Genomic DNA, 243,793 nt, shown 5'->3' with positions numbered 1-243,793 from the left:
AAGCCCCAGAGAAGCTGAGAGAAGCCACTGAAGCCAGAAGCCGAAAGCAACAAAACCTGGGAGAGAAGGACCAGCAGATGCCGCCATGTGCCTTACCATGTGACAGAGGAGTCCCAGATGCCGGCAGCCTTTCTTCAAAAAAGATATCCTCCTGTTGATGCCCTAATTGGGACATTTTCATGATCTCAGAACTGTAAATTTGTAAGGTAATAAAATCCCCATTGTAAAAACCAACTCATGTCTGGTATATTGCATTCTAGCAGCTTTAGCAAACAAAACAGTTTGGCTTCTTGAATGTGCCTATTGATGTCTTCTCCTTCTGAGACTCCCATAATGTGTCTATTGGTACACTGACGGTGTACTACTGGTCTCTTACGCTTTGTTCACTTTTTTTTTCTAATTATTTTTTTCTTTCTACTACTCAGCCTGAATCATTTCCTTTTTTTTTTTTTGTCTTCAAGATTACTGATTCTTTCTTCTGCCAGTTCCATTTTGCTGTTGAAATCCTCTAGGGAATTTTTCATTTCAGTCATTGTGTTCTTCATCCTCAGTATTTTTGTTTGGTTCCTATGGTGAAGCTCATAGAAATTCTTATTGTTCATTCATTGTCTTCATTGTATCCTTTATTGTTGTGTGTGCTTTCCTCTTTGAGCATATTGAGGATCATGATTTTAAAGTCTTTGTCCAGTATGTCCTAAGTGCAATCTTCTTTGTTGATGTTTCTGAATTTTTATTTTGTTCCTTTGCATCGGCCATCATTTCCTCCTTTTGTTGTCTTGTAATCTTTTGTTGCACACTGTACATTTTAATGTTTTAAAATGTTAATTCTGGGATTTAGTCCCTGAGTTGTCTGGTCCTTAAGTTTGTTTCTAGCTAGTATTGTGACAGAGATCTTCTTGAGTGCCAGGAGCGGAAAAAAACACTGAAACCAAAGCATAAAGCACCTTTCAGATTTGGCAAATGTAATCTGTTTTAGCTGGTGGTTTCCTTCAGTGCTTAGCCCTATCAATAAGATCAGCTGGAGGTAAATGCAAAGTGCAGGGTGGTCTCTGTCTTTTCGGAGTCTGTGTGAAGCCATGAAGTCTGCTTGTTTTCCTGGATTTATGCTTGTTGGTAGCCTTAAGAATCCTCCCATTTAAAGTTCACAGGAGTTCTGATGACCCCCACACTCCCTTTGAAATAGAGTTTCAAACCCTCCTGGGTGTTCTATTGTATGACAATGCAGGTAGTCCTTTGCCCCAGGCCACTTAATTGTTTCTTCCACTGTTTCAGTTGTTTTCAAGCTGCTGCTCTGCCTGCAGAACAAGTTCTGATAGGGTGAGACAAGTTTTCCTGGTTCAGTCTTTAGGCTGCCACTGGACAGATGGGCACTGACATACAGGGGTCACTGTGCTCCCTCTGGAACAGGGCCAGTGACCCACAACCCACAACAGGATCGCAGGCTGACCCTACACTGCTCTGGGGAGGGAGAGGGGAAGGGTTAGCAAGGGCACCACAAGGTTTACCTAATGTTTTCAGGGTGCTTTTTCTCAATTCAGCACTTTCCCAGTTATGGCAATCCTTAAACGCTTTTCTGGAGTTTAGAGGAAGATGGCTCTGCCAGTTTTTGCTAGTTATTCAAAGAGTCTGTGGTGGGATGGCATTTTGGAATGTCTTATGCCACTATCTTGGTAGACCAGCACATGGAATAAGGTGACTTTTGATGAAACACTTTTTAAGGAAGTCCTGTAGAGAGCACAGGGCTATCTCTGGGGAATGTGTACCCCAGGCAGTGACAACCACAGCGCAAAGGCCAATGCAGGTGCAAGTTTAGTCGTGAATTCAAGAGATTTCAGGGAGACTAGGGACAGAAGCAGAATGACAAAAGAAGGGAGAGAAAAAATACAAAAAAAAGGGGTAAAAGTCCATTCTCATCACTTGGGACTTTCGCTTATATCAACAGAGATGGAAGCCATAGCAGCTTTCAGCTAAGGGAACAACATGGTTGGACTTTTGTTTTATAGGTATTATTCTGACTGTATGGAGAGTGTGGACAGAGCTGGGGGAGCGGTTACAATGGTCAAGGCCTTGGTAGTCCACCTCCCGGCACTTGCACCCTCATGTTGTCCCTTCCCACCCTGTACCAGTGTTGGTCTGTTTGACCAACAGAATGACAGAAATGATGGTCATCACTTCCAAGACCAGGTTTAAAGAAACACCATAGCCTCCTTCTCCATTGCTGCTTTTGGATCATTCACTCTGGGGCTGCTCTATGGAAAGGCACATGTGGCAAGAAACTTCCATGAAGGGAGCAGATTGTTCCAGTTTGCTAATGCTGCCTTTATGTGAAATACCAGAAATGGATTGGCTTTTATAATATAAGGGGATTTATTAGGTTACAAGTTTATGGTTCTAAGGCCATAAAAGTGTCCCTGCTAAGGCATCAACAAGAGGATACCATCACTGAAGAATAGCTGATGGCATCTGGAACACCTCTGTCAGCTAGGAAAGCACATGGCTGGCGTCTGCTGTTCCTTTGCTCCCAGGCTGTGTTTCAAAATGGCTTTCTCCAAAATGTCTCTGGGCTTCTGTCTTCACTCCTCTCTCTCAGCTCCCTGTGCGTCCTTGCTTCTTTTTCCTGGGACATTTCTCTCTTAAGTATCTGGGGTCTTCTCTTAGCTTCTCCAGGGCAAACTCTGGGCTTCATCTCTTAGCTTACCATCTCCACACATAGTTCCTTCTGCATCTCCAAGTGTCTCCAAGCGTCAAAGTCAGTGTTGGCTCTTGAGCTCTCTTAGATACTCCAATGAACTAATCAAGACCCATTCTGAATGGGCGGGGCCACACCTCCATGGAAATAATTTTATCAGTTATCACCCACAGTTGAGTGGGTCACATCTCCATGGAAACATTGAATCAAAAGGTCACACCCAGATCAAGACTAATAGGTCTGGCCCCACAAGATGGCATTAAAGAACAAGGCTTTTCAGGGGTCCGTAAGTTTCAAACCAGCACACAGATCCAAGTACCAGTGGGGGCTTCAGAGATGGCAGCCAACAAAGAGACCCCAACTCAGAACCACTCAGCTAAGCCACTCCTGGATTCTTAACCTTCAGAAATTGTGCCAGGTAATATCTGTTGCTTTAGCTGCTCAGTTTTGGGGCAATTTGTTACACTGTAATAGATACTAATACAATGATGATGGCTTAGACCAGGTGTTAGTAAATGGAAGTGGTGAGAAGTAGTTGGATGCTGGATGTACTTTAAAGGTAGAGTTTGATATTTAGGTATTTGGGCTGAGAAATGAGGCGACTGATAGTGCCAGCTAGTGTGATGAGGAAGACAGAAGGGAGAAGGGCTTTGGGCACTGTAAGGTAGAGATGGCAAGCAGTTTGGAAAGTCAAGTGTGAGAGGTTTATAAAACATCCAAGTGGAGAATCCAGGTGAGTCAGTTACATAGTCGAGTTCAGCAGATAAGTCAGCATTTGGACGGTATTTAAAACCAGCAGTCTGGATGAAATCAGGAGAAAAGCGAATGCAGACAGAAAACAGAAGCAGTCCAAGTCCTGAAACTATACAACTTTTAACAATAAGGAAAAGGAGGAGCATACAAAAAGGAAAAAAGCCACAATGAGGTGTCTGCATCTCTTCAAGAGAAGATATTCAGGAAGGAGAGTTTTCACTTGGACTTACTTCTCCATTGTGTCGGTTTGGATATATTATGTCCCACTAAAAGCCACATTTTAATCCAGTCTTGTGGTATATTTGGATTAGGCTGTTTCCATGGAGATGTGACTCACCCAACTGTAGGTGATACTTTTGATTACATTATTTCCATGGAGGTGCGATGTGGCCCCACCCATTCAGCATGGGTCTTGATTAGTTTATGGGAGTCCTTTAAAAGAGCCAGCCCAGAACCAGACGCTTGCTGACTCTTGCTGATGCTTAGAGATGCCTGGAGAAGTTTGGAGATGCTAACCTAAGGATGCACAGGAGCTGAGAGAGGAGCTGAAACACAACCTGAGACCAGCAGATGCCAGCCATGTGTCTTCCCCAGCTGACAGAGGAGTTCCGGAAGCCATCAGCCGTTCTTCAGTGAAGGTATCCTCTTGTTGATGCCTTAGTTTGGAAATTTTTATGCCCTTAGAAATGTAAATTTGTAACTTAATAAATCCCCTTTATAAAAGCCAATCCATTTCTGGTATTTTGTAGAAATACCATTAGGCATTAGCAAACTGGAACATCCCCCACTAAGACGATGAGTGAGCTGGTCCGTGTGGCACTGCTGAAACTGCCCACCTTGACAGGAGGGAAGGAAGTGGAGGGGCTGAGATGAAAGCTGACTGGAATGGTGCATAGGCAGAACAGAAGTAAGGAAGAGGGGATGACAACCACAGACACTTCCTTAGGCAGTTTTTGCTTAAGATAGGATGCCTGCTGGGAAGGGACATGGTGTTAAGGAGGGTTTTTATTTTTAAGGCTGCTGTTATTGTGGTATGCTTGTATGTTGATGGGAATAATTCAGAAGTGAGAGGGATGATATCCATGGTGAAGTCAAGGATGCCTCCAAGGTTTTGCCCCAAACTCCTGGAGGGATGGACATGGAGATTCGCAAGCTGGGGAAGGCTGGTGGAGGAACTGCAGGTTGGGACATTCAAAAGGACAAGGGACACTGCTGTGGTGGCTGGCATCATGCAACCCTCTGCTCGTGCCGAGGGCACAGTTGTTCTGACTGTCCAGGGGGGAGAAGCCAGGAAGGGCTCGTGCCCTATTGGAACACTGAGACAACTTTGGCCTTGTAGACTTGGTTTCATAGTGGACTTTATTGGGAAATGTTAGTGTAAAAAACATTTAAATTCATAAAATTTAAATAAGACAGTAAAATTATACCTTGCAGCTATAGTAATCACTTAGTAATCACAAATAAGGTAAAGTCTAAATCACTGCCCAAGCAAACACTATTTTGTCAGGTTTCTGTTGCAAGCCCAAGGCAGGAAACATTGCAATTATTTGAAATATGCCCAATGATAAATTTGCATTTGAAGCTGGAAGGGGGAAAAAGCATGTTCTGATTATAGCATCACAACATTCTAGTCTGAAAAAAAGCAACTTTATTAATGTCCTGCAGCAAAGTACATTAGTAATTTTAACCATGCATTAAAATTTTCATTTTATGACATAAAGAGAATAATCAGTTTCATCCGTGATACATTACATTTTACTGAGTTTTGTATAGTTTGTCCCCCTGAAGACCTTTCTGGGAATGTTTCTTCTCCCAGGGCTGCCTCCTACGATGCCCAGGTTGCTTACTATGGGTCATCCTTGCTCACTGAATACCAGCCAAAGTGCCCTGACGCTGCCACTGAGACGGTGAGCGTCACGGCTTGGCCAGAGGTGTTACTAACAAGCTAATGTGGGACTCTCTTTGGTTATGGAATTTTTCTTTTGTTTAAGCTTATTAAAAAAATACAGCTAGAAATATGTTCCTGAATTCTGAAAGCAATTTTGACCAACTTAAACACAAACATGTCGTCTTGCAAAATTCACCACCTGGCCGCGTTTCAAATCTGCCTATTGCCCTGTGGAATCTAACGTCAGTGTTCTATTTAGCAAATACATTTGAGTGAAGAGCAGTGGCTGAGCTTTAGGAGCTCCGAGGGGGGCAGCTGGCTGGGGCAGACTCAGATGCTGTCCATGGCTTTGAACTCGCTGAGGGCCTGCACAGGGTTCACGTGCTTCTTCTGCGATGCCCGTTTAATCTTGGTCTGTGTCTCATCCTGTTTCTCTCTCTTCACTAAGGGCTTTTTCTCAGGTGCCTTCATCTTCCATGACACGGCAGGGAGGTTGAGGGAAGCCATACCCTGAGACTTCTGGTATTTGGTAGAGGCCACGTAGGATGCCTTCACAGTCTGCACCACAGCATTCATCAGGTTCTTGGCTGCCTGGATCAGGGACATGGCGCTATCCACCTAAGGGGCACAGACAGGGTGTGAGGCTCTCAGGCCTGGCCTCCAGCCCCACCCCACGATGGCAGCCACCATGCAGGAGGAGGGTCTGGAGTAGTGGGCAGCAGCCCCATCACTCATTTTTGCCCTCGGTGGTTGCTCTCATCCAAATACCTGAAAGTGCTGTTTCAGATCCTTTGAAGAAGAAAAGGGAGCGGTAATGAAAACATAAGGCACCTTGGGACCCCCCTCACCAGAGCTTATTCACTCAATCAAGCTGGGGAAGCATCTGCTGCTTTCTTACTGGCACAGTGAGTGACCACAGAGCTAGAGCCACAGCTGAGGAGGAGAGGAGTCAGGCCATCCTTGGTAGCCCCTGCCCCCTTCAGCAGACAGTCCTGACCCAGGAGTCTCCTCCCCTCAGTCAGACATTATGGATAATTGCTTCCTGGAGATAGGGGCATTTATGTTACAGCAGATGAGCAGATGGTAGCAGTACCTCCAAAAGACAAAGTGGAATTAACAGAAGCCAAGAGGAATCTGGATCCTAGGACACCCAGCGAAACTGCCTCTTTCCTCCACGACAAGGTGAGAAGGGGTCCAGAACCGTGATGCAGTAAACAGTAAAAGAGATACTTGGGCACTTTGAGGGGTAGAGGGGATTTGGGGATTTAAGAAAACAACCTAGCTATGGCCTGCTCTGCAATTTTGAACAGGCTCAGTTCCTCTCTGGGGAAAGAAAAGCAAGGAATAAAAAAATACTTTTTTCCCAGCAAGTGGCCAGCAAAAGGGAAGAGGCCAGCCCTCATAATGGCTCACAACTGTCACTGCTGCACCGTGCTAAAAAGAGCTGCAGCTCAGCAGGGAGTAGGTGATATATGCAGCCCTGGGCCCCCACGGACCAAGGTGAAATGTCAGTGTTTTCCGTCAGACATTCCCAGTTTGGGACAGGTAAGGAGTATATGCGGGTGGCAGGCTACTTTCATTTTGGACACAGGCCAGGATATTCCCACTGACCATCTTTTTTCATAAATAAAACTTACCCCAGAGACAACGAGCTCCCCGCCGAGGTTCTGCACCTCGGCCTTGACTTTGCTGCAGATGTTGAGCTGGTGGCAGTAGAGGGCGATGCGCTGCAGGTAGGCCAGCAGGTCCTGCTTGCAGGCCGAATCCGGGCACTGAGGGGAGAGCAAGCTCAACACAGCCCTCTGCTCAGGGCTGTTTCTGAAAGGCTCAATACGGTGCTAACATACTTCCTTGCTCACCTTGCTGGAGCAAAGGGCCCAAGAAATAAGTTATGTTGAGGCATACCTTGTTTTACTGCACTTTGCAGGTAATGGTGTTTTTTTACGAAGTGAGGTTTGTGGCAACCCTGTGTTGAGCAAGTCTATGGGCTGAGAGGAAGATGTGAGCAATAATAAGTCAATGGTAGAGGCTATATTTAGCTGTCAACCAACGGAGAATTACAGGACACATATACTTGCTTCAGAGATGGATTCTAATAAACTGAGCTGGGCTCATACAAGCAGGAATACAGAAACCCTTTAAAATCTATGCTAGTATTATCAAGAAGGTTGGAGAGTAAAAACCCATTTTTGAGATAAGTGAGAACAGTGATATGGTCCATGAAGATATGGTCTAAGCTGGGCTGCCGGAGCCCCGGGATGGAGGGTGGAGATCCCCACGGCGATTCTGTCACTTACGTGGTCTGCAATGGTGCGGCCAAGCTTATCCATCCTGGATCCTGCCTCAGCAATTTTCTTGGCTGCACTGATCACGTCTGATGTATTTTTGAGCGGTCCTTTACCTCTGGAAAAAAAGAGAAAGAGGATCATGGTATACGAAGCCCCTTAAGAGTTGATGATAAATAGAAAACAGAAGATGTCCACAGAGCAGCAGGACCGGGGCTGCCGCTCACCGTGTGAAATCAGTCATCTCCATCATAATCATGCACATCTGCTTGGCCAGCACAATGATGTCATTGCCACTGTCGTCCCATTTGGACACTTCAGCATCTAGCTTGCTCTTCTCTTCCTGGAAGCTGGCTACCTGTTCCGCAATCTTTGCTTTTTGTTCCTGGGGAAGCTGAGCCATGATTGCCTAAAATCAGAAGCACAATAATCTATTACATAAAGAAAGATGAAGTTCTCACAGTGCATTAGCCGAGAATATGTCCAACAGCCAATCTATGACAGAGGTAGGATAATACCTTAATAGGTTTCATTTCGCCTGAAGGGCTATTTCTTTTCATTTTGTGCAAAAGTTTATGGCAGCCTGAATTCCTGACCCACTTTTAAGAACAAGTTCTAGCGTGGAGGGGAGTGAGTGAGAGAGAGGGAAAGAGGGAGAAGGCTAATGTGGAAGCTTCATGATCACACCTGTGGAGGAACAAACCTGCTTTACCCTCAGTCTTCACAAGTTTCATCTTTTGCCTACAGTGGGAAAGGAAATGGGAGAAAGGCTAAGGCATGGAGACCTTTCCCTGGTGGGCCCTGATGGGACAGTTCCTGTGGCAACATTTTGCTTATTATAGCTCCAACTTTTTAAGTGAACTGGAAGGATGTATGTTTTGAAGAAGGAAGGCTGAGGAGAATTTGCTAAGGAATATACATTTTGGCTACTTGACATGGCGTTTCAATCTTATTAATGTAGTGCTTGGAGACCTGTTGCCCACCTCACAGACTCCGGGATCCGGAGACATACAGAACTTCCTAAAGCACTCACAACAAAGTGTGGCGTAAAACAGGGATGTAGTCACTGTTCAAAATGATTTCCAAGAAAACAGGAAAGACTCCTTAGCAATATTTCATGGCATCCTACCCAAAACATAAATGCCATTGACTAACAATTTAATGACTTGAATGCAATAGCTCTGGTTGGTTTTCTGGCCAGTAACACTGTTGTATTTTTTAACACATGAATAATGAAATGTTTCATACCTATGGTATTACTGAAATGGGCAAAAGAAGCAATCTTTTTCAAATCTCAAATCCTTTAAACAGACATTGCATTGACTGGATCAGGTTAAACCAAAGCCTCAGGTCACAGCTGAGGAGGCCTGTGTTCCTGCCCTGCTCCCAGCTGAAGAGACCTTTTGGAGGAACCTACAACTGACTAGCAGGTGCCACAACTTAGGTCAGTCAGTCCTACTACAGGAGAAAAAGAGGAAAATTGTCTGAATATTGGGGGTATACTGTCCTAGAAAAGAAAAAGCCAAGGCCAGATAAGGACAGTGAGGCCCTGCAGAAAATGTTAAATTGCCCTATGGGCGTTTCCTTACCCGGGCACTTTGGCCAGCAATCAGCTGATCATCTTCCGTCTGGACGCTTGTTCTACTTCTGACATCAAAATCTTCTGTCTCAAAGTCAGAGTCGTCCAGCTCCTCAGGAGTCTGCCACCAAGACAGTTACCATGAGTCAGATCCAGCCTGGGCCTCCACGACCCCGGGCAGACGCATGGGAGGCCATGCACTGCTGAGCAGCACACAGATATATCACCCACTGTTACCAGAGATCCTGCCACGTGACCGCTGCTACCCCTAAATCAGGGGCCCAGAGGAATACCCAGTGAGTTGCACTATCCACACAGGAGAACACAAAACCTGGCACCAGAAGACACCAAGACTGAATCTAGATTTTAATGTGCAGTTTTCCATTCAGCTCTGGGTAATAAAAGTTAAAACCACATCATCCATCTGTGAGTCTTTGCTTCACCCATTCGCACACTGGCAGCCTGTCAGGCAGCAGACCTGGGCACCAAATCATACTTCCTAAAGAACACAGTGGTGCTTTTAGGGGTTTCAGGACTTCCATTTCTACCAGTGAATCAAGATTCTCTTATTTGTATGACACAAGATTTTCACTTCTTAATGTACTTCCCCAACACCTGTATCTTAAGACTAAGGTGCGAATTGTCCTGGGTAGAAAAGGTGCAGTCTCAAAAATAGAGGTGTTTTATATAGTATTAAGCAGATTCTTATACCTTTCCCACTTTGTGACAAAAGAAAATTAAATGAGTACATGATGCTGGGTTTTATCTTGGGGTACCAAAGGCTGCTTTGGGGAATAAAAATAGGCAATGTACTTTTATGTATTTTCCTTTCTTTTTTTTTTTAATGGCAGGTAAGGGTGAGTAAATAAAGGAACTCATCACTGATCTTAGTTCTTTGTTTTAATTATGAAATAAAATTCTTATTTTGCACAAACTACCAGCCTCGTGATTGGCACCTGAAACATGAGGCTGCTTCTGGAAGTTAGCAGTGAGGGGGCAGCAGGCGGAACAGCTCGAGTGGGCTCCTGGCCCTCCTGGCTGACCTGTGACAGGAGAGCAGTGAGATGAGCCCATTATCTGCACCAGGACTTGATCCAGGCCCACCCTAAGGGCTGGCTGTGAGGCTCTAATGATGAGTGAGAGAACACTCTGAAATTGCCCAGAGTCCTGGGTTTCTACTCCTGCAAAGGCTGAGCCTTTTGCTTGATGAAATAAAGTGAGCAGAGTGGCCAAGTCTCCTACAGGGCACCAGGGAGCTGCAGAGAGCACATCGATGTTAAGGCCTGGAGTCCTGCTGACTCAGGGGCACAAAATACCATGCCACCATCAACAATATCTATACCAGAATCTCAGATACCTTTCGAGTTCAGAGAGTGCTAAATCTGTGCTTTGAAAGGGCTTCTTCGAAGAACTGCCTCCTTCCATTATTATCTCTACTTCCTCACCATCCTCAACTACCTGCCAGGGACCCAAGAACTGCTCTTGCCAAGAGGACCAAATACTCTTTTTCTTTTATTCATTATTCATATATTTGTTCAGTACCCAATTGCCAAGCACTGTTTCAGACCCTGGAGATAAAAGATGAACCAACACAGACAAAAAGCCTTGCTCTCACAATGCTTATATTCTAATGGCAGAAATGACATAAAAACAAAATTTCGAAGTGAATTATATGACATATTAGAAAGTGATCAGTGTATAAAACACTAAAGCAGTTAAGGGAGTTGTAATTTGATATGGGTACTCAGGAAAGGCCTCATGAGTGGCAACTGCAAGACAGTGAGGGCGGAGCCTGAGAGGAATGGTCTCGCAGGAGGGAGCTTGCCTAGAGAAGGATAAAATGCAAGGAGGTCACAGATAAGGGACTTGCTCACTGCCCTCAGGTCACAGGGCCAGCTGGGACCCAGTGAGTAAAGGGGAGAACAAAGAGGTGACAGGGGCTCAGGTCCTAAAGGGCCTTACAGGAGAGGGACAAGGGCAGCCTTTGGAGGGTTTTGAGCAGTGGAGTGACATGATCTAAGTTAAGTTTACAAGGATCACACTGGCTGCTCCATGGATAATGAGACTGATGGCAGCTAAGAGGTTACTACATGAATCCAGGTGGGAACAGTAGTCAGCTTCTAGATTTACTGCAGAAGTAGAGCTGAGAGGATCTGCTGACAGATCAGATCAGCAGTGGGGTGTGAGACAAAAAGAGGGATCAAGGGTGAAGTGAAGGGTTTGGCCTGAGCAAGCAGAAGGACGGAGTTGTCTTCAATGGACACGTGAAGACGGGGCAGAACAGGCTGGGAGTGGCGCGATCAGAAGCTCAGTTTTGGGCATAATAAGCATGAAATGCCTATTGGACAAACCAGTAATGAGAAAGCAGGAATCTGGTTAAATGAGTATTGAACTCAGAGGAGTCAACATCTGGGTGGCATTCTCCAGTCTTTACAGACCAAGGGAATGAGTGTAGACAAGAGAGAGGAGAGGGCAAGGATTTTGCTGTGGGGCACACCCATGTTAAAAGGCTGCAAAGAAGAGGAAACAGAAGGAGGGGGGACAAAAGATCTTTTCCTTTCCTTAAAGTGGGAGAAAAAGCAGCATGCTTGTATGTTGGGGGAAAAGTGCTGGAGGCAGAGGACAGAGCTGCAGGAGCTAGAGGGAAAGGATCCAGTGTTCCAGAGAATAGGTAGCCTTAGCCAGGAGCACTGGTAGGAATGCCCACAGGGCTAGAAGCTGGGTACACAGACACAGAAACAGCAGGGGGCAGGTACACCAACTGCCTCAATATCCTCAGTGAAATAGGCAACGTTAGCCCAAGAGGAAGGTGGGGGCACAGCTATGGGATGTATGAAATGGTCACAGACTCCAGGACCAGAAGGGGAGTTTCCACCTCTGGGATACACAGGACATGGCTGCCCGGCACCAAGGGCCAGGGAAGACCATGGGCTCCAGGACCCCAGTCGCAGGCGGCTGTGCTTTCCTATCATGCACAGCTGGAGAGGACAGGATGTCATAGGATTGTATTTTGGTAGCACATGTAAGAAAGAAAGGAGGAACTCAAGAGTGATGATACTAATCAACCATGGACTCAAAGCTAGATAAAAAGAAAACCAGGGGCTGAGGGAGAGTGACAAGTAGGGAGGACCAAAGAGCTGAAGATCCTGATGGAGTCATAGTACTAGAGGGAGTGAACCGGGATGTTGGGGAGGATGTAGTTATTGGTAATGACAAGGACTGGGTATGGCCATGGAAGTGAGACTGGGTTGGGGGAGGACAAGATGCCAGAAACTGAGAGGCCTGGAGATTGGAAGGTGTTGATTCTTAAGTTAAAACGTGAATAGTGTCAAAGGCCACAACAATACTTGAGCTAAACCAGGATAACCACTACTCTGCCGTGAAAGGCTTCCTTCCTTGGGTTCTATCACACTACACTTGCAGGGCTGCCTAGAAGGAGATGATATCAAGACCTCGTGATTATGTTCTAGTGTAGCAGTAAACATGGTAGGAAACAGCTATTACATGCCAAGCCCTGTGCTGAACTTATTACCCAACACTCATCTCATTAAAGTCATCAGAACCCCATTATCCCTATTTTTCAGAAAAGAAAACCGAGTTTTAGAGTGACTAGGGAACTTGCTCAGAGCCACAGAGCTGGAAGACGAAGAATCCAAGCTGCTGGCCTGCTCCTAGGATGTGGTTTCCCAAAACCCTACCTGCTTCCCAGGATGTGACTCTCAAATTTGCAAGCATTTACTGGTGCTAATGGAGTTTTGGTCCACTTAACTCAAAGGCTTTAATCTCAGACACCCAATGACTCCTCATCCTTAGTTTCTTTTATTCTATTTCTAGGTGTCTGCATAGAACGAACTTTGGCAAATAGGGCTGAATATATTACCACTGGTAGATGCCACCTGGGGATCTATTTCCTAGCACTCAACCAAGCCTTTGCTGGAAAATGGGTTCTTCTTTAGCACAGAAACAGGAATGAAGACAGCAAAAGCTTCTACCAGCTCTCTGACCCCAGCCCCAACATGTCCAGATGAGCCTAGGGGCCTGCAGGAGCACTTAATCAAGCAACCCTTACAACACTTTTCTCTCCTCCACACCCTAGAGAGGAAAGCAATCTTGCCTGAGTGTTTTATGGCATAAGAAATGGGTCCAATCTGATGCAACTGCCCTGGAAATGGCCTCCATTTCCAGTGACATTCTGGCTAGGCTATGCAGGCTGTAAGACTGAAGGTATAAAAAGTGGGACAGAATCCCTGCCTACCTTGGAAGGTTTGAGTAGCACACCATGAAGGTTTAAGCAAAACTCCCCTGGCCTGAATGAAAACAGCATAGTAAAGCAGCCATCAATGCAGGAAGCCAGCACTGCCTTCCAACTGCAGCTCTGTGGCCAGGGCAGGCCCTGGCCATGAGGCCTTTGGTGGGGTGGGCTGTGTCTAGGTGGCACCAGGAAAGTATTCACAGGCCCTGCTCACAACTTTCAGAGGAAGGTGCTGATAAACAGATCACCAAGCAAGGAACCAACTGCTCTGGGAAAGGCAGAGATCCAGACCCAGCACCCTGGGGATGCATTATGGGGTTTCTGAAAGTCCTTTGTTCAGGCCAACCCACAGGCATCCCTGGACTATCCCACAAGTGGTGAGAACTACTGCTCTCTTAGAGAAGATAAGAAATGGGGCCCTGGGCAGGTGGCACATCATTTCAGCTATGGGGAGAGGAGCTCACCACCCTCGAGTCAGGGCATCACCAGGGGCTGACACAGTCCCTACCCCCCATCCTGAACACACTAGGGTTGTAATAAAGAAATGCCTACTGGCAGCCCCTTCTAGGAGAGGGTGCTCCAAGTAAGAAGGACTTCAACTTGCCACCTCTGAAATTAATTTAATTCTGTAGTTTCCTTCTAACTCAAGCTGAAGTCTCATTCTGTAGTGACTATGCGCCCTAAATTAAATCATCAAGGCCAACTCCTGGTAGCTCCCTTTCTCTGTCCAAGTTCAAGCTTTAACTTGCAACTAACAATCATTTTAGACAATAAAATAATTAAATATATCTCATTCTAACAGCTTTCAGACTCATGGTTTTAATATATTGCCACTGCATCTGGCGAGTTCCAGAATGATGCATTGCTCAAGTTTAGCAAATCATAAAAAGTTGTTAAAATGTCTGAAATGCAGCTACTCACCCTTATCATCAACACTGCTTTCCTGATGTCCCGGATGCCGTCGTACACCAGGCGAGAGGCATCGATAAACTCATTCTCGTCCATGGGCTGGGCGGGGTCTGAGCTGAGGGCCTCCACAGCCGCCTCCACTTGCTCCGTAAACCGGGGCATGACTGTGGGGAAGAGAGAGTGTGGCAGCCCCCGCCGGCCTAGCTGACACCATCGTCCCACCAGCCTTCTCTAAATCCCTCTGCCAGACAGAGAGAGGTGAGGTTTATGATCAAGAGCTTCTGCTTCTACCTATGTGAAGGGTATTTATGGTTGAAATAAATTAAACGCAGTATTTTCCAAACACTCAGGTTATCTTCTTTGTCTGTGACCATATTCCACAATACTGTATAAACAGGGTTTGGATGGTTCAGAACTTGAGGTGTGATTAACTTATTAGAGTCCTTATTTAACATTGGAACCCACCTCAATTTAATATTTATTCACTAATAGGAAACTTAACTCAGAAGTTTGTCTTAAATAGTGTCTTCAGAATTAGACCCCAAATCACTCATTACCATGAAGGAAATCGCTTCTGAGGCCTTAATTTGGCTGACCAACTTCTTACAGGTCAGATCTCTCTGAGCTGAGTCCTGATCTCTCATCCCCTTAACCACAGGGCCTGACCCTATTTCTTTTCCGGGCTGAAAGTATGGCTCTGCCCCACCCAGACCATCTGTTTGGGGAGCACAGGACAGGGAGGGAGCCCCCTTACCCGTGTTGGAAAGCAGCTTGGTGGCTTCCAGCACCTTCTCCGTGTAGACCCCCGGCTCATAGTTGTCCATCTCTGAGGTGACTACGTGAATGACCCGGGCTGCCCGGCCTCGAATTGCACCAGCTGTGCGGTCCAGCCCATCCACATCTTTCTCTTGGAGAGCAATGACGCATTTGTTCACATCTTCCAAAATGTGATTCTCTGAGCAACAAGCAGAAAGCTGAATGAGGGAGGAGGTCTTCCACCAAAAGATGACAACTACAGGTTGGCATCAGTCATTTACTGAGTGCTCACTTTGTGCCAGCTATAGTGCCAAAGGCATTACATGTCATCATCTCACTGAAGACAGCAGATTAACTGTTAGATTAGCTATCCTGTCATCTCTCCAAGCATCTTCATTCAGGAGTGTGTGTGAGAGAGAGACAGATACATTTTTGAGGCACAGTTCTGTAAGCCAGGCTGAAAATTCACATCACAGAAACGTTAATAACTTCTCTTTCTTCTTAAATACTTTCAATGACCTTATATTTCTAAGTCTAAATTAGAAAAACAGAAGTTTACTAGAAGGCTTTTATACCCCCTACTAATATCACAGCCCACAAGATGCTGATTGTGTTCAGACAAACTATCAAGAAGCTAGCAGAGCCCCAGAAGATGTGCCAGAGATCAGGCTGAAGCATTCTCTGGAGGGCAATGAGGGAGCCCACTTGAGATAAACATTTAGTGACTTTCTCACTCTTACCAGTAGAGAGTCTTGTGGATTTGCAGGGTCCCTAGAGGTAGAAACCCTTGAGTCTTGTTCAATTGTCAAGTAGCTCCTACCAGTCATAGAACACGGTTTGGAGGATCCATCAAAACTATTTTCCCTCAAAGTAACATGCTTGACACTGAGGTTTATCAGGAATCCCAGAGCAAGAAGTTCACATCAACCTCATCTGTAATAGCAGCGTGGAAGCAACCAAATTGGTCTATACCTGGCCATGCTCTTCTGCTCTGAAATGGGCTTCAAGACAAGTAAGAACCCTAGAAACGGTGTCTTTAAAGATGTGCTCACTCCCTTAAACCAAGAGAGTACTTTGCATAACAGCTGAGAGACCAATAGTCCTAGTTCCTCTGGAAAAGCCATTATAATTATGGCAAATGTACATATCTGGACATTTCTTTGCCAGCCCTGGCCCAGTCCTGGCTACCTTATGCCTTAATAAGTCATCCAGGACTGCTTCCTGATTTAATTCACTTCCCAAGGATGCTGTCCCTTCCCCCAAACCCCTCGACCCCACACCTCTGCTGACATAGTCAAATTATATGACAATGTCTAGAAAGGAAATAATAAATTTGACCTTTAAGATCACTAAAACAAGAAATTGTTCATAATACTATTTCCTCTAGTCCCTAGGTGAGCCATGGACAACTGGTTTTTAGCAGATCTAGCACAGACTAAAGCCACCGCAACACCCTGCCTTTGGGCTTCAGGATCCTCTACAGGCCATAGCCCAAGAATTGAGGCTGCCCCTCTTTGGTTCCCAAGAGACTGTAGGCAGGGACTCTATAAAGGACTTTTGTCCTGAGACCACAGGTATGATGGAATTGGATGAAAAATCAAAATGAAAAGAAATAAGTAAAGATATATCATATTAAAAAGAGACCTGGTAAAACATCTCCTAGAGAGGGAAAGCCAGGAAATAGAATTCTATTAAAGAAGGGAAAAATGAATTACCACAATGTAGTTAAGACTACATAATTCAGCCTCTAGGAACTCAAAAATTATGGGACTTGCTAGGGTATATACCATTTCACTACCAAAAAAGAAAATACATTAAACATCTAACATAAACAAATCTTAGGGGTGCATATTTGAATCAATTATAAGAATAAAATGGACTTGGGGCCTGTCAGAAGCATCTTTTACATACAAACTCTCTATATGCTAATTAAAACTAAATGAACTGCCCATACACAAAAGGCCTTGGGTTACAAACTGTTGCTTTTACTAAATCTAACACACCAATGATTTGTAGGATGTACCATTTTACACGTATATCATGTATCAGGGAGGGGGAGGGGAGATATTGATAACTACATCATGAACCAATATTTTATCATTCCAATTATAAGACTCATCTTATAATTCAGATGTTACTCTGTGAAAAAAAAATACATCTTAGAATCAATCAAACCTAGCATACTTTTTTTTTCATTAAACAAAGTGGCTCAATGCCCCACCTCCAAATTAAAAATCAATTTGGACTTTCTTGAATTCAGACTGGCTTTCTTCCAGATGAACCTAAACCAGGGAAGGGGGTTTCCCATTTTTTAGTGAGAAAGCAAGCTACTACAAGGAGCTGGCTGAAGTAATATTCCTTACTCTCACTGACAGTCATTTCTGGGAAAGTACCAGCCAGTTGAGACACGCCCAGGACAGAGCATGAAGCCTGCGCTCTACACTCGACCCCTGGGGTGATGTGAGAGTCCACTGGAGATGTGGTCCCCACACTAACTGAAACCATAAATTATTTATAGTGCTGAGTATTTCAAGGCAACTCGGCATGGGTCTGTTATGATTAGTCATACCAATCTGTACTCCACTAAAGGCTCTGATTGTTCAACAGCCTTTATTTATAGGTGTGCTTCTAACAGGAAAAAAAAAAAAAATTCACACCCCCGTGCCCCCATACACATTTCAGTCTATCTACATAAATACACAAAGCTATATGTAAACTGAACAAAAGGGATATTTTGGACACTACTATACCTATGTTTCACTTGAAAACCCATCTAGGTCTGCCCTTACCGATCTACCTTGTCTATTTTAGTGGCTGCGCAGTACCTTATTGAATAGATGGAGGGGCCATAATTCATTTACCCAGTCGTCTCTTAGATATTTTGGGTGAAGTGAACATTCTTGCAAAGGTATTTTGGCAAACTTTTGTATACATATTGTTCTAGTTTGCTAATGCTGCAGAATGCAAAACACCAGAGATGGATTGGCTTTTAGAAAAAGGGGGTTTATTTGGCTACACAGTTACAGTCTTAAGGCCATAAAGTGTCCAAGGTAACACATCAGTAATCGGGTACCTTCACTGGAGGATGGCCAATGGTGTCCGGAAAACCTCTGTTAGCTGGGAAGGCACGTGGCTGGCGTCTGCTCCAAAGTTCTGGTTTCAAAATGGCCTTCTCCCAGGACGTTCCTCTCTAGCAAGCTTGCTTCTCTTCAAGACGTCACTCACAGCTGCACTGAGTTCCTTCTGTTATGTCAGCTCATTTATATGGCTCCACTGATCAACTTAAACCCACCCTGGATGGGTGGAGCAACACCTCCATGGAAATTATCCAATCAGAGTCATCACCCACAGCTGGGTATGGTGCATTCCAAAGAAACACTCAAAGAATTACAATCTAATCAACCCTGATAACATCTGCCCATACAAGATTACATCAAAGATAATGGCGTTTGGGGGACATAATACATTCAAACCGGCACACATATCCTTGGGAAAATCTTCTAGCAATAGGACTGCAGAGTCAAAGGGCATATACACTTAAAATGGTGCCCAACTGCTCTTCAGGCCTCGAGCCCATCAGCACCGTGCCTCCAGAAAGGCTGCAGGAACCTACACTTCAGTCCATTACATGTAATAATGGGGCTCTTTCTGTGCATCTTTTCCCCTGATATTTTTATTGGTGCAACCTTTTGCACACATAGGAGATAATACTATTGAGCATTTACAATAATATTTATAAATATTGTAATTAAATAATTATAATAATATAGAGCATTTACTATATGCCAGACACTACTCTGAGTTTTTATTTTATCACCATTGGTCAATGAGGAAACTGGGGCACAGAAATGAGAGTCAGGAATTGTTCCAGTTTGGATGTATTATATCCCCCAAAATGCCATTATCTTTGATGCACTTTTGTGGGGGCAGACTTATTAGTGTTGACTGTTTCCATGGAGATGTGACTCAATCAACTGTGAGTGAAATGTTTGACTGGATAATTTCCATGGAGGTGTTACCCTACCCATTCAGGGTGGGTGTTAATTGGATCACTGGAGTAGTATAAAGGAGTTCATAAACAAGAGAAACATTCTAAAGATAGCACAGGAGCAGAGAGCTGCAGCTGAGGGACACATTTTGAAGATGTCCTTTGAAAGTAGACTTTTGCTACAACAGAGTTTGCTCCAGAGAAACTACGAGAACACCCCCAGATGCCTAGAGAGAAACATCCTGGGAGAATGTCATTTTGAAACACAATCTAGGAGCCAAGGAAGAAGACACCAGCCATGTGCCTTCCAAGCTAACAGAGGTTTTCTGGATGCCAATGACCATCCTCCAATGAAGGTACCCTATTGTTAATGCCTTACCTTGGATACTTTATGGCCTTAAGTCCCTAACTTTGTAACCAAATAAACCGCCTTTAAAAAACCCAATCCATTTCTGGTATTTCGCATAACAGTGGCATTAGCAAACAGGAATCAAACCTCCAAATTCACCACTAGCTATATCACTTCCTCCAAAGGGAGAAACTCTTTATTTTCAGTTTTGCATTTTTGCTATTAAAAACAAAAACAGAAGTCGGGTACAGTAATTCTTTTATTTAATGACATCTCAATCAGACCAAATTCTTTGGGCACACTGACATTAATGAAGAAGAGTACAAATTACTACTCTTAGGTGCTGCCCCAAAGTATTTAATACAATATATTATTGGTTTCCAAAGAGTAATTGGTAAAATTAGTAAGGAAATGTAATAAACCTGATTAGAACCACTCGAAGCAACCATGTGCATCTTGAAAAAAAAAAAAAAGGGCCAAACTTCGGCTTATAAGCAAAGTAAATGAATGAGAAAGTAAATTGCATTTCCATGGGAAATGATTATCAAATACAATTCAAATGAAATTCAAACAGTCTTTATCACTTTGTTAAATTTCAAGCCACTCTCCTTAAGGCATCAGTCAACATAAATAAATTTTTGTTTGCTGAATACTCTCTAGCATCTCAACCCATTTTGAAGGCAGACTTCTGAACAGGGCAGGCTGGGGAATAGGTGTCCCCATTCCTTCTTCCCTGGTGTGCCAGTCTGAATGTATTACATCCCCCCAAACGCCATTATCTTTGATGTAATCTTGTGTGGGCAGACCTATCAGCGTTAATTAGATTGTAATTCTTTGAGTGTTTCCATGGAGATGCGCCCCACCCAACTGTGGGTGATGACTCTGATTGGATAATTTCCATTCAGCAGGGGCCTTGATTAGTTTACTGGAGCACTATATAAGATCAGACAGAAGGAGCAAGCTGCCACAGCCAAGAGGGACACTTTGAAGAAAGCACAGGAGCTGCAGATGAGAGACAGTTTGAAGATGGCCTTTGGAAGCAGACTCTTGCTCTGGAGAAGCTAAGAGAGGACAAATACCCCAAGAGCAACTAAGAGTGACATTTTTGAGGAACTGCAGCCTAGAGTGGAACGTCCTGGGAAAAAGCCATTTTGAAACCAGAACTTTGGAGCAGACACCAGCCACGTGCCTTCCCAGCTAACAGAGGTTTTCCAGACACCATTGGCCATCCTCCAGTGAAGGTACCTGATACTGATGTGTTACCTTGGACTCTTAATGGCCTTAAGACTGTAACTGTGTAACCAAATAAACCCCCTTTTATAAAAGCCAGTCCATTTCTGGTGTTTTGCATTCCAGCAGCATTAGCAAATTAAAACACCTGGGGTGGCATGCATGTGTCTCTCTTCATTAGCAAATGCTACTGTGTCACATTTGACACACAGTGACCCATGGTCTCTCTCCCCTGCAGCCTCGTCCAATGCTACCTTAAAGGTGTCAGTGGCTTTACCAAGTTATATACAAGATGATCACTGCTTTTAGAGACACAAGTCAGAACATGAGTTGTGGTAAGCATGAGGGAACTTCTAAGACCAATGGGAGAGAATGTCCAGGACCAACAGAGATAAAGCAGCAGAGGGTCTACTCAGTCCTTGTCCCTAAATAACTCCCCTCTTAGTTGTGTTCCCCATGAGTGGCAGGACTACAGAAAACATTCAGGCTCCAGGGATCCCAAGAGGGAATCTGATGGTGGAAAATCATTACTGGAAACATTCCACAAACTTCCTCACCATGCCCAAGGACACAAGGCCCAGGAATATAGTAGAAAACAACCACTTAAAGTACTCAAGCAAAACTTTATGATGCTCACCTAGCTGAAGCCAGACCCTGGGTGGGGCAACCTGCCTGGCTGCTTCTCACCCCCCACCCCCATCAGAAACAAGCCCAGCTCACTGACAGGCACCACTGAAGCACCAGTGCCCCAGGGGAAGGGGAAATGACCTGAAAAGGTGAATGGGGCAGATGAGGGTGAGGCTTCTTGTTCTGTCTGTGACTGCTGCCCTCCAATCCACGATACAGACCTAGAGGTGCTGTGAACTGCAGAAGGGCCAAAGCCTGGGGACATGGGTCCAGAGTGGGGCTCCTGGCAATGAGAGCCAGTCACAGCCCTGCCAGATTGCCTAGACTCTAGCCTCTCACACAAAAAGTGCCAAAGCTGCCATGGGTGAGGCAGCTGTGTGAGGGCAAGAGCCAGAATACTAGAAAGTAACCAGTCAGTCCAGGAGAACTCTGCACAGAACCCTGCCTATCATCTCCCTTCAAGTCATGCCTGTAAAAAGCACACCATAAAAATGAGAGGGACTGTGAACAGCTCTTGCCCAATTATTTAATTCCTTGACATTGCTAAGTAAGGCGGTGACGGAACATTAGAGAAAAACACCAGGTAGACCTCTGAAATTCAGATGCTCTGAAACTCAGAGAATTGTTCTGCTTTTATGTGCTAAACGGAAACTGTCTAACCTCCTCTCCTTCAATCAACCCTTTCTTATATTTTCCTACATTTGCATAAAAATTGAACACACTCACCAGACAAAAGTGTATCTGTTAAAGAATTTGATTTCTCTTTACTATTCTTCTGTTTTATATCATATACCCACCTTAAAGAGACTGACTGGATCCCATTAAATGCTGCTAGAGAATCCCTTTTGTTCTGAAAAATATTCCATGAGGGATATTTGAGTCTATTAAATTTTATTTTGCTGGAAGAGGACCTGAAAATCCCTTGAGACCAAGACTGAGGTAAACATAACCTAATCACCATAAAGAAAGTTTAGGAATGTAGTATCTATTCAGAGGGGAACTTTGCATTTAATCTCTGAATTTGTTGTTTGCTTAAAAGTATGCACTGAAAGTGGAATGTTTTTCTCCAAATCTATGAAAGAGAATAATTCAGTACTTCATTGGGAAAAACAACAGAAGGCCAAGATTTCCCAAAAAAGCCATTGCTGCATTTTTGGCACCTGTAAAGATGTGCTCGCAAATGAATTTTCTGTCTCCAAGTATAACACCTGCAATTTGGCAGTCCTGAAGCAGCACAGTTTTTTTTTCTTTTTTTTCTTTGCAGGTTGTATGCTCCCCACTTCCACAAGTAAAGCCAAAACTACCAATCCCAAGGAAAGCGAGCAGACACAGGAAAACATTGATATGCAGAACACACTGTCACCCTTATATAGGTCACTGCTGGAGGACTGTGCCGTGCATGTACTTAAACCCCGCGTCTGCTTCAAGCCCCATTGCCACCCACATCTCCCACATTCTAGCCTTCGGTTCCCTGGGGTGACAGGTAGTTTGAGCTCTACAAGTACCCAGCCACAGACTCTGCCCACAGCCACTAGCCTCAGGAAGCCTGGTTTTTCTGGAGAGCCAGCAGTGTAGCCATTCAAAGGGCACCGGAGACCCCATTAAATGGAGGATAAATTTATAACTTACTCAACTCTAAGGAGATGGAATTGAAATTTATCTCTGTGTGATAACACTATGAATTGCTTTTGACAGACATTTTCTATATAAATGCAATTTACTATGTCATTACCAGTTTATGTTTATATAATGAAATCAACTGTTTTTGTGAGGTGAATTACTCAGATTTATTTTTTGAAAGTTCATAATTAAATGGCACTTAAATATTTCCTCCCTGTTTTTTTATCTGTCTCTCATGCAGACAGAAGAGTCTTTGGAAAAGTAGGCAGTTAACTTACATGAAGAGAAAATATTATTTTAAAAAGGACCTAAATGCAACGGTGCTAGGAATCTTTCTCCTAAGGTTCAGAGCCTCGTGACAAAGAACCACAGCCTCTCCCAGGACACAGGGCCATCTCTGTTCCAAACACAGCGCTCCCAAGAGGGAGGGATGGTGCTGGTGCTGCACAGGTCACCAAGCAGGCTCTCGCATGATACAGAGAGAAGCCTCTGTCCGCCAGCGCTCTCCCTCACACATCTGGAATCAAGGCCAGCACTTCTCACCCTGAAACAAGGCACAAAACTTCAACCCCACCTCCTGCTGCTCAGGAGTCAGCGGCAGTGCCTTTTTTTTTTTTTTAAATTAAAATGAAAACCAGCACAACATTATTGCTAGAATAATTTACCTGCCAGGATAAGACTTGAGGGCCTCTTGACTGTCTACTTATTGTACACAGACAAAAGCAGTAAGGCACATCCACACATGCTTCTCTGGGGAACAACCTCATTACCTGAGACAGCCAAGAAGTCATCAATGGAAGTAATGTCGTCGACAGCATCTGTGAGAACACGGACTTGTTTTTCCCACTGTTCTTTAAAAAGATCCATGTTCTCTTGGGCTAGTTTACTCTGTGGTTTTGCTGCCAAAGCCAGGGCAGCATTGATAACCTGCAAAAGATATTTAAGTTCATAGCTTACTTTCTTCTTCACAGTCATGCAAATGAAACAGATGGCACACTCTGGTCAGTTGTCTGGCATGGCTTGGTCTCATGCGCCTCTAAGACCCAAGACACCGGGAGTTCTACCAAACGCCTTACGAAGACGAAGGAGAGAAGTGTTAAACAACAGGTTTATATATAGAAATGTAGCTATAATAAATATTTTATTTGGAAACTATGGACAATTTTTAAACAATACATGAAAATTATCTCACTCTACACTCTGCAATAGCAACTCTTTATAGTTTTTGGTACTGTATTTCAGGTTGTTCTCTCCTCATGCACACAGGTTTTAGCCACGCCAAAAATTACACAATTAGCATTCTATGCTGCATAAAATTGTGTATCCTGTTTCTTCCTTTTAATACTTCCCCACATCATTAAATATATGTTGAAAACATTAGCTGTTCATTATTCCATCTTATGGATGTATTCTATTTTCTAATTGGCATTTCAGGTTCTTATCAAAGTCTATTCCTAAAAAATACTTTGCATTCCAATTTCAAAGGCAGCCTTGTTTCTTTTTCTTTTTAAAGCAGTTTTATTGAGCTATATTCACAAACCATACAACCCACTCAAAGTGCACAATGGTTCACAATATCATCACATAGTTGTACAGTCATCACTACATCCTATTTCCCTCAACTTCCCTCCCCCATCCTTAGGCAATGACTAATTTACTTTCTGCTTCTATAGCTCTGTCTATTCTAGATATTTCATATAAATGGAATCGTATAATACATGGCCTTTTGTGATGGGCTTCTTTCACGTAGCATCATGTTTTCAAGGGTCACCATGCTGTAGCGTGTATCAGTATACCACTCTTCAGTATGACGAATAGTCCATTTATGTATAGACCATATTTTATTTATCCATTTAGTAGTTTATGGACATTTGAGTTGTCTCTACCTTTTAGCTATTATGAATAATGCTGCTATGAACATACATATACAAATTTTTGTGTTTTCATTTCTCTTGGGTATATATCTAAGAGTGGGACTACTGGATCATATGGTAATTCTATGTTTAGCATTTTGATGAACCAGCGAATTGTTTTCCAGTGGCTGCACTACTTTACAGTCCCACCAGCAGTATACGAGGGTTCTACATCCTTGCCAACACTTGTTATTTACCATGGGTTTTTTTTTTTTTTTTTTTAATTATTTCTATTATACCCATCCTTATGGGTGTGAAATGGTGTATCACACTGCGGTTTTAGTTTACATTTCCTGATGGCTCATGATGTTGAGCAACTTCTCATGTGCTTATTGGCCATTTGTACATCTTCTTTGGAGAAATGTCTATTCAGATCCTTTGATGTACTTGTTGAATGAGTGAATAATGAAAGTAGCAGGAAAATAAGAGAATCATTAGTAAGATTTCTAGGTACAAGATTGTTTATGGGTTATTGGGAAAAAAATGTATTTATAATAATGCAACTTGAAAAGAAAGCAAAGACAGGAAGAAACTGGTGCCTCTGGAAGAGGCAGAAGAATAGTTTCCATAGAAGCATTTGGTATGTAAGGCTGAGGGTAGGAGCTCGGGATAATTTCTTAAGGTGACCTGAAAACAAGATGCCTTCAGATTATGTGTGTAATTCCCAACATATTGGAGGGGTATTAAAAAGAATGATGTTATCAACTTGGCCCCCAAAGACTACAGTTGATAAGCAGACTAAAGAAGAATCAGACCCACTAGATTGGGTCACTATTCCTCACCCCTCTTAAACATTTGGACCTTGGGAGACTTGATGCAATTACAGATTCAAAGATATAAAGGACCAGGCCATTCCAGTTAATTAATTATTAATAGTCCACCACTTTGGAAAGTGTCCCACAAATTATCTGGAGGAGATATCCTGTCTTTCTTTCGCACATGCCATTTTAAGGCTTATTCAATGCCACCCTTTTCTTCTTGCCATTCATGTCCCACTGGGTGTGTTTAACATCATGGACTACTCCCTTCATCAATGAAGTCATTAATTCATTCATGTATTAATATATCAGAGTGTGGAGCTACACCTTATAGGAGTATTTGGGTAGAGAAACTGTTTCTGAAGAGAGGTGAGTAAATGTGGGCAGGGAATTAAATATATGGTTTAAGTATTAAGGTAATTTTCCATTACAAAGATGGAATATCTGTAATATATCTTATCTCAGACAGTATAATGGAGGAACAGCACCTTGTCTAAGGTTAACCTTCTCATTTGTTTAGAAATAAAGTCATCTTAAGTGATGCCAGAAAGACATCTGATAAAATTTAGTATGCATTTCTGATGACTTTCAGTAAACTAAGAATAGAAAGACACTTCCTTAACATATTACCTTAGTAATTCAACATGATACTTAGTGATGGAATGCTAGAATCATTTACCATTAAAAAAAATCAAGATTTTATTGATCAGAATACACACTAATAGCATTAGTTAAATAGTGATATTACAGATTTTCTTACCAGTGAAATAAAGTGGGAAATGGAAAGGAGACGATCATCTGAATGCAGAAGAACATTGTCTATCTAGGAAACTGAAGTGAATCAACTAAAAAACCACTTAGAATTAGTAAGAGTTCACTGAAATAGACAGGGATGATATTAATAGATAAAAATCATTAAACTTTCTATATGAAAAAAACAAAACAAACAAAACCAGAATATAAAATGGGGGTAGGAGGTTTCAGATTTTCATAAAAGCAATTATTATGAAATACACAGGGTTCAATTTGTAAAGAAACCCACTGGACTGAAGAAAGTAAGTACAAAACTTTTCTGACATACATTTTAAAAACTCAAGTGGAAGCACATTCCATGTATGCAAGCAGAAAGACTCAATATTTTTAAAATGTTAAATTTTCCACAAATTAATTTTTATGTTTATTGCAAGTCCCACCAAAATCCTGACAAATATTTTTTTGACTGGAGTGGGAAGACACTCACGCATTTATCAAAAATTGGCCTGGAGCAATAAATGACTGAGAATAGCCAAGAAAATCTTGTGGTCAGAGAGCAAGAGAAATGGAGAGATAGTTAAAATGTAATATAAAACTATAGTAATTAAGACAGAGCAGAACAGTCTAGAAACAGACCCTATTATACAGCAGAATTTAGTGTATGATAAAAGTGGCATCACAAACCAATGGGAATGAATTATTTAGTTTATTTTGGTACATTTTTAAATTTGATGGATTATTTGGGAAAAATAAATTATAATTTCACTTCATAATTATATTTATGTGCTACAACTGTTCCAGATAATGAATTACATTAAAAATAACAAAGCTAGAAGAATGTATTTATTTATTCATTTAGTGAATAAATGTTTAAAGAGAAATAAATTACTTCCATGTCTAAAACAGTCTTCCCTATTTCCAAATAACAATGGAAGAAATTAATTTATAAACCGGACTATATTAATTATGCATATAAATATATAAATATATGTGAGATTAACTATAACGTATTAGGTAAATCAGTAAGGAGAACACCAAAATACCAGTTACAGAATGGGGAAAAGAGAGGGACAGCTTACCTAAGTAAGATACAAATAACTAGGATACAAATGAGGCAAAAAAGTTTACTCTCACTTATAACACTAATTAATGTCTTATTATTTTTGCCTATTAAATTGGTAAAGATCAAAACACATACACAACAAACAACAAGAAAACAATCTAGGCACGACCACAGTGCTGAATGGTGACTTTTAAAATGCTGCTTTTGGCTGAGACTTCCAGCACAATGTTGAACAGAAGTGGTGAGAGTGGGCATCCTTGTCTTGTTTCTGATCTTAGGGAGAAAGCAGTCATTCTTTCACCATTAAGTATGCTGTTAGCTGTCAATTTTTCATAGATATCATTTATCAGGTTGAGGAAGTTCTCTTCTATTCCTAGATTGCTGAGTGTTTTTATCAGACCTGAGTGTGAGATTTTGTCAAATACTTTTTTATTCCCACCATTTTCACCATTCTTCATCTGTCTCCTTCTCTCTGTTTTCTCCGCTGTCTTGTCTTCTTCCACCAGTGTCGGAGTTCCTCAAGGTTCAGTACTATGCTGCCACCTCTTCTTTCTGCACTCCCACCTTCCCACCCCAACGATTCATCTAGTCGCAAAACTGTTAAAATCACCCATCTGTCAACTACTCCAATGTCTCCTGCTTGGGCCACTCATTCTAACCCCAAACTCATATCCCAACTACATACACAACATATTTCCTGAATGTCTCAAATATTTCAGATTGAACGTTTCTGAAATAAAACTCGAGATTTCCTCTTCCTAACATGCTCCTCCTCCAGTCTTAGATATCAGCGAATGGCAATATCATCCAAATTCAGTTACCCTAGCCCAAAACTAGGGATCATACTGACACTTCCTTTTCTCTTACTCCCCCACTCGCCATCAATTACCAAGTACTGTTGATTCTCTCTCCACAAGATCTCCTCTCTCTCCATTTCTCTTCAACTCCACTGGTACTCTCACTTCAGCCATGACAACAGCTATTATGTAACAGCCCCAATAAGCAGAAGATCTGGTGCACTCAGTACCCAGCAAAATGAATGAAAAAAGGTCCACAGAAGGCAGAGCATTATGAAATGTCCCTGTACTTTCCAGGTACCTATCACAGAAAACTACTGGAGGATATGCTCCATCAGAACTAGGGAGTAAACCAAGGAAGAAAGGATCCAGGAAACAGGAGACGGAACATGAGAAAGATGGCAGAAATTCTCAGGATGATAGTAAAGCAACATCCCAAAGTGAAAACTGTTCAGCAAGTCTAGAGAACACCCTATCCACTCTGGTGCAGGCTTCAAAGGATGTCTCTGAGGGGAAAAAAATAGATGACCTGATCTCGTTGGTCATACTGAAAAGGACTTTATCATTTTGTGGAACTTTGGAGAGGAAATACTGAGAGCAAATTTTTAAATTAGCAAGACAATGATTAACTCCAGGAAAACAAAAAGATGAGCAAGAAAAAAATCTACTCATAGCATACCAGGTGGCTAAGTTGTGAACAGCATTTATTTTCATAACATCAACAATGAATATTGTCCGAACCCAGCAAATATTGTTTACTGTTTGAGCTTACTGTATTTTCACTCCTGTATGTCTCTTTTTCTAGTTTTGACTCCATGTTTTCTCATAATCATTCCCTTGCATACATGTTCAATACTCTTGCCCTTGTTTTATTTTGTTATAATTACTTGGGAAAAGCTCAATCATTGTTTAATCCACTTATCTCCACCTGCTAAACTTAGGTTAAAACAACTAAACATACAAACATAAAAATGCTGACTGGGTCTCACTTTAAAATTCTTGATCACTCAACTTCAGGTAGACTCCCAGGCAGCAACAGAACTGTATTTCCTTAGTCCATTCATTCTCCCTCTTCTTCAAGTCTGGACTCTACATTAGTAACTGTTCCATATCTTTTCCATCTCCTCAAACCTCTAACACCTCTTTGCAGCATCTTTGTTCTCAGCTTACCAATGTGCTGTCTATTCCATTGAGAAGAGGAATGAAATCAAAAGAGAATGTCTACAGATCTCTAACTCACATCTACCCACCCAGTTGCATCTGTGTCCACGTACTCTGTCTACTTCCTTTTAATTATGGGTGCTTCTATCTAAGACCATCCCCTCCATTTGCTGAGTAGCTCGAATTTCCTCTTCCTACTTCAAGACACTGTTCTAGCAGTTCCACCTTCTTTCTTCAATAAATTTCCCCACCGCAAATTATTTCCAAGAGCATAAATCCATGTTATATTAGCTCCCATATAACCAAAGAAAGAATATTTAACCCCATATCCACCTCATACTACTACCCCATGTCTCCACAATCCTTACATAAAATTTAAAGAGTTGTCACCTTGCTATATCCAATTTCTCTCCTCTCTCTTGAACCCACTCAGATCAGGCTTGTCTCCTCTAAATGCTATCTAGAAGCTGGAGAAAGATGGAGGAGGAGAAAGCTCCAAGAACCAGGCCCTCTAATAGAATAACCATTAATCAGGCAGGAACTGTCTGAAACAACAATTTCAAAATTCCAGAGGCCATAAGAGTCTCCCCATGAGTACCTCTTTGTTGCTCAGATGTGGCCGTCTCTCTAACTGAGCCATCTCGACAGGTGAACTTGCTGCCCTCCCCCCTACGTGGGACCCGACTCCCAGGGGTGTAAATCTCCCTGGCAATGCAGAACATGACTCCCGGGGATGAATGTGGACCCGGCATCGTGGGACTGAGAGTATCTTCTTGACCAAAAGGGGGATGCAAAATGAGAAGAAATAGTTTCAGTGGCTGAGAGATTTCAAATGGTGTCGAGAGGTCACTCTGGTGGACATTCTTATGCAATATATAGATAACACCTCTTAGGCTTTAATGTATTGGAATAGCTAGAAGTAAATACCTGAAACTACCGAACTCCAACCCAGCAGTCTGGACTCCTGAAGACAATTACATAATAATGTAGATTACAAGGGGTGACAGTGTGATTGTGAAGACCTTGTGGCTCACACCCCTTTATCTAGTGTATGGATGAGTATAAAAATAGGGATAAAAACTAAAGGACAAATGGGGTGGGATGAGGGGATGATTTGGGTGTTCTTTTTTCACTTTTATTTTTTATTCTTGTCCTGGTTCTTTCTGATGTAAGGAAAATGTTCAGAGATAGATTGTGGTGATTAATGCATAACTATGTTATCATACTGTGGACAGTGGATTGTACACCATGGATGATTGTATGGTGTGTGAATGTATTTCAATAAAACTGAATTTAATAAAAAAAAAAAAAAAAAAAAATTCCAGAAGCCAGCAGAAAGAACACTGAGCAGCACCCAGGGAAGAGCAGGAGGAAGAAGCTGTGACTACTGTAAATACCAGTGACCTGTTCTCTCTGTGCAGCAGTTACCGTTGCCCACCCCCAACTCTCGCAGCAGGCACCAGTGTGATCCAGCCACTGGCATAGCCAGAAAGGGACTTAAAACCTAGTTTTCCAAAAGCAGTGGCAGGGGGCAGAAAGGTCTGATGGCTCATCACCGCTTTCGATCAGCTACTTCAGATCGCTGGGGGCCAGGCTCTGAGGGTGGCCACTGCTCCAACCCATCCCAGACAAAAGCAGCAGAGGACAGGTGAAGGGCTGCATTTGCTGAGCAGGTATTTGAAATAATAAAGTGTAACTTAGAGGAACAGCGGAAGACGCTCCTGGTGCCCTCCCTGGCCTCTCCCTCAACCCCTCCACAGGGCAGTTTGGAGCCCTCTGGGAATGGCTTTAGGGGTGTCTGGCCTTGTTCCAACTGGGAAAGACTGACTTGGAAAATTTCTCTCCTGCAAGCCTCCCTTGCAGAATGTGCCTTCCAGGCAAAAGCAGCTTGAGACAACGAAAGCAATGAAAGAAACAACTGAGGCAGGCAGCCTGGGGCACAAAGGCTTGCCTGCTTTAAGTCCTACAGTGGAACACCCTGGAGAGGGAGGTCTGCTTCCTGGGAAGTAGAGGGGGCGTTCAAACTCCTGCACACAGGGGAACTCCTAAGGCAACTGGCAAATACAAACCCAGGACAAGACACAGGCCCAGAAAAGACGGGGAGGACCTGGCACTTGACACTCACCTTGGGCTGCCCTTCCTGATAAAACGGCTGAATGCTGAGGCAGAGTACCAGCCAACGTAAAACCAATTGCAAAAACCAATTTGCAAAGACAGTGAAAGGTGTTTTTAGCTTGTGTTCTTGGTTTTGTTAGCTTCACACCCAAAGTTCTCTATCATATCATTAGCTGGATACAAACTCAAGAAAAAGACATCTCAGGAAATAAATCCCAGAGTAAACATTTTAAAATATTAAAATGTACAGTGTACCACAAAAGATTACAAGCCACAGGAAATGAATGGCCTATCCAAAGGAAGAGGATACAAATACAGTAAACACTGACAAAGACCACGCTGTGAATACAACAGACAAAGACTTTTAAAAAATGATCTTCAATATGCTCAGGAGGAGGTGGGGCAGGATGGTGGAATGGTGGGCTGTGTGTTTTGGTTGCTCCTCCAGGAAAGTGGGTGGAGGGCCGGGAACTGCATGGAAAGGACGCCGCAGAGCAGTCTGGCTTTGGGCATACTTCATACAACGCTCATGAAGGCGTGGAGATGCTGAGATCAGCGAAATCTGTGGGTTTTTGTGGCCAGGGGACCCGCACCCCTCCCTGCTGGGCTCGGTCCCGTGGGAGGAGGGGCTGTCAGCTCCGGGAGGGAGAAGGGAGAACTGCAGTGGCAGCCCTTATCAGAAACTCATTCTACTGATCCAAACTCCAACAATAGATAGACTGAGACCAGACACCAGAGAATCTGAGAGCAGCCAGCCCAGCAGAGAGGAGACAGGCATAGAAAAACACAACACGAAAAACTCCAAAATAAAAGCGGAGGATTTTTGGAGTTCTGGTGAAAATAGAAAGGGGAAGGGCAGAGCTCAGGCCCTGAGGCTCATATGCAAATCCCGAAGAAAAGCTGATCTCTCTGCCCTGTGGAACTTTCCTTAATGGCCCAAATGGCTTTGTCTCTTAGCATTTCAATAGCCCATTAGATCTCTGAGGAGGGCCCTTTTTTTAAATACTTTTTTCATTTTCTAAAACAATTACTCTAAGAAGCCCAATACAGAAAGCTTCAAAGACTTGCAATTTGGGCAGGTCAAGACAAGAGCAGAACTAAGAGAGCTCTGAGACAAAAGGCAATAATCCAGTGGCTGAGAAAATTCACTAAACACCACAACTTCCCAAAAAAAGGGGGGTGTCCGCTAACAGCCATCATCCTGGTGGACAGGAAACACCCCTGCCCATCGACAGCCCCATAGCCCAGAGCTGCCCCAGACAACCCAGTGTGACGGAAGGGCTTCAAATAACAGGCACACACCACAAAACTGGGCGTGGACATTAGCCTTTCCTGCAACCTCAGCTGATTGTCCCAGAGTTGGGAAGGTGGAGCAGTGTGAATTAACAAAGCCCCATTCAGCCATCATTTCAGCAGACTGGGAGCCTCCCAACACAGCCCAGCACCCCAGAACTACCCTGGGGGGACGGCACTCACCTGTGACATAGCACAGTCATCCCTCCACAGAGGACCCGGGGTGCACAGCCTGGAAGAGGGGACCACTTGCAAGTCTCAGGAGCCATACACCAATACCAAGGACTTGTGGGTCAGTGGCAGAGACAAACTGTGGCAGGACTGAACTGAAGGATTAGACTATTGCAGCAGCTTTAAAACTCTAGGATCACAAGGGAGATTTCATTGTTAGAGCCACCCCCCCCCCTGACTGCCCAGAAACACGCCCCATATACAGGGCAGGCAACACCAACTACACATGCAAGCTTGGTACACCAATTGGACCCCACAAGACTCACTCCCCCACTCACCAAAAAGGCTAAGCAGGGGAGAACTGGCTTGTGGAGAACAGGTGGCTCGTGGACACCACCTGCTGGTTAGTTAGTGAAAGTGTACTCCACGAAGCTGTAGATCTGATAAATTAGAGATAAGGACTTCAATTGGTCTACAAATCCTAAAAGAACCCTATCAAGTTCAGCAAATGCCAAGAGGCCAAAAACAACAGAAAATTCTAAAGCATATGCAAAAACCAGACGATATGGATAACCCAAGCCCAAGCAACCAAATCAAAAGTTCAGAAGAGACACAGCACCTAGAACAGCTACTCAAAGAACTAAAGATGAACAATGAGACCATAGTACGGGATACAAAGGATATCAAGAAGACCCCAGAAGAGCATAAAGAAGACATTGGAAGACTAAATAAAAAAATGGATGATCTTATGGAAATTAAAGAAACTGTTGACCGAATTAAAAAGATTCTGGACACTCATAGTACAAGACTAGAGGAAGTTGAACAACGAATCAGTGACCTGGAAGATGACTGAATGGAAAATGAAAGCATAAAAGAAAGAATGGGGAAAAAAATTGAAAAAATCGAAATGGACCTCAGGGATATGATAGATAATATGAAACGTCCAAATATAAGACTCATTGGTGTCCCAAAAGGGGGAGAAAAGGGTAAAGGTCTAGGAAGCGTATTCAAAGAAATTGTTGGGGAAAACTTCCCAAATCTTGTAAACAACATTAAATACACAAATCATAAATGCTCAGCGAACTCCAAATAGAATAAATCCAAATAAACCCACTCCGAGACATATTCTGATCACACTGTCAAACACGGAAGAGAAGGAGCAAGTTCTGAAAGCAGCAAGAGAAAAGCAATTCACCACATACAAAGGAAACAGCATAAGACTAAGTAGTGACTACTCAGCAGCCACCATGGAGGCAAGAAGGCAGTGGCACGATATATTTAAAATTCTGAGTGAGAAAAATTTCCAGCCAAGAATACTTTATCCAGCAAAGCTGTCCTTCAAATTTGAGGGAGAGCTTAAATTTTTCACAGACAAACAAATGCTGAGAGAATTTGCTAACAAGAGACCTGCCCTACTGGAGATACTAAAGACAGAGAAACAAAGAAAGGACAGAGAGACTTGGAGAAAGGTTCAGTACTAAAGAGATTCGGTATGGGTACAATAAAGGATATTAATAGACAGAGGGGAAAAATATGACAAACATAAACCAAAGGATAAGATGGCTGATTCACGAAATGCCTTCACGGTTATAACGTTGAATGTAAATGGATTACACTCCCCAATTAAAAGATATAGATTCGTAGAATGGATCAAAAAAAATGAACCATCAATATGTTGCATACAAGAGACTCATCTTAGACACAGGGACACAAAGAAACTGAAAGTGAAAGGATGGAAAAAAATATTTCATCCAAGAAACTGAAAGTGAAAGGACGGAAAAAAATATTTCATACATAAATATTTATGAAAATATTTTCATAAAGAAAGCAGGTGTAGCAATATTAATCTCAGATAAAATAGACTTTAAATGCAGGGATGTTTTGAGAGACAAACAAGGCCACTACATACTAATAAAAGGGGCAATTCAACAAGAAGAAATAACAATCGTAAATGTCTATGCACCCAATCAAGGTGCCACAAAACACATGAGAGAAACACTGGCAAAACTAAAGGAAGCAGTTGATGTTTCCACAGTAATTGTGGGAGACTTCAACACATCACTCTCTCCTATAGATAGATCAACCAGACAGAAGACCAATAAGGAAATTGAAAACCTAAACAATCTGATAAATGAATTAGATTTAACAGACATATACAGGACATTACATCCCAAATCACCAGGATACACGTACTTTTCTAGCGCTCATGGAACTTTCTCCAGAATAGATCATATGCTGGGACATAAAACAAGCCTCAATAAATTTAAAAAGATTGAAATTATTCAAAGCACATTCTCTGACCACAATGGAATACAATTAGAAGTCAATAACCATCAGAGACATAGAAAATTCACAAATACCTGGAGGTTAAACAACACACTCCTAAACAATCAGTGGGTTAAAGAAGACATAGCAAGAGAAATTGCTAAATATATAGAAACGAATGAAAATGAGAACACAACATACCAAAACCTATGGGATGCAGCAAAAGCAGTGCTAAGGGGGAAATTTATAGCACTAAACGCATATATTAAAAAGGAAGAAAGAGCCAAAATCAAAGAACTAATGGATCAACTGAAGAAGCTAGAAAATGAACAGCAAACCAATCCTAAACCAAGTACAAGAAAAGAAATAACAAGGATTAAAGCAGAAATAAATGACACAGAAAACAAAAAAACAATAGAGAGGATAACTATCACCAAAAGTTGGTTCTTTGAGAAGATCAACAAGATTGACAAGCCCCTAGCTAGACTGACAAAATCAAAAAGAGAGAAGACCCATATAAACAAAATAATGAATGAAAAAGGTGACATAACTGCAGATCCTGAAGAAATTAAAAAAATTGTAAGAGGATATTATGAACAACTGTATGGCAACAAACTGGATAATGTAGAAGAAATGGACAATTTCCTGGAAACATATGAACAACGTAGACTGACCAGAGAAGAAACAGAAGACCTCAACCAATCCATCACAAGCAAAGAGATCCAATCAGTCATCAAAAATCTTCCCACAAATAAATGCCCAGGGCCAGATGGCTTCACAGGGGAATTCTACCAAACTTTCCAGAAAGAACTGACACCAATCTTACTCAAACTCTTTCAAAACATTGAAGAAAATGGAACACTACCTAACTGATTTTATGAAGCTAACATCAATCTAATACCAAAACCAGGCAAAGATGCTACAAAAAAGGAAAACTACCGGCCAATCTCCCTAATGAATATAGATGCAAAAATCCTCAACAAAATACTTGCAAATCGAATCCAAAGACACATTAAAAAAATCATACACCATGACCAAGTGGGGTTCATTCCAGGCATGCAAACATGGTTCAACATAAGAAAATCAAACAGTGTATTACGACACATTAACAAGTCAAAACGGAAAAATCAATTGATCATCTCAATAGATGCTGAAAAAGCATTTGACAAAATCCAACATCCGTTTTTGATAAAAACACGTCAAAAGGTAGGAATTGAAGGAAACTTCCTCAACATGATAAAGAGCATATATGAAAAACCCACAGCCAGCACAGTACTCAATGGTGAGAGACTGAAAGCCTTCCCTCTAAGATCAGGAACAAGACAAGGATGCCCGCTGTCACCACTGTTATTCAACATTGTGCTGGAAGTGCTAGCCAGGGCAGTCTGGCAAGACAAAGAAATAAAAGGCATCCAAATTGGAAAAGAAGAAGTAAAACTGTCATTGTTTGCAGATGATATGATCTTATATCTGGAAAACCCTGAGAAATCGACGATACAGCTACTAGAGCTAATAAACAAATTTAGCAAAGTAGCGGGATACAAGATTAATGCACATAAGTCAGTAATGTTTCTATATGCTAGAAATGAACAAACTGAAGAGACACTCAAGAAAAAGATACCATTTTCAATAGCAACTAAAAAAATCAAGTACCTAGGAATAAACTTAACCAAAGATGTAAAAGACCTATACAAAGAAAACTACATAACTCTACTAAAAGAAATAGAAAGGGACCTTAAAAGATGGAAAAATATTCCATGTTCATCGATAGGAAGACTAAATGTCATTAAGATGTCAATTCTACCCAAACTCATCTACAGATTCAATGCAATCCCAATCAAAATTCCAACAACCTACTTTGCAGAATTGGAAAAGCTAGTTATCAAATTTATTTGGAAAGGGACGATGCCTCGAATTGCTAAAGACACTCTAAAAAAGAAAAACGAACTGGGAGGACTTACACTCCCTGACTTTGAAGCTTATTATAAAGCCACAGTTGCCAAAACAGCATGGTACTGGCACAAAGATAGACATATAGATCAATGGAATCGAATTGAGAATTCGGAGATAGACCCTCAGAGCTATGGCGACTGATCTTTGATAAGGCCCCCAAAGTCACTGAACTGAGTCATAATGGTCTTTTCAACAAATGGGGCTGGGAGAGTTGGATATCCATATCCAAAAGAATGAAAGAGGACCCCTACCTCACCCCCTACACAAAAATTAACTCAAAATGGACCACAGACCTCAATATAAAAGAAAGTACCATAAAACTCCTAGAAGATAATGTAGGAAAACATCTTCAAGACCTTGTATTAGGCGGCCACTTCCTAGACTTTACACCCAAAGCACAAGCAACAAAAGAGAAAATAGATAAATGGGAACTCCTCAAGCTTAGAAGTTTCTGCACCTCAAAGGAATTTCTCAAAAAGGTAAAGAGGCAGCCAACTCAATGGGAAAAAATTTTTGGAAACCATGTATCTGACAAAAGACTGATATCTTGCATATATAAAGAAATCCTACAACTCAATGACAATAGTACAGTCGGCCCAATTATAAAATGGGCAAAAGATATGAAAAGACAGTTCTCTGAAGAGGAAATACAAATGGCCAAGAAACACATGAAAAAATGTTCAGCTTCACTAGCTATTAGAGAGATGCAAATTAAGACCACAATGAGATATCATCTAACACCGGTTAGAATGGCTGCCATTAAACAAACAGGAAACTACAAATGCTGGAGGGGATGTGGAGAAATTGGAACTCTTATTCATTGTTGGTGGGACTGTATAATGGTTCAGCCACTCTGGAAGTCAGTCTGGCAGTTCCTTAGAAAACTAGATATAGAGTTACCATTCGATCCAGCGATTGCACTTCTCGGTATATACCCGGAAGATCGGAAAGCAGTGACACGAACAGATATCTGCACGCCAATGTTCATAGCAGCATTATTCACAATTGCCAAGAGATGGAAACAACCCAAATGTCCTTCAACAGATGAGTGGATAAATAAAATGTGGTATATACACACGATGGAATACTACGCGGCAGTAAGAAGGAACGATCTCGTGAAACATATGACAACATGGATGAACCTTGAAGACATAATGCTGAGCGAAATAAGCCAGGCACAAAAAGAGAAATATTATATGCTACCACTAATGTGAACTTTGAAAAATGTAAAACAAATGGTTTATAATGTAGAATGTAGGGGAACTAGCAATAGAGAGCAATTAAGGAAGGGGGAACAATAATCCAAGAAGAACAGATAAGCTATTTAACATTCTGGGGATGCCCAGGAATGACTATGGTCTGTTAATTTCTGATGGATACAGTAGGAGCAAGTTCACAGAAATGTTGCTATATTAGGTAACTTTCTTGGGGTAAAGTAGGAACATGCTGGAAGTTAAGCAGTTATCTTAGGTTAGTTGTCTTTTTCTTACTCCCTTGTTATGGTCTCTTTGAAATGTTCTTTTATTGTATGTTTGTTTTCTTTTTAACTTTTTTTTTCATACAGTTGATTTAAAAAAGAAGGGAAAGTTAAAAAAAAAAAGAAAAAGAAAAACAAGGAAAAGGAAAGATGTAGTGCCCCCTTGAGGAGCCTGTGGAGAATGCAGGGGTATTCGCCTACCCCACCTCCATGGTTGCTAACATGACCACAGACATAGGGGACTGGTGTTTTGATGGGTTGAGCCATCTACCACAGGTTTTACCCTTGGGAAGACGGTTGCTGCAAAGGAGAGGCTAGGCCTCCCTATGGTTGTGCCTAAGAGCCTCCTCCCGAATGCCTCTTTGTTGCTCAGATGTGGCCCTGTCTCTCTAGCTAAGCCAACTTGAAAGGTGAAATCACTGCCCTCCCCGCTACGTGGGATCAGACACCCAGGGGAGTGAATCTCCCTGGCAACGTGGAATACGACTCCCGGGGAGGAATGTAGACCTGGCATCGTGGGACGGAGAACATCTTCTTGACCAAAAGGGGGATGTGAAAGGAAATGAAATAAGCTTCAGTGGCAGAGAGATTCCAAAAGGAGCCGAGAGGTCACTCTGGTGGGCACTCTTATGCACACTTTAGACAACCCTTTTTAGGTTCTAAAGAATTGGGGTAGCTGGTGGTGGATACCTGAAACTATCAAACTACAACCCAGAACCCATGAATCTCGAAGACAGTTGTATAAAAATGTAGCTTATGAGGGGTGACAATGGGATTGGGAAAGCCATAAGGACCACACTCCACTTTGTCTAGTTTATGGATGGATGAGTAGAAAAATAGGGGAAGGAAACAAACAGACAAAGGTACCCAGTGTTCTTTTTTACTTCAATTGCTCTTTTTCACTCTAATTATTATTCTTGTTATTTTTGTGTGTGTGCTAATGAAGGTGTCAGGGATTGATTTAGGTGATGAATGTACAACTATGTAATGGTACTGTGAAGAAGCGAAAGTACGATTTGTTTTGTATGACTGCGTGGTATGTGAATATATCTCAATAAAATGAAGATAAAAAAAATATGCTCAGGGAAGGAAAATAAAGAGAAAGACTAAAGAATGTCAGGAAAACAGTCAATATGTGCAAAGAGATCATGGAAAATGCAAAGACAGAACTAAAGGATATCAGGAAGACAATGAATGAACATTATGAGAATCTCAATAAAGACACAGAAATTTTAAAAAGGAACCAAACAGAACTACTAGAGTTGAAGACCACAATAACTGAAATGAAAAATTCCCAGGAGGGTTTCAACAGCAGATTGGAGCTGGCAGAAAAAACAATCAGTGACAAGACACCTGAAATGGGTCAAGCTAAGGAACAGAAAGAAAAATGAATTAAATTCTGGATATCTTGGGGGGTGGGGGAGGGGTTAATCCAGCCTACTATGGTGTACCCTACTAAAGCCACGTTCTTTCAATCCAGTCTTGTGGATGCAGATTGTACCGGTTTGTATATATTATGTCCCCCAGAAAAAGCCATGTTCTTTGTTGCAATCTTGTGGGGGCAGACATATTAGTGGGGATTAAGCTGGAATGTTTGAATTAGGTTGTTTCCATGGAGATGCATCCCACCCAACTGTGAGTGATAAATGGATAATTTCCATGGAGGTGTGGCCCTGCCCATTCAGCATGGGCCTTGATTAGTTTACTAGAGCACTATATAAGCTCAATCAGAAGGAGCAAGCTTGCTACAGCCAAGAGGGACACTGAAGAATGCACAGGAGCTGAGAGAGGAACTGCAATTTACAGAGAAGTTTTGAAGATGGCCGTTGAAAGCAGACTCCTGCTCCAGAGAAGCTAAGAGAGGACAAACAACCCAAGAGCAACTAAGAGTGACATTTTTGAGGAACTGCAGCCTAGAGAGGAACATCCTGGGAGAAAGCCATTTTGAAACCAGAACTTTGGAGCAGACGCTAGCCACTTGCCTTCCCAGCTAACTAGAACACAGGTCTACTGTGGGTGGGACATTTTTGATTAGATTATTTCCATGGAGATATGACCCCATCCATTCAACGAGGGTCTTAGTTTACTGGAGTCTCTAAGAGAGCTGACACATACCCAAACACCTGGAGATGCAGACAGAAAGACATTTGAAAATGGGAACTGTTCTAACTTGCTAATGCTGCTGGAATGCAAAACACCAGAAATGGACTGGCTTTTATAAAGGGGGTTTATTTGGTTATAGAGTTACAGTCTTAAGGCCATAAAATGTCCAAGGTAACATATCAGCAATCGGGTACCTTCACTGGAGGATGGCCAATGGTGTCTGGAAAACCTCCGTTAGCTGGGAAGGATGCGGCTGGTGTCTGCTCCAAAGGTCTGGTTTCAAAATGGCTTTCTCCCAGGATGTTCCTCTCTAGGCTGCAGTTCCTCAAAAACGTCATCTTAGTGGCACTTGGGGTATTTGTCCTCTCTCAGCTTCTCCAGAGCAAGAGTCTGCTTTCAATAGTCGTCTTCAAACTGTCTCTCATCTGCAGCTCCTGGTGCTTTCTTCAAAGTGTCCCTTGTGGCTGTTGCTCCTCTTCAAAATGTCACTCACAGCTGCAATGAGTTCCCTCTGACTGCCAGCTCATTTACATGGCTCCAGTGACTCAGCTTATACCCACTCCAAATGGGCGGAGCAACACCTCCATGGAAATTATCCAATCAGAGCCATCACCCACAGCTGAGTGGGGTGCATTCCAAAGAAACACTCAAAGAATTACTACCTAATCAACACTGATAACGTCTGCCCACACAAGATAACATCAAAGATAATGGCATTTGGGGGGACATAATACGTTGAAACTGGCACATTCCACTCCCTGGACCCCAAAATGACATTATCTTTCCATACACAAAATACATTCATCCCACAATATCACAGAAACTTAAATCATTTCAGTAACAATAGTTAAGTACAAAATTCCATCAAAATCAATTATAGGCGTGGTCAGTCCCAAGGCATAATTTTCCTTTAGCTGTGGATCTGTGAACTTAGAACAAGTTATCTGCTCCCAATATACAAAGGAGGGACATTCATAGGATAAACATTCCCATTGCCATAAGGAGAAACAGTAAGGAAAACAGGGTTAACAGGACCAAAACAGTTTCTAAAACTCGCAAGACAAACTCCATTAGATTTCAAAGTCTGAGAATCATCTACAAAACAACGTTGCATCCTTGGGTCTTGAGAAAGCGGGAGTCTAACCCCACCTAAGGGCCTCTGCGGCAGCCCTTTCCTCTCCAAATGCTTGGGTGAGTGCTCCAACATATCCACACACTGGGGAGACCACCTTCTCGGCCCCACTCTCCTCAACCATTGGGGAGCTCCCGGATTCACTTCCATGTCCGGGTCACACGCTCAACCCCTTACCAGTGTGGTGGCAGCCAGGTTCTCCCCCAATTCCCTGGGAATGTGCTCTACCCTCTTTGGGGCTTGGGGTGGCAGAACATTTCCTGAGCATCAAGGCGGAAGGCCTGCCCTTGACCTCTGGGGCAAACTCACCCTTTCCATGCATGTGGGCTGCTCCACTCTCCCAGCCCAAGATCTCTTGACTCCAGACCTCAACCTCCATGGCTCCGTCTTTCAAGAAATTTTTCCTTCAATTATTTCCTTGCCTGTCTCCCCCACTCCAGACTGGCAGCATCTCTGTCTATAAAGATCGCGCAAAAATTTTGTTGGCTTTGCATGAAGCACACAGGGGTCAAAGCCATCAGACAATAGGACTTTCCACAAATCCCTTCTGCTTAACTCTTTCTCCATTCTTGGCTTGTACTGAAATGGCGGCTGGGTTCCATGTTTGGTTACATCCTCATGTTGGGCTGTACCTTCTCGGGTTCAACCCTTGGAAGCCCAGAGTTTTTCAGGCCATCAATTTCTGGTTTTTTGAAACCAAGAGTTCATTTCTCAGCTTGTCTCTCTCTGCTTGCATTTTACTATAGGCTACAAGGAGAAGCCAGGGTACATCCTCCACATGTAGTCCAGAGATCTCCTCAGCTAAGTATTCCAGGTTGTAGCTTTCAAATTCTTCTTTCCATCTGACACCTGGACTCAATTTTGTCAAATTCTCTACCATTTTAAAACAAGGTTCGCCTTTCTTCCAGTTCGCAACAACACATTGATCATTTCTGTTCAAGGCCTCATCAGAAGTATCTTTAGAGTCCATATTTCCACAAATAGTCTCTTCAAAGCAGTTTAGGCCCTTTCTATCAAGCTCCTCACAATGCTTCCAGAAGCTTCCCCTTATCCATTTAAAAAGCCGTTCCAAGATATTTGGTATTTGCAAACTCAGCAGCAAAAGCACCCCACTCCTGGTACCAAAACCTGTTCTAGTTTGCTAATGCTGCCGGAATGCAAAACACCAGAATGGCCTGACTTCATAAAAAGGGGGTTTATTTGGTTACAGAGTTACAGTCTTAAGGCCATAAAGTGCCCAAGGTACACATCAGCAATCGGGTATCTTCACTGGAGGACGACCAATGGCATCCGGAAAACCTCTGTCACCTAGGAAGGCATGTGGCTGGTGTCTGCTCCAAAGTTCTGGTTTCAAAATGCCTTTCTCCCAGGATGTTCCTCTCTAGGCTGCAGTTCCTCAAAAACGTCATCTTAGTGGCACTTGGGGTATCTGTCCTCTCTTAGCTTCTCCAGAGCAAGAGTCTGCTTCCAACAGCCATCTTCAAACTGTCTCTCATCTGTAGCTCCTCTGCTTTCTTCAAAGTGTCCCTCTTGGCTGTGGCAAGCTTGCTCCTTCTGTCTGTTCTTATACAGTGTGCCAGTAATTTAATTCAGTCCCACCCAATGGGTGGGCCAACACCTCCATGGAAATTATCCAATCAGAGTCATCACCCACAGTTGGGTGGGGTGCATCTCCATGGAAACACTCAAAGAATGACAATCTAATTAACACTGATAGGTCTGCCCACACAAGATTACATCAAAGATAATGGCGTTTGGGGGGACACAATACATTCAAACTGGCACAGGAACCTAACAGATGAAATCCAGCGTTTGTCCCAGAGAAGCTAAGTGAGGACAGGACTCCTAGATGCTTAGAGAGAAACGCCCTGGGAGAAACAAGCAAGGATACGCAGGAGCCAAGAGAGAGAAGAGACGACAGAAGCCCAGAGACACTTTGGAGAAAGCAGTGGAAACCAGAAGCTACCCCAGGAGAGGCCCAGCAGACTCTGGCCATGTGCCTTCCTATGTGACAGAGTAATCCCAGATGCCATTGGCCTTTCTTCAGTTTGAAGATGGCTGTTGGAAGCAGAGTCTTGCTCCGGAGAAGCTAAGAGAGGACAGATACCCCAAGTGCCACTAAGAAGATGTTTTTGAGGAACTGCAGCCTAGAGAGGAACATCCTGGGAGAAAGCCATTTTAAACCAGAACTCTGGAGCAGTGATACCTTCAGTGAAGGTATCGTCCTATTGATGCCTTAAATGGGACATTTTCATGGTCCTAAAACTGTAAATTTGTTAACTAATAAACCCCCATTGTAAAAGCCAATCCATTTCTGATACTTTGCCATCTGGCAGCTTTAGTAAACCAGAACACATGGCCTCCTAAGGGGTCTCTCTGCTTCTCCTTTTCTCACAAAAGTCTGAGAGATCTTATTAAAACCCTAGTTTAGATTAAGTAGCTCCTCTACTCAAAACCCTCCACTGGCTTCCCATCACACTCAGAGTAAAACTAAAAGGCTTTATGATGGCCTTCGAGGCCTGACCACCCAAACTGCTATTAGCTATATGGTCTTCTTTTTCAGAGCCTTCGCACTCACTGCTCCCTTTACCTGGAGTGAGCTTCTCGCAGACATACTGTGTGGCTTGCACTGTTGCTTCCTTCAGGTCTTCGCTCATGTTTCACTTTCAGTGAAGCCTTTCTTGACCATCCTAACCACTCTATCTAATGCAACTTACCAAAATTTGTAGGATGCAGCTAAAGTCATGCTTTGAGGGAAATTTATATAATTAACATGTTATATTAGAAAAAAAGAAAGCTTTGAAATCAATGATCATGGCTTCCAATGTCAAAAACTAGAAAAAGAATCAAAAATTAAACCCCCAGAGAAGAAAAAATTAAGATTAGAAATTAATGAAATAGAAAACAGAAAAACAGAGAAAAATCAATGAAGCCAAAAGCTCTAGTTTGAGAAGATCAATAAAATTGATAAACTCTAGCCAGACTGATCAAGAAAAAAAAGAGAATATACAAATTATTAATGCCAGGAAGAAAGAATGGACATCACCATAGATCCTAGAGACCTTAAATGATAAGGAAATATTATGAACAACTTTGTGCCAATAAATTCACCCTTAATAAAGTAGAAAAATTCCTCAAAAGACAAATTACCAAAGCCCACTCAAGAATAAACAGATAACCTATCCCTCATCAAGCAAAGAAATGGAATTTGTTGTTAAAAAACCTTCCCACTAAGAAAATCTCAGGCCCAGAAGGCTTCATTGGTAAATTTGCCCAACACTTAAAGATTACCAATTACAAATAGACTATCCCAGAATACAGAAGAGGAGGAAACCCTTCCCAACTTTTTATTTTTTTTAAGAAATTTTATTTTGAAATAAATTGAAACTTACAGGAACAGTTGCAAACAGTACAAACCCCATACAAAGAACTCCAGCATACCCCGACCCCCCCCCAATACCCCAATCCACCACCTTTAACATCCTGTAACACCACCATTTCTTTCTTTCCCTCCCCCTCTCCTTCCCTATCTATCATCCATCATCTATTGCTCTGTCCTCTGAACATATGAGAGCAAGCTGCACACATCTTTGAACAAACACTATAATTCACATATACCTTTCCCATGGACAAGAACATTCTTTTATGCAATACCATTAAGCACAGCTAAGAAGTTGAAGAAATTCAACATTGATACAAAGCTTACATTCTGTATTTCCTTTTTTTTTTTCCTTATGTCCCATCTGTGTCCCTTTCAGCCTCCTCTCCTCCATCCTCAGATCCCATCCAGGATCATCCTTGGCATTTAATTGTCATCTATTTAGACTTTTTTTTTCCCCCCAATTGTGGAAAAATATACACAGCCTAAATCTTCCCATTCCACCCCCTCCCTTGCATTCCATTAGCTGGATTAATCACATTTAGAATGTTGCAGTGCTATCACATTCCCACCATCCATTTCTAGAAGTTTCCCTTCACCCCAAACAGAAACCCTACACTCATTTCTTTTTTTTTAATCTTCATTTTATTGAGATATATTCACATACCATGCAGTCATACAAAACAAATCGTACATTCGATTGTTCACAGTACCATTATATAGTTGTACATTCATCACCTAAATCAATCCCTGACACCTTCATTAGCACACACACAAAAATAACAAGAATAATAATTAAAGTGAAAAACAGCAATTGAAGTAAAAAAGAACACTGGGTACCTTTGTCTGTTTGTTTGTTTGTTTCCTTCCCCTATTTTTCTACTCATCCATCCATAAACTAGACAAAGTGGAGTGTGGTCCTTATGGCTTTCCCAATCCCATTCTCACCCCTCATAAGCTACATTTTTATACAATTGTCTTCGAGATTCATGGGTTCTGGGTTGTAGTTTGATAGTTTCAGGTATCCACCACCAGCTACCCCAATTCTTTAGAACCTAAAAAGGGTTGTCTAAAGTGTGCGTAAGAGTGCCCATCAGAGTGACCTCTCGGCTCCTTCTGGAATCTCTCAGCCACTGAAGCTTATTTCATTTCCTTTCACATCCCCCTTTTTGTCAAGAAGATGTTCTCCATCCCACGATGCCAGGTCTACATTCCTCCCCGGGAGTCATATTCCACGTTGCCAGGGAGATTCACTCCCCTGGGTGTCTGATCCCACGTAGCGGGGAGGGCTACACTCATTTCTTAACTCCCCATTGCCCCTTGCCCCACGCCCCACTTCTCGGAAACCCTATTCTACTTTTCATCTCTATGGCCATATTCTCTGATACTCTGTGTTTACTGTGGGGCTTAAATTTAACATCTTAAATCTATAACAATCCTGTTTTTCTTTCATACCAACTTAACTTCAGTATGACACATAAACTATGTTCCTTTACTCCCTCATTCCCCCACATTTATGTAGTTCTTGTCAAAAATTACATATTTTACATTGAGTCCAAAACCACTGATTAATCATTACAGTTTATGTATTTTACATCCTGTAGGAAGCAAATAGTGGAGTTACAAATCAAAAATACAGTAGAATTGGTATTTATATTTACCATGTGATCTTTACTGGTGATCTTTATTTCTTCACGTGGTTTCAGTCAATTGTTTAGTGTCCCTTCCTTTCAGCCTGCTCAACTCCCTTTAGCTTTTCTTATAGGACTGATCTACTGGTGGTGAAGTCCCTCAGCTTTTGATTATCTGTGAATGTTTCCATCTCCCCCTCATTTTTACCCTCCAGGTGTTTGTGATTTCTCCAAGTCTCTGATGGTTATTGACTTCTACTTGTATTCCATTGTGGTCAGAGAATGTGCTTTGAACAAATTAGTTTTTGTTTTTGTTTTTGTTTTTTAATTTATTGAGGCTTGCTTTTATGTCCCAGCATATGGTCCATTCTGGAGAAAGATCCGTGATAACTAGAGAAGAATGTGTGTCCCAGTGACCTGGGATGTAATGTTCTATACGTGTGTGTTAAAATTCTCTATATCTCTCTATCCTTTCTTTGTTTCTCTGTCTGTAGGGCTCCCTTTAGTATCTGAAGTAGGGCAGGTCTTTTATTAGCAAACTCTCTCAGCATTTGTTTGTCTGTGAAAAATTTAAGCTCTCCCTCAAATTTGAAGGAGAGTTTTGCTGGATAAAGTATTCTTGTTTGGAAATTTTTCTCTCTCAGAATTTTAAATATGTCATGCCACTGCCTTCTCACCTCCATGGTGGCCACTGAATAGTCACTACTTAGTCTTATGTTGTTTCCTTTGTATGTAGTGAATTGCTTTTCTCTTGCTGCTTTCAGAACTTGCTCCTTTTCTTCCCTATTTGACAGCCTGATCAGAATATATCTTGGAGTGGGTTTATTTGGATTTATTCTATTTGGAGTTCGCTGGGCATTTATGCTTTGTATATATATATTGTGTTGAAGGTTGGGGAAGTTTTCCCCAACAATTTCTTTGAATACTCTTTCTAGACCTTTACCCTTCTCTTCCCCTTCTGGGACACCAATGAGTCTTAAATTTGGACGTTTTATTTTATCTATCATATCCCTGAGAGCCGTTTCGATTTTTTCAATTTTTTTCTCCATTCTTTTGTTCTTTCATTTTCTGTTCTGTGGTCCTCGAGGAGGCTGAGTTGTTGTTCAAGTTCCTCTAATCTTGTATTATGAGTATCCAGTGTCTTTTTAATTTGGCCTGCAGTTTCTTTTATTTCCATAAGATCTTCTATTTTTTTATTTACTCTTGCAATTTCTTCTTTGTGCTCTTCTAGGGTCTTTTTCATGTCCTTTATATCCTGTGCCATGCTCTTGTTGCCTGTCTGTAGTTCTTTGATTAATTGTGCCAAATACTGTGTGTCTTCTGATCTTTTGATTTGTGTGTCTGGGTTTGGGTTCTCCATATCGTCTGGTTTTATCATATGCTTTAAGATTTTCTGTTGTTTTTGGCCTCTTGGCATTTGCTTTACTTGATCCCTAATTTATCAGAACTGCAGCTTGGTGGCATACGCTTTCTCTAACTAACCAGCAGACGGCATCCGTGAGTCACCTATTCCCCTCAAGTCAGTTCTCCCCAACTTTGTCTTTGTGGTGTGTGGGGGTCTGATTCTTGTGGGGTCCAATTGGTGCACCAAGTTTGGGTGTGTTGTTGGTGCTGTCCGCCCTGAATGTGGGGAGTGTGGCTGTGTGGTTAGGGAGACAGGGTAGCTTTAATAATCAAACCTCCCAGGTGTTCCTAGAGATTTATGGCTGTTGCAGGAGCCTCAGCCTTCATTTCAGTCTTTCCACAGATTGTCTCTGCCCTGACCCACAAGCCCTTGGTATTTGCATAGGGTCCCTGAGGTTTCCGAGCGGGTCCCCCTTCCCAGCTGTGCTCTTCCAGGACCTCTGCTGAGGGAGGGCCGTACCACGTCACAAGTGTGCGCCGGCCTCCAGGGAAGCCCAGGGTCGCTGGGCCACGCAGGGGCGTTCCCAGCCCACTTCAAAGATGGTTGAATGGGAGAGGTTAACATCCCCCTTTTCCCACAGCTCCGCCCTCCCAGCTCTGAGACAATCAGCTGTGGGTGCACTAAAGGCCACTGTACACGGCTGATATTCTGGCGTGTGTGCAGTGCTGCAGGAAAGACTCCCCGTCAAAATGGGTTTCTTGGCACGGCTCTGGGCTATGGGTCTGGCCCCAGGCAGCAGCGTCCCTTGCCCGCTGGGGGGATGGCTGCAAGGAATGTGGTTTACTTCTCCTTTTGGCTCCCCTCTCTCCCCTGGTTTTGAGACAATCAGCAGCAGGTGTGGGAAGGGGTATCCTCCACGCCAGACACCAAGGCGTTAGCCCAGCCTGCTCCTGCCGTGCTTCAAAGCGCAGCTCTCCCCGTCAGCCACTCCCAGGTTTGTGTTTTTGTTTTGCTTTGTTTTTTTAAAGAACTAGTCCATCTCCAAACTCCAGCCCACTGTTTCCCCACACCACAGCACGGCCGCAGGACTTTCAGCTGGTTTACTCACTCGTTTCAGAATGCAGCCTCCTGGTTTCACCAACTGCATGTTCCCTGTGTATTTAGCAGACCTTGTCTGGCTTGTGCTACATTGGAAGTGGTGTTCTTGGTCACTTTCTGGTTTTTACCTAGTATTTTTCATGGAGGTGTTTTTTTGCCCTGTCTCACCTAGCCGCCATCTTAGGTTCTCCCCCTTCCCAACTATTTTGATACTGACATCAGGCAAATACTTGACAAGAAACGAAAACAACAGACCAACATCAATATGCAAACTTTACAGAGAGAGCTCAGTGGCTCTGAGGTCCTGTGACCTGCCTAAGGAAACTTGGTCACTAGAGAGTTTAGAGGAACGCAACGACTACTCAAGAGAAACTTAGTCAGAAGCATCTCCCTTACGTTTGGTGAATAGTGGAAAAGTGAAGATATTAGAAGGTGAATAGTACCATGATTGTGAAATAATGTGTGCGTTACAGACAGGGTCACAGGTCTGCCCTAGCCTATCTGCCTTGGATGTTCCTTTATGGGCTATATATTTTCCCACTACCTATAGGACAGGGCTGTCTGCGTCTGTGCTTATTTGATGCTTGTCAAGCCTTCCAGTCTGGACAGTGATTACCACAATGGGAGAAGAAGCAAAATGGAAGATAAATCTGAGGTCAAAGGAAGAATGTACAATTTCAGAAGTCATTTCTCAATTTAGTGACAAGTAAAAAAAAAAAAGACAAAGAAAAAGAAATGTAGGTAAGCACTGACTTCAAATACTTAATTCACTCTGTGTAGATTTGCAAAAAGGCATGAAAACCATGCTATATGAATTAATAAAGTGCCAGATTTGTATTAACTTAAAATGTGCAATGTTCACTCTCACATAATGAACTAAGAAAAATAAAACATTAAGAAATAATGTCTAGGATATGTGAGGTAAAATACTCAGCTCCTCCCCCCAGTTGGTTTGACTTATTTCTTGAAAAACCTTGCGAGGCTGGGGCTCTCTGCTCAGGTGGAGGCAGGTCCCCTGTCTGAGGAGCAGAGTGAGACAGCAGCGCCTCAAAGCAGAAAGCAAGGCTGGGAGAGAGACGTGACCTACTTCCTTTCTGACTCATGATAAACAGCAAATCACCAAAAAATGAAGCTGCTTTTCTCTCCAAACAACGAAATAAAGTCATTTTCAGGTTACTTCCTCCTCTAACTCAGTATCTCAAATATTTGGAGTTAATGCTGCTTAACTGCTAAAAAGTCAGTATTTTAGAACTGAATTTCCCATTTCTAAAAGTTAATTTACTATTGGGCAAACTGAACTCCTGGGCATCCGTCTGTCATCTCTCCCCACCAGAATGGGACAACGGGCTGTAGGAACTGACTTCTGCCTGCGGATGGAGCCACAGCAGAGTCGCCCATGGAGGCAGGGCCAGGGCAGCCTGAGTGCGGCAGCTGCGTGAGGCACAAACCACATCCTGAAGAAACCTGACGTGTACCCAAACCATGGACAGATGTCAACAGAAGCCTCACAATAAAGTCACACATGTTGACACAATAAATGTTTGTCTACATAATGCAGCATATTAAACACCATCTTAAACTCCCTGTGTATTAACTAACTAGCTAAGATACCTTCTGTTGCCTAGACTCTGTTCATCAAGCAAGCCAAAGACTCTGGAGAGAAATACCTCAGGACAAGGACCACCGACCAGTCTCTGCAGTCACTGCCCACAACAGGCTGAAGTGTCAAGAGAGGGCCTCCACAACCAAACCCCTCTTCCTCAGCCAAACACCATCAGCTACCTTGAAGAAGAGCATGCAGTAGGCGGGCCGGGGTAGGCCAGATGCAGCCCCAAAGGAGTCGGGATTTATTCCCCTAAAGTTTTCCAAAACTTTAAATTGGTTACCAATCATTTAAAATGGAGATGTGTCAGAAAAGTCTAAATTGCTGGCTTCTCTTTAAAAATAATGAAAGGCTCTGGCAATAATGGGCAGGAGTGGAATTGCAGCTGCTTCACGTAGAAACACATGCTGCTCAGTTTACTATCACCATACCTGCAAACACCTACTATACTTACCACTACTGAACCTGCCTGGCACTGTGGGCGTTAAGAGTTTGAGAATTCAGAAGAACAATCACAGCTGGAGAAACACCTTTCTATCCAGGACACATAACCAATACATCAAGTGTGGTCCGGGCAGTATCTAAACCCACTCCCCCTAAGGTTTGTTCTAGCAGCAGAAACAAAGCCACAAAGGAGAGGGAGAAATGCTGCTTTCCAACACCAAACTCAAACTTGTGCCATGTGGCCCAGCTGCACATGATTTATGCACAAACCATCATGTTCATTAGGATCTAGGAGATTCTACATGTGGTTTCTTTCCTGGGCTTTAAGATCATTTACATAAATACTCTTGGTAGGTGTGATCAGCATATGTTACCATCTGTTTCGGCCTATATGTGAAAGCATTGTCGCTTTTCAAGCATTTCAAAGCCAAATGGAGAACCAAAGACATTAAAAATAAAGTGCTGATAGGGTAAAATGGCAAACTTGAGGAAAGAACGCCAAATCTTTAGAAAACTGCTCTAAATTTATTTCATACAACTTGGTCATGCCCAAACTTTCTGTAGGTGGTGATTAAATCCACTGTGTCTATTATCTATACTGTCAATCAAAGGCAGATTTCATGACTGGATTAAAGCTGGGAAAAAATCCACCAAATGATCTGGATTCACAATTGCCCCATCACACCAATATTAAGACAAAGCAACTCTTATAGCAAACTAATCCACGAGGCTGGCAATTAAAACAAATGCCAAACTAACCTATGAAATGGTTAAGATCCCTATTAAAAACCACCAACAGACAGGCTTTACTGCTTTGGGTCACCTATTTTGAGTGTTAGGGCTTATTCATGTGAAAGAGCCAAAGTAACAGAGTATATTTTAAAGTTAGTTGCAAACATAACAAAAACTTCAATCCTGCGACCTCTACGTGATTAATCTGTGCTTATTCCCCTTTATTTGTCGTTACTGCCATTTGGCAAGACATTTAGAGAGAGGTAAATGAAAGTCCTCAAGCAGTAAGTATGCCTAGCTATATACGGGTCAATTTTAAGGACCTACTTGAAATCAATCTAGTATTTCAGAAATATAGATCACAATTTCTTGAAAGCATACCAGCATTTATGGGAGGTCTACATGTGTCTCTACATCGGTTAAATTCAGACTGAGGCAGGTAAGAGTGGGAAATTGCAGCCTCAGTGGTAAGACATTTCATTCTGGAAGGACAGTTCCTTCTGGCCATTTTGCACAGTGTGTGCCCATGAGCACTGTCTAATGGGGAAAGCAGAGAGGCAACTTTTCCCACCAAAAGGCCTCTTGCAATGCTCAAACATCCCTGCAGTGGCAAGGAGTGTTAGGCCACACAAGCAGAATCAGCTCCCCTCACATAAGGCAGGCAATACAATGGGCATCTTAACAAAGCATCTGTTGTTCTATGCTCTTCAGAGTCTTTCTAGAATACTAGATTCTTAACCTAGCCTACTCACCAGTCTTTCAAAACACCATCATAAATGGAGAAAAGTTCTCAAACTTTTATTTTAGTAGATGGTTGAAGTAAGTTATTAATATGTACATTATAAGGACATTACAGAGGACATTTTAGGACCTTACAGAGTAAGGGGTCTGGCTTGTAAATCTGCTTCACTCCAACAGAAACCCAAATACCGAATACTGAGAGGGAGCATGGGTGGGTATGGGTTATTCCTTCGGGTTTGCAAATGGCCCTGGGCACTGTGGTCACTGCCCATCTGCCATTCTCAGCAATGGAGGACACTATGCATTTTTAGCAAAGAACAAGGAGGTAGTAACATGTAATGCCACAAGGAAATGTTACTTGAAGTTAAACATAAATTTTTCCAATCTACACAGAATCTGGATCAATGCCCTGTCCCTAAGACTCCTATCTAAAATCCTAAAACAAACAAACAAAACCAACAAAATAAATCTCATCTACAGTCTAAACAAAATCCAGTTTGGTGTTACCTCAAACATTGCTGGTCATACTTTACCTGAGGACAAAGGGCTTCTAACTGGCTTGCAGACATTCGGACAAGCTTCACCCCTTCTTCATTGTTTGAGATGGAACAGGCCAGGTTGGCCACCTAGAAGGGAAAAAAACATAAAAAGATCTTTGAAGATTTCTCCTTTCTGACTGCTAAAGGAAACAAATATATGCCCACACCCCTCCTCTGACCATTCCAGAACAGATGACAAAAGCACCAAAAGTGCTTCACTTCTCAGAGACTCATTATCTGCTTACAAGGATGTGTTTTGTTTTTTGTTTTTTTTTACCGTGCTAAGCAAATTATACAGATTCATAACAGGTGACAAGGCAGGTTGGTGGCAGAGCCTTGAAAACTCCCAAGGCCAGCAACTCACAGGCTTTCCACAGGATCTAAGCTGCCTGCACAGTCACATTAGAAAGAGGTTCTCTGAGTATGGGCAATGACATGAGAAAAGCTGAGGAATCAAAGGCTTTGGGAAAGAACTGTTGGTAACTTGAAATAAAAATGCATTTTGTAGCTGTTCTTGAAGGAAAGATATAAAAATTCTAAGTTGCTATTTTCATTTGACAGGTGAATGGATGCTTATTTTAAGCCAAGATGAGTTTTATCTGAATGCAAGATTATTTTTCTAATCAAAACTGTATTAAAGCAAATCAAGACAGACCAAAGGCTATCCTCATCAAAATGGAAAGAGAAACAGGGATGACTGTCCCATAGCTAAGAGCAAAACTGTCCTTCAAATGGGTTCTCAAAAACATTGACAACTGAATTCTTCCTAAATGATGCTGCTTAATTTGAACTAAAATTTTTACCATCCCATCCAGCTATCTCGGTGACACAGCTCATGTACAACTATAGCCAGAAACAATCTTTCCAAGTTGTGTTTTACTTCCTCTACTAAAGCTCTGGCCATGCTGTGAATGTAGCTCTGTAGTCAGACTGTGATCACGTATCCACATTTCTAAGTGAAATGGCTTGCCAATTCCATTAGCAATACCAGGACCCAACTTCCACAGTGCTGAGACATCTTTCCTCCAGTTGCAAATTGAGATATGAATGCTACAGCGTAGGCAGTGGAATATCAGAGGCACTTTCCGGGAATTTAAATGCCAGAGTAAACAAGGGCAATGGCAATAACCTTTGATTTTCACTCCTCCACCCAACTTAAGTACATAAACCCACAAGAAAAATTATACACTATAATGGCTGTTGCTTGCAGTGATACAGTTAAGGATTTACCAGCCTTCTGTAAGACTGCTAACTACCAGAATCCTGCAATGCCTAATCACAATGAGAAACAAAGGAAGAAACATGCAATTTAAACATAAAAATATAAGGAAACTGAAAATTAAGTCAGATCTTTAATGTTTATGGGACTTTCAAAATCACATGTAAAAGAAACATTTGTGCTCCCTGGAGCTTATAATCCTAACTTCTGATGTCAACCGGATGGGAGCAAAGACGTACTTCTCTCTGATGACAATCTATAGAGCTGATCTTAGATTTCCATTGTTTGTTTAAAATTCACTGCAAAACATGACTCAAACTAAATTCTGTAAAACATAAGACTTTTAAAAACACATTATACCCCCAAATGTATATTATGATGTTGAAGGAGAAAGCTTAAGGTAGATATGTCTGTGAAGGGTAACCTACAACTTCTATTGCTTTAATGCTTTAAGAAGGCATTTTAAAAACTAAATATCAAATTTGATATAGACGACTGAATTACCAGTTTGGAATAACAAAGACCCCTGGAGATCTAAGTGTACTACTACCCAGCACCCCTGCCCTCGCCCATAATTTAGGAGACCAGTAAATGTTAGATTCAGCAATGTCTGTAATAGGTTTCTGCCTTCTACCCTCTAGTACAATTCTACACTACTAGTACAATTTTATTTAAATTTATATTCTCCCAATTTTATGAAATCTTAATACTTGGAAAAACATTTAAATTAAGAAACAAAAGCATATGAGTACAACCTACTACCAGATCAGACATGTGAGGATGGTGTATCGGAAGGGCTGAAATTGTCAACTACATTAAACTATCTTTCCAGTTTCCTAAACAAGTTGTAACAAAAGAATAATTAGAAAGACTTGCTCTTTATTTTAAAACAGTACTTAAAAAGGTTCCTGAAGTATTACTGGAGCAATAGTGTCCTGCAAGAGAACACTGCCTGTTTCATGAGGCCATCCTGCCTCCCACTGCCACCCCCCAGGGACAGGGTTACTCACTTCTAACAAAGACAAACGTGCAACACAACATCTCAACCACAGCTCTCTGCTAACTTCATGTACCAGTGCCACGTTCAACTGCAGTGAAAATGGGGGTGGGGGAAGGGGTTTCCTAAATGCCTCCTTTGGCAGAAAATCTGAGGTTCTAGAAATCTGGGGTAGAGTTAATACTGAATCTAGAGAAGAATCTGAAGTTTGAATTAAAAACATTCAGAAATCCTAGCTTCCACAAAGAACACAGCAGAGCTGAGACTTTGTAGAGGAATAAGCAATATCCTTAGATTTGTTCTGAGAATAAATCCTATCTTTGCTACCACGGTAACTTATATATTAGCAATTGAAACGTCTCTCATTTCTTCTAAACCAACTGGTGGGGTAAGAGTGATACTACGACCACTAGAGCTTTGAAACCATAAAACCTTCTTTTGCACTGCTTCTACCTATACTATTTAAGATTGGACCTTGCAGAAGAGCAGAAGATTTCAGGAATACTTGCATCCTCCCGACATGTTTTTATCAGCCTTGAGTTTTTACTGGTTTCAAGAGTAGCACAATAACAATTTGAGCTGTCAAGGAGAAGGCTGCCACAGATCAACAGGCTATCAGATCAACAAATACAACACCTATACATGGCAGAAACGACAACTGGATTTTCTTTAAATAAAATCATGCATTGGCGAAATATCCCATGATGACAATTTTTCCTCCATCATACATGGACTGATGACTTGAAAGTAAGTTCAAATTTTCTTAAGTGAAATAAGCACAAGTCATTTTCCACTGCCCTTAGTGACTGCTCCTGGTTTCGTATTTAGCTGAGTTGCTACTTACCCTGGAACCTCTGTAGAAAGACATGGAAAGATTTCTTTTTGGTCTTGGTAATATATTAATTACCCGCTCTCATAACTTACCTATAACTGTTGTGGGATTCAAACGTGAGAAGAAAAATGGGAGAGGAAGCTTTAAAGTTTAAGGTACTGACACCATGGTCTAAGTAAATAGCGGGACAAAGGAGTGAAGCTCAAAACCTAGATCATTTGTAATGCAGTCTTGGGTCAAGCTACCACCTCAGTTTTCTTCTTTAAAAATGGTTAATATAAGCCTGAACTCTCAAAAGCCAAAAATAACAATCAAAACAATAATTCAACTTTCCCAAACTTGTCATGCATAAAGTGAAAAGTCCCAACCACAGGTCATTATATAAATTTCAGAGCTATTCAACAAGTACCTAATAATCATTCCCAGACCCACAGCGGGGAATGTTGATGGAACACAGGTGAAGCGCCATCTTTCCAATGTTCAAGGAAGGGTGCTGGCTATTTTACTAGGAGGAATGAGACATCTTACTAAAAAATGAAGTCCTGCTTCCAAAAGGAAAGACCGACTTCCAACAGACCTCAAACTGCAAGCAAGGGTTCTTGGCTCTAAGTCCCAATTTGTCTAGGGGAAATCGTGTGCCCTCCACCTTCCTGATCCTCAGGACCTGTAGGAAATATGGGGACCCCCTATCATGACAGGCAGAAGTGCCCACAGAGTCATCTGACTGCTGTGTGGCAAGAGTAGGTAACACTGGATCCCCTCCTCCCATGCAGAGACTGCAGATGTGGAGCAAACGATTCAAGAGCATCTCCTGTTTAGCTTTAGGTCACATCTTCTCGGAAGATCAGGTGGATCTTCTCAGTTCTGCTGTGCTTAGGCTGGTATTAAAACGCTCTTGTGTTTCCCTCATAAAATACTGCCTGATGACCTGGGGCAACTATGAGATATATCATGAAGGCAGGAGAAAAGCAAAGCTATAAATTTAAATTTACTGTAGATAATTCACAGTGAGGAAATAAAAGCAGCCCATGTATGTATTGACTAGTAACTGTTTTGTATGGTTACTAGTAATAACCATGGCTGCCACTCATAGTCCACTTATCTTCTAGATACTGACCACAATGATTCGCCAACATCATACCATCAATCCTCGCAACAATCCAGCAAGGTAGGTACTGTCATTCCTATCTTATACAGAGGAAACGAGTGTTCAGAGATGTTAAGAAACGTGCCTAGGACCACAGGACCAGTAAATAGCAGAGCCAAGGTTCAAACTCAAGACTGGCTAAGCCTACAGCCCTGTGCAGGTATTTATTTTGTATTACTCTATAAGTAAGTAAAAATATGGCTGTTTCCAGTGTTTGCACTGATGGCATTCTCCTTGACACAGAGTTTAAGCTGATCGGTGGTATATTTCTTAGTAATTCTCAGTAGACTCAGCTATTCGAAGGATCACCAAGCTTGACTACCATCAACCCCCATCTTTAGTGAAACTTCTTTAGTGAAAGAGTAAATTACGGAAAGAAGTAACCCTGAAGAAGATAAAGGTAGGGTATTTGTCAGTCTCAGTATTTACTCAAAGGGCTGGAGAAAAAGAAAAAGCCCTTTCCACCCTAAATTCTAACCAAAAGCAGACCTTCCATAGAGGTTTAGGTATAAAATTTATATTACGTATGTGGCCCCCAAAACTTTTAGGTTTTGAAGGTCACATATTAATAGCACCCATGAGCCATCTGGCAGACGCAGATATAAATGGAAATTCCCTCTGAAGGAAGGCAACCTTAAACCCAAGCCTCAAAGGATTCCCACATATAAAATGTCAGGAATGTGAGCTCATAATAAAAAGCTCAGGACATTCATAAGGAAATAAACCACCTTGGGTTAGCAAAACAATCACTTGCATAATCTTATCCGAAAAGACTATAAAATATTCAAATGATCAAAAATGGAATACTAAAAATATTTCTGTTAACAAATAAAAGGGTAAAAAAAGTATAGATAAGGAAAAAGACAACCAAAAATGACTATGCAGATTTGAAAAAGTTCTAAATGCAACTCCAAGGAAAAAATATTAATTTCCAGCACCTCTAGAAATTTAAAGTAATGTTAAGTAAACACTGCAAAAGAGGGAATTAGTAACCTGGAAAGTCAAACAAGATTATTCAAGAAAACCAAGAAATTTAAAATGTGTGAACTATAAAAAAGACTGAGACATGCAAGCTAAACTAAAAAGTCTACTTTTCAACTAGTAGGAATTTCAGAAGAAAAGAAGAGAAAGAATAGGGGAAAGACAATACTGAAAGAGAATTAGCTGAAAAATTTTCAGAGTGGATGAAATATGAGTCTCAGATTTGGGTAGACAAAAAAAAAAAAAAAATCTGGGAGGCGGGGCAAGATGGCGGACTGGTGAGCTGTATGTTTTAGTTATTCCTCCAGGAAAGTAGGCAGAAAGCCAGGAACTGCGTGGACTGGACACCACAGAGCAATCTGACTTCGGGCATACTTCATACAACACTCATGAAAATGTGGAACTGCTGAGATCAGCGAAATCTGTAAGTTTTTGTGGCCAGGGGACCTGCGCCCCTCCCTGCCAGGCTCAGTCCCATGGGAGGAGGGGCTGTCAGCTCCGGGAAGGAGAAGGGAGAACTGCAGTGGCAGCCCTTATCGAAAACTCATTCTACTGATCCAAACTCCAACCATAGACAGACTGAGACCAGACACCAGAGAATCTGAGAGCAGCCAGCCCAGCAGAGAGGAGACAGACATAGAAAAAAACAGCACGAAAAACTCCAAAATAAAAGCGGAGGATATTTGGAATTCTGGTGAACATAGAAAGGGGAAGGGCAGAGCTCAGGCCCTGAGGCTCATATGCAAATCCCGAAGAAAAGCTGATCTCTCTGCCCTGTGGACCTTTCCTTAATGGCCCTAATTGCTTTGTCTCTTAGCATTTCAATAGCCCATTAGATCTCTGAGGAGGACCCTTTTTTTTTTTTTTTAAATCCCTTTTTTCTTTTTCTAAAACAATTACTCTAAGAAGCCCAATACAGAAAGCTTCAAAGACTTGCAATTTGGGCAGGTCAAGACAAGAGCAGAACTAAGAGAGCTCTGAGACAAAAGGCAATAATCCAGTGGCTGAGAAAATTCACTAAACACCACAACTTCCCAAGAAAAAGGGGGTGTCCGCTCACAGCCATCATCCTGGTGGACAGGAAACACTCCTGCCCATCGACAGCCCCATAGCCCAGAGCTGCCCCACACAACCCAGTGTGACGGAAGTGCTTGAAATAACAGGCACACTCCACAAAACTGGGCGTGGACATTAGCCTTCCCTGCAATCTCAGCTGATTGTCCCAGAGCTGGGAAGGTGGAGCAGATTGAATTAACAAAGCCCCATTCAGCCATCATTTCAGCAGACCGGGAGCCTCCCTACACAGACCAGCAGCCCAGAACCGCCCTGGGGGGATGGCATTCACCTGTGACATAGCACAGTCATCCCTCAACAGAGGACCAGGGGGTGCACGGCCTGGAAGAGGGACCCACTTGCAAGTCTCAGGAGCCATACACCAATACCAAGGACTTGTGGGTCAGTGGCAGAGACAAACTCTGGCAGGACTGAACTGAAGGATTAGACTATTGCAGCAGCTTTAAAACTCCAGGATCACCAGGGAGATTTTATTGTTAGAGCCACCCCCCCTCCCTGACTGCCCAGAAACATGCCCCATATACAGGGCGGGCAACACCAACTACACACGCAAGCTTGGTGCACCAATTGGGCCCCACAAGACTCACTCCCCCACTCACCAAAAAGGCTAAGCAGGGGAGAACTGGCTTGTGGAGAACAGGGGGCTCGTGGACGCCACCTGCTGGTTAGTCAGAGAAAGTGTACTCCACGAAGCTGTAGATCTGATAAATTAGAGATAAGGACTTCAATTGGTCTACACATCCTAAAAGAACCGTATCAAGTTCAGCAAATGCCAAGAGGCCAAAAACAACAGAAAATTATAAAGCATATGAAAAAACCAGACGATATGGATAACCCAAGCCCAAGCACCCAAATCAAAAGATCAGAAGAGACACAGCACCTAGAGCAGCTACTCAAAGAACTAAAGATGAACAATGAGACCACAGTATGGGAGACAACGGATATCGAGAAGACCCTAGAAGAGCATAAAGAAGACACTGCAAGACTAAATAAAAAAATGGATGATCTTATGGAAATTAAAGAAACTGTTGACCAAATTAAAAAGATTCTGGACACTCATAGTACAAGACTAGAGGAAGTTGAACAACAAATCAGTGACCTGGAAGATGACAGAATGGAAAATGAAAGCATAAAAGAAAGAATGGGGAAAAAAATTGAAAAAATCGAAATGGACCTCAGGGTATGATAGATAATATAAAACGTCCTAATATAAGACTCATTGGTGTTCCAGAAGGGGAAGAAAAGGGTAAAGGTCTAGGAAGACTATTCAAAGAAATTGTTGGGGAAAACTTCCCAAATCTTCTAAACAACATAAATACACAAATCATAAATGCTCAGCGAACTCCAAATAGAATAAATCCAAATAAACCCACTCCGAGACATATTCTGATCATACTGTCAAACACGGAAGAGAAGGAGCAAGTTCTGAAAGCAGCAAGAGAAAAGCAACTCACCACATACAAAGGAAACAGCATAAGACTAAGTAGTCACTACTCAGCAGCCACCATGGAGGCGAGAAGGCAGTGGCACGATATATTTAAAATTCTGAGTGAGAAAAATTTCCAACCAAGAATATTTTATCCAGCAAAGCTCTCCTTCAAATTTGAGGGAGAGCTTAAATTTTTCACAGACAAACAAATGCTGAGAGAATTTGCTAACAAGAGACCTGCCCTACTGGAGATACTAAAGGGAGCCCTACAGACAGAGAAACAAAGAAAGGACAGAGAGACTTGGAGAAAGGTTCAGTACTAAAGAGATTCGGTATGGGTACAATAAAGGATATTAATAGACAGAGGGGAAAAATATATATGACAAACACAAACCAAAGGATAAGATGGCTGATTCAGGAAATGCCTTCACGGTTATAACATTGAATGTAAATGGATTAAACTCCCCAATTAAAAGATACAGATTCGCAGAATGGATCAAAAAAATGAACCATCAATATGTTGCATACAAGAGACTCATCTTAGACACAGGGACACAAAGAAACTGAAAGTGAAAGGATGGAAAAAAATATTTCATGCAAGCTACAGCCAAAAGAAAGCAGGTGTAGCAATATTAATCTCAGATAAAATAGACTTTAAATGCAGGGATGTTTTGAGAGACAAAGACGGCCACTACATACTAATAAAAGGGGCAATTCAACAAGAAGAAATAACAATCATAAATGTCTATGCACCCAATCAAGGTGCCACAAAATACATGAGAGAAACACCAGCAAAACTAAAGGAAGCAATTGATGTTTCCACAATAATTGTGGGAGACTTCAACACATCACTCTCTCCTATAGATAGATCAACCAGACAGAGGACCAATAAAGAAACTGAAAACCTAAACAATCTGATAAATGAATTAGATTTAACAGATATATACAGTACATTACATCCCAAATCACCAGGATACACATATTTTTCTAGTTCTCACGGAACTTTCTCCAGAATAGATCATATGCTGGGACATAAAACAAGCCTCAATAAATTTAAAAAGATTGAAATTATTCAAAGCACATTCTCTGACCACAATGGAATACAATTAGAAGTCAATAACCATCAGAGACTTAGAAAATTCACAAATACCTGGAGGTTAAACAACACACTCCTAAACAATCAGTGGGTTAAAGAAGAAATAGCAAGAGAAATTGCTAAATATGTAGACACAAATGAAAATGAGAACACAACATACCAAAACCTATGGGATGCAGCAAAAGCAGTGCTGAGGGGGAAATTTATAGCACTAAACGCATATATTAAAAAGGAAGAAAGAGCCAAAATCAAAGAACTAATGGATCAACTGAAGAAGCTAGAAAATGAACAGCAAACCAATCCTAAACCAAGTACAAGAAAAGAAATAACAAGGATTAAAGCAGAAATAAATGACACAGAAAACAAAAAAACAATAGAGAGGATAACTATCACCAAAAGTTGGTTCTTTGAGAAGATCAACAAGATTGACAAGCCCCTAGCTAGACTGACAAAATCAAAAAGAGAGAAGACCCATATAAACAAAATAATGAATGAAAAAGGTGACATAACTGCAGATCCTGAAGAAATTAAAAAAATTATAAGAGGATATTATGAACAACTGTATGGCAACAAACTGGATAATGTAGAGGAAATGGACAATTTCCTGGAAACATATGAACAACCTAGACTGACCAGAGAAGAAACAGAAGACCTCAATCAACCCATCACAAGCAAAGAGATCCAATCAGTCATCAAAAATCTTCCCACAAATAAATGCCCAGGGCCAGATGGCTTCACAGGGGAATTCTACCAAACTTTCCAGAAAGAACTGACACCAATCTTACTCAAACTCTTTCAAAACATTGAAGAAAATGGAACACTACCTAACTCATTTTATGAAGCTAACATCAATCTAATACCAAAACCAGGCAAAGATGCTACAAAAAAGGAAAACTACCGGCCAATCTCCCTAATGAATATAGATGCAAAAATCCTCAACAAAATACTTGCAAATCGAATCCAAAGACACATTAAAAAAATCATACACCATGACCAAGTGGTGTTCATTCCAGGCATGCAAGAATGGTTCAACATAAGAAAATCAATCAATGTATTACAACACATTAAAAATTCGAAAGGGAAAAATGAAATGATCATCTCAATAGATGCTGAAAAAGCATTTGACAAAATCCAACATCCGTTTTTGATAAAAACACTTCAAAAGGTAGGAATTGAAGGAAACTTCCTCAATATGATAAAGAGCACATATGAAAAACCCACAGCCAGCACAGTACTCAATGGTGAGAGACTGAAAGCCTTCCTCTAAGATCAGGAACAAGACAAGGATGCCCGCTGTCACCACTGTTATTCAACATTGTGCTGGAAGTGCTAGCCAGGAAAGTCTGGCAAGACAAAGAAATAAAAGGCATCCAAATTGGAAAAGAAGAAGTAAAACTGTCATTGTTTGCAGATGATATGATCTTATATCTGGAAAACCCTGAGAAATCGACGATACAGCTACTAGAGCTAATAAACAAATTTAGCAAAGTAGCGGGATACAAGGTTAATGCACATAAGTCAGTAATGTTTCTATATGCTAGAAATGAATAAACTGAAGAGACACTCAAGAAAAAGATACCATTTTCAATAGCAACTAAAAAAATCAAGTACCTAGGAATAAACTTAACCAAAGATGTAAAAGACCTATACAAAGAAAACTACATAACTCTACTAAAAGAAATAGAAGGGGACCTTAAAAGATGGAAAAATATTCCATGTTCATGGATAGGAAGGCTAAATGTCATTAAGATGTCAATTCTATCCAAACTCATCTACAGATTCAATGCAATCCCAATCAAAATTCCAACAACCTACTTTGCAGACTTGGAAAAGCTAGTTATCAAATTTATTTGGAAAGGGAAGATGCCTCGAATTGCTAAAGACACTCTAAAAAAGAAAAACGAACTGGGAGGACTTACACTCCCTGACTTTGAAGCTTATTATAAAGCCACAGTTGCCAAAACAGCATGGTACTGGCACAAAGATAGACATATAGATCAATGGAATCGAATTGAGAATTCAGAGATAGACCCTCAGATCTATGGCCGACTGATCTTTGATAAGGCCCCCAAAGTCACTGAATTGAGCCATAATGGTCTTTTCAACAAATGGGGCTGGGAGAGTTGGATATCCATATCCAAAAGAATGAAAGAGGACCCCTACCTCACCCCCTACACAAAAATTAACTCAAAATGGACGAAAGATCTCAATATAAAAGAAAGTACCATAAAACTCCTAGAATTAATGTAGGAAAACATCTTCAAGACCTTGTATTAGGCGGCCACTTCCTAGACTTTACACCCAAAGCACAAGCAACAAAAGAAAACATAGATAAATGGTAACTCCTCAAGCTTAGAAGTTTCTGCACCTCAAAGGAATTTCTCAAAAAGGTAAAGAGGCAGCCAACTCAATGGGAAAAAATTTTTGGAAACCATGTATCTGACAAAAGACTGATATCTTGCATATAATAAAGAAATCCTACAACTCAATGACAATAGTACAGACAGCCCAATTATAAAATGGGCAAAAGATATGAAAAGACAGTTCTCTGAAGAGGAAATACAAATGGCCAAGAAACACATGAAAAAATGTACAGCTTCACTAGCTATTAGAGAGATGCAAATTAAGACCACAATGAGATACCATCTAACACCGGTTAGAATGGCTGCCATTAAACAAACAGGAAACTACAAATGCTGGAGGGGATGTGGATAAATTGGAACTCTTATTCACTGTTGGTGGGACTGTATAATGGTTCAGCCACTCTGGAAGTCAGAATGGCAGTTCCTTAGAAAACTAGATATAGAGTTACCATTCGACCCAGCGATTGCACTTCTCGGTATATACCCGGAAGATCGGAAAGCAGTGACACGAACAGATATCTGCACGCCAATGTTCATAGCAGCATTATTCACAATTGCCAAAAGATGGAAACAACCCAAATGTCCTTCAACAGATGAGTGGATAAATAAAACGTGGTATATACACACGATGGAATACTACGCGGCAGTAAGAAGGAACGATCTCGTGAAACATATGACAACATGGATGAACCTTGAAGACATTAAGAAGGAACGATCTCGTGAAACATATGACAACATGGATGAACCTTGAAGACATAATGCTAAGCGAAATAAGCCAGGCACAAAAAGAGAAATATTATATGCTACCACTAATGTGAACTTTGAAAAATATAAAACAAATGGCTTATAATGTAGAATGTAGGGGAACTAGCAATAGAGAGCAATTAAGGAAGGGGGAACAATAATCCAAGAAGAACAGATAAGCTATCTAACGTTCTGGGGATGCCCAGAAATGACTATGGTCTGTTAATTTCTGATGGATATAGTAGGAGCAAGTTCACAGAAATGTTGCTATATTAGGTAACTTTCTTGGGGTAAAGTAGGAACATGTTGGAAGTTAAGCAGTTATCTTAGGTTAGTTGTCTTTTTCTTACTCCCTTGTTATGGTCTCTTTAAAATGTTCTTTTATTGTATGTTTGTTTTCTTTTTAACTTTTTTTTCATACAGTTGATTTAAAAAAGAAGGGAAAGTTAAAAAAAAAAAAAAAAAAAAAAAAACAAGGAAAAAAAAAGATGCAGTGCCCCCTTGAGGAGCCTGTGGAGAATGCAGGGGTATTCGCCTACCCCACCTCCATGGTTGCTAACATGACCACAGACATAGGGGACTGGTGGTTTGATGGGTTGAGCCCTCTACCACAGGTTTTACCCTTGGGAAGACGGTTGCTGCAAAGGAGAAGCTAGGCCTCCCTATGGTTGTGCCTAAGAGCCTCCTCCCGAATGCCTCTTTGTTGCTCAGATGTGGCCCTGTCTCTCTAGCTAAGCCAACTTGAAAGGTGAAATCACTGCCCTCCCCCCTACGTGGGATCAGACACCCAGGGGAGTGAATCTCCCTGGCAACGTGGAATATGACTCCTGCGGAGGAATGTAGACCTGGCATCGTGGGACGGAGAACATCTTCTTGACCAAAAGGGGGATGTGAAAGGAAATGAAATAAGCTTCAGTGGCAGAGAGATTCCAAAAGGAGCCGAGAGGTCACTCTGGTCGGCCCTCTTACGCACACTTTAGACAACCCTTCTTAGGTTCTAAAGAATTGGGGTCGCTGGTGGTGGATACCTGAAACTATCAAACTACAACCCAGAACCCATGAATCTCGAAGACAGTTGTATAATAATGTAACTTATGAGGGGTGACAAGGGGATTGGGAAAGCCATAAGGACCACACTCCACTTTGTCTAGTTTATGGATGGATGAGTAGAAAAATAGGGGAAGGAAACAAACAGACAAAGGTACCCAGTGTTCTTTTTTACTTCAATTGCTCTTTTTCACTCTAATTATTATTCCTGTTATTCTTGTGTGTGTGCTAATGAAGGTGTCAGGGATTGATTTGGGTGATGAATGTACAACTATGTAATGGTACTGTGAACAATCGAAAGTACAATTTGTTTTGTATGACTGTGTGGTATATGAATATATCTCAATAAAATGAAGATTAAAAAAAAACAAAACAAAACAAAAAAAAGGTAAAGAGGCAGCCAACTCAATGGGAAAAAATTTTTGGAAACCATGTATCTGACAAAAGACTGATATCTTGCATATAATAAAGAAATCCTACAACTCAATGACAATAGTACAGACAGCCCAATTATAAAATGGGCAAAAGATATGAAAAGACAGTTCTCTGAAGAGGAAATACAAATGGCCAAGAAACACATGAAAAAATGTTCAGCTTCACTAGCTATTAGAGAGATGCAAATTAAGACCACAATGAGATACCATCTAACACCTATTAGAGTGGCTGCCATTAAACAAACAGGAAACTACAAATGCTGGAGGGGATGTGGAGAAATTGGAATTCTTATTCATTGTTGGTGGGACTGTGTATTGGTTCAGCCACTCTGGAAGTCAGTCTGGCAGTTCCTTAGAAAACTAGAAATAGAGTTACCATTCGATCCAGCGATTGCACTTCTCGGTATATACCCGGAAGATCGGAAAGCAGTGACACGAACAGATATCTGCATGCCAATGTTCATAGCAGCATTATTCACAATTGCCAAGAGATGGAAACAACCCAAATGTCCTTCAACAGATGAGTGGATAAATAAAAGGTGGTATATACACACGATGGAATACTACACGGCAGTAAGAAGGAACGACCTCGTGAAACGTATGACAACATGGATGAACCTTGAAGACATAATGCTGAGTGAAATAAGCCAGGCACATAAAGAGAAATATTATATGCTACCACTAATGTGAACTTTGAAAAATGTAAAACGAATGGTTTATAATGTCGAATGTAGGGGAACTAGCAATAGAGAGCAATTGAGGAAGGGGGAACAGTTATCCAAGAAGAACAGATATGCTATTTAACGTTCTGGGGATGCCCAGGAATGACTATGGTCTGTTAATTTCTGATGGATATAGTAGGAGCAAGTTCACAGAAATGTTGCTATATTATGTAACTTTCTTGGGGTAAAGTAGGAACATGTTGGAAGTTAAGCAGTTATCTTAGGTTAGTTGTCTTTTTCTTACTCCCTTGTTACGGTCTCTTTGAAATGTTCTTTTATTGTATGTTTTTGTTTTTTTGTTTTTTTTTTAAATTTTTTTCCATACAGTTGATTTAAAAAGGAAAAAAAGGTTTAAAAAAAAAGGAAAAAACAAGGAAAAATATATGTAGTGCCCCCTTGAGGAGCCTGTGGAGAATGCAGGGGTATTGGCCTACCCCACCTCAATGGTTGCTAACATGACCACAGACATAGGGAACTGGTGGTTTGATGGGTTGAGCCCTCTACCATAGGTTTTACCCTTGGGAAGATGGTTGCTGCAAAGGAGAAGCTAGGCCTCCCTATGGTTGTGCCTAAGAGCCTCCTCCCGAATGCCTCTTTGTTGCTCAGATGTGGCCCTCTCTCTCTAGCTAAGCCAACTTGAAAGGTAAAATCACTGCCCTCCACCCTACATGGGATCAGACTCCCAGGGGAGTGAATCTCCCTGGCAACGTGGAATATGACTCCTGCGGAGGAATGTAGACCTGGCATCGTGGGACGGAGAACATCTTCTTGACCAAAAGGGGGATGTGAAAGGAAATGAAATAAGCTTCAGTAGCAGAGAGATTCCAAAAGGAGCCGAGAGGTCACTCTGGTGGGCACTCTTACGCACAATTTAGAAAACCCTCTTTAGGTTCTAAAGAATTGGGGTAGCTGGTGGATACCTGAAACTATCAAACTACAACCCAGAACCCATGAATCTCGAAGACAATTGTATAAAAATGTAGCTTATGAGGGGTGACAATGGGATTGGGAAAGCCATAAGGACCACACTCCACTTTGTGTAGTTTATGGATGGATGAGTAGAAAAATAGGGGAAGGAAACAAACAAACAAACATACAAAGGTACCCATTGTTCTTTTTTACTTCTATTGCTCTTTTTCACTTTAATTATTATTCTTATTATTTTTTTGTGTGTGCTAATGAAGGTGTCAGGGATTGATTTAGGTGATGAATGTACAATATGTAATGGTACTGTGAACAATCAAATGTACTATTTGTTTTGTATGACTGCGTGGTATGTGAATAGATCTCAATAAAATGAAGATTAAAAAAAAAAAAAATCCAAGCAGAGCAAATAAAACAATATCTACAACCAGGCAAGGAGAATATTTAAATAGTAGCCAAAAAGTCAATACAAATTTTCTCCAAAGAAAAGACATTAAGATTGCTGACAAAGCAACAAGAAAACCAAGAGACAGGGAAACAGTATCTTCAAATCACTGAGGGGAAAAGGAAATCAACCTAGAACTACACATCAAAGAATTTTCTTCAAGAATTAGGGCAAAATAAAGATATTAAGGAAAAAGAAAAAGAAAGAAGTAAATTCACTCTCAACAGATTCTCCCCCACCCCCAAGGAGTTTATCAAGAATAAATTTCAAGAAGAAAGGGAAGCAATGAAAATGTGACATAAAGTGGGTAAATTTAAGTGAATGTTGAAAAATGAATAAAACAATAACAATAGTGTCTAATTCATGGGGGGAAAAATAAAGAGAACCAAAAGAGTGAACAAAAATAATGTTTAAGCAAGTTGGAGAGTGTGCTGGTTTGGATGTTTTATGTCACCCAAAACACCATTATCTTTGATGCAGTCTTGTGTCGGCAGGAAATGTACTGGTGGTGATTGGGTTGGAGACTTTTGATTGGATGTTTCCGTGGAGATATGATCACTTAACTGTGGGCGAGATCTTTCACTGGATAATTTCCATGGAGGTCTGGCCCTGCCCATTCGTCCTGGGCCTTGATTAGTTCACTGGAGCCCTATAAAAGCTCAGATGGAAAAAGCAGGCTTGCTACAGCTAAAAGGGACACTTTGAAGAATGCACAGAAGCTGAGAGAGTAGCTGCAGATGAGAGACAGTTTGAAGATGGCCGTTGAAAGCAGACTCTTGCTCCGGAGAAGCTAAGAGAGGACAAACAACCCAAGAGCAACTAAGAGTGACATTTTTGAGGAACTGCAGCCTAGAGTGGAACGTCCTGGGAGAAAGCCATTTTGAAACCAGAACTTTGGAGCAGACGTCAGCCACATGCCTTCCCAGCTGACAGAGGTTTTCTGGACACCACTGGCCATCCTCCAGTGAAGGTACCCGATTGCTGATGACTTATCTCGGACACTTTATGGCCTTAAGACTGTAACTGTGTAATCAAATAAACCCCCTTTTATAAAAGCCAATCCATTTCTAGTGTTTTGCATTCTGGCAGCATTAGCAAACTAGAATGGAGAGTGACTGAAGTTAAAGCTTTCTAAGATACTTATGTTGTTTCAGAAGTTGGAAAAGACACCAATTAACTTTAATCTGTGAGTTAACAGTGTGCCAAGCTATCCAGTTACTACTAATCAAAGAGAATGTACGACTTCCAAAGAAGAAAAGGGAAAAAATAAAAGAAACAATCCTAAAAAGAGAGAATTAGAGATCGAGAAAGAGGAATGGAAGAGGAGGGATGAAATGGAGAAAGAGAACAAAATGCAATGGTAAAAATGAATCCAGATGTAACGATTATAAATCTGTAGGTACAAAATTCTGTAATTAATAGGAAAAAAAGCTGCCAAACTGAATAATGATAACTAAATATATGTTCTTTCCAAGATGCATTTAAAACATAGAGAAAGAAAAAGGTTGAAAGGTTCTTTTTAAAAGAAAGGAGGAAGCAATCAGGACTCCCCCCCCCCCCGCCTCCCCCAACCAAATATCCTCACTGGGAAGCTGGAGGCTACATGCCCAGTTAGCCCCTAAGCAGATCACAGCTGTTTGTATCACAACCTCATGGTAATTGAAAATTATGACCTCCCTTTTCAGAGGGTAGTTACAAGAAAAATAAACAACTATGTAGTATCTGCCACTATATTTATTATGAAAATGTTGAGGACCCTATATAAAAGCCATCTTATAAGGAATTCTTTTTAGATTTGCTAGGATAAGCTCTAGTTTCCATGAAAAATATGCACATACCTCCTCCATTCTAAAGACAGAACAGATTTTGTGTCACCTTTCCCCTCCTGCTTTCAGGAAGCACAGTGCCTAATCTGAACTTTAGCATCACAATTATAGTTTGTAATTGTTGATTATTCTTTTTCTTGGTCCTGGTTTTCTACATCTACTTTATCATATGTTTGTCTTCAAAATAAGCTGCATCAAATCTAATTTTAGGAAAAGGCATGATAAATATAAGTACATCTAGTAAATCAGGAAAAATAGGATAAGAAATAGTAGATTTACTACAACATGATAAATGATTTAAAACAGCTTAGCTATTTGATATTTTTAAAAAGGCTATTATTTGTAGATCACCACCCAGATGGATCTTGTGATTATTTACATTTACATGGTATCCATGGACCACTTAAAAAATTCCCTATTTTTTTAATCAGTAAAGCTAGAAAAGGAGCCCATTTAAACATATCGTCTATCAGCTTCACTGATGAAGAAACAGGAGGTGTGTTTTCTTCCCTGGAGTAGGGCCAAGGTTGGGCACAGTGATTCCTTAATCATTACTACCAATGATCCAAGAGAAAAGAAGCAGATTGATGCCCCTTGAGAACAAGTTTCCTCCACTATCTTTGCCTAATCAAACCAAAATTTGACCAGGTAGTTAAGTGCAGCCAAAAAATACCTATTTAGGGATAAGGTGTTAAAAATAGTATATTCAAGTCACTTTTGTCTCTCCCAGCCTCCAAGAGACATCTGAACTTACAGACCCTTGAAAATGTGAGAAAACCAAGCTCAATATGCTTAGAGAATTCTTTCAGAATCCAAGGTCAGCGTTCCCCCAAGGATACCTGATTGCTTTCATGCAAACATCCTACAGTCCTAGAAAATTGAGGCTTCATTGCTATTTGCAAGGATTTCAGTCTTGACAAATACCCAAGATATCAAAGGTAGATTGTGTAAGGTCAGTGTTTCATTCAAATCCTCCTTACATAGGCTTCTTCAAGGCCACTTTATCGCACATTATCAGAATACCACAGTATAAAAGTTATAATGCAGATCATTCAATTTGCAGTTAAAATACACATTTAAAACCAATAAAGCCATGCCCTGTGAAGTCCTGGAAAATGGGAAATACTAGTTGGTGGGGGGAGAGGGAGGAGGGCAGCACGTGATGATAACCCAGCTAAAAAGCATAACAGTTACATTCACTTTTCGGTTCTTAATTCACAAGGCAGTGAACAAGATATCATCATTGAAGCAAATTCATTATAATAAGAGGCACACTTTAGCACAATGTCGGGGGCTGAAGGGAAAGGGATACTCAATGATATGTGGTTTTTATAGGCAAGATTTCATGAATGACATTTTTCCTATTTCACTCTTTCAATTCATGAAATTGAAAAAGGACTCAGAAGAGAGCAAAGTTAAAGGGAAAACGGATTGCTCTTTAGCTATCAAGCTGCTCACAGCTGAAGGAGGTGGGCAAAGAAAGAAGCAATTAAAAAGGACAAATGGGTGTTGCATTATTGACAAAAAGGCAAATATTTCTGACAGCAAATGTTTCACCTCAATACACTTTAAATTGAAGAACATAAAAAAAAAAAAATCATTAACTTGACAAGGGAGGAGTCAAGTATAAAAGGTATTGTCATTATCTTGAGCACATCCATGCCACTTTATAAATAGATGAAAGTCCCCAGTACTATAAGAAAATGGTGAAGAGACTTGCCACCAGCTCACCAATACTGGCCCCTCATCCTGCTGCCTCACTGACTGGATTTTGGGGGCAAGTGACATCTGCACACCCTTCACACAAGAAAAAGGGCTTCAATATCCCCATGGACTCCGTTGATGATACTATGCTGACAACTGCAGCCTGAGGCAGTCAGAAGTCCTAGCTAGACCCAGAGAAAATAAAAGGAAAGAGAAACCTTGTGGCAAAAATTCTGCTATTTGTTTTCAAGTAAAGTCACAGAAGTCATTTATTCAGAGTCCAACAGGCAATCAGCATTGTACAACCTCACTGACACTAAATGTGCACACAGACGGACCTCAGCAGTCAGTATGTGGTTCTCATTCGTGAAAGCAATCTTAGATTTCCATAACATGGTATACATAGACCATAACAGGTTTCTGTTTCTGAGTGGGTGTGCTCCCTAATACTACTCAGGAACTATTAATACATTTGAAGCAACTTTACATGATGCCCCAAATTAAATCATAACATTTTTATATTATTCTGTCAGGGGTGGGGGGTGGGTTTCCATTAAAGCAATACATAAGACTTCCAAAACCAAGTTAGCAAGAGCCAACACATCTGCTCCAATTTTATTTTGGTTATGTATTAGAGTGTTGCTGAAAGAAGTTTTTGCTTCACTTCCATTTTAAATGCTGATAAAATGGACAACTTCTTCCACATATCATCTCAGCACCATTTATACTATACTAACACAAAATATATCCACAATATAAAATACATTTTTATTTTGATTGTCTCTCTCTCCAGTAGAAGGGAATCTTCATGCAAGTAGAGATGTTTGTTTTATTCACTGTTATATATTCCTAGTGCCTACAACAGTGCTAGGAACATAGAAGAAACCCCAGAAATATTTGTATAAGAATCGACTACAATTTTTTTTCCTCTCTCAACTAAATAAAGTTTACTATAGGTTTGTGAAAGCTTAGTTCTAGCTAAAGAAAATATTGTTCAAATCAGCTGTCGCTTAATCTTAAAAAGTCTGCAAATTTTTATGATTTCCATATCCCCAAAACTTATATTTCATACCCTCATGTACACATTATATAGAATGATGCACTATGATGCTCTTTCTGATAAACATTACAAATTCTTCAGAACAGCACAAAGCTCAAGATACTGATATTCATTCATAACATAAAGCTCTACTTTTCCCCAAGTACAGTTTTCAGACCATCTGAATCAGAACCAATGGGGATGAGGCCCAGGAATCTGAATGCTAAACACTCAAGTAACTCTAATGTTTGTTTAACTTTGAAAACCGGTAGGTTCATTCATCTAATAGTTACTGAGCACCTACTATGTTCCAGGCACTGCTCTAGGCCCATGTGCTTGAAGAGCTCACATTCTACTGGAGTATGAGGTGAGGGGCAGACAAGTAAAATTAAACAAACCCAGTAACTTCAGATAGCGAGAAGTGTTATGGAGGACATAAAACAAGGTGACAGGATGAAAAATGACTGGTGGAAGGTGAGATGGAAAGGGTGAGAGATCCAGAAAAGGATTTCTGAGGAGGTGACATCTGGGCAGAGACCTAAATGATAAGTAGGCACATTCCAAGCAGAGGGCCTAACAAGTGCAGAAGACAACAGGTGGTGACAAGATTGGATACAGTCAAGGAGGAAGCAGTCAAGCATGGCAGGGGCTAGTCAGCGAGGGAGACACATGGCTAGAGGCAGTTAGAAAGGCAAGCAGGGGACATCTGTGGGCCATGGTTAAGAGTCTGATTTTAGGATTTTATCCCAAGTGTGCCTGGAAGCCACTTAGAAGGCATGTTCTGAAGACAAGGAATCACATGATTTGATTTGAAGGGATCATGTTGGCTGCTCTGCAGAAAAAAGGCTGGAGAAGGACAAAAGTTCAAACGAAGAAATCAGGTCACTGTTGCAGAAGTCCAGCAAGAGGTGATGGCTTGGACTAAGGAGGCAACCATGGAAATAAAGAAAAGTAGAATGATACAGTATATATTCTGAAGGACCTGTAGATTAGATATGAACATGAGGGAAAAAGAAGAATCAAAGATGACACCCCTTCGATTTTTGGCTTGTGAAACTGGTGGAATGGCAGTTGGGGGATAAAAAGCACATGGGTATTTAATTCAGCACTACATAAAAAAGAAAAACTTAAAAAGCAACTTAAATGACCTAAAAGCTTAATGTAGGGGACTGGTTAAATAAATGGATTAGTAATTATCCATATAAATGCAGTAAATGAGTACTCTTGAACATGGTAAAATGGCCATATGATAAACAGGGAGAAAACACATTAAAAGACTATGAGGGTTTCCATCCCATCAAGATGGGGAGTGAGATGCTTCAGAGTTCTGTCATCCCACAGAATCTTTGAACAAACAGCAAAAACTGACAGAAATATCTTTCTCGAAGTTCCAGAAAACAGTTCAAGGATTGTAGTAACATGGCAAAAACCAAACAAAGAAAAAGGAAACTTAATAGCGGTACCATCTCACGGCACCCTGACTTTTGGGGATCCTGGTCCCCGTTCTGGAGGGAGCAGAGTAACCCTTGTGCACTGACTGAGAGCATATATGCCTGGCCCAACCTCTCCAGTGGTGGCCTGAAGGACTGAACCAGGACACTCACTGCAGGCTCACTGAGAACTTGCCCTGTGTGTAGAAGGTGGCTCAGAGAGCTTTGCTACAGAACGCTGTGGGAAAGCAGGCAAGTCATGGCTGCCTAAGGCAAGGGATTGCTGTCTGTTCAACACACAGTGCAATACCAAGAATTATGAGGAAACAGATTCCTAGGGAAGATGGAACACTTGTATCCATGTAAATTAGGGAATTCCTAAAGCCACTCTTGCATGCCCAAAGAAAAGACCCACGTGCAGAGGCCCCTATGCTGTGGCCTTGAGCTATTCTCTAAACTTACTAGATGGATAAGACCTGAAAGGAGAGCACCTGCACAGGTCAATCTGCAAAGACTGAGAAAGTTACTTCCTCTTTTGACTTTTTGTTTTTTTTTTTTCCTGGCATTTAAGAAAAGCTCTGTCATATAACACTAGCTGGATACAAGCTTAAGGAATGGATGCCCCAGAGTCTAAATTCTAGCGAAGCACATTAAAGTATCAAAATGTCCAGGTTTCAATAAAAGAATACAAAAAAACTGCAAAGAAACAGGAAGCGATGGGCAGGCAAGAATGTTATAGATTTAGGGTATTAAATTTAAGCCCATGGAAACACAAAGAAAATATCAGAGAATATGCAAGCTCACAGAGACATAAATTAGAGAACAGGTTGGGGTGGGCAGGGAGAATGGGGAGTTAATGCATAATGGGCATTAGGCTTTTGTTTGAGGAGACAGTTTTGGTAACGGAAGGTGGTGAGGGTACCGCAGGATTGTGAATGTGATTTAATTCCACTGAAGGGGAGGGGAGGGAGAGAGAGAGAGGAAAAGAGAGAGAAACTGAGACAATGGGATCTAACAAGAGAGGATCTAACGAGAGGAGAAAAGGGTCAAAAGGACCTTGATGGGATAATATGAAAAAATTGGAATATAGACTACGTTTCTTAAACTTGATAATTGTACTTAAGGTGGTTAAATAAGTGAATATTCTTTTTCTTAGGAAGTGTACATGGCAGTATTGAATATTCAAGGAGCATGATGTATACAATTTACACTGAAGTGTTAAGAAAATAGTTACACAGAGATAGATGGATAAATGGATTGATGAATAGATGGAATGATACAGCAAATATGGCAAAATATTAAAATTGGTGGAGCTGGGTATCTGCGGGCAGAAGGGTGGTGGGGGTATGCTGGAGTTCTCTATATGGGGTATGTATTATTTTTGTAACCGTCCTGTAAGTTTGAAAGTATTTCAAAATAAAAAGTGAAAAAATTACAGCTATTGTCATGGAAACATGTTCCTGATATATTTTTAAATGAAAAAAAGGGGGGGGGGGGAGTACACAGTAAGTATAGTATGATCTCATTTTTAAAACAGCTTTTATATACAGCAAAATGTCTGAAAGAATTTACTCTGTTTACAATTCTGTTGCTGACTTAACAGTATTAAAAAAATCCATATATAAAATAAATGTGTGAATGTATTTCATTATAATGCTTTTCTTTATTTTCTGAATATTTTAAAATTAATTTGTATTTCTTAGGTTTTTCTTTTTTTTAAAGCTCTATTTTAAAATGGTTGTGTTCACAAACTACATTTATATCTTATCTAGAGTGGCACTTTCATCTTTTCCCCCCAGGCACCTCGCTGCATAGAAATACTTTCAGAGGCTCTTGTAATTTCTTTTATAATAAAGAATTTGGGCACATCCTGGCTGGTGAGAGTTTTACATGACTCTAGATCCCCACTGTAGCAAACAGAAAGCATCCCCAAAAGGTTGTGGGAAGGTGCCTGGTTTCACTTCATTATTGGAAAGCACAGTTTCTAATAGCCAATAAATCAGACCATACGCTTGAGGGATCAGAAGTGAGAGGAGTTCATCTAATCCCAGTAGCAGCTACCTGATGTACAACAAGTGCTCATGGGGAAATTGAAAACAAAAAAATTAAATGTAAGCCCAAAATATTTTTGGAGAATATCAATGGCATTAAACATAAAGCAAGGTGAGAACCATCCTACTTGAACCAACACTGGTAACTTCTCAACCTCAAGTCAAAGCCAGAAAGTTACTTTGTGAAAAGGATGTTCTCCATCAGCATTGCAAATTTCCTTCACGTTTTCTACATAGGTTTTTACAGTATGAAATTACTAGAGAGCACATTAACAGAACCTGCTCAGGGAAGTGAACAGGGGCCAGTATCCACAAAGAAGCTGCTAGACCAGACTATGTTTCCTACAGTTACCCCAGTTCTAATGAGGTGACTGATCATGGTAGATACCGAAAAGGACAAGAGGGAAAGTCTAGACATGTTCTATCTAGGTAACTTGGAGAGCAATACAAAGGGATTCTTGTTTTCTTTTAATTACTTATTTTAATTTTGGAAATGTTTTTTATTTGATAAAGTAATTTTAATAAAATAAAGTAATAAAGAGATTCTTAAGTGGCTGAATGGGCAAGCTGAAAGGTTCCACCCTTCACCTTGTCTTAGACAACTTTTTTAAACATCAGACTAGATAAAAGGAGAAAAGGCATGAAAGACAGAGAGGAAGGAAGGGAGGGAGGGAGGAAGGGGTGGGCACACACTTGGAAGGGGCAACCATTAACATGAAGAACAATGCCAGCAACAATCCTGACAGGACAGAACACTGGACTGAATCTAAGAAGTTTACACTGGATAGTGTCAAAACTATGTAGAACCAAACAACGCGTCACACCCATTATCAGCAGGAATGGAAATGAAGGACCTGAGCAGCAGCAAACCCTGCAAGGCTCAGCCTCACTGTGAGCCCACGGGGAACCAGAGTGAGGCAGCTTCCCGAAGGCTGAAGCCACCTGGAGTGCACAGTCCGAGTCTCCCTCAGGACTGGTGCAGGCCTGGGCTGCTCGCTTCCAGTAAGCCTGCCCTAGAGCGGGCATCCTCAGAGAGGCTGGCACTGCGTGGAGGGCATCCAGAGAAGACAGGACAAAGCGCACCCCTGAAAGACCCAAGGGATCACCTAGACCAGCACCGCATGAGAGAAATACAATGCAAGCCACAGAAGCACTTTGACATTTTTAGTGCCACATTAAAAAAGGTAAAAAGAAACAGGTGAAATGAATTATAATAATATTTTATTTAATATTTTACTTAACCCAAAAATAGTTTCAACATGTAATTGATGAAAAATTGCTATTTTTTTAAACAGATGAATTTCATTATATCTTTAAAATATCACAAATAGGTCTGGCATTTTGTTTTCATAGCTGGACAAGTCTCAGATCTTACTCATTAGCCTGCTGAACTGTTCCATTTTTAGAGACATATATACCATCCAAAAATTTTTTGATATCTTTGTTTTTAACTGTTGTGGCTTGCTGAAACAAACACAGTAGCTGAATTTGATATAAGTTCAAGAATTAATTCATCTTTCTGGGCTTGAGATACTCAACAAGCAACACCTGACCTCTTCTGAACCCTGTAGATGTATTTTTCACCCAAGAAATTTCAGATTTCAACCAGAGACCATTCTCCTGAATAACAACATTGATGGGAAGTGAGCATCACAGACTTCATCTTGTAAGGGAAACCCAGTGTCACTCCTCGATCATGTTCTGTATGTGACCACAGATAATGCTGACCGTGGCCAGCTCCTTTCTATATCCCCACCAATTGTCAACGTCAACCCGAAGCCTCTTCTTTCTCTTTCCAAGTAGACTGAGTCCTACACTGATGTGAATGAAGTCCCCCCGCAGGGCTCCGATGGGCCCTTCACAACAACTTCACAACAGGTGATGTCGACACTCCAGAAAAAGTCTATGGGAATGTAGACTGTTTGGTTGCTGAGAAAGGTCTTCACTCTCACAGTAAATATGGCAAAAAGAGCAATATTTTACATTCTCTTTTCATACTAAATCTTCGAAATCAGGAGAATATTTTATACTTACAGCCCCTCTCAGTTCAGACTAGGCACATGTGTGTGGCACCAAGAAGTGGTCGTTCCAGGGAAGTAGATTATGGCTCCATCAGCCAGTGGAATGTGCTATTTCCCATGGCTGAAAGAATCCATGACTATAAATCTCCAAGGACGCCAAACAGGAAGGGATTTACACACCAGATTGAGAATCTATGATTCTATGAGAAAGAGCCACTCACTCTGGTGTGAGAAGGTAGACCAATTCCCTGAAGAGATCAGAAAACCTGGCTTTTATAGGGCAGAACCTCCAGGAAAAGGAAAATTCAAACAAGGCAAAGAACATCAGGTAAGAGAAGTGGTAGAGCACTGGGTAAATGGCCACAAATAGGATCTACATAAACCTGCAGGAAACACACCTGTCTTGTCTGGTCCGGCTACCTAAAAACTATGCATTCCACCCATTCTGAAGATGGGGAGGACTGCCCCTCTCAATCAGATCTGGCAGCATTCTCAGGGGCTGCAGAATCTAAGCCCCTCCCTTCCTGCAAGAGGCCTATCACCACACCAGATGGTCCCAGCTTTTACCTGGCTCTTTTACTTCCCCTATACCTACAGGGAAAATGGAAATGGACCCTAAAATCAAAGTTGGCTTGCAGAAATTTACTCCATTTAGAAGGGAACTAATGAAAAACAAGAAAGAAGTTAGAGATTAACTAAACAATCACAGTGAAGTATTTTACCTTAGCTTAAAACAAGTCTCTCACTAGTTCAAAGCCTACAATTACAATACAGAAGTGATGTGGGGAGAAACCCTGTCACTGAAGAATAAAGTTCTACCTTGACTCAAGAATGAGCTTAACTCATTTCCTTTTCATGCACATATGTAATTGTATACCAAGTGTCTCTATTACCATAAACGTAATTTAACTGTTTGCAGAATGGCAGTACAAAGCCTATGGTTATGCCTCAAACAATGAAAAGCCAAGTGTCAAATATACATATATAATATGTGTGCGGGGTGATGGGGGTGGAGGGCACAGAGAAGGGAGAGAGGTGAGAAAGACATCAGAATCGAGCTGTGACGGAGAACACCAAACTCTATACTCTAAGAAGGCCTCGGTTGGTAATGTTCAGATGTAGTAAAAAGTATAAGCATAGACAAAGCTCCTCAAACAAGATCTTCAATGCCATCAGGTTGTTAGGCCAGTGAGCTCTCACTGAGCCCTCACTGCTGAAGTTACTTAACCTCTCTAGGGTCAGTTTCCTTACCTGAGACATGTTAAGTACACACACCTGGTACACAAGAGACAGTAAGCACCAGCTCTTTTAGGCTGGAGAGGCGGGGGATGATGCACCTGGCCCTAATAAAGGGCCTGCCAGCTCCAGTACAGACAAGGGCTGCCCTCTGAGGTTCAGCTGATACATTCAGCCCTTACTGGTGCTGGAACCCAATGCTGTGGGCTGGCAGCATCCTCACTTCCTGCCACACAGGCATACTGGTGGGGCCAAAACCACCACCACTTGCTGAAACATAGGATCCTCACAGGAGGGTGGCTTCCTGAAGACAATCTTTGTATTGAGTTATATCTCATGCTGTCATGTGAGTACTGTGAACAAGACTATGCTTAATGTAGACACAAAATCAAAGTCTCCCCAATTTTAATTCCAAATGCCAGAATCATTAACTTGAACTGCAAACTGACTTATGTATTCTGTGTATAATTAATCTTGGTCAGAACAGCACTTAAATTATTGTCCAAACAAAACCAGATACAAAACTAGTAATGCATTTAATATGATTACTGATGTTTTCCTTGGAATACTTTTATGGTATTAACCTGACCTAATGTCACTATAAATCCAAATGTATAAGACATATTTTATATAAATGCTCACTTTCTGTTCTTACATAATGACCAACCTACCAAATGGTCTATGGAATATCTTTTCACAGTATTAGATGTTCTGCATTAAAGGTTACAAAATCAAATAACTGGGTATTATGCTTATAATTTGTCAAATTTCCAAAATACAGTAATAGTGAATAAATTATACAAAAACATAATTTCAGTTCTTAAAAATAGGAACAAGCCTAACATGCCTGGGAATTAAATGGCAACTCATTCCTCTTTCTTCTTGCCACCCTACAAACCAACCATTTACATACAAATTTTTACAATGCAAACATATCTAATTAGCAGCACATGAAGGCTCAGTTTCTTCACTCTTAAAATATGAAGAATGGGATGAGTCCGTGTCTCAGGCATAGGGCCAAGCACTTGACATACACCACCTCTTTTAGTCCTCACAATATTCCTGAGGTTGGTATTATTAGCTGTATAAACTAATTTTACAGGTAAGAATTAGAAATCCAGAGAGGTGAAGTAACCTGCCAGGATGTAGGCCCAGGCAGTCTGGTTCTTGAGCTCCCCCACTTAGCCACCACTTTCTTCTATATTGTCTTTTGAGTCTAGGCATGTCATTATCTACCTTTATCTGCACTGACATTAAGTGGAGATGTTAAAATTTCCAGAATAGGAACTATCTATATTTAATTATATACATAATTAATGTAAACAGACAAAAATGGTAGTTTAGGACACTGTTAAGTGACAATGAAAGACCATCATTTTATACCTATCACATATTAGGTGAGCCCCCAAAAAGTTTAGCTGATTAAATAATGTGATTAAAAATCACCACACCACCAAGTTATCTACAATTAATGAAACTGCTAATACGCTTACCTCAATCAATTTGTTGGCATGTTCACGGAAAACCTGGGCATACTCCTTAACTTCTTTCTCATTTCCATTCTTTGCAGCTTCAATCAATACTAAAAGTGGAACGTTGGTTTCCAGGAAAGAATCTGAAACGTGGTCCATGACAGCCTTGCGGAGCTAATAATTAAATTGTGAAAACTTGATATTATTTCTACCAAGAAGCTAGATAGGCTTTCTCTTGTACTTTTAGATCTAATGGAAGTGCACCCTAGTCTGGCTGCACTTACATGAAGACCCCTTGTGGAAGGCATGCAGTTGTACAGACTGCAACACAGGAAACACATCATTGTGAAAACAATGCTTTCCATTGCAGTTACAGCTTTTTTCGACAAGACTCTCAGTTTTGAACACAATATCCTTTTTTCTTGGGAATTACAGGGCTTACATCTTAAAGGAACAGAAAATAGCACTGGGTTGAAATGGCCCACAGCCTTGAAATATATGTAATTAGCCTAACTGGCTAAATAAAAATGACAAGAGAGAGAGAAAACAGAGCATTTTCTGGTTTATCTGAACAAAGTCAACACACTATGAACCTTAAAACTGAACGGTCATCTTTATTACCATTACTGATTACTGCTTTACCAAAAGGAAATTGAATAAATATTTAGTGCTATGTTCCATCTGCAATTTTGCTTTACATCACACATGAACAGTAAAATGTCCCTCTACTAAGTCGTGGAAATTGTGGGCATTATTATTACAACCTCTTTTTGAGTCCTAAAACATTGTTCTATAAATTCAACCCTACCTTCCTTAGAGACTAAAATTCAATTTGATTCCCAAAAGTTAATGTGGTTAATTATCATCAAATGCAGAGATTCTTTACATTTACCAACTAGGTAAATTAAGTGCCCCAAATTTCTCCACATTCAACTGTAAACTCATCTCCACCAAGGATCTCTAGCAAGGATCCCAGAGAACTGTAAGTATGTAATCAAAACGATGCAAGTCAAATAAATAACTGGTATTTCTGCCTCTGCTATACATAAGCTAATACAATAAGATCCTTCAGAGTATTTTCAGAAGTTCCCAAGTCATTTTAAATTTATTCTCTTCCCTGTACATCCTTTTCATACTAGAGCTAATTTATTCAGTCCATCCCAGTGGGACTGAATTATTCTAGGTTCTCATGAGATTTTATTAGCCAACTAGAGGCTTGTTAGCAAAAACAGTCAGACAGTAACTTTCCTGCAAAAATCCATCCTTTCCCCCCAATAAAATATATAGGGATTTTAATCAAAACTACAGAAATTGAGAACTTGTGAAAATAATCGACATTTTCTTCCAGCTTACCTGTCTACGCAAGTCTCTGGTTTTCTTGGTCATTTTATCTATTGCAGAATTGAGTGCATCACTTCTTTCTTTACGTCCAGCCTGGGGCGGCAGGGGGCAAGATGGGAAGAGAGAAAAGATATACATTTTAGTACTTCACAAGAATTTTAATGATAATTGATAGCTATTTGTACTCAAATCAACATTGAAAAAATCTGTAAAAATTATTTGGCCCGAAGTTGGAAAATAAGGATGGCAGGTTGTACAACTATGTGTTTTGTTCATAAAAACCTAACCCCACAATTCTTTTTTAGATACCACATTATCTGATGATTGGTGCTGAGGGCAGTTTTGCCAAAGTTAGAGAAGCCAAAAGACAAAGACTTTCGCTTAAAATTTGGCTTTAAAAATTAAATTTATATTTTAACTCAATGTTCAAATCACACCAATTTCATTAATGAACCAGCTCTCCTTGAACTGCAAGCAAGAACAGGTTACATCTGATTTTGATGAACGATGAGATCTGAAGAATGTCTTGATGTGAAAGATAGCACTGGCACTGAAACAACGTGAAACAATGAATTTTAAAACTAAGATGTACCAGGACAGGTCAGAGTTAATAACATATATTAGGCAGGTCAAATGAGAATGCTTTACAAAATTACGTCAGTCATATTTTTGAAATTCTAGACTAAGCTTAATGCAATTATACTGCAAAGAAAAGAACAAATTCTCCACCACTGAGGAAGTATGTAGATCAGCATTTCTCCAGAGGTCAGGACGGTGAGCTGAGATGTGTCTGGGCAACATTTGAACCAAAATGAAGCAGATCTAAAGAGGCAGTAGTTGGAAAAAAAGGGACTAACATAGTTATCATCCCAGGTAGTTAGCCACATCCTTGGAAACCAGTCCAGAAGAATCGCTAGGGATCAAGAGCCCTGTTAATGTTTACTGACTGGTCTTATGTACACTTGTTACTCAGTTTACCTCTGTTATATCGGGACAATGCCACTTGTCCTTCACTCCCATTTCTATGGACTGTTAAAAGGAGAAAACAGAAGGAACAGAAAAGGGCTATAGGTTCTTTAGAGCAGAGAGAAGACAAGATGGAATTTATGAATATTGAAGAGCTGGAATATATCTGATAAATTGATATGGGTCATATCTCACATCCTACCCCCCAACTCCCAAAAAATATTAATGGAAAAAAAAAAATCACCCAACAAACACTGATTCTGGTAAGAAAATTTCTACCTGAAGGAATAAACTGAAATTTATTTAGGGCCATCAGTCAGAAGAGGACTCAAGTTGAGATGTGTAATTAGTTACTGACAATAAAGATTAAGATACCAGGATCTTAGGCCAAAGGGGGTGAAACTGAATCAAAAATCATACTGACCTAACAATTACTGCTTTAATCAGGAAAGTCTCAGAACATTCCTTAGAGACTCAAGCACTCCAAACGTTTCTAAATAAGCCCAGTAAAGTTGTCACATGTTTGTCATTGCTTCTACGAATGTTTTTTGGGGTGTTTGTACTAGACTACTTATTTCAGAAAACATTTGGAATCTGATATCCAAAGGCTGGGCTCAGTGATCTCATGAGAATCCAATCCCCTGTATCACGAATGCCCAAGAATTTTGAATTTGGGTGGAAGGATTCACTTTGAAAGTTATGTAAAAGCAAATCCTTGAGCGTGACTTTTGAAGGAATCCTACCTACCCAGCAAAATTTACTTGAAGATGCAATTCACTTAAAACTCGCTCAAACTACTCTAAAAATCAATGAAGTTTGTGCCTCATTAATCAGGAGGGGACAGCTGAGGAGCAGCCATTCCCTGACCTTTTCAGTTGTGGTAGACAGACTGCCTTTTTTTAAAAAAAAAACAATTTTATTGAGATATAGTCACATAACATACAATCAATCAAAGTGTAAAACCAGTTGTTCAGAGTATCATCATATAGTTGTACATTCATTACCACAATCAATCTTTGAACATCTTCATTACTCAAAAAAATAAAATTAAAATTAAAATAAAAAAGAACCTCCAAAACATCCCATTCCCCTTCTCCCCACCATTGTTCATTTACTTTTTTCTATTACAGCTTAATTGAGATATAGTCACACATCCTACAGTCTTCCAGTGTACAATTATTCACAGCACCATCATACAGCTGTGCATTCATCCCCAGAATCAATTTTTGAATCTTTTCCTTACTCCAAAATAAAAATAAAAGCAAAAAGAACACTTAAATCTTTCTATCCCCTCCATCCCACCCTATCCTTCATCTAATTTTTGTCCCCATTTTTCCATTCATCTGTCCATGCACTGGATAAAGGGAGTGTGAGCCACAAGGTTTTCACAATCACACAGTCACACTGTGCACAATACATAGTTACACAATCATCTTCAAGAATCAAGGTCACTGGGTTGCAGTTCAACAGCTTCAGGTATTTCCCTCTAGCCATTCCAATACACTAAAAACTACAAGGTGATATCTATGTAGCACATAAGAATACCCTCCAGAGTGACCTCTCAACTCCATCTGAACTCTCTGAGCTACCGGAACCTTATTTTTGTTTCATCTATCTTCCCCCTTTTGGTCAAGAAGATCCTCTAATTCCTGACCTTTTCAGTTGCGGTAGACAGAGTGCCTTTTAAAGCAATGTATCACTTTTTTTAAAAAATGCAATCCAAATAACTAATTTAGGGTTCTGTTCATTTAAAATATAATAGGGAAAAGTACATACACACAGACTTACAACCTTAACACTGAACTTGATGAAAGTAGAAAGTCTGCTGATTCGTAAAACAAGATTTTACACCCCTCTGAAATTAAAGCTGTTATGATTTTTATTTCTAGTTTTAGCTGTGTAAAAGAAAAGTGGCTCAAACACAACATTAGAAAAGGCAACTGTGTAGCATATAACTATCACTGAAAGTAGCAGGAAACTTTAAAACAAAGTTTTAAAGCTCCCACCTAATTAAGAGACTCTATATTCCACTTAGCAGAGAAACCACCCAGGTTCACTCATTTTTGATACGCATATCCCTGCCTGGCAGTGGCAATAGGGCTTTTTAACTAAAAAGATAGGGCATATTTAGTGCCTCAACATAAAACTCCTCATCAAGTAAACATCTGCTTGAGTTAAGAAGCAGCAAAGATTATTAAGTGGGATAACTTCCAGCAACACAATTCTGGCCAGGATGGTGAACAGGCTGTCAAAACGCATCTTTAACAGAAGCATGAAGAAGCCACTCCACTTTCTTCCTGTGTGGACAAACTGCTATTTATTTAGAGAAACTATTTACTGAGCACCTACTTTGCATCCATTGGAGTGAGCATGGCTAGCCATAATCTTCCCTTCAAAGGGCTCATAATCTCAGAAAAAATATTTCAGAACAACACATAATTCAGCAACACCCTATAATATGCAGAGTAACAGGAATTCTGAATGACAGAATGGTGGATCAGAGTAGTAAGTAAAAGTCACACAAAGGAGGTTACATTTAAATTAAGCACTGATTTTAAACTGGGCTAAGATTTGTGGTAATCAGGAACTCCTTCAGTTTCTATCCATATTGATTAAAAAGAAAAAAGCTTTCTAAAAGGCTCTGATCCTCATATACCCTACAAAAAATAAAGAGTTATCAGGGAATCTTTGGTTACTGAAAATCCTACTACACCTCATGGTCACCAATTGGTGCTGGATCTTTAGTATAATATGATAAGCATGTGTTTGTTTTTATATCAAGAAAGATCCTCATCTGTTTTACCTAAGTATATGAGAGCAAAAACCATCAAACCTTTCAAAAGACAAATGAATAACTGGAAGAAATACATATAAAACATATGGCAAACAAAGTTAACTTCTTTAATAAACAAAGATGTCTTACAAATATTTAAGCAAATGACCAAATTTGGGGATGGGGGTGGGAATGAGCAGATAAAATATACATAATCTAAAGGAAAAGAACAAAAATGCCAATATACAAACAAAATGATGCTCAATCTCACTCATAATTATAGAACAAACCAAAAAGAACATTTATCACCTATCAGATTCAAAGACATTTTAATAGTTTGTAAGCATCCAATGTGGTATTAATGTTAATGTGTTAATGCAAACTTACCAGACTACTGGGGCGAGTATAAAATGGTTTAAAATTTTTTTGAAGGCAATTTGGCAATGTCTCTCAACCTTAAATGTACATACCCTATAATCCAACAATTTCACTGCCATAAACTTGCCTTACCTACAGACTTCCCTAAGGAGGCAAAGTGATTAAAAGAATATTCACTTTCCATTATCTGCAAAAGCCAAAAGCTCAAAACAAACTACATGTCCACAAATCATAACATGGACAGACAAGGGAAAAACCATGAAGCCATTAGATATACACACAGAACAAACAGTAGGACAGCCAGCTACCATAGGAGGACAGCCTTACCCCACTGCTTCCTTGAGCCTCAGCAAGCCCCACTCAAGCAGTGTGCAGTACAGGGGTCAACATCTCAACAAGAGCCATATGTTTACATGCTAGTATAAGCCCTTCAAAATAAGAAATGATCTTGCTCTCTTGGGCCAAAATTTTGTTATCACATTCTTTTGCATTGATGACATGACATATTTGATTTTTTTTGCTTGCCTTGGCACATATCACTGCCCCTCCGCTCCAGAGCACACTATGAGAGGATTCTGAGAGAATGCCATTTCCAAACTTCACAACCAAGCCTACTAGCACCTAACCAACTTACAAGCAAATGCACCCTTTTAAATCTAGCCAATTGGGAAAGAGAGACTGCTAAAATTGAAAGGAATTCTTCTATATGAATGGCATCATAATTCTATCATAAAGCTATCTATAAATGGTTTTGTGTAGTCTGTGGCCATTTATGTAAGTAAGAGGAACCACACGTAAATCAAAAAGCCACACGAAATGTAGAGAGAGCATGTGCAGGAAGGACAAACCCAAAACTAGCTATATTTCAAAATGAAAAAATCAGTTTCCTATGCACGTAGAAAAGGGTAAAAATAAGCACGATATAAGCCACCAGCAGAACAGGAGTAAAAAGTCTGGCCATATACATTTTCATCAGTCTATGCAGATTGATGAAGACTTCAGGATAGTTATGTCTTCCTTTAATGTCTATGGTAGAAGAAATAAAAGACCTTCATTGTTTAAATGTATATTTGCCCAATCTTCTCCTATGGAAGACTTTGCCTTGCCTTATGTCAGACCCAGGTGCATCATCTCAAAATTTACTGCTGAATTGCCTAGTCCTGAGGACAGAACACCACTCTATCACAACAGAATTAGGTTGTCAATGATCCTGTCCCTGCCACTCTCCAGCAGCAAATGCCAAAATCCACATTCCTCCAAAGCTGGAAGAATAAGTCCTAAACTGTACACAAGCTTCAAGAGCAAAAGAAACACCACTCACCATCACTAGTGGGACCATCACCCCTTCCTACTGCTCTCTCAGCCATGCTTACTAACAAGAAAACAAAAGGACTTTTAAAAATCAATGTCAGAGAAACTAAGATGGCGGCTAGGTGAGACAGGGCAAAAAAACACCTCCATGAAAAACACTAGATAAAAACCAGAAAGTGACCCAGAATACCGGTTACAGTGATGCGCCAGCTGGACGACGTCTGCTAGTATCACAGGGGCCGTATACTTGGTGAAACCGGTAGTCTGCATTATGAAACGAGCGAGTAAGCTGGCTGGCAGACCTGCAGCCGCACAGCGTTGTGGGGAAGCCAGGGCTTGGCGTTTGGAGACCGACTGGCTCTTTTAAAAAAAAAAAAAAGGGAAAAAAAAGGGAAAAACCCAGGAGCGGCTGTAATTGCAGGAGTGGGAACCACGCAGTAAAACACAGCAAGAGGGGGCTGGGCCAGCCTCTTCGTGTCTGGCCTGGAAGATAGTCCACTGAAGATACCCTCAGGGCCGGGGGAAAGGAGGGGAGAGCCAGAAGCAGAAATAAACCCCGTGGCTAGCAGCTCGCCCCCAGAGGGCTGGATAAACTCCTGCCTGGGGCCATGTCAACAGCCCAGAGCCCAGAGCTGGGAAGGAGGAACTGTGAGAGGAGGGGGGGGTTGAGATGCCCCGTTCGGCCATTTTGGCTTCAGGCTGAGAGCGCCCCGGCAGGGCCCAGCAGCCCGGGGCTTCCCTTGAGGGACAGCGTGCACTTGTGACATAGCACGGCATTCCCTTGACAGAGCTCCTGGAGGATCGTGGCTGGGAGGGGGGACCTGCTCGGAGAACCCAGGGACACTACACCAAGTCCGGTGGTTTGTGGGACAGCGAGAGAGAGGGTCTGGGGCTGAACTGAAATGAAGGCTTAGACTCTTGCAGCGGCCTTGAATTTCCGGGAACCTGGGGGATTTGAACATTAAAACTGCCCTTCCTCCCTGGCCACCTGTACACACGCCCCACATTCACGGCAGATGGCTCCAGCAACACACCCAAACTGAGTTCTCCAACTGAACCCCACAAGAATCATTTCCCCACACACCACGGGGACAAGGTAGAGAACTGACTTGAGGGGTATAGGTGACTCGCAGACGCCATCTGCTGGTTAGTTAGAGAAAGTGTACATCATCAAACTGTGTTCCTGAAAAATTAGATTGGTTTATTTTTTTTTTACAACTTGAAAGACCCCTATCAAGCAAAGCAAATGCCAAGAGGCCAAAAACAACAGAAAATCTTAATGCATATGATAACACCAGACGATATGGAGAATCCAACTCCAAACACACAAATCAAGATCTCAGAAGAGACTCAGTACTTGGCAGAATTAATCAAAGAACTACAATCGAGGAATGAAAACATGGCAAAGGATTTAAAGGACATCAAGAAGACCATGGCCCGGGATATAAGCTACATAAAGAAGACCTTAGAAGAGCATAAAGAAGACATTGCAAGAGTAAATAAAAAAACAGAAGATCTTATGGAAATAAAAGAAACTGTTTGGCCAAATTAAAAAGACTCTGGATACTCATAATACAAGATTAGAGGAAGGTGAACAATGTCTCAGTGTCCTAGAAGTCCACAGAACAGAAAAAGAAAGAATGGAGAAAAAAATCGAAAAAATCGAAACAGCTCTCAGGGATACGATAGATATAAAATAAAACATCCAAACTTAAGACTCATTGGCGTCCCAGAAGGGGAAGAGAAGGGTAAAGGTCTAGAAAGAGTATTCAAAGAAATTGTTGGGGAAAACTTCCCCAACCTTCTACACAATATAAATACACAAAGCATAAATGCTCAGCGAACTCCAAACAGAATAAAACCAAATAAACCCACTCCGAGACATATTCTGATCAGACTCTCAAATACTGAAGAAAAGGGGCAAGTTCTGAAAGCAGTAAGAGAAAAGCAATTCACCACATACAAAGGAAACAACATAAGCCTAAGTTGTGACTACTCAGCAGCCACCATGGAGGTGAGAAGGCAGTGGCATGACATATTTAAAATTCTCAGAGAAAAATTTCCAACCAAGAATACTTTATCCAGCAAAACTCTCCTTCAAATTTGAGGGAGAGCTTAAATTTTTCACAGACAAACAAATGCTGAGAGAGTTTGCCAATAAAAGACCTGCCCTACTTCAGATTCTAAAGGGAGCCCTACCAACAGAGAAACAAAGAAAGGAAAAAGAGATAAAGAGAATTTTAACCAACATATATAGTACCTTACATCCCAAATCACCAGGACACTCATTTTTCTCTAGTGATCACGGATCTTTCTCCAGGAGGGACCATAAGCTGGGACATAAAACAAGCCTCAAGAAATTTAAAAAAAAAAATTTGAATATACTCAAAGCACATTCTCTGACCACAATGGAATACAAATAGAAGTCAATAATTTTTGAACTGTAACTCCACTATGTACTTCCTACATGATATAAAATACACAAACTCTAATGACAAATCAGTGGTTTTGAACTCAACGTAAAGTATGTAATTTTAGACAACTATATAAAGGTGGGGGAATGGAGAAGTATAGGAACATAGTTTATGTGTCCTATTGAAATGAAGGTGGTATCAAAGAAAAACAAGATTGTTATGGATTTAAGAGGTTAATTTTAAGCCCCACAGTAAACACAAAGAAATTATCAGAGAATATAAACATAGAGATGAAAAGTAGAGTTTGGGTTAAGAGAAATGGGGGAAGGGGCAATGGGGAGTTAAGAAATGAGTGTAGGGTTGCTGTTTGAGGTGAAGGGAAATTTCTGGTAATGGATGGTGGGAAAGAGCATTACAACATTCTAAATGTGATTAATCCCACTAATGGAAGGCTAGGGAGGGGGTGGAATGGGAAGATTTAGGCTGGAAATAAGTTTCCACAACTGAAAAAAAAAAAAAGACAGTCTAAATAGATGACAACTGAATGACAACGGTGAACCTGGATGGGATTGGAGGATGGAGGACAGGAGGCTCAAACGGACACAGTTGAGACATAAGGAAAAGGAAATATAGAATGTAAGCTTTGTATCATTGTTGAATCTCTTGTACTTCTTAGCTGCGCTTAATGGGATTGCATAAAAGAATGTTCTTATTCATGGGAACTGTATATGTGAATTATAGTGTTTGTTCAAGGGTGTGTGCAGCTAGCTCTCATATGGTCAGAAGACAGAGCAATAGATGATGGATGATAGGGAGGGAGGGAGGGAAAGAAATAGCGACGTGACAGCATGTTAAAGTTGGTGGATTGGGCTACTGGGGGAGGGGGGTCAGGGTATGATGGAATTCTGTGTATGGGGTTAGTATTGTTTTTGCAACAGTTCCTATACCTTTGAATTTATTTCAGAATAAAAAAAAAATCAATGTCAAAATAAACAGAGGGAAACAAGTGCTGGAGAAGATGTGAGAGAGGGCTGAACCTATTCACTGTTGGTGGGGAAGCAGAATGGTGCAGCCCATGTGGAGGGCTGCATGGTGGTTCCACAAGAACCTAAGTATGTGGTCACCATAAGGTCCTGCAACCTCATCATTGGGTATAAACTTGGAAGACCCAAGAGCAGGGATACGAATGGAGGTCTGCACACTGGTGTTTATGCAGACAGTGTTCACAATTTGCAATGGATGGAGGTAGCCTAAGGGTACAATGACTGAGGAACAGAATGGTGAACTGTGGTGTATGCATACAATAGAATACTGCGCAGCTGCAAGAAGGAATGATGTTGTGAGGCATCCAACTAAGTGAACGGATCTTGAGGACAGCATTTTGAGTGAAATAAACCAGAACTAAAAAGATAAACATTAAAATACGTCACTGATATGGACTAACTGTAATTACTCCATAACTGAGAACTGAATCTTAGAGCACAGGTTATCAGGAGAAGGTTTACTGTAAAGGTCCCTAGATTGTAAGCCCTTACAGCAGTCACATCTATTCCTGAATTGTAATGGTTATCTCCAAATTTTGAGATGCTGAGCTCTTTGTGTATAACCTGGTCGGTCCCTGGAACAAAATCAGACTAAAGGGTAAAGGATGATATTCACTGTGTTTTAAAACTTCAATTTCTGTGTGAGGATATGTTTATTTGGTGCAAAATCTATATTTTCTATAGCACACTAAATAATTTAATTTTTACAGTCAGTGTATTCAAACACCATAATTACATGGAACTCTGAAAAGAAAGCGAGATCTGGTTGGTTTTTACAGGTTTAGTGTGAAACCCTGATACACCCCAAAGTAATCTGGACAGAGAATAAAAATGTACTTGCAAAGCTCCCCTGAGGGACTGGGAAAAAATCTGGAAATATTAAACTTCCCCACCTGGGGAACTACTGATATTCTCACAAGCATTGGGGACTACCAATTTAGAAGACCAAGCCCTGGATCTCGGGGCTTGCTCTTATGAAGCTTATTACTGCAAAGGAGAGGCTAGCCTACTTATAAATGTACCTAAGAGTCTCCCTCAGAGAACCTCTTTTGTTGCTCAAATGTGCCCTCTCTCTCTAAGCCCACTCAGCAGGTAAATGCACTGCCCTCCCCCAACGTGGGCCTTGACTCCCAGGGGTGTAAATCTCCCTGGCAACCTGGGATATGACTCCTGGGGATGAGCCTAGACCTGATATCATAGGATTGAGAAAGACTTCTTGATAAAAAAAGGGAAAGAGAAATGAAACAAAATAGATTCAGTGGCTGAAAGATTTCAAATGGAGTCGAGAGGTCATTCTGGAGGTTATTCTTATACAATATATAGATATCCCTCTAGTTTTTAGTGTATTGGAATAGCTAGAAGGAAATACCCAAAATTGTTGAACTGCAACCCAGTGTAGCCTTGATTCTTAAAGACGACTGTATAACTACATAGCTTACATGGTGTGACTGTGTGATTGGGAAAACCTTGTGGCTCACACTCCCTTTATCCAGTGTATGGAAAGATGAGTAGAAAAATGGGGACAAAAACTAAGTGAACAATAGGGGGTGGGGGGATGGAATGTTTTCAGTGTTCTTTACTTGTATTTTTTTGAGTAAAGAAAATGTTCATAAATTGATTTTGGTGATGAATGCACAACTCTATCATGGTACTATGAACAACTGATTGTACACTGGATAACTGTAAGGTGTGCTGGTTTCGATATATTATGTCCCCCAAAATGCCATTATCTTCAATGCAATCTTGTGGGAGCAGACATATTACTGTTGATTAGACTGGAATCCTTTGAGTGAGTGTTTTCATGGTGATGCAACTCAATCAAATCTGAGTGAAATGTTTGATTGGACAATTTCCATGCAGGTGTTACCCCACCAGTTCAGGGTGGGTGTTAATTGGATCACTGGAGTCGAATACAGGAATTCACAGACACAGGGACTCAGGGCAGCTAAGAGTGACATTTTGAAGAGTAGCTGCAGCCTAGAGAGGAATGTCCTGGGAGAAAACCATTCTGAAACCAGAACTTGGAGCAGGTGCCAGCCAAGTGCCTTCCCAGAGGTTTTCCGGACGCCACTGGCCATCCTTCAGTGAAGATACCTGATTGTTGCTGATTTACCTTGGACACTTTACGGCCTTAAGACTGTAACCGTGTAACCAAATAACCCCCCCTTTATAAAAGCCAATCCATTTCTGGTATTTTGCATTCTGGCAGCATTAGCATACTGGAACATAGGTTATGTGAATGTATCTTAATAAAACTGAACTGAAGAAAAAAATCAATGTCAAGGGAGGGCAGTGATGGCAACATGGAGCTAGTCAATGCTGGGGATCCTGGAAGCCTAATGTGGACAGTATACTTTTAAAGGCTTTTGAAAGGAGAGATTGTCAGGGACATAGAAACATATTTACACTTGACAGTGGCTACAAGACTCCAAGGAGCCTAGAATTCTGCATATTCTTAGATCCTCTGGCTCTAGCTGGGACTATCAACTACTCTTTAGCTAGTCTCCAACATAATAGATAGGAGAAGCCATCAATCCTTACATATTCTGCTTGCCTCTGTCTGATAGATTCTGTTTTTTTGGGAAGATGACAAACTGACCAATGTTCAAAGCCAATCCCAGTGATTCTTATTCCTTTTTTTTTTTTTTTTTTGGAATAGTGAATCAAAAATTTAAAACAACTGTCATGTATTTGCCTCCAAATACTTACATGTTTGCAAGCAGTGAACAACTCTAAATATTTATCATAATTTCCCATCCTCTGGATAAAGACTTCTCTAGGGCACCCCTCTGCAACACATCTAGTATCAGGATTTTAAAATTTTTGGAGTTAGACATGACTAGTTAAGAAACAGTTGGCCTTTTAGCATAAAGCAAAATATCAAGCTACCTCTCTACTACAAGAATGGAAAATTCCATGTATGTAATTGTACATCTGCTTCTTCAAGTGTGTGTATGGAAAGTGGGGAGGTATTTCTCCCTAATCAGTAACTTATATAAATGTGAACTCTGGTGTAGAGGAATGCAGACAACCATAGTTACCTAAGGCCTGCCACTTGACTCACTTAATTTGCTTAAAACCATTTATAGAGAGGAGGAGAGACAAGTAAGATTTTACTTCTTCCTCTGGCTTTGCTTAAAATCTAAAGCAGAGAAGAATGAAAGAGATGATATGGATAGTAGCTTCCAGAAGTAGTGTTGCTACTTTAATTAAGTCAAAGGCATATATATACAGGATAAAGCTGCTTTAAAATAAAACCAAGAAAAAATTTCATTCAGAAAGAACAAAAGCTTCATTAAGCCCTTTTAGCTAAAGAAAGATAAAGATCAAAAAATGATACAAAATTCCATTAATCGGAATGGCATATTCTAACCAGTTTTAAGGCAAACACCATGTCTTCTTTGGTCCCACAGCCTATATATGTTTTTTTTTAATTAAATTCAATTTTATTGAAATATATTCAGATACCGTACAATCATCCATAGTGTACAACCAACTGTTCACAGTACCATCATATAGTCATGCATTCATCACCCCAATCTATTTTTGAACATTTTCCTTATACCAGAAAGAGTCAGAATAAGTATAAAAAATAAAAGTAAAAAAGAACACCCAAACCATCCCCCCATCCCACCCTATTTTTCATTCAGTTTTTGTCCCCGTTTTTCTACTCATCCATTCATACACTAGATAAAGGGAGTGCGATCCACAAGGTTTTCATAATCACACTGTCACCCTTGTAAGCTACACTGTTATACAATCATCTTCAAGAGTCCAGGCTACTGGGTTGGAGTTTGACAGTTTCAGGTATTTACTTCTAGCTATTCCAATAAATTAAAATGAAGAGGGGTTATCTATATAGTGTGTAAGAATGTCCACCAGAGTGACCTCTCGACTCCATTTGGAATCTCTCAGCCACTGAAACTTTATTTTGTTTCATTTCGTATCCCCCTTTTGGTCAAGAAGATATTCTCAATCCCAAAATGTCTGGTCCAGATTCATCCCTTGGAGTCATATCCTGCGTTGCCAGGGAGATTTACATCCCTGGGAGTGAGGTCCCCTGTAGTGGGGAGGGCAGTGAGTTCACCTGCTGACATGGCTTAGTTGGGGGGGGGGGGCACATCTGAGCAACAAAGAGGCACTCGGGGAGACTCTTATAGGCTATACTTTTTGAACTTAAAGGTATATATTGGAATACAGACTATAAGCTTTATATCAGTGTTAAACTGTTGATAACTGTACTTAAAATGGCTATATAAGTGAATATCCTTGTTCTTAAGAAATGTGCATGAAAGCATTATGCGTTCAAGGACTACAATATATAAAACCTACTCCCAAATGTTTAGAAGATACATAGATAGATAGATAGATAGACAGACGGATGGATGGATGGATAGATTGACAGTTGGACAGAATGATACAGAATGATGTGGCAAAATGTTAAAATTGGTCAATCTGTATATCTGGAGAGGAAGGTTATATTTGAGTATTCTATGAGTTTTGTATTATTTTTGCAACCTCCTATAAGTTTGAAATTATTTCAAAATAAAAAGTTTAAGAGGAAGGGAGGGAAAAAAAAAAAAGAGTGAGGTGAGAAAGGGGTTGGTGCCCTGGAATGAGCTGGGGCTCTTTGGGTATGGTGGATACAGCACACATTACTGCTTACTTCTCCAGATGCATCAAAAAACAATTACTCTCAATTGCATCTGTGCTTCTCTGGGCTATTTTCCTTGCCTACAAATCTGTTGTAATAGTTCTGGGATACTATAATTTAAATAGTTTCTAACTGTTAGTGTATAAGAGGTAGGCCAAACAGACTAGAGAGCAGAATGGAACCAAGAATCCAAGGCGGAAGGAGATCCTTTTCCTTCTAAACTTGCACATACAGCTCATTCCTAATCATGGTTGCTCTAAGCCAATTGACTCAAAGACTTTTCTCCACATGGAACTAAAGTCATTACTTGAGGGAAGAACTTAATCCAACTCCTGAATGGCCAAGGTTTTTCACATCAGACAGTGGTTGACTTCAATAATGCATTGACTATATTTCAAAGGCTTTGTTTCCTTTAAAAAAAAAAAAATACTTAAAAGAGACCACCCCTTTGTAATGGCTATCTCCAAACTCTAAGATGCTAATCCCTGATTCGTCTCTGGAACACTGGGTATCTGTATGACACCTGAAACTCAGAGCTAGAGCTTGGCAGATATGAATGTCATTATTAGTGCATACGGCAACTGTTTAAAAAAAATAAAGAGAGAGAGACACCCCTCCTTGGGACTTTTAGGGAAAACTTCCTGTAGAACAATGGTTCTGAAATCTTGAGTCCCAGACCCTGTAAGAATCTGATTAAACCTATAGACCTTGTCCACAGAAACATGCACAAGCAACAAAGTTTTACGTCTGTCTGTGGTCCCAGGTTAAGACCTCTTAGCCTCTAGAGACTATGGAAAGAATCTATGTCAGTGGGGTAGTGGCATTCTTGGGGTCTAAAACAGAACACATCAACCTTCTTTCCTTGCCAACCAGCAGGAACACAGTGGGAGAACCAGTGAAGACAAGATTCCTCTAACAGGCAACTAAGGCTTGGGAACGTCCCTTCAGCCTGGCGGAAACTGCACTGCATTATGAGACTCTGTCTTCCCAATCTTCTTTCTTTCCCTCTCACAAGTGTCAACTTGCCTTCTGGTCTGAAGCTTTCCCAGCCTACTCTTGCTTCTTTCTCCCTACTTTCATTTTTCTGAGACATTTCCCCCAATAAAATTCTTGCACTTTAAATCTCATCTGAGGGTCTACTTCTGGGAGAACCCAAACGGACATACCTGCACGTCTGCAGTTCACAGCACTTTTAAACAGAGTCCCGAGGAAGAGACCTTGTATCTCCTAGTCCTCACTCCAATATCACACTCCAACACAGAAATTATACCTTTTAAGACAATGACTTCTTAGATTCGCCTAATGGGATGAACCCTCAGAGGCCATCAGTCCAATGATGTTCTTGTTTCACACAAGGAAAGGGTATTTTTGAGATTTCTGCCTTCAGATCTGAAACAAGACCTGCTGAGGAGAAATGCCAATAGTATGGGAGAAACTGATATGTAGGGTCAAATCAAAAAGGCAAAGGCCTTACCTTCACTAGCCTAAAAGTGTGACACTGACTCATGCTAGAAATGTCTTTCACATTTATACATCATTAAACATGGGGCTCTGCATTCATAACCAAGGTCTGAAAAGCGATGACACTATTCAACATGGAGAAGATAGAGTTAGGTAAAGTAAAAACAGCCAAAGCAAAAATCTACTCAAAAATATGAGAGACCTCCCGGTATTCACTAAAGATGCCAACCACAGTTAGTATGAGACTCAAAGTAGTTCTTAAGTATGCCAGTAGGAACTATTAAGTGTGCAAATGCTCTGTTACTTGAATGCAACAATTCCCCAATCCCAGCACCAGCTGAGGCTTTCAGTTGAAGGTGCAGGTAAGAGTTTGAAGAGAATACAAGGGACTGTGTCAAAATCCAGTCACACGGTATCTCCTGTACTAAATCATTTCTGTTCCACTTACCCTTAGAACATGCAGTATTAAAACAACTGCATCAACCTTTCTCTTAGTAGAAAGTCAAAGATCAACTTAGCATTATTTTTCAATCAGCATGGTGATAAAACATTGATATAAAATAGGACAGAGAAAAAGTCTTTTTAGAAGTCCCCCTGAAAGTCTCAGAGTAAAATAACCAAAGGCTTTGTTTTGCAAGCTCTTTCTTTGGGGTGGGGTGAGGGGGGTGGGGGAGCATCCTTTATTCTTGTTTTATGATGTTAAGCTCCTAGTGACAAAAGAGGCCAATCCCACTTAACGAGTTTACCAACACATGCAAAGCAAATCAATCTTCTAAAGCAAATCAAGTCATACTTCTATTTTAACCTAAGCATGACAAGGCAATTGAGCAGCTTTCCAAACTACCAGAGCAGCAGGTACTACCTTGCATAGGCTGCAGTTAAATCAGCACTTCATGAATCGTGCAGGCTCCTGCCCATTTAGATGATCTCTCTCTGCGCAGGATCGACAGCCTAACACAGGCTCTTGCAAGCATTAAAAATCATCACTCTGCTAACCCAACTCACTGTTCAGACGGGTCTTCTTGAATGCAGCCTTTATTACAACCTCAATGCTGCTTCCTACACTGAAGGAATACCACATTTTATGTCAGGAGTTCTTCTTTCTTGCTTTATTGTAATCAGGGGGTCTTGCAACAACCCCGATACTGTTACAAAGCACGGTGCTTTATAACAGTAAAGCTTCTGGAAAACCCAAACAAAAGACACGTCACCCGGTGACGTCAGCCTATATACAGTTCTGTGTGGTCGCAGCACATAAGCAAATCCATTCTTGTGCCGTTTCTCGGAAAAGCTTTTCAGTAAATGCACTCATGCTGCTCCAGGAGCTCTTCTCTGCAACAAGCCGCCCATCTGCCATCAACAAGTTAAGACCGAGAGAATTAACAGCTGCGGAAAGGAAAGCCTGAAGCTTTGATTAACCAGCTGAGCAGTCAGAGAAGGAAAAAATTAATAACTCCTATTCAAAACTGATTTAGGGGACCAGATCAGTCACGGTAAATGAAGCCAATGCTTTCCATAGGAATATCCTAAGGAAAAAAACGAACAACTCTCCCTGGTGGATTCAATTTTACTCGGAAAGACTGGGACACAGAAAACAGGAAACTGGTCAAAGGCTCCTGCATGTTAGAGCCTTTTACAGACTCACTGCGTTGAGTCTAAGAACCGCGACTGAATGCAGCCTCCAATGTGCTCAGAAGAATGGGTAAGTCCATGCATTTATATGTCCTGTACAGTCAGCAAGGAATCACGCTTTTAAAATGAGCCACTGGAATCACATTTTAAGAGTGAAATCATTGTCACATTTCTGGATTTTGAGCTTTAGATAAAAGCATGTACTGCTGATGACAGGGACATGTTTATCTTCTTTTAAAATGATTTAAGTTTTGTTCCAGTCATACTAACAAGGTTAGTTTTTCTGCAGCAGATGAAAAATAATTATATGCAGTGAAATCTTTTGCTATAATGTTATTTCATTTTTAAAATAGCCATATGATCTGCTGAAAAACATCCTATCTTCTTATTTCTTTAAATTATATTCTGCAGGCTTACATTTCAAGTGGCCATTAGGGGCCCCTATGCTGGCAGCAATATATGCAATGAGTATGGTGTTAAAAATGCTGCCTGCCCTGGGTATGGCGTGTCCACCCAAATGCCGCTGCGAGAAGCTGCTCTTCTACTGTGACTCTCAGGGCTTCCACTCGGTGCCAAACGCCACAGACAAGGGCTCCATGGGCCTGTCCCTGAGGCACAATCACATCGCAGAGCTCGAAAGGGATCAATTTGCCAGCTTCAGTCAACTTACCTGGCTCCACTTAGACCACAATCAAATTTCAACAATAAAAGAAGATGCTTTTCAAGGACTGTATAAACTTAAGGAATTGATCTTGAGTTCCAACAAAATATTTTACTTGCCAAACACAACTTTTACCCAACTGATCAATCTGCAAAACTTGGACCTGTCTTTTAATCAGCTGTCATCTCTGCATCCAGAGCTTTTCTATGGTCTTCGGAAGCTGCAGACCTTGCATTTAAGGTCCAACTCCCTGCGGACTATTCCAGTACGCTTGTTCTGGGACTGTCGTAGTCTCGAGTTTCTGGATTTGAGCACAAATCGTTTGCGAAGTTTGGCTCGCAATGGATTTGCAGGATTAATCAAACTGAGAGAGCTTCACTTAGAGCACAACCAGCTGACGAAGATTAATTTTGCTCATTTCCTACGGCTAAGCAGTCTGCACACGCTCTTCTTACAATGGAACAAAATTAGCAATTTGACATGTGGGATGGAGTGGACCTGGGGCACTTTAGAAAAGCTAGACCTGACTGGAAATGAAATCAAAGCCATTGATTTGACAGTGTTTGAAACGATGCCTAATCTTAAAATACTCCTCATGGATAATAACAAGTTAAGTAGCCTTGATTCCAAGATCTTAAACTCCCTGAGATCCCTCAAGACCATTGGCCTTTCTGGCAATCTGTGGGAATGCAGCCCCCAAATATGTGCTTTGGCCTCCTGGCTGGGCAGTTTCCAAGGTCGGTGGGAGCATTCCATCCTATGTCACAGCCCTGACCACACCCAAGGAGAGGATATTCTAGATGCAGTCCATGGGTTTCAGCTCTGCTGGAATTTATCAACCACTGTCACTGCCATGGCTACAACTTACAGAGATCCAACCACTGAATATACAAAAAGAATAAGCTCATCAAGTTACCATGTGGGAGACAAAGAAATCCCAACTACTGCAGGCATAGCAGTTACTACTGAGGAACATTTTCCCGAACCAGACAATGCCATCTTCACTCAGCGGGTAATTACAGGAACAATGGCTTTATTGTTTTCTTTCTTTTTTATTATTTTTATAGTGTTCATCTCCAGGAAGTGCTGCCCTCCCACTTTAAGAAGAATTAGGCAGTGCTCAATGATTCAGAACCACAGGCAGCTCCGATCCCAAACACGACTCCATATGTCAAACATGTCAGACCAAGGACCGTATAATGAATATGAACCCACCCATGAAGGACCCTTCATCATCATTAACGGTTATGGACAGTGCAAGTGTCAGCAGCTGCCATATAAAGAATGTGAAGTATAATATCTACCCATCATCAAAAATCACATCAGATAAGTAACCTATTTTACATAGTAGGGGCTAAATACATATCTAATTTTTACCAATGGTGACATTAAGCCTAATTTTCCAAAACAAGTGGAGACTTAGTTTTTGAAGTGTTGAAGTATTTTTAATTTTTTAACAAAACCATATTTTAAGTGTTAAATGAGGCAATGCTCACATTAATTTGCACTCCTGTTGAAAAGTCTTAAAATGCTCACTTCAAAATAAGACTGTAATTATCTATGTAATTATATACTATCATGTGTAAACATTTACACTAAGGTCTCCATATGCTATTTTTTCTACTGAAAGCAGTTTGTTAAGAAGCTACCAGTTAGAAAAAGATAGGGATCAATACTTGTTTGATCTTTGCTCTCCATCCCACATACCACAAATGGCTTGCTGCTTAAAAGGAAACTTAGCAAAGCTCTCTTGTATGATAATTTGTTATTAACTCAAATCTATAATCTACTGCCAGTATAGGAGGTAAAATTTCATCTCTGCTGAAGACTGGTAAATATTAAACACTCTTCCAGAGTTTTTTGCCTAGATATTATCAAAGTTCCCATCATGAAATCAGAACCCTTTATGTAATTCTAATAAGCTGAGTGACTTTAATGTATTTAACCAATGACTCCAAGTGACTGTGAAAAGGTCTCATTACAATGAATCAATACTAAATAATTACACTGATTTCTTATCATACATCTCTAGTTTGACTTATAATATACATGTTGGTTTTTGCGGCATTTAGACAATTATTTTAAACTAGCACTAACTGCCATTTTGCGAATTAATTTACTAAAGCCTATATTTACATTTAAATATGAAAAAATTATTTAAGAGAAGAAAAAGGATTGTCAATTTAACAATCCTATAACATGTTTCCTCCAGCTTGAAAGCACACACACATAGTCATGATCAAAGATGCCTTGACAAACGGATTTAAACCTTTCTTCTGCCTTTTCCTGATCTTCAAACCTCAGAGAGTCAAATCAGAAATAACTGGCTAGAAACAGGCATAACACTGATTCTTGTTAGATTATAAAGGAACCATGAAAAAAATCGCTTCCATAAATTATTACACACTAAACTTGGACCTTTTAATAAAGATACACATTCACACTGTAAGGGTGAAGGGAACAACGTATTGCTGAGGTGAACCTTCCGATGGGTGAAACACTGCACGTGCCTATGCAGCCACAGAACAGGAACTTGAAGGCGACTGGAGAGGAGGGGAAAGGAGGAAAGGAAATATTTTGAAAATCTGACTCTTGCAGAAGCAGGCTAACTGAAGTTAAAAGGCAGCTAAGAGGGAGGCAAATGGGTAACTGTATACAATCTGAATCAAACAGGACAAGGCCCCAGGATTTGTGGCTGGGAGTTTTCCAATAGGGTTAATACAAGCATTCCATAATTCACAAATGATAATGGTGCCACATTTTTCATGAAGAACCACAAGTGTTTATTTTCTTCAATTAGGATTTCTATGGAGAAATTATGACGTATTTGGGATTTAGCTACAAGTTACAAATTCACCCTTACAATTTTTCCATAAATAAGATTCTATGTATGTAGTAGCAAAAAACTGTGAAATCAGAACATACACTTGATTTTTAGATGAGCATTTTTACAACCACATTATTTGAAGGGAAAAAAAAGCATAAATCATTATAGAAAACCACTACCACATCCACAAAAAAAGTTGTTTTTCTCCTTCACATGACTATTAACAATATTCGTCATTCAAGGCATATTTTCTTCCCAGGACTGAATCAAAAGCATTTTAAGATTACAGTTTAAGCCATAGGATTTAATCATATCTTTTTTCTTCTTTAATATTGAGAGTAGTGTCTATGTTTCAAAGAAAATGTATCTCAGTAAAAAAGCAAATAAGATACACATTATGGTTAAAATGTACTCTAAACTTTTTAAGGTTGGTAGATTACTTTGGCAAAGTCTCAGCCTAGCTGAGTGCAGCTGATCATGAGCCGCATTTCATCTCCTGTTAAACCAGACCCTGGGCTTGTCTGTGCTGATTCTACAAGATAGATCACAACTCACTGCTTCCCCACAGAGGAGCTAGATCAGAAGCTCCCTACAAATGAGAGCTTCATGAGGTACAATTTACCAATTATTTCTCAGACAACCACAGCCATTTGTCAGGGGATAGCTTGGTCACGACACAACTGTGCCCTGAGAACACAAGATTCCACCAGCCCTGAAGGATACTGGAGAAAGAGAAATTTCCATTATTTCAGCCACAACCAAAATTAATTCAAACTGTGAACAGAAGAGTGAGAAATATTGGCTGAAAATACCCACATTAAAAATAAGGTTACAGTCAATTAAAATTGACCATTAACTGGCAAAATTGTAAATGTAGATGGAAAAACTGGAAAACTGGAAAAGTAGGATGTTTAGTAACTCAGGGGAACAGCATAGTCAAGGCCACCAAGGCCCACTTTCCATTTAAAAAATTTGATTTTTGTTTTCCATCTATTTTTTGGTATTGCCCTCTGAGAAGAGTAACAGTGCCAACAGGTATTCTCTTATTCCATTTAGAGAGGAAACTTCCCTTTTTTCTTACCTATAGATGACAGGATTCATTTAATTTTGGTCTTTTTTTTTTTTTTTGCTATCAGCACAGGTTTGAAGAGGAGACTGTTAGTCATCTGAGCTCTCTTTACCAACAGGCTAGGGTGGAACAGCTCACAGCAACACTGCAGAGCTTAGTAACACAATGTTAGAGCTTTTGTTTTTTTTGACGGGTTTTATCCTCTTTCCCCACACCCATTTTTCCCCCTTTCATTTTTAAGGTTGGGGGAGATGACCCTTAACCAAGAACTAGAGAAATAATTAAATCTCTCTGGAAAAAGGAAAGCTAAAGAGGGCTACAATACTGTACCCACGTAGTAACCAAGAGCTAGTTCGGAATTGTTTATATTCCTTTCTGTAGCTTGCCTGGGATTTCAATCACCTTTCTGCAAAGAGTGGGCTGGTAATACAAATCCATATACAACTCTGAGAATACCCACTGCCAACAACTAAAAGCACGATACTAAATTTTTTAGCCAAAATTCTGCACTAACACATGTAATTTCTTAATGTGCCTAAGTTAATTTCTGTACCAATTCAATGAATGGAATTGATTGAACTTCCCAACTCCACTAATTATTAAAACCCATCTGCTTATTCCAATGCTAGTCACTAAGAGCTAGACTCCATCTTTCCAATAAAAATGAGCTCTGTGTAGCACTAAGTCTGAATCCTAAAATCCAAACCGATAAATTTTCTTAAAGCATGTTTCCTACATGCAGCTATCAGGGGGAAAGGTTATAAATGTCCTGTTCTCTCTGAAGTGTGGATATCAGTATGAAATTTTTTAAAGAATATTTTTAGCAGCTGACTTACATGATCATTTTCCTCACAGAGCAATTCAGTGATAACCCTGTCTCTGAAGTTTGTTTGGGGACATGCTTTTGCTATCTTTTTGGTTAAAGTCCTTCAGCCAGAAAAAGACAAAGATAAAGGCAATAGGGCCATCCATAGATAAATGTTTCTCTACTTAACCTGGGGCAAACTCATAGTACTTGAATAAGGCCAAAAACAAATAGAAAATGACTGTTCAATCTTTCATACTGCAAACATATAAACATATGAAAACTTCTGCTACTCTTTCAATTAACCTTTTCTTCCTCAGTGATAAAAAAAAAAAAAGAAAAAGTCTGATATGGAATGTTTGGCGAACCTTCCCATCAACACTGAGACTGGAGATTCAGAGCATACAGTCCAAACATTGTGTTCAATCACCTTCAAGGGCCATTTTTTTTTTTAGTGGGAGGTCAGCAGGTGGGTTGAGGGTGGGAAGAAAATACTATTATATAGGGGCTTTGGGGTGGGGGGGAGAAGGGTAACATAAAGTGCAGTGTACAGAAAAGTTTTGTTATTAAAATAGTGTATACTGTAAAAAGTGAATGCCTTTTTTTTTTTTAACTTTTCCTAGGTATCCTATCATTCTGACATGTGAAACTTGAAAAGCCATTGGTGAAAGATATAGAAACCTTAAATGATTAGTTATTTTGTACCATGTTCCTGTAGAATACCAAAGGTAAAAGCTGAAAAAAGGGCAGCGAAATCACCTTGTCTTCATTCAGAGAGGCAAAACTAGTTAAGAAGAAAGTGGGGGTGGGGTGGGGTGCTAAAAAGCCATCTTGCCAATAAAAAACAGCCATGCAATAAGAAGTTGTCCTGTCACAAGCCTCAGCAAGTGGACAAAATGGCTATCTGTGAAGCTCACAGGGCCCAGGGTGGGTGCTCTGCCCCTCCCCACCCATGGACTGCCACCACAGCCTGGGGAGCTTCTAAAAGGCACCCAATTGCCTGTATCTAGTAAAGAGCAATGTGCCTCTGCCTCCAGGGTCAGTTGAGGTGGATTGGTGCAATCAGGAGGTCCAGAGGTGTTGACCATGCTGGGACCACTAGAACCCACAGGTGACCCACCCCAGACACCAGCTCACTAAGTATGGACAGGGGAAAGGAAGGGAAAATTTTTAACTAGCTTCCCTTGCTTGACACAGATAAACACCCTCAGGACAATATGCTGGGTGGTGCTGGGGTCAGAAATTGCCCTGGCCTCAACAAGTTGACTGCCTGGAGTCTGCCAGACTTGCCAGGACCCTCCCTGCCCTGCAGCAGTGTCGCAGGACCAGACAGGTGGGAATAAGTAAGGTTACCCCTCTCCCCAGTGTCCAGTGATGCTGGGATTAGAAAGGCTAACAGAGAAATGGAGCTGGCATGCCTGTTATCTCAGCAGTAACTAGGGCACAGGCAGGAAGCAGAATACACAATTTTACTGTCAAACTTGTGCAGTATGCACTCGAGGGCATAGGTGATAGTGGTTTCAAATTGCACAAAAGGAACTATTTCCTACATTTCATGGAGTTAAAAAGCAGAGTTATTATTAACAAACAATTCTTCGAGCATTTTAATCTTGAGAATCCTATACAAAGTTACACCTGATTTCTTTATCAGTTATTTTAATTAATTTTGCCTGTATGCCATGGCATTCTCAGGTTCCCACTCAAATTTATAATAGATTTCTTCAAGGCCTGCTTAAAGAGATTTTTTTCTTTTTTTCTTTAAATATATCTAACCAGCTGGGTACTCAAGTCTCCCTTACAGAGGCAAAATGTACTACAAGTTTTCTTTTACAAAGAGAAAAGGGAAAGAAATCACAGCTATTCCAAACATCTCTCCTTAGTTTCATCTTCCTCCTCATTAGCCAATGTTTCGGGAAGACTCTTAGGGGACAGAACCTTGACCCTCTTTCCCCTATCTGAAGGAGATATTTAAGAGCAAGAAATCTCCAAAGGACAATGAGGAACCCTATTCTGGAAAGCCCACAAACCAAACAGCCCATCCTGTTATGCATGGAGGCTAGAGACAAAGGTTATCCACCCGTGGCCTTCAACTCGGGAATCCCTGCTGGAAATCAGCAGGAAGGCGCGCCTGGGAACAACAGCCCTGACCACAGAGGGCAAGGCCCACTCCCACCCAGAGAGAGAAGAGTCATCAGCACTCTCCTCATCCACAGAGGCTCATCCCTCACTTGGGAAACCAGATTTTAAAACTGTAGCCCCAGAGACAACTCCCAAAGTATTTTTACAATTTTCTTCAAGAGACTTTACCTAGATCCACTGGGAAGAGATGTAAGAATGTCATGGTTAAGCATTAACTTTACTGAATCGTGTTTCAAGCACAAGAACTCCATCTTTGGCCCTGGTATTTGTAACCCCCACCCCACCCCCCACCAAAAAAGTTTTACATAATCTCTAGGTTACATTTCCTGGAAATCACCAGACAAAAATTCCACAGCCACTGATATTAGCCCACCTGTTTGTTTCATTATTATAAGAGCTAAAAAAGTTCCTCTTGTGATGAACAAAAGCATTTGCCATGACCTAGCTGCCAAACACAGGGAAGGCAACAACTCAGTACCCCAAACCTCTGAAAACAAGGTATCTCTCCTTTACATATAACCTATTTCTAAGGAGTCAAGGAAACTTGGAATAATACATTCATACATACTGAATAGTTAAAATGAGGGTATAAAAAGATCAACAGCAGGGATCCTTAATACCAAGGATCCAGGATATGTATCCTCTTAAAATTATAATAAGATATTGTGTGTGAGTCCAGAGAAATTTTCACCAGATAACTCACCATAAAAAAGGGTTAGAGAGCACTGAGAGTGATGAAATAGTTATTTCACATATACACCAACGTGGCCTTGATTGTTCAGTGACCAAGGCAAAGAACAGGATCAACAGCTTTTATCTGATGAAAGGGAAAACATGGGTTTATTTGGGGAGATACTTAAGTGCAAAAATCTGTGAACTACTTGTAAAATGAAGCCAGCTGTAAGAAAAGTAAAGAAACACAATGGACAGTGTCTCGGAGGAAGTTTTAGAGAACAGGCAGGGTAAAGAACTTACACCAGCATGCTGCATGCTTTGTGGTGATCTAATATTTGAGGTGACCCAAGGCTTGGAGCCTAGGATGTCAACAGGAATGAATGTGTATCCTCCTGGAAGAGCAGCTCATGTTTCCTCCTTATCACATCCATGGGATCCAAACTAGTGTTCCAACACATATGGGACACCCAGTAAATACCTACTACATTACATTACACATCTTCTAGACTAGACGTACAGTTTGAAATTAAAAACATCTTCCACCACATCATGAAGGGACAGAAGCACACTTCATGCATTATCTCTTGTTGTGCTGATGATAATCATAAATGTTCTCCTTGGATAACAATCTTTAAGATGATAATTAAGAACTTTTCTTTTAAAAAGATGAAGCAATTACTGGTCTGGAAAGTTGTCAAATTTAACTGTCTCTTTACAATTTAAAACTCATGCTACAAGCCATTAGAAAGCAGCCTAGATTTCAAAAGGAATAAGTAACATAGTGGTTAGGAGGCCTCCTCCATACTTGGACCTGTAACCCTGGGGCAAGCCCCTTAACCTCATTGTGTCTCACACCCCTCAACCCCAAAATGGAATTAACAGCAGTAACAACCATAGGGACAGGTAAGGCATTTAAAGGCCTGAGAATAGCCTGGCACACTATAAAAGCTCAGTAAATATTTGCTATTTTTAAAAGCAATATGTGGAGAACTAGATGGTACAGATACATCAAGTAGAGAATGTAATCAACTTTAAAGAAACATTAGACCCACGTGTTGTTTCCCCAAACTCCCTACTTTCTAGACTTTCTTCCCCTATCAAGTGAATGTACAGAATTCAAAATAAAGATTGATAATTACCCAAAACTTTTATTAAGTCTCAACAGTCTGGATACACTTTTTACATCTAATATTGATATAAAACTGACCACACTATTTCACATTGAGCTCAAGTAGTCAGTTTAACAAAATATATTCTAATATTAGACATGACATTACTCTTGTTTGGCTCTATTGGTTTCATTTAGAGCAAGGCTAAATTTCTAAAAGTTTAGAATCTCTAATTCCAAAATCCCTTCTGGGTAAGGTAGTCACTTAAAATCAAGTGATGCCTCTTTTCCTTGTTCAATAAAATTATAAGACAACACATACCATCAATTACCATAAACTGACAATACTTTTCAAAAGAAACAAGAAAAAAGCTCAGATATCTCACCTTCTGACAATTGCATTTTAGAACAAAATACATGGCTGAGAATTGAAGATCATTAGTATGTTCATTTTTTGCTACCAAAAAAAAAAAAAAAATGTACTGCAAGTCTGCTACATCTAATTTAGGAAGCAGCCCATCCAATTGTAGCAGATTTGGCTCCTAGGCAGCTCTGCCTGAATTATTTTGGGGCAGGCGATGTAAAAGAATTTAAAAATGAGGAAATAAGGATAATCTGTCAGTCTAGTGCACATAGGAGGGTATACTTTGTGATAACTGGATAGTGAGCCTTCATAATTACCAAAATCTCTATTAAATATAAAACTTCCTCAGAAGTAACCTGTCTGAAATATATACATCCAATCTTATCAGAAGTTCCCAAGTTTGTGGCCCACATTTTTTAAGTAAAGAACTTATTTCTTGGCATTGTCTTTCTAAGATCATGCTTCAGTTTATCCAACAAGGAAAGCCACTTTTATCTCTTCCTCACCTGCAACTTTTCCATATTCTTTATCCTGGGCTTGCTCTCTTTCCTCATTACCCAGCACACAAACAAGCTTTTCAAATAACCTGCTTCTCCTATTGTCCCCAAATTCCAAAGAAAACCACCTTACTGAGAAGAAACAATTCTGCTATACCATATCCACTGCTGAGCACTCACCTTTCCAAAAATGCCTATATAATTTAAACATTACTTCCCAACTCCAAAATACTGAGAGCCTGCAAAGTGATCCATACAATTTGGGATATGCTGTTAGAAGCACATTCACTCATCTGAGCAGTCTTCTTAGTCTACTCTTCCCTTTTTGTAAATTCAAGTACAAAATAATATTTATTCACTTTCTCTCACTTTCAAAAGCCCAAGAATGTCAGACATTTAAAAAGTACCATTTTTGTTAATAATTAGCACTTGACTCCAGCTCTCTGACCAAATAAAATCCCCAATGCCCTTTACACCCTTAACATAGTTATTTTGCTGATTTTGTTTAGGGGTAGGGAATGTATTTTGGGGCACAGAGGACCTGTTGTGAAAATTTTGGAAAGTATGACTTGGGATAATAATAGGTAGTAATCCTTACTTCCCTCATCCATAAGCTAACATTTCATTCCAGTCTTGTCGGGATTCCATAAAACTGGCCAAAAAAATGTTGAACTTTCACATGACCATATGTCTTGCCAAGTTTCTGCTCCAAATAGGAAAAAAGACATGAACAACAGGCACTAGTAACTAACTATTCCATGTGAGGACTGCCACATGTGGTTCACACAGAGACTTTGGTCAGGAGTGACCCTGACAGTGCTACTCCAACCTCTCTACTTTCTTTGAAATTTAACAGGAAAAAAATGGCAGTGAGGAAGAAAGGAAAAAGAATCTACCATCCTCAATGCACTCCCACAGGTGAATGGGGCAGTGCCACAGTCACCACATCTCCCTCTAGTCCCCTGACAGTCCCTCAGGTCAGTGTGTGTAAAACTGCTCCCTGACACTGGATGTTGATTCCAACAACTAGAGCACATTTTATTATTGTGTTAAAACTGCCAGTCTAAGATTTATCTATCACTCTACCTGAAAACCTAACAGCAGGTGGTCAGAAATTTTCTTCTTTTTGATGCAGTATTCCTGAAGTGTCAGAAGATATAACAGTACATAAGCAATATCATCACTAGACGCCCAGCTTGTGTTCACTTACATTTAGATGTGAAATGAATCACAGATAGACTGTAAAGAACAGGATGAACTCTAAAGGTTTTATCTAAAATCTACTTGACATTCCCACCAAATATATTACCCTAAATTATAACAAATATTATTAAGCAAATATATTTTCCCCTAACTAGCATTTTAACTAATTGAATTCCAAGATCTGATCTCAACTGAGATTAAGAAGGCTATGGATGGAACAGATTGGGAAGGGAAGGATGCGGTAAAGGGAAATATTAAGATTCAGTTTTAGACTTGTTAGAATTGGGATGTTATTAGCTATGCAAGTGAAGATGACAAGTAGGAAATTGGATATATAAGTCTGGAGTCAAGGGGAAAGGTCATGGCTGGAAATATAAATTTAGAAGTTATCATGAGTGAATAGAGATATTTAAAGCCACAAGCCTGGAAGATATCACTAAGAAAATGAGTATAGATGGAGAAGGGAATCACAGAAACACAGTTTTCTCCTAGAGAAGTCTGAGGAATCTTTCAATAATATCTATCATATGGCAGTCACCAAAAAAAGACAAGTTTCAAGGGCAGCATCCCCTCTACATCAAAGTCACCTGAGCAGAGCATGTTTTACTAGAAAACTAATGGGAATAAGGTCAGCGTAATTCATGGAAATTATCTGAAACTTTATATATCAAAGGAATATTTCTCAATTATGGGTCTGCACACACACTACTTTAGGAAATGAGAATGATGACTATGATAACTCATACCTCTGAGTGTGTTCTCTATACTAAGCAGGTGCTGGAGGTGGTCCCACCCTCCATGAGATCAGTGTAATAAATCAGAGGGCAATGAAGGACCATGGGATAACCAGACTTTGGGGGAAGTGTACAGCTCATGTACCTGAATTACAAGACAGTCTAATACTCAATAAAAAGACAATTATATAATTTCCTATACCTCAACAAGAGATTTGGGTTACAAGGTGTATACATTTATTTAAACTAGTACACTTAAAATTCATACTTTTCACTGTATTATAAATTTCAACTTTTAAAAAATGGAATGTTCATTAATGACACACGTTACAGTGTTTAGAGGTAAAACATAAAGTGTCTGTAACTAACTTTGAAATGCATCGAAACAACTGGATACAGGGATGGATAACTATATGATAAAGCAAATAGAGCAAAATGTTAATCACAGAATCTAGGAAGCAAGTATATGAGTATTCATTGTACAATTCTTTCAACTCCCCTGTACATATGAAAATTTTCATAATAAAATGTTGGGAGAAAAGGGAAAAACATAATTACAATTGTAATTTATTATATGGGTAATGCAGCATGGTGGTTAAAGCTCAGACTCTGGAGCCAGGCTGGGTTCAAAGCATAGCACCTCTACTTATTAGCTGTGAGACCATAGCCAAGTCATTTAATCTTCATGCCTTAACAGTACCAATCTCTGGAGATTAAACGGGAATGCATAAAAAGCACTTAGAACAATTCCTGGCACACAGTAAGCACTTAAGTATGAGCTGCTTATTATTATTATTACTGATTTTTAAATAATTCAATAAGTACGGCACTCCAACTTCCACCATACCCACATCAACCCATACAAGGAATTTATAGTGTACTTGGAGATAAAACTAACAACATACAATAAATAACTAAAACAAAAGAATAAACCCAAAAATGTGAAGTGCATGGTGCAAACCAGATTACTAATATTTAGAAGACAGGGAAAGCACTAAGAATGCAGGGGAGAAATGAGACTTGAGCTTGGTACAAAAGTACCAGCAGGATTTCAATATGCCTCGGGGAAGGGGTTGCCAGAGCCACTAATCTGACTGATGATGCCACTAAGCGCAGCTACTCTCAGCTTGGCTAATGTAAGGCCAAATAACAGGGGTCCTCTGGGGCCAGGCATGGAGTTTAGATTGAGCATGGTCAGCAAGAACAGCTACTCCAGATTTCTGGAGAGGGCTAGGACATGATGATGACAGCAATGATTTAGGAAGATGTATTCTAGCAAATTTTCTTGTTTTGCTTACAAAAACAAAACTCATGATTCTCACTATCAGAAAACGGCTGCTAAGCGAGACAGATAAGGGAAAGGATTGATTTAAATGACAAGCAAAGGATAAGAATAAATGGTCAGTTAAGAAAGAACAAAAGGCTCTCCAAGAGCTTTGCTCAAGAGAAATGGGCAGTAGGTTGGGGCACCAGGAAAAAAAGACAGAAATCATTTATTCACAAGGATGTATTAAAGAAAGCCTCAGTGTTCTCATATTAAATTTCAAGTGTTCACCACTACTGTTCAACCTGAAAATATTTTCTGAAAAGACACAGTTTCATTCTAATATGCTTCCATGTTTACAGCATTCTTTTCAAGTCTCAATAAAGACTTCCTTTCATGAACCGGACACACATAACCTAGAACCACTTTCTGCAAAATATGGGGGAGAGACAAGGAGAAAGTTCTTCTTGGTCCCATTCAATTCTAGTAAAACCTATTCCTTTTTCCTAACTTTAATTGTGTGCTCTTAAAATTTTACAAGATAAAGTTTTAAACTTTTAGGACAATAATTTCTGGCTCCCTAATGTGGTGCAAATATTAAACAGAAATGCAGTAGCACAATTTAGTGACAACCTGTTAATTTTACTCCCTCACATACTACAAAAGAATCTTATTTAAGGTTTAATTTGCTACTTTCATATATAAGAGGTTCATTAACGGCTTCACTGTTAGAAACCTCAGCAAAACTGCTGTTTTTATTAATAACTACGTGGCATGGCTGCCAATACAATTTTAATAAAACCTCCAAACTGTTATCTACCTCCCATCTTAATAATAAAAATGACATCCTTGATGTCATTATACTTGAAGGATTATACTTCACAACAGCAACAAGTTGCAGGATTTCAGAACTCCTTCACCTCCTGCCCAAACTTAACTCTATTATGTCTCCTGCTACCTCTCCAAAATCAAATACTTTACCTTTCTTTAGAATGACTGTTTTCCAGAAATTATCAAAATAAGAGCTCTTTAATATCTCAAATAAGAAAACACATTTCTTTTCTTTCCACATTTTCATTACAGTCAAGAGCAGCTAACAACTCAAATTTCTCTACTTAGGCAAACTATGAAAATTATCAGACGGCCAGACTTTTTCCAGAGACTTTAGAATTTTGCATTAATTTTTATTTAACCAAAGTAGGGAAAAACCAACCCAGATGGGGAGCACCTACCAGAAATCAACTTGTTACTTTTTCCAGCTCTTTTTACAAGAGGGAAAGGAATGTGCTATTTCCCTCTGCTAAGAAAGTGACAGAGTAGAGATCTTGTCTCACCCACCAAAGACTGTTTGGAAGGGTAGGTTCCCTGCACATCTTCAGGTAAATGTCAGCAACTAAGAACACAGGTAAAACAGCATTCTATACTAGAAAAGAGAAAACACTCATCAAGATGCAAATTTTTAGGAAACCGCCAAAAAAAAAAAAAAAAATTTAATCCAGTATGTATTGGGTTCTCTAATTGCTACTAAAGGATTTCTACTGGCAATTTTGTGTTTTCCTGTATCCATAATAATATTTATAGTCAGGAAATACAAAACTGACTATTTAGACTGCCTGATTAAAACATGAAGGTTAGAAAGCCAAAGTCATGACTGTTTTTTCTCTCTAAGACTGAAAATATCTGTCAAAGGTTACAACCGGTTCTCAAAACTGTGAAGAGGAACATTGAAATTATATTAATGCTGAGGGAGAAATCATTCAGAGTGTGTCCCAAGGATTAAGAAATGCCTCTACATATCTATGACATTATTAAATAAATCATTGGTATTCTTTAATTTTAATGAATAGAGTCTTCACAGAATAAGAACAAGATGACATCTGTTTTAGCTTCCTGGGCTGCTCAAGCAAATACCAATGCAATAGTTCAGCTTAAACAATAGGAATTTATTTGCTTATGGTTTTGAGGCTAATCACAGTCCAAATGAAGGCATCATCAAGGCAATGCTTTCTCTCCAAAGACTGTGGTGTTCTGGGTCTGGCTGCCGGTGATCCTGGGGTCCTTAGCTTGTCTAAGCAAATGGTGATGTCTCCTGGTCTCTCCTTTTTCTTCCGGGTTCAGCTTCTTGCCTCCTCTGGCTTTTTTCTGAGTTTCATTTGGCTTATAAAGGAGTCCAATAATAGGATTAGATCCATCCTGACTAAGGCGGGCCACACCTTAACTAAAGTAACCACATCCAAAGGTCCTACTTACAGTGGGTTCACACCCACAGGAATGGACTACATTTTAAGAACATGTCTTCTGGGGAACATCCTGCTTCAAACCAACACAACATCCCAAAAAATTGGCCAAAGAAATGGGAATTGAAAAAAAATATCTACAGAGAGGTTTATTTGGATATTTTTCTAAAGTGAAGCCTAGGGAGGCAACTGAGTTCTGCCTTAAAATCCTTTATTCTATTTTCACTGCACCACATTATTTCTATATTTTACACTATTGCAGTTGGAGGAGTTCGTCAAATTGTTCTTTCCTCCTCTTCTACTTAAGTTTCTCTTCAGTGATGCTTAGCAACCCACTCATTCAGCTTTTCATCCCATCTTTCCTTACTTGGGAACTCTCACACTTTCACACTTTTCACTTAAGTCTATACAAGAGAGAGTGTATAAAGCACAAGTACTTGCATTCAGTATGGGGAAAAAATGGAAGCAAATAGATCAAGATAAAACAGCTTCCATTTATTTCAGAAAGAAAGCCATTATTTAGCTCATTTATTCTCAAAGTTTTTTTTTTGTTTTTTTTTTTTTTTAACTTCAGCTGGCTCCTCTGATTTTGAACCTTGTACTTGCTATTTCTACTTGATTAAGAAAAACCTCTCACTTGAATATGTGTAGTCACATTCAGTATATGCATTCAGGAACTTGTATATCCATAAATAATCAGCAGATATACACACAAATTTTGCAGACGTGGGTAAAAATAAAAACAAAATAAAGATTCTTCAAACTATTTATAAGTATAAAAATCCTACAGGTGTGACGTCAATGGGAATTGTGATAGGAAGCTTTACCATAGAATGCTACAGAAGGAAAGGCTCTGAAAACCTTCAAGAAATCAGCTCCATGACCAGACTTTTTCCTGCATCAATCCAGGTCAAATGAATTTTAATCCTAAATAATTAAAATGGTCTATGTGAAAAGAATTTTTTTTTGAATTCTAAAAGCTCAAAGTCAGGCAATTAATTATTACCTTGTACTCAACCATAAATTTTTTGCATAGGAATTTGCATTTGGAATATGTCAATTTATATGAAAATCTCACTTCAAATGTGAAAATTCTTTCCTAGAACCACTGGGTTGAACAATCTTTTCCTTTTTGTATTACATTTGCATGTGCTACACAGAAACCCACAGCCACAGCTCATTCTGTTTGGATATCTCTGTTCAATTCTTAAGCAAGAACTAGGAAGGATTCCTGTTACACAGAAGTGTTATATAGGTTTGTGTAGAAGAGTCAAGATTTATCTGCTGAAGAGTAACCGCTAATGGAGGCTCCTAAGACTCAAGCAGTAGCTATTAGTGTCAATAATTCCTGACTTATTAAAATTAATTGAGCATTGCCTAAGAGTCTCCCCCTGAGTACCTCTTTGTTGCTCAGATATCGTCCTCTCTCTCTCTAACTGAGCCACCTCAGCAGGTGAATTCACTGCCCTCCCCCCTACATGGGACCCGACTCCCAGGGGTGTAAATCTCCCTGGCAGGATATTACTCCCGGGGATGAATCTGGACCCGGCAACGTGGGATTGAGAATATCTTCTTGACCAAAAGGGGGATGCAAAATGAGACATAATAGTTTCAGTGGCTGAGAGATTTCAAATGGAGTTGAGGGGTCACTCTGGTGGACATTCTTATGCACTATATAGATAATACCTCTTAGGTTTTAATGTACTGGAATAGCTAGAAGTAAATACCTAAAACTGTCAAACTGCAACCCAGTAGTCTGGACTCCTGAAGATGATTATATAATAATGTAGATTACAAGGGGTGACAGCGTGATTGTGAAAACCTTGTGGATCACACTCCCTTTATCTAGTGTTATGGATAGATGAATAGAAAAATGGGGATAAAAACTAAATGACAAATAGGGTGGGATGGGGGGGTGGTTTGGGTGTTCTTTTTTTGCTTTTATTTTTTATTCTTATTCTGATTCTTTCTGATGTAAGGAAAATGTTCAGAAATAGATTGTGGTGATGAATGCATAACTATATGATCGTACTGTGAACAGCTGATTGTATACCATGGATGATTGTATGGTATGTGAATATATTTCAATAAAACTGAATTTGAAAAAAATAAAAAAACTGATTTATGAAGAAAAAAAAAAAGAGTGGGCTAAAATACAAAATAATAATAATAATAATAATTGGGCATGTAGTTAGTGTGAGTAGGATACGTTCCATTATTTACCTAAGTATCTCTAAGGTCAAAAGGAAAAACCAAATCTGTTAGTGTTGAAGAACAACTAAATTTAGACCATTTTCTCAATTTAAATTAAAGCAAATACTTCCTAACATAATGTGCAGGCACAAGATGCTACTGCAGGTCACACACATTATTGCTTCCCTGCTGGATCACTTTGTTGGCATGGGGCAGCAACCAAGACCACAGCTCCTACAGGGCTGCCTTCTTCAGCAATTCTGACTCCTGCCCAGATGCATGTTGTAGTTTGTTTCTCCTTTGGGAAACCTCAATCATCATAAAAATTAGAGTCTTGGGAGTAATAAAAGGTCAATACCAGGATGTTCATGTGGGATTCAGCTCAGACTCCACAGTAACCTTGCTTTACAGGTACCATCTTTTCTTACCAACTGCCTGCCCTGCTAACTTCTGGCTCCAGCATCAGATACAAAAGCTACAGCCTCACATAAACTGTTTAACCTGCTCCCATGATTGCATAAGGTCAAATCCATATAATAAATTACTTATATGTCTTTTCTCATTGCTCTGCTTCTGTGATTGAACCCTGCGTGAGAGGTACATCTATGTGTATGTGTGTGTGTGTATTCCAAAATAGAGAAGACATTCTCAACCAAAACATGAAATCCTCTAGCCATAAAATAGATGAACACATATACATGAAAAACAAATCTTTATATGATGAAAGGAAAAATACCACCAGCAATGTCAAAAGACAAATGACAGATTTAGAAAAAAGTACATGTAAAGAAGATGGCAGACAGTAGATTAATAGCTATAATATATAAACAGGTCCAACAAAGAAGACAACACAAGGTGCCATTAGAAATAATGGGCACAGGATAAGAATAAGCAATTCAAAGAAGAGCAAATCCAATGACCCACAAGTATATAAGAAGATAATTTGAATTGAAAAGTGGTTGGGGCAATACAAATTAAAGTAGTAACAGGCTATTACTTCACATCCAACAGACTAGCAAAATTTAAAACAAACCACCACTGTTACAGAGGATGTGAAGAAAAGGCTATTTTTTACAGTGGTGGTAGAAATACAACATCCATTCAAATAAATATACGTATACATAAATATATATACATATACCCTACAACCTAGCAATCACATGGAAATGAAATTCAAAATCAATACCACAGACTATGGCAAACTATAGACTATAGTTAACAGTAATATTTTAATATTCTTTCATCAAGAGTGACAAATGTACTATAATACTATGGGTCAATAATATGGGGGGATAAGGAATATGGGAGGATTAGGGTTTTTTAATTTTTTTTTCTTTTCTGGGGTAATGAAAATGTTCTAAATTTGATCACAGGGCTGTATACACAAATATGTGATGATATTGTGAACCAGTGATTATATACTTCAGATGGTTTCTATGTTGTGTGAATATATCTCAATAAAATTGCATTAAAAAATTAAAAGATAAAAAAAAATCAATACCATAGAAATAAAAGCACTAAGCACAACGATCTATCTTCAAGGTTATTTACTACAACACTGTTCATAGAGTTTACAAAGTTTTTTTTAAAGCAAATGGTCACAGCAAGAGGGGAGTAGTCCGATAATTTATGTTATATCCATGCCATGAAATATTACATAACAATTGAAAGAATGAATTAGAGGTAAAGCAGGAGACTTCAAAGGATTTCAAGATGGGAAGGTTTGTAAACAGTGATCCCACTTGGATCAAGCAAACTCTATGCAAAAACAAAGCAAAACAAAAAACCCCATACATAAGCAGTGGGGGAGGGATTATAACCAGAGAAAAGTATAGAGGCATTCTTACCAGATTGTTAACACTGGTTCTTTGATGGAGGAGGATGTGGGGAAGACATAGGTGGAAGGAGGGAAAAGAGGGAAATAAGGATTCAGCATGTGTATTATACCGTTTATGAAAAAAGCTGGATGTGTGTGTACGTATAAATTAAAAGGGGATTATATTATATATTTTTTATTCTACAGTTGCACTTGTTAAAATAAGGCCTAATTTCTTAAAATTATAGCATTTAAAGAGAAATATAAGCTATTGGAAGGAATTATTAGAGCTCTATGGTAGTCATCGGATTCACTGTGTCTTGGAAAGGAAAATAAGTGACAACCATGTAAACACAGAGAATGAAAGAAGTATGAAGGCAGTAGAGAACAGCCTGTACAGTGCAGAAGAGGCAGAAGTACCTCTCTGCACTAAGCCTGGAAGCAGGAAACATCAATATGGGTAGATGAGATTTGGCTGTTAACCCACAGCCTTACAGTCACAGGCAAGGCGCAACTGCAGTGGAGATGCAATGATACACTGATAAAAATACTGACAGATTCCATACCCTTCTAGCCCCTAAAGAATTAAAGCCAGGCCCAGGAAAGGCCTCCAGAATCCGGTTCCAGCACTGATGACTGGGCAGTACCCAGGTTAAACAGGTGTTCAATATACTGAATATCTCCCCTATTTAGAGGCAGAAGTCATCCACCCACCATGACACCGTGGGAGTCCACCTTTACCCACAGGCAGCGTGGTTCACCTCCCATGATGACCAGCTGCCATGATCACCTGAACACCCTCGGGGGATGTGAGGCCAAGGGCCCAGGAGCCCTGACGTCAGAGAGCAGGTATAGTACTGCCCAGCAGGACAGGAAGACAGGTTCCGTGAGACAGGAGCTCAATAAAGAAAACAAAGAAGGCAATGTGGGGTCTCCTCTTTCCTGATCATCTATTACATGCCCTACACAGAGTACAATTTGTGGAATTACCCTGAACCTGAACTTCCCAGGCATACTAGGGACATTATATTGTATGTTCTGTACTGATGGTCACTGACACAAGGCAAAGAGTGATTTTTGCTGTTGCTGTTTGTTTGTTTATTGAACCATCTTCTTTCCTCCTAGAGCATAGCAGGCCAATTTTTACCTACCATGGCTTAGGTAATGTTCAATATTCCCTAAAATGAATTCTAAAACTCATTGTGCATGGCCAAAGTTAAAGGTCCAATATTAGACGACAGAAACTACTACCAGTCCCCCAAAAAAGACAGATTTATTTTTGGTAATGGTAATGGGTACATTTTAAATCTATAGAGATATCATCTTTTCGGCTCCAAACCCAGAAAGCATTCACTGGAAGTTAATAAAGAACAAACAAAGGTTTTCTGGACAAAAGCCAGGGTTAGGAGTTAAAGATCATATGAGTAACTGGGTAAGTAAAATTGAAAGAAACAAGTGAAATGATAACAACTTAACGTTGTTATAGGGAATGAAGACTACTTTAAACCATCTATGGCAATAAATTAACAAAATGTAAAGTAACCTGACACCCAAGAATAGACATTGCAAAGAAGACAGTAAATACATAATGACTATATAGATAATACATTAAGATTGGCTATTACTAATATTAAATTTTTGTTAAATAGAAGTATCCTCAATATTTTACTTAACAGTCAATAACAGAACTCACCTAGCTTAAGACCACTCAATCTGACTTGGTTGAAAAACAATTCAGACATGAAACAAAATGCAAGGATTATATTCCAGAAATGTGAGGTTTATAGATTTCATTGCAATTAGGGATTACCAGTTGATGTCACAGTAGAGAGAACAGAAACAGAGACATCTGGGATTAAAAGTCTAAGAAAGACAGCTATGAGTTTTCCTTTGAACGCTACTTTAGCTATATTCCATAGATTCTAAAAGATAATGTTTATATTATTTTCTAGGAATTTTGTGATACCATTTTTTAGTTCCTCTTTGACTGGAAAGTTGTCTAAGAGAGTGTTTTTAAGTTGGCAGGATGAAGGGACATTTGTTTTCTGATTTTGTTATTTCTATATTTGAGTTCAGAGAATATAGTCTATGTTATCTCTACTTTGGGAATTTAGTGAGGTTTACTTTGTATATATGTACATGTCAGTTTTGATGAGTATTCAATGGATCTTTAAAAAGAAAACTGGTCCTGGGTTTCCACCACTGTTGCTTTGAGTGTGTACCGTGTGAGGCCGGAACCTTCCTCAACAAGAGTGACCCCAACACGTGCCAGCCTTGTGAGAAAGAAGAGTGGGCACCAGAGGGGAGCCAGACCTGCTTCCCGCGCACCGTGGTGGTTTTTACCTGGCATATATTCTCAGTTTTCAGAGTATGAAATTATGTGTGTTCATTGGGGGCCTGTATGTTTTAGCCTTGCTTTTAACCAAGCGATCTTTCATATACTGAAAAGGGTGAATTAAAATGCCATCCTAATAGTATACTTCTTTCTGTTTCTTCTTATATCTCCTATCATTTTTGCTTTATTAATTTCTCTGCTTTATTACTTGATGCATAGATATTCAAAATTGTTATGTCTTCATTGTGGAACATGCCTTTTAGAATTAATGATGTAATCTTCACTGAATCATTTAATTTTTCATGTCTAAATTCCATCTATCTGACATTAAAATCAAGATCTGCTTTTTTAAATCTGTACTTAACTATTATGTATTTTGCATTTACCTTTTATCTTTTCTTTTATATTCTACTTTTCTGAATTATTGTTTGTGTAAATCTTTTTTGTTTTAATGGATGATTTAAGGTCTGCTACATTTATTGATGTGACAGGTATATTTGGTTTGAATTATCACATTTTTATGTTCTATTTTTCTATATAATTCATTCACTATGCTTTTTGATGTGTGGCTCTTCTGCTATTTGGAAAGGTTTGCAGGTTTTTGGTATGTGTTTAAATTCTGTACTTTATTGATGAAATCTTTCCAGCCAGCTCCTCACTTTTTTTTCAGTTTTGTTTTAATGTTACCTTTATGGTGATACTTTTAGTCCTCCACTTTCTTAGTATGAATTTCCTACTATGACTAATACTAAAATCAGTATGCTTTGTCTTCCTTTCCATTTCTCTCCCCTTCTTCTACAACTCAATATAAGTCAATAAAATCATCTTTCTTAGTGTTACCTTTGAAATGTTAAATATGCTTCGACTCTTGCTACTTGATTTGTCAGCTCTCGATAGTGTTATTTTACTACCAGTAGTTACTGATGAGGCAATTATATAATTTAATCTATTTTCCATCTTCTTTCTCCTTCCCTCCTCCATTTTGTTAGTCCTGACATTGATGCATTGTTCAGACCATACATTAATATTCTGATTTGTCACCCTGATCTCCACATGTGTTTTAATCTTATTTTAATAATTATGTTAAATTAAGTGTTCATTATCACCCTTTAGCCATTGTGCTAGTTTGAATGTATTATGTCCCCCAAACTGCCATTATCTTTGATGTAATCTTGTGTTGGAAGATGTATCAGTGTTGATTAGATGGTAATTCTTTGAGTATTTCCATGGAGATGTGATCTGCCCAACTGTAGGTGATGACTCTGATTTGGATAGTTTCCATGGAGTTGTGACCCCGCCCATTCAGTGTGGGCCTTGATTAGTTTACTGGAGCTATGTAAACAGAAGGAGCGAGCTTGCTACAGCCAAGAGGGACACCTTGAAGAATGCAAAGGAGCTGAGAGAGGAACTGCAGTTTACAGAGACATTTTAGAGATGGCCTTTGAAAGCAGACTTATGCTACAAAGAAGCTAAAAGAGGACAAATGCCCCAAGAGCAACTGAGAGTGACATTTTGGAGAGAAGCTGAAGCCTAGAGAGGAACATCCTAGGAGAAAGCCATTTTGAAACCAGAACTACAGAGCAGACGCCAGCTACATGCCTTTCCAGCTAACAGAGGTTTTCTGGACACCACTGGCCATCCTCCAGTTAAGGTACCCAATTGCTGATGTGTTACCTTGGACACTTTATGGCCTTAAGACTGTAACTGTGTAACCAAATAAACCCCCTTTATAAAAGCCAAAAAAAAAAAAAAAAAAAAAAAAAAAAAAGTCTAAGAAAGAGTCAAGAAAAAGATACCATTTTCAATAGCAACTAAAAAAATCAAGTACCTAGGAATCAACTTAACCAAAGATGTAAAAGACCTATACAAAGAAAACTACATAACTCTACTAAAAGAAATAGAAGGGGACCTTAAAAGATGGAAAAATATTCCATGTTCATGGATAGGAAGGCTAAATGTCATTAAGATGTCAATTCTACCCAAACTCATCTACAGATTCAATGCAATCCCAATCAAAATTCCAACAACCTACTTTGCAGACTTGGAAAAGCTAGTTATCAAATTTATTTGGAAAGGGAAGATGCCTCGAATTGCTAAAGACACTCTAAAAAAGAAAAACAAAGTGGGAGGACTTACACTCCCTGACTTTGAAGCTTATTATAAAGCCACAGTTGCCAAAACAGCATGGTACTGGCACAAAGACAGACATATAGATCAATGGAATCGAATTGAGAATTCAGAGATAGACCCTCAGATGTATGGCCGACTGATCTTTGATAAGGCCCCCAAAGTCACTGAACTGAGTCATAATGGTCTTTTCAACAAATGGGGCTGGAGAGTTGGATATCCATATCCAAAAGAATGAAAGAGGACCCCTACCTCACCCCCTACACAAAAATTAACTCAAAATGGACCAAAGATCTCAATATAAAAGAAAGTACCATAAAACTCCTAGAAGATAATGTAGGAAAACATCTTCAAGACCTTGTATTAGGAGGCCACTTCCTAGACTTTACACCCAAAGCACAAGCAACAAAAGAGAAAATAGATAAATGGGAACTCCTCAAGCTTAGAAGTTTCTGCACCTCAAAGGAATTTCTCAAAAAGGTAAAGAGGCAGCCAACTCAATGGGAAAAAATTTTTGGAAACCATGTATCTGACAAAAGACTGATATCTTGCATATACAAAGAAATCCTACAACTCAATGACAATAGTACAGACAGCCCAATTATAAAATGGGCAAAAGATATGAAAAGACAGTTCTCTGAAGAGGAAATACAAATGGCCAAGAAACACATGAAAAAATGTTCAGCTTCACTAGCTATTAGAGAGATGCAAATTAAGACCACAATGAGATACCATCTAACACCGGTTAGAATGGCTGCCATTAAACAAACAGGAAACTACAAATGCTGGAGGGGATGTGGAGAAATTGGAACTCTTATTCATTGTTGGTGGGACTGTATAATGGTTCAGCCACTCTGGAAGTCAGTCTGGCAGTTCCTTAGAAAACTAGATATAGAGCTACCATTCGATCCAGCGATTGCACTTCTCGGTATATACCCGGAAGATCGGAAAGCAGTGACACGAACAGATATCTGCACGCCAATGTTCATAGCAGCATTCTTCACAATTGCCAAGAGATGGAAACAACCCAAATGTCCTTCAACAGATGAGTGGATAAATAAAATGTGGTATATACACACGATGGAATACTACGCGGCAGTAAGAAGGAACAATCTCGTGAAACATATGACAACATGGATGAACCTTGAAGACATAATGCTGAGCGAAATAAGCCAGGCACAAAAAGAGAAATATTATATGCTACCACTAATGTGAACTTTGAAAAATGTAAAACAAATGGTTTATAATGTAGAATGTAGGGGAACTAGCAGTAGAGAGCAATTAAGGAAGGGGGAACAATAATCCAAGAAGAACAGATAAGCTATTTAGCGTTCTGGGGATGCCCAGAAATGACTATGGTCTGTTAATTTCTGATGGATGTAGTAGGAACAAGTTCACTGAAATGTTGCTATATTATGTAACTTTCTTGGGGTAAAGTAGGAACAGGTTGGAAGTTAAGCAGTTATCTTAGGTTAGTTGTCTTTTTCTTACTCCCTTGTTATGGTCTCTTTGAAATGTTCTTTTATTGTATGTTTGTTTTCTTTTTAACTTTTTTTTTCATACAGTTGATTTAAAAAAGAAGGGAAAGTTAAAAAAAAAAAAAAAAAAGACAAACAAGGAAAAAAAAAAAAAAGATGTAGTGCCCCCTTGAGGAGCCTGTGGAGAATGCAGGGGTATTCGCCTACCCCACCTCCATGGTTGCTAACATGACCACAGACATAGGGGACTGGTGGTTTGATGGGTTGAGCCCTCTACCATAAGTTTTCCCCTTGGGAAGACGGTTGCTGCAAAGGAGAGGCTAGGCCTCCCTGTATTTGTGCCTAAGAGTCTCCTCCTGAATGCCTCTTTGTTGCTCAGATGTGGCCCTCTCTCTCTGGCTAAGCCAACTTGAAAGGTGAAATCACTGCCCTCCCCCCTACGTGGGATCAGACACCCAGGGGAGTGAATCTCCCTGGCAATGTGGAATATGACTCCCGGGGAGGAATGTAGACCCGGCATCGTGGGATGGAGAACATCTTCTTGACCAAAAGGGGGATGTGAAAGGAAATGAAATAAGCTTCAGTGGCAGAGAGATTCCAAAACGAGCCGAGAGATCACTCTGGTGGGCACTCTTACGCACACTTTAGACAACCTTTTTTAGGTTCTAAAGAATTGGGGTAGCTGGTGGTGGATACCTGAAACTATTAAACTACAACCCAGAACCCATGAATCTCGAAGACAGTTGTATAAAAATGTAGCTTATGAGGGGTGACAATGGGATTGGGAATGCCATAAGGACCAAACTCCACTTTGTCTAGTTTATGGATGGATGTGTAGAAAAGTAGGGGAAGGAAACAAACAGACAAAGGTACCCAGTGTTCTTTTTTACTTCAATTGCTCTTTTTCACTCTAATTATTATTCTTGTTATTTTTGTGTGTGTGCTAATGAAGGTGTCAGGGATTGATTTAGGTGATGAATGTACAACTATGTAATGGTACTGTAAACAATCGAAAGTACAATTTGTTTTGTATGACTGCGTGGTATGTGAATATATCTCAATAAAATGATGATAAAAAAAAATAAATTAAAAAAAAAAAAAAGATACTAGACTAATGAAAGCTGTTACTAGTAAGGAGGTATATGGGAACTCTATTTCCTGCATAATTTTTCTGTAAACCTACAACATTCCTAATAAAAAATATATGCATTAAAAAAGGGGGGGGTAATAAGGTAATGCTGCTAACAACTCTATGAATATAAATTCAACTAACTGGATGAAACGGGCCAAGTTCTTGAAAGCCACAATTGCCAAAGAAGTTTATCTAAGAAGAAATACATAACCCGAATCATTTTATTCATAACCTTCCCCCAAAATTAGTTAGTTGGACTAAATTAAGTCAGGAAACTTCTGCAAAGGACCAGATAGCAAATATTTTAGGCTTTCGGGATTATTCAACTCTGCTGCTACAGTGGACAAGCAGCCATTGATAACACGTAAATAAATGGGTTTGGCTGTGTTTCAATAAAACTTTATTAACAAAAATGGGTGGTAAGTCAGATTTGATCTGAGGGCTATAATTTGTGGACAACTGGAATAGGCGCTAACTAATCTTACTTCCAAATTCTAAACTTTACAATTCTATATTTACATGGCCAAAAATCACTTTGATATATAGCTCTAGGAGAGAATGAAGCAAGTGCTATCACAAAGAGATAACTGGCTGTGTTTTAACTGAGACTTTCTAGAAATATACACTGTAATAAAAAACTCACCACTTCAGTCAAACCAGTCTTGAATGAATCATTACTTTATAAAGGAATAAGTCAAGATCTTAATACATTTGAAAAATCCTCAAATTTCCTGTATTAATTGTGCTTTAGAAATAAACACAGTATATGGTTATAAACAAAACGTAAAAATCCAAGACACACACAAAAAGGGTCTAAGTTTATTTTTTAAACTTTGTGTCATTATGAATATAAGAAACATTGTCCAAAATGGGGGAGAAATTTAGAAGAATTCTATACTGCCTATCACACTACCACCTAGAGACAATTACCAATATTCTGATGTATATAGGAGGTATTACCTTTTAATCTCAAAACATTTTTTAGATATGAAAGCCTTTCAAGACTGCCTGACATCTAAAGAGCACAAGGTGATTCCAAAGACAGTCTAACAGCAATCTGTTGGTGGCTAAAACCCTATCCTCCGCAGCCTGACACTGGGCAGGCTTCCATGTCTGCTCCATCATCCTGACTTCAAGAGACAACTCCACTATTCCTCCATTAAGCCAGCAACATTTGATCTAATACATAAACACGCATCTTTCTGGGTATAAAAGGTTAAGAACTTGCCTGTTAAAAATTGCAATTCATAATGCCAGGGTAGCATACATAGGGAGTTCCTCAAAACTTTTAGAAAACACCACATATAACCGGGATGACACTTCTTCCTCAGAGTTAAGGTCCGTTAAACTCATCCTCATGCACCATAAGAAAATCACATATTAATCTTTAACACCATAAGAAAATCACATATTAATCTTTAACAAGTAGTGTACATGTTAAATAAATGCAGTGTCAAGAGAAACAAGTTCTACACATGCTCAAACTTTACATTCAATGCAACATCTATTTATATCTAAAGTCTCCCAAACATTCAAAAGAAAAAAAAACAGATGAATCAACAAACTAAACATAAGAGCAAAAACTATAAAATTTAGGAAAAAAAACATAGGAAAATATCTTCAAGATCTTATACCAGGCGATGGATTCTTGGGCTTTACACTAAAAGCACAAGATAAAAGAAAAAATTGATAAACTGGACTTCATCAAAATTAAAAGGCTTTGTGCACCTACAGACAGTATCAAGAAAGTAAAAAGAAAACTGCCAGAATGGGAGTCAATATCTCGAAACCATATTATCTGAATATCCAGACTATATAAAGAACAAAAAGACAAACAATCCAAAAAAAAAAAAAGGCAAAGGATTTGAATCAACAATGCTCCAAAAACATACAAATGACCAATAAGCACATGAAAAGATTCTCAACATCATTAGCCATTAGGGAAATGCAAATGAAAACCACAATGAGATGATATTTCACACCCACTCGAATGGCTATTATTTTAAAAAAAAAAAATTGAAAATAAATATTGGCAAGGAAGGAGAGAAACAGGTGCACCTGCTGTGGAAAACAGTTTGGCAATTTCTCAAAAAGTTAAATATAAAATTACCTACCAATCTCACTTCTAGGTTGTGGTGGTTCAAAACTTTACATACCCCTGAAAGCATGTTGTTAAATCGAATCCCTTCCTGGAGGTGTAAGCCCACTGTAAGTAGAATCTTTTGATGAGGCTATTTCAGTAAAGGTGTGACCCACCTCATTCATGATGAGTCTTAATCCTTTTATGGGAGTCCTTTATAAACGAAATGAATAGAGAGAGAGAGAAAGCCATGGAAGCAAGAAACTGAAAGTTAACAGAAGCAAGCTGAATACAACGAAAGCGAAAGGAGAAAGGAAAGACCAGATGGCTCCATGTGCCTTGCCATGTGGCAGAGGAGCCATGGCTCATTGGCAGTCAGTCTTTGGGAAGAAAGCATCACCTTGATGATGCCTTGATTTGGACACTTTCTCAGCTTCAAAACTGTAAGCTAATCCATTCCCATTGTTCAAGGAGAACCATTTCACGGTACCTGTTTCAAGCATCCTAGAAAACTAAAACATGGGTATATAAATAAAAGAATTGAAAGCAGGTAATCAAACAGGTATTTGCACACCAGTGTTCACAGCAGCATGATTCACAATGGCCAAAAGGTGGAAACAACCCAAATGTCCATCAGCTGATGGATAAACAAAATTTATAGATACAATGGGAATATTACCCTTAAAAAAGGAATGAAGTTCTGATAAATGCCTTTACATGGATAAACCTTGAAGACACCATGTTAGCATGAAATAAAAGTCAGACTCAATGGGACAGATAATGTATGATTTCACCTATATAAAATGGCTAGAATATGTAAACCCACAGAGACAGAAAATGGAGTACAGGTTACCAGGGGTGGGAGGGCAAGGGGAATGGGAATTAATGCATGATGGCTACAGGTTTTTGTTTGTTAAAATTTCAAAGTACGGTTTTATTAATACACTTTAGGACAACTGCCATTCATATGCCACTTTTTCTAGAAGAAAAACTGCTAATTATAAATAATCACAGGAAAATTTTCATTAGACAAAAAGCATGTGTGTGTGTGCAGCGGGGAGGGATGGTTGTTTCATTTATGTCATAATGCAAATACAAACTCACATCTTGAGTTTACAAACAACACTGAGCAACAACTTTTTCTTCTCAAATTTTCTTTAAGTCAGATCTTTTTGGCATTGTGTGTGTTACTAACATGGTACTGTATAGTATTAGCAAATATAACTGTTTTAGTTTCTCAGTGACAATAATACATGTGGTCAGGAACAGGCAACAAAATGTCTTTTCTAGTCTCTCTACCTGGCCACCATTTTAAACACACATATTCTTCATATATATATTACCGTATCAAAAATACATTTTAACAGACTTCACAGCTCAGCGACTGTCCCTCATCTTGGTGGCTGCAGAGGTAACTTGGGGCCACTAGGTGGGGCCACCTGCTGCCATCCAGATCATTCCTAGGCAGTGGCGGCGGCCAAAGGAGACCCTGAGAATGTGCCCACCCGCTCACTCCGGCTGCAGGGTTTTTGTTCAGGGTAGTGGGAAATTTCTGGTAATGGATGGTAGTGAAGGTAGCACAACACTATGAATGTGATTAATCCCACTAAATGAGGTAGGATTAACAGTGACTGAGATGGGAAAGTTTATGTTAAACATATGTTCCTACAATTAAAAATTTAAAAAGGAGCAACTATAGAAACAATGATAATTTAATGCAATATATGACTGTGCTGGTTTGTATATATTATGTCCCTCAGAAGAAGACATATTCTTTAATGCAATCTTATGGGGGGCAGATTTATTAATCTTTTTGATTCGGGTGTGACCTCTTAATTGAATGTTTCCATGGAGATTTGACCCTGCCCATTTAGGGTAGGTCCTGATTAGTTTACTGGAGTCCTTTAAAGGGAACTCACAGAGAGAGCAGAGAGAAGGAAATGCCCCAGGATATGCTAATCCAGGAGACCCAGATGCTTGCTGAAGCTTTTGAGATGCTGGCCCAGGGTCTGCTCCAGAGAAGTTAAGAGAGGACAAAATGCCCCAAGAGCAGCTGAAAGAGACTTTTGGAGAGACACTTGAGAGCTGACGCTTAGAGATGCTTGCAGACATTTGGAGATGCTGGCCCAGAGACATTGTGGAGAAAGCCATTTGAAACCAGAAACCCAGAGCAAAATTATCAGCAGATGCCAGCCACGTGTCTTCCCAGCTGGCAGAGGTGTTCTGTATGCCATTGGCCTTTCTTCAATGAAGGTATCCTCTTGTTGATGCCTTGGTTTGGACACTTTTATGGCCTAAGAACTATAAATTTGTAACCTAATAAACCCCCTTCATAAAAGCCAATCCATTTTTGGTATTTTGCACAACGGCGGCATTAGCAAATTGGAACAATGACCTAGCACAGGATCAAATAAATGGAGAAGAAAAGTCCCCAAAAAACGTTATTGGGGCATATGAAAAAACTGGAATATATATTTAAAGCTTTATATTAATGTTAAATTTCTTCAACTTGATAAATGTATTTAAAGTAGTTACATAAATGAGTATCTTCTTAGGAAATCTACATGGAAGTGTTATGTTTTCAAGGAACGTGATGTATACAACCTACTCTCAAATGTTCAGAAGACAGATAGACAGACAGACAGATAGACAAATTGACAAACAAATGGATGGACAGATATGGCAAATGTGGCACAATGTTAAAATTGGTGGATCTGGGTATCTGGCAGGGGGTATGTTAGAATTCTCTCTATGGGTTTTGTATTATTTTTACAACTGTCCTGTTAGTTTGAAATTATTTTAAAATAAAAACTTTGAAGATAAAAACATCTAGTATGGAAGTATATTTTTAAAAGGCTTTCTTGTTCCACCCACTTCAGACAGCCATGCCAGATATGGGTTTGGGGCATTTAATTTCAGAACAGACATTTTTAAAGATGCAAAGTGGGAAATTCTGCCATCATCAAAAACAATGAGGTAAAACTTTATCTGTTGACTTGGGAACACGCACAATGTTAAAAGTATTAAAAGCACAGACTTCCAGGTTGGATAGATCTGGGGATCCAATCCCAGCTGTATGTGTTTGTATTTTTGAACAAGTAACAACCCAGTAGGATTATGGGGGTAAAATAAGTAATAAATAAGTAATATATTTATGTCTCTTAGTACAATGGCTGCTATATGGTAAGCAGTGCAATAGTATAGATAATCCTTGTTGTTATTGTTAAATAAAGGAGGAAAGGTATGAAGTTAAATCTGTGATGTAACAGACCAAAAATGGGTGGTGGGATTATAGTAGTTACATAATAAACATAAAAATTAAGCTATTCTTATTTTGAAGACAAGAAAATACGGCCACAAAATAATGCAATAACTAGTTCTTCCCAGAGTCCTTCAAAGGCTGGGAAGCTCTACCTATGCTAAAGTGATTCCAGGAAGGCATTTGCAAAAGTGAGAAAGGAATAGTTAAATTGAGCATTTTCCTTCACTACAATAATCTTTTTAAGTGATCTTTAAAAGTGAACATCAACTGCACACCATTCATACATTCCATATCAAACTATTACAAAATTTAAATCTTATACTTGCTGTATTAACATAATCAAACTCCTCAAATAAATGTCCAGTACAAAACAAAAATATCCAGTTATTGTCATTTTCTTTTGGGACCCTACCAACACACTTCAATGTTTTGGGGCAAAAACAAAGATAAAATTCACTGTACCATTCTGGACAGTCCTTCATGAAGTTAACACTAAACTCTTATCTACTCACTTTAGCCAACTGGTTACCCAGTAGTTAAAGCTATTCAAAAGAGATACAATGTGAGCTAGAAATGTAAACCATATATATATAATTGTAAATTTTCTAGTAGCCATACTACATGTAATATTATATTTTACTTAACTCAATATATATCCCAAAATATTATCAAAGAAATTAGTGAGATGTTTTACAGTCTTTTTTTTTTTCTGTACTAAACCTTAGAAATCAGGTGTGTGTTTTACACTTACAGCATATCTCAATTCAGTCCAGTCACATTTCAATCACTCTACAGCAACATATGGCTAGTGGCTACTATTGGACAGCACAGAGCTGGAGCTACTCAAGCCCAAGGTATGTGCTTGTTCTCACCAATTTTAAGTCCTAACTCCAGTCAATCAACAAATGACCATGAACTCTTGAGCAAGATTGCTCAGGCTAAAATCAAATGTAATTCATCTCAAAGATTAAGGATCTTTTATATTTTAGACAGTGTTAAGTATTTTCAGATTTGGGTTTTTTTTGGGGGGAGGGGTATTTGTGGGTTTTTTTGAGGGGGTAGGAGAAAAGGAGAGGTGTGGTCATAGAGACCAATATACTTGGTCTTAAATTCTATCATGGGAAAAACAACTGAAGGCACACATCCTAACAAAGGGAGAAAGAAACCTATAAGGATCAGAATATCCTGCAGCAGAATAAAGGGAAATAAGAAATAAGGAATTCAGCTGCATAAAGTAGAGGACACTTCAGAAGGGGTTTTTCACTGGCATTGAAACAACTTCAAAGAACATTATAAAACACAACTGGGCTCCAACATCAGCAAATATTTAAGGAATAGAAATTTTTTAACCTGTTCAACTAATAGTATGAATCCTAGTTAAATGAATATTTTATATTATTATGCAGAGAACATAAAGATGCTGTTAAAAAAAATTTTAATGCTCTGTATAGAAAAAAGAAAAAGCTAGAAATATTTATCTCCAAATGTTAATAATGCTGGTGGTTCAGTGATTTAATGCAAACATGATTTTAATTAAGAAAAATAACCAAAAATTGCAGTAACTTCTTTCAAATTTTATTATATTTCATTTTATTTTCAATCCATTCACTTTTTAACTTTTTAAGATTATGAACCCATCCAAGCTGTTTCCCTTTCTCTAGAACATTCACAGGCAGAGCAATCTGAGGCTGATAGAGCAGGAACAAATTAAACTTAACCACAATAACCATTTTCATTTCAAGAAAACCTGAAAAACATTTGGGAAACAGTGAGGATCCACTGAATGGTTACAAAACTTCTACTGTCATGCATTTCCATGACATTAAGTAAGTAGGGGTTGAATTCATTGCTTTTACATCACTATCTCTTAGAGACCTGTCCAGTAAGTTAGTTACAGAGTCAAGACTTCCCTCCAATTCTTCAAACCACAATGCAAGCAGGAGCATTAAGGCCGCTGGCCTCCTTAACTCTTGAAGCCTTTAAAAGGGAATTTGGCCTTACCAGATTAATTAAATTTAACTTCACTCTGATCTGAGATACTAGTGTCACTCACTGCTTATTTCAGAGTACTTGATTTAATTTTTTTTCTATGAACATTATCTGTAGACTGAAAGACCTTCAGGAAATAGAGGCAAACCACCTGTGGCCCCCTCCCCAGCCCCCACTAGAATGTAAGGCCCATAAAGGCAAGGAAGGGTCTTTGTTTTTTAAACTGATGTTTCCCTAGCACCATGAATATCCAACATTGATCATTTTATTCATACTTCCAAGTCAGCCTGAGTTCATTAAGCAAGCACTTACTGAACCTTTTCTAGCATTATACTAGATCCCGAAAGAAAAAGTTCCCATCTTCCCAAAAGTTTAAGACCTACCTACAGATATGGCACAGATAAAGGAAACAAAATTAAGCAACAATTCAAGGAAGTATACAATTAGGTGCAAAATTTCAAGCACCAAAGATACAACGTGTACAGTACAGTTTGAAATGGCCTTCAACAAAGAGAAGAAAAAATCTGGGCCTTAAAAGAAGAGTAGGTTAGGTTTCAAAAGAGAATTTCAAATGCAGAAGTGCTGGACTTCCTCACCTGGACTGTTGCTGATGTTCTCACAAACACTGAGGACTGACGGCTCAGTATGCTGACCCTCTATCTTGGGGCCTGCCCTTATGAAGCTCATTACTGCAAAGGAGAGCCTAAACCTACTTATAATTGTGCCTAAGAGTCTTCCCCAGAGTGCCCCTTTGTTGCTCAGATGTGGTCCTCTCTCTCTAGCTAAGCCACCTCAGCAGGTAAACTCACTGCCCTCCCCCCATGTGGGACCTAACTCCCAGGGGTATAAACCTCCCTGGCAATGCAGGATATGACTCCTGGGAATGAGTCTGAACCCTGCATCATGGGATTGAGAACACCTTCTCAACCAAAAGATGGAAGCAAGATGGTCACTCTGGTGGACATTCTTACACACTATATAGATAACCCTCTTTAGGTTTTGATGTATTGGAATAGCTAGAAGTAAATACCTGAAACTATCAAACTCCAACCCATAGCCTTGACTCTTGAAGACGACTGTATAACAACATAGCTGACAAGGGGTGACAGTGTGATTCTGAAAACCTTGTGGATCGCACTCCCTTTATCCAGTGTATGGATGGATGAGTAGAAAAATGGGGACAAAAACTAAATGAAAAATAAGGTGGAATGCAGGATGATTTGGGTGTTCTTTTTACTTTTATTTCTCATTCTTCTTCTTTCTGGTGTAAGGAAAATGTTCAAAAATAGACTGGGGTGATGAATGCATAATGTGAGCAGTTGATTGTACACCATGGATAATTGTATGGTATGTGAATATATCTCAATGAAACTGAATTTAATTTTTTAAAAAAGAGAGAATTTCAAGAACCGAATGAACAGTGTCCTACTGAGGGCATGAGCTCAGTCTGACCTGAGTAGGCAGAACAGACTGGAAAATGGAGAAAGTGAGGAGTGCCAGGACTAAGGCAATGGCAATGGAGACAGAACAGGACAAATGCAATAGGCCACCAGAGCTTCTCAACCTTGGCTGCACACTGGAATCACCTTGGATCTTTAAATACTACTGCCATCTACACCTCAATCCAGAGATTCTGACTTAATTGCTCTGGGTTACAGTCTGGACATGAGGATTTTTAAAAGGTGCCCAGGGATTCTAGTACATCCCAAGTTAAGCTTCCTCCTTAAAGAAAAAACCAGTGGAATGTGGTAACTAGCAACACAGGATGGACACAGAAGACTCCAAGATTATGACAAGATTTTAAGATTGTGCTTCTATAAAAATGACATGACTCGAAAAATCCAGGAAATGGAAAAAAGTGAATATATGTGAATCCTTCTGGAATTTACCATTCTATGTACAAAGTTCCATGAAGTGTATCAGTTTTTCCAGGTCATCTCAATTCTCCACAATTACATGTCTAACATTTTTCAACAGAAATAATTAAAACTTGAAGTGAACCATTTTTAAAAAATCAACTGAAAGAACATAACATAAAATAAATCTTCCATAAAGTCTTCTCAGGTTTTCCAGCTAGATCTAATCTCATCCTCCTTGGTTTCCCATGTCACTGTAGCTGTACCTGACATGGCACTCCCACTAAATGCCCCGTAGAAATGCTGTCTCTTCCAGAAGGGAGAGATGAGTGCCCAATTCCTCACACATGGTGCCCAACACACTGCCTGCATATGATACACTCAGTATAAACTAAGTGACAGGCAGACATCACTGGATAAGTTCTAGTTAGTGGTCACAAGAGGGTCTACATCTTTTTGAATACTTCATAAAAAAGCAAAAATCTGACCCCAGTTTCTTCCATTTCTTGTGGTTACATTTACTATTCTAAGCTTTAAGGGTGCTCCATCACTCTCTCCCTGAATCTTCACTGCATTGCTTTTGTTTGTTCTTAAAATTTTATTTATTTAGTGTTAATGTGATTAAAAAAAGACAGAACATAAAAATTATTTTAACCATTTTAAGTGGACAATTCTTTGACATTAAGTACAAGGACAACACTGTGTAACTTCCACCACTATCTAATTTCCAGACTATTTTCATCATCCCAAATCAAAACTCATACTCCCTGAACAAGAGCTCTCATTTCCTACTCCTCCCACTCCTGGTAACCACAACTTGGCTTTCTGTCTCTATGAATTTGCTTATTCTAAGTATTCATATGAGAGAAATTTGAACCACTGGTTGTTTAACAGTCTGTTGTTTAATTTCCACATATTTGCAAATTTTCCAGTTTAACTTCTATTATTGATTTCTAGCTTTATTCCATTGTGGTCCAAGAAGATATGAACTATGTATGATTTCAATATGCGTAAATTTATTAAGATTTGAGTTGTGGCCTAACATATGGTCTTGCCTGGAAAACGTTCCATGTGCACTTCAGAATGTATATTCTGCTGTTGTTGGGTGGAATGTTCTATATATATCCATTAGTACTAAATTGATTAATAGTATTGTTTGACTCCTCTATTCCCTTTTTGATCTTCTATTTAGATGTTTTATTAATTATTGAAAGTGGTATACTGAAGTCTCTAACTTATTATTGTAGAACTATCTATGTTTCCCTTCATTTCTGTCCATTTTAGCTTCATTTACATTGGGACTCTGCTGTGAGGTACAATGATTATAATCATAATTGTTCCTGTTTGCTAAAGCTGCCGTTACGCAAAATACCAGAAATGGATTGGCTTTTATAAAGGAGATTTATAAGGTTACAAATTTACAGTTCTAAGGCTATAAAGGTTCCAAACTAAGGCATCAACAAGAGGATACCTTCACTGAAGAAAAAGGCCAGTGGTGTCCGGAACACCTCAGTCAGCTAGGGAGGCATGCGGAAGGCGTCTGCTGGTCCTTTGCTCTCAGGTTGCATGTCAAAATGCCTTCCTCTAAAATGTCTCTGAGCTTCTGTCTCTCTTAGCTTTCCTCAGCTCTCTGCTTGGTTCTCCTGGGGCATTTCTCTCTAAGCATCTGGGAGTCCTCTCTTAGCTTCTCTGGGGCAAACACTGGGCTTCATCTCTTAGATGAGCATCTCCAAACATCTTCCTGTCTGCATCTCCAAGCACATGGGTCTGTGTCAGTTCTTAGCTTCTCTCCAAAATGTCTCTCTCAGCTTCTCTTAAGTCAATCAAAAGACTAAAAAGTCTGCCCTCACAACACTGAATTAAAGAACATGGCTTTGGTGGGGGACAATTGAGTCAAACCAGCACAACAATCATCTTATGTTCTTGCTGGATTAAAACTTTTAACAATATATAATATACTTCTTTGTCCCTTATAATCTTTTTTGACCTAAAGTCCATTTTGCCTGACAATAGCATAGCCATCCTGGCTGTGTTTAGATTACTGTTTGCATGGAATTATCTTTTTCTACCCTTTTACTTTCAACTTCTTTGTGTCTTTGCATCTAAAGTGTGTCTCTTTTAGACAGCTTATAGATGGATCATGCCTTTTCACCCAATCTGCCAATCTTTGCCTTGTAATGGGGGAATTTAATCCATGGACATTTAAGGTAATAACTGAATTTACTTCAGCCATTTAGCTATTTGATTTCTTTATGTCTTTGCATATTTTTTGCTCCTTAATTACTCCATTACTGCTATTTTTGTATTTAGTTGCTTTTTTGTAGTGTGCCATTTTGATTCCCTTCTTCACTGGTCCTGATATTTTCCAGCTATTATCTTAGCAGTTACATTTGAAATTATAATGAACATCTTAAACTAATAACAATCTAATTTGACTGGTACCAACCTAGTTTCAGTGGTATAAAAACTCTCTAGTCTATATATCTCCATCCCTCCCACTTTATATTCTTATTGTCTCAAATTACATCTTCATATATTGTATACCCATTAACATAGATTTATAATGTTATTTAACACATTTGCCTGTTAAGTCATATAAAGGGGAGAAAGGAATACAGGATTTTATATTTACCTATGAAGTTACCTTTACCAATGATCTTCATTTCTCATATGGCTTCCAGTTACTGTCTAATATGTTCTTTTACTTAGTCCTGAAGGCTCCCATTAGCATTTCTTCTAGGGCAGGTTGTCTGGTAATGAACTCTTATAACTTTTATCTATTAATTTCCATTTCTCCTTCATTTTTTAACTTTTTTTATTTCATTTTTTAGAACATTTTAATTACTCCAGAAACGAAATAAAGACAAAAAGGGAAAGTCAAATCCTTCCATACCCCTAACTACCCCCCTAGATTATTTTTTTTTTAATCTTCATTTTATTGAGATATATTCACATACCACGCAGTCATACAAAATAAATCGTACTTTAGATTGTTTACAGTACCACTACATAGTGGTACATTCATCACCCAAATCAATCCCTGACACCTTCATTAGCACACACCCAAAAATAACAAGAATAATAATTAAAGTGAAAAAGAGCAATTGAAGTAAAAAAGAACACTGGGTACCTTTCTCTGTTTGTTTCCTTCCCCTATTTTTCTACTCATCCATCCATAAACTAGACAAAGTGGAGTGTGGTCCTTATGGCTTTCCCAATCCCATTGTCACCCCTCATAAGCTACATTTTTATACAACTGTCTTCGAGATTCATGGGTTCTGGGTTGTAGTTTGATAGTTTCAGGTATCCACCACCAGCGACCCCAATTCTTTAGAACCTAAAAAGGGTTGTCTAAAGTGTGCGTAAGAGTGCCCACCAGAGTGATCTCTCGGCTACTTTTGGATTCTCTCTGCCACTGAAGCTTATTTCATTTCCTTTCACATCCCCCTTTTGGTCAAGAAGATGTTCTCCGTCCCACGATGCCGGGTCTACATTCCTCCCCGGGAGTCATATTCCACGTTGCCAGGGAGATTCACTCCGCTGGGCGTCTGATCCCACGTAGACGGGAGGGCAGTGATTTCACCTTTCAAGTTGGCTTAGCTAGAGAGACAGGGCCACATCTGAGCAACAAAGAGGCATTCGGGAGGAGGCTCTTAGGCACAACCATAGGGAGGCCTAGCCTCTCCTTTGCAGTAACCGTCTTCCCAAGGGTAAAACCTGTGGTAGAGGGCTCAACCCATCAAACCACCAGTCCCCTATGTCTGTGGCCATGTTAGCAACAATGGAGGTGGGGTAGGCGAATACCCCTGCATTCTCCACAGGCTCCTCAAGGGGGCACTACATCTTCTTTTCCCTTGTTTTTCTTTTTTTTTTTTTTAACTTTCCCTTCTTTTTTAAATCAACTGTATGAAAAAAAAAGTTAAAAAGAAAACAAACATACAATAAAAGAACATTTCAAAGAGACCATAACAAGGGAGTAAGAAAAAGACAACTAACCTAACTGCTTAACTTCCAACATGTTCCTACTTTACCCCAAGAAAGTTACCTAATATAGCAACATTTCTGTGAACTTGCTCCTACTATATGCATCACAAATTAACAGACCATAGTCATTCCTGGGCATCCCCAGAATGTTAAATAGCTTATCTGTTCTTCTTGGATTATTGTTCTCCCTTCCTTAATTGCTCTCTATTGCTAGATCCCCTACATTATACATTATAAACCATTTGTTTTACATTTTTCAAAGTTCACATTAGTGGTAGCATATAATATTTCTCTTTTTGTGCCTGGCTTATTTCGCTCAGCATTATGTCTTCAAGGTTCACCCATGTTGTCATATGTTTCACGAGATCGTTCCTTCTTACTGCCGCGTAGTATTCCATCGTGTGTATATACCACATTTTATTTATCCACTCATCTGTTGAAGGACATTTGGGTTGTTTCCATCTCTTGGCAATTGTGAAGAATGCTGCTATGAACATTGGCGTGCAGATATCTGTTCGTGTCACTGCTTTCCGATCTTCCGGGTATATACCGAGAAGTGCAATCGCTGGATCGAATGGTAGCTCTGTATCTAGTTTTCTAAGGAACTGCCAGACTGACTTCCAGAGTGGCTGAACCATTATATAGTCCCACCAACAATGAATAAGAGTTCCAATTTCTCCACATCCCCTCCAGCATTTGTAGTTTCCTGTTTGTTTAATGGCAGCCATTCTAACCGGTGTTAGATGGTATCTCTTTGTGGTCTTAACTTGCATCTCTCTAATAGCTAGTGAAGCTGAACATTTTTTCATGTGTTTCTTGGCCATTTGTATTTCCTCTTCAGAGAACTGTCTTTTCATATCTTTTGCCCATTTTATAATTGGGCCGACTATACTATTGTCATTGACTTGTAGGATTTCTTTATATATGCAAGATATCAGTCTTTTGTCAGATACATGGTTTCCAAAAATTTTTTCCCATTGAGTTGGCTGCCTCTTTACCTTTTTGAGAAATTCCTTTGAGGTGCAGAAACTTCTAAGCTTGAGGAGTTCCCATTTATCTATTTTCTCTTTTGTTGCTTGTGCTTTGGGTGTAAAGTCTAGGAAGTGGCCGCTTAATACAAGGTCTTGAAGATGTTTTCCTACATTATCTTCTAGGAGTTTTATGGTACTTTCTTTCATGTTGAGATCTTTGGTCCATTTTGAGTTAATTTTTGTGTAGGGGGTGAGGTAGGGGTCCTCTTTCATTCTTTTGGATATGGATATCCAACTCTCCCAGCCCCATTTGTTGAAAAGACCATTATGACTCAATTCAGTGACTTTGGGGGCCTTATCAAAGATCAGTCTGAGATCAATAGATCTGAGGGTCTATCTCTGAATTCTCAATTCGATTCCATTGATCTATATGTCTATCTTTGTGCCAGTACCATGCTGTTTTGGCAACTGTGGCTTTATAATAAGCTTCAAAGTCAGGGAGTGTAAGTCCTCCCACTTCGTTTTTCTTTTTTAGAGTGTCTTTAGCAATTCGAGGCATCTTCCCTTTCCAAATAAATTTGATAACTAGCTTTTCCAAGTCTGCAAAGTAGGTTGTTGGAATTTTGATTGGGATTGCATTGAATCTGTAGATGAGTTTGGGTAGAATTGACATCTTAATGACATTTAGTCTTCCTATCCATGAACATGGAATATTTTTCCATCTTTTAAGGTCCCCTTCTATTTCTTTTAGTAGAGTCATGTAGTTTTCTTTGTATAGGTCTTTTACATCTTTGGTTAAGTTTATTCCTAGGTACTTGATTTTTTTAGTTGCTATTGAAAATGGTATCGTTTTCTTGAGTGTCTCTTCAGTTTGTTCATTTCTAGCATATAGAAACATTACTGACTTATGTGCATTAACCTTGTATCCCGCTACCTTGCGAAATTTGTTTATTAGCTCTAGTAGCTGTATCGTCGATTTCTCAGGGTGTTCTAGATATAAGATCATATCATCCGCAAAAAATGACAGTTCTACTTCTTCTTTTCCAATTTGGATGCCTTTTATTTCTTTGTCTTGCCGGATTGCCCTGGCTAGCACTTCCAGCACAATGTTGAATAACAGTGGTGACAGCGGGCATCCTTGTCTTGTTCCTGATCTTAGAGGGAAGGCTTTCAGTCTCTCACCATTGAGTACTATGCTGGCTGTGGGTTTTTCATATATGCTCTTTATCATGTTGAGGAAGTTTCCTTCAATTCCTACCTTTTGAAGTGTTTTTATCAAAAAGGGATGTTGGATTTTGTCAAATGCTTTTTCAGCATCTATTGAGATGATCAATTGATTTTTCCCTTTTGACTTGTTAATGTGTTGTAATACATTGATTGATTTTCTTATGTTGAACCATCCTTGCATGCCTGGAATAAACCCCACTTGGTCATGGTGTATGATTTTTTTAATGTGTCTTTGGATTCGATTTGCAAGTATTTTGTTGAGGATTTTTGCATCTATATTCATTAGGGAGATTGGCCGGTAGTTTTCCTTTTTTGTAGCATCTTTGCCTGGTTTTGGTATTAGATTGATGTTAGCTTCATAAAATGAGTTAGGTAGTGTTCCATTTTCTTCAATGTTTTGAAAGAGTTTGAGTAAGATTGGTGTCAGTTCTTTCTGGAAAGTTTGGTAGAATTCCCCTGTGAAGCCATCTGGCCCTGGGCATTTATTTGTGGGAAGATTTTTGATGACTGATTGGATCTCTTTGCTTGTGATGGGTTGGTTGAGGTCTTCTATTTCTTCTCTGGTCAGTCTAGGTTGTTCATATGTTTCCAGGAAATTGTCCATTTCCTCTACATTATCCAGTTTGTTGCCATACAGTTGTTCATAGTATCCTCTTATAATTTTTTTAATTTCTTCAGGATCTGCAGTTATGTCACCTTTTTCATTCATTATTTTGTTTATATGGGTCTTCTCTCTTTTTGATTTTGTCAGTCTAGCTAGGGGCTTGTCAATCTTGTTGATCTTCTCAAAGAACCAACTTTTGGTGATATTTATCCTCTCTATTGTTTTTTTGTTCTCTATGTCATTGATTTCTGCTTTAATCCTTGTTATTTCTTTTCTTGTACTTGGTTTAGGATTGGTTTGCTGTTCATTTTCTAGCTTCTTCAGTTGATCCATTAGTTCTTTGATTTTGGCTCTTTCTTCCTTTTTAATATATGCATTTAGTGCTATAAATTTCCCCCTTAGCACTGCTTTTGCTGCATCCCATAGGTTTTGGTATGTTGTGTTCTCATTTTCATTCGTCTCTATATATTTAGCAATTTCTCTTGCTATTTCTTCTTTAACCCACTGATTGTTTAGGAGTGTGTTGTTTAACCTCCAGGTATTTGTGAATTTTCTAAGTCTCTGATGGTTATTGACTTCTAATTGTATTCCATTGTGGTCAGAGAATGTGCTTTGAATAATTTCAATCTTTTTAAATTTATTCAGGCTTGTTTTATGTCCCAGCATATGATCTATTCTGGAGAAAGTTCCGTGAGCACTAGAAAAGTATGTGTATCCTGGTGATTTGGGATGTAATGTCCTGTATATGTCTGTTAAATCTAATTCATTTATCAGATTGTTTAGGTTTTCAATTTCCTTATTGGTCTTCTGTCTGGTTGATCTATCTATAGGAGAGAGTGATGTGTTGAAGTCTCCCACAATTATTGTGGAAACATCAATTGCTTCCTTTAGTTTTGCCAGTGTTTCTCTCATGTATTTTGTGGCACCTTGATTGGGTGCATAGACATTTACGATTGTTATTTCTTCTTGCTGAATTGCCCCTTTTATTAGTATGTAGTGGCCTTCTTTGTCTCTCAAAACATCCCTGCATTTGAAATCTATTTTATCTGAGATTAATATTGCTACACCTGCTTTCTTTTGGCTGTAGCTTGCATGAAATATTTTTTTCCATCCTTTCACTTTCAGTTTCTTTGTGTCCCTGTGTCTAAGATGAGTCTCTTGTATGCAACATATTGATGGTTCATTTTTTTTGATCCATTCTGCGAATCTATATCTTTTAATTGGGGAGTTTAATCCATTTACATTCAACGTTATAACCATGAAGGCATTTCGTGAATCAGCCATCTTATCCTTTGGTTTATGTTTGTCATATTTTTCCCCTCTGTCTATTAATATCCTTTATTGTACCCATACTGAATCTCTTTAGTACTGAACCTTTCTCCAAGTCTCTCTGTCCTTTCTTTGTTTCTCTGTCTTTAGGGCTCCCTTGAGTATCTCCAGTAGGGCAGGTCTCTTGTTAGCATATTCTCTCAGCATTTGTTTGTCTGTGAAAAATTTAAGCTCTCCCTCAAATTTGAAGGAGAGCTTTGCTGGATAAAGTATTCTTGGCTGGAAATTCTTCTCACTCAGAATTTTAAATATATCGTGCCACTGCCTTCTCGCCTCCATGGTGGCTGCTGAGTAGTCACTACTTAGTCTTATGCTGTTTCCTTTGTATGTGGTGAATTGCTTTTCTCTTGCTGCTTTCAGAACTTGCTCCTTCTCTTCTGTGTTTGACAGTGTGATCAGTATATGTCTCGGAGTGGGTTTATTTGGATTTATTCTATTTGGGGTTCGCTGAGCATTTATGATTTGTGTATTTATGTTGTTTAGAAGATCTGGGAAGTTTTCCCCAACAATTTCTTTGAATACTCTTCCTAGACCTTTACCCTTTTCTTCCCCTTCTGGGACACCAATGAGTCTTACATTTGGACGTTTCATATTATCTATCATATCCCTGAGGTCCATTTTGATTTTTTCAGTTTTTCTCCCCATTCTTTCTTTTATGCTTTCATTTTCCATTCTGTCATCTTCCAGGTCACTGATTCGTTGTTCAACTTCCTGTAGTCTTGTACTATGAGTGTCCAGAATCTTTTTAATTTGGTCAACAGTTTCTTTAATTTCCATAAGATCATCCATTTTTTTATTTAGTCTTGCAATGTCTTCTTTATGCTCTTCTAGGGTCTTCTTGATTTCCTTTGTCTCCCGTACTATGGTCTCATTGTTCATCTTTAGTTCTTTGAGTAGCTGCTCTAGGTGCTGTGTCTCTTCTGGTCTTTTGATTTGGGTGCTTGGGCTTGGGTTATCCATATCGTCTGGTTTTTTCATATGCTTTATAATTTTCTGTTGTTTTTGGCCTCGTGGCATTTGCTGAACTTGATAGGGTTCTTTTAGGGTTTGTAGACCAATTGAAGTCCTTATCTCTAATTTATCACATCTACAGCTTCGTGGAGTACACTTTCTCTAACTAACCAGCAGGTGGCGTCCACGAGCCACCTGTTCTCCACAAGCCAGTTCTCCCCTGCTTTGCCTTTTTGGTGAGTGGGGGAGTGAGTCTTGTGGGGTCCAATTGGTGTACCAAGCTTGCGTGTGTAGTTGGTGTTGCCTGCCCTGTATATGGGGCGTGTTTCTGGGCAGTCAGGGAGGGGGGGGGTGGCTCTAACAATCAAATCTCCCTGGTGATCCTAGAGTTTTAAAGCTGCTGCAATAGTCTAATCCTTCAGTTCAGTCCTGCCACAGTTTGTCTCTGCCACTGACCCACAAGTCCTTGGTATTGGCGTATGGCTCCTGAGACTTGCAAGTGGGCCCCTCTTCCAGGCCGTGCACCCCGGGTCCTCTGTTGAGGGATGACTGTGCTATGTCACAGGTGAGTGCCGTCCCCCCAGGGCAGTTCTGGGCTGCTGGGCTGTGTAGGGAGGCTCCCAGTCTGCTGAAATGATGGCTGAATGGGGCTTTGTTAATTCACACTGCTCTACCTTCCCAACTCTGGGACAATCAGCTGAGTTTGCAGGGAAGGCTAATGTCCACGCCCAGTTTTGTGGTGTGTGCCTGTTATTTGAAGCACTTCCGTCACACTGGGTTGTCTGGGGCAGTTCTGGGCTATGGGGCTGGCGATGGGCAGGAGTGTTTCCTGTCCACCAGGATGATGGCTGTGAGCGGACACCCCCCTTTTCTTGGGAAGTTGTGGTGTTTAGTGAATTTTCTCAGCCACTGGATTATTGCGTTTTGTCTCAGAGCTCTCCTAGTTCTGCTCTTGACTTGACCTGCCCAAATAGCAAGTCTTTGAAGCTTTCTGTATTGGGCTTCTTAGAGTAATTGTTTTAGAAAAAGAAAAAAGGATTAAAAAAAAAAAAAAAAAAAGGGGCCCTCCTCAGAGATCTAATGGGTTATTGAAATGTTAAGAGACAAAGCAACCAGGGCCATTAAGGAAAGGTCCACAGGGCAGAGAGATCAGCTTTTCTTCGGGATTTGCATATGCGCCTCAGGGCCCTTCCCCTTTCTATGTTCACCAGAACTCCAAAAATCCTCCGCTTTTATTTTGGAGTTTTTCGTGTTGTTTTTTTTCTCTATGCCTGTCTCCTCTCTGCTGGGCTGGCTGCTCTCAGATTCTCTGGTGTCTGGTCTCAGTCTATCTATGGTTGGAGTATGGATCAGTAGAATGAAACTCCGATAAGGGCTGCCACTGCAGTTCTCCCTTCTCCTTCCCGGAGCTGACAGCCCCTCCTCCCACGGGACTGAGGCTGGCAGGGAGGGGCGCGGGTCCCCTGGCCACAAAAACTTACAGATTTCGCTGATCTCAGCAGTTCCACGTTTTCATGAGTGTTGTATGAAGTATGCCCAAAGTCAGATTGCTCTGTGGTGTCCAGTCCACGCAGTTCCTGGCTTTCTACCTACTTTCCTGGAGGAGTAACTAAAACATACAGCTCACCAGTCTGCCATTTTCTCTCCTTCATTTTTGAAACATAATTTTGACAGATACAGATTTACTGACAGTTTTTTTTCCTTAAGGACTTTAAATATGTCATTCTATTGTCTCCTGACCTCTATGGTTTCTGATGAGAAATCCACTATTAATCTTATTGGGGATCCCCTGAAGGTGACAAATACGCTTGTCTCTTGCTGCTTTCAGAATCCTCAGTCTTTGGACTTTGACAATTTCACTCTTCAGTGTGTGTCTTGGTGTAGATCTCTTAAGAGCCTCTCCTGTTTGGAGTTTGTTGAGTTTCCTGGATGTGTATATTCATGTCTTTCATCAGATTTGGAAAGTTTACAGCCATTATTTCTTCAAATAACTTTTTCTGCCCCTTTCTCTCTCTCTGTTATCCTTCTGGGACTCCAATGATGTATGTGTTGGTATGTTAAATGGTGTCCCACAAGTCCCTACATTCTGCTCCTTTTTCTTCATTGTTTTTCTTTCTGCTCCTCAGATTAGATCATTTCAATTGTCTTGTCTTCAAGTTCACTGATCCTTTCTTCTACCTGTCCAAATCTACTGTTGAATCCAACACATGAGATTTTTTATTTCAATTACTGTATTTTACAGCTCCAAATATTTATTTGGTTCATTTTTATAATTTTTATCCCTTTATTTTGTTCGGACAGCCTTTTCCTAATTTCCTTTAGTTCTTTGTATCTGGATTCCTTTAGCTCACTGAACATATTTAAGACAACTGACTTAAAATCTTTAACCAAAAGTTTCAATACATGAGCTTCCTCAGTGACGGTTTCTGGCAAATTCTTTTCTTCAAGTAATTGGGTCACAGTTTCCTGTTTCTTTGTGTATTTTATAATTTTTGTTGAGAACAGGACATTCTAAATATTACATTGTTGTAACTCTAGAAAACTAGTCTCCCATTCCTTGGGGACTGCTAGGGTTGTTGTTGCTGAGGGTCAGAGTCCTCAATTTGTGACTAATCCAAACTATTCTGCTTTCAAACAGGGAGTGGAAAAAGAAGGAGGAGGGAAAAAAAAAAGAATACATACTGCCTCTCTAAGACTCCTCTGCCATTTTTGCCTGAAGGGCTTTGAAAGGATGGCAATCTGAGATAGCTGATAAAAAGCTGTGACCAGCAATCAGACCACACACATGCAGATTTTGGAGAAGCAGGTCCTTATATCCACCCTGGTACCAGCAAATGGCAAGTTCCTACTGCAGTCCCCACTGCTGCTTGTTGCAGAGTCGGGGAATGGAGAACGGTAACAGCTGCACAAAGGGTGAAATTCACCTACAGTTACCGTGATTTACCAGCCTTTTCCCCCAGCTATTCACCGCATGCTACAAACCAGAGTTCCAAAACAGCTGATTTAGACAGTTCCTACCAGTTCAACAGCTGTTTTGGTAGAGGGACTGATTCCTGAAGTTCCTATTCCACCATCTTCCCACAGTCCTCTCCCCTACTCCACCACTTTTTGACAGGAACTACCCTGCTCACTGTTACTCGAATAATGAGATGAAACTAACAATTTTCATCATGAAGACAATCATACCCAGAGAGAGTATACTAAAATATATTCTGAACCTCTCCCACCATAATCCTTAAATTTCAGCCAAACATCAGGCATTGTTCTCGTTTTCACTTACAAAATAAAAATGTATTTAAGAGAGCTGTTATAATGGAGGACTGACAATTTGGTATGCTGGGCCCTTGATCTTAGAAGCCCCTTATGAGGTTTGTTACTGCAAAGGAGAGGCTAAGCCTACTTGTAATTGTGCCCAAGAGTCTCCCCCAGAGAACCTCTTTGTTGCTCAGGTATGGCCTCTCTCTCTCTAGCTAAGCCAACTTGGCAGGTGAACTCACTGCCCTCCCCCCTATGTGGGACCTGACTCCCAGGGGTACAAATCTCCCTGGCAATGCAGGATATGACTCCCGGGGATGAGCCTGGACCCCGGCAACATAGGATTGAGAAAAAACTTCTTGACCAAAAGGGGGAAGCAAAATGAAATAAAATAAAGTTTCAGTGGCTGAGAGATTTCAGATGGAGTCGAGTGGTCACTTTGGAGGGCATTCTTACATGCTATATAGATATCCCTTTTTAGATTTTAGTGTATTGGAATAGCTCGAAGGAAATAACTAAAACTGTCAAACTGCAACCCAGTAGCCTTGATTCTTGATGACGACTGTACAACTATGTAGCTTACAAGGGGTGACAGTGTGATGGTGAAAACCTTGTGACTCACATTCCCTTTATCCAGTGTATGGATGGATAAGTAGAAAAATGGGGACACAAACTAAATGAAAAATAGGGTGGGAAGGGGGGGAATGGAATGCTTTGGGTGTTCTTTTTTACTTTTATTTTTATTCTTATTTTCATTCTTTTTGGAGTAAGGAAAATGTTCAAAAATTAATTGGGGTGATGAATACACAACCATATGATGGTACTCTGAACAGCTGATTGTACACCATGGATGACTGTATGGTATGTGAATATATCTCAATAAAACTGAATATTTTTTAAAAAGTGCTGTTATAGTCGCCATGCCTTCAATATAAATGAGTGCTTCCCATTTTTCTTATATCCTAGCACAAACAGAAAAATACTACTGTACTGGGGAGAAACCAGAAGATTACTCATGACCAGAGGTGACTGGCCCAGGGATGTGACCAACCCGATAACTCATGGGATGTCTTACAGACAAATTAGGAAACTAGAATGCAGTAATCAGAACAGATTTATCACATACTGTTCCACATCAAAGGATATTTTTAAAGTGGTTTCCTAATCCTAACTACACCAGACAATTCTGTACCACTCCAGTTCTCCACATGATAGCAGATAACTTTGATCCTCACACATGCCAAGGAAACTCTGTTTCCCTGCTTAAGACTCCAAAATTGTGCTCATTCTTAAACTTAACTGTTTTTTAATATTTTCTGATTTTCAAGCTTGATGCTTTCTCATTTAGACATTTTTTAAATGTGTCCCACATTTTCACTGTTACTTATCAAATGCTTTTTCCATTTGACTTAACTAAACCTCTAATCTCATTTTTTCTGGGGTAGATTGCCTAAGATCAAAACATGGGAATGGCTTAAAATAATTCCACATGCTTCACTAATTTCACAATATGGTAGAAACAAGATAAAACACAGTAAGGCATTCATCTTCACCTTAGGAATTCTCTCATAACTCACCATTATACATTCACTTACACAGGCATGAATGAACAAACACGATGTATGGCCAATGAACAAATGAGAAAGGACCAAGATCTTTTTCTGAAACATGTTATATATGCAAAAATCACTAGTGACAACAACTAATTCATGCTGTCCCTCTTCCCCTTAAAATGATGTTATACAATTACCTAATTTATTCCTTTTTTGTCACTATAAAATTTTAGCTACCAGGTCTAAACTACAGTGACCCTAAGTGAGCATTAAATAATTGGAAATAAAGAAGAAATTTAAGGAAGGAAAAAAGGAAGATATCTGATGATAGAGAAAAATTCACAATTACAGTATTTTCCATACAAAAAAAAAAAAAATCAGGTGTCAAATTTCACAGCATTAGTTTTTAAACACAAACCAAAAAACAATTCAAAATCACTACCCAGTTTGCCTAATACAATTTTATTTGGCAATTACCTACTCATGACATTTTATATAGTTAATGAAAAAAATTTCATAGACTATATTAAAGAGATAGGTGAACAACTTTCCCTTTTGCCCAAAAGTAGACAGCCACCTAAATGAGAAAATGGAATTTTAACTGTGTAGAAGGTTCTTATCCTTAGAAGATTTGGGGAGAAATATTTAGAGGGGAAGTATCACAATGTCTGCAACTTATTTTCACATGTTTCAAGAGGAAAAAATATACACACATACATTTACATATACATGCATGGTCATGCTAATATATCTGGTTAAGGGAAAAGGAAAGCAAATATGGCAGGATGTTAACTTGGTGCATCTAGATAAAAGATGTTCATTGTAGCATGTTCATAAATTTAAAATTTCTAAAAATAAAAAAGTTGGGGAGGCCATCTAGAAAGCTATTTATCCCTTCCTTGAAGAATATGCCCATCAAAAAAGTAAAGGAGCAAAGAACAAAATTGAGTTTTATAGGTAAAACATCTCAGATCCAACATTTACATGGAAAACTCCTCAGCCATAAATACCTTAATTCAAAGAAAAGTTCTGATACTCACATTGCCCATGTATTCCGACAGGAGGTCCTGCAGGGCCTGGCGTACAGCATTGCACTCTGCCACAATGCGCTCACGCCGGTCATCACGTGTGCAGGACGAGTCGGCCATCAGGGCAGCACCACTGATGATGCTTTCCAGACGCTCCTCCAGAGAAGGCCTAAAGCGCTCCTCACTGAAGCTCAAGGGGTCCACAATGATTTGTTTCTGCAGAGGAAGCATCACTGAACATTAGTGCTAATCACTGATCCTTCCGTTATTCCAAAGTGAGTGAAGTGTTGATGAGTAAGATCAAGATTTAACACAAAAATTCCAACATGTAAAAGAAAGTTACACCTCTTGGCAGGTGCGTGGTCATCTCTTGTGAGTTGGCCTATGGTGATTCAATTCTCAAAGGCATCTGAAGTAATACTACCCAGCAAAAAGGGGTCTGGTTAAGATTATGTTACCACAAATGCAAATACAACTGTGCCAGCATGAAAATCATGCTCAAGCTACTTGAGTATCCATAGGTGAATGTATGTATATTAGTACATCATCAAATGAGAATTACAAGGAAAACCAAAGTTATCTTTTTTTTTTTGCTTTGCGGGATATAGACAATGTCATAGTTACATGACATTAGCAGAACTGTTTTGTCACACAAAAAAAAATTTAATGAAAACAAAAGAATGCATTTATAATGAAGTCCAATCTATTTTCTTCACATCACTCATTTTATAAACAACTCTTAAGTCTCAACTTTATCCTATGTTGTTGAAGTTAGAGATTTTCCTTCCTCAAAGAACTTCAGGACAATTCTCCCCAACATAGCCACTCTCTGAGTTTCAACTGCTCTCAGAACAACTTCCTCTATCTCCTCTTTCCCTGACTCCACTAAACACAGCCATTATCAGTGACAAGTGACATCTGGTCACAAGCCAACTTTAGGTACAAAGTCAAATGGTGACACCGTCATGACAGCAGATACTGGCCTTCCTCCAATTTCTCCACATGACAGCAGATACTGGCCTTTCTCCAATTTCTCCACTTGACACTCACAGTGCTAAGTGTCTGAGCAAATAATCTGCCTTTAATTTTTCTTCCTAGGAACTATGTTCCAATAAGTGTATCTTTCTTCCTTCCCTTCCAAAGAACCCTCAGTATTAAAATTGACATGTAATACATATGTTGAATTCAATATTAACCTACATTTTATCTGGTCATTTTTCTTACCAGATTAGGTTATTAAAGGATCTACCTGATCAAAACTGTAAATACAATGTTTTGTGGCCAGCAGAAATGAGGAATGAATGGTCACAGAACTTTAATAGAGTCGTAGAGCTCAAAAGATCTGAGATGATTTGGCCCAACCTCATCTTTTTAAGAATGAAGAAACTGTGACCCTAAGAGGCTAACTATCTTCTAAAGTATATTATTCAGCTTAGGGCAAAAAGCCACCCTTACTGTGTAAAAGAGGCAAATACCTAATAACTGCTAAATTTGGGGGGGGGGGGGGGGGACGACGACACAATAGTGCCAGTAAATTATAAGACACACCATACAAGTTTGCTATAAAGTCATTTAATGTTTAAGGCTCCAGAGTAAAAATTCAGAAGTTCTAATACCGTGGTCTTTAGGCTTAACACTGTCTTTATGATTTATGGCTGATTTGTCAGTCTTAAATCAGCCATGCATATTGAAGGCTCAGTAACCCAAGCCAAAGTCAAGGGGTGAGACAAAGATAACAAAGAAAAGGTAAAGGCAAGGAAAATCTTTTAAAAACAAAATGCACTCCACTATACTGATTCTATACTTCAAAGCATCCTATTTACCTATGAAAGAACGCTGGTCACCTCGAATTTTCCCTTACTTTAATTATTTTTTAAAATCTGCCCCAACAATTGGTTTAAAAAACAAACAAAAAAAAAACCTTAAGAAAATCTTAAGCTGCTGCCATCTACTGGAAGCCATGAAGCACGTGGGTAGGAATCAAAAACACAAAACGCACTAAAAAATTAGGATTTGAGTTGTAAGCACAGGACAGTGATCTAAGGCCTTATCAAAAAAGGTCATTATATGGCATTATGCTAAGAAAATACTTTAATCCCAATTTGCTTCTGCTTGACTAAATTTTGTCCACTATTTCAACTTCACTGAGAAGATAAGTATAACTAAGGTAGAGAAGATTTTAGGATGACAGCACTTCTCAGTCACTTATGATGTGTCTGTATCTGCCACTAGACTGAAGACTTGGAAGGTAGAGCCTATGTCCACTTTTTCTCTGTATTTCCCATCACCCCCCATCTATCTGCCAGGAGATCAATATCTTGGTTGAAATGAACCAAACTCACATCCGCAATAAAGAATGGCCTCATAGGAAACACAAGTTGCATGAAAGAATTCAGAAGTTTAACTCAAATTTTACAAAACAAAGAAAAGATGAATGCTGCTTTAGACCTAGTCAAGATCAAGTAGACTGATGATTCATAGCACTTTCTTTCCACTTGGATTGCACATCTAGTGGAAACTGAACTTTCATCAGAAGCCTTGACCACAGTTGCCCCAGGAAACTGTTGTCTTTTGGGGGACGACCAAGAGCCTGAAGTTTCCTCCCAAGAATAACTTACATCAAAGTTATTGAGTGCATACGCCAGTTCTCCTCCTCCTCCACCCTGGTGCTGGGAGGCATCATCTGATGCGGTGGCCTGGGCTGCATTAGAAATGCCAGTGACCGCCTGCTGCAGCTGCTTGTATATCAGGTCCCTGTTGGCCTTATAGGCAGCAACATCTGGGTGCTGTAGGCACGCCTGGGATGCAGTATAGAGGATAGGAACATTTTTCTGGAGGATTCCTCTGGCTGCAGCCATCTGATCACGATGGCCCACATCCTTCAGTTCCTACAAAAGTAAAAGAAATTGTAACAGTCTTTATATGGGTTCTGTGCATATAAAAATGTGTCAGTAAATGCTGAGAAGTTAGAGTTTCTACTAATTAGACACAGTATTTTCATTAAAGTCTGGCTTGAAAGTCAATCACAAAAGAGGCAAGATTTCCTTAGGAGTTATGAGACTGAATTCTGGAATCAGACAGACCTGGATTTGAATCTCCAGCTCTACTTCTTCCTGGCTATTATGGCCTTACTTAAACTCTCCTTTCCATTTGTCCTTCTGCAAAATAGAGCTAAATAATAGTACCCCCTCATGTGACTGTTTTGATGACTGAATGGCATAATGCATACGGAGCACCTACACAGTACTAAACAAGGCACTAAATTAAAGGCAACTCATATAATTGCCTAGCATCTTGATTACAACTATATAAAGATGTATGTACGTATTCCAACCAAAATAGAAGGATCATTTGAAGACATATTTAAATAGCATAAGATTCATTATAAGGATTTCATTTTTGTTACACAAGCTTATTAAAATAGTTTTGTGAAATGTAGGTCAGGATACCACAGGTATATACGAACTCTGCAATGTGACACAGGTGAGCGTGGGGTGGGCCAGCCTCAAGAGGACACAACTCCACCTCTTCCCTCCCCCAAAGACCACCTTAGGACACAGAACCAGATTTTCTTCACACAGTAAATTCAGAAGTTCTCTCATAAAAATAGGCCATTAAATTCTTTCATCAATTGTAATAAATGCACCACACTAATTTATGTGTTAATAATAAGAGTGATATATGGGAACTAGGTATTTTCTGCATGATTTTCTGTAACCTACAAACCTACACCTTCACTAGTTTAAAAAAAAAAAATAGCTCTAGGAAATAGCACAAGAGATGGGGAAGATTCACACAGGAAACTGGTTTCCCTGTATTTGTTTCTGCATTTTTTCCCCATGGGCATGTATTATTTTGATTAAATTTTTTGAAATAAAAAAATCAGGTCATTAAGGCATAAAGGTGAGTCCTATGTGCTCCATTTTGTTAATGCAATTTTATTGAGATATATTCACATACCACACAATCATCCAGCTCCATGGTTTTAATCCATGATTTTATTGTAACATTAGGTATAGATGTCATCTTGAATAAAATTGCCCTTTTATGACTTCCTCTACCCAGTAATCATAATTCACAGTTACAAGGATGTGAGGCTTCTTTCATGGTTTCACTACTAGCATCTACTCGGTAGAACACTAGGCTGGGTAAGATATAAGGAGTGACACTAATAAGAAACACTAAAAGGGGGTACTTCTGGCATCCTATTGTTACTTATATTACTCAGGAAAAATAACAAGTATGTAGTAAATGTGGATCACCACCACTTAAGAGGAATATAAGTGATAACCCTAACTGACCACCAGATCCATTCCAACTATATTGTATATGTGTTCACTGAATTTCAATGTTAATGTCACCAACTGAATCTTTGAGTACAAATCTAAATGATTTAAAAATTAGAGTATTACATGTGTAAACAGTACGAGAAAACTGACTAACAGAGAAAGGCCAAAGTCAATTACTCAATTAAAAGTCTGACTTAGCTATTTAATGGCTCATCTTTCTAGATGAGCTCCTAATTAAGCATTAGCAACACAAAACTGCCTTCCTTTTTCTGAAACTTCATCTCATTATATATTTCAGGTCTGCATCTCTATTCAAACTTTGTATAATATGACAGCTTACTTTTCCTCCTAGAATTCTTTTCTCATTTGGAATCTGAATTTGCATCTAATAGCTCACGGAGCCCCAAATGCCCTGTAGTACAGTACACTAGGCTAAATATTCACAAACAGGACCCTACAGATTAAAAGAATTGGTGATCATTTCAAGAATCAAGCTATGGCAAGGCGCTGAGACTAACCATTACACTTAAACAGCTTGTGCACATGTTCTATATGGCATTTTCTAAATATCTTGCCCTCACCACAATTTCAGAGGCTCTAATTTAAGTCTTCTAGGGAGGCATTTGCCTTTATTGTCCCCTATTCTATAAAATGCTTTGCCATGAGCTTTGGCATTCCTCCTATCTATAATCTAGATCAGAACAGCCTCTTAAAGATGACACTGAAGGTCATCTAAAGTTAACAGATGTCAGAGTTACTATTCAACACCTGACTTTCCTAAAGCCACTAGGCTGGCCTGGTATGATAACTTCTACCTTTCCAAAGACCATACGAAGATAAACATTCAGAAACAAGACCTTGTAGATTTAGAGAATGTGTGATCATTTCAAGACCCAAGCTGTGAAAAGGGACTGAGGCTAGCTAATTACACTGAAACAGCGGGTGCACATGATCTGTGTAGCATTTTCTAACTATCTTGCCCTCACCACAATGTTCCATGACAAGCTCCTATTTACCAAGTATGGTGGATATACTTTAATCTATGATGAAAATGTCAACTAAATACCATCATTCATCCTAATTGCTTAAAGTGGTCTACATTCTCTCTTTAGAGAAGCTCTCTACAGCACAAAGAAACTATATTTTTGTTAAGTAAAGATTGAAAAATGGACACTATCACAGGGCAGCACTATTTATTGTAATAAGAATCAATCAAAAGGATTCTTTTCAAGACACACAATACTGGTAAGTAAACCAGATTAATGAAAAAACTGAACTATTAAGCAATGTAATAGAGTATTTATGAAAGTAGAGCCGCTTGGCCTACTTTAGCCTTCATGATTCCCCCACCTCACCAATCCAGTTACAGTGCAGGCAGACTCAGGAACAGCCAAACAGAAGCATCAAAAGGAAATATCTACTTTCAGTGTAATTTGAACCACCCATCCCATTCAGTGACCAAGAAACGGAGAACAACTTCTAAACACTCTATAACGTATCTCTACCCAAGAGCTATAAATTCAAGTTAAGTTTCCTCTCCTTTCCCTTTTATGAATATAAAATTGTAACCAGAGATACATTTGAACAGCGTCTTCTCTTGGAATCAAAAAACTATACTTTAAGAAATGATCCATGACCAAACAACCAATCCAGTCCAAATTATTTACAAATAGAACACTGGCAGTACCATTACCTCTGTTCAGGTTTTCAGAAAATTAATCATGGAAGCCAGAATTCACTGACTAGATCAGATATAAGGAGAATCTAGCTCTCACCAAATATCTCAACATGTCCTATGCAACTGGGTGATGGAATATAAGCAAGAGCCTGGGGTGGTTCTCCTAACAGGAAGCAGTGTCGATGCTGGCCCATCTTTACCTCTGCCATCACTTCTACCCTTACAGCCGAGGAGCCTAGAGCCTAATGGAAATCACACACTTCTAGTCAGCAAAGAGTACTCTAGCCCAAGGAGGAAATAACAGATTAGGGCTGCACTTAGAATCCCATCCTAGGATGAATCAGGACTACAGCAAAGTGATTTATTCATTAAACAAGTATTTATTGAATATTACTCTGTCCAGACAATGTTCTAGGCACTAAGAATTAAAGGAATACTTAAAACAGACAAAATCCCTGTCCACTGGAGCCAGGAAGGGTTCAAATTTTGGCTCCATCACTTACTAAATGAATGACCTTGAACAATAACCTTGCTTAATTTCTGTGGCACAATTCCTTCATCTATAAAAACGAATATGTAACCAATTTATATTATATACCTTACATTATTTTGTCAAGATTAAATGAGTTTATGTTTATAGAGAATTATAAGAGTGTTTGGCATATAGTAAAAACCTTATTAGAGTTATCCATTATTATCATCAGCTTCTGCAACATCATCACCACCACCACCACACCATATCTTGGAAAAACGTTAAGGATAAATAGGTCAATTCCCTGAGCCTGCAGACTTCATGAGGCTTGCATTTTCTCATTCATGGCTGCCCCTTAAATGATATAAGGGAAGCTAAGGGGGCAAGTACACACATCACATCACAGTCAACTAACTATTGCTCTTAAGGAAATACTCCCTTTTCTAGACTAGGGCTGCTGCAAAGACAAGAGGCTCACTGAGGGAGTAAATTATTACAAATCCTGCCTGGGAAAGAAGAACAAGACAAAAGTGACAACAGTCGAGGGGGCTAAACATACAGCTGTGAAGGAAACCTGCCAGAAAACACACGTTGGGAAAAACATGGCCAGTTACTGAAGGAGGACAGCATGCAGTACCCAAAGGGAGAATGAAGTTTAATTCCCAAGAAAAGCATTCATTTATATAAATATAAATATAAATATAAATATAAATATAAATATAAATATAAATACAAGAGAACATTTTGTGAACAGGAGGGATATAGGGGTCCAGGAGTTCATAGTCAGTCTACTGAATGGATTTTCTTGTAGGGGAATACAGCTAAAAATTAAGGAATTAGGCCCAAGAAAACTAAAAATGACTACAATATACCACAAACCCAAGAAATACTTTAAAATGGGAACAATATATTATATAAAATCCCAACAGAGAACAGACAATGAAACGAAATTGGCAGTGTGGTGGTTCCTCAGTAAACTAAATATTAAGTTGCCCTAAGACCTGGCAATTTCACCACTCAGTATATACCCAGAAGATCCATAAGCAGAGACACGAACAGACATTTGTACACCAATGTTCATAGAGCCATTATTCTCAATTGCCAAAAGATGGAAAAAATCCAAACGCCCATCAACGGATGAGTGGATAAACAAAATGTGGTATTTACATACAATGGAGTATTACTCAGCTGTAAGAAGGAATTAGGTCCTGAAGGATGCAACAAGGATGAACCTTGAGGACATTATGCTGAGGAAAATAAGTCAGACACTAAAGGACATATATTGTATGATCTCACTAACGTGAACTAGCTAAAATATGCAAACTCAAAGACATAAAACTTACAATACAGGTTACCCAGAGATCAAATGAGGCTAGAGAATGGGGAGAGGTTACCTAATATGTACAGAATTTTTAAGGAGGTTGAACTTATATGTTTGGAAATGGAGAGAGGTAAGGGTAGCTTGTTATTGGGATTATAAGTAATAACACTGAATTGTAGGTGAATTTGGTTGAAAGGGGTTGTTTAGAGCCACATAGGTCACCAGAAGGATATCTAGAGGTTAAAATATGGGATTGTCAGGCAGTGAATCTCCCTGACAGCGTGGAATATGACTCCCAGGGAGGAATCTAGACCCGGCATCGCGGGATGAAGAACATCTTCTTGACCAAAAAGGGGAAGTGAAAGGAAATGAAATAAGCTTCAGTGGCAGAGAGATTCCAAAAGGAGCCAAGAGATCACTCTGGTGGGCACTCTCACACACAATATAGACAACCCTTTTTAGGTTTTAATGAATTTGGGGTAGCTGGCAGTAGATACCTGAAACTATCAAACTACAACCCAGAATCCAAGAATCTTGAAGATGATTGTATAAAAATGTAGCTTATGAGGGGTGACAATGTGATTGGGAAAGCCATATGGACCACACTTCCCTTTGTCTAGTTTATGGATGGATGAGTAGAAAAATGGGGGAAGGAAAAAACCAACAAAGGCACCCAGTGTTCTTTTTTACTTTAATTGCTCTTTTTCACTTTAACTATTCTTCTTGTTGTTTTTGCGTGTGTGGTAATCAAGGTGTCAGCGATTGATTTTGGTGATGAATGCACAACTATGTAATGGTACTGTGAACAATCGAATGTACGATTTGTTTTGTATGACTGCATAGTATTTGAATATATCTAAATAAAATGAATTTTAAAAAATGGGATCTATAACACAGCGAATCTTGTGGTGGACGTTGTTTATGATTAACACTACAAATATAACAAAGCTCTTTCATGAACTAGTACAAATGTATGACACTTGTACAAAGAGTTAATAATAAGAGTGATATGTGGGAGAAAAATACCTGTTACAAGCTATGCACTATAGTTAACAGTAATATTTTAATATTCTTTCCTCAATAATAACAAACGTACCACACCAATACTAGGACGGGATATGGGGTATGGGGTGTTCAGGGTTTTCTTTTTTTATGTCTGTTATTTTTCTTTTTGGAATAATGAAAATGGTCTAAAATTGAGTGTGTGATGCTTGCACAACAAGGTGATGATTCTGTGAGACACTGATTGTCTACTTTGTATGGATTATATTGTATGTGAATATATCTCACTAAATTTGCAGTTAAACAAATCAAATTGGGTACTTCAGAGATGGTTTAGGATCTATAATATAAAGATATGGGCAGGGGACAAGGAAACCACAAGACTGTTAAGACACTTAGGCTGAAGGGGAAAGGACAGGCAGCAGTTACCATAAGCCAGGGAGCATGCTCTGTAAAGAGCACCCCACCCCACCTGACTTTTAGTTACCTAGGGCAACCAACAGGGAGGAAGCCAGGGGAATGAAGACCCCAGCCTTACTCTCCTTCCTCCTCTGATATCCCACTGGTGCTCCCAGTGACCAAACAGCCAGAGGACAAAGGAGCACATGGATGCAGTCCAGACCAGTCAGCATCCTAGAGCAGAGAGCAGGGTGAACAAGAGTGGAAAGCAGATACAGAGGGGCAAACAGATTATCTGGTATGTACACAATAAATTCAGGATTTTTGTGACACTTTAAATCAGAAATGTATGACATTTACCACTACTTTTTAAACACATCATGAATTATGTACAAGGAACTCTTCAAGGACTCATAAGCAAACAGAATTAAAGATAAGGCAGTATTACTTTACAGTAAGTTTTTCCAATAGCATGCAAGATTCCGGATTGTTGTTTTTTACCTCAACAACATCATCTATTACTTATTCTACCATTTTGCAAAGATGTACAATAGTAAGTAACAGTCTAAATGTTCTTATTTTACTCAAATAATGTCTTCATAAACCAAGATCAGACTATGTTATAAGACAGCAGAACTGTTCATCAAACTTTATTTTTTAAACATGATTAACATTTATTTCATTTATTCAAACGAGAATTTACAACAAGAACATTAAGTAAAATAAACTGTGGGCATAATTTGTCCATCTTGCCATATTTACAGAATTATCACAGTATTAAACAAGTTCGTATGATCAATCAGCCCTCGCAAAAAAGAAAAAAACTATTCATGATTTATGTGAAGGAGATATAACCAAACAGAAGAATAAATGATAAAAGCACACTGAGCCTACACTAACTAAATTACACAGGCAATACACTAAATCTAACTATATTATTAAATGTAATATTAAGTTCTGGAAATGTAAAACCAGAATCTGATATGTACAGTGTCAGCCTGATCACATCTTATGAGGAAAATGGAGTTAATCCTATGGCTTGAAACATGAGCAGTAGCTACTATTCACTGACTGCCTACTGCTAAGGCCCTACTTAGTGCCAGCCATGTATTAAACACTTTACATACATCATTTAATTTAATCTTCTCAACCCTGAGGGGTAGAGATTTTGCAATAATATAAATATAGCCAGAAGAAAGTTACTAAGAAGTCTCCAAAGCTGATGCTATCATATATTGGACATATACCATACCGACAACCATTTTCCTTTAATAAAAACAGGAATGAGTCTATAGCAGGTAAAATTGACTGCCTACTCAAATCCACGATCTGTTTCAACTGCCACCCCCACTTTCCTCCCAGCTGTCAGAACACATGTCGGGGTCCTATTCCCAGGAAGGCTGCTCCTATCCTGGAGCAGAAGGTGGGTCTTAATCTCTAAGTCAGGCATGGTAACTCCTTTCTTCTTGAAAATGAGTAGTAGGGAAGGGCATGTTACATAATTCAGGATTTAGAGCAAGTCAGCTAGGGGCTTCTAGACTGTTTGCTTATAAAAAGAGATGTGTAAGAAACAGTCCCTTTTTTTCCCACTGGACATACTGATGTGTGTAAATGTCATAGCTAGAGGTTCCGCAGCCATCCAGAGACAGGTATACGGTAGCTGGCAGCGCTGAAAACAACTCTGGGGTCACCTAACCTACCTTGGGACTTCTACTTTATGAAAAAATAAAGCCCTCATTGTTCACATAGTTTCTGAGCTGGGCTTTCTGTGAACTGCAGTGCACAGTATCCTAATGTGATATTGGTTAATATTAAAAATTCGTCTTTTTGGGACGTTTTTAAAATTTAGAACTAAACAAAAAAGTGTGATCAAGACTATAGATGTTGTAAGAAGCTGGATGGCTATGTATACATTCTCCCTGCAGAATACCCACCGAAAACATAGCACCCAACAGGAAGAGGACAGAACAGGTTTCAGAGTAGTTCAAGAGCGAAGAAAGCCAAAAGGCTACCAAAGCTTGGAAAAATAAGAACAGTGTCCCATGTGCCACACAAATTTCTAACATGGCAGAAATGACAAATAAAGAAATACTCAGAAAGTGAAAAAACAATGGGGGAGGGATGGAGACATTCTCTGATATAGAGATAATTCAAACATGATTTAACCTGTTTAGGTTTAAAAATTTTCAATTAAACTCCACCAACAACTCAGGTTAATCCTTGAATGCATATAACAAAGGCCTATCACCTCTCCAGACACTATCTTCAGGTCGAACTGCCAAGTTACCTAAAGTAAAATTGGCACAAGAATTAAAACAGGAGCATAACAACAATGAAACTTTATTTCAGCTTTATTAACAGCACAATACTGAAAAGATGTTTCTTAAAGTTAAAATGTTTTAGTGGTACTATACTGGCAGGGGGAAGCAATGGTATCTTCAGAAAACTTAGGCAAAATGGATTTTTCCTGCTACATCGTAATATAAACAACTTAAATATATCCCCAAATCATGACTGTACCTGTTGCCTTTTGGCTGCCATAATGTTCAGTTTATCCACTTCAGGTTTCAGGGCTTTATACTGTATTCCTAAGTCTTGTTCAGTGCCAGCATTCCTCAGTTTCAAGATACCATCTTCCACCTATAAAACATATCCCCAAAAAAGAAAAATTCTGAACTATACTTGTCTGTATTTAAAGAATTTTTTTGTACTGTTTTCAACAGCTACTCAGAAAGCCAGTGTAGTATAATGAAAAACTTGACTAGTCTTTGTCCCCAGTTTCTGGGAAGTAAGTTCAAGGTCTTCATAATTTCCTATAATAGGAAATAATGATTTTGTTTCCTTCACTTTGGGCCCAGGATCAGACCTGATAGCTCATATGCTAAGGAGATGACAGGGTAGGGGCTGGCCACACCAAAAAGACCAACCATGGGTCTCAGGGGCTGGGGCTTTGGGCCCCTTTGTGTCAGCCAGACTGCCCAGACTTCTGGGAAGGGGGCTGCAGAATGAGTTCAACCCCTGGGCATTGGTACCACAATCATGCCTACATAATAAGACCCCCCCATAAACTTGGACACTCTGGAGCTCCTATGAGCATCCGCAATTAATAATAACATCACTCCAGTTCTGACTCTACCTGGAGAGGAACCTTGTGTTTGAGACCTTTCCAGGCATCTCCCTACATGTCTTTTCTTTTGGCTTCTTATTTGTATCCTTTTACTATAATTAAGTCATAATTGTAAGCATAGCACTTTCAGTGAGTTCTGTGAGTCATTCTAGTGAGCTGTCAGACCAGACTGGGTGGTGGGAACTCCCAAATTTGTAGCCAGCGGTCAGAAGTGCGAGAGCCTTAAGGGCGATCTTGTACACAATGGCCTTTAACCTATAGTCTGGCCAAACACTTGGTAGTTATGAGTCAGAACTAAATTAAACTGAGTTACTGCAGAATTTGCAGTTACATCAGAAGCTGATGAAAGTTGTAGAAGTTTTTCCAATCTACATAGTCAGCAATCCAGACTTTCTCTTGAGTTTGCATGGTCCTCATAACTTTGAGCAACTATTACATGAAACCATTATGGGAAGTCCTGGTCTTCAGCAGGAAAGATAGCATTATATTGACCTCTATCTAAAAGTACACAATTTAATGTATTCTTGGTTTCTCAATTCTGGAACTCTACTGGTACAAGGAAATATGTTAATCACTACTGCAAACAGGCAAAGAGCCAAAACAATACCTTCTACATTAGAACCAAACAACACTGGCTCACAGTGGAGCCAGCATCATGTATACTTGGTATAGAAGAGTAGGTGGAAATTACTCTTTCCATTTAGGTAAAGCAAGTTCAAACAAAATCCTGAGGAATACTGAACCAAGTCTGGCCAGCAGTGGCCTCACTGTGACAGAGAGAACAAATTACAGACCAAGGCCTGTACGTACAACTTTCAGTTGAACAAGTAATTTGTAGACATCTGCCATGTCAGCCAAAATCAGCAGCCGAGTAACAGCAGATAGCAAAGCTCGGGCTGCCCGAACCATGTTGCCACGCTTCACAGAAGAGCAGGGGTCATCTGCAAACTCTCCCGCAGCACTCTTCATCAAATCACCTGTTTTACAGAATGAAAAAAAAAAAAAAGTCAGCAAGAATGCACCCAAATAACAGGTCCACATTTAAAAAAATAAAAAGTTCAAACTTTATTTCATGCATAAATTTAGTTTGTTTATATTTTTGTTTGTTTTTGCTTTTGTTTTAAAGCTGTCACCAGGAAAAGCCCCTCATAGACTGTGGCACATGCATAATATCTGGGAAGAAATTTGGCAATATATACTGAGGCTTAAGAGTACTTCTTTCCTTTCACCTAATAATAATCCCTTTTAGAATGAATCCAAAAAAAAAACAAAAAAAAAAAAACCTAAGTTCTGAGTGGAAGAAAAAAAAATGGAGCTAATGCAAACTACCCTCACATCCATAGGATGATAAAGAAATATGGCAACCATTATGCAGGGCCATCACACTTCAGCAACCACCCCGAAGATCTAATGTGTAAAAGCCCTGAGAAACCCAGTGGTATGTGAAAAGACAGAGTTCAGTCACTGACTCATTCATTTCTCTCACAGTAAAACACTGCTCATTGGTAAGCAACTAGTTAAGTAAATTATGGTATAGCCTAACAATAGACTATTATGCAAACACTAACATACATACGGAAAAAAAAAATTTGAAGGCTTATCAATGAAATCTTAAACAGAAAAGAGACAAAATTATAAATGTACATGGTCTGTGTTTTTAAAAAAATTGGAAGGCAAAGGCAAATAATAGTTACCACTAGGTTACAATCTGCCTCTTCACATTATTCTGTATATATAAATACATTTTCTACAATGAACAGAAAAAAATTAAATAGACATGAAACAGATTTTACTATAGTTATTAGGGATATCCAGCTTATACAATTCTGAGTTCAACAATGCTAAGAATCAACTTGTAACATTTCCTGGAAATCTCGTAAAACAACAAACGTTTTGTCATTCACATCATTAATAATTGGTTAGGATACCTACTGCCCCTCTCTTCTAATGGCTGGAAGCAACCAGAGGGCCAGGGCTGTGTCTGTCCATCTGCTACACTCGCAGGACCTGTAGGATCCCTCCCTCCCTGGGCTGAGTGTGTCCCCTTCAAATTCAAGCCTGAAGGCCATTAACTCTCTCATCTCTTCCACAAATGTAAAACAAGGCATTCTCAAGAAAGCCTAGCTATTTCTAAACAGATCTACCAAGTTTCTCCTAGCTATCAACTTTAGCTGCAGAATATGAGCTTGGGGTGGGGGTGGGGCGGACATCTAATTCACCCTCAGATTCATATATTAATTAGGCTTGGAAGAACTATATGGTACAAAGAATAAAGATAGCCTCCCCCCGCCCCTCATATTTGTCAGGTCAGAAATAACTCCCAATGAAGAATTTTATATTTAAAACTAAAAGTTTTTCTTGGATCTAATGCAGTCTCCCCTTATATCATTAGGAAGATACAAGACATTTACTAATTGTGATATGGATATACAACATTAACAATATCTCATGGTATTTAAAAAGAGCTCATTTATTTGATAAATATTTTAGCACCCCATACATCAAGGGCTAGGTTAAGTGCCAGTAATACTGTACACAAGAAACAGCCCTGCTCACCACAGAACTCTGTGAAAGGGGATCGACAGACAAGCAAACAAAAGCTGGTGAGACAAGGCACCTACACTCACAAGGCTCACCAACTATGCACCATTACAATGCAGTCAGAATTACAACAGCGCTATGGACAAGGAGCCATGGAACTACAGCAGGAAAGCTATTTATTTACTCAGGGAATAAGTAATCTGGAAAGCCTTGCAGAGACATTTGACTTAGGTCTTCAACAATAAGTAGAATTTCACCTATTTATTGAGAGCTTACCACATAACAAAACAAACAAACAAATCCACTGCCAAGGATATAAAGCTAAACAAGAGCATCCCTTCCTTCAAAGGACTTATAATACAGGAAAGAGAATTGTAACCACACAGAAATTATGTGGCAGTTTAACATATGAACTGTAAGAAAGGCACAAAGTGTCAGGGATTTCAAAGGAGGGAGCACTAATGAACAGTTTGGAGAAAAAGTGAAATGCCAGAGATTTAAAATAGGGGAGGGTCAGAGCAGGCCTCACTGCAAAGGTTCCATTTAAGGAAAAGTCTTGAAAAAAGAAGGGAAGGAAACTATGTGGCTATACGGAGCAAGAGCTTTCCAGGCCCAGGGAACACCAAGTCGAAGCCCTGGGGGTGGGGGGCACGCTAGCACGCTCACAGAAGGCCAAGGAGGCCAGGGAGGCTGGCACGGATGCAGAGGGCCCAAGCAGCACTGCAGGAGGCATGGAAGACAGACTGCAAGGATTACAGAACCAGTTAGAAATAAGACCCTCTTTCGAGAATTTGGCATGCTAGCAGGAGAAGGAAAAGTCAGGGGCCTACAAGAGAAATTGTTTTCTGTTTCTATTTTTTTTTTTGTTTTGTGTAAAGGTAGTAGTATAATGAAGAGGGTATGATCATGAACTTAGAAGTCAAAAACCACAGCTTCACTCAATAGGCCTCAGTTTCCACAGCTGTAAACAGATAATAATATAGGTAGCCCTTATACTTGCATAGTAGTGCAGGACTGTAGAAATGATCATACAAGTTGAAACAGTGCAAAGCAATCTTAATCAATGGAAAATTTTATGATTGTCACATTGTCACCTTTAAAAGTTTTTGTCAAAATGTTAAAAGTTCCCTTACTATCGATGATAAATACATAGGAAAATGGAAAAAAAAAAAAAAAAAAGTACAACTAACATTAAGAAACATGGAGAATTAAAGTATTTTATCTCTAAAAATAAAAACAACTCAAAAGTAGTTGAAACAAGGCTTGACTTCTCATTGTGTAACTTAAGATACAAAGTGAGCATCTTTTCTATCCCATGGCAATGTCATACTCCTTTCTAGGTTTTGATCCGTTTCCAACATTTTATCCTTTATACTTTCAAATCACGAAATATCTCCAAGAGTTCCCTTAATATAAAGTTTTCTGACTGCGTCACTTTCTCTGGGACAACTTCATTCTTTTCATCTCACCCGCTTTCCCATACGTCAATGTGTGCCTTCACTAAATTCCTCTGGCTGCATATCTAGAGTTTCTTAAACAGCAGGAGGACCAACATTTCCAAAGTCAGCTATTTCTTCTACAACTCCATTTGCACTTGATTTAAATTTCAATTCCAGGTTTATCATTTTTCATTTCTTTGCTGCACTTCCATGTTTGCTAGCCAATTCCCTCTTTCAAGTGTCCGTTTTTGTAAAATGTCACACGAGTTTATCACTAGGTGACGAGCAGACAACACAAGCACACGCTTTGCTATCTGTGTGTAAACTGAATAACAGTTGCACAGTGACCAATCACCAATAGACTTTGAAAGAAGTGATGTGACTGGCCACTGATCCTGAAGGGCATCTGTTACTTACGTAGTGATTTAACACTAGCAAATACTAACAGCTAAAAAATGTGAACCGTGTTGTTAGGGGATTTGTGTGTATCGGAACCATGCAAAGTGAGAGCTGCCTGCCACCATCTCCCAGAGTTGCTGTGGAAATGAAACCAGATACTTCTATGACAAAAAGTACCCAGCAGAATGCTTAGAATGGTGCCTGACACTCCCCTGCTATCTATTGTCAGTAGTGGGATTACTTACAGACAGATATGGGAGGGGGGGGCACAAAGGGCACTAAAGACTCACAATTGAGGCACAAAGCCTCACAGAGAGGAGCACGCCTATCAGGTCCCAGCAGGAAGTGAGGGTCATGATGGGGGAAAGTGGTTCTTGTACCCTCGGAAGAGAAAGGAAAACAAAGATGACAAGATGCTTCCAAGTAGTATGAAGCTTAGCAGTGGAGGAGAATCCCAGTTTACTCAGAAGCAGGAAGCAAGGCCCTCTCATAAAAACTGAGCAAGGTGGAACGGGAAATGAGAGTCTGAGGATAGTGGTAGAAACTCTGAAGCAGACATTATGGAAATGAAAAAGGGAGTTAACCTGGGGTGAATGAAGGAACTGTGGGTCACAAGTAATAAGGACCCACACCAGGCCAAAAAGGATGAACTTAAAGTAGACTCTTAAAACGATAATCCTTCATCTAAATAAATCAAAACTCTTCAAAGGGATAGGTCTTGTAGATAATTTTAAACAATTGTTTAACCTCCGTGTACACCAGTTTCCAATTTTTCACCAACTCCAATTACTCTTTTCATCATAATTTCCTCTTTCCTCTTAAATTCCCATTCCTACCCAGGCTGCCCTTAAACAATCTCATGTCTTCTACAGCTAGTATATCATTTCAAAAGGATACCAGGTCAAATGACAAACAAGTGGAACTGGAAGGAAAAGTAAAGTCAATTAAATATATTTAGGTCTACCCTAATCCCTTTTCGCTCACAGCCATAATGGCAAATCCTTAGCTTCATGGCTAACACATGGTATTAGTAATGAAAAAATAAATCAGAAACACAGTTTAAGACAGGAGAAAACATTCAAATTTTCTCCATTCACAAAACTATGAACAAACATATAAATAAAGCCCTTAGCTTAAAAAATTTATGTTAATAAATGTACACAAACTTCAGAATAGCCATGCCTGTAAAAGGATCATGGCACTAAGATTCACTTGAGATGCTGAATAAGTTTTTTTTTTAAATAATGCACAAAAGAATCAAGAATTCTTAAAAAGTTAAAAAAAAAAATGGTTAACTGTCAATTAGTATACACAGTACATTTCTAAGAAATAAAACCATTCTTTCTACACACAAAAAGGCAAACTGGAAAAACTAAGGCAGACTGGCAATTTGCCCAAGGTCACATGGTGAGCAGCAAAGGCTGAGAACATAACTGGGGCTCCTGACCATGTCCTAGTTATCTCCAATCAACTATACCACTTTTAATATTAACTAAGATAAAAAGGAAATGAAACTTAAAAGAACACACTGCTGTACCATCTGCCATGAAATCAGATCTGTCAGCACACCCTTCCCCTGGCATTTCCCTTGACTAAGCTAGAGATAAACTTTAAGCTCCTCTAGAGTTGAAAACAAGGACAAAGGGCAATTGTAAAGGAAGTGAAACAAAAAACTCACATTAGAACAGCATGAACTATCTTGAGTAAATTCCCTTCGAAGCAATCAAACTTTATCAAGTTATAGGGGAAAGACAGGTTTGGGGAAAAAAAATTGTGTGTGTGTGTGTGTGTGAACGACAAAGGAGGGAGGGGGGGAGAGCTGGAAGGAAGGAGGGAGGAAGAGAGAAGGAAAACTAAAAGAAAAAAAGGTTTGGTGTTTTGTTTTTATTTTTCCCCTCTAAATCTGAGAAGCATGAGATATGCTAAGGTGCCCCTTTAAAACAAAACAAAAAAAAATTTACAAAGTAATGTTAATAAATATATACAACTTTGTTCCCAGAATACCGGATGGTGTAGCTAAAACAAGGTATTAGAAAACTGGGTCTGAACCCCAGCTTTGCTGTTTGGTGTCTGTGTGTCCTTGGGTACTACATTTCTACCTGTTTTCTCTTCGGTAAAACGAGAACACCACATCTCATCTCACTGAGTTATTTTGAAAATTAATGAGATGATACATGCAAATCACAACACACAGTAGGTGCTCAAACAAATACTTCTGTTCCCCTTTCCACCTTCTCATCTACTTTCTCCAATTTTTAAATGTATTCTAAACACGGTCATTAGCCGCAACCCGTTTCTTCCATTTTTAGAAATAAAGCCATGCTAGCAAATTTCCCAAAGGATGAAGGAAAAGGTGGCTTTTAATTTGTGATGCTGAAGCAGTAAAGGGGGGCTCTTTTAATCCAATCTCCACAGTGCAGAAAGCAGTAAAAACTGGTATTCTGTGGTATTAACCACAAAGTCTGATATAATTCCCCTTGCTAGGCCTTTCTCCATCTGTTAAAAAAATAAAAGGTGGAGTCAACAACACAATCTGAAGTCCCTTCCAGTTCTTAGAAACTTCTCCCATTTACACTTCACATCCCAAATGACGTTCCTACAAGAACAGCTCCCAGCCATGATGCCATGGCACAGGGTCCCAGGTCCTCAGAAATCCAGCTTTCAAGAGTCTTTCAAGGAACCCTGAGAGACAAAGCAAAGTTATATCTTCTTTCTTAAATAAATTATTTTTAATATATTAAATATTAATATTGAATATTTATTGAATTAATATTGAATATTTATTGAATTAATATTGAATATTTATTGAAATATATTTCAATATATTAAATTATTTTTAATATATTGCTTAGCCAGATATTGACAGTCAGACCATATGGTGCTTTACCTCTAGGCCCCAAAAACAGACAAGAAGTTTTACCAGCCCAATAGAGTAACATGGCTTATCTTCTGTAAATTCAACAATCCACCCACACCAGGTGTGCTGGTTTGAATGTATTGTGCCCCCAGAAAAAGCCATATTCTTTGATGCAATTTTGTGGGGCAGACATTTTAGTGCTGATTAGATTGGAATTCTTTGACTGTTTCCATGGAGATGTGCCCCACCCAACTGTGGGTGATGACTCTGATCGGATAATTTCCATGGAGGTGTAACCTCACCCATTCAGGGTGCGTCTAAATTCAATCACTGGAGCCATATCAATGAGCTGACAAACAGAAGGAGCTCAGTGCAGCTGTGAGCAACATTTTGAAGAGGAGCTACAGCCAAGAGGGACACTTTGAAGAAAGCACAGGAGCTGCAGATGAGAGACAGTTTGAAAACAGCCATTGAAAGCAGACTCGTGCTCCGGAGAAGCTGAGAGAGGACAAATATCCCAAGTGCAACTAAGAGTGACATTTTTGAGGAACTGCAGCCTAGAGAGGAACATCCTGGGAGAAAGCCATTTTGAAACCAGAACTTTGGAGCAGATGCCAGCCACATGCCTTCCCAGCTAACAGAAGTTTTCTGGACACAATTGGCCATCCTCCAGTGAAGGTACCTGATTGCGGGACACTTCATGGCCTTAAGACTGTAACTGTGTAACCAAATAAACCCCCTTTTATAAAAGCCAATCCAAACCTTTTATAAAAGCCAATCCATCTTGGGTGTTTTGCATTCCAGCAGCATTAGCAAACTAGAACACCAGGCCTTTATTAATGGATTTTTTTTTTATTTCCACCTTAAACAGCAGATATTACATAACAATATGTACTGCACGGTGAGAACAGAGATCATACTGTGTTTAGTTTATGTCACGGGGAAGAGAGGGGAGAGCTGAATCACGAAGTGACACAGCCTGATGAGTGATTTGTCTCTGTTTGCCTTCTGAGTTTTTTTTTTTAACTTTGTATAATGAACATACCTTTATAAGAAAAAGTTGTTAACTTTTCTTATAAAATTAACAAAAATTTTAAATACCTATGAGTTCAATGTGTGTGATACATAAGAAGCAGGGTCTCCTAGAAAAGAATAATCTAACCCTCCCCCACCCCCCCAAAAAAAGTCTATACACAAAATTTCTCCTTTCTAAAGTATAAAAATCCCATAGTTATTACTGTAAAGGCAAAATGGAAAAAGCAAAATTAGTATGATTAAACCTTTTATAAAATTTAGTAAAATCAGCTGTCTTAAGAAGCTTATCCAAAATATGGGAAAGCAAAGTGGTAAAATAAGGGGGCCATCTGCAGCTCCAATCACTCTGTTGTCATTTTTTATTTAGTTGCTGCAAAGGAGGTTCAACTATTACACAGACCCAATGTAGGCATTTCTTAGACATTTTATGAAAGCATGTTGTCTATAATCAACTGCCAATCCAATAGAGAAAAGATATTTTAAGACACCCACCTGACTATGCTTTTTGTGGACCAAAAACACAGTCCTATGTCAAAATGACAGAAGCTCCAAGTGAAGAGTTAAAAGTCATTTACCATATTAAACATGTTCAAATTATCTATTCATTTCAGGATCAATTTCATTGCTATACAGGGAATTCCAATTCACCCTCTCCCAGTGATTTCCTGGACTCTGTAAAGTCACTTTGCCCTCATTACTTCAAAATGATTTTAAAAGACTGAAACCTTTTCCTCTTCTCAGACAGGTATCTCAGACTATACTTGTTAATATAATGACAGTCTTCAGACTTTAAAACTTAAAACAAAACAAAACGAAAAACCTGTCATTGCACCTATTTACCATACTCTTTTAAAATTTTGAAAAGGTGAATAAAACTCTGGCCATAACAATATTAAAAAGAAGCCTTTTGATGTGTGCAGCTTGCTCTCATATGTTCAGAAAACAGAGCAATAGATAATGGATGGTAGATAGAAAGGGAGGGGGGGAAAGAAGGAAATGGTGGTGTGACAGGATGTTCAAGTGGGTGGATCGGGGTATCGGGGGAGGGAGGTCGGGGTATGCTGGACTTCTGTGTATGGGGTTTGTATTGTTTTTGCAACTGTTCCTATAAGTTTGAATTTATTTCAAAATAAAATTAAAAAAAAAAAAAAAAAAGAAGAAGAAGCCTTTAGTTTTCTGGTTCAAAGTAACTCTTTAAGAGGTAAATGACATGGTGGAACTACAACCTGTAACATTCTTTGAAATTTGCTCTATAGCTACTCGTTGAATTGTGCTTTGAAAGTCTTCACCTTTCTGTATATACCCTATGTTTCATAATAAGGAAAGAACTGAAACTGGAAATGTAACCCATAATAATTTTTAAAATTACCTATATAACTGCCTGTTGAGCAGTACATAGAAAGTTAACACCTTTCTGTATGTATATTTTATAATAATGGAAATGGATGAAGTTGTGGAACTGTGACCCGTGACATTCTTTGAAATTTGCTCTTTACTTGTTAAATTGTACTTTGAAAGCTATCACTGTTATGTATATATGTTAAAGTTCACAATTTAAAAATGTATTTTAAAAATAACTCCTTAAATCATATCACTCTATAAGAGATAGTATTCAGCCACTAAAAAATTATGCGTGTAGAACGCTTAATGACAGTGTTCAAGATTAAGTGAAAAAAGTAAGCAACACAACAGGGCCCAACTTATTTCTACCCATATGAGTATATTCACAGGAAACAAACTGGAAGGGCTTAAACCAAAATGTGAACCACTGGTTTCACCTCTGGGAAACAAAATTATAGGTGATTTTTAATTTTCTTCCTTTTGCTCTTACTTTCAAAAACACATTCACTGCAGAAAATTAACTTCTGTTCAAAAAAAATTATTTTATTCTACCCTGAAGGAAAAAAAAGAAAATGATCAAGCAACCAATATCACTGTTATAAAGTGCCCTGTACTCAAAAGATTAGCATTATTTCACTCAGTGAAAAGTAAAACCTGTACAACCCTGGATTTAGATACCTAAAACTTCCCTATCACGGGATTCGTAATTCTTGAAATTTATTTTTTAGTGCTTTAGCTCCACTGATAAACCTACTTTAATACCAAATTCTCTTAAATATAGCTGATTAAGAGATCTCAGCAAAGACTGGTATAACTGTTATCACTTTATCATTCTACCAACTCTCATTTTACAAAATAATCAACTGATAGGACCAAAGTTTCAATTATTTGTTAATTTCAAGATAACCCAGAGTTAACACCCATTTTCCACTCCCACCCTTTTCCTACCCACCCCCCAAGAAAGATAAATTCATTCTCCATGATCCTGTAATAAAGTATAACATTTCCATACTTGTCAATGGAGATAAAGTGGCAATACAGTAACAAACAAAGAAACAAACAAACAAAAAATCTTTCCTACGGGAAGGGACCATATGGTGGAATATATTTGGCATGATCCACATGCCCTATAATTTCCAAAGATGAACCTAAATAAAACACTTCAATCCTTTCCACCTTTACCTTCCATTCAATCAGTGGAGATATTTGGCAAAACCACTAACTCCTAGATTGACACCTCCATAATTATAAACAAACTGACAATGAGTCATAAGATTTCCTGACAGATGCTTTAAAAGAACTTTCTGGGATGCCCTTTTTAATCCACAAATCTGTTTCTCTTTTGAAAGTCAACCCAGGAAATAAAACATTTAATGTCAAGGTATTTAAATACTATAAGCCCATCTGAATCACATAGAGCCCAGAAAGCCTTAACCTACTCCTTTCCCTACCTCCTGGAGAAGAGGAAAGAAGCTCTGAAATTTCTTTTTCCAGTTAACAGAATTGGTTTGGGTTGTTGATTTTTTTTTTTTTTTTAAGTTAAAATAAGAGTACCACACATATTCATATTCTCATTTTCCTTACTAATTCAAGTGTGCCCTGATGCTATTCAGAAACACTCCAAAGGAAGGCACTTACTTCCTGATTACACATTCAAATAAATGCATAACATGCATTTCGACTTGGAATCACTTCTTATGAAATTAACCAGTAGAAACCACATTACTGCAACATCACGGTTGAAGTCATGCCAAAGCCAAAATTTTAATACCTGAAATAACTTCCTCAGCTACATTGTACAAATACATTAAGGCAGTATTGTCACCCACTGAAATTTAAAACTATTATTAAACTGGTTAGTGTTATTTATTTTTATGAGCTTAACAAGACAGACAAAAGCAAAAGAGAGAGAGAGAGAAAACAAGGAGCAGTTTCAAAATAACAGGAAACATTAGACGTTAATAACTTCCTTCTCCTTTCCTCACTTCCAAGCTGCCTAGGCCAGAACTCAAGGCTTTGCAAAGCAGCATATGCCCACAAAAGGGCAGGGATCCAGGAGCAGACAGCATCCTTGACACATCCCAAGTCAAAGAAAATACAGCCTCCACCCTAGAAACTTTTCAGACAGACAACTTTAAGACATAAAACACCCAGATGACAACCAGTTAATGATTTTTCAGAATTTACTATTTTGCTTTTCCTGCTCAAGCTAAATTAAGAGCAAGAGAAAACAGATTAAATGGTAAGACTGGAGGAATGGGAGTCAATAATCAACAATTTTTAAATTAATTACACACATCAGGAACCTATGAAGGTAGGAACTGGAGTGAGAACACCTCTTAACAAGAGACCCAGCCATAAGCAGGACCACTTGAAAAGAGACATCATAAAAACAAGGAGAAAACAGGATAAAAATTCTATCAAGGGGGCAAGAGAAAAAGGCAAGATAACAATGAGAAGTCAGAACTCAAAGCAAAAGGATGAGAAAAATCAACTCATTTCTTTTTAGGTTTAATGAAGAACATGATTACACTAATCTGGAAACCTAATTAACTTAACTTTAATCTTTTTCAAAATGTTAAATGTTTCCCTGCTACTGCTCTTCCAGAGCAGTTATTAACACTTTTTGAAACCCATCCTCAACATTCCAAAATAGGAACACTTGTTTATCATTTTTCTGCTGTGAAAAATTAGAGGGACCATATGTAAGATCAAGCTCGTGATCCCAATGTGACTAAAAGCACACTAACCAAACCAAATTAAAATGCAATCTCTCTCACACACCCACACAAAGCTCCTCAAAGCCATGTTTTAAATCTTAACATTGTAACTCAGCAAACCCAAGCTCCACTCTGCCTCCTGTCTATCTCTCAAACCTCACTAGAAAGTCACTGACAACTGCTTTGTCCTGATCATATCTGCCTTTTAACATCTATCTTCCAGGCTGCCTATATGAGATGTGGGTACATCAGTCTGAAACTGTCAACATCTGCACTGGACAGGAGACCAATTTTCACCTTCTTCAATCTTACTTTATCCTCTAGTCAGCTGCCAGAGAGAAAATTATGCCTCGAGAGTCTGACAGCTTGTATTCAATATCCTTTTGTCAGGGATAAAATACTCCATTTGTCTTAAAATCGCCTTACCAAGATTCCTAATGAAAAAAAATATAGATATGTATAAATACATACACATATGCACAGATGTGTATATGTGTTGTTCTAGTTTGCTAATGCTGCAGAATGCAAAACACTAGAGATGGATTGGCTTTTATAAAAAGGGGGTTTATTTGGCTACACAGTTACAGTCCTAAGGTCGTAAAGTGTCCAAGGTAACACATCAGTAATCAGGTACCTTCACTGGAGGATGGCCAATGGTGTCCAGAAAACCTCTGTTAGCTGGGAAGGCACGTGGCTGGCATCTGCTCCAAAGTTCTGGTTTCAAAATGGCTTTCTCCCAGGACGTTCCTCTCTAGCAAGCTTGCTCCTCTTCAAAATGTCACTCACAGCTGCATTCCGTCCAGTCTCTTTGAGTCAGCATGTTTTATATGGCTCCAATGATCAAGGCCCACCCTGAATGGGTGGGGTCATGCCTCCATGGGAGTATCCCACCAAAGTCACCACCCACAGCTGGGTGGGGCACATTCCAAGCAAATCTAACCAGCACCAAAACGTCTGTCCCACAAGACCACAAAGATAATGGCATTTGGGGGACACAATATATTCAAACCAGCACATGTGTGTACTTATTTTTTCTCAATATATATAAATCATTCAGGCTGTAATGAGGAAGAAGGCATCTATATCCTCAAACTAACTACACAATTACCGGGATAAAAGAATGTCTCTTAATATCAATAATAAACACCCCCATTGCCTATTCCTTTATGACAATGTCCTAAGAGACTGCCCATTTTTCTCTGACTGGATAACTCTGTGCTTTCAAGATTTAAAGAAGCTGAGAAGATACCTGTCCAACAAAATTGTTAAAACAGTTTGCTCACAAATCAACTTTAGGTACTGTGCTGACTGGATGTATTATGTTCCCCAAAACTCCATGTTCTTCAATGCAATCTTGTGCAGGCAGACTAGTGTTGATTAGGTTGGAATATTGGATTAAGTTGTTTCCATGGAGATATGGCCCACCTAACTGTAAATGATAACTCTGATTAGATAATTTCCATGGAGGTGTGGCCCTGCCCATTCAGGGTGGGTCTTGATTGACTTACTGGAGTACTTTAAAAAGAGCCACACACGGCATCATGGGATTGAGAACATCTTCTTGACCAAAGGGGGGATGCGAAATAAAGCTTCAGTGGCTGAGAGATTTCAAACGGAGTCAAGAGGTCACTATGGTGGACATTCTTACGCACTATATAGATAACACTTTTTAGGTTTTAGTATATTGGAATAGCTAGAAGTAAATACCTGAAACCACCAAACTCCAACCCAGTAGCCTTGACTCTTGAAGACGATTGTATAACAGTATAGCTTACAAGGGGCGACAGTGTGATTGTGAAAACCCTGTGGATCTCACTCCCTTTACCCAGTGTATGGATGGATGAGTAGAAAAATGGGCACAACCTAAATGAAAAATAGGGTGGGATGGTGGGGGGGGTGATTTGGGTGTTCTTTTTTTATTTTTATTTTTTATTCTGATTCTGAGTCTTTCTGGCGTAAGGAAAATGTTCAAAAATAGATTGGGGTGATGAATGTACAACTATAAGATGGTACTGTGAACAGTTGATTGTATACCATGGATGACTGTATGGTATGTGAATATATCTCAATAAAACTGAATTTTTAAAAAAAGTTGGGGAAAAAAAAAAAAAGAGCCACGCAGGCCCAGACGCTGCTGCAGCTGAGACAGACATTTTGAAGACAGCCGTTGGAAGCAGACTTTTCTTCTGGTGAAGCTAAGAGAAGACAAACGCTCCAAGAACAACATTTTGAAGAACCCACAAGAACTGAGAGAAGAGCTAGAACACAACCAAGGATCAGCAGATGCCAGCCACAGGCCTTCTCAGCTTAGAGAGGTTTTCCTGGACGGCACTGGTCTTCCTTCGATGAAGGTACCCGATTGTTGATGCCTTACCTTGGACACTTTAAAGCCTTAAGACTGTAACCATAACCAAATAAACCCTCTTTATAAAAGCCAATCCATTTCTGGTATTTTGCTTAACTGCAGCATTAGCAAATCAGAATAGGTACTAAGATCAACCAGATGCTAGCAGACACAATAGTTTCAATTCCATTGTTTCAGCATACCAATAAATACTGCTTTTTGTTCCAAAATTGACAAGATACTTTCTATGGAAAAGATGGCGCATGTAATGATTGAGATTTAGAATTGAACAACATTGATTACTTTCAGTAAGTTAAAGTCCTTAGTTCTACTCAAGGACAATGCACTTATACTATCATCCAAGTTTACCTGAAATGTAATAGTGATCCAAAAGCCAGAACTTGAAAAGAATAAGGCTTCAAAGAAATCTTATGACAGATACTGCTTAAACATAAATAAGACTACAAGCCAAAAATTAAGGGGTTTGCTTTCTATTTACTGGACAAATATATTCAGTAAAAGAACTTAACTCTGTTTTCACCTCCCAACCAACTGGGGAAATAGGGGTGTATAAGTATCACTACCAAATGTCTTTCCCAGGAGAAGAGGCTGCAGTGAGTTGTCTAGATGTTTTCATGTTGTCCACCACATGAATAACAGCACATAAGTAAGAGGTGACAGGCTATGATCAGTGGGGATGGCAGTCATGGAATAAAGATCAAACCAAATAGTCTGATAAGCAATCCTTGTGCTAGTCAACAGATCTCAACTACCTTTTCCAGGACTACGGTAAGTCCTGTCCCACTATTTAAAAAGAAGATAGAGACACACACAATCAATTCTTGATTTTTCACTCCAATTTCTACCTCTGCTAGTGATGGGAAATCTAAAAAATCAGGTTCTCTGGCCTAATGAGCCACAGTTCAATCACTGAAAACCTAAGAAGAATTCCAGCCAACACAAAAAACAACAAGCAGGGCTTCAACAAATCAATAGGCAAAGTAGCACTAATGTTTATAGATATCTATCATTGCCCTAAGGACTCTCATAACCACCAATATGTTTCAGATATATTAATGAACAAACATGAAAAAAAAGTTCAGTGACAATTACCACCAAGAAATACAAGTTTTTAAAAAGGAAGTAGCATTTTACACCTATATAGACAGCAAAAGATTTTAAGGGTACCATCGCAATACTGGTCAAGAGGGATCATTTCTTTTCTATCCCATGTCACTTTCATATACCCTATTCCTTTGGAGAACTTCTCCCCCATTCCTGGTGATCCAAGCTGGCTATACAGCTCCTTTGGCCATAGAAACTGGTACAGTACTGAGCATGACTCAAGCAGAAGGAACAAATCAGACTCCTCTGGGACTAAGAAACAGACCTAAAGGAGAAAGGTTCTTTTTTCTGCTGGGATGACAAAGCTTAGGGTGACCACTTCAAACCAGTGGTGGTTATATTGTCCAATATGCAAAGTGTATACATACAAATAAAGGTAAAAATAAATGAATGAATAAATACAAATAAAGGTAAACCAAAATACATGGAGGCCAAGTGAGGAAGAACATGCCACCTCTTTTAAGCCCCCAGATCCAGCCATGCATGAACTCAGTTGTACCCCTGGAATTCCCAGTAACAAAAGCTCATAAACTCCCTTGGCACATCAACAATTTTGAACTGAGTCTCTGTATTTTGTAACTGGTGAGGTTATGTGAACATCAGCAAACTGGTGATACTACCCTGCTGGAGAACAATTTAGGAATACATTTTAAAAGCCCTAAAAAACCTGTGTCCCTGAGGGAAGTTACTAGATGGTAGTCATGAATATATACATGTATGTAAACTTCATCAAGCATTACTGGTCTGAGCATTTTGTATTATGTAAATTATACTTCAATTTTTAAAAAAAGCTCTATGCCACTACATTCCTACCCCCAGAAATGAATTTTAGGATATAATCCAAAAAAAAAGGGAAAACATTACATGTACAATAGTGTCCACCCACTACAGCTTTGTTTATATCAAAAACATACAAACAACGTAAGTCCGATAATAAGGAAACGATGCAATATAAAGTACGTAGCTTTTAAAGGCTATACTAAATCCTTTAAAAATGCCTGCAATTAGTGTTATCTTTGTAAAAAGATAATATTAACACTAGGCAAAATTACATGCATTTAGCAAAGGACTTAGAAGGAGATACAAAACTAAATATAAAATGCCATTCACAATGGCTAAAAAAAAAAATAGGTATGAATAGGTATAAATCTAACAAAACATGCATAGGTCTTCTATGCTAAACACTGATACAATAAATTTTTTTTAAAAGATCTAAATAAATGGAGACATACCATGTTCATGAATTGGAAGACTCAACATAGTAAAGATGTCAATTCTCTCCAAATTGTTGTTTAAGTTTAATATATTTCCTATCAAGATCCCAGATTTTTTGTATATATAGACAAGATTATTTTAAAATTTATATGGAAAGGCAAAGGAAACTAGAATACCTAAAACAATTCAGAAAAGGAAGAAAAACTAGAAGGAATCATTCTACCCAATTTCAAGAATCTTAAGGGCTCTAAGCTAAGGAGAAAGAATATTCTCTAATTTTAGGTAATTCATCTGGAGTTCTTAATAGCACGCACTGCCTCAACACACACCCTAAATGACCAGTGTCACAGGAAAATAAATTAAGTGTTCCAATATCCGGTTCTTTAATTTTGTCTGTTGCGATCAGTCATTTGCACAGGCCAACCTGGCAGTTAATTTGCATGATAATTAGCCAATTCTTCCTCCTTTTCCAAAGTTTGTTACAGCAGTTCCTTCGTTAGCAGGTCCCCAGACTGACAGCTGGGCTCTCTCACAACCCATTTCGCCCCTCAAACACTACTAATATGCTGTTTGCTCAGATGGCAGAACTTCTTAAAACAGGGAGAAAGTTAAGGAGGCATGTTGTAAACTTAAGAAAAGAAAAGCTTTAAAAATAAAACAAACCAATATGGGAAAGAGTTGCTTGCTGAGGTAGTGAGTCCTGCAGTTTTGGATACATTCAGGCATATGGGAACCTAAAACATCTGAACTGTGAGAACTGTTCCAACCACAGCATTCTCTGATTCTGTCAATTCCCTAATAGTCCTCTCTTCTTCAACTGGCATTCCAAGTCCTCTAAATGCCGACTCCAACCTCTCTCCTTCTAATCTTTCCTACCAACAGTATCAGCATGACAGCCCTCCTTCCAGGGCCCCACTGTTCCCCATCCTCATCTTGCCTAGTCTTCTATTTTTATTTCTTTTTTACCTAAATGCTTTCCCCTCTCCCTTCCTCCATCTTCAAGACCACTTCAAGTTCTAACACTTTGGGGAAGCTTTTTCAATCCCAGTGCTTACCCTCCCGTTCCTCTGCCACTGACATGCAGCCTCGTGCTATTAATTTACATGTCATGCCCTGTATTCTGATTATAAGTTCTGGGACAAAAGAGAAAAAGCAGCCTCCTGGCTGCTGGAAGACATTCTGCATGTCACCAGGCAAAGGGAGAAGGAAGATGACATCTTCATCAGGGACCACACACTGTCACCCAGCCCTTTCCCCACTCTGGTTTCTCTGACACAAGCTTCTTCCCAACAAAACCACTGTTGCCCGATCATCTATTCAAACACTTCACTGAGCGGAACATCACCAGAACAGGGCAGGTATTCACAAAGGCATACCTTGGGCCATCTCCTCCCTCACCCATCCAGAAAGGCCCATTAGCTACTGATGCCACAGCCAAGTCTCTTATCTTGGTCTTTGAGATCCAAATGTGAACTGTAACTAACAGACTTCAAAACCCTGTTCTAGTTGAATCCATTCCTCATCATTCTACTTCGAATTTACCGTTGCTGGTCCTCTTTAATGCGTCTCCTTTATCAAATACGCTTCATTACATCTTCCATCTCTGTTCCTCAGATGTCCCTTACCCAGCTGAAGGCCCTCTTTTTCTGGTCAGAGCCCTATTCAAGATTCATAAAATACATTTACATACCCAGAGGCAGCTCCTACTTTTTTCTACATACTGTTAAAACAGATATGCATGGAGAGTGACTGCTAATGTTCATGAGGTATCTTTTGGACACAAAAAAAAATGTTCTGGAATTAGATAGTGGTGATAGCTACAAAATTCTGTGAATATACTAAAAACCACTGAATTGTACACTTTAAAGGGATGAATTTTATGGTATGTGAATTATATTTCAATTTTTTTAAAAGTAAGATTCTTCACCTCAACCCCTGCATTTACATTTGGCACGGGGCGGGGGGACTCATTTCAAATTTTGGGAAAAGAGCCTTTTTACACATGCTCTTTGGAGAGTACAGTTAATTCTCTTACTCAAACATTTAAGTGCCTAGCACAGAGCAGGTACCCTATTAGATGCCACAGAAAACGGTCACCAGATTGGCACAGAACCCATCCTCCTAGAGCTTGGAGAAAGGAAAACAACCAAGTACTTAATTACCACTGTGATAAGAGGTAGAAAGAAAAATTACGGGATGAGAATGATCTAACCAGGATGAGGAGGTCCCCCACAAGAGAAAGGAGCATATCTAAGAGGCACATGCATGCTTCAGTCCATATATGGAAGCTACTCAACAACTAAATTGGACTGATTCGTAGTACAATGAAACAGTTTCGATGCCGCTTCACTAATCCTGAGGTAAAACGACTCTTGAGTATTACGCATCTAAATGTTTTTACCCCACTTACAGCATTACAGCAGTTTTGGTCCACTTTTTAAGGCTCATGTTTACTATTCACATAAGCAGGGACAATTATAAAAAGAAAGTTAAATTATGCCACAAAACTGTATAGATTCAATTTTCTGGTTATTATGATTGCACAGGAAGCACAGGGCATGTACAAACCCAAAGATACAGAAGGTCTAATTTTTGTCTCAAAAGTGTTGTAAATAAATACAAAAACAATATTTTGAAAACTGTAAGCATATACCTTTAACAGCCTGAGAAAACCTTAGATCAGGGGTCGGCAAACTAAGGCCTGTGGGTCGAATCCAGCCCACTCTCTTTTTGTGAATAAATTTTATTGGAACACAACCAAGTCCATTAATTTACATATTGTTTACGGTGGCTTTCCCAAAACATCAGAGCTGAATAGTTTGCAACAGAAACTACACGGTCAGTGGAGTCTAAGATATTTACTACCTAGCCGTTACAGAAAAAACTGCTGACTCCTATCCCAGACACAAAGTAGTTAACACTGATTCATGACAAAGATACACTCTTACACATTATTTACCAAGTAGGTGGTCCAGCAGTTAAACAAGATTTTAAATACAAAGAATTCCAATCTTACTTCTTCAGTCAATCTGCTAAATTGCTCTGGGTGAGTCAGAGCTCCCCTGTGTCTCAGTTTTATGTTTTATATACCACTAAAATTAAGAGTAATAAGGTCAGAGTTTTATATAAATGTTCAAGACCACTGAAGTCAAACATTCCAAAGGTATTTATGTAATCATCTATTGCTACCTAACAAATTATCCCAAAACTTGGTAGATTAAAACAAACATTTATTATCTCCCAAAGTTTTCTGCAGGTCAGAAATTCAGGGTTGGTTTGGGCTGTCATTTGAAGACTTAACTGGAACTAGAGAATCTGCTTCCAAGGTGGTCTACTCACACAGTTGGCAACCTGGTACTAGCGGGAGACTTCAGTTCCTCTCCACAGGATTTCCTGAGTGTCCTCCTGGCATGGCAGGTAACTTCCCACAGAGGAAGTAATCCCCTAGAAGAAGCCTGGCAGCCACTACACCCTTTTCATGACTTTACCTTCTAAGGAACATACTATCACTTCCACCATTCTTTTCATTAGAAGCCAGTCTCTAAGTAAGAACCACATTCACCAGGGGGCAAAATCAGGCTCTACTCTCTGAAATAAGCGGTGTCAAAGAATCTGTGGACATATTTTAACACCACCACAGAGTTTCAAATGATAAGTAAACAGCTTCAACAACATGGCCAATAAGGCTTGGCTGATTAAACAATTTGTGCTTAATCAGATTCATAACATACATTTTGTTCTATTAATGATCAGAGAGGTTTCATCACCATTTATCAAGATCCTCCAAAGATAAAACTAATGCAAGGAAAAAAGCAAGGCCCTTCAGCCTTTCATATTTGACATGATAACGATGATAGAAGCCAGTTATATTTGGTTTTTAGTGTTTTTCTTTCTGCAGGAGAAAACAAATTATAGTGAATAGATCAAGATCATAAATAACTGCAAAGCCGAACTAGGTAGGAGAGAGCCACATAAATGATTTTCTAGATATAAATAAAAATAACAGGAAAGCACAAATGTGACATGCATTCAAATAATCTGTGGATTTTTGGTGGGGATGGGGTACATAGTATACCATGATTGCTTCAGATTTGCAAGAGAAACTTCTGAAACAAGCAACATGGAGACGGTAAAATGAAAAGTTACCTGTAACAATTAAATGCATTTTGAAAATAAATGTTTGAATCAGTGAACATCTGGACAAACTCACATTATAATACTATTGGGGATTTCATTACAAAAAGCAAGAGAGGTTGGGACGCAAAACTTTCCCACATATGACAATGACGTAAACAGCCATTATGATCTCAGTAGGAAGCTCAAAAATTGTCCTGGTCCAGACTCATCCCCTGGAGTGATAATCTTGAGTTGCCAGGGAGATTTACACCCCTGGGAGTCAGGATATGACTCCCGGGGATGAATCTGGACCCGGAATTGTGGGATTGAGAACATCTTCTTGACCAAAAGGGGGATGCGAAATGAAATGAAATAAAGTTTCAGTGGCTGAAAGATTTCAAATGGAGTGGAGAGGTCACTCTGGAGGACATTCTTATGCACTATACAGATAACACTTTTTAGGTTTTAATGTATTGGAGTAGCTAGAAGTAAATACCTGAAACTACCAAACTCCAACCCAGTAGACTTGGCTCTTGAAGAAGAGTGTACAACAATGCAGATTACAAGGGGTGACAGTGTGATTGTGAAAACCTTGTGGATCACACTCCCTTTACCCAGTGTGTGGATGGATGAGTAGATAAATGGGAACAAAAACTAAATGAAAAATAGGGTGGGATGCGAGGATGATTTGGGTGCTCTTTTTTATTTTTATTTTTTAATTCTTATTTTGATTGTTTCTGGTATAAGGAAAATGTTCAAAAATAGATTGGGGTATTGAATGCACAACCATATGACGGTACTGTGAACAGTTGATTATACACTTATGGTATGTGAATATTATCTCAATAAAACGGAATAAAAAAAAATTTGTCCTGAACTAGAAAATTAAACTGCTTTAAAACAAATGCATTCTGCAGGGCTCCCCGAGGAGCTAGGAAAAAATGCGGAAATGTTGGACGTCCCCACCTGGGTTATTGCTGATATTCTCACAAACATTGAGGACTGACAATTTGGTATACTGAGCCCTCAATCATGGGGCTTCCCCTTATGAAGCTCAATATTACAAAGGAGAGGCTAAGCCTACTTATAATTGTGCCTAAGAGTCTCCCCAGAGAACCTCTTTGTTGCTCAGATGTGGCCGTCTCTCTAGCTAAGCCAACTCAGCTGGTGAACTCACTGCCCTCACCCTACGTGGGACCTGACTCCCAGAGGGGTGTAAAATTCTCCCTGGCAAAGCAGGATATGACTCCCAGGGATGAGCCTGGACAGGCAACGTGGAAATTCGAAAATCTTCTTGACCAAAGGGGGAAGTGAAATGAAACAAAATCAAGTTTCAGTGGCTGAGATATTTCAAATGAAGTCGAGAGGTCACTCTGGTGGACATTCTTATGCACTATATAGATATCGTTTTTAAGGTTTTAGTGTGTTGGAATAGCTAGAAGGAAATACCTGAAATTGTTGAACTGCAACCCAGTGGCCATGATTTTTGAAGACAACTGTATAACTACATAGCTAACATGGTGTGACTGTGTGATTGTGAAAACCTTGTGGCTCACACTCCCTTTATTCAGTGTATGGACAGGTGAGCAGAAAAATGGGGACAAAAACTAAGTGAAAAATAGGGTAGGATGCGGGAGATGGAATTATTTGGGTGTTCTTTTTTATGCCAGAAATGAAAAGACACTACAACATTGTTGGAGTAATGAAATTGTTCAAAAACGTACTGTGGTGATGAATGTACATCTATATGATGGTACTGTGAACAACTGATTGTACACTGTGGATGACTGTATGGTACTTGGATATATCCCTATAAAATTGCAGGGAAAAAATAAACAGAGGGATACAAGTGCTGGAGAAAACTTGAGGAGAGAGATGTATGTATTCACTGTTGGTGGGGAAATAGAATGGTGTAGCCTATCTGGAGGACAGCGTGGTGGTTCCACAAGAAGCTAAGTATGGAGGTGTCATAAGGTCCTGCAACCTCATTAGGGGGTATATACTTATAAGATCTGAGAGCAGGGACACGAATGGACATTTGCATACTAATGTTTATGGAGAGAGTATTCACGATTTGCAACGGACAGAGATGGCATAAGGGTACATCGACTGAGGAATAGAATGGTGAACTGTGGTATATGTATACAACAGAATATTGAGCGGCTACAAGAAAGAATGAAACTCTGAGACTCACAACCAAGTGAATGGATCTTGAGTACAGCATTTCAAGTGAGGTACGCCAGAAACCAGAGGTCAAACTTTATAATGCCTCTCTAATATGGACTAACTATAATGAGCAAACTCTGAGAACCGAATCTTAGAGCACAGCTTTTCAGGGGAATGCTTATTGTAATGGTCCCTAGACTGTAAGCAATTACAGCAGTCACATCTATTCCTGAGTTGTAACAATTATCTCTAAACCCTGTGATGCTGAGCTCCTTGTGTTGTGTATAACCTGGTTGGTCTCTGGAACTTTGGGTATCTATGTGACATCTGAGACTTGGAGCTAGAGCTTGGCAGCTATGAATGTCAGTATCACCCTATACGGCAACTGTTTAAAGAGCTGAAAAAGAGTTCAGGATTCAATTAGAGATACGAACGAAGCACATCTGGTTAGGACTAAGGCAAATCAGGCCAAAGGGTAAAGGACAATACTGACTGGCTTTTAAAATGACAACTTTTGTGCGAAACCAAGTGAGGAGATGTTTATTTGGTGCAGGATCTATATTTTCTGTAGCACACTAGATAATTTAACTTGTATGATCAGTTTGTTTGAATACCATAGGTGCACAGAGCTTTGAACGGAAAAGTGGGATTTGGTGAGTTTGTACAGGCTGGGGTGAAATCCCAATACATCCCAGAGTGACATGGGCAGAGAGTAAAACTCTATTTGCAGGCCCCCCCCCCCCCCCCCACCGCCCGAGGAACTGGGGACAAATGCAGAAATGTTGGGACTTCCCCAACTGGGTTATTGCTGATTTTCTTGCCAACATTAAGGACTGCCAATTTGGTGTGCCAAGCCCTCAATCTGGGGGCTTTCCCTTGTGAGGCTTGTTACTCCAAAGGAGAAGCTAAGTCCACTTATAATTATGCCTAGATCCCCCCACTTAGAGAGCCTCTTTGTTGCTCAGGTGCAGCCCCCTCTCTCTCTAAGCCTACTCGGCAGGTGAACTCATTGCTCTCCCTGCTACATAGGACATGACTCCCAGGGGTGCGAATCCCCTGGCAACGTGGGAAATGACTCCTGGGGATGAGTCTGGACCCAGCACCGTGGGACTGAAAAATTCTTCTTGACCAAAATGGGAAAGAGAGATGAAACAAGATAAGGTTCCACCCCTGGCTGAGAGATGTCAAATGGAGACAAGAGGTCACTCTGGCAGGTATTCTTATGCACTATATAGATATCACTTTTTTAGTTTTTGGTGTGTTGGAATGGCTAGAGGAAAATACCTGAAGCTGTCGAACTGCAACCCAGTGACCTTGACTCTCGAAAATGACTGTATAAATATGTACGTTGCACAGTGTAACTGTGATTGTGAAAACCTTGTGGCTCACACTCCATTTATCCAGCATATGGACAGATGAGTGGAAAAATGGGAACAAAAATGAGATGCAGAATAGGGTGGGATGAAGGGAATGGAAAGTTCTGGGTGTTGTTTTACATCTGTCTTTATTTTGAAGTAAGGAAAAGGTTCAAAAATTGATTCTGGTGAGGAATGCACAACTGTATGATGATGCTGTAAATAACTGTGAATGACTGCAGGGTGTGTGAACATATCTCAATAAAACTGTATTTTAAAAAAAGTAAATGAACAATGGGGGGGAGGAGGGGAATGGGATATTTTGGATGTTCTTTTTCATTTTAATTTTTATTTTATTTTTTGAAGTAATGAAAATGTTCAAACACTGTGGTAATGAATGCACAACTATATGACGATACTGTGAATAACTGCACACTTTGGAAGACTGTATGTTATGTGACTATACCTCAATAAAACTGCATTTAATAAAACTGAACTTTTTTTAAAAAAATTGTGTTTCTAGGATTTAACTATTGCTTAAACATCCAACAGAAGTGGGTTCATATTCTACAAAAAGATCTTCCTCTGTATGCATCTTTCCCAATTAAAATATGACCCAGTACAACTCAATAAGTCTCCAATAACTGAATTTAGAAGTCACTGGGCAACTGGCATGTGTAAGAATGAGAATACTGATCACAAAAGTCTCCAAGGATTCAGTTTCTCAAAGGGCCTCCTTCTCTATTTGAAAAAAGCATTATTAACATACCTTGTTTTCGAACATCTTCCACAGCAGCCCCGAGCTCCTCCTTCAGAAACTGACTCTCTTTTGCAATTTTATCACCCTTCTCCAAGAAGTTCTCAGTTGCTTGTTCAACAGATGCAGCCAAAACATGGGCCTTCTTAGAACGACCTCTCTTCTTATTAGAGGGCCCCTTACTATTGGTGTTCACCAGGGTTGTAACCTAAAAGTTTTGTTTTTAAAAATTAAACTGCAGTCAATTAAAAATGAAAATAACAGAAAGACTGACATCTTTAATGATAACAGAATTATTCATACAGGAAATGAAACATCGCATTTATGAGACTGCACTAAGCATTAACAAATAACATATAACTCTCTATATTTAAGACCTATGTTAAAGATACATTTTGTTTCCAAAACAATTTAGCAATCTCATTATATAAAATAAGAAACAGTAAATATTTTAATTTCTCAAATATGACCATTAGGTTTTTAGTTTGATTTTGTGAATTTAAAAAGAATTACTTGTGGTATACATACGCAATGGAATATTATTCAGCCATAAAAACAAATATGGTTCTGATACATGTGACAATATGGATGAACCCTGAAGAGGGCAAGAGAGGTGTAGAATTTAGTTAGTACTACAGAGCAATTAGTAAATAGCCAGGAACAACTAGGAAATAGTGTGGAACAATTGTTGGGGGACATCCGTGACAACACACATTGTACACAAGCCTGGAGTGGGTGGAACGGATGATATGGCAGCACAGAACTGTAAGTAAACCTCCCCAAACTGAGGAGCTTGCACCCCTTCCCGCCTGGCATGGCATGCTGAGTTGGAAGACTTCCCTGTGGGAAAAAGAAGCAGGCTACTAGGAATGAAGAAAAGTAACTCAACCAAGCTCCAACTGAGGAAAACCTTGGACTACTGAATACAAGTGACAAGCACAGATAAACCCGGAGCAAGCAGGAAAGCAACCCTAAGGAAAAAATAATAATAAATAAAAACAGAGGTTTTTTGAGACTGCTGAGCTCAGAATACTGGAAAATGGTTGTGTACCAAGAAAAGGGGCACAGAGAACCAGGTACCAACTCTGGTCAACCAGCGAAACTGGGGGGCTGGGAACTGACTCTGAAAAGGGGCTTTCCCTCTTTTTCCTTTCTTTTCTCCTAATCTAAGTAGCTTATTTAAGAAAGCTTCAGGCATTTTCAATTGTTAGGGCTGACCCAGGCAAGGGTGGAGTTAAGACAGTCAGAGAGACAAAGGAGGAATTCAAATGTAGGAGATAATTCCCTAAAGGGTGTATGTTTCCTAAGAAAAGGGGGATGGGGCCCAGCTCAAATGGCTGCCTTCCCGCAGAGAATTCAGACCCAGGGCCTGGGGGGGAGCAAAAAAAAAAAAAAAAAAAAAAAAACCAGAAACAACTTAAGCTTGGCTTCTGACAACCTTGGCCCCTGGCCAAGATAGGGACTCTTTACACCAGCAAGGAGCTGTGGGCTGACAAGCACTACCTGCTGGATGGTATAGGAAAAGCACAGACTCTTGAGACCTCACAGGAAAGTCTGAAAACCTGCTAGGTCTCATCCTCAGGGAAACTTGATACTGATCACACTTTCCTCCTGAGACGCTAGGCCCGTCTGGTCTGGAAAAATCTGACTGGGGTAATCAAGAAAACCAGCTGCCTAGACAACAAAAAATTACAAGACACATTAGGAAAAAAATGAAGATATGGCCCAGTTAGTGGAACAAACTTACACTTCAAATGAGATACAGGAGCTGAAACAACTAATTAAAGATGTTAAAGCAAATCTGCTAAATCAAATCAACAAGGTGAAGGAAAATGTGGCAAAAGAGATGAAGGATATAAAGAAGACACTGGGTGACCATAAAGAAGTCATAAGCTCAAAAAAACAAATGGAAGAATTTATGGGAATGAAAGGCACAACAGAAGAGATAAAAAAAACAATGGAGATAAACAACAGCAGATTTGAAGAGGCAGAAGAAAGGATTCATGAACTGGAGGACAGAACAGCTGAAATCCTACACACAAAAGAACAGATAGGGAAAAGAATGGAAATATATGAGCACGGTCTCAGGGAACTGAATGACAACATGAAATGCATGAATATATGTGTCATGGATGTCTCAGAAGTAGAAGGGGAAAGAGGCAGAAACAATAATGGAGGAAATAATCACTGAAAATTTCCCATCTCTTATGAAAGACATAAAATTAAAGATCCAAGAAGCATGGTGTACCCCAAACAGAATAGATACAAATAGACCTACATCGAGACACTTAATGAGATTATCAAATGTCAAAGACAAAGAGAGATTCGGAAAGCAGCAAGAGAAAAGAAATTCATCACATACAAGGAAAGCTTGATAAGACAATGTGCAGATTTCTCAGTAGAAATCATGGAGGAGAGAAGGCAGTTGGTATGATATATTTAAGATTCTGAAAAACTGCCAACCAAGAATTCTATACCCAGCAAAACTGTCCTTCAAAAAATGAGGGAAAGTTTAAAATATTCTCAAACAGACACCAAGAGAGTTTGTAAACAAGATACCTGCTCTACAAGAAATACTAAAGGGAACACTTTAGGTAGATAGGAAAAGACAGGAGAGGGAGGTTTGGAGAAGTAAAGACTATCAGTAAGGGTAAAAAGAGAGAAAAAATAAAAATAAAGTAAGATATGACATATAAAATCCAAAAGACAAAATGATAGAAAGTAGACATTACATTGAGTGAAATCAACCAGAAACAAAAGGACAAATACTGTATGGTCTCACTAATATGAACTAACATTAATGAGTGAACCTTGAAAGTGTAAGTTAAGGAAACAGGCAATCAGGAGATACAAAGAGGGTAGAGATCAGGCATCTGATACTGAAGGATACACAGAATGTTCAACAGGATTGATTGTATATAGATTGAGAAAGAGATAGACAAAGACTCTGTGATGGTAGCACAAAGACTCTGTGATGGTAGCACAAGATTATAAGTAATATGAAAAAAGATGAGTGTGAATATGGGTGACAGAGCAAGGCTAGGGGCATGTATGACACCAGAAAGAAAGAAAGAAGATAAAGGCTGGGATTGTATAATTTAGTGAAACCCAGAGTGGTCAATGATGGTGATAAAGTGTACTAATATAACAATGTTTTACCATGAGGGAGAACAAATGTCAACATTGCAAGGTGTTGAAATTGGATGGTATAGGTAAAAAAACACAATCAGTGCAAACTAGGCTTTATAGTTAACAGTAACAATGTAAGATGCTTCCATTAATTGTAACAAAGGCAATATGCCAAAGCTAAATATCTGTAAGAGGTGGGAAAGTAGAATGGTGCAGCCCATATGGGGGCAGTGTGGTGGTTCCACAAGAAGCTAAATATGGGGTTGCCATATGGTCATGCAACCCCGTTATCAGTTGTATACTAGGAAGAACTGAGAGCAGGCACACAAGGAGACATTTACACACTGGTGCTTGTGGCAGCAGTGTTCATGATTTGCAATAGATGGAGATGGCCTAAGGGTATATCAACTGGTAAACCGAATGGTGAACTGTGGTGTTATACATATAATGGAATATTGAGCGGCAGCAAGAAGGAATGCAGTTGAGGTATGCAACTAGGTGAATGGACCTTGAGGACAGTTTGTTGGGTGAAATAAACCAGAAATAAAAAGACAAATATTATAATGCCTCACTAATATGGACTAACAATAATGTGCAAACTCTGAGAATTGAATCTGGGAGCAAGGGTTATCAGGGGAAGGCTTATGTAAATGTTCCTAGATTGTAAGTTCTTACAGCAGTAACATATATTCATGAGTTGTAGCAGTTATTTCTAAATTTTGAGATGCTGAGATGTTTGTGTGTGACATGGTTGGTCCCTGGAGCTTTGGGTGTCTGTGTGGCACATGCGTCTCCGAGCCAGAGTTTGGCAGCAGTGAGTGTTGGTATCGCCCCATACATCAACTGTTAGAGAGGCTGAAAAGGAGATCAGACTTTGATTGAAGATATGAACCAAATGAACTTCGTTGTGATTGGGATAGATCAGACTAAACGGTAAAGGATGATATTAACTGTATTTTAAAACTACGGCTTCTGTGTGGGACCAAAGGAAGAGAAGTTTATTTGGTGCAAAATCTATATTTTCTGTAGTAAACTATATAATTTAACTTCTATGGTCAGTTTATTCAAACACCACAATTACATGGAACCATGAATAGGGAATGAGATCAGTTGGTTTGTATAAGTTACTGTGTAGCCTCGATACACACCAGAGCAATTTAGGTTGAGAATAAAAAGTATATGCGTGTCCCCTTGAGAGACTGGGGGAAAATGTGGAAATATTAAACTTCCCCAGTTGGGGAATTCCTGATATTCTTGCAAGCATTGGGGATTACCAATTTAGTAGGCCAAGCCCTTAATCTTGGGGTTTGCCCTTATGAAGCTTGTTACTACAAAGGAGAAGCTAAACCTACTCATAATCGTGCCAGAAAACCTCTTTTGTTGCTCAAATGTGGCCTCTCTCTCTAAGCCAACTCAGCAGGTAAACTCACTGCCCTCCCCTCTTCATGGGACATGACTCCCAGGGGTATAAATCTCCCTGGCAACATGAGATGTGACTCCCAGGGATGAGCCTGACCCTAGCATCATGATACTGAGAAAGTCTTCTGGACCAAAAGGGAAAAGAGAAATTAAACAAAATAAAGTTTCAGTGGCTGAGAGATTTCAAATGGAGTCAAGAGATCCCCTTTTAGTTTTTAGTGTACTAGAATAGCTAGAAGGAAATATCTGAAACTGCTGAACTGCAATCCAGTAGCCTTGATTCTTGAAGATGACTGTATAATTACATAGCTTATATGGTGTGAATGTATGATTGTGAAAACCTTATGGCCCACACTCCCTTTACCCAGTGTATGGACAAATGAGTAGAAAAATGAGAACAAAAAGTAAATGAATAATGAGGGGAAGGGTATGGGATATTTTGGGTGTTCTTTTTTACGTTTATTTTTATTCTTATTTTTATTTTTTGGAGTAATGAAAATGTTCAAAAATTAATTTTGGTGATGAACACACAACTATATAATGGCACTGTGAACAAATGAATGTACACTTTGTATGACTGCATGGTATGTGAACATATCTCAATAAAAATGAATTAAAAAAATTGTGGTGATGAATGCACAACTATATGATGATACTGTGAACAACTGTTTACACTTTGGATGACTGTATGGTATGTGAATGTATTTCAATAAAATTGCATTAAAAAATTAGTTGTGGTATATACTTGTAGTGGAATATTATTCAGTCATAAAAAGGAATAAGGTTTGGATACATGCGACAACACTGATGAACCCTGAAGACATGATGTTCAGCAAAATAAGCCAGCCACACAGATATGAAACAATTAGAATAAGCAAACTCACTGAGTCAGAATCTAGAACACAGGTTACCAGGGGTGAGGATAGGGGTAGGGAATGGGGAGTAAACTGTACAGAGTTTCTATTTAGGTTGATCATAAAGTTTTGGTAATGGATAATGGTGATGGTAGTACACTGTGAATGTAATTAACAGCACAGATTTATATAAGTGAACATGATAAAAAGGAGAAATTTTAGATTGTATATATGTTACTAAAATAAAAACTAAAAAAAAAAAACACATTAGACTGTACAACACAGTGAATCCTATTGTAAAGGATAGACTATAGGTTAATAGCGCAGTTATAAAAACGTTCTTTCACGAACTGTAACACAAAAGTATCACACTAATGCAAAGTGTTAACAGATTGGTATATGGGAACTCATATTTTATGCATGATTTTTCTGTAAACCCAACTTCTCTAATAAAAATTAACTTTAAAAAAATGATTAGTAATAATAAGTTAGATGTATCTTCTCTACCATATGTCACCAAGAAGTTCCAGAAAGTGATTAATAATGAACTTGGCTTCACCTAGGTCACATTCTGTTACTGTTTTCAAATTTTGCTAAGTGTTTTAAAATAACCTGCTTCTGAAGTTGTTTCAGTTTATTCACACAAATCTCAACAATTAATTAGTAAAGTCCCAATTAATTAAAGTCCTACAACATTAACCAGTATTAATAAGTATAATGGTGAACTGTACTCAGAAAGTTTAACCTGATCTATAACCAGAGGTTCAACATTATTAACTACTTGTTACAATGTAAATTTGCCATATAACAAGACTTACTGAGGACTATATAGTAGACAGGCTCCAAGAAAGCAAATACTCCCCTGAGCATTATCACACACTCCCACATACATACACACAAACTTACCTACATATATATACACATATAAAATGCTAGTTTATATTTATGAGTTGGAATTGAATTTTTAAAAAGGATAGTACATGCTACTAAATCTCATTCTTATTCTCTCTCACACACATACACACAAACACACTTTGGCAACACCAAAAAGTACACAGCTAATTGCTAATGAAATCCCACTGCATTGTGAACTTGTACTTGTAACAGAACATACCAAACTTAAACTGTCAAATTAATGACTTGCTATTTGATACTACACAATGAAAGGTGTGTTAGACAAAACAACAAGACTGAACAGTCAAGCTCCATCCTCCATCTTTCTTGGGTTTCCCTTCCAAAGCAAGGGTAAAGTAGCTCCAAAGTGCTAATATTTGGAAAGTTGCACTGCATACCACTAACCCCTATAATTGCCAATAACACTGAATAAAATGGAAGCAGCTATACATCTCAAGGGTTAAATGAGTCCATACATCAATATTTAATTACTGGTACCCTCAAAAAACTGAAACATCATCTAACTACTATCAACCTAAACTCAACCACTAAAATTAAGGCTCCGAACTTAATAACCTTGCTCCTGTGTTTGTTACCATGTCCACTACTATGGAACCAGGTATTACATGTTGCTACAATAACTGTGTTGTGTTCGCAGATTCTTACCTGAGTAACAAGAGGCTCCAGCAGTCTTTCAACTGCCAGAGTCCTGATCTCTAAACTTTTGGGGTCCCATTTGAAGTTTATGTTGCCTGTGTGGACAGCAGTCATTTCTGAAAGACAAACAAAAAGCCAAAATCAGGCAAACATTAAACACAAACATGAAAGACAAAACAAACCTTCTCCTACTTAAGGACTTTTATATCAGGGAAGCTAAATTCATCACACAAAGGAAAAAAAATTCTTACTACCTGCACATAAGGGCTCCAGCAACTTTTACAACTTTTATACATATGATTTCTAGTTTATATACAATAGGGATACTACAAAAGGAGATTCCCAAACGCCTTTGAGTTTCTCTGGCACCAAGACACTTCTACTTTCAGTTTCCCACCCCAACTTTAGAAGCGGGATGAAAACTTAAAAGTGAATAAAGGCTACTACTTAATGAAGAAAGTTCTTCTGAAACTAATTTAATATAGAAGATGCTGATTTTTCTTGCTCCCAATGGATGGATGAATGAATTAAAATCCTTATGTCCACAGGGATCCTTGAAAGAAAAGAAGGGGAGGGGATTTCTTTACCATGAATGTAGAAAAGAATTAGAAAATGATCATTTTACAACCTTCCCCCCTCACTGTAATAACTGATTCAGGTAAGAATTATCAATGAATTTTTAAATCATTAGGTGGAAAAGCCAATCAAATTTATATGGAAGGGTAAGGGGCCCCAAACAGCTAAAGTATTTACAGATTCAACACAATCCCAATCAAATTCCAACCACCATCTTTGCAGAACAGAACAGCCAAAACCATCTTGAAAAAGAACAAAGTTGGAGTACTCACACTTTCCAATCTTAAAACTTTTAAAACTTATTACAAAGTCACAGTAGTTAAAACAGCATGTAAAAACATATGATTAAAAAATTAAAAAAAAAAACAAAACAGCATGGTACTGGCACAAGGACAGACATAAAGACCAATGGAATAGAACTGAGAGCTCAAAAATCAACCCTCATGTTTATGGCCAACTGATTCACAAGGATGTAAAAACCAATGAACTGGGAAAAAATGGTCTCTTCAACAAATGGTGCTGAGCAAACTGGATCTCCATTTGCAAATGAATGAAGGAGGACCCTTACATCACATCTTATACAAAAATTAACTCAAAATGGATCAAAAACCTAAATATAAGAGCCAGAACTATCAAATTCCTAGAAGAAAACATAGGGAAGCATCTTCAGGACCTTGTGTTAGGCAATGGTTTCTTAGACTTAACACCCAAAGCAAAGGCAACAAAAGAAAAAAATAGATAAAAGGGAACTCATAAAAATTAAAAGCTTTTGTGCATCAAAGGACTTTATTATGAAAGTAAAAAGACAACCCATTCAATGGGAGAAAATTTGGAAACCATATCTGATAAATGTTTACTATCCAGACTATATAAAGAAATTCTACAACTCAACAATAAAAAGACAACAATGCATTTTTAAAATGGGCAAAAGACTTGAAAAGACATTACTCCAAAGAAGATATACAAATGTCTGACAACCCTTTTTAGGTTCTAAAGAATTGGGGTAGCTGGTGGTGGATACCTGAAACTATCAAACTACAACCCAGAACCCATGAATCTCGAAGACAGTTGTATAAAAATGTAGCTTATGAGGGGTGACAAGGGGATTGGGAAAGCCATAAGGACCACACTCCACTTTGTCTAGTTTATGGATGGATGAGTAGAAAAATAGGGGAAGGAAACAAACAGACAAAGGTACCCAGTGTTCTTTTTTACTTCAATTGCTCTTTTTCACTCTAATTATTATTCTTGTTATTCTTGTGTGTGTGCTAATGAAGGTGTCAGGGATTGATTTGGGTGATGAATGTACAACTATGTAATGGTACTGTGAACAATCGAAAGTACGATTTGTTTTGTATGACTGCGTGGTATATGAATATATCTCAATAAAATGAAGATTAAAAAAAAAAAAAGACATAATGCTGAGCAAAATAAGCCAGGCACAAAAAGAGAGATATTGTATGTTACCACTAATGTGAATTCCGTGAAAAATGTACAATGTTTTATACTGTAGAATGTAGGGGACCTAGAGATACCAATTAGTGGAGGGGGAATGATAATCTAATAAGAACAGATAAACTATGGAGGGTAATCTCAATGTTATGGGAATGCTCAGGAATGATTATGGTTTGTAAACTTTCTTGGATATAGTAAGATCATGTTGGAAGCAATAGAGTTATTTTAGGTTTTTTTTTTCTCTTATTCCTTTGTTTTCTTAGGGGTTGTTAATTTTCTTGGGGTATGGTAGGAACATGTTGGAAGCAATGTAGTTATTTTACATTATTTGTTTTTCTTACTCCTCTGTTTGGACATGCTTTATTAATTTTCTTGGGGTATGGTAGGAACATATTGGAAGCAAAGTAGTTATTTTAGGTTATTTGTTTTCCTTAATCCATTGCTTTGTTTGAAATGTTGTGGGGTTTTTTTGGTTGTTGTTTGCCTGTTTGTTTTTAATTTTTTGATAAACAAAGTTAAAAAATTGAAAAAAAATCAGTAGAAAAATGGGAGTAAAAACTAAACGACAAATAGGGTGGGATGGGGGGATGGTTTGGGTATTCTCTTTTCACTTTTATTTTTTATTCTTATTCTGATTCTTTCTGATGTAAGGAAAATGTTCAGAAATAGATTGTGGTGATGAATGCATAACTATATGATCATACTGTGAACAGTTGATTGTATACCATGGATGACTGTATGGTTTGTGAATATATTTCAATAAAACTGAATTAAAAAAAAAAAATGTCTGAAAAACATCACTGGCTATTAGGGAAACGCAAATAAAAACCATAAAGAGCTACCATTTCACACCCACTAGAACGCCTACTGTTAAAAAAGAACAGAAAATTACAAGTGTTGGAGAGGATGCAGAGAAAAAATAGGAGCACTCATTCATTGCTGGGAGCAGTGTAAAATGGTGTAGCCACTGTGGAAGACAGTTTGGTGGCTCCTCAGAAAGCTAAGTTATAGAACTACGTTATAACCCAGCAATTCCACTACTAGGTATATACCCAAAAGAACTGAAAGCAAGGACTTGAACAGATACTTGCACACTGATGTTCACAGTGGCATTATTCACAACTGCCAAAGGATGGAAGCAACCCAAGTGTCCATCAACTGATGAATGGATAAACAAAGTGTGGTATATACACATAGTAGAATATTATTCAGCTGTAAAAAAGGAATGATGGTCTGATACATGCCACTACATGGATGAACCCTGAAGACATGATGTTGACTAAAATATGTCAGACACAAAAGGACAAATATTGTATGATCTCACTGATACAAAATAATTAGAATAAGCAAACTCGTAGTCAGAATCTAGAATACAGGTTGCCAGGGGACTGGATGGGGTTTGGGAATGAGGAATGAATGCTTAAAATGTACCCAGTTTCTATTTGGGTTGATCAGAAAGTTTTGGTAATATATGGTGGTGATGGTAGCACAACATTGTGAATACAATTAACAGCACTGAATTACATATTTGAATGTAGTTACAAGGTAAAATTTTAGGTTATATTTTGTTACTAGAATGAACATTTTTTAAAAACAAGCATAGGACTGTACAACACAGTGCATCCTATTGTAAACGATGGACTATGGTTAATGGTACAATTATAAAAATGTTCATTCATGAATTGCAACAAATATACCACACTAATGCAAGGTGTTAACAATAGAGTGTTATAAGGGGAGGGGAGGAATAATCATTTTATCTGTCTGATCTATTTATTCCTCTTACAGTCTTGATATAAATCTTTTATTTAAAAAAAATTCTAGAGAAAAGAAGAAAAAAAAGCAGTAGGTAAAAAGTTATTGAGGAAGAGGATATCTATAACGACCCCAAGTATCACCTGACAGGTTACTTACTAATTACAAAGGGTAAGACACCTTGACAATGCTGAGCTCTGACGGTCACTCCCTTAAACAAATAACTACACGTAGCACTGCTACTAATGGAATAATTGTGTGGCTCCTAATATGATGAAATATGAAGTACCCTACATCACCTAAAAAGTATGATAAAAAATGTTTTAAATGTTTAACCTGAGTCTAATGAAGCCTTTACCTAGGGATTCTTAACCTTTTTTGTGCCATGGTGAGGTCTATAAACTAGCATTGTCCAATAGAAATACAATGCAAGCCACATATGTAATTTTTAATTTTCTAGTAGCCACATTAAACAAGTAAAAATAAACTGGTGACATTAATTTTAATAATAAATTTTATTTAACCTGATATATCCAAAATAACATAATTTCAATAATAATAATATAATTTCAATTCAATTTTTTAAATTATTGGATACATTTTATACTCATACGAAGGGTGTGTATTTTATACTAGAGCAATCCCAGTTTGGACTAACCACATTTCATGCAGCTAGTGACTACTATACTGGACAGTGCAGCTACAGACTCCTCCTCAGAATATATTTAAATGCATGAAATAAAACTGAAAGAATTACAAAAGTAATAAATACATTGAAATATAGTTATCAAAATACAAGCAACAAATGTGTGATACAGTAATACATGTGATTCCTTATTAACACATTAAATAAGATCTGGTGAGAGGTCTGATAACTACTTTGAAGTCATAATGAGTATTTTTTCTATTACTGCAGATATAAAAAAGCTGTAAGATTTCTACTGATAATAAAGTTATAGGTACAACTGAAAACCATAGTTTGCTGCCTATATTAATAATGAATTGAAATGATAAATTCCCATCAGAAGTGAAAAGAAACAAAAACAATTTTTTTAATCCAAACTTACTCCAGGTTAAGAAACTAATCTAGGCTTAATTGCAAATTTATAGGAAGTACAGGGGTATGAATATCACATGTTAAGCAATACCATGAGGAAACAATCAGAAAAATCCAGAATGTAAGACATTCTACAAGGCAACAGACCTTAACTCTTCAAAGTCAGTAATATGAGAAGGTGGGAGTACTATTCTAGACCAAAAGACTCAAGAGACCAAAGAATCTAATGCAGTATATATACCTGAGTTAGATACTGGTTTGAAACAAACAGCTGTAAGACATTCACAGGAAAACTGGCAAATTTCTAGTATTTATTAAATTAAATACTAAATAATAACATGGAATTACTGGTCAATTTCTCAGGTATGATAATGGAATTGTGGCTATGTCAAAAAATGATTTATTTTCAGTCAATCATGCTGAAATATTTAGGAGTGAAATGTCAAGATGTCTGCAAATTTCAAATGGTTCAGCAAAAGCAAAAATGAATACATCCAGAGAGAGATGAATAAATCATGAAAAAAACACTTAACTATTGAATCTAGGTGAAGACATATGGGTGGGTGTTCACAAAATTTTTCTTTCAACTCCTTTGTATATCTGAAATTGCTCATTTTAAAAACTGGGGAAAATGTTGTAGAAGTACACGGGAAAAAATTCAAAATACATACTACTGAGAATGGAAAAGAAATTTCAATACAATATGAAGTTTAATTGCAGTGGGAAATAAAAATACCTGAATATTCACCAAAATTTTCCAGTGGTTATCTCTAAGGATAGGGGATTATGGGTGACTTTAACATTCTTCTGTTTGCTTAACCATATTTTCTGATATCATAACATTACACAAGTACTTAGAAAAAGTTATTTTATTTAAAAAAAGGTAAGATCTTTACTTTCCAAGATGTAAGGCAGACAAGCAAATCAAAAGGCATGTTTGATCATCACATAACCACTTTGAATCTGTTTCCCCACTTAGAAAGTAAAACTACCACCACCATCTTCAGAGGGCTTGTGTGAAAATTAAATAAGATAAAACAGATTATGATCCATTGCATAAAAAAAGAATCCAAGCCCATGCTGAAATAAAGGAAAAGAAAAGTTCTTCTTTTCAATAGAAAAACCAACTAATAGATATGGAAAGAATAATGTATTTAGAAACATCACCATTTAGGAACCATCAGAGTAATCACTGATTCAAGCAAGAATCAAGAATGCCAAACCTAGTGCGTGAAAGTTTAATGGATGAGCTGAATGTTTATTTAGTCTCATAGTAACTCCCCACAGAGTCTTTATGACAAAGGGAGAAAACAGTAACTTTACAATGGAGCAACCCGGCAAACAACCCCTTAACCAAGTGATCAAAATTAACCTCCCCAATAATGGGACAAACTGACATCATGTTACTTCCTAATGTAATGCACTGGGAAGGATATAATATCACTTCTGTGGTATTTCCTGTCAGAAGTACATAACCCCAATATAGTCATGAAGAAAGACAGACTGAAATGATGGATATTCTACAAAATAACTAGCCTGTACTCCTCAAAAATGTCAAAGTCAGAGAAAAAAAAGGACTGAGAAACTCTTTCAGATTTAAAGGAGGCTAAAGAGACATACAACAACTAAATGCAATAAGTGATTCTGGATCGGAATTGTATTAAGAGAAAAAAAATTGAGAGGCGATTGATAAAATCTGAATATGGAATATGAACTAGATAATACTGTTGTATCAATGTTAGATTTCCTAATTTTCATTATTATATTGTGATTATGTCCTTGTTACATATAAAGGCCATGATGTATGCAACTTACTCTCATATGGTTCAGGAAAAAAATAACTATTAAATACGTGTATATACAGAGAGAGAAAGTGGAAGGGATAGAGGGAGAGAGTCAGAAGTAGGGAGAGGGGGGAAGAGAAGGAAGAGGAAGAGAAGAAATGGGGAGGGAAAGGGGAAGCAGGCAGGGAGAGAAACAAGGAGAGAAAGATGAAGAGAAGAGGGAGAGGAAGAGAGAAGGGATGAAGAGAGAGGGAAGGAAGGCGGGGGGGGGTGTGAAGAGAAGAGGAAATGCGAAGTGAGGGGGAGGAAGGAGAGAAGGAGGGAGATGGAGGTGGGAAAAGAAGACATTGGGTAGAGTGGGGAGAGAGAGATGTCTCAAAATGGGGCTAGGGTGACTGAGATATTCAACTTTTAATTGTATTTAATTTTCATTAATTTTAAATAGCCACAAGTAGATAGTGATTATCTTATTAGAAAGTGCAGTTCTAGACTCTCTACAGAAACATCAAATATCTAAATTCTATATTAAAATGACCACAAGGACAAGAAAGAACTGCACGTGTGTGACTAGCCCACTTGTAAAAACCTTAATACAAGACTATGTTTGTACCCTCACCAATAAACACATGCTTGAGACACAAACAGGAAGACCCTTTAAATATTCTTGAAAAATACTTGTGCAATAAGGATTTAATATCCAGAACATGTAAAGAATTCCTACAACTAAACCACAAAAATACAAATAATCCAATTTAAAAATGGGAAAAGGATGCATGGATATTTCTCTAAAGAAGATATACAAATGGCCAATAGACAATGAAAAAATGCTCAATATCATTAGCCATTAGAGACATGCAAATCAAAACCACAATGAGATACCACCTCACACCCACTAGAATGGCTATAATTAAAAAACAGAAAGTATCAAGTGTTGATAAGGATGCGGAGAAATAGGAATCCTGGTACACTGTTGGTGGGAATGTAGTAAAATGGTGCAGCCACTGTTGAAAGCAGTTTTGTTTTTCCTCAGAAAGTTAAACAGAATTACCATATGATTCAGCAGTTCCATTTCTATGTACATACCCAAAAGAATTGAAAACAGGAACTCAGATATTTGTACCACAATGTTCACAGCAGCATTATTCACAATAGCCAAAAGATGGAAGCTACCCAAATGTCCATAAACAGATGAAAGGATAAACAAAACACAGCACAAACATAAAGTAGAATATTATTCATCTGTAAGAAGGAATGAAGTTCTGACACATGCGACAACATGAACTGAACCTTGAAGACACCATGTTGAGTGAAATAATCCGAACAAAAAAGGACAAATATTGAAAGATCTCACTCATCATTATATAAAATAACTACAATATACAAATTCAGAGACAGAAAGATTACAGGTTGCTAGACGTAGAGATGGGGAATAGAGAGTTAGTGCTTAATGGGTTAAGAGTTCGACTTTGGTGTGATAGAAAAGTGGTAACGGATTGTGGTGAGCACAACACTGTATCATTCGTGTCACTAACTGTATAATTCTAGGTGGTTAAAATATGAAATTTTATGTTTTATATGTTACCACAAAATAAATAAACATAAACACACACACACGTAAGTGTAGACATCATCTAACATTTCACCAAAACCATCTAAGCATCAGGAAATTCCAGAATCACTGAAGATGGTGTGCTGTAGTGGTTTGAAGCTGTATGTATCCCAGAAAAACAGGTTCTTAAATCTAATCCATTCCTGTGGGTATGAACCATTGTAAGTAGGAGCTCTGCTGAGGCTACTTCAGTTAAGGTGTGACCCACCCAATCAGGAGGGGTCTTATCCTATTATTGGAGTCCTTTATGAGCAGAATGAAAATCAGAGAGAGAGAAAGCCCCGGAAGCAAGAAGCTGAAATCAAGGAAACCCGAGAAGGGAGAGACCAGCAGACGCTGCCTTGTGCCTTGTGCCTTGTGCCACGTAGCAGAGGAGCCAAGGATGGCAGCAGCCAGCCCCAGAACACCATAGTCTTTGGGGAGAAAGCATCTCCTTGATGATGCCTTGATTTGGACATTTTCCCAGACTCAAAACCGTGAGCTTAAGCATGGTTTTAAGCTTAAGCAGCCCAGGAAACTAAAACAGGTGTCAAAAAGAATTTGGATTTTCTTAATCTAGTAACGTAGAATTCCAGTTTCCAAGGAATCTGTTTCATTCCAACTGGGCAAATTTGTTCTCTACGCTCATATTATGTCAGGCCCATACTTCAGTTTTTAAAAGGTTATTTATTCACTAAACTGATCAGCCATTTGCTCAAGCAAATGTCATCAAATGTCACAGGTAAGACATTTCAGAAGGAATGGTATGTCCCATGGATCCTGTGTATTCTACATTCCACAGACATTCCAACAACACAAATAAAATCAAAAGCCTTTCAGATTCAGGGGTTGTGGAGGAAGGGAGCAGAGAAGTAGCTTAAATAAGTGAAGCAAACCTGTAAATGTGCATTTAGGTACACTGGTCACACATGTGTGTTTAACTATTAAACAAGTACAAAAATTCACGTCCCCCTTTTTCCTGAAATAGAAAGCCTTAGTCTTCTGGTTTCCTAATTTTGATACTTTGGGATACAAAATAAATTCACTTTCTTCTTCACTCAAAACAAAGGCAGTGTGAGCAAAATAATGAATTGCAAATGACCTGTGGCCTCCCTGGGGCTGGGGAGACCACTAGGAGGGGCCAAGATCCATAAATCTGAAAGCAAGTGCCCAGTCTAAAGGACAGCTGCCCAGCCAATTTTTGTCATGCAGGAATGCAGACCCAGGGTTAACAATCATCTGATTTTAAGAGAAGCCACAGATCAAGATTTTACATGAAATCTCCAAACTTTCATGTTACCAACTCCTTTCTAAAAATTTTTACCCCGGTGCAGGACAAAGAAATCCACCTATGGACTACTCTGTTGCTGGCCACTTTGCAACCTCTGAAGAACAAGAGGCTCCCTCAGGTCCCTTACAGTTCTCATTCCAGAAATCCAGATCCTCTTAAACAACTTCTGAGGAGGTAGGTCTCTGGCCACCCCCACAAAAATCCACCAGTCTCAGGCTCCTGCTAAGGGTGTTAAAGGACTCAATCACTCACATCCGAGAAACTTGAAATATACTGACACTTGAAAATTGAGAACCCACTCAGTGTATTTTCAAGTCCTTCAATAACCACGATGGAAGGAGACTGCCCTGTGCAGCATCTTGAATCAAAAGCCCTGCCAAGAGTGACACCAAACACTATTAAACTATACTACCGAGATGAGCTTTGCTTTTGGTGACCCCAACCCTAAAAACATTCCAACAAATAAAAGTAGAGTCTAAAATCTACAGAGAATTTGTTCTACTGGAAAGAACACAGGCTTCTGGTACCAGCTTTGTCACTAACGTACTCTCTCTGACCTTGAACAAGTCACTTCATTTTTCTGAATTCTCAGTTTTCTCATCTATAAAATAAAAGGAATTGAATTCTATGCTCCAAGTCCTTCTGGCTCTAAAAGGCCTGTGATCTTCCCAGCTATATTTTAAGTTTAAGGATGGTAACCATGAGTATGTTTCTTCATGTCTCGAACGTCTCAGGCAAGGTGCTTTATGCAGAGCAGACACAGAATTTTAATTGGACTGAATTTACGCAACCTGATTTGAAAATATTTACAAGCCTACCAATACAAAGCTCCTGCCTTAATCTTAGTCATATCGCCTGGTTCTCTACAATTAATGGTATTGTTTAGAGTAGCTAAACAAATAACTTTTAAACTCTTGGCAGTTTCTAGTTTTCCAATTAACTTACAGAGCACTCCTTTGCAAGATCTATTACAAAATGTAGCTACTAGAGCTAGCCAACCTTAATGAATTACAGCAACCTTAGGTTTTTCCAGAAGGATTCATGCTTAGTGGAACTAAATAAAAGGTTAAATAGTAGTTATTCAGTCTTCATTACCTTAAAATGGCAACAGTGGCTATAAATTCAGAAAGGGCAGAGATGCAGGCATCTAACTAGCAATCTTTATGAAAGAAACAGAAATGGAGACATCACAAAGAAAAAATAAAAGCATAATTCCATCAAAACCAAGGAGGCTGACTGCTGGCAAACTGCTACAGTCCCACAAGAGCTACACACCTTCTACAGAGACATTAAACGTTCATTTACAACAGAAAGGCCACATCATTCTTAAACATGTCTGCTCCAAAGCTACAGACTATCCTTACCATGTTACTTAATGCCATTTCTTTTTTTTTTTAAACAGCAAGGTTAAGTTGATGTAATATTAGGATGGTTCATTTATATGCAAATCAGGAAATTAGAAATTAAAAGTACCCACAGCAACCTTATAACTGTATAAAATACAGGATTTTGGATTACTCAGTTCTGTCACAGGTATGCCAGGTTGCATGTGCATTAAGCAGAGTTAACACAGGTGTGGAAAATTTAACTCTCAAATCTCCTGGTAACTATCAACAAACAAAAACAAAAACAATAACAAGGTAACCCTTATAATTAAGACTCACTCTGAAAACTATATCCTGTTTATTTTATAACCACCCCTCCCCCTAAGCATGTCACCTTCTAAAATGTAAACTAGTTGGGGGTTGGGTAGGAGGGATAAGGAAATCAGAGGTATAAAAATGCAGATGACCCAAGTAAACAGAAAAAACTTACTTTTTCCCAAGAAATTAGTCTATTTCTGATCACAATTACAATATCTTCACCAAAAAAAACCTACATCTTGATCAAGCCTGGGAGCCAAAATACAATCAAAGTAAAAAGTTTTCCATCTACTGCAAAGCTGCTGGATTACATAAGCGCCAAACATGAGGGACACACATTATAAAAGTCATCACTCTCCTTCCAGGCATACAGATTTATGAGAGAAAGGATACTTGGCTAGATCTTTTAAAATAACAACAAAAATAATAATAAAAACACTTAAATCACTCTTTATTTTATTCCTTTTCTTATTTTCTTGAGACCACCAAAGGCAATGGGAAAACATAAGGGATCAGCTGAATGAAAGAAATGTCATGCCATAAGCATCAGAAGACACACTTATTACCAAAAGCAATGGGCAAAGGTCAAAAGGTAAACCTAAAATAAAAGATGTTCAGCTGACTCACTCAGCAAATAAATAGTGCCTTCCCCTACAGGCACTATTTCAAAAAGCAGTGAACAAGACAAAAAGGACCCTGCCTTCAGGAAGCTGACACTCGAGTAATGGCATAAATAAGTAAATAAATAAGGCAGCATCAGTGCCAGGAAGAATGGAATGGAGGGGTATGCTTTTAGGCAGAGTGCTCAGGGGACCTTTCTGTCTTGATAACATTTAAGCTAAAACCTGAAAGTCAAGAAAGGGCCAGACAAGTGAGTATCTGGGTTCCAGAAGAGCCTTCCAGGTGGAGGGAACACAGTCATGAGACAGCATCTTGCAGGACTCAGAAAGAGAAAGCCAATATAGCTGGAACATAGAGCAAGAAAAGGTGAGAGAAGCAGGAAAGAAAAAATAAAACAAAAACAAGAGCCCCCGAGGTGAAGCAACCACTTGCTGTATGGAGTGGCTATCTATGATTTGTTTATTTAGCTTCCATCCTATTGTGGTTGAGACCATTAACAATGGATGAGTTTTGGATAGAAAGCTGCATTAAGGCCTCATAACAGATAACTGACTATGGATGCAAAGGAAGTTCCTGTTTCCATTAAGAAACAAGATGACTTTGGTCTGAAAAGCAAAGAAGATGAAGCAAGCATCTGGACTGGAGGCACAAGAGAAAGGAAAGACAAAAGGGAAAAGAGGTTTTTGTTTTAGAAGAATGGGACTAAAAGGCAGAGAAACTTCACACAGCTGAGAAGCCCAAAAGTAGAAAAAAATACTTTTCTTGGAGAGCCAAAAAAACTGCCTTTATTTTAATAGGGAATCTAGGAAGTTACCCAGACTGACTGAAAAAACAACCAAGAACTTTGTCTAGGTTTTGTCTTGTAATACGTACTTTTTATGACCTATTTCATCATTCATTCATCAATGACTAACAAAGTACCACATCCCAGGATCCTGCTAGGTGCCAGGGACAGAAATACTAATTAGAAATGACTAACAGATCATTCCATGGATTAATTATTCAGTACAAAAGGAAAAAGGTGCCTTTACAAAAGAGAAATCTGGCAGAGGCCACTTAATCAAGTGATAAAACTTAGCATCCCCACCAGTGGAACAACTTGACAACCACTGTAATATCCTATGAAAGACACATCACATATGCAGTGTTCTTGCCAAAAGTAGAACAATCAAACAAGTCCAAATTATGAGACATCTACAAAACTGGCCCAAACTCTTAAAACATGTCAGTCCTAAGGGAAAAAAAAGACTGAGAATCAAGACTAAAGAGACATGGCAACTAAAAGCAATATGTGATATTTTATTGGTTCCTGGGACCAAAAAAAAAAAAAACCATAAAGAATATCATTGGTACAAATGGGGAAATGTAAATATGAATCAAGAGGATCTTGTGAAAATGCAGATTCTGATCCGGTAGGTCTGCATTGCTCACAAGCTCCCAGGGAAAGCCGATACTGGTCCCTAGAACACTCTTGAAAAGCAAGGAGTTATATAGTACTATGTCAATGTAAAATTTCTTGTATGATAACTGCAATAAGGTTGTGTAGGACAATGTCCTTATTCTTAGGAGTCACATACTCAAGAATTTATGGGTGAAGTGCCATGACTGCAGTTTACTTCCACGTCTCAAAAAAAAAAAAAAAGGTTTATCAGAAGTCACTGAAAAATGCTAACAAATGGTGAATCTAGGTGAATTGATGAATCAAGTGCTCACTGTACTACTTTTAACTTTTCTGTAGGTGTGAAGATTAAAAAAATAAATAAGCAAGTTGGGGGGTTCACAGAAAAAATAGCTACAATACATCAGGAGATATAAAGTTGAAAAGTGCTCCATCCGTGCATAAGGGGAGCTTCAGGAGCACCCAGGGAGTCCCCAGCTTGCCAGGGAAGTCTGAGACTCTGTCATATTGGGGGGTGGGGGTGGATTTCAGGTTGTGGGAAGGGATGATGGCACCAGAGAACACTGGCACCTTACAGGAACCACAAGTGTAACTTAAAAATAGATGGGTAGTGGCAGAAAGTAAGGCTGGAAGGTAAGCCAAGAAATGAAGAAGGAACTGGAGGTCAGGACTTTATCCTTCCTAACTTAAAAATAATTTTGCACCCATTCTAGTCTTACTGTTTGTAACAATTTCTCCGCAATGAGAAACCTTGAAACCACACCTAAAAAACTAAGACAAAAGAACCAACCCCACCTCTTCAGATTACCATAGTGAAGGCAGAGAGTGGCCAGCCAGTGCCTTCGCCACAAGGGGCACATTTCCACAAGTCTACAGAACCTCTCCACACCACACAAACTCCACAGGCCCCAAACCTGCCAGCCTGTTCCCCATGTGGCCATCCTCATCTCAGCTGCCCAAAGCTCCACCCAAACCAGGCCCCCTTTTCTCCTCCTCCCTGCCCCTCTCCTGCACCTCAGTAAACACCTGGCTCATCCTACTAACCCTGTCTGTTCTTAGGGCTCTGGCCTAGATTCTCCTCATCTCTGGTTTAGAGCATCTAGGAGTCTTCTAATTTCCGACGCTTCTTCCCCAATCATCACTCTCTAGGGAGCCAACAGTTACAGTTCTCATCAGGTCAATCCCCCTATGAAAAAGACTTGGGACTGCTTCTCCACTATCACAGGATGAAGCTGAAACCCCTTATACAAACCTGACCAGCACTTAATCAAGTGATTACACTTAGCATCCCCATTAGTAGAACAGCCTGACAACCACTGTAATATCCTAAGAAAGATACATAACATATGCGGTGTTCTTGCCAAAAGTAGAACAAACAAGTCCAAATTATGAGACATCTACAAAACTGGCCCAAACTCTTAGAGACATGACAACTAAATGCAATATGTGATCTTTTATTGGTTCCTGGATCGAGGAAAAAAAAAAATCCATAAAGAACATCATTGGTACAAGTGGGGAAATGTGAATATGCCTGTCAACCTTATCACCTGCCTCCCTCCACTCCATTTAAGTCCTCCCCAGTGCCACATGGATGCCTCCAGACCTTTTACAAGCTGTTTCCTCTGCCCAGAGCACCCTTCCATTCTTTTCCAACTGGAAAGATACTCATCTTCCTTCAAGACTCAGACAAGTATCTCTTCTGCTTCCACAAAAAGGGCTGTTCCCTCTTTCCCGGGTTCCTCCAGCACTTTACAAGCATCTTTATTACAGCACTTGCCACCCGGCACTATATCTGGGCATCTGTCTCCCCCAAAACAGAGCTCCCTTGAGTACAGGAAGGACTGCGGCTTCTTCATCTAACATAGCATTCTTTGCATATTTAACTGAATTGGCTCAACTGTTCTAGGTTTCATCCAGCAACACAGACGTGTGGAAAGAAACAAGGAATGTCTCTCATTATAGATTAGTAAAAATGGGAATACATTGCTAATTCTTAACTACAGTGATATTTCTAAGGCTGATCCCACTAGTCTGTAAACTTCTTGAGGTTAGCAATGGTGGCTTATACATTCTTAGTATCTCCTCAACACCCAGCACACTGCTCTGCAAAGCAGGCTTTTAATAATGTGCTGTATTTACTTGAACCCTTTCTGCTACAACTGACTTAGACCCTAAAAGCCTATGTTCTTTTAATCCAATCTTGTAGAGACAGACCTATTGTGGGTGGGACCTTCTGATTAAGTTGTTTCCATGCAGATGTGACCACGCCCATTCAAGGTGGGGTCTTAATCCCCTTGCAGGAGTCCTCTATGAGAGGATAAAAGGCAGAGACATTTTGGAGACAGCCATTAAAACCAGAAGCTAAACCTGGGAAAAAAGGTTCAGCGAAGCCAGCCATGTGCCTTTCCATGTGATAGAGGAGCCCCGGGTGCCAATGGCCTTTCCTACGAGAAAGTATCTACTTCTTGATGCCTTAATTTTGGACATATTCATGGCCATAGAACTATAAATTTGTAAGCTAATAAATCACCATTGAAAAAGCCAACCAATTTCTGGAATATTGCATTCTGGCAGCTTTAGCAAACCGAAACAGACCCTGACTCAATCAAGCTACCTAAAAAATATTACATCTTTCACTGGTCTTGATGGCAAATAAGCTTAAATTTCTCTTCAACTTTTGCCATCTTCCATTTCCTTGGAGTTTTTTCCCTCCTCATAAGGGATCAGGCTCATATTTCATTTAGCCTCATCTCTGAAAAATAACAGGTTTCTAAAGATACACTCCAAAGTCAGTCCAGAGCTTTCCTGAGAATGTGGTGACCCCAGGCCCAAGGAAGCAAGAAAATAATAACAGATGATTATAGGAAATCTTTGCCAATCTAGAGATCCCCAGGAAAGAAAACCCCATGGACACAGACTCATCAGTAATAGTAACTTACCTCTCCCTTTCAGCTTCTGGCTTATCACTGCAATATCATTTTTCACAAACCATGATTAGGAGGCTAGATTAATATTGAAATATTTAACATAATGAAATTTTCAACATACCATGAAAGAATAATAACTAATGCATCTTTGCTTGGAAAGAAAGCATAATTCAGGACCAAACAGGGCAAGTGAACTACTAGCAAAGGCACCTATCCTTACCATCACTTGAAAAGGGATGCAGTGAAGGCATTTCTGGACAATGTCTAAAACAGCATCTTCAATTTCAAGAACAGTCATCAGTCTAACCTGGTTAATAAAGCAGTACAGAATAATGCAGCCTGATAATTAAGCAGGCCTCCAACTCACATTTTTATTTCATAATGTCAAATACTAACAAAATAAAATAAAACATAGCAATAAAACATTTTCAAGCTACAATTGATGGTCCACTTATTTAAAACAATATACAAAAAGGAAATCTTGGAACAAGAGAATAAAGGAATCCCTAGTTCACTGTAATGGGATGGTACAGCCAAAACTAAGCCACCCAGGAAAGAACTAGCCTTTAAATTAGCAATTCAAGAATAAGGCCAATTACTTAAACAGATCAAATTGGATTAAATTACTTGTTAAAAAATTTTAATGCAAAAGATAAATTTTTCTTCTTTAAAGCCCTGGGAACCTTTTAAAAAATACTCTTACAGATGAAAATCACAATAAGTTCCACAATGTAATTCCCTCCCCTCTTTCAACAAAATGGGAACATGAAAAAGATGACAGAAATTCTAAAAATCAAATCACACTACTCATACAATACTTGTTCCAGATGACCAAATGTTTGCCACAAATACACAGAACCGAAGTTGCCCTTCTAACTGCATTTACATTATATGCCATATTGCAAACTTGCAGACAGTGAAAAAGCACAAATTAAATCCCAATCAAAAAGTGGAGTTGACAGATGACAGCCCTTCAACAAGTAAATAGAAATGCATGCTAATTTCAAGCTCCATTAGAAATGGGGTTGAAATGGGGTTGGGGGCACAATGCACATGGAGGAAAAAAAGTTTGATAGTTATAAAAAAGCTAAAGAAGAAAACAATGAACACTGAGGGTCTCCAACAGAGAAAGGGCAATGTTGAAGTGTTGTCTTGAAGCGTGGGTATTTCCGCACACTTCAGACCTCCAATGAGAGAGAAATACAGTATAACGCACACACAAGTGAGAAAACAGCATGAGACACGGCAAGTCAAGCCAGACAGTCCACTTCCCCATAGCTGTCACCCCATTCAACTGCAACCCACCATGTGGGGCTGCATAACCAACACCTTCACAGCCTAGAAGCAAGAACACTAGTTCCTGGGCAAATTTCAGAAACTGCTGCTTCCATGAGTCTCTCCCAGAGGCCTGATGTGTTTTAACTTTTTTTCCTTAAGAGAAAACATCAAGTACTAATAAGACTTAAATCCTCCAACATGTACAACATGTTTAATCACCAAAATTTCTTTAGGACTTCAAAGACTTCACTGTCATTCATGAGGAAAAAACTCTTTGGGTTGGAAAAGCAAAAGGGATTACTGATTTCATGTTTTTTGCTACTAGTTTATCTCTATATAAAAGGTCAAACACTCAAAAAATGCTATTTTAAATGAATTATTTTTTTCTTTTTTCATTTTTTGTACATAGTAAAACTCACTCTGTTTTGGTGAACCGTTCTGAGTTTTGACCAACTCATACGATTGTGTAATCACCTCCACAATCAAAATTTGGAAAAAGTTAAATGAATTCATTTTATTTTCATAACAGCATGTACATACAACTGAGCCACAGCATATAAATGTCCGGAGGATCATTTTACTTCAGGAGCTAAGACAACATCAACCTCTTAAGGAGGCTAAACTAACAGGTGAGAAGGTGGCAGTGGTGGATCTGCAACCATCCTTGACAAAGAGCAATACCAGACAGAAATTCACTGCTATACCCTCTTTGGATGACAGCAACACCAGGAAGTGGCCTTCCTGGGGCTTATTTTACACTGAACCAGGCTGAGGGACATTCTGGCCTCCACCCAAGGAAGTAAGACCTGCAATCAAACCCTGCCTCTTAGCTTAATTCAATGCCAGCCTACATTTTCCATGCTGAGTATTCAAACAATAAATGGAGGATGTTTAAAGTGGAAAATACCTTGATATATAGCACAGATGCAGAATCTGGCAAAATTTTAAAGGCTACAAAAAACAAACAAACAAACAAAAAAACCTTTTCCCCCAGAAATTCCACTTCTAAGAAGTTATCCAAAAGAAATAATCAAGGATGGGCAAAAAGATTTAGTCATAAACTAAAGCAGCACTGGAAACAAGCTAAATGTCCAAGAGAGGACTGATTAAAGAAGCCACATAATGGAACAGGAGGGGATTCTGTGTTAGCATTGTGAGGTTAACCATTATTCTAGAGCATACATTTTTCACATGAAGTCTCTGAAATGTGGAGTATCTTACAATAGATAGCATTTCCTAGTTTATTTGGCAGCATTTCTTCTTTCTTAGTGGTACTAAAGGAAAGGTTAATCTTATGCTAATAATACGGAGAAATGGTCAGGTTATAAGTAGACAACAGATTACAAAAGAACATAAAGTGAAATCTACTTTTTATGAAAGTTATAGTCAGTATACATGTCTAGAACAAAGAATAGAAGATATACACCAAAATGTTAACAGTATTTAGTACTTGGTGATATAAATATGAGTTATATTTTTAAAAAATTTTAATGAACTGGATGTCAAGTCATGCCTCAATCCCCGTATCAACCTGGCAGAACCCTATACAGAGCATAAGTATGTCTGCCATAATGCTAATTCAATACATATTGAATAGAACCTGCTATGGGAAAGAAATGAGTCAGTACCACAGGAGACAAAGATACAAAAGAATTCAATTTCCTTGAAGGAGCTCTAGCATTAGCAAAAGAATTTACAGTCTAGAAGAGTCTTAAGGAAGGTAAGTCAGCAACTTGATACTTAAAAGCTGAACCTGTTCTCTAGTTTTACTCCTAAGACCCACTTAATATAGATAAAAACGTGTCATGTTTTGTCCAGCACTCCATAATTGAAAGAATAAATTAGTTTTATAACATCAGAAGTTAAACTAAATATCCTTTACAAATCATCTTATTCATTACAGATGACAAAGTTCAAACTCTTGTGTTGAGTCCCACAAGACTAAAAACTCCTAAAAGCACATTATCATAATTTAACAAATAGACATAAAAGCAATGACAAATTAGCAAGGGCAGGAAACACCACACCCACTTAAGTCTTCATTGTTTTTTATAACCTTTCAAGAATTACATGTTCTTATTTTTCCAGACTCTTTCCTTGCTTGTCTTGATCATCCAGCTCACTACGCTGGAGGGTAAGGTGGCTACAACAGTAATTTAGTCCCTGCCCTAAAGATATCCATGTTCAAGTGAGAAAAAGATAGTTTAAGAAGCAAACAAAACAACAACAAAAAACAGAACAATGAGTGCAAAAGTCATATGTGTACAAATTTGTAAGAGTTCAGATTAATTCAATCACTTCTGGGATGACTGTCAAAGTTTCAATGGAAAAAAAGCATGTTAATCAGCCTTCAGAGATGTATAAGCATTTGTGACAGAAGAGGAATGGACCATGCCAGGAAAATGGCAAAGAGCAAAGGAGTACAAATTCCTAGCAGAGGCAGAAGGCATGCAGTGCAATTTACAGAAAATAAGACTAAGTAAGTAAATTTAGGCCAGAATTTAGAAGGCCTTGAATGCAAATCAAAGAGTATGACTGTTCCGGTTTGCTAATGCTGTCATTTTGCAAAACACCAGAAATGGATTGGCTTTTATAAAGGGGGTTTATTTGGTTAAACAGTCACCATCTTAAGGCCATAAAGTGCCCAAGGTAAGACATCAAAGAGTACCTTCAATGGAGAAAGACTAGTGGCATCCGGAAAACCTCTGTTGGCTGGGAAAGCATGTGGCTGGCGTCAGCTTTCTCTCAGGTTGCGTTTCAAAATGGTGTTCTCCAAATGTCAGTGTCAGCTTCCAACGGCCGTCTTCAAAATGTGTCGCTCAGCTGCAGCTAGCAGTCTGAGCTTTTACAGGGCTCCAGTGTACTAACCAAGGCCCATGCTGAATGGGTGGGGTCACGCCTCCATGGAAATTATCTAATCAGCATTATCACCTACAGTTGGGTTGGTCACATCTCCATGGAAACAACCTAATCCAAAGGTTTCAACTTAACCAACACTAATATTTCTGCCCCTACAAGACTGCATTAAAGAATATGGCTTTTTCTGGGGGACACAATATATACAAACTGGCACAATGACCTTTCTATTCAGTACCTGTAAGTTTCTCAAATGAGAGTGAGAGTTTTGCTTATATATAAAAGACTGGAATTTCTAGAAGGATACTAACTCTGGCAAACACTTACTGAGCAGTCATAATGTTCCTGATACTGGGATTAAAAACTGAAGGTGGTGGAGGGATGAGAAGCAACTGTTAAGGGACATTTGGGGATTTAGGGAGTGCTGGTAGTTTTCAATTTCTTGATCTGGGTGGTGCTCACTTTCTAAGAATTCATGAAGTGGGTACTCTTTGATTTGAGCACTGTTCTGTACGTATGTTATACTTTAAAGATCTATTATAAATAAATAGATAGATAGATGATAGATGGATAGATAGATAGATGATAGATGGATAGATAGATGACCAGACCCTGCCCCACCTGGAAGTTGTCCATAAAAATATTTACCAAACAGAGTGTAAGATGCAACCACAGAAGCTGTACAAGGTATCCAAGAAGCAGTGAGGGTCCAAGAGAAAACCGAGAGGCAGTGAAGTCTAAGGTGGTTTTAAAGAAATAAATGAGTTTGTTAGGCAGACAAGAGAAAGAAGTGTCGCCCAAGCAAAAGATAAACATATAAAAAAGTCACCAAAGCAAGCAATAGAACAAATTATCCAGAGAACTACAAGTAGTTTGATAGTTCACAGACAGGATATAATCTAAACTACAGTGGTAACAGAATAGAAAAAAGGAATAGATGTAAGGTAAAGCTCATGATTGTTGGAGTTAGGTGGAAATCAAGAATAATGTACTAGAGATGGCTCTCAATTTTCCCAGAACAACAATTTGGTATTTGAGGCCTTCCATAATCTTACTGTTGCCTCATCTGTCATTGCTCCACCCACAAGCTCGACTTGGGACAGAAAAGGCTTTTCCCTCCTTCATTTAACAAATATCTAATGTCCTCCATGCCAGGTACCACGCCAAGGGCTAAGGCTACCAGTCCCTGGCTTCAAGGGGCTCACACTCTCACTTTCTAGCAAGAAGGGCAAGCAGGGTCATATACAATAAGGTACAGACAGCACAATGGGCATCACCGAGTGCTAAGAGGTTTCCTACCAGAAATGGAAATGTTAACACTCAGCTGAGTCTTGAGGTATGATTAAGAGTTCATTACTGAGGTGCCTAAGAGTCTTCCCCTGAGTATCTCTTTGTTGCTCAGATGTGGCCCTCTCTTCTGTAACTGAGCCATCTCGACAGGTGAACTTGCTGCCCTCCCTCCTACGTGGGACCCGACTCCCAGGGGTGTAAATCTCCCTGGCAACGCAGAGTATGACTCCCGGGGATGAATGTGGACCCGGCATCGTGGGACTGAGAGTATCTTCCTGACCAAAAGGGGGATGCAAAATGAGACGAAATAGTCTCAGTGGCTGAGAGATTCCAAATGGAGTCGAGAGGTCACTCTGGTGGACATTCTTATGCACTATATAGATAACACCTCTTAGGCTTTAATGTATTGGAATAGCTAGAAGTAAATACCTGAAACTACCAAACTCCAACCCAGCAGTCTGGACTCCTGAAGACAATTATATAATAATGTAGATTACAAGGGGTGACAGTGTGATTGTGAAGACCTTGTGGATCACACCCCCTTTATCTAGTGTATGGATGAGTGGAGGAATGGGGATAAAAACTAAAGGACAAATGGGTGGGATGGGGGGATGATTTGGGTGTTCTTTTTTCACTTTTATTTTTTATTCTTGTTCTGGTTCTTTCTGATGTAAGGAAAATGTTCAGAGATAGATTGTGGTGATGAACGCATAACTATGTTATCATACTGTGGACAGTGGATTGTATACCATGGATGATTGTATGGTATGTGAATGTATTTCAATAAAACTGAATTTAATAAAAAAAAAAAAAAAAGAGTTCATCATTGAAATGATGGAGTACAAGAGCTAGGGGAAAGGAGTCATGCATCACAGAGGAAACATTTACAGAAATGCAAAGGTTCCATATATAATCCATATTCAAGTCCTGTCTCATTTCTCCAAATTACAGCTCCCTTCATCCCCACCAACTTCACCCCGTATCTTCCTAGCTCAACTCCCTAATTTTATTTGCACACTAATACAAGCATTCTCCAAGCCCTAGCAGGAGTGATCTTCTTAAAAGGAGATCAGATCATGAAACTACCTATAATGTGTTCTCACACCTGTTGGAATAAAATCCAAAAGGACCCTGCCTTCCCTAACAACCTCATGTAGGGCCTTCTCCCCACCCCAAGAGTACTTACTACACAGGTCTTCTCAGAGGTCTCTGAATATATTCAGTTCTTTCCTGTTTCAGGACCTTTATACATATGAAGAGGGCCCTGTCCCTTCTGTCCAGATCTTCACTAGTAAACACACACACACTTCAACTAGGGATGTCCCTCATGCTTCACACTATTGTCATTTTCTCAAAGAAATTCGAAGATCACGCCAATTACTCCCTATCTCCACATCTGGTTTAGGGGGCAAAAATAAGAGGATGAGGCATCCATTTTTGGACATAAAGCATTTGGGAAGCCCATGGGATACCCAGGGAGATCTCCAGGGCACAAATGATCCTGTAGGTCAGGAGAGACATATGCACTGAAATAGAGGCTCGGACTTCAGCACGAAAGGTTGATGGCACGGAAACTGCACATAGCAGTGATTCTCAACTTGGGGTGGGGGCACTCTCATCTCTAAGCCACTGTATGGAATGAGATGTTACTGATGGGAGGGTGATTGGATAAAACCCTGGATACAAATGAATTGGAAAAAAAAAAAAAAAAAAAAAAAAAGACTGAAAAGCAATAACCAAAAATATAAGGAAAACCAGGAGAGCTGTCCCACAATTCCCCTAAACTCCTATGCCCTTTTATGCTTCTCACTTCCTCCCCTCACCTGACAAAAACTCAGCTCAAATTTCAAAGGCCAGTCCAAATGCTACCCCATCCCGGAAGTCTTTTCTGATGTCTCCAAAAAAAACCAATTACCCTTCCCCATGTCCCCACAAGAGTTTCTTTTATTGCTAATACTATATATTTGACCTACACACAATAGTTTCTCAACAATACCATTATGGCACTTATCACACTCTGCCTTGTACTACACTGTGAACCCTTAGGGACAGAGAACACATCCTATTCAACTGTGAGCCCTTTAAGGGAGTGGGCAAAAATTATTTTTTAACTTAATAAAAGTCAAGAGGAGTAAATAATCGGGCAGAGGCTATGGATAGTTCCTCGGCTCATTCCTCTAGTAAAACAACATATCCTAATTAATTTGATTTACAAGTTCCTATTTTCCTAAAGCAACACACGCTTGTATATCGTTTTAAAAATCACTGTTAAACACAAAACAACCTCTCTTCAAAACGTCTATCCTGTCACAACAATACAATGACGTAATCATTTCCTTCAACAAAAATACGAAATACCCTTAGTTTAACTGGGGACTTAATATGCTGCCTTTCCGAGATTATTGCAAATTCTGTACAAAACAAATGCGGAAATGTTACAAAGACGCAGGACATAAGAGGGTGTCAATCCTGGATTTGGACCAACTGACGCCTGCATTACTGGGAAGTCTTTACTGCCAAGACAAGGTTAGGCACTCAGCCGAAATTTTTTCCAGCAAGTCCTTCTCTCCCCCCATCTCCACACCCCCTCTCCCCACACACACGGTCCTTTAAAAGTCAACAAGACTCTCTAATGCCACTCTTGAAAACTAGGACTAATCAGAGTTAAGTACGTCCAATTAACCAGCGCAAGTCTTGAATAATTTCACAATAAAGGTTAACACGGTACACGCCGAAAGTCCACACGGGTGTGGCGTACCTTACCAACAAGACTATGTCAGGGAAAGGCAGAACTAAAACTTTCTTATTAGCTCGGGGCGGGGAATGAGGGTGCGCGGGCTCAGCAAAGTACTCGGTTCAGCAGTCGGGGGAGTTTTCTAGCGGCCGGTGATGGGGAGGTGGGGCTAGAGAAACCAAAGAACCAAAGGATAATCACATCACCAGAAAAATCAATTCACCGAACACACACGCACAAGGAGCAACGCACGAGCAGTCTTTACAAGAAGGCAGGCGGCCGCGGGCGCCCAGCGCGGGCCTGGCGAGCGCACCGAGTCCACGCGAACAAACTTTGGAAACCGGGAGAAACTTTTCGGGGAGGATACGCTGCAGCTGCGCCAGGCCTGCGGCTTCCTCTTCCCTAGCCGCTGCGGCCCCTCAACGTCCCGAGCGCCGGGAAGCGCGGGCCCCGCCCGGCCAGGCCGCGGGCCAGGGGCCGGGGGCCACGCAGGGGAAGCGGCCGTGGGCCAGAGGCCGGAGACCCGACTCGCGCCCCACCCGGAGCCCAATTCCGGACCGGGCGGCGGAGGGGACTGCAGCCCACCCGCCCGCGGGGCCCAGATTGGGGCGGCGCGGCCTGAGGACCCCCAGAGCCCAGCAGGGGAGCCCGGGAGGCGCGAAGAGAGTTACCTGCGGCGAGCAGGACGAGAGCAAGAAGATCCCGAGGCAAAAGCCGACCGCCGCCGCTTTGTCTCCCTCCCGTCCGGCTCCAAGAAGGAAATGGGCCGCCCGGCGCCCCCGCCCTCGGTCCGCCCCCCGCCCGCGGCCCCCGCCCAGCGGCCCGGGCCCCGCCCGCCCTTCCCGGCGCCTCCCTCCGAAGCGCTCTTCCTGGTGCCTCCCGCCGCTGCCCAGGCCCGCTCTTCCAAGCCCTGCTCGACCCCCGCTTTGTAGGGGAGGCCATGCCGGGACCCCCTGGGGACCTCTTCCTCTCAGTACCCACTCCAGAGTTACTTTATCCCAGGCCCCTAGTGGGCGCTCAGGCCTGAGTGACCCTAAGAGGAAGGAGGAGCGGCGACTCCTGGAACGGCCCGGCGGGGGAGGTGGGGGGAAGGAGGTGAGTCACCGCGCTGCGCACAGGTGAGTCTCGGGGCGCGGCCCCGCTCAAGCCCCGCCCCGGCCGATGCCCTGACGACGCGGCGCGGCACTGCGGGGTCCTGGGCGCGCTCCTCTGAGGTGTGTCACAGGTGTCCCCTTGAGTCACATGCTCCCAGAAAAGTACTGTTGAGTCCATTCCCTGGTTTTACCGAAGGAGAAACTGAGGCTAAGTAAAAGTCCCACAGCTTAAAGCAGAGTGGAACTACAAACCGACACACACAAATTTAAGAAACCTGGATTCTATCCCTGTCCCTCTGACCATTTAGAAAATTTTATTCCCACCCTATGTTCCTTATCTCCACAGTGAATATTCCTAAAAAGAAAATACTACACAACTAACAAACAATGACAAAAATTACTACATACTTGCTAATTAACCCGAGATAGAAAACCCTGATAATGTTTCTCCTCCTGAGATGATGAAAAAGGTTGATTTCAGCATTGGTCTATGAATCCAAAATAATGCAAAGCAACAATATCCACTGCTGGCTCTGTGCTGACCAGAGAGCTGTGTACAAGAGACCTGCCCTCAACTTGCTCACCATTTATTATTCTCATCTCCCTCTCACCCAAGGAACGCAGACTTCTGGAGGAAAGGACCTGCATCCTCTAGCACAATGCCCATCCCCTTGGGAATGTCCAGTGAACGTCTGTGGGTAAACAGCCCAATATAATTCAAAGCACTATGGTTTGTGCTAGTTAAGAGATCCTGACAAAGGGCAATAGGATCATGAGGTAGGGAACAAAAGACCTTCAAGAGAAAGGCATACCTTCATAAGGCCCTTCTGGTCCTGCTATACCCAAGGCTGTTTCTGGCATCAGGGTCTTTGCTCCTGAAGTCCCCTTTGCCTGGAGTGGCCGTGCCTTTCCCCCACTTCACCTGGTTACCTCAGAACATAGTAATCAACCAATAAATATTTGTTTCAACTATCAACAGAAAAAGCAAAAGGATTATGTTGCATAACTTTGTATATCCCTCACTTCAGCTACTTTAATTGTGGCACTCTGCACAAAAATTAAGAATTTTAAGAGGGTGACAGTAGAGCATTAAACCAAGCCCCGGGTCTTTCTAAGCATGGAGCCTTCCTAAGTGCAGGGTCCTGACATCCCTTGCCACATTTTATATACCTGAATTTATATATCTGAATCTCCCACACACTGTGAAGGGATTATTCAAATGGTAAATAACTGTTTCTTGAATGATTGAATGAATGACTCTCATTGATCTTGAAGAATGGGTAGGATTTCAAAACAGAGAAATGAAGTCTTCCAGGTGAAGGGATCATCATAAATAAAGCTAAAATTGAAGATCAAAGTGCAGGGTTTGTTTGGGGAAGAAGGGTCCAAATGACAGAAAGAATTTGATGAGAGACTTGCAGTGTGTCCCTTAAGCTGAGGGGAGTCAGTTCCCTATCTCCAAAAACTCTGATAAAAGCTTCCTGGAGAAGACTTGAGCATTCACCGTGTCCTAGGCACTTGCTATGTGCTGAGGAAGCATCAGTGAATAAAACTAACTTGATCTCTATTCTCACACAACTTAAAACGTAGTGAAGAAGGCAGGCATTAAAACGAGTAAACTATAAAAAAGAAGGGAAGGTGTGAAGAGGGGGCGAGATATAAATGGGTTTCAGGGGAAATTAACCTAGGGGAACAGTGACCTGACTAAGTGCCGTTTATGCTGAGCTCCACTCCAGGACGGCTTTAACACTCACCTCTCCATCAAAACTGCTTTTATCCAAGTCCCGGCTGACCTCCACATCACCAAATCCAGTGGTCATTCTCAGTCCTTGGCTAACTTGTACCATCAGCAGCATTTGCTCATTCTCCTCAAAATACTTTCTTCACTCAGCCTCCAGGGCACCAAGTGCTTCTGATTTTCCTCCCTGACTGCAGCTTCCTAGTCTCCTTCGATGATTCCTTCCAAATCCTCCCAAACTCTACATGTTAAAGCCACAGTTCTCAAAGTGCGATCTGGGGCACCATGGCATCCGTTCAGGAAGTCAGTGGGATGCGAAAGCAGAAATGAGAATCCGGCTATCTTTTATTAATCCATACGTTAAAGAGATATGTAAAAATACAAAACAATGGCACTTCCCACTGATTTTTTTTGTTTTAGAAAAGTTATTTTTCTTTAAAAAATGTTATTTATGATAGCATGTAATAGGTTTGTTATTGTTATAATTTCAATGGAATTAATAAATATTTTGAAATTTTCTAATTTACCTACTTATTTATAGGTAAAACACACATATGAAAAAGCTCTTTGAGATCCTCAAAAATTTTCAACAGTACAAAGAGGTCTTGAAATAAAAAGGATTAAGAACTGTGCCAGGGCTCTACCCTCGGACCTCTTTCACTGCCTATCCTTAATCCTTTGGTGATCTATCCAGTCTTGGCTTTAAATCTGCTGACAACTCCTGGTTTATAGCTCCAACCTGAAACTCTCCTGTTTTTTGGTTTGTTTGTTTTTGTTGTTTTGTTAATTATGGTAACATATATATATAACATAAAATTTCCCATTTTAAGGCCTTTCAAGCATACAATTCAGTGACAATAATTACATTCACAATGTTGAGACATCATCATCACCCTCTATTACCAAAATTTTCCATCATCCCAAACAGAAACTCTGTACTCATTAAGCATTAACTCCCCAATTCCCCACTCTGTAATCTGTATTCTACTTTCTGTCTCTATAAATTTTGCATATTCTAATTATTTCATCTAAGTGGAATCATTAAACATTTGTCCTTTTGTGTTTGGCTTAATTCACTCAATGCAATGTTCCCTTTAATTCTGGACTCATGTATCCGACTCCCCACTGGATATCTCCATTTGGATATCCAGTAGACATCCAGGCATCTCAAACTTTTTATGTCCAAAACTGATTTCCTGATACTTCCCTTCAAACCTGCTGGTCCCACAGTTTTCTTCCTTTCATAAATGGCAACTCCAATCTTCTAATTGTTTAGGTCAAAAACCTTGAAGTCATCCTTGACCATTCTCTTTCTCTCACACATTTCATATGTAATTCCTCGTCAGATCCTATTGGCTCTATTTTAAGGATATATCCAGAATCTGCCAACTTTTCACCATCTCCCTTATTCCCATCCGGAATCAAGCCATCATCATATTTTAGCCTAAATTGAACAGTAGCCTCTTGTGGGTTGAATTGTGTCCCTCAAAAAGAGATGTTGAAGTCCTAACCCCCAGGGCATGTGAATGTGAACTTATTTGGAAATAGGGTATTTGAAGATGTAATTAAGTTAAGATGAGGTCATAATGAGGTCATACTGGCAGGTGTCCTTAGGAGAAAGCCATGTGAAGACACAGGGACACAGAGACTCAGAAGGAGAACAGCATGTGATGACAAAAGCAGAGACTCAGGTGATGCATGTTCAAGCCAAGGAACACTTAAGAATTGCTGGCAACTGCCAGAAGCTGAGAGAGAGGCATGCAGTACATTCTCCCTTACAGCTTCCAGGAGGAACCAACCTGTTGACACATTGATTTAAGACTTCTGACCTCCAGAACTATGAAACAATAAATTTCTGCCATTTTAAGCCATCAAATTTGTGAAATTTTGTTAGAACTATCCTAGGATACTAACACACCTCCTAATGCTCTTCCTACTTACGCCCTTGTATCCCTCAGTCTAGTCTCAATTCAGCAGCCAGAGTATCCTATTAAAATATGTCATAACATGTGACTCCTGCCCTGCCCCAAACCCCTCTAAGGGCTCCTATCTCACTCAGAGTAAAATGCAAGGTCCTTGTAAGGGCCTCCAAAGTGCACCTGCTCCTTTCCTCCAGCCCCTACATACTTCCCTGACACACTGGCCTCTTTGCTATTCCTGGAACATATCTGGCAGGCTGTGCCTTAGGGTCTTTGCTTTTGGCCTGGAATGCTCTCCTCCACATAGCTGCCTGACTCACTCCCTCACCTCCTCCAGGTCTTGGCTCAGCTGTCACGTTTTCAGTAAGGCTTTCTTTTGTCCCCCCTATCTAAAAGTACAACCCCTTTCCTCATCATCCCATACCCGCTTCCTTGCTTTATGTTTCTTCTTCAGGTGTATCACCTTCTGACCTACTATGTTTTTCTTATTGTTTTTCCTGTCTTCCTCCCAGTAGAACATAAGCCACATGAGGGCTGGAATTTTTGTCTGTTTTGTTCACTATTATATCCCTAGTGACTAGAATGGTGCCTGGCACATAGCAGACACCTCAATAAATATTTGTCAAATGAACGAATAAATGGATGGATGGATGGACGGATGGATGGATGGATGGATGGATGGACGGATGGATGGACAGATGGATAAGATCTAAAGAAGGTGAGGTGGATGGGGAGAGAAGGAAAGAGTTTGATTCTAGACCAAGGGAACAAGCAAGTTTGAAGGCCTTAAAGCCCATTCCAAGAAAAGAAGTTCCATGGTTAAATGCTGGTGAGGTAGGCAAAGACCAGACTGGAAAGAGCTTTGTAAGGCTTTAGGCTTTACTATGAAGGCATTGGAGAGCCACAATGGATTTTAAACAATGGATTGACATGATCACACTTTGGTTTTTAAAAATTCATTTTGGAAAAACCAGATCGTAAAGTTTTGCATATAATATCCCATATATGTTTAAATAGTGTGTACGTATTCATTTTAATGGTCTTTTTAAATAGCAGTCAAAATGATTCATTTAAAAGTCTTTCACCCCTCTGTTCAAAACCCTCCAGCATCTCCCATCTTACTCTAAATAAAATCTACATGATCTTGCCAATAACCTCTGACTTTTCTTTGCCCCACTCTCATCTCTCCACTCCAGCCCACACTGGGGTCCTAGACATTCTTGTGACACATCAAGCCCTTCCCTGCCTCAGCGCCTTTGCATTTCCAATTCCTTCTGCTTGGAATGGTTTTTCCCAGATAGCACCCTGGCTCCTTCCCTCACTTCATTCAGGTCTCTGCTCAAATGTCACCTTGTCTAGGAGGTTTTCCCTGACCACCATTTGTAAAATAACATCAACACCCAGTTCTCTTCCCTCCCCTCCCCATTTTATTTCATTACCCTGGTATACTTCATAGCACCTATAATCACCTAACATATTATATGGTCATGTGTTTATTTATTGTTTGTCTACTCCTATTAGAATGCAAGCCTCATTAAAACAGGTATTTTTCTCTTCTCTTAACTTTTGTAGCTCCAGCACCTAAAACAGTACCTGGCAGAGTGCAGATACTCAATGGAATGAATGATAGTAACAGGTCTGTTAGGATACATAGTAAAGTGTTACAGTGGTTACACCAGGGAGAGTAAGAGGGGCTTATGTACTGTTTGAATATTTTACAGTGAGAGTATATATTCATGTACTACTTGTGTAATACAAATTAAAAATTGGTTAAATTAAAAGAATACTTTTGGATCAAAACCATAAAACTATTAGAAGAAAACATGGGGAGAATCTTCATATCTTGGATTTGGCAATTGATTCTTAAATATGACACCAAAAGCACAAGAAATAAAAGAAAAAATAGATAAATTAGACTTAATCAAAATAAAAGCTTTTGTGCATCAAAGGAAAAGACCACCTAGAGAAGGGGAGAAGCTAGTTACAAATCATATATCTGATAAGGGTTTAATACCCAGAATATATAAAGAACTCCTACAATTCAACAACAAAAAGACAATGAGCCAATTTAAAAGTGAGCAAAGGACTTGTGCCAGTTCACTGTATTATATCCCCAAAAATGCCATTATCTTTGATGCAATCTTGTGTGGGCAGACATATTAGTGTTGATTAGATTTTGGAATCCTTTGGGTGTTTCCATGGAGATGTGATTCAATCAACTGTGGACAAGACCTTTGGTTGGATAATTTCCATGGAGGTGCTGCCCCACCCATTCAGGGTGGGTCTGAATTAAATTACTGGAGCACTATATAAGCTCAGACAGAAGGAGCAAGCTTGCTACAGCCAAGAGGGACACTTTGAAGAACTGACAGAAGCTGAGAGAGTAGCTGCAGTTGAGAGACAGTTTGAAGATGGCTGTTGAAAGTAGACTCTTGCTCCAGAGAAGCTAAAAGAGGACAAACACTCCAAGAGTGACTAAGAGTTACATTTTTGAGGAACTGCAGCTTAGAGAGGAATGCCCTGGGAGAAAGCCATTTTGAAACCAGAACTTTGGAGCAGACGCCAGCCACTTGCCTTCCCAGCTAACAGAGGTTTTCTGGATGCCATTGGCCATCCTCCAGTGAAGAAACCCGATTGTTGATGACTTACCTTGGGCATTTTACGGTCTTAAAACTGTAACTTGGTAACCAAATAAACCCCCTTTATAAAAGCCGATCCGTTTCTGGTGTTTTGCATTCCAGCAGCATTAGCAAAGTAGAACAGGACTTGAATAGACATTCCTCCAAAACAGATACACAACTGGGCAATAAGCAATGAAAAGATGCCCAACATTATTTGCCATCAGGGAAACACAATTCAAAACCACAGTAAAATACTACTTCATGCCCATAGGATGGCTATTATTAAAAAAACAGAAAATAAGTGCTGGTGAAGATGTGGAGAAATTAGAACCTTTGTGCATTGCTGGTAAGAATGTAAAATGGTGCAGCTGCTGTAGAAAAGTTGGGCATTTCCTCAAAAAGGTGAGTATAGAAATACCGTAGATGAATGCCCGTTTCTAGGTATATACCCAAAAAGAATTGAAAGCAGGGACTCAGACACATATTCATACACTAATGTTCATAGCAGCATAATTCACAATAACCAAAATGTGGAAGCAGCCCTAGCATCCATCAGTGGATTAATGGATAAACAAAATGTGGTATATACACACAATGGAATATTATTAGTCAGCCATAAAAAGGAATGAAGTTCTGATACATGCTAAAACCTGGACAAATGTTGAAAGCATTGTGCTGGTGAAATAAGCCAGACACAAAAAGACAAATATAGTGTAATTCCAATTATATGAAATATATAGAATAAACGCATTCATAGAGATGGATTAGAGGCTACCAGGGCTGGGAGAAGGGGAATATGGGAGAGTTAATGCTTAATAGTTACTGAATTTCTGTTTGGGGTAATGAAAATGTTTTGGTAGTGGATGTGGTGATAATAGTACAATATTGTAAAAGTAATTCATACCATTGAATTGTAAAGTTAAAAAATGATTAAAATGGGAAATCTTATGTTATATTTGTATGTATAAAACAAGAGAACACTTTGACTGAAGTTCAGAACCTGGATTTGGGGGGTACAAAATTGCTGCTAAGTTCTGAGAACAGAGAAGTGAAAAACTCAGATGATGTTCTTATCCAGTCTAATGGAAGAGATAGAAAATAAACTATTAAATGAACAAGACCATTATAGAGAGGAGGAGTGCCATAAAGAATAGAAATTCAGGGGAAAGAAGTGGGTAAATTTGGATGCTCTGCAAGACAGAGGATCCTGGGCCTTGGAGGTTGAAGGAAGGGAGAGGTCAAGGATGAGTTCCAGATTTCTGACTTGATCAGTTGAAGATATGGTGATACCATTTACCCAGATGGAGATCCCTGGAGATAAAGCAGGTTTCAGGTGAGGGTGGGAAGCAATGCTGATGAGTCAGTTTTGGGCATGCTTAGTTTTAGTGCCTACAAAATATCTGATAGGAGAAGTCCTGGAGACAAGAGAATGTCCAAGTAGAGCTAGAGATGTGGGAGTCAATGCACCTGGATAATAACTGAGGCTGTGGGAGTGGATGTGACCACTGCCTATGGAAAATGTTTAGCAAAAAGAGACGGAGGCCCAGGATCAGCATATAAGAGGAAAAGGAGCCAGAACAGGAGACTGAGTCCCCCTCTGCAGCCCCAGAGCCCTCCTTTTCTATCCTAAAATGCACCAGTTCCTTTCCCACATCAGAGTTTTTGCATTTGCTTTGCCCACTACTTGGAAATCTCTTCTCATATTTGAGGGGCAAATTGGGCATCACCTGGTCAAAGGCCTTCCCTTACCATACCTCCTGCCCCAGTCTCTCACCACTGTTATCACTACATTTCCATTCTTCATAGCACTCTCTGTGCGCTCTCTATGGCTCTCTATTATAGAGAGCACATCCTTTTCTGTAATGGTCTTGCTTGTCCACTGGTTTATTTTCTCTCTCTTCCATTAGACTATAAACTCCATGAGGACAGAAACCTTGTCTAGCTTTTTCATTTCTCTGCTCCCAGAACTTAGCACAGTGCCTAGACAATAAATGCAATTAAAAAATATTTGCAGAAACGAGGAATGGCCACAAATATAGGAGGATAATCAGGTGTCATCAAAGCCAAGGATGTGGTCACTGATGTCATTGATGTCAACTTTTGGGTTGAAACTTTTTTACTTCACGTTGCTGAACATAGTGCATGTACCTACAAGGGTTAAGACTGTGCTAAGAATATTATAGAAAATAAAACAAGTCAAACAGCAAGACTTTATGGGGTATCCAAAAGAGTAACATAAAATAAGTGTCAAAATGTCAATAAAGATGAATTGTCAGAGAACGTTTTAAAGATCCTCTATATGGTGAAGGCTATATTCTTGTTTATCTACCTCATGCTGGTAAATAGCTTTAAGTTTACAAAGCTCTCTCTCCTGGGTGTTCTGTCATTTGAGGACATCCACAACCTGTAGGAAGATAAAACCAAAATGAGTGACAATCAGAGAATAATGAAGACGAGACTGAATTTGGCAGCTTTGGAATGAAAGGATGGAAAATCTTTACCACTGAGTTGGCCATGAAATGATGAACCCCCCTCCCACCAATCCTGTAGAAGAGAAGATTAAGGGGACTCAGCCTGGGGAAAGCCAACAAGGGGGCTCAGATGTGGACAAGAGTCAGTAGAAGCATAAGGTAAAACCAAAGCTTGGGCCACTCTCAGGGTCAAAGGCGATTGTATATCTGGTGGCTGTGGCTGCCTGGCACTTTCAGTTTCTTTTCAGATGGGCAGGGGAAAAGCAGTGAAGGCCAAGGCTCACTTTGGGGGTTTTGCCTATTAGTTTAGCTGACATGAGAGTATTTTCCTCATTTCTGTGTAGCTCAGTCACCTGAAGAGTTGTTTTTTTAGTACTATACCTGGCACCATCCCCAGAGGTTCCAATTCAACTGTTCTTGGGTAAAGATAAGCATTTTCACTCCCTGGGTGGTTCTAATGTGCAGCCCGAGTTGAGAACTACTGATAAGTAGTCTAAGCCTGAGCAGAAAAAAGTATAACCATGTATTACTTAAAACTCGTTAACTCATTTGCTAATACAATAATTATTTTAACACTTTCAATGGCTAAAAATAGTAATAACCCGTATTTACCAAGTTCTTGGTATATGCCAAGCCCTGCAGCTAGAACTTTACATTTCATCCAAGCCTCTGAATAATCCTAAGGTAGTTACTATTATCTTCCTCATTCTAGAGATGAGAAAACAGAGGCTTGGGTCACCCTGGGAGTACTTGGCAGTGCTGGAACCCAGGTATGCCAGAATCCATAACTACACACTTAACCACTCCCATTTAGCATTTAAAATGGTAATGGCATTAAAAAAAAAAAAAATCTTTGTTTAAAAGCCACCACTAACATTTGAAATATTTTCATGTCAGGACTACACCCTGATGAAGGTAATTTAAATGCCTGTTTGTGATGCTGTATAATTTTTGCCTTCTTACAAGGCTTTAAGCAGTCTGAGAAGTGGGGCTGGTTCGGGGGGTTCGGGAGGGTCTGGGGCAAGAATTCACTTGCATCCCTTCCTGCCCTGTTCTAACAGAAGATGCTGCTTGCTTTAACCAGTGAGTTGAGTTAAATTTTAAATAAAAAGAACCAAACTTAGCCCCTTGACACTTATGAAAGATGTGTAAGCTTCTCTTTATTCATGTTATTCATCTTCCCTGCAGAAACTGAAATCAAGATTTAGTTCTTAAAATCAGTCAGCAGTGGGTGTTCATGATTCTTTCCTCTTCGACATGATGAAAGGTATGTACCCAAAAACAAACACTTCCCGCCCCTTTCATGCTCATATTTTTGTTGATAACAATGGGGAAAGAGATCCTGAGGGGAGGGTGGGGGGAGTTAAAGACTGTGATAACCAAGCAAAATTATGTCTAAAAAGAAGTCATTTTAAAAGGGGAGGAGCTGGATGAGGGTGTTTGTGTTTTTTTCCTTCTCTGAAAGCATCAGTGGGCTTTATTATGGAAACCTGGCTCTTTGTATTCACCATTTTAAAACGTCTTTTTTTTGTCTGGCATTTTCAGATTTTTTTATAAGGCATGAAAAGTATTATCAAAATAAGAATTGTTGCTTTATAATATAAATCAAATTAAATTAATACATTTTAGATCTCAGCTGTATCAATGAATGCATCATCTGTCTCTGTTTATTGTTTCTGTTGCCTGCAAAACAATTGCTTAAAAATTCCAAGACACTTGGAGAAAAAGAAAACCTGTTGGAACAGATTAGACTGATATATCTGCCAGGAATTTTTACATGACTGCATACTTCCCCATATGGGCACTCTGAATACAGGAGAACTGAAAGTGGTGGCCGGGGCAGCCTTTGTTTTTGATTTACCCACGTAGGATTTGATTCTGGTTGACTAGAGTCAGGCAGGCTGAGTAGGCCCTGGGATTCCTGGACTCCATGAGCTCACAGTGGAGTCAGCAAACCCACATTCCATCCTGGCTCTCTTCTTCAGTCCTTACTAGGCCAGCTAGTATTTTGCATGTGTGAGTGTATATTTTTTAAATCACTCTTCTGTTTGCCTGTGAGTTTGGCAGGACCTGCCCCTCCATCACAAAAGGCTATTAATAATCATATTCTTTCATTCACTGTTCATTTGCTCAAGTAACAAATATTTTGGAGCACCTACTATGTGCCATGCATTGTACTAGACTTTGGAAATACAGTGGTGGGCAAGACAGACAGGTGTCTGCCCTCATGAAATTTACATTCTAGAGAGGGAGATAGACAATGAATAGGCAACAATTAAATGAATGACATGATTTCAGATAGGGGTAAGTATTAAGGAGGAAGAGTGCTAGTTTGGATGGAGGAGTCAGGAAAGGCCTCCCTCACTGTAAAGGTGATGTTTGAACTGAAACCTGAATGACCAAAACAAGCCCTGGGATGAGCAGACTATCCCAGAGGAGCAAGTGCAAAGGCCGTCAGGCAGGAAAAAGCATGGCATACTCAAGGAACTGAAAGGCGGCCAGTGTGCTGAGGGGTAATGAGTGAGGAAGAGTACTGGCTGAGGTGTGAGAAGTGGGCAGGAGTCAAATCATGTAAAGCAGTATAGATGATGGTAAGGAGTTTGAATTTAAACTTTAAGTTTCCTATTACTTTAAGAGTAACAGGACACTGTCCTCCCCCCTACATGGGACCTGACTCACAGGGGTTTAATCTCCCGGGCAATGCAGGATATGACTCCGGGGGATGAATCTGAACCCATCATCGTGGGATTGAGAACATCTTCTTGACCAAAACGGGGATGCAAAATGAAATGAAATAAAGTTTCAGTGGCTGAGAGATTTCAGATGAAGTTGAGAGGTCACTCTGGTGGACATTCTTATGCACTATATAGATAACACCTTTTAGGTTTTAATGTATTGGAATAGCTAGAAGTAAATACCTGCAACTATCAAACTGCAACCCAGTAGTCTGGCCTCTTGAAGATGATTGTATAACAATGTAGCTTACAAGAGGTGACAGTGTGATTGTGAAAACTTTGTGGATCACACTCCTTTTATCTAGTGTATGGATGGATAAGTAGAAAAATGGGGACAAAAACTAAATGAAAAATAGGGTGGGATGGGGGGATGTTCTGGGTGTTCTTTTTACTTTTATTTTTGATTCTGATTCTGATTCTTTCTGATGTAAGGAAAATGTTCAAAAATAGATTGGGGTGATGAATGCATAACTATCTGATGGTACTGTGAACAGCTGATTGTACACCATAGATGATTGTATGGTATGTGAATATTTTTCAATAAAACTGAATTAAAAAAAAAAAAAAAAAAAAAGACAGTAATAGGAGAGCCCTGGGATTAAGCAGTGGAGTGAAAATGATCTGACCTGCATTTTTGAAAAGGGTCACTTTGGCTGCTCTATGAAGAATGAAGTGTAAGGGAACATGAATGTCATCATTCATTCATTTGTTCATCTATTCAGAAAATTTTTGAGCATGTACTTGCCCGGCACTGTGCCAAGCACCGGGAAATCATGGTGGGAAAACCATCATTCCTTCCCTCAAGGAGCTTATGGGGGTCAGCTAGGGAAAAAGAGAAGTACATATGCCCTTAAAGTGTAATGAGCTAAGTGCTATGCTGGGGGTAATTTCCACATGTTAGGGTAGCCCAGAGGAATTCACTGTTCATTCATTTAATAAATATTGATGTTGAAAGCTCTTGGGATAAAATGGTGAACCAAACAAACAAAGCACGTACCCTCATGGAATTTACAGATTATAGTGGGGGAGAAAGACATTAATCAAACAGTCTCACAAACATATCATTACCCATTGTGGTATGAGCTATGCAAGAAAAATAACATGAGAGTGTCTAAGAGGTAAGCCTGGTATGGAGTCTGGAAGGACACAGAAGAGGCTGTTTGATTTCTGGTCTGAAGAATGAGCTGCAAGTAAGTACAGTAGGTAAAAAGGAATGAAAAGAGTGCTGTGGGCCCACTGAGCCCCTGCCCCACCTCTCTTCAGGAAAGGCTTTTGGACACCCAAGCTGAGTCCTAAAGGATGAGTAGGAGCCAGCCAGATGAAGTGGAGTTGGAGGGGAAAGGAAGGCATTCCAGGTTAAGGGCCTGTGCAAAAGCATGAAGGCTACAAGACATAGCGTATTCGGGGAAAAGCAAGTGGTTTAATATGTCTGGGCTGTAAAGTGGGAAGGCACAGCACAGTGATAAAGGATGGAGAAGTGAGCAGAGAAGTGAGCAGGATCAGAACCGTGTCAGGCTAAGAAATTGTTTTGAATTTTACCCTGAGGGCAGCGGGGAACTTTTAAAGGATTTTAAGCAGAAGAGTGACAGAGCCAAAAGGAATATTAGAGACTGCTCTGGCCCCAGAGAAGAGGCTGGGCTGATTTCACAGAAGGGGACTTTATCTAGCACAGCAAATCCTCAGTAAAATCCCTCCTGGTAAGTTTCTCTGGGTCAAGGGAAGGCCAAGTAAGCAAACGACATCAGCCATCTCATTGCTGAATCTTCCACTGACTGTGGCCCTGCCTGTGCCCTGTGGGAGTCATGAACTTTGAAGGTGTCTACTCCTTATGCTGAGCACCAAACCATCAGTGTCTCCAGGAGTGGGCATAACAGGGACCCCAGCTTCTGCTGCCGAATGGGTGGTGATGCAGTACACAGTGCAAGGATCCCTCAGATCTCAATGGTTTATTCTTTCTCATTAATTTGCTTAAAATAAGATCATGACCCCTGACTACTGTCATATGCCCTCAGCAGTTTTGCTCTCACCTTGAACTACTTACAGCCAAATGCTGGCTCTAAGGATCAAAGCCCTTTTTTCCTGGTGGTGGGCAGTGTCTTCTGACTTGCCTGTCCTCCAGGTGTCTTTAGATTTGGGAGGTGGAGGAGAAGGTGTCCTGTGTCTCCTCTGAGATTGAGGCCTAGGAGATCAGGGTGAGCTTTCTAAAACATGGTCTAGGCAGGTCCTCCCTACCTCAAATGACTTCCCACATGTTATAGGATAAAATCTAAACAATTTAGCCTGAGGAAAATAGTAGTACAGGGCCTTTTGGAATCTGTTCTTTCTATCAGCCTGTACTCTTTCTTCAGATCCTCTCATGGCAGCTTCTTCTCATCATTCTGGTCTCAACTCAAATATCACATCCTCAAACTGGCTTCCCTGACAACCAATCTAAAGTAGCTAAAGTAGCTAAAGTCATTCCCAATTCCATAATCTATTTTATTTTCTTAATAGCATGTTCACTGTACAATATATTTTATTTCTTTCTCTACCTGCTTATTGTCTGTCTTCCCCTTGTGGAAGGTAGCGTCACATTAGTTACTTCTCTTTCTTGCTCACTGTTTTACCCCCAGTGCCTAGAACAATGGGTGGCACGTAGTAGGTGCTGAATGTATGAATGAACGAATGGCCCTGGCCTGTATTTCCAGCCTCATCTCACAACATTCCTGCACTCACTCCCTAAGCTTCAGACAAACGAAGGCTATGGGGGTCTTCAGATCTGCCTTGCTAATTGAGGCCCCTAATTCCTTGACCCTGGAAAATCTCCTCTCCCAGTCACCATCATTCACATTCATACTCATTCTCCTTTTTTTTTTCCAGATTCTGAAATCTTCCCAGTTAGTCAACCCTCCTACATACCTCTTTCAAGGCTCGTCTCACTGTGTTGCGGACTCATTCACCTGCCACCTACCCTACCTGTCTGTGAGCTCCTGAAGAAAGGCACCCACTCACCTCCTGTGATGGCTTGAAGCTGTATGCACCCCAGAAAAGATCATGTTCTTAAAGCTAATCCATTCCTGTGGGGGTGGACCCTTTGTAAGTAGGATCTTAACCTAAATTGAGATGTAACCCACCTCATTCAGGGTGGGTCTTAATCCTCTTACTGGGGTCCTTTATAAGAGGATAAAAGACAGAAAAAGACAGGGAAGCAAAAAGAGAGAAAAGCCAGAAAAGCTGAGAGACAAGGACATGTACAGAAGCCTAGAGAGGAAGCCACTGAAGCTAGAAGCTGGAAGCAACAAAACCCAGGAGAGAAAGGAAAGACCAACAGACATCCCCATGTACCTGGCCATGTTACAGAGGAGCTGAGGATCACTGGTAGCCAGACTTTGGGGAGAAGGTTAAGCCCTATTAATGCCTTGATTTGGACGTTTTCATGGCCTCAGAACTGTAACTTGTAAACTAATTAATCCCTATTGTAAAAGCCCACCCATTTCTGGTATATTGCATTTAGTCAGCTTTAGCAAACTAAAACACTTCCTTATCCCTAGCACCCAGCACAGTAATCAGCATAGTAGGTGCTTCACTAATTTGTTGATTGACCAGATAGCAAGATATGGTTCAGAGAAACATGGATTAGGAAACCAAGGCCATTTTTATAACAATGGTAGGAAGGGTTATCATAAACCTAAACCTACAACAGAGAGGTAACCTCTTCTTATTGGCCAAACCAGGAAAATTACGCCATATTAAATTCTGGTAACTAAATGCAGAAGGGGGTGGATATGGTCGAAAAGACCCTGCTTCTCACCATTCATGCACTCCCAAGTGGATGAAAGCCGATAATCCACTAGTGAGAGTTGTGTGAGTGGTCTCACTCTCCATGTAGACAGGATCAATCAAAGAGGCCCAGGAGAAGTGCCAGCTAAAGTTTACACAGTGCTTCCCACTCCACCAAGCACTTCCTCAAAACTTATCTCACTGGGGTCTGAGAGGGAAGGAAAGTAGTTTTCATACTATCAATGAGTCTGAGAGATCTAGCAGGTGACGCCACCAGGAACAAGTTGTTGTATAGCTGTTCCCTTATTCTGTGCCTTTATTTGGGAGCCTTTAACATCCTCACCAAAGCTTTAGTTGCTAAGCTCCTAGAAGTCTGTGTAATTATTGTTGTCTGAAATACAGAACAGCAAGATGTACAATTAGTTACTTTTAATAAAGGCCTTTTGGATGATGCTGTTGCTGATGTTGCTGAAGGCAATGACAATTTTGATGATGATGATGAAGAAGAAGTAGAAGAAGATGAAGACAACGCAGCATCAACAGCATCAGGTATCCTTAAAGACAAGGGCCAGGAGGGAACTGATCTTACAGTGCAGTTGGCTCAACATGGAGTACATCTGGAAAGTGACACGGAAAAATATGAAAGCACAGCCTGTCCCTGAGTAGACCTGAATTATTTACCAACACCAGCAACAGCACTGCCCAGTCTTAAAATTTCCAAGAGAAGGTTGTAAGTCAGCAGAAAATAAGAACTGTTTCAAACATTGTTTTGATATTAAGTTGTTTTTGATTGGCAGCAGTTGACTTCTTATTTTCTTACATCCTATAATTCTTGTTGGCCAAGCTTTATTTTAGCATATGGTTATAAATAAAATTATTTAATGAGGTAATATCAAAAAGGCTCTAAGTGCGCTGACAGGCACCACCATCTCATTAAATGTGAATATCTTTACAATGTAACTTGGTTTTTTGGAGAAAAAAATGAGGTAGACAATCACAGTGTGGTATTTTTAGGTACGTAGGTAAGGCAGGCGCCCACACACGCCATCACATTCCTCCAAAAAATAGACAGCACCTCTGTTCTCCCTGGCCTGGAGAGGATGGAGCTGAGATGGCCTGGCAGTACTTCCTCAGGGTCACCCTCTTTGAGAGTCAGCAAGCCCCCCACCCCCACCTCCAACTTCATTGCTCGGTAAAGCAGCTGCTAGCAAGCAGCACAGGGAGTCAAATATCATCTCTGTGGACAGTGAGGCCTTGGTGCTGAGATAGACTGGATCATGCTCAGTCCTGGTAGCAGAGACAAGTAGCCACAAAGACCAGTACCATCCAGGGATCTGCATAGCTTGTCCATGGAAGAAATGTCACCACCTCCCTCAGGGACAGGCCTGGTTGGGGGTCGTCCCTGGATCACCCACTGGTCTTTTCAGCCAGTTTAGCAGTCAGAACAAAAATAACACCAGCCACATCATTTTCCAAAATTAAGGGTGACGCTATAGCAAATGTATGCAGATGTATACAGACACAGATGGGAACAAGTGTATTTAATTGTAAATGAGTCAGAACTGAGCAAATGAGATTTCCCTTATATTTGGGTTCCAAAAATTACAGAGAAAATGTGCCTGAGGCAGAAACAAACCAAAAAAAAAAAAAGATGTGGGTAAGTTATTGAGCCAGGAGCCACATGGGAGGGAACCTTTGGCATCTAGAAGGTTAGAGCGGCTTTGCTCTCCTTTGGGAGTTATGGAAGTGTCCTAGCTCGAGAGAGCCTGATCCCAGAGGCCCTGAAGTGACCAAAGTGCAAATGAGAAGACACAGGCACATGAGCAGGACCATGTGCCTCCACCTCATCCCACCAGTCAATGCCAGAGAAAGTATGAAAAGGAAGCGAGGGCTGTGACGGGACAGTCCCCAAGGAGGGATCCAAAGGCCAGCTTTTGTGTCACCAGCAAATCAAGCTGAGGCAGAAAAAAAGAGAGGAGAGAAAACATCTCTGCCCAGCTCCATGTAGCCAGAGAGGAAGAGAGAGAGGGAGAAGAAGGACAATAGAATATTTGGTGTTTAGAAAGCATGACTTCTCCTTAACAGAGGTAAGGAAGGCCTCTAGAAGAGTGCCAGGCTCCTGTTAGACACACAGTAAATACTAGAACAAGGAAAGGAAAGAGGAAGAAAGGGAGGAAGGAGGGAGGGAGAGAGGGAAGGAAGGATATGTCATCCCACAAGCCCCTCCCCTTCTAGTAAGGGAAGCTGGTGCTGGAGTGAAGACCTGCAGAAGCAGAAAGGTGGATTTGCCCAAATAAAAGGAACATGCTTGAAAAGATGGTAGGTTCCCCAAAAGTTAAACACGGAATTCCCATATGACCTGGCTATCCCACACCAACAGAATTGAAAGCAAGGCTTCAAAGAGATAATTTGTACATCAAAGTTTATAGCAATACTATCCACAATAGCAAAAGGTGGAAGCAACCCTAGTGTCTATCAACAGATGAACGGATAAACAAAATGTGATACACACACACACACACACACATGTACACGCATACACACACTCACAATGGATATTATTCAGCTCTGAAAAGGAATGAGGTTCTGATACATGCTTCAACGTGGATGAACCTTGAGGACATCTTGTTGAATGAAACAAGTCAGACACAAAGGGACAGCTATTGTATGATTCTACTTATATGAAATAGCTAGAATATGCAAATTCATAGAGACAGAGAGTAGAGTATAGGTTGTGAGGGGAAAGGAGGGCAGGGGGAATAGGGAGTTAATACTTAATGGGTTCAGGGTTTCTGTTTGGGGTGAAGGGTAAGTTCTGGTAATGGATGGTGGTGAGGGTAGCACAGCATTGTGAATGTGATTAATCCCACTGAATGATGTGCTTGGGAGGGGTTGAGATGGGAAAGTTTATGTTGCATATATGTTTCCACAATTTAAGAGAGAAACTAAAAAGACAGTGACACGAACAGATATCTGCACGCCAATGTTCATAGCAGCATTATTCACAATTGCCAAGAGATGGAAACAACCCAAATGTCCTTCAACAGATGAGTGGATAAATAAAATGTGGTATATACACACGATGGAATACTACGCGGCAGTAAGAAGGAACGATCTGGTGAAACATATGACAACATGGATGAACCTTGAAGACATAATGCTGAGCGAAATAAGCCAGGCACAAAAAGAGAAATATTATATGCTACCACTAATGTGAACTTTGAAAAATGTAAAACAAATGGTTTATAATGTAGAATGTAGGGGAACTAGCAGTAGAGAGCAATTAAGGAAGGGGGAACAATAATCCAGGAAGAACAGATAAGCTATTTAACGTTCTGGGGATGCCCAGAAATGACTATGGTCTGTTAATTTCTGATGGTTGTAGTAGGAACAAGTTCACTGAAATGTTGCTATATTATGTAACTTTCTTGGGGTAAAGTAGGAACATGTTGGAAGTTAAGCAGTTATCTTAGGTTAGTTGTCTTTTTCTTACTCCCTTGCTATGGTCTCTTTGAAATGCTCTTTTATTGTATGTTTGTTTTCTTTTTAACTTTTTTTTTCATACAGGTGATTTGAAAAAAGAAGGGAAAGTTAAAAAAAAAAAAAAAAGAAAAAAGACAAACAAGGGAAAAAAAAAAAAAAAAAAGATGTAGTGCCCCCTTGAGGAGCCTGTGGAGAATGCAGGGGTATTCGCCTACCCCACCTCCATGGTTGCTAACATGACCACAGACATAGGGGACTGGTGGTTTGATGGGTTGAGCCCTCTACCATAAGTTTTACCCTTGGGAAGACGGTTGCTGCAAAGGAGAGGCTAGGCCTCCCTGTATTTGTGCCTAAGAGTCTCCTCCTGAATGCCTCTTTGTTGCTCAGATGTGGCCCTCTCTCTCTGGCTAAGCCAACTTGAAAGGTGAAATCACTGCCCTCCCCCCTACGTGGGATCAGACACCCAGGGAAGTGAATCTCCCTGGCAACGTGGAATATGACTCCCAGGGAGGAATGTAGACCTGGCACCGTGGGACGGAGAACATCTTCTTGACCAAAAGGGGGATGTGAAAGGAAATGAAATAAGCTTCAGTGGCAGAGAGATTCCAAAAGGAGCCGAGAGGTCACTCTGGTGGGCACTCTTATGCACACTTTAGACAACCCTTTTTAGGTTCTAAAGAATTGGGGTAGCTGGTGGTGGATACCTGAAACTATCAAACTACAACCCAGAACCCATGAATCTCGAAGACAGTTGTATAAAAATGTACCTTATGAGGGGTGACAATGGGATTGGGAAAGCCATAAGGACCAAACACCACTTTGTCTAGTTTATGGATGGATGTGTAGAAAAGTAGGGGAAGGAAACAAACAGACAAAGGTACCCAGTGTTCTTTTTTACTTCAATTGCTCTTTTTCACTCTAATTATTATTCTTGTTATTTTTGTGTGTGTGCTAATGAAGGTGTCAGGGATTGATTTAGGTGATGAATGTACAACTATGTAATGGTACTGTAAACAATCGAAAGTACAAAAAAAAAAAAAAAAAAAAAAAAAAAAAAAAAAAAAAAAGACAGTGACAGGTACCTACAATACAAGGCCCTAGACTGGATCTAATAACAGAAGAGAAAATTCCCAAAAGGACATTACTGGGTTATATGATGGTGTAACTCAGAATATTTATGGTAAACTTTATATCAATGTTAACTTTCTTGAATTTGATACTTGTACTTCAGGTGGTTACATAAGTGAATATTCTTGTTCTTAGGAAATGTACAGGGAAGGAGCATGATGTATACAACCTACACGCAAATGTTTAAAAAATAGACAGATGGACAGACAGATGGATGTAGATAGGTGTATCTAAATAGATAGAATGATATGGCAAATGTAGCAAAATGTTAAAAGTTGAGATCTGGGTATCTGGGTGGGAGGTATGTTGGAGTTTTCTCTGTGGGTTATGTATTATTTTTGCAACTGTCCTGTAAGTTTGAAAGTATTTCAAAATAAAAAGTTAAAAAAAAAAAAAAGACCCTGGTGTCCCTCCCTGGGGCACCAGGGAATGTAGAGGGTGGAAATGTAAGTGAGGCATACCAGCTTCTGCTGGGGCCTCCAACCCTGGCAGGCACATCCCCTCTGTAGACAGCAGTCTGGGAAGACACACTTACCTCCCATGCCTAAGCAATTGTAATCTGCCCTTCAGGGAACAGAAAAACATTTGTTTCCCCACAGTGGGTGAGCTATCCTCAGGGCAGCAACCTGACATGCGAGTCAGGGAAGCTTTGTACATCTGGCCATCCTCAGAGCTCTACACAGGGTCTGGCACCTTGAAGTCATTTAATATACTTCTATGAGTGGATGAATGTATGAATGAATACATGAATGAAGAATGAATACAACCAAGACTCTTTTCCCACCTAAAATGGCTTCACTCTGCAGTTTGGGCCCTTTAGCTCTCCCTCTCCAGTACACCTCTGTGTAGTGGTGATTCCCTGCTTCCCTAGCAGGAGGAGAAGCAAGCCGCTCCTTTTCTTCCAATGCAGCTCCCCCGGCTGGAAGATTCCAGGAAGGCACGAAACACAAAGGCTCCTTTGGGGAAAGGGCCAGGGGAGCCTTCCTCCCTAGCCAACCCTGCATTCTTTGGGCTGTTGCCTTGGCCGTCCTAGCCTCATCTGCCCAGAAAGCCCAAATGGCTAGGTTGGCCTAGCTGACATTTCAACTCACACCTACCCTTCACCTTCCAGCCCATTGCCCTCACCTCCGGCCCCAACCCACCTGGAATTTGAGCTCTGTACAAAGCAGGGTGCCTGCTATTCTGCAGGTCAGCTCCAGGGAGGTATCCTAATAAAACATGTACCTCAGCTCTGAGTGCTTATGCCCAGGGTAAAGCATGTAACTCAGCTCCGCAGGTCCTCGGACCCATCCTCTCCATGCCCACTTCATACAGGAGGGAAAGATGAAAATGAAAAAACGTGGCTCATAGCATCATCCCGCACAGCTGTGCGCAGCCCAGCATCGCCAACGTAGCTCCAGGCTGCCACGTGCCTTCCTGCTGGAAGGGTTTACCCAAAACAAAGTCAAGGAGAGTTGAACAACTGGCTACAAACAGAGCCTTGTGTCTGTTTTTCACAGGCCTTGGTTCAACACTGGCTTCCCACAAAAGCTCAGTGCCCAAGCTCTGGCCACTTTATTTAACAGCAGAAAAAACAATTCCCTACCTCGTATCTCCCTGCCCTTGCTTTCTTTGCCTGACTCCATGCTACATGTTCTACTTTCTATCCTCTCCCTCTTCCTTCCTCTCGTTTTTCTTATTCTTCCTCCACTTATTCTCCCCCCTTTTCTCCTCACCTGCTCCATCTGTTCATAACTTTGCAGTATATGAAGAACTTTCAGACTGATTAGGCATAAGTGTCTGATGAGTTAAGTGGCAAATGTGACAGAGTGAGGACTGTAGTACATACTAAACCAGGAAATGGAGGGCAGTTTGGAAATCTGATGGAGAAAAGACACTTTGTCAATTTAATACCCAGCAGAGCTAGACTATTAAGAGGAGAAAGAGCCTTTGTCGAGGCTTCATCCTGATTCTGGGCTTGGGAAAACCAGCCTCTCTCTTTCATCATCAGCCTTTAGCAAGAAGTAAAGGCTGACGACATCTATGCTTATGCTTAGTGAGATGCCAGTCTTGATTTGGGTTCCCCTGAGACAGATCCTGAAAGAGGGATTCACGTGCAAATAGTTTATTTAGGAGGTGATTCAAGGAAACACTAGTAGGAGAATTAGGAAGTGAGACAGAGAAGGGGAGGAAGCCACTAAAGGGTGTGTTATTAAGTTCAGTTACTACTGTGGACAGCTTGAGCACATATATGCTGGGGATCTCCGGAAGACAAGGTGGAACATGCCTCAGGGTTATCACAAGTGAGGGGTGAGGAAGCTGGGATATCTACCCACCAACCCCCACTTCTGACATCTGTGGAGAGCTGCTTCTTCCAGAGCTGAGCCTTTAACTCTCTGGCACTTCCCAATTTCCCTTTGCAGCCAGAACAAAGCCCTCAGGCAGAGAGCCCCAGGTGTGTGCCTAAGAAGTCTCTGGCTGTAGAGGTGAGTGCTGAGAGCTGGGCAACAACAAGGTCTGCTGACAAACTCCTGTAACCTTCCAGTCAACACCATTTTACTTGAGCCAGTGTGAGTGGTTCTGTTCCTTGAAACCAAACAGTCCTTCACTAAGATATCTCCCCTTTTCCTCACCACTCCTAACAGCTTGCCAAGGCAGCACGAAGCTTCCTCACTCCCTCTCCTTTCTCTTGTCCCTGTTGCTTTGAAAGGTATCTCTTTCCCACCACAAAATGTCTTTGACTCTCCACCCATTTTTTTTTCTTCCTGCCTACCTTGGAAAGTGTGCCTTCCACTTGAGTGTTGACTATACACACGTGTACACACACACACACACACCCTGCTTCCTCCAAGACTTTTTCTATTATCAGTTATCCTCCTTGAATGATGAGCAGGAGTTCTGAGGGGACAGTGTTCTGGACAGAGGAAGCAGTGAGAGTGAGCACATGAAGAGGGCCTGGAGGGTCCGCCCTTTATCACCCCCACCCCTACCCCCACTGGTCTCCCATCACCCACAATACGTGTCCAAATTTCTAAGCCTAGAATTCAATACCCTTAATCCAACTTACCATTTTTACCTTATTTACTTCTGTCTTTTCCTACATGTCTCATTAATCAACAAACATTTTTCAAGGGCTTAATGTATGGCAGGCATGAGCCTGGCACCAGGGAAACAGCAGTGAATAAGTCAAATGGAGGAAAACAATCCCTGTCCTCATAGAGTTTACAGTCGATGAATGGTGGAGAGCAATGGGGGTGGAGATCATGGGAAGGGTGCCCTTCTCTGGACCAGCGAACATTCAGGGAAGGAGCCCAGAGCTACTACCTTCCTGGTCTCCGAGGCCCTCCTACCTGTGCTCTCCAGCCTCCAGCTATCTCCACCTGGAACTCACACCTGCTGTAGTTCCTGCCCACACTGTACCAAAGGTGGTTCATGGCCAATAGAAAATGGCAGAAGTAATGGAATGTCACTTGAGAGATTAGGTTATAAAAGACACTGCAGCTTCTACCTTGGGTGTACACTCCCTGTCTCTCAGATTCATTTGCTCTGGGATTCAGTTGCCATGTGTCGTGGGTACCCTTTGGCAAGATCCTTGTGGTGAGAAACTTCTG

The 243,793-nt window shown here is 39.7% G+C and overlaps 2 protein-coding genes and 1 long non-coding RNA gene across 6 annotated transcripts; 2 read left to right on the top strand and 1 right to left on the bottom strand.

The window, feature by feature from the left end:
* Positions 1-4,783: 4,783 nt before the first annotated feature.
* On the bottom strand, positions 4,784-220,037 carry CTNNA1 (catenin alpha 1). Of its 2 annotated transcripts, XM_037800817.1 has the most exons (18): positions 219,927-220,037; positions 195,011-195,117; positions 188,061-188,256; positions 163,449-163,615; positions 162,032-162,151; positions 152,969-153,238; positions 150,363-150,566; positions 82,978-83,058; positions 81,646-81,798; positions 53,386-53,478; positions 23,696-23,852; positions 15,110-15,310; positions 14,368-14,519; positions 9,205-9,315; positions 7,843-8,024; positions 7,628-7,733; positions 6,968-7,102; positions 5,661-5,948 (listed from the first exon to the last, which is right to left on the bottom strand). In XM_037800817.1, exons 2-18 carry the CDS (start codon positions 195,113-195,115, stop codon positions 5,661-5,663), a joined length of 2,721 nt encoding a protein of 906 aa, XP_037656745.1. In that variant the 5' UTR covers positions 195,116-195,117; positions 219,927-220,037. The 2 variants fall into 2 exon arrangements, with proteins under 2 accessions (XP_037656746.1, XP_037656745.1); XM_037800818.1 differs by lacking the exon at positions 219,927-220,037 and having other exon boundaries at positions 4,784-5,948; positions 195,011-195,115.
* Positions 99,255-105,806, top strand: LRRTM2 (leucine rich repeat transmembrane neuronal 2). 3 transcript variants are annotated; one of them, XM_037800820.1, is made up of 3 exons: positions 99,255-99,667; positions 100,009-101,270; positions 105,583-105,806. In XM_037800820.1, exons 1-3 carry the CDS (start codon positions 99,664-99,666, stop codon positions 105,604-105,606), a joined length of 1,290 nt encoding a protein of 429 aa, XP_037656748.1. In that variant the 5' UTR covers positions 99,255-99,663; the 3' UTR covers positions 105,607-105,806. The 3 variants fall into 3 exon arrangements, with proteins under 3 accessions (XP_037656748.1, XP_037656749.1, XP_037656747.1); XM_037800821.1 differs by lacking the exon at positions 105,583-105,806 and adding an exon at positions 101,326-101,449 and having other exon boundaries at positions 100,009-100,867; XM_037800819.1 differs by lacking the exon at positions 105,583-105,806 and having other exon boundaries at positions 100,009-105,322.
* Positions 220,038-229,808: 9,771 nt separating the features above from the next.
* On the top strand, positions 229,809-234,895 carry LOC119507630. The gene is made up of 3 exons (XR_005211334.1): positions 229,809-229,868; positions 230,287-230,365; positions 234,693-234,895. It is a non-coding gene; the product is annotated as an uncharacterized LOC119507630 (long non-coding RNA).
* Positions 234,896-243,793: the final 8,898 nt, after the last annotated feature.

This window comes from Choloepus didactylus, chromosome 13 (assembly GCF_015220235.1).
Source record: "Choloepus didactylus isolate mChoDid1 chromosome 13, mChoDid1.pri, whole genome shotgun sequence".
NCBI classification, from domain to species: Eukaryota; Metazoa; Chordata; class Mammalia; order Pilosa; family Megalonychidae; genus Choloepus; species Choloepus didactylus.
The sequence above is the reverse complement of the archived record's forward strand: the minus strand, read 5'-3'. Positions and strand labels throughout refer to the sequence as shown.

Coding starts and splice junctions, on each gene's coding strand:
- CTNNA1 (XM_037800817.1), bottom strand. CDS start 195,115: ATGACTGCTGTCCACACAGGCAACATAAACTTCAAATGGGACCCCAAA. Junction 8,025..9,204: donor TTGCTGGCCAAAGTGCCCGG/GTAAGGAAACGC, acceptor TTCTGATTTTAG/GCAATCATGGCTCAGCTTCC. Junction 7,103..7,627: donor GCCGCACCATTGCAGACCAC/GTAAGTGACAGA, acceptor CTCTCCCCTCAG/TGCCCGGATTCGGCCTGCAA.